At 45.0% G+C, this 288,358-nt stretch overlaps 6 protein-coding genes and 1 long non-coding RNA gene across 8 annotated transcripts; 4 read left to right on the top strand and 3 right to left on the bottom strand.

Annotated features, from left to right (window-relative positions):
- Window positions 1-98,692: 98,692 nt before the first annotated feature.
- On the bottom strand, window positions 98,693-150,333 carry LOC132385800 (E3 ubiquitin-protein ligase TRIM39-like). The gene is made up of 9 exons (XM_059958022.1): window positions 149,819-150,333; window positions 149,031-149,126; window positions 148,400-148,633; window positions 146,558-146,580; window positions 146,352-146,470; window positions 126,759-134,523; window positions 125,068-125,334; window positions 117,403-117,504; window positions 98,693-100,399 (listed from the first exon to the last, which is right to left on the bottom strand). Exons 1-6 carry the CDS (start codon window positions 150,227-150,229, stop codon window positions 133,952-133,954), a joined length of 1,455 nt encoding a protein of 484 aa, XP_059814005.1. The 5' UTR covers window positions 150,230-150,333; the 3' UTR covers window positions 98,693-100,399; window positions 117,403-117,504; window positions 125,068-125,334; window positions 126,759-133,951.
- Window positions 150,334-151,617: 1,284 nt separating this feature from the next.
- LOC132385808 (uncharacterized) lies at window positions 151,618-178,115 on the top strand. The gene is made up of 3 exons (XM_059958029.1): window positions 151,618-151,680; window positions 152,807-153,230; window positions 175,337-178,115. Exons 1-3 carry the CDS (start codon window positions 151,618-151,620, stop codon window positions 175,648-175,650), a joined length of 801 nt encoding a protein of 266 aa, XP_059814012.1. The 3' UTR covers window positions 175,651-178,115.
- A 372-nt stretch (window positions 178,116-178,487) lies between these two features.
- LOC132385811 (zinc-binding protein A33-like) lies at window positions 178,488-196,415 on the bottom strand. Its single transcript, XM_059958031.1, has 6 exons — window positions 195,226-196,415; window positions 194,677-194,772; window positions 194,036-194,269; window positions 192,202-192,224; window positions 192,003-192,115; window positions 178,488-183,353 (listed from the first exon to the last, which is right to left on the bottom strand). Exons 1-6 carry the CDS (start codon window positions 195,634-195,636, stop codon window positions 182,803-182,805), a joined length of 1,428 nt encoding a protein of 475 aa, XP_059814014.1. The 5' UTR covers window positions 195,637-196,415; the 3' UTR covers window positions 178,488-182,802.
- A 316-nt stretch (window positions 196,416-196,731) lies between these two features.
- On the top strand, window positions 196,732-198,091 carry LOC132385801 (uncharacterized). The gene is made up of 2 exons (XR_009509294.1): window positions 196,732-197,195; window positions 197,912-198,091. It is a non-coding gene; the product is annotated as an uncharacterized LOC132385801 (long non-coding RNA).
- Window positions 198,092-221,873: 23,782 nt separating this feature from the next.
- On the top strand, window positions 221,874-241,768 carry LOC132385805 (zinc finger protein 135-like). Of its 2 annotated transcripts, XR_009509296.1 has the most exons (3): window positions 221,874-222,902; window positions 231,812-231,859; window positions 241,050-241,768. XR_009509296.1 is itself a non-coding variant. In XM_059958026.1 (2 exons), exon 2 carries the CDS (start codon window positions 226,403-226,405, stop codon window positions 227,333-227,335), a length of 933 nt encoding a protein of 310 aa, XP_059814009.1. In that variant the 5' UTR covers window positions 221,874-222,902; window positions 226,010-226,402; the 3' UTR covers window positions 227,336-231,473. The 2 variants fall into 2 exon arrangements, 1 of the variants encoding a protein (XP_059814009.1); XM_059958026.1 differs by lacking the exons at window positions 231,812-231,859; window positions 241,050-241,768 and adding an exon at window positions 226,010-231,473.
- A 7,868-nt stretch (window positions 241,769-249,636) lies between these two features.
- Window positions 249,637-252,283, bottom strand: LOC132385806 (zinc finger protein 239-like). The gene is made up of 2 exons (XM_059958027.1): window positions 252,264-252,283; window positions 249,637-251,340 (listed from the first exon to the last, which is right to left on the bottom strand). Exon 2 carries the CDS (start codon window positions 250,689-250,691, stop codon window positions 250,035-250,037), a length of 657 nt encoding a protein of 218 aa, XP_059814010.1. The 5' UTR covers window positions 250,692-251,340; window positions 252,264-252,283; the 3' UTR covers window positions 249,637-250,034.
- Window positions 252,284-267,103: 14,820 nt separating this feature from the next.
- LOC132385807 (zinc finger protein 420-like) lies at window positions 267,104-269,527 on the top strand (the record flags this gene model as incomplete). The annotated part of the gene is made up of 1 exon (XM_059958028.1): window positions 267,104-269,527. A coding segment is annotated over one exon (1,683 nt), but the record flags the coding sequence as incomplete, so codon positions are not given.
- Between the last annotated feature and the right edge of the window lie 18,831 nt (window positions 269,528-288,358).

Raw genomic sequence — 288,358 nt, 5'->3', positions numbered from 1 at the left:
TATTTTCCAGGGAAGAAATGATATTTCGTTTTAGCAGAGTGGGTTTTGGAAGGGTAAAATTACCGGATTACCTTTTACATTTATAAGGTGATATTACTAAAGAACTCTTAAATAAGGGTGATATAATTGCAGTATTTTTTATATTGAAAAATCATAAGGTATTTATGGAAAGAAGGATTTTGGACTGAATTATGAAAAGGATGTTTCCATAAGGATGGTGGAGAGTTTAGTAAAAAAGAGCATAGCCTCAGGAGAGAGATGCGCCTTTTCAAAACAGAGATGCGGGGAATCTTTCAGACAAAGGGTGGTGAATTTGTGGAATTTCTTGCCACATGCAGCTGCAGAGCCCACGGCGTTGGGTGTACTTAAGGCAGACATTGATTGTTTCTTGATGGGACATGGCATCAAAGGTTCAGGGGAGAAGGCCGGTAGCTGGGGTTGAGGAGGTCGGAAAGAAACGATCAGCCATGTGTGAATGGTGGAGCAGACTCGATGGGCCGGACGGCCTGACTCTGCTTCCAAGTCTTATGGCTTTATGGAAATGAGGATTGAGCAGGAGACTGCAAGGCTTTCTCTGAGTTTTACATTTGGACGGTCGGTGCTGGTACGGGTGGGAACCCACAACGCCGTAATTGTAACCCTTTATTATCTAATGTTATGATTAATGACATTCTCTCTGAAACAGACACTGAGGTGTGTAAATCACTATATGCAGATGATGGAGCTCTATGGCTTAGAGGCATAAATTGCAAGCATACTGTATATTGGATCCAATTAGCAGCTAATAATTTTGAACAGTCGGCAAATACATCAGAATTTAAGCTTTCAGTCGCACATGAACAAGTTCTGTGTTTTAAAAATGGGATTAATAAGCATGCAGTTGATTTGAAATGATATGGTCAGACTCTTCAAGACGTGACAGCGGGAAGATTTCCAGGCATGTGGATGGATAATCAGCTGGCATGGAAGCGCCATAAATGAAAATAATAACATTAAATATTCTCAGTTGTTTATATGGGTGTTCTGGGCAGCTTCATGAATATCATTGTGGGCCATGTTCATTTGTTTAATTGGATCTGTTCTTGATTATGGCTGTGTGACTTGTAGATCAGCGTCATCTTCAATATTAAAGTGTTCGGAAGTGTTCTGGCGCAATAAGGTGGTCCCCTGTTTCAGCTTTATTGGTTGAAATGAGCCAAGTGTAATTGCGGAGTTTGCAGTTGATATTAACAAACTGGATTCATTAGACTGGACAAATAGATTAAATTCCTGTTGAATTTGTGTTCGAGGACGGTTGGCAATATCACACGAAGAGCGCTTTCAAGTTTAGGTGGCTGGGATCTTATGGCGCTGGGAAGGTGGGATTGTGGGATTACGCAATGTTCACCAATGTCACGTTCTCTGAAACGCCATCTTGTTCTGCATCTGACTAGCTGATTTTAGGTCACATAGTTTAATAACTCTAAGAATTCTGTAATGTCCGAGAGTCTGTTGGTTCATTAGTGTATTTTGGAAAACTCTTAAGATATATTAACTGTTGCAGAAGAATAAAAAAATAACAACTGAGATGTTCCTCTGGCTGTTTCTCTGCCTTAATTACAGGTAACGACAACGAAACAACTTCCTAACCATTATATCAGTACATAGAGAAGAATTTGTTGCCATCATTTTAGGCTTCCACTGGGTGGAAGAAATTTGTCTGTGTAAAGTTTTAATTTATTCAGATATCTTTTCGGATTTGATGAGTTTTAAAACAGTTTATTCTAGCGGTCGGTCAGATTTCCTGTTCGAAACTCATTGGCCCACTTCTTATGACTTCTATGGGTCTTCTTATGGGTCTCAACCTGCACGGAGAGGTTGAGTCACAAAAGCTGATAGAATTCCAGCGTTGGATAAAGACCTTCCATCCGGAAAATCAGAAGCTATGGGCTTGGTGGGATAGAGAATTATTGAGATTGGAATTGTCCTGACGAAGGGTCTCGGCCTAAAACGTCGACAGTGCTTCTCCCTATAGTTGTTACCTGGTCTGCTGCGTTCCACCAGAATTTTGTGAGTGTTACTTATAGCAAGACTGTTTGGATAATGAGCATAAAGGAAACACCACTGAAGAATGCATAATTGTTAGCATCATGGGGGAACGGAGTAAAACAAAACGGGAAAGAATTGTATTCAACAAAGAAACACAGATGGTTTTATTTTCTAATTCTCTGCACCACACTCCAGTCCAGTTAGTGGTGGAAATCCGACTTTAATTTGATCTGTTAAACGTCTTTTAAACAAACCCCGCCCCATTTCGAATTACATTAACAAATCATTCAAGGGGAAGGCGGAGAGTAGAGTGATTGACAGTGGATTAGACAACCAGCATTCTACAAGTTTGCCGTCGTTTTGTGGTTGTCAGGTTGATAGGCCGCAAAAGGAACGGATGGACAGTTGCACAGACCAATGGCTGGACAGCGTTTCGGTGCAGGTCTTTGACTGACATCTGGCAGGTCCAATGCGGTACTGAGTCTCCAGGACGGAGCTTTGTCCCTCACAAATCATACACGATCCAAACTTTCCAGAGCAGCCGGTCGATGCGATAACCTGCCGGGAATAACACCTGGGTGATCAGGGGGTGAATGTGAGGAGATGGAACCCTCACTACAACCGCCTCCGACTTGTACTCAAGTACAAGCTTTATGAATGAACTGAAGCACCGAGGTGGCCGGATATTTCACCGCGCTGATCATCTGCTCCCTGAATTTCGACTGAGTCACTGCGTAAATAAATGTGTTCGTGCAGCAGTTGCAGTTCATCAGTAAAACCGCGACGTAGTGAAAGATCAGTTCAGAATCATTGAATACGAATCCTTTCCCTGAGACCTGATAATATATGAAATTTACAACCGCCGTCATCCACAGGAGGATGAAGCTACCGGATATGGTGAAGAGTAAAACCATAGACCTCCTCCTGCTCTCCATCTCCGGGTCACTGCGGTTCTCCCCCTTGCTGTGACCCTTCAGCCCCTTACGGACCCGACTGGCCACTAAAATGTGTTTGACTGTCAGAGCGTTGAGCAGCAGGATCCCAGCGAAAGGGAGGAACGGAGTTAAAACCGTATCGAACCAGTCATATACCACCCACCCAGGGTCAGTGAGATAATTGTCCCTGAGTTCACAGTACCACGGTACATTGTCGATGATCATCCAGGGTTCCCGTGTGAAGTATCGGGGAACGTTTTTAAGACAGACAGTACACCGGTTGTTGTCAGAACCACAGTCGCAGTTTTCCCGGTGCAATATTTTGTTTTCAGCTTCCGGCAGCAAATGGCGACAAACCGGTCAAAGGTGAAAGTGACGGTGAACCAGACAGAACAGTGTGTGGCTGTGTAGCTCAGTACATCGATAACACTGCACACAGGGGTGATGCTCAGAAAACTCCACCGGAAGTAATTCCAACTTATTCGAGTCAATATGACCCCGGTGACAATGGTCAGTAGATCGGCCGCTGCCATGGCCACCAGGTAGCGAGTGGTGCAGATCGAGAGGCCGCACTTTCCCCGGGATAGGATCACAATCGCCACTACATTCACTGGAGAGAGAAAGGGGGACAAACAGACACTTGACACATTCTCCAAGAATTAACACCGGATCGAGTTGCTGCTAAAGATGTCTGTGAACGGCTGCTAATCCAGCACTGTTTTCTTCAGTGTGGAGATAAAGCAATGTGTGGGGAATCGTCGGCGATATAAACGAGCTGAATGAACAACAGCGATCGCTGCTGATCCCGATTCCAGTCTCTGATGGGGCCGGTTTCACTGACTTAACCGTGACTGACCAGGACTCTGGAAAATCAGCATCTGATGTTCCCAAGATGAGATACAGAGGAGAGAAGCAGCTTGAAAACACTGGAAGCAGTATTAGCAAACGGAGACTGAGTGGCTCAGTTAACGGATTAATTCCACACCGCAGTTCAATTCGTTAACACACGCGAGCAGATCCCTTGACACCGGATGGGTTGAAGACCAAATTATTGAGCAAAAGGCAGCGGGTTACGATTGTGACAGACTCCACAGGGAGACGCGAAGCACAGCACCAGAGGCTCTCTTTGATCAATAACTCAGAAACAGTGAACCTGACAATGAACCCGTCCCCCCCCCCCAGTCACACCTTCTCGGAGAGCTACCTGTCCTCAGCACTGCGACAAATCTGGACAAGATATCATTAAAGGCAAGAACAGTGTTTGAGTCGATCCCGTGGGCTAGAGGAGAGGCAGAGGTTTAGTTCCCTTTGTCATTGAATATGAAAAATCGGAAACTGGAATTGTTAGGATCGATATTTCTGACGGATATTTGTACAATGATCATCAAGTTGGAAGATGGTAAAATGATCAGGAATAAGTTCACACCGGTAACAATCAGAAATTCCAAACATGAATCCCTCTGCTCACTCACCGGGAACTCCAACAACGGCAATGAACACGTACAATATTTTATCCACTCTTATGTAAATATCGAAGAATGCAGACATTTTCTCTGTCCAGTGATCCGGCCCCCGTGTGTTACACGCGATCTCTCGGAATGAAATGCTGAGGCAGCAGATGCCTCGGGTTTTTAATACAATTCAGTGACTCCACGGGGACAGACTTCAACAGATTTAAAAATAAAGATATTAAATTATTTACAAATCGATTACATCAGACAGGTGAAATTCCCGCGGTGACGGATGGTGATTAAACTATTCAAATAATATGAAGACCATTGGGAGCTAATTTGTACCAACGCGGGTGACTGAACCGTCCGAGTTATCTTATCAATTAAATGTGCTTCCAGTGTAAATATGCACTTCAAGGTAACCATTTATCAGACACAAAATATTTAAGTGAATTATGCCATTGTAGCTTGTGAAATTGCATTGAATCGCGAACACTACGCCGGCTGATGTCGTGGGATCAACGCCGGACTTCGGAGTGAAGATTCCCGAGTTCGAATCCATCTGGCGTCAAAAAAAAAAACCTCTGTCTGTCTGTGTGTGGGTAGACCGACTGTCTCTGCCTGACCCTGCCGGACTATGCACGTGACCATCTCCAATTCACTTTATGCCCTTGGTTTAGTCCCTTCTCATCTGTCTCCCCAAACTGCACAGTTCCAACACTTCTCAAAATGGAGCCTGGACAATGAATAAAGACAAGAACAGAGGGCATAAATCAAATTACATTTATTAGGTCTGAACGTACAAATGAAATAACTTCAAGTCTTGTCGCAGCTCCAAATCACGAGGCACCCCCACATGCACATTAGATTGTGCCAGAGCAAGAATCATTTCAAGCAGTTCACAAAAGGTTGCCACCATTTAAACCACTAGGAAGAACAAATTATGGATTATTAAAGTATGGATAAACGGAAAACCCTTGAAATCCGACACACCTCCTGATGCCCCGGCTCATCCAGGTTAGTGTTCACCCCCCAAATCCGCCAACAGGCCCAGCTGTGTGCAAATCAGTCTGCACCCAGAAATCTGTGCTCTCCAGAAAACCCTCATTGAACCTTCAAATCAGTGACCACCCCAAAGCATCGGACACCACGAAATCCGTGTGTACTCACACATTCGCTGACTTACCCCTAAAGCTGTGCACATCCGCAAAGCTGGATGCTCCGCCATACCCGTCCGCAATACTAGATTCATTGACAAACCCCGAAATATGCCGACATCCCCATTTATCTGACCAAACAATGACATGTATCATCTTGTCCTGGTGACGTCTGACCTACCAATCCCCTGCAATATTGTCACAGTATGTCCACAGAAAATCTTTTTCGCAATCTTCACCACTTTCCTCACCCTTGTGGCTTCTGCCCTTTTATACTTAATAAGGTTACAGGGGCACTGATACTTCTTCACTTTCCTAAACGCCTTGTCCCACTCCCGAATCGCCTCTGCACACTCCACAGTCTACAGTGATACAGCCTTTCTCCTATTAATTCTGTTTGTAATGGGAATCACTTCCATTGCAGTTTGCTGAATAACGTGACATAACCTATCAATGTAAAAATACACATCTTCGTCAATATTCTGCAGCAGTTCCAGAACTACTGTGAATATTAAATCTCGTACCCGTTCAGACACACAAGTTGAAAAACTGTTCTTTAATCAAACCATTACCATCATTCCACAAACAAACCCTCAGTGAACTGCGTTATAATCTCAGCAGCAGACAACTCTTCGTGAGCGAGAACAAAATATACTTTCTCACAACTCAAAAGTTTTCCACAAGCGTTGTAAACCATAATCAGTCTTATACAACTACCTGCTGAATCAAATATTTCTACAGCAAATCCCACATACGGTTCATTCAGATTCACAACTCTACACCCTCCCTCCTTCCTTATAAAACTATCAGCACTTGTTTTGGATGAAACCCTCCAGTTTCAGCATTGAGAGTGGCCCTTCCAGGCTGCACTGGTGCCCAACAGAATTGTCCCATCTGCCTGCGTATGAGCCATTTCCTCTGAGCATGAGTTAGCTTGAATAGTCGCATGGGCACAGGCGCTCCCTACTGCTGGAGTCTTTGACTAAACCTTTCCTATTCTGTACTTACTCACAATGCCTTTTAAATTTGTCTAAGTGCAGGACCACAAAGGAGGTAGTGTTTGGTCTCTTATCGGGCTGTAAGGTGGTTTATTTACTCATAGCCTGGGAGGATATACTGCGGATTATTCAGTGAGGCAGGAAATGACATTACTAGTGACTTGACCAATATATTTGTGCTCTCTGGAACACGAGTAAGATCTCAGAAAAGCGCTGATCGATCTTATTCTGTTATTTAAGAAGGCGGTGGATAATCCTGGAAAACGTAGAGTCACGTTAGGGGTAGACAAGCTTCGAGAGGATTCTTAGGGATTGGATGTAGAGTTATCAAACTCCTCACACATCAACATACCCATCGTCTCCTCCAGAGTGTGACAGTCTGTTTCCCGACGGCCCTTTCGGCCGGCACCAGGACCATCCCTCCCGTCCATGTACCTGTCCAAGTGTCTCAATGGAACCTCATTTCTCCACTTCCACTGGTGTCTCATTCCACACTCACACTGTCCACTCAGTAAAGAAGTTCCTTTACTTTTTACTCTTAAACCCTTTTCCTTTTACCCCGAACTGATGACTTCTTTTTCAGGCCTCACCCAACCTGAGGGGGAAAAGTCTCAGCTTAGGTGCGAAAAAAACCCTTTGAATCTTTCTCTCCAACTCAGGTCCTCACCTTCTGGAAACATCATTATAAATGTTCGCTCTGATCGTTCAAGTTTCTTGATACTTCTTATGTGTAGATCGGAACCCTGGATAGACACACAGAGCTTAGAAAAATGGAGGGTTATGGGAAAGCCTAGATAGGTCTATGGCAGGGACAGATTCAGCACAGCTATGTTGGACGAAGGACCTGCATTGTGTTATAGGTTTTCTATGATACGAACTACACACAATCCTCCAGGATTGTGCTCACTTACGTCCTTCATAAATTCAACATAACATTCCAATTCGTGTACTGAGTAGTTTAATTCATGAACGCCAATATGGCAAAGGGTCTCTTCATGACCCTGCCCAGAACTATGGACCTGTATTCCCGGATCCCTCTGCCCTTCGCAGACCACAATCCCCGACCAGTCACTGCCTGAGTCCGACCCTGTTGTTCCCGGCAAATTGCAACACCTCTCATCTGTCTTCATTACATTCCAGCTGCAAAACCGTCAGCCCATTTATCCAGCTGCTAAACTCATCACCAGGTTCCGATAATCTGCCTCACTGCCACTCATGCTTTGTATCCAGGTGTCAGCTGCAAATCCAGTTTACCATATTCCCATTCAAATCCGCAGTTACGTGGAGCTGAGGAGGACGATGGCGCCTAACGGCGACTCCTTGTTTGGGACTTCGGAAAGAGCTCTTGTTCTATTTTAATATCTCTATTTTCCCTCTCATGTTGCTTTTGAAGACCCCGACCTGGAATTACAAACTGACTTTGGTACTTTGCGAGAATGGGACCCGTTCTCGGAGTCTGACGACTGGCCGTTATTCGATATACCAAGGACGAGGGCTAAAACACCAGCGCGCCTTCAGTATCCCGGGATTTCGTGGCTCTGGAGGCGGGTGGAGTCGAGGTCGGTGCCGTTGCAGGAAATCGGTGTGTCGTGGGAGACGGAAGATCGAAAGCAGCGAGCTGGCTGCTGGCCGAGTGCCCGGAGACCCGAGTTCCTCGGGCACAGAGCTCGGAACAAACAACACAACAGACATTTAACATCTTAAATCAGCGAGCTGTTTGTTGTGTCCCCTTCTCGCTGTGAAAGGGGCACACCCATTTTTCCTGTATTAGAGAGGGAGAAAAAGAGAGAGGGGGGTGAGGGGGGAGAGAGGGGGCAGAGAGAGAGGGGAGGAGAGAGAGAGCGAAGAAGAGGGAGAGAGAGGGGAGAGGGAGACAGAGAGAGAAAGAGATGGGGGGAGAGGCTGTGGGATGTTGAATTACCGGGTGAACGTGTACTCTTTGGGGTTCTGCAAGTCTGTGTCCCTATTGACGCTTTGCTGCACGTTTCAGTGCTCGGTGGAGGGCACCGATGCTTTCTTTAACTGGTGGGTGTGGGGAGGGAGATGGTTGCTTTACCGCTGTTACTGCGTGGGTGGGGTCAGCTGGAGAGAATTTGGGGTGCTAGCATTTAACTGTAATTCATTCATTGGGAATCTCCTCTGTTTTCGTGGATGGTTGCGGAAAGAGGGTTTTCAGTTTCTGTTTCCATTTCTCTTACATTAACTACACATTTGAAACATTTGATACCTTTGGAATATTTATATATCCTGTCCCTCAGAATGTCTGACAATAAGTTAACCGCTGGTGTCAGGCTCATCCGTCTCTACTTTCCCGGGGCATCGTCAGAGCCTTTCACCATTCGATAGGTTTCAATCGGGTCACCCCTCATTCTTCTGAATCCCAGTGATTGCAGACCGGAAGCCATCGAACCTGGAATCATGTTCGTGAACCTCGTTGAACGCTCTCCAGTTTCAGCACATTCTTCTGAAGATAAGCGGTTTAAAACTGTTCAGAATATTCCGTTTGAGGCCACACCAGCACTTTATAAAGCCGCTACATTACATCCTTGTTCCTGCATTGTAGCTACCTTAAAATAAATGCTAATGTCGCATTTTCTTTCATCATCACACACTTGAACCGTGAAATAACCTTGAGGGAATGCTGCACAACGAGTCCCAGTTCTCTGTGCTTGTCCGTGTTTTGCATTTTCTCTCCACTTAGAAAGTACTCAACCCTTTCATTTCCTCTACAAGTGTGAATGACCATACACTTCCTGGCATTGCGTTCCACCTGCCACAACTTTGTCCATTTTCCTCATCTGTCAGTCTTTCTGCAGCCTCGCTCCGTCCTTAAAACTATCTGTCGCTCCACCCATCTCCGTAATGTCTGCAAACGTTGCAAGAATGCCGTCAATTAGATCATCCAAATCATTGACATATAACGTGAAAGATTTATCACAACACAGTCGTCTGTCGAACAACACTTCTCACTGGCAGCCAGCCGGAAAAGGCCCCTCTCTTCCCATTCTTCATCGTCTGTTAGTCAGCTACTGCTGGAATTATTTTTGTTGTATTTTATTCCCTCTCTGATGCTGGCTTCGACTTCTCTTGTCAGCCACAGTTGTCAATCTGTGCTATTCTTTGCCAGAGACGTCATTCCGTATATTTAAGGCAGAGGTTGATAAATTCTTGTTTAGACAGGGCAGGAAGTGCGACGGTGAGAGGGCAGGAGATGGGGGTTGAAAGGGAAAATGGAACAGCCACGATGGAAACGCAGATTTCTTTCGTCAGATTTTCCGATTCTGCTCCAGATTCTGATGGTCTTGTGAAGGCTGAACAGCGAGATGCTGTGGTCCATCTAGAGACCAATGTCATGGGTAGGAAGAGAGTCAATATTCCTTAAAGTGAGTTCAGGGAGATGTGTGCAAAGTTAAATGACAGGTATTACAGGACTGTGTCCTTAGCATTGCTACCCATGCCACAGTACCATTGAAATCAGAAGTATGAAGATTATACAGTTTAAAGTGTGACGATGGAGCTGGAGCAGGCGGAGGAGTTTCAGACTTTTGGATCATTGGGCTGTCTTTTAAAGTGCATCACCATACACGTCCCGGTACTGAACTCCATCTGCCAATCCTTTCCTCTTTTTTCCTCAGGTGGCTGAGTCCTTTTCCAACCTCTCTTCTTCCTCAAAGCTACCTGCCCCTTAACCGACCTTCATACCGTCTGCAAACCCTGAGACAAAGCTACCTGCCCCTTCACCGACCTTCATATCGTCCGCAAACCCTGCGACAAATCTACCTGCCCCTTCTCCTATCTTCATATCGTCCGCTAACCCTGCGACATAGCCATCATCCAATTCACTGGCATAGAATGTAGCAGTGATCGGTCCCAACACAGACGTCTGTGGAACAACACCAATCACGGCAGTCAAACAAGAAAAGCCTCCCTTACTTCAAACACTTTGCATTCTGCTAGTCAGACAATGCTAGAATCTTCTCTGTTTGTTAGGCAGCCTCATGTCCGGCAACTTGTCCGCCTAGGGATCTGAACCAAGTAGCTGAGAGATTGCGGAGGCGATAATAATGATCTTTCCAGAATCGGTAGGTTCTGGCGAAGTACCAGATGACTGGAAAATTGCAAATGTTACTCTGCTGTATAAGAAGGGTGGAAGGTGGGATATATGAAACTATAGACCTGTTAGCCTGACATCAGTGTTTAGAAACTTGTTGGGAACGGTCGTTAGGGATAAGATCATGGAGTACCTGGAGGCACATGACTAGATAGGCCAAAGGTAGCGTGGGTTCCTGAAAGGGAAATCCAGCCTAATAAAGAACTACTACAATTTTTGCGGTAAGTACAAGCTCACAGTCAAACGAGATGAGGCAGATATGGTGTAATTGGAAATTCCTAGCAAGATAGGATTCCATGGAAATGCAGGGAAGTTAATAGCGCAGGTGGAGCATTGGCTGATCGGCAGAAAACTGAGAGTGGAAATATGGGGTCCCATTCTGTCTGGCTGTCAGTGGAAACTCACAGGTGGCGCTTTTGGGAATGTTGCTTTTTGCGATGAACTGTACTGTACATGAACACCTGGAAGTATGATATTGTAGCCAGTAGAGAGACTTGGGTGCGGAGGGACACAACTGGCCGGTCCATATTTCGAGTTTCCATTGCTTTAGACGCGACAGATCGCGGCGGATTAAAGCAAGAGGGGTGGTGCTGCTATTCAGGGAAAAATTGTACAGCTGTGCTCAGTCAGGCCAGACTGGAAAAATCGTCCCATGATGCGTTTTCCTTGGAACCGATGAATACAAAAAAAGCTATGATCTCGTTCATGGGGCTGTATTACAGAGAACTCAACACCCCGACGGATTTAGAAGAACAAATTTGCAGAGAGATCGTAGATCGCAAGAAACATATGGTTGGTGTTATAGTGGGACATTAGTTCCCTTGCAGTTCAGGTGCAAATCTTCCCTTCTGTGCAGATCCCAAAATGTTCCCTTACACACATCTGTCAGCTGCTGTCTATCACAGAGACTGGGAACAAAGTAAAACCTTTCTGGTTGACTTCCAATAACTCGTTGTTTTCCAGAAGTGACTGGGCTGGGACCATTTCTTTTTAACCTCTCTCTTAGTGACATGGATGAGTCATTTGATGGGTTTGTGGCCAGAATCGTCAGACTGTGAGGTCACTGTGCGTGAATGGGAATAGATGGACATATCCAGAGACCAATTATTCGGTAGCATTCCGAATAGTTCTTTGACTTACATTTGGCAGGCCATTGAGGAACTGAGTTCGATTCAATTTTGTTATGAACATGGAAATAACTGCAAATGGAGAGAGTGCGATACCTGATCTGCGATTAGAGAATGAGAGAGAGCAGTGGCAAAAGTTTGTGTAGAGAACACATTACATCTCGTGACCACAAGGTCATTTGTTTCACGGTAAATACGCATAAAGTTAGGTCTGGTGTGCGGGGTGAGATTCTAACTTGGAGAAAGGTCAGTTTTAATGGAATCAGAAGTAATCTGTCAAGTGTGGATTAGGACAGGCTGTTTTCTGGCAAATGTGAACTTGGGAAGTGGGAAGCTTCAAAAAGTGTAACGTTGGGAGTAAAATTCTTATATATGTCTGACTGAATAAAAGGTAAATTTGAAAGATGTAGACATCTTCGGTCCTTTTGGATGTTGAGGCCCTGGTGAAGATATAAAAGGAGGTTCACTGCAGGTATAAGCAGGCCGGAACAAATGAGGTGCTCATGGGATATAAAAATGGAAGAGAACATGAGACACTGACGCAACAGCAATTGGCATTTTTACGACAGTTAATTGAAGCTTCCAGACTGCACACGGTGATTTCTATTTAAATAATTATATGAATTCTAAAACAAATTGACTGCGCCAGTGACTATCTGGTTTGCCATATTTAAGGGGTGAATATCCTGCGTACAAATAAGAAACATTAGGAACCATGTTGTCCTTGATCCTGGTGCTGTGTGTTCACACTCCTTTATGTCAGCTGCCCAATGGAGGGTGTGAGAAGACAGAATAATGGGGTGGAAAGGGTTTTTGTTTATGTTAACTGCTTTCCTGGGGCAGCTAGAAATGCAGCTGGAGTCAATGGAGGGGAGTAAAATTTCTATGACAGACAGTGCTGAGATCACAAAGTCCAGCTCTGACATGACTTCACAAATTGCCACACCTCACTCATCTGGAGTGAAAACCTTTTGCCATTCCTCAGCCAACTCAACAAGCTGATCAAGAATCACTTGTATCAGAATCAGAATCGGTTTTTTTTTAAACACCTGTATGTGTTGTGAAATTTGGAAACTGTTACCATCAGGTACGAGGTACAGAAGACTGAAGGCACACACTGATCGATTCGGGAACGGCTTCTTACCCTCTGCAATCCGATTCCTAAAAGGGGATTGAAACCTTGGACACTATAATTGTTATTATTTTATTTTGTTTTTTCCTTCCATACTATGTATCGTAGTGAACTGCTGCTGCTAAGCTAACAAATTCCACGACACATGCCAGTGGTAATAAACCTGATTCGGATTTGTTAATTTACCAGCAGCAGTTTCATACAATACATGAAAACATATAGAAAAAAAAACAAAACAAGTAAAACAATAACAGTAAGCATATATGCATACTTAAATGTCGAAATATGCTGCAAATACAAAAATTATATATATTATAAAAGTGAGGTGGTCATTGATACAATGTCCATTTAGGAATCGGATGGCAGAGAGGAAGAAGCTGTTCCCGAATCGCTGATTATGCGCCTTCAGACTTCTGTATTTCTTTCTTGCCTTTAACAACGAGAAGAGGGCAGGTCCTGGGTGATGGAAGTCCTGCATTGCTGACGTCGATTTTCTGATGCATCACTACCTGACGATGTCTTGGATGCTACCGAGGCTCGGGTCCAAGACGGAGCTGACTAATTTTACAACTTCTGGAAGCTGATTTTGGTCCTGCGCAGTAACTGCCCCCATCCCCACCAAAGAGTGAATCGGCCTGTTAGGATACACTTCACAGTACGTTGAGGGAGGTTTTTGAGCGACTTCCATTACTAGTTCTCAAAGAGAACACTGCTAGACCATTCAGATGGTTCACTGCTGCTCAGCGATAAAATAGAAAAAAAAATCTTGTGTACAATTAAAAACATTAAAGAATAATAGAAATACTGGAGTCATGATGCTCATTATAGGTCTGCTGGATAGAGATGTTTATGCACATTCTGTCAATAATTCACAGAGATTGAAGGATAAGGCTGCAGGGTGACAAGACGTTGCAGGAGCTCTTGGAAAGAAAAACAAATCCCGACCGGGAGAAAACGGCACCTTTTCTTTCTGCACTGTTCTCCAGCAGTTTGAGGACTGAGTCCAGTCGGAACATAACTCACAAGTGCTCCTGAAAGTCAGGTTTTAAACCCTACCTACAAACAACCAAGCATTGCCATCCTGGTCGCTTTCATGAAGGCTTATGTAGAAGCATGTGACTTCCCTCCCAGAGATGATCGGTGTTTGTGCACTCAACTCTTGAAGGCTTGGACCCCATCACCTGACAAGAATAACATTTTCTTAAGAATACTCTTAAGAGGGAAGCAAGTCTAATACCAGGTCAGGAAAATGCCAAGAGTTTCTGTAGCTACGTTAGGAGTAACAGTGTGGCTTGGGAGAGAGTGGCACCATAGAGAACAGTAGGGTCTCCTTTTCGTGAGGCACAGGGAATGGGTGGGATCATGAATCAATCAATGATTTCTACTTTGTACTGACGGGTCCAATATCATGGTTGCTCAATGGATAATGCAAACTCGTGAAGTTGCTTTGGAGGATATTCATATTAGAAGCGAGCAGTCATCAGTAGACTAAACTGCATTAAGGGCCTGCATTAAGGGAATCATCAGGGCCTGACCCACTGCTTTGTGGAAGTGGAGAGAAAATTGTTGAGGTCCACTGAAGATTGCTGCAATGACTGAAGAGTGGTTAATGTTGTTTTACTGTTTAAAGAGCTGTCAAGGACAAGCCTGTGAACTGCAGGTCAGTCAGCCTGACTTCAGTAGTTCGGACGCTACTGGAGAGGATTCTGGGGGACAGGAATCACCTGTATTTGGATGGACTGTGTCTGATTGGCAGGAGTCAGCGTGGATTGTTTGCAGGAAGTTGTGTTTGATGGATCTGCAGAGGTTTTTGAAGAGGTAAGTAAAACTGTTTCTCAGAATGCAGTTTGGGAATTAGTGATCTGCTCCAGCGGGCTGAGCTGTGAGTCTTGTTGTTCACTATTTTAACAATGTATTTGCATACAAATGCAGAAGGCTTCATCAGTAAGTTCGGACATGATGTTGATAGTGAAGAATGTTCGCATAGATTGCAGGGAGATCCTGATCAGTTAGGGAAAAGGGCCAGAGTGACAAATGGCTCAAAACACAGCTACAGACGTGAGGGAAATTCGTGAATCCTGTAGGATTTTCTCTATTTCTGCATAAATATGATCTAAATATGATCAGATCTTCAGCAATATCCTAAATCTAGATAAAGAGTATGCAATTAAATTAATAACACCAAAACTTCTTCATTTATTTATTTAGGTAAATGATCCATGAGTCTGTGGGTCTTTGAAAGTGGTGACAGTGTACACAAGGTGGTGAGGAGATCCTTTCTCATGAATCCTTCATCCGTCAGGGCAGTGAATACAAGATTTAGGATGTACCCTCACTACTATACAATATTTTGTTGAGACTGTAGTTGGATTGTTGCCCAGCAACAGAAAGGATGTGATTCAGCTGGAGAGGGTTCAGGAAAGATTCACAAGGAGCGACTGGGACTGAGTTACAAGGAGAGGCGGGGAAGCCTCGGTCTGTGCTCCCGGAATGTAGAAAGCTGAGTGTTGAGCGTATAGAACTGTATAAACTCTGAGGGACATGGCTGATAAAGTGACTGGCTGCAGTCATCCACAACAAATACCATCTAATACTAGATAGGGCAGATTTGTGGTGAGGCAAGAATGATTTAACTGACGTGGGGAGAAACGCTTTTTTGCACATTCCTCTTCTCATCTTTTACATACCCCCTCGTCTCATGTGAACTATCTACTCCTGGAGTGAGGAACGTCTAGTGCTGTCCATCTTGCACTCAGTTACAGAAACTTACAGGGCAAAAACGCGGCCATATCGACCACGGTGTGTATCCTAGAATTCCATTTAAACTGTGTCTGGTCCAGATCCCTCTCTATCCATTCACCTGCCCGAATGTCTGATAAACATTTTGATTGTGTCTCCTCTGCAGCGTTTTCTTGCAGCTCGTATATATACCCACAACTCTCTGGAAGAGGTTGCCAAATTGTCCCTTTTGATCTTTCCCCTTTCAAAACGTTCTGCCCTTTCCCAGCTTAGTAACTTCCATCCTATAAATGCGTCACCAGAACTGCCCACAATACATTGTGGTCACACCAATGATCTGTACTGTCACAACATGAAGTCCCATCTCCTGTACTCCAACATCTAACTGATGAATGCCTTCTTCACCACCCTACCTACACTTCCAGAGCACTATGTACTTGTAATCCTTGGTCTGTCTGCTCTCCAACACTCTTGAGGATCCGACTAGCTGCCACAGATACCCCTGTCGGTGCCCCCTGTTAAATAGTTTGCTGTTACTGAACAGTGCGGTATAGGAACAGGTCCTTCTTCCCACCATGTCTGTGCTGAACACATGCCACATTAAACGGAATCTCTTCTCTCTCTTCAATGTCACTATCATATCTGCTTCCATCACTCCCCATCTCAGCCCACGCCAGCTCCCACCACTCTGTAAATAAAACCGATCTAATACTTGCCGTGTTCACCATCTTTAAATGATCACCCTGTCACTGTAAAGGCAGCCTTCATGAATTTGACATTTCCACCCTGGGAAAATTACTCTGACTGTTTCCCTTATCTATAACTGCATAGTTTTATAAACTTTGGTCAGGTCCCCCCTCAGCCTCTTTCACTCCAGCGAAAGCAGCCCCAGAGTGTCTGATCATTATCTGTAACACAAGACCCCAGTCTAGGCATCATTTCTGTGAATTTTGTCTTCACCTTTCCAGCTTAATCACTTCTTCCTTATTTTGCTGACCAGAATTACACAGGTTACTGCAGCTGTGATTTAATGAATATTTTGTACAACTGTAATGTGATTTTGCAACTCCTCTGTTGCTAAAGGGAGGCATGTTGTTCACCTATTTCACAACCATGACAATTTGTGTTGTGACTTTTAGGGAACCATGTACCTGTACCCCAAGATCTCTCTGTTCATTAACACTCTGCATGACACTGCCGAAGTCCTGTTCTGCATTACCTTCCCAAAATCCATCAGGGTGCACTTGTCTGACATTGTAACAACACTTCTCCGTCTCTCTGCACCAATCACACTGATATAAATGACCATTAACCATTCAATGCACCTGTGTGCTGTTTGTGTGTAGCTTGGACAAGACAACACCTGGACCCCTACAGGGCACCAGATTGCAGGTGGGGGGGGGGATTGAATTGGAATCCGTTACTCTATATCTCCCGGTCAGACGGTGGTCAGTTTCGCAAATCATGTGCACTGGGGCACAGACCACTGACCCGAGTTCTTTGTGCTGTGCCAGTCTTTCACACTGTCCCCAGGTGCAGCCAATCTTCGTGCGGGATACATCCTTTCTCAGAGATGAAGACTTTTGAGCTTCTGTAGTTCATGGTTTTTGAGTGATTGAATTTCTGGAGTTAGGATGTCCAACTCTACTCCATTTGCATCCTGGCTTCGGACAGTGCTGGAACAATGAATATGTTCGAACACTGAGGTCCATCTCCCGGTCAGTCTGCAACCATCTCCCTGCAATAGCTGTAAGGTCAAAAACGTTTCTCACAATACAACGCATTCATTCACCCTATCTATACCCTTCATAATTTACTATACCGCTGTTAAAGTGCTCTGTGTTAATATCCCGTGAAACATCAAACTAGCCACTTTCCGCCTGTCCCCTACTGCCACTTTTCAGGCTGCGGCAGTACATGCTGAGGGACACACGGAGGCTTGGTGTACCCGACTGTGTCCCCGTAAAATGATGTGAGTAGAGATGTGCACAGTACATCAGCCTCATCAATCTCATCAGAAAGTACATATCTTTATTGTAATCCATTTGCCACTTTGTGGCACTCTTCCCCAAAAGGTCAGAGTCTCCCTGTAATATATAATCTCCTTCATGAACTCGTATTTACTCGCTAATCTCCCGGACACTATTGAATTTCGCTCTGGTGGTAATGCAAAGATCCTCTTTCCTCGTTCTACCTATGTTGTCAGTGCCCAAATGCACCTCCCACTGCAAGTTCCTCTACAGGGCAGATAAGGCGACCCGAACCCGGGTAGAGGCAGGCAACACAGTCAGTCTGTGACTCTGTTACAAGGTCTTCCGCCGTATCCAGTGTACATCAGTAAGCAGGGGCTACAGCATGCTCAGGTGTAACCTGCAGGCTGGTGGTGGGATGGAGCGCCTTAAGTCTATTCTATTAGGTCTACCTACACAAACATAATTCCGGACATTGTTCGTGGAGGAGTGGAAAAAGAACCTAAAATATGAAAAGAGGTGCAGCTTGTGTTCAATGATGCAGATAATGCAGCACGCTGGGGAACATAAAATATCGAGTCTCCATCACTTACAGCTTTACACAGCTGCTTCTTTTTCTGATCTAGCATACTGCCAAGAACAGAATAAATAAATATAATTGTTAAATTATCCCGCCTGGAGGTAAACATACGTATAACGTAGTTAAACACTGAACAATATTCTGAATAGTGCTGCAAATAAACGTTCGTGTTGATGCTGTTCCAAACAGGCTGTGCACAACAAAGAGAATTATTGCGCATCACAAATCAGATTAATTATAGTCAGAAATAGATGTTGTTAACCCGTTGTAGTTCAGCTGATGCAGAAATATGGGATACACCACACGGTGGTATAAAATGAAAATAGGACACATTATTATTGAAGGTTTTATAATAATTTTATCTGTTGCTCTGATAGGGGTAAACATTCCAACAAAGCTTTCTCTGCAGGTGGGGAAGGATGTGAAACACAGACTTGATGAGTCTGCCCAAAATCTCCACTAGTCACAGTCAGACTCTTGTCTCTGACCTCCTGGAGAACCACTGCCTGGATTGGAGCTGCAAGACAGTGGACATGAAAAGACACATTGAGTGCTAAGCTGCAACGGCAGAAAGGTTACGGGCTCTTGTATTCAGTATGCAAAATGGTCTGTACTTTCAGAGCACGTCACTGATCTCTCTGATGTTGTCATTGCTTCTCTGGATCTCAGCTCACTGAACTGAGATGATGATATCACTGCAGGCCAAGCTGCCGAAGTCAATAGACAATAGACAATAGGTGCAGAAGTAGACCATTCGGCCCCTCGAGTCTGCACCGCCATTCTGAGATCATGGCTGATCATTCACTATCAATACCCAGCCCCTGCCTTGTCTCCATATCCCTTGATTCCCCTATCCCATTACTATTCCACGCGCACCGTTGACCATGATGATAATGTTGCCTCTGGAGCCTTATCCCTGACCACAGTGGTAACGTTACTGTGTGGCCTGGTCATTCCCAAGACCGCCATGTTTTAAATTCCCCCTCTTTGCGTAAAATTCAATTTGAGAATTATCCAATGAGAGTTCCCTGCAGTCAGCTGATCGCGAATATCTAGCTCAAAGGCACCTATAAATGCTGTACATCAGCGATTCTCAACGGGGTCCATTTTGCTCCCTTCGGGGCCCTGGCACTTTTGAATGGGGCCACCGACTGAAAACTGTGAGAAGGGGAGCCCCGGGGGTTTATGGGGTCCCTGGTAATTGAACCGATGAAATACCGAAGCAGCAACCTTCAGTGGAGTCAATAGTTTCCCTCCTATTTATAATATCTTTCCAACACACCGTTTGAATTCGGCACAACTGGTCCATTCATTGTTTAAGATTCTCCCGCACAGCCTCACTGTCAGTCGCGATTCAGACTGCACCGGGTCAACATATTCAATCAAGGGTTCTCGCATCCATTATCGCCATCCTTCATTCTCCGAAGATCAGCGTGTCTTGCTCGGCCCTTTTTTTGCCTAGTAACTTTAAAGTATATGTGTTTGTATATATTATACGTTAAGGTAGTTTGTGAAAAGGGTTTATTACTGCACATGACGTCACCGAAAAAAAATCCCTGGCTCCGGGTGACAGCATTTATTGTCAGTGATGTATCTGTATTTTGCGCGCTCATTCCGAAGTCAAAAACGTTTAGGCAGCCTTCCTAACCCACTTCCCAGTCAATGTCGTCCATTTAGCTAGAAAATAAACAAAAATATTTTTGTTTCATTGTGGGTATTATACAATGTAATTTGCTAAATCAGTTGAAATTGTATATTTTCACGGTAATTTGGTTAATTTGGTTGTCTAATTTATTTTTCAGTTTCAAAATTATTTTTGAATCAAGAACGATCTGAATAAATTTACAACACAGTGGGAAAAAGCCCAATATTTTTAATTGCCTTTCCCTCAACATATTTGGGTGAGAGCGGATTCTGCAAGTCTCTGGAAACCAACCAGTAAATGCCCCTTTAATTCGCAGACGCTGCCTCCTGCCTGTCAGACATTCCGCTGTCCACGTCAGTAACTTTCCCGCAACGCCATTGGATGTCATCTTGTTACGTAGTCTGATGTGCGGCACCTTATCAAATGAGTACTGCAAATCCAAGTCAGTGACAACCTTTGCCTCTCCTTTATCCACACAGCTTGTTATTCCCTCAAAGAATTCGAACAGGTTCATCAGGGAAGATTCTTTTGACAGAATCCATGCTCACTTTGACTTATTTTATCATCCGTCTCCAAGTACACCCAAAGGTCATCCTTAATAAGACTCCCCCACCCCTCATGCCAGACAGTGATGCAGCCTCTCGCATGCTCTGCACGGTACATTTATAGAAGTTATTTATTGATGTACAAAATCTCTTTTAAACACCTGATGAAGTATAGCTGCTGTATTGCCTTCTTTATAACTGCATCGATATGTTGGACCAGGTTAGATCCTCAGAGATCTTGACACCCACCTCTAATCCCTCCATGGGGATTGGTATGTGTTCCTTCATATTACCGTTCCGAAGATTGCAATCAGTTTTTCATCGTACTGACGTTGACTGCAAGGTTGTTACTGTGACACCGCTACTCTAGTTAACACATCTCATTCCTGTACGCCCTCTTGCCGTCGCCTGAGATTCCAACAACAATGGTTGTATCATCAGCTAATTTATAGATGTTATTTGAGCTGTTCCAAACCACACAGTCATGGGCTTATAGAGAGTAGAGCAGTGGGCTAAGCACAGACCCTTGAGTTGAGCCAGCGTTGATTGTCAGCGAGGAGGAGATGTTATAACCAATCCGCACAAGTTGTGGTCTTCCGGATATAAAGTCAAGGATCCAATTGCCGACGTAGTGTCACGTACCCAGTGACCGGATTAAAGAACCAGCAGAAATGGAAAACACTCCGCAGTCTGGTATTGCTATAAACTAATAGTTTTTATTGTTAACTAAGCAATACCGTACTACAAATGCAAATAGATCAAACAGGTTAGCAACGATATATATATATGTGTGGAAATAGGAATGAAACTAGGCTCTTTCAAACCTAGGGGTAAATGAGTCCAGTCTTCCGATGTGATGAATAGAGTTCAGTTCAGGTCGGGGTAGTTAGTTGAGTGCCGTTGGAGAGAGAGAGGTGAGAGGTGAGCTGTTGCTGTCGATCTCCCCGTTGTCTTCCGAAGTCCTGTTGTGTTCACCGACCATGATACGTGCGACCGTTCTTCAGTGGGGGAATTATCACCCAGACGAGGGTGAACACAGAAATAATTCCCCGACGGTCGCACCTTTTCCACACAGTGAACCACCGATCGATTTCCGCGAATCGTTCGTTTAAAAAAAAAACACCTTCGAGTAGGTGGAACAAACCTCGTTCAGTGTCACGGGTGTCTCACGGTTTGTCTGACTGTGTGACAGCGGACCTGGCTTTTATCTCTCCATGTTGGACACCAGCTGTCCATCAACCTGCTCTGCCCTCCACTTTCTGCAGGAACTTTAACGAGCAGGCAAGTGACCTCGGGGCAAAGGTAAACAAGCTGGCAGAGAAACTATCACATCAATCTTTCCAGCAGATTCTGTCTCTCTCTCTCTCTGATTGCGCTGGACGCCTTCCTCTCTCTCGCTTAATAGCGGCACAAATCAGAGGGTCTATTCTGGGCCCCGTTTCAAACTAGGTTTTCCCCTGTCAGTAGGAACAGAGCCCGAATTCTGCAACTGCTCAATCAGGATTATGCTGAGCAATAGTCGATGAACAACATCCTGACATGGGTGTTTGTGTTGCTAAAGTCATCAGCCCTGCTCCGTCCCCATCTTCCCTCCACACTCCGCCGCATTCATCTCACCTTCCATGTGTCCCGCATAAAGCTTATCATGAACCACCCCTGTGTCCCCCAACACCCCCCCCCCCACTCACGGCTCATTGATCGGTCAGAGGTTTTCACGGTCCGTCGACTGCTGGACGGTCGTCGCCGCGGGCGTGGCTTCCAGTCCCATGGGGTCTGAGAGGGCTACGGACCTGAGCAGACGTGCTGAGTGCCCGCCCGTTGCATCCTGGAAGCCTCTCTCATCAGGGACTGCACCCAGCTCTACCCTCCGCGAGGCCAGGAGGCGTCCGTAGTGTCCGTAGTGGCGGGGGCGGGGGTACTGTGAGTACCTCCAGTTGAACTCTGTCTTTTTGTGTGTTTCCTCCAGCTGTCAGTCTGTGGTTTTGCATTGCCGTGTGCTCCTGTCCCCGCTCCTGCTCTACTCCGGCCCCTGTGTTACTGAGTACTCCGTCTCTAATCTGTTTCTCATTATTACCTGTATTGCTGCCACCTGTGTCTCATTGTGCTCCACCTGTCACCTGCTACTCTGTTTATTGCTCAGTGTATTTCAGTCCGGTACTTTCACCGGTTTGAGCCCGATTGAGCCAGTGAATCTTCCTGAGCGTTTCCAGCATTCATATCTGTCCCCTATCCGTCTGAATATCGACTCTGCCTGTTTCCCGATTCTGGTGTTTGGATTTCTCTGGATGTTTTGATCTCTAACTGAACTTTGACGCTGACTTTGTTTGTACATCGGGATTTGTGACTCAGTATATATCACTCTATGCCCTGTACTGGGTCCGCGATTGAATCCCTGCTCCAGAGCCTTGACAGAAATAGCGAACATGAATTACTCTGCTCACTCACCAGGAACTCCAATGATCACAATGAACACGTACAATATTTTCCCGACACTCAAGTACCTATCCAATATTGCAGACATTTTCTCCGTCCAGTGGTTTGTCCTCCTGTGCTACAGACGAGCTCTCGCAATGAGATATTCAGATAACACATGCCTGAGGTTTTTAATAAAAACACAAAATGCGGGAGGAACTCAGCAGGACAGACAGTATCTATGGGAGGAGGTAGTGACGACGTTTCGGGCCGAAACCCTTCATCAGGAGTGAAGTAACATGGGGTGGTCGGGGGGGGGGTGGAATAAAAACAGGGGTGAGAGATAAAGTAGAGAGCTGGGAAGTGATAGGCTGAAGGGAAATGGGCTGGGGAAAGTGGAGAATTATGGGAAATAAGACAGAAAGAAAGGTAGGGCTGTGGAGAGATTATAGTGAGGGAGTAAAAGAGGGAGGAAGAGAATCAGACTATAATTATGTAAGGATTGGGTAAGGGGGGAAGGGGTATCAACGTAGTTGAATGATCATGCGGGCAAGTAGGAGGCTACCTAGGCGGGAGATTAGGTATTCCTCCATCAACCTGCGTGTGGTCTCATCTTGACGGTAGAGGAGGCCACGGACAGACATATCGTAGAGGGAGTGGTCTGTGGAATTGAAGTGTGTGGCCACAGGAAGATCCCGCCGCTGCTGGAGGACTGAGTCTAGGTGTTCGGCGAAACGGTCTCCCAGTCTGCGGCGGGTCTGCCTAATGTATAAATGGCCATATCGGGAACACCGGATACAGTATATTACCCCGATTGACTCGCAAGTGAAGTGGTGCCTCACCTGAAAATACTATCTGGGGCCGAGGGTGGTGGTGAGGAAAGAAGTGTGTGGCAGGTGTAGCACTTATTCCGTTTGCAAGGATAAGTGCCTGGAGGGAGGTCGGTGGGGAGGGGTGTGGCGGATGAATAGACAAGGGAGTCGTGTAGGGAGCGATCCCTGCGGAAAGTCTAGAGTGATGGGAGGGGAAGACCTGGCTGGTGGTGGGATCCCGTAGGAGGTGGCGGAAGTTACGGAGGATTATGTGTTGGAGCTGTAGGCTGGTAGGGTGATAGGTGAGGACCAGGGGGAGTCTTATCCCTGGTGGGCTGGCGGGGGGATAGGGTGAGTGCTGTGGTGCGTGAAACACGGGAGATGCGATGGAGGGCAGAGTTAATTGTGGACGAAGGGAAACTCCTTTCTTTAAAAAAGGAAGACATCTCTTTAGCCCTAGAATGAAAGGCCTCATCCAGAGAGCAGATGCGGCGGAGGCGGAGGAATTGAGAGGAAGGGATAGCAATTTTGCTTGAGACAAGGCAAGGCAGAGAAAGTGGTGGTAGAGAGTGAGGTTTTTAATATCACTTAGCGACTCCACGAAGACAGATTTCAACAGATTTTAAAGTAAAGATGTTTAATTTTCTTACACCAAATACGTTAAGCAGGTGCAATCCTCGCTGTGACAGATTCAGCATAAACTGAATAATTTATATTTAGACCATTTGTGGGACCACTTGTTTGTCCCAACAATGGTGACTGAACCTTCCGAGGTGTCTTATCAGCTAAAGGTGCTTCCACTGTACATGTGCAGCATTTGTCAGACACAGAATATGGAAGTAAATTATGGCATAGTAGCTTGTGAAACTGTATTGAATCACCGACTCTTGATGAAGGTTATGTTTGGTGGGTCTCCAAAATAATGTCTGTTTGTGGTGATGAATAAACACTTTCCTATCCATGAAACGCTCCAAGGACTCAGCGAATCGGTCATACTCAGAACATTTGGGGGCTCGTCCAGGACCCACCCCAAACCCTGACATATATCACCATTAAACTCACTAGTCTAGCGTGGGGGAGCATGATTTAACTATAGCACACTATATGGGTCAGAACACGGCTGTAAGGAAAAGAGGCGGTAAGTAAGTTTGTGTGAGTCTGAGCGTGTGCACACGCGCGCGCGCGCGCGTGTGTGTGTGTGTGTGTGTGTGTGTGTGTGTGTGTGTGTGTGTGTGTGTTTGTATCTGTCTATACGTCTTAAAGTATGCCAGTGTGTTTCTGTGCATGTTTCCCATTCCTCAATTACACCCAAATTGCCTCCCTAGACGAACCCTCTCAAATCAGTTTGAAAGCTGTCGAATATTGAATTCACATGGAACGGGGCAGAGTTGAGACGTGGGGTGACAGCAGTGATTTTTAATTGATAAGACACCTGGGACGTATAGGGACACCTTTGTTGTATAATCTAACTCCCACAAATGATCATAATATTATTCATTAATTTAATCACAATCTGTCTGACGTAATTGGTTTGTAAATAACTTAAAAACATTTCTTTTTAAATCTGTGGAAATCTGTCCCTGTGGAATTGCCAATGGCTTTTCATATCCCAGGCATGTGCTGCCTTAATATTTCATTCCGAGAGATCTCCTGACGCACAAAGAGACAAATCACTGGACAGAGAAAATGTCTGCAATGTTCTATAGGCATATCATGCGGAGAAAATATTGTACATGTTCAATGCCGTCATTGGAGTTCCTGGTCAGTGGGCAGAGCATTTCATGTTCGTTATTTCTGTGTGTTAACCGATGTGAACCTGTTTAAGGCAATGTTCCAAGCTTACAACCTGAACATCACTGCACAAATATCCATCAGAGGTATCGATCCTGTCAATTTCACATTCTGAATTTTCATATTTAATAACAAGTGGAACTAAGTCTATGTTCCTCCTCTATCTCACGGGGTTCTTGTCTTGAATGACACCTTGTCCAAAGATGTCCCAGTGCTGGGGCCTGGGATCTCTCCGGGAAGTTGTGACTGGGAGATGTTTGCATTCTGAAGTACACTTTTCCTAAGTGATTCATCAGAGGGAAACACTAGTCTTGTGTTTCACGTCTTTCTGTGGAGTCTGTCACTTTCAGATCCCACTGTCTGTTGGTCCGTTATTGGATATGATCACCTGAACCATTTTTCACGGATCTGCTGCCGTGTGTTATCGAACTAAACTGCGCTAAAGAATTAATCCATTAATGGAGCAACTCAGCCACAGGTCACAAAGTGGTTCCTTCTTTCCCTCTGAAACCCGTCATAAATCGGGGCAGCGCTTCGTCCTGAAGGAGGGTCTCGACCCGAAATGAAAGATGATTCAATTTCATGGATGCTGCCTGAGCTTCTGAGTTCCTCTAGTTACTGTGCGTTGCTCCTCTCTGTATCCCTTCTCGGCCTCATCAGATGCTGATTTTCCCGAGTCCTGGTCAGTCACAGTTAATTCAGTGAAACCGGCCCCATCAGCGACTGGAATGGGGATCAGCACCGATCGTTATTGTTCATGTAGATCGTTTTTATCTCCAACGATTCCCCACACATGTCTTACCTCCACACTGAAGAAGACAGGCCAGAGACAGTGAGACCCATTTCTGGTGTTAGATTAGCAGCCGTTTACAGACTCCAGCACTCCCGAGTTTTAGTTAAAGCCCGATCCCATGATAATTCCCAGAGAATGTTTTCAGTAATGCCCAGTGTCTGTGCTCTCTCTCCAGTGAATGTACTGGCGACTGTGATCCTGTCCTGGGGAAAGTGCAGCCTCTCTACTGTACCGCTCGCTACCTGCTGGCCATGGCAGCAGCCGATCTACTGACCATTGTCACCGGGGTCATTTTGAATCGAATCAGAGTGTATTACTTCCCGTGGAGTTTTCTGAGCATCTCCACTGTGTGCAGTGTTGTCGATGTACTGAGCTTCACAGCCACACACTTACTTACACCTTACTTACACAACGTCACTTACACCTTTAACTTCACTGTCAGACATTCCCACAAGACGGCGCGGGTCGAGTCAGATACTTATTGACTAACCCAGTGTGAATCACACCAGTCTCCGCTATCTCGTTTCATGATTGACAAAATTAAGACACTCCAACTTGAAGGTGCATTCCCGTTATCAACAGGATTGGACTGTGTTGCAGAGTATTGGGAAATTAAATCCTCACTGCTTCTGTCTTTAATGAAAGCTAATTTAGCCCCAACAAATCCTATCGATTACACGTAACGAAAAAAAAAACTGTTAACTATTTAAAGTCACAATCATGACTTAAGAAAGCGGTTAAATGAAATCAATCAAGCCTGCCAAAATTACATTGAAGTCTGTATGATTTCTTTCCTGATATGTTTCACCGTGAAATAGCATCTGTTCAAACGTTTCTTAATGAAAAAACCTGCACGATCTGGAAGCATGTTTTGAAACAGGACAAAAGGAATAATTAAGCATTATAAGTCATGGCGATATAATTCCCTCCCTTCTTGTTTTTCCCATAAATCCAGCACTTTCATGTTCCCATTCCAGTTCATGTCAATATAATTCCGTCCGTTCTTGTTTTACCCCTTTCTCCCCATACACGCAACACGTTTATGTATTCTATAAAGGTGTACCCATTTTCCCATCAGTCTTTCCATAAGCTCCTAACTCCCAACATACATAACTCTGAACTTCTGATTTGTTAAGCGAAGGGTCTTTATCCACAGTTGAACTTTTGTAACTTACAGTCAACCCACTCATTCCCCTCAATGCCTCTGTGTGCAGGGACCTATAAGAAGAAAATATATAAACAAGTACTTGAATATGAATTAATGGCTGCTGAGTTTCCAAAAGTAAATCTGACCGACTGCAAGAATAACGTGTTTAAGAATCATCAAAACATAGCAATTATAACGTTACGTGGGAAGAAATTTCTCCACCAACTTTAAGCCTATAATGATGACACCCAATTATGCTGTATGTACTGATAAATGGTTGCAAAGTAATTTCTCTATCATTGTCTATACTTCCGGCACAATAGTGGTCTTCTCCAAACATCCCAGTTCTATTATCTTTCGTTCCTTTTGGAAAAATGTTAAAAACTTGACATGATTAGTGTAACGCTTCTGGCTATCGGCTTGTATTTGTCCAGGGAAAAATCCGTCCTCCCGCCAAATCGTGTCTCCCGTTTGCGTGGATGCTGTGTAATGCACACTGGTACAAACTCGCACACACAATATCAGACAGCACATAGTGTACGTTCACAGAGTACACTTTATAAATTTTATTGGAACTAGGAAATAGCGATACAATATAAAAAGAAAGAAAAGGGCGCGGAAACGTTTTTAGAGTTCATTGAATTCGTGCACAACCGTTGGAGCTCAGTTATCGAAACCTTCTGCCCACCATTCGATCTTCTCCGACCTCCTCGACCCGCCGTCTGGGACCAACCTGGGACCAAAGGGTCCAGCACGTCCTTCCTCTTCGGTTCTCCTCTCGAAAAACCCGCGCACTGACTCCAGGTTCCCACACATACAGAAGGAACCACATCGCTTCCAGTGGTTAGTTCCTCCGTTATCAATAATTATAACTCAATCATTTCAACTAAACATGGCATTACCAAATCAGTTACCCACAAAGAAGCCTTTTCATTATAACGCTACAGAAAAGCCATTTTATATTTGTAGTTAACAGTTAACATTACAGTTAATAATCTGAGAACCGCGCAATCTCCTCCCACCGATCTCCCGGCAATAGTTGTGAGAATTTCACCTTTTTTGTCAAACCTCCTCTTATTTCCCCGATTCTGTTCCTTGGCCGCCTCCCCAGCCAGCTCATAAGCTCTTTGTAGTTCATTCTTCATATCAGACACACACTTCAAGGAGGCTTTACTTTACCAGCATCCGTCACGAAACAGAGATCAATTAGAAACCTTGCCTCGCACCGAAATATCAAATAGTTGGGCGAGTATCCAGTAGCTTCATTTCGGGTACAGTTGTAACAGTGAACCAGATGTCCAATATGTTGACTCCATCGGCTCTTTTTGCTAATCTGCAGAGTTCCCACCATGTCTAGCAGCGTCCGATTAAACCTCTCTCCCAAAGTTAAAGGCCTCAGCTGTCAGCTTCCCTCTGTTTTCCAATCGTTCCCCCCGCGTGGGACTCACAGGGGCGCTAGACATTACCGTCACCGGGTGCAAATGCGCCAGCGGCATCCCTCTCTTAAAGGTGATTTCCCTCAGAGCTATCTGCCTGGCCTGCACCACCAAGGGCCTCTGCACTTCGGTCCTCACCAGCACCCCACCCGGAAATCGCGTCTCCCCCTCGAGTCCATAAAAGGGCTTCGCCTTCAGGCACTGCGGGAAATCCGGAGAAGATTTCCCATCACTCTTGCTACTTCCCGGGGCCTTATTATCACAGACTTCAACTGGGTGCATCATACAGACCCTCGATTAAATTCAGTCTCCGGCCCAGGTCCCCGAACAGTTCTCACTCGCCCTCTCCTGGCAGGCCCCCATGAGCCTCCGCACCACAGGGGAGTTTGTACCCACCAGGATTGAAGCAACCTGGTCCGGACAAACCAGTGCTACCGTCTCCAAAACTTCAGACACTCCTACATCGACTTCTGAAAATTCTAGTCTCACTAACAAACACCAGTCATAGGGCAATACCCAGCACTGACGCCCTAGATCTTCAGTGCACGGAATGGGGTCAATGGCAAAAGCTTTAAGTATTGATTGTCCAACGAACGGTATAGTAGTGTGACCTGCGACCCCGTATCAGTATGGCTTTAGCATGGATTCCCTGTATTCATAGTGACACACTGCAGCGGGTCCCACTAATCCTTCCAGAATCGGGTCTTCTGCTTTCAGGGGTTTCTTGGTACATTGCTGGGAACGTGTTCCCTTAGAGACACTCTAAGTGTCCCTCTTTCACACAGTTATAGCACACCCCCTGCCCCTCACAGTCTCTCCGGAAGTGGCCCTCCTCCCCGCAATTATAGCACACTCCCTGCCTCTCACAGTCTCTCCGGAAGTGTCCCTCTCTCCCATAGTTATAGAACACGTTATTAGTCGCCACTCTTCTCGCTGACCACCCGCCACTTGCAGCTTCCAGCGCTGTCCGTCCTCTGGGGGGCAAAGCCCGCCCTACCGACACCTCAGTCCTCCGCTCGGCCACCACCTCATTTATCATTTGCCGGGTAGAGCCAGATCCTCTTCCGTCCCCACTAGGGGCTACAACTGAGGATCTCACCCCGCTGACAGAGTCCACCCGCGGCCGGAACGTGCGCTCATCCCCCCTCACATCTCTGATCAGTTGAAGGAACGTCGGTGCAGGGCGCGTTTTATAAGACTGCCGGAGACTCCAAGCAATCTTGTCCTCGGCCTGGGCTCCCCAAAATACCTGATCCATCCTTAGCTAATCCAACTGGTCAGACCGAATGACCCCCCGGCTCCGCAATCCATTACGCTGTCCCTCTAGCCGATAAAAGGTCCGCAGAGAGCTTCTCACCCTCCTCCTGATACATGTTTTGAAACTCCCCGAGGAGCTGCCAGTCAACCCAGAAGCTCTTTCTAAAGCCTCTATATCGTCCTTCAGAGTGGCCAAAGGCTGGATAACCTTCAGACCTCGCACTACCCCAGCCGTCTCTCCCCGCAAAATTTCAACTAATCTCTGTCGCTTTTCCTCATCCGAGCACTGACACTCCCTCAACAACTGTGAAGTTTGCTCAACCCATGTCTCATAATCCTCCTCACCCTCGGGAGCGGGCGTTATCCCCGAGAAAACTCTTATCTCCTGGCGGGGATCCTCTGCCCTTCTCGCTAAGGAGGTAAGTGCAGAGGCAAACTCAGAGCTCTCGCCTTTCACTTTGGAACAGGAACTGACCAACTTTTCCAAATCTGACCACCCTTTCCTTTCATCCTCCAACACCGGAAGAATTCTCTCCCTGAGGTCTGCTCCCCCCTCTGCAGGCAACTCTGCTCGCTGAGCTTTGACCCCTCCCTCCCCTACACTCTACAGGCTCCATGGCCCCGCCTCCCCGGGGACGCCAATCTCCTCTGGCAACTCCGCCCCTGTTTATGTCCTCATTGGCCTGCACTAACACAGTAACACCTACCTCAAAATCAAAATTCCGCGATACAATCTCCACTTTGCCAAAAGTTTTAACCGCACTCAAACCGCGGAGTAACGTTTCATCCGGTACGCTGGTCTCCATCCCCCTCAACACGCACGCATTTCTCTCTGCCCCCTTCGCAGGCGCACACCATCACCGAAAAGAAGCTGCCTCCACCCCAACTGTATTTTATTTAAGCAGATTGGTCACACAAAATCCATGCAATTCTATCCCGGGACGAGCGCCCCATAGATGTAACGCTTAGGGCTATCGGCTTGTGTATGTCTCGGGGAAAATCCATCCACCCGCCAAACCGTGTCTCCCGGGTGTGTGGATGCTGTGTAATGCATGGTGTGGAGACTAGCCTTCCGAATGAAATGTTACTTCGAGGTTTGAGTGCGGTTAAAACTTTTTGGCAAAGTGGAGATTGTATCGCGGAACTTTGTTTTTGAGGCAGGTACAGATACAGTGTTAATGTAGACAAGTGAGGACATAACAGGGGCGGAGTTGCCAGAGGAGATTGGCGTCCCTGAGGAGGCGGGGCCATGGTGTCTGCAGAGTGTCGGGGAGGGAGGGGCCAAAGCTGTACGAGCAGAGTTGCCAGCAGAGGGCGGAGGAGATCTTAGCGAACGGAGTCTTGCAGTGCTATTGGATGAAAGGAAAGAGTGGTCAGATTTTGAAAAGTTGGTCATTTCCCGTTCCACCGTGAAAGGCGAGAGTTCTGAGTTTGCCTCTGCACTTACCTCTTAAACGAGAAGGGCAGAGGGTCCCCGCCAGAAGATAAGAGTTTTCTCGGGGATAACGCCCGCTCCCGAGGGTGAGGAGGATTATGAGACATGGGTTGAGCAAACTTCACAGTTGTTGAGGGAGTGTCAGTGCTCGGAAGAGGAAAAGCGACAGAGATTGGTAGAAAGTTTGAGGGGAGAGGAGGCCGGGGTACTGCGAGGTTGAAATTTAACCAGCCTTTGGCCACTCTGAAGGATTATATGGAGGCCTTGAAAAGTGCTTTTGGGTTGACTGGGAGCTCCACGGGGAGTTGTAAAACATTTATCAGGAGGTGGGTGAGAAGCTCTCTGCGGACCTTTTAACCGCCAGAGAGACAGTTTAATGGATGGCGGCGCCGGGGGGTCATTCGGGCTGAACAGGTGGGTCAGTTCAGAATGGATCAGGTATTTCGGGGTGCCCAGGCCGAATGTGTAGAGTCTCCGGCAGTCTTATAAAATGTGCCCTCCTCCGACGTTCGTTCAACTGATCAGAGAAGTGAGGGGGGATGTGGGCGCGTTGAGGCCGCGGAAGGACTCTGTCAGCAGGGTGAGATCCTCAGTTGTTGGGACAAGAGAGGAGCAGGCTCCATCCGGCAACTGATAAAGGAGGTGGTGGCCGAGCTGAGGGTTGAGGGGTCGGTATGGAGGACTTTGCCCCCTCCTTCAGAGGACGGAATGCGCAGGATGCTGCGAGTGGCGAGAGGTCTGCGAGATGAAGGGGTGGGGTAGAGCGTGAAAGATTGGGAAAGAGGGAAACTTCCAGACAGACGGTGAGAGGCAGGGGTGTGCTATAACTGCGGGGAGGAGGGCCACTTCCAGCGGGGCTTCCAGACGGAAACTTCTGGGAGGACGAGTCACCGGGTATCAGAGAAGGGAGAGCTGTCGGGAAACTTAGACGGGAATCAGTGTGGGAAACGTCTGATGTCACTAAGGGAACACGTTCCCAGCAATGTACCAAGCAACCCCTGAAAGCAATAGACCCTATTCCGGAAGGGTTAGTGAAACCCCTCTCGATCGTGTCGCTACGGATAGAGGGAATCTCTGCTAAAGCCATACTCGACACCGGGTCACACTACTATACCGTTGGTCTTACAATCAGTAATTAAAGCATTTGCCATTGACCCCATTCTGTGCACTGGAGCTTTGGCGCTTCAGAGCTGGGGATTCTCCGTATGACAGGTATTTGTCGGTGAAACTGGAATTTTCAGAAGCCGACGTGGGAGTGTCTGAAGTTTTGGAGACGTTAGTGCTTGTTTGTCCGGACCCAGTGAAGACGGTGGGGGGTGGGGGTAGTGTGGCGGTTCGATCTTGGTGGAGACCATCACTCCTGTGGTGCGGAGGCTCACGGGGGCCTGCCAGGAGAGGGCGAATCAGAACTGCATGGGGCCCGGACCGTGCACTCAGCGTTTCATGCTGCTTTTGAGGAAGGGCGGCATCTGCCTGGTCCGAAAATTGAATTTAAGCGAAAGACTATGTGATGCCCTCAGTCGAACCCTGTGATAATAAGGCCCGGGGAAGTATCGAGAGTGATGGGAACCCCTAGATTTCCCGGAGTTCCAGATGGCGAGGCCCTTTCAGTGGACATCGAGGGGGAGTCACGATTTCCGGCTGGGGAGCTGGTGAGACCCGAAGTGTAGAGGCCATCGGTGGTAGAGGCGAGGCGGACAGCCGTGAGTGATAGGAACACTACGAAAAGAGAAATCACCTTGAAGAGGGGGATGCCGCTGGGGCATTTGTTCCAGGTGACGGTAATGTCTATCGCCCCTGTGAGGCCCATTTAGGGGGGAAGAATTGGAATACAGGAAAGCTGACCGCTGAGGACTTTAACTTTGTGGACTCTTTTGTGCCGCCGGAGTGGAAACGCAGGCTGGTGGAGAAGATGTTGACGCTGGAAGATGTTTTTTTTTTCTTTTGGTGAGTTTGATGTGAGTTGCTACAAGAGCACTCACAATATCATCCAGTGACCGAGGACACCCCGTTCAGGGAGAGGTCACGGCGACTGGCCCCTGCTGATTTGGAAAACGTGCGGCAGTACTTGTGCAAGTTGAAGGAAGCTGGAATCATCACTGAGTCCCGAAGCCCCTATGCGTCCCCAATAGTAGTGGTCCGGAAGAAGAACGGAAAGGTACGCATGTGTGTGGACTATAGGACCCTGAACCGGCGCACTGTCCCTGACCGGTATACGGTCCCCAGGGTCGGAGACGCGTTGGCCTGTCTGAGTGGAGCGAATTGGTTTAGTTTGCTGTACTTGCGGAGTGGATATTACCAGATCCCGATGAGTAAGGCCGACAAAGAGAGGACGGCATTTATATCCCCTCTGGGGTTTTTCCCGTTCGAAAGGATGCCCGAGGGCAAATCGGCGGCCCCTGCCACCTTCCAGAGAAGACGCTGGGGGATATGAATTTGCTTGAAGTGTTGGTGTATTTGGATGATTTGGTAGTGTTTGGATCCACCTCGGAAGAACACGAAGCGAGGCTACTGAATGTGCTAAGTCGGCTGAAGGAGGAAGGGTGAAAAAACTCCAGAAAAAGTGTCAGTTCGGCAAGACGTCTGTTAGCTATGTTGGACACATAATCTCGCGGGATGGAGTAGCTACAGACCCGGATAAGAGAGAAGCGGTGACAACGTGGGTGAGGCCCCGGACTGTGAGCGATGGACGCTCGTTCTCGTGGTTCTGTGGTTATAATCGGAGATTCGTGAAGGGCTACACCACCCCTTGAACCAGCTTCTGCGTGGTTACCCTCCCATGGGAAAGAAAGGAAAAGGGAGCCGGGAGGTTGGAGAAAATCTGAACCCGTCGGAGCCCTTCGGACAGAGGTGGGAGGCAAAATCTGAGGAGGCTTCTAAATCGCTGAAAGAGTTGCCGACCCAGGCACCGGTGCTGGCTTTTGCGGATCCCCGATTACTCTGTGTACTACAGACGAGAGGGATTATGGCCCGTCTTGTATCAGGAGCAGGGCACGGGTTCAGACCTGTCGCGTTTGTCAGCCGGAGTTTGTCGCCCTCAGAGAGAAACTATCCCACCCATAAGTTGGAGTTCCGGGCGTTGTAGTGGGCAGAGGTGGATAAGCTGAGTGACTATCTCTACAGATCCAAGTTTGTGGTGAGAACGGACAACAAGCCACTTACTTATATCCTGACTTCGGCGAAACTGGATGCTAAATGCCATCGGTGGTTGGCAGCTTTGTCGGCATATTATTTCATCCTGAAGTACTAGCCGGGGAGCAGGAACGTCGATGTGGATGCTTTGTGACCACAGGACCATGAATAACAAGAGACGTACGAGGAGTGGGAGAGCGTTCCGGCCCCTGTGGTTAAAGCCATGTGTCAGTTAACTATCACAGTGTAGGCCGAGAAAAAAGAGAGGCAGAAGCGAGCAGTGGACCCATTGGGGGCTTCTGATGACACCCTACCCCAAGTTTACTCTGACCTGACTGCACTGAAGACTAAGCAGTTGCCAGAATTAAGTCCGGGGGAAGTGGCAGCTGCTCAGCGGGATGACCCGGGCATTGGTGCTGTTTGGTGCGCGGTGGAAAAGAGCGATGTGGCGTCGGCTGAAGTTGAGGAATCAGGTTTTATATCGGGTAACGTCACCCCAAGACCATCCCCCTGCCTGAGAAGTATGGGAAGATTGTGTTGAAGTCCCTGCACGAAGTTTCTTGACATTTGGTGGTGGAGTAGATCTATGGATCGCTGAAAGATAGGTTGTACTGGCCCCGAATGAAGTACTAGTCGGACCCGGGCCCAGAGGATACTGACTCGGAGGATTATGACTCGGACGATTGGTACATGCTGACGCTCCTGTGATGGAGCGGGAGGGGGGCCATTGATGGGCAGTCGGGGGTACCACAGGGTGTTGGAATAAAGGATGTAGGGCGCAAGCAAGAGATCGACGCTTCAGCGGAGCAGAGGGGTTTGGTTCACCACTCACGGGAGGGGTCGCCTCGTAGTTTCCATCGGTCTTCCTGTAGTGTCCGAGGTGGAGGAGATAGAGGAGGGAGTGCACAGTCCTCAGAGAAGTAGGCACCCCCCAGACAGGTTTCCCTACGTTGCACCCCAGGAACAGGGTGTGATCTGCAATGTTTTGGGGAGCTATGCCACTGCTTTCTGCACTTGGATTGGGCTGTGCGTTCTGCAGGAGGGGTAGGCGAATTATCTGAACGTCATGAGGGCATGACTTAATTCAGTGGGGGGAGAATGCAGGGCTCTCAGACTATTAACTGTAATGTTAACTGTAACCTGCATTCATAAAATGGCTTCTCTGTAACGTTATAATGAAATGGCTTCTTTGTAGGGAACTGATTTGGTAATGCTTTGTTTAGTTGAAATGTTTGGGTTATAGTTATTGAGAACGGAGGTTTGGGTTATAGTTATTGAGAACGGAGGAACTAACCACTGGAAGTGATGTTGCACCGAACCAATTGAACTCTGATAAGTTTTTGCGCCCTTTTCTTTCTTTTTATATTATATCGCTATTAATTACCCAGTTCCAGTAAGATTGATAAAGTGTACTCTGTAAACGTACACTGTGTGCTGTCTGATATTGTATGTCCGAGCTTGTACCAGTGTGCATTACACAGCATCCACGCAAACGGGAGACACGGTTTGGCGGGTGGACGGATTTCCCCGAGACAAATACAAGCCGATAGTCCTAAGCGTTACACTAATCATGTCAAGTTTTCAACATTTTTACAGATGGAACAAAAGATAGTTTAACAAGGAATGTTGGAGAAACTCATGTTTGTGCCTGGAGTACAGACAAGGACAGAGAAATTACGTTGTAACCAATTATCAGTATATACAGTAGAATTGGTTGCCGTCATTTTAGGCTGAAGGTTGGTTGAGAAATTTCTTCCCACGTAACGTTATATTTGTTCAGATTATTTTTCGACTTTGATGATTCTTAACCAGGTTATTCTAGCAGTGGGTCAGATTTACTGTTGGAAACTCAACAGGCATTAATTCAGATGCAAGTACTTGTTTATATATTTCTTCTTATAGGTCCCTGAACACAGAGGTATTGAGGGGAATGAGTGGGTTGACTGGATGTTACAGAAGTTCAACTGTGGATAATGACCCTTCACTTAAAAAAACAGAAGTTCAGAGTTTGGTATGTTGAGAATTAGGAGCTTAAGGAAAGGCTGATGGGAAAATGGGCACACTTACAGAAAACATAAACGTGTTGGGAGTATGGGGAAAAGGGGTAAAACAGGAACGGACGGAATTATATTGACATGATCTCGACCGGAAACATGAAAGTGCAGTGTTTACGGGAGAAAAAAGAAGCGAAGGAATGATATCGCCATGACTTACTGTGCTGAATTATTCCTTTTGTCATGTTGCAAAACATGCTTCCAGATCGTGTAGGTTTTTTCTTTCTGAAACGGGACGAATGAGGTTCTGACTCTCTTGGAACTATCACATACACTATCTCAACGACCCGGACTGCCGGTCGATGGGACAATCCGCCCGGGAATAACACCTGGAAGATCAGGCGGTGAATCTGAGGAGCTGGAGCCCGGACTGGAAACTCTGCCGCCGCCTCTGGCGACTACTCAGGATGCGGCGCCGTTAATCAACTGAAGCATCGAAGTGACGGGATATTTCACCGCGCTGATCGCCTGCTTCCTGAATTTTGACTGAGTAACCATGTAAATAAATGTGTTCGTGCAGCAGCTGCAATTCATCAGAAAATTCCCGACGTACTGAAAGATCAATTCAGAATCGTTGAATTCGAATCCTTTTCCTGAGCCCTGATAATATATAAAATTTACAACCACCGTCATCCACAGGAGGATGAAGCTGCCGGAGACGGTGAAGAGTAAAACCACAGACCTCCTCCTGCTCTCCATCTCCGGGTCACTGCGGTTCTCCCCCTTGCTCTGACCCTTCAGCCCCTTACGGACCCGACTGGCCACTAAAATGTGCCGGACTGTCAGAGCGTTGAGCAGCAGGATCCCACCGAAAGGGAGGAACGGAGTTAAAACCGTATCAAGCCAGTCATAACCTACCCACCAGGCGTCAGTGAAATAATGGTGCTTGGTAATACAGGCCCACGGTATATTGTCGATTATCATCCGGGGTTCCCATATGAAAAACCGGGGAACGTTTCTCAGACAGGACAGTACGCCGGTTGTTGTAAGAACCACAGCCGCAGTTTTCCCGGTGCAATATTTTGTTTTCAGTTTCTGGCAGCAAATGGCGACAAACCGGTCAAAGGTGAAAGTGACGGTGAACCAGACAGAACAGTGTGTGGCTGTAAAAATCAGTACACCGATAACTGTGCACACAGGGGTGATGTCCAGAAAACTCCGCGGGAAGTAATACACTCTGATTCGATTCAAAATGACGTTGGTGACAACGGTCAGTAGATCGGCCGCTGCCATGGCCACCAGGTAGCGAGTGGTGCAGGTAGAGAGGCCGCACTTTCCCCGGGACAGGATCACAATCGCCACGACATTCACTGGGGAGTGAGAGAACAGACACTGGGCATTACTGAAAACATTCTCCGGGAATTATCATGGGATCGGGTACAGCTAAAACTCGGGAGTGCTAGAGGCTGTAAGCGGCTGATAATCTAACACCAGAAATGGGTCGCACTGTCTCTGACCTGTCTTCTTCAGTGTGGAGATTAGACGATGTGTGAGGAATCGTTGGCGATAAAAGCGATCTGCATGAACAATAAAGATCGGTGCTGATCCACATTTCAGTCGCTGATGGGGCCGGTTTCACTGAATTAACTGTGATTGACCAGGACTCTGGAAAATCAGCATCTGATGAGGCCGAGAAGGGATACAGAGAGGAGAAGCATACACAAAACTGGAGGAACTCAGCAGGTCAGGCGGCATCCATTGAATGGAATAATCTTTCTTTTCGGGTCGAGACCCTCCTTCAGACGAAGCGCTGCCCCGATTTATGACGGGTTTCAGAGGGAAAGAAGGAACAACTTAGTGACCTGTGGCTGAGTTGCTCCGTCAATGGATTAATTCTGCAGCGCAGTTTAATTCGATAACACACGGCAGCAGATCCGTCAACCTAGTTCAGGTGATCAGACATAATAATTGACCGACAGACAGTGGGGTCCGACAGGGACAGGCTCCACAGAAAGACTTGAAGCTCAGGACAAGCTAGGAGAAGTGTCCTTCAGAATGCAGACATCTCCCAGTCACAACTTCCCGGGGAGATCCCTGGCCCCAGCACTGGGACATCTCTGGACAAGCTGTCATTCAAGGCAAGAAGAGCGTTGCTTCGTATTCGATTACGTGAGTTAGAGGAGAAACATAGACTTAGTTCCACTTGTTATTAAATATGAAAATTCAGAATGTGAAATTGACAGGATCCATATCTCTGATGGATATTTGCGCAACGATGATCAGGTTGTAAGCTTATAACATTATCTTAAATAGGTTCACACCGGTTAACACACAGAAATACCGAAAATGAAATGCTCTGCTCACTCACCAGGAACTCCAATGACGGCAAGGAACATGTACAATATTTTCTCCACACTGATATACCTATCGAACATTGCAGATATATTCTCTGGCCAGTGATTTGTCTCTTTGTGCGACAGGGATCTCTCGGAATGAAATGTTGAGGCAGCACATGCCTGGGGTTTTAAAGACATTTATCAATTCCACAGGGACAGATTTGAACACATTGAAAAATAAAGGATTTATATTATTTACAAACCAATTACGTCAGACAGGTGCAACACCTGCGATGACAGATTGTGATTAAGTTGATGAATAATATTTAGACCATTTGTTGCAGTTTGTTTGTTACAACAAATGTGACTGAATCGTCCGGTGTCTTATCAATTAAATGTGCTTTCACTGTAAATATGTACTTCAAAGGAACCATTTGTCTGACACAGAATATTGAAGTAAATATTGAAGTATTGAAGAATATTGAAGTAAATTTCACTGTGCCTGTGAAATTGTACTGAATCACCTACTGTTACCATTCTCCTCAAGAGTATCAACTCCTGATGTAGTTTGTGCGTGTGGGACTCTACTGAGAGGCCTCGAAGAAAATGTCTGTTTGTGCTGATGAATAAACACAATTTCATGCCCTCTAAGTCCTCCAATTGCTTCAGTGACTTTGTCATTTGGGGGCTCCTCCAGGACCAATCCCTAACCCGAACACATGCCATGAAATTGAGTAGTCCAGAGGAGGGGGGAGGGGTATGTTTTAATCATTTCACTCCGTAGGTGTCACTGAACACGGTAAGAAAGTGTGTGTGTGTGTGTGTGTCTGTCTGTCCGTCCTGTCTGTCTATGAGTGTTAGTGTGCGTCAGTGTGTTTCTGTGTCTGTGTCTCTGCTTGTACCTGCCCGACTATATACGTGCCAGTGCACCTCTAATTCAGTTTATCCCCCTTGGTTCAGCCCCTTCCCATCAGTCTCCGCATTGCATATGTTCTCCGACTCTCATCTCAAACGCTTCATAAATGGCTGCTGAATCCTAACAAAGTAAAAACAGAGGCCAAATTTGAAATTGCATTTATTATTAACATAAATGGAAATAAATCAAACTTGAGACCCGTGACAACTCAATTTCAGCAGTCACCCCCGCATGCACATTATATTTTCATCGAGCAAAAATCATTTCACAAAATACTTACCTCCATTTAAAAAAACAAGAACAGAGGACAAAATTCATATTGAATTCAAGGTATCTTGAAGTGGGAGGGTGAGGAGCCAGAGGTCGTGGTACATGTAGGTACCAATGACATAAGTATAAAAAGGGAAGAGGTCCTGAAACGACAGTATAGTGAGTTAGGAAGGCAGTTAAGAAGAAGGACCGCAAAGGTAGTAATTTCGGGATTACTGCCTGTGCCACGCGACAGTGAGAGTAGGAATGGAATCAGGTGGAGGATGAATGCGTGGCTGAGGGATTGGATCAGGGGGCAGGGATTCAAGTTTCTGGATCATTGGGACCACTTCTGGGGCAGGAGTGACCTTTTCAAGAAGGAAGGGTTAAACTTGAATCCTGGGGGGACCAATATCTTAGCGGGGAGGTTTGCTAGGGCTACAGGGCAGACTTTAAACTAGTAAGATGGGGGGGGTGAGGGAATCAATTTGAGGAAACTATGGGAGAGGTAGTTAGTTCACCAGTAGAGCAAGTAAGTAGACTGTGTGTGAGGGAGGAAAGACAGGTGATGGAGAAGGGATGCGCTCAGCCCGAAGATGTAGGGGAGAAGATAGAAAAGGATAATAAGTTTGAATGCATTGCTAGGGATGGAAAGAGAGGAGGAGGTGGAGAGTATCTTAAATGTATCTATTTTAATGCGAGGAGCATTGTAAGAAAGGTTGATGAGCTTAAAGCGTGGATGGCTACCTGGAATCATGATGTTGTAGCTATTAGTGAAACATGATTGCAGGAAGGGTGTGATTGGCAACTAAATATTCCTGGATTTAGTTGCTTCAGGTGTGATAGAGTAGGAGGGGCCAGAGGAGGAGGTGTTGCATTGCTTGTCCGAGAAAACCTTATGGCGGTGCTTTGGAAGGATAGATTAGAGAGCTCCTCTAGGGAGACTATTTGGGTGGAATTGAGGAATAGGAAAGTGTAGTAACACTGATAGGAGTGTTTTATAGGCCACCTAACGGGGGGCGTGAGTTGGAAGAGCAAATGTGTAAGGAGATAGCAGATATTTGTAGTAAACACAAGGTGGTGATTGTGGGAGATATTAATTTTCCACACCTAGATTGGGAAGCTCATTCTGTAAAAGGGCTGGATGTTTAGAGTTTGTGAAATGTGTGCAGGATAGTTTTTTTGCAACAATACAAAGAAGTACCGACGAGAGATGGGGCAGTGTTGGATCTCCTGTTAGGGAATGCGATAGGTCAGCTGACAGATGAGCGTGTTGGGGAGCACTTCGGGTCCAGTGATCACAAAAGCATTAGCTTCAATATAATTATGGAGAAGGACAGGACAGCACCTAGAGCTGAGGTTTTTGATTGGAGAAAGGGTAACTTTGAGGAGATGCGAAGGGATTTAGAGACAGTGGATTGGGTCAAGTTGTTTTCTGGGAAGGATGTAATAGAGAAATGGAGGTTATTTAAGGATGAAAATATGAGGGTACAGAATCTTTATGTTCCTGTTAGGCTGAAAGGAAAGATTAAAGGTTTGAAAGCACCATGGTTTTCAAGGGATATTAGAAACTTGGTTCGGAAAAAGAGGGATGTCTGCAATAGATATAGGCAGCATGGAGTAAAGGAATTGCTCGAGGAGTATAAATAACGTAAAAAGAATCTAAAGAAAGAAATTAGAAAAGCTAAAAGAAGATACGAGGTTGGTTTGGCAAATAAGGTGAAAGTAAATCCGAAAGGTTTCTACAGTTATATTAAAAGCAAGAGGATAGTGAGGAATAAAATTGGTCCCTTAGAGAATCAAGGTGGTCAGCTATGTGTGGAGCCGAGGGAGATGGGAGAGATTTTGAACGATTTCTTCTCTTCGGTATTCACTAAGGAGAAGGATATTGAATTGTGTAAGGTGTGGGAAACAAGTAAGGAAGTTCTGGAACCTATGACATTAAAGAGGTAGAATTACTGGCGCTTTTAAGAAATTTAAAAGTGGATAAATCTCTGGGTCCTGACAGGATATTCCCCAGGACCTTGAGGGAGGTTTGTGTAGAGATAGCAGGAGCTCTGTAGGAGATCTTTCAGATGCCATTAGAACGTGGATTGTGCCGGAGGATTGGCGTATTGCTGATGTGGTTCTATTGTTTAAAAAGGGTTCTAGAAGTAAGCCTAGCAATTATAGACCTGTCAGTTTGACATCACTGGTGGGTAAATTAATGGAAAGTACTCTTAGAGATAGCATTTATAAGTATCTGGATAGACAGGATCTGATTAGGAGTAGATAGCATGGATTTGTGCGTGGAAGGTCATGGTTGATAAACCTTATTGAATTTTATGAAGAAGTTACGAGGAATGTTGACGAGGGTAAGGCAGTGGATGTAGTCTATATGGACTTCAGCAAGGCCTTTGACAAAGTTCCAGATGGAAGGATAGTTAAGAAGGTTCAGTTGTTTGGTATTAATGCTGGAGTAATAAAATGGATTCAACAGTGGCTAGGTAGGAGATGCCAGAGAGTAGTGGTGGATAATTATTTATCGGCATGGAGGCCAGTGACTAGCGGGGTGCCTCAGGGATCTGTTTTGAGCCCAATGTTGTTTGTAATATACATAAATGATCTGGATGATGGGATGGTAAATTGGATTAGTATGTATGCCTAAGATACCAAGGTAGGAGGTGTTGTGGATAATGAGGTGGGTTTTCAAAGCTTGCAGGGAGATTTATGCCGGCAAGAAGAATGGGCTGAACGTTGGCAGATGGAGTTTAATGCTGAGAAGTGTGAGGTTCTACATTTTGGCAGGAATAATCCAAATAGAACATACGGTGTAAATGGTAGGGCATTGAGGGTTGCAGTGGAACAGAGAGATCTAGGAATAACAGTGCATAGTTCCCTGAAGGTGTAGTTTCAGGTAGATAGGCTGGTGAAGAAGGCTTTTGGAACGCTGGCCTTTATAAATCAGAGCATTGAGTACAGAAGTGGGATGTAATGTTAAAATTGTACAAGGCATTGGTAAGGCCAAATTTGGAATATTGTGTACAGTTCTGGTCACCGAATTATAGGAAAAATATCAATAAATTAGAGAGAGTGCAGAGACGATTTACTAGGATGTTACCTGGGTTTCAGCACTTACGTTACAGAGAAAGGTTGAAAAAGTTAGGTCTCTATTCATTGGAGCGTAGAAAGTTGAGGGGGGATTTGATTGAGGTATTTAAAATTTTGAGAGGGATAGATAGAGTGGACGTGAATAGGCTGTTTCCATTGAGAGTAGGGGAGATTCAAACGAGAGGACATGATTTGAGAGTTAGGGGGCAGAAGTTTAAGGGAAACACGAGGGGGTATTTCTTTACTCAGAGAGTGATAGCTGTGTGGAATGAGCTTCCTGTAGAAGTAGTAGGGGCCAGTTCAGTTGTGTCATTTAAGGTAAAATTGGATAGGTATATGGACAGGAAAGGAGTGGAGGGTTATGGGCTAAGTGCGCGTCGGTGGGACTAGGTGAGATTAAGAGTTGGGCACGGACTAGGAGGTCCGAGGTGGCCTTTCTTCCGTTGTGTCATTGTTATATGGTTATAATTTATTAATATTTCATTAAAAACGGTACAACCTTGACATCTGACACACCTCCATATCCACCAGCTCCCCCAAGCCAGTGCTCACCCCCGAATCCGCCAACACCCCCAACAATAGATTCACAAATCTGTACTCACTGGGAAAACTTCATTGAATCCTCAAATCAGTGTGCATCCCAAAAGCAATTGACAGTCGAAAATTCCAGTGCACTCACACATTCACTGACACCCCTAAATCTGCGCATATCCTCAAAGCAACATTTACCACCAAATCTGTATGCAACCCGAGATTCACCGATAAGTCCCGAAATATGCAAATATGCAAATATGTAAATATGCACATCCTCAAATCCATGCGCTCCCCAAGTCTGTGCGCAGACCTACACATTACCCTATCACAGAGCAGGATTCACTTCAACCACCTTACAAAATAGCTGCGTCCGCCTTAAAAGTAGCAAGAACAAGTTTAAATTGCAAACACACGCCCACATGCTCGTATAATCATTGACATCCCCTTAACTCTGCACACCTCACCAAACTTCTTTTTATCATTGTGTTTCCCAAATCCACCGAGTCCCATATTCGCTGAAAAACCCCTATGACTGCTCACATCCACAAATCCCTGTGCACCCCCATATTCACCAAAGCATCCCTAAATCAGAGTAATCCTCAAATCCGTGTGCACCCCCAAATCCGAGCCCACTCCGAATCCACAGACACCACAAATCCACCGACAATTCCAGATCTGTGCGCACCGCAAAGCAGCTGACGCCTCCACATGCAAGTTACATTATCTCATTTCAAGCAGTTCTCAAAATATCTGCCTCCACCCTGAGAAATAGCAAGAACAGAGGTCAAGGTTCAAGTTGCATTTATTATTAAAGTTTATATCAATGAATCAAATTTGACAACTCCGAATCCACTGGGATTCCCAAATCTGCGCTAATCTATAAATCTGTGTGTTCTCCCAAATCTCTGCACACCCGCGAAGCCGCATGAACCACAACTCAGTGTTCGCTCCCAATCTGTGTATCCCCAAATCCATGAGCACCCCCAAACCTGCCGACACTCCCAAATCCATCCTCATACCCAGATCCGTGCACACCCCAAACCTGCCGACACTCCCAAATCCATCCTCATATCCAGATCCGTGCACAGCCCAAACCTGCCGACACTCCCAAATCCACCTAAATAACCAGATCCGTGCGCACCCCAAACCTGCCGACACTCCCAAATCCACCTACATACCCAGATCCGTGCGCACCTCAAACCTGCCGACACTCCCAAATCCATCCTCATACCCAGATAGGTGCACACCCCAAACCTGCCGACACTCCCAAATCCATCCTCATACCCAGATCCGTGCACACCCCAAACCTGCCGACACTCCCAAATCCACCTACATACCCAGATCCGTGTCTGCACCCCAAACCTGCCGACACTCCCAAATCCACCTACATACCCAGATCCGTGCGCACCCCAATCCTGCCGACACTCTCAAATCCACCTACATACCCAGATCCGTTCACACCCCAAAACTGCCGACTCTCCCAAATCCACCTACATACCCAGATCTGTGCACACCCCAAACCTGCCGACACTCCCAAATCCACCTACATACCCAGATCCGTGTCTGCACCCCAAACCTGCCGACACTCCCAAATCCACCTACATACCCAGATCCGTGCGCACCCCAATCCTGCCGACACTCTCAAATCCACCTACATACCCAGATCCGTTCACACCCCAAAACTGCCGACTCTCCCAAATCCACCTACATACCCAGATCTGTGCACACCCCAAACCTGCCGACACTCCCAAATCCACCTACATACCCAGATCCGTGCGCACCCCAAACCTGCCGACACTCTCAAATCCACCTACATACCCAGATCCGTGCACACCCCAAAACTGCCGACTCTCCCAAATCCACCTACATACCCAGATCCGTGCGCACCCCAAACCTGCCGACACTCCCAAATCCACCCACATACCCAGATCCGTGCACACCTGAAACCTGCCGACACTCCCAAATCCACCCACATACCCAGATCCGTGCACACCCCAAACCTGCCGACACTCCCAAATCCACCTACATACCCAGATCCGTGCACACCCCAAACCTGCCGACACTCCCAAATCCACCTACATACCCAGATCCGTGCGCACCCCAAACCTGCCGACACTCCCAAATCCACCTACATACCCAGATCCGTGCGCACCCCAAACCTGCCGACACTCTCAAATCCACCTACATACCCAGATCCGTGCACACCCCAAAACTGCCGACTCTCCCAAATCCACCTACATACCCAGATCCGTGCGCACCCCAAACCTGCCGACACTCCCAAATCCACCCACATACCCAGATCCGTGCACACCTGAAACCTGCCGACACTCCCAAATCCACCCACATACCCAGATCCGTGCGCACCTCAAACCTGCCGACACTCCCAAATCCACCTACATACCCAGATCCGTGCACACCTGAAACCTGCTGACACTCCCAAATCCACCTACATACCCAGATCCGTGCGCACCCCAAACCTACCGACACTCCCAAATCCACCCACATACCCAGATCCGTGCACACCCCAAACCTGCCGACACTCCCAAATCCATCCTCATACCCAGATCCGTGCACACCCCAAAACTGCCGACTCTCCCAAATCCACCTACATACCCAGATCCGTGCGCACCCCAAACCTGCCGACACTCCCAAATCCACCCACATACCCAGATCCGTGCACACCTGAAACCTGCCGACACTCCCAAATCCACCCACATACCCAGATCCGTGCACACCCCAAACCTGCCGACACTCCCAAATCCACCTACATACCCAGATCCGTGCACACCCCAAACCTGCCGACACTCCCAAATCCACCTACATACCCAGATCCGTGCGCACCTCAAACCTGCCGACACTCCCAAATCCACCTACATACCCAGATCCGTGCACACCTGAAACCTGCTGACACTCCCAAATCCATCCTCATACCCAGATCCGTGCACACCCCAAACCTGCCGACTCTCCCAAATCCACCCACACACCTGAAACCTGCTGACAACTCCCAAAGCAAGAATCATTTCAAACAAATCACAAAATAGCTGTCTACACCTTAAATCAAATAGCAAGATCACAGTTCAAAGTTCAAAGTTTATTTGCTATTAAATGTAACATTATTGACATTCATCACATCCCGAAATCCAAGGTCACCTCAAGGTTCATACTCAAATCCTCCGATTTGTGCGATACCTCAGATAGATTTGCACTCACACGCCCAAAGCGTGTGCACCCCAAAATTCACTGACGCTCCGAAGTCAGTGCGCACACCCGTATTCGCCAACATGCCCAGAAATCAGAAAATCAATGTGCAGCCCCATTTGCTACAAACCCGCTGAAATCGCCACAGACACGTTAGAGCTTCCGAGAGCAAAACTCATTTCAAACAGTGCTCGAAATAGCTGCCTCCACGTTAAAAAAGTTCAAAGTTCATAATGTGTTCATTATTAATATATCATTGTGTGTCTGCATCTTTGAATTTTGTATAAGCTCCCGTGTGTGTCTTTGTGTAAGAGTGTAGCTAGCAGACAACGCTGGCGCTTTGGCGTCAAGGCTTGGCGACTGAGAACACTTGGCGAGGACAAAAGAGGGATGTGTATACACTGGTTCGGGGAACGATAGAGCATTGCATTCTTTGTAAGGGATACAGCAATATTAAGTGCTTAACTCTGAAGAGGTTGAGCAGGGAATGAAAGAGTGAACCTTTGAGGAGCATTTGATGGTTCTGGGCGAAAAATGAGGGAGAAATCAGTTTGAAAGCTGTCGAACACGGAACGGGACACAGTGGAGACCCGGGGAGGCAGGAGTGATTCGGCGGCTGACCTTGCTTTACGGATGTACTAAGATTTAGAGGTATGGAAGCGAATGACGAGCCTGAAGGTTGATTCATTTGTACAGAAAATAATAATGAATGAAATTTGAATTTTGCCCTCTGTATTTGATTATTGGGCCAAATGGCCCCGTCAACCTTCTACGCTCCAAAGAAAAAGACTTAACTTGTTCATCCTTTTTCTGTAACTCAGGTGTTTGAAAGCAGGTACATTCTATAAATCTCCTCTGACCCCTCTCCCGAGCGATCGCCTGTTGTAGAGGAGGACAAAGCACTGGACGGAGACACTATTTCAAATGTACGACAGTGTGGAAAAACTTTCTTACCGCCTCTTCAGTTCTCTGCCGTGTTCGTTGACACATACAGGGTGCTATGATTAAACATGCTCCCCCACACTAGACTGGTGTGTTTGATAGCGATATGTCTGGGTATGGGGTGGGTCCTGGACGAGCCCCCCAAATGCTCTGAGTAGTACTGAATCGCTGAAGTCGTTGGAGCGTTTCATGGATCGGAAAGTCTTTATTCATCACCACAAACAGACATTATATTGGAAACCCCCTCGGCAGAGTTCCCTAAACATAACCTTCATCAAGAGTTTATGCTCCTGAGGGGATTGGAAATAGTCGGTGTTTCCATACAGTTTCACAAGCTACTATGACATAATTTACTTCCATACTTTGTGTCTGACAAATGGTGCATATGTACTGTGGAAACACCTTTAGCTGATAAGTCCCCTCGGAAGGTTCAGTCACCATTGTTGGGACAAACTGACTCCACAAATGGTCTTAATATAAATTCATCAGTTTATTCTGAATCTGTAACAGCGAGGATTGCACCTGCTTGACGCAATTGGTTTGTAAGTAAATTAAAAATCTTTACTTTTAAATCTGTTGAAATCTGTCTCTGTTGAGTCGCTAGATGATATTGAAAACCTCAGGCATGTGCAATCTCAACATCTCATTCTGAGAGAACGTCTGTAGTTCAGGAGGACAAACCACTGGACAGAAAAAAATGTCTGCAATATTGGATAGGTACTTGAGTGTGGGGAAAAAATTGTACGTGTTCATTGCGGTCATTAGAGTTCCCGGTGAGTGAGCAGAGCAATTCATGTTTGCTATTTCTGTCAAGGCTCTGGAGCAGGGATCCAATCGTAGACCCAGTGCAGTACACAGAGTGATATATACTGAGTCACAAATCTCGAGGTACAAACAAAGTCACCGTCAAAATTCAGGTAGAGATAAAAACATCCAGAGAAATCCAAACACCAGAATCGGGAAACAGGCAGAGTCGATATTCAGACCGACAGGGTACAGATACGAATGCTGGAAACGCTCAGGAAAATTCACTGACACAATCTGACAACAAACCGGTGAAAGCACCGGACTGAAATACACTGAGCAATAAACAGAGCGGCAGGTGAAAGGTGGAGCACAATGAGACACAGGTGGCAGCAATTCAGGTAATAATGAGGAATAGGTAAGAGACGGAATACTCAGTAACACAGGGGCCGGAGTAGAGCAGGAGCGGGGACAGGAATACATGGCAATGGAAAACACAGACTGACAGCAGGACGAAACACACAAAAAGACAGAGTTCAACTGAAGGTACTGACATTAACCCCGCCCCCGTCACACACACAGTACGGATGCCTCCTGGCGTCGTGTCTGGTAGAGCTGGGTGCTGGCAATGAAAGTCCCTCGTGAGGCAGCCCTCCAGGATATTACAGGTTGGGACCCAGCACCTCTCCTCAGGTCCTCCTAGTCCACAAGGTACTGCAGGCCATGCCCCCGGTGACGAACGTCCAGCAGTCTACCCACCGTGAACACCTCTGACCCATCGATGAGCCTGGAGTGAGGGTGGTTTCGGGACAAGACAGAGTGGTGGCCTATAGTACGATTTATGCGGGAGACATGCAAGGTGAGATGAATACGACGGAGAATGGAGGGGAGTTTGAGACGTGCGGCAGCATGGCTGATGACTTTAGCAATGGCAAAGAGGCCGATGAAGCGCGGTGGTGGGACGAATTTGTGGGAATCCACCTTGCGGGGTAGGTCTGAAGTTGAAAGCCACACACGCTGTCCCTGTCGGTAATGTGGGGCCTTGGAACGATGGCCGTCAGCTTGACGCTTGACCCTGACAGAGGCACGGAGAAGGGCATTGAGGTGAAAAGTCAGGAGATTAATCTGCAACTTTTTAAAACTCTGGGTCGGCCACATCTGGAGTATTTCTTACAGTTCTGGTCATCCCACTGTTGGAGGGATGCTGACATTTTGGAGAGGGTGACTTCGTTCTGCTGCGTATTTGATTTTCTGCCGCAGTTTCGTTTAGAAAGTGGAGTTTTCATTTCTACTGTAAGAAAATTTATACCGGCAGTTCTGAAAATCACTGCTAGTTAAACTCCAGTCGGAGAGTGAAGAATTATCTAAATTTGGGAAGCTGAAGGATGGAGAAATGTTGCTGTTGTCGGTGGTACTACAGGTTCGACATTATTTAATCTTCATTCGGAAGGAATCAGTAACCTGCGATGACAGATTATGAATAAATTAATGAATAATATTTAGATCATTTGTGGGAGTTAGCTTGTTACAACAAAGGTAACTGAACCGTCCGAGGTGTCTTATCAATTAAGTGTGCTTCCACTGTAAATACGGACTTCAAAGGAACCAGTTGTCCGACAGAGAATATTGAAGTACACTAGTTTGTGCTTGTGGGACTCTACTGAGAGGGCGTCGAAGAAAATGTCTGTTTGTGTTGATGAATAAACACAATTTCATACCCACTAAATCCTCCAATTGCTTCAGTGACTTCGTCACACGCAGATCATTTGGGGGCTCATCCAGGACCCATCGCTAACCCGAACATATGCCATGAAATTGAGTAGTCCAGAGGAGGGGGGAGCGGTATGTTTAAAATAATGTCACTCTGTATGTGAGAGGTGGGTAAGAAAATGCAGTTTTGTGTGTGTGTGTGTGTGTGTGTGTGTGTGTGTGTGTGTGTGTGTGTGTGTGTGTGTGTGTGTGTGTGTGTGTGTGTGTTTCTGTGTCTGTGTCTCTGCTTGTCCCTGCCTGACTAGCCAGGTGCCCGTACACCCCCAATCCCAATTCAGTTTATTCCCCTTGGTTCAGCCCCTTCCCATCTGTCTCCGCAATGCATATGTTCTCGAACTCTCATCTCAATCTCTTCGCAAATGGTTGCTGAATAGGAACAAAGTAAGAACAGAGGCGAAATTTCAAATTGTATTTATTACAAATGTATTTGGAAATAAAGCAAACTTGAGACTCGTCACAGCTCAATTCCAGCAGTCACCCCCACATGCACATTATATTTTCCCCGAGCAAAAATAATTTCACAAATACTTATCTCCATTAAAAAAAACAAGAACAGAAGACTAAACTCATATTAAATTATTAATATTTCATTAAAAACGGAACCTCCATATCCACCGGTTCCTCCAAGCCAGTGCTCACCATCGAATCCGCCATCAGCCCCAATTCTGTGCAAATCAGTGTGCACCCACAACCTGTAGTCACTTTCAAAACCTCATTCAAACCTCAAATCAGCGTGCACCCCAAAAGCAACCGGCACCCCAAATGTCCAGTGCACTCACAGATTCACTGACTCACTCCTAAAGCTGTGCATATGGTCAAAGCAACATTTACCACCAAATCGGTATGCACCCCGAGATATACCGACAATTCCCGAAATATGTGCACATCCGCAAATCCATGCGCACCCCAAATCCGTACGCACACCGAGACATTACTCTATCACAGAGCAGGATTCACTTCAACTACTTCACAAAATAGCTGCGTCCAGCTTAAAAGAAGCAAAAACAAAGTTTAAATTGCAAACACAATTCGTATCATCATTGACATCCCCTTAAATCTTTGTACCTCACCAAGCTTATCTTTATCCCTTCATCAGAGGGTTTCCCAAATCCACCGACCCCATTATTCGCTGACAAACCCCAATGACTGCTCACATCCACAAATCCCTGTGCACCCCCATATTCACCCAAGCATCCCTAAGTCAGAGGAATCCTCAAATGCGTGTGCACCCCCAAATCCGAGCGCAATCCGAAATCGAAGACACCCCCAAATCCAACGACATATCTGCGTGCACCCAAGAACTGCTGACGCCCCACATGCAAGTTACATTATCTCAGACCAAGGATCATTTTAAGCAGTTCTCAAAATATCTGCCTGCACCTTGCAAAATAACAAGAACAGAGGTCAAGGTTGAATTTTCATTCATTATTAAAGTTTGTATCAATAAAACAACCTTGAGATTTGGCATCCTCCGAATCCACTGGGATACGCTAATCTGTAAATCTGTGTGTTCTCCCAAATCTGTGCACACCCGCATGAACCACAACTCAGTGACCGCTCACAAATCTGTGTGAATCCCCAAATCCCTGAGCACCCCCAAACCTGCCGAAATCCTAAATCCACCTACATCTCCAGATACGTGCGCACCCCAAACCTGCCGACACTCCCAAATCCACCTACATACCCAGATCCGTGCGCACCCCAAACCTGCCGACACTCCCAAATCCACCTGCATACCCAGATCCGTGCACACCTCAAACCTGCCGACACTCCCAAATCCATCCTCATACCCAGATCCGTGCACACCCCAAACCTGCCGACACTCCCAGAGCAAGAATCATTTCAAACAAATCACAGGCAGAGGCAGGCACACACAGACACAGACACACACACAGACACACACACACACACACACACACACACACACACACACACACACACAGACACACACACACACACACACACACACACACAGACACAGACACACACACACACACACACACACACACACACACACTCACTTACTCACACACACACACACACACACACACACACACACACACACACTCACTTACTCACACAGATTTTCTTACCGCCTTTGCGGCTCTGAGTCGTGTTCTTTGACAAATATAGGGTGCTATGATTAAAACATGCTCCCTCACACGAGACTGGTGAGTTTGTTGGCGATATGTCAGCGTTAGGGGGGGGGTCGTAGATGAGCCCCCTAATGTTCTGAGTATGACTGAGTCGCTGAAGTCTTTGAGAGGTTCATGGATAGGAAATTATAGACATTATATTGGAAACCCCCTCGCAGAGTCCCTAAACGTAACCTTCATCAAGAGTTTATGCTCTTGAGGAGATTGGTAAGAGTCGGTGTTTCAATAGTTTTACAAGCTACTATGACATAATTTACTTCCATATTCTGTGTCTGACAAATGTTGCATACGTACAGTGGAAGCACCTTTAGCTGATAAGACACCTCGGAAGGTTCAGTCTAAATATAAATTCATCAGTATATTCAGAATTTGTCACAGCGAGGATTGCACCTGTTGACGTAATTTGCTTGTAAGTAAATTAAAAATATTTACTTTTAAATCTGTTGAAATCTGTCTCTGTGGAGTTGCTAAATGATAATGAAAACCTCAGGCATGTGTTATCTCAACATCTCATTCCGATCGATCGTCTGTAGCTCAGGAGGACAAACCACTGGACAGAGAAAATGTCTACAATGTTGGATAAGTACTTGCGTGTGGGGAAAATATTGTCCGTGTTCATTGCGGTCATTGGCGTTCCTGGTGAGTGAGCAGAGCAATTCATGTTTTCTATTTCTGTCAAGGCTCTGGGGCAGGGATCCAATTGCAGACCCAGTGCAGTGTACACAGTGATATATACTGAATCACAAATCCCGAGGTACAAACAAAGTCAGCGTCAAAATTCAGGTAGAGATCAAAACATTCAGTAGCGGGGACAGGAATGCATGACAATGGAAACACACAAAAAGACAGAGTTCAACTGAAGGTACTGGCAGAAACAATGTTGGGTTTACAATGAGTTTCAGGTGAATCATCCATTCTGCTCCTAGTGAGATCAGACTTATTATTATTGACTACAACAATCATAGTAGCAGGCTCTTTCTCATAATATCATATTTATACGGCAAATTTGTGTTGGCCTTCTACGATCTGGAGTTTTTATCACGTAATCCATATCATTGACTTTAGACACAGTTTAATAAGGACCATGAAAGTTAGCTTGTAAGGGATTCGTTTGCACCGGGAAAAGAACCAGCACCTTATCTCCAGGCTTAAACGTCCTCATCCTAGCTTCTTTATCGCATAAGCTTTTCATTTTCTCCTGAGCCGATTCTAGATATTCCCGAGCTAAGCTACAAGCTTTGTATATTCTGTCTTCATATTTTAGAACATAGACCAGCAAATTAGTGTGTACCTCTTTATTCATCCATTGTTCTTTTAGTAAGGGCCTCTAACTCTATGCCCAAATACAAGATCAAATGGACTGAAACCTAATGAATCCTGTACCGCCTCCCTTACTGCAAATAGAAGTAACTATATACCCTCATCCCAATCATTTTCATTTTCCACAAAATAAGTCCTAATCATAGTCTTGAGGGTAGACTGAAACTGTCCCAAGGCACCTTGTGATTCTGGATGGGTTGCAGATGATGTAATCCGCTTAGCTCCCAATTTATAAGCTATCTGTTGAAACTATTCGGACATAAAATTACAGCCTTCGTCATATTGTATTTCCTCAGGCAACCCAAAATAAGTAAAGAATTTAATAAGTGCCTTTGTTACAGTTTTAGTTGTTATATTCCCAAGTGGTACTGCCTCTGGAAATCTAGACGCAGTGCACATGATAGTCAGCAAATACTGATGCCCAGTTTTTTTTTGGTAATGGTCCTACACAAACTATAACAGTTTTGATAAACGGTTCAGCAAATGCGGGAATAGGCTGCAGTGTGGCTGCTGGAGTAAATTAATTAGGTTAACCAACCATTTGACAAGTATGACACGTTCTGCAAAATATCGTCGCGTCTTTTCTCAAACCAGGCTGGTAAGAATGTTTTAAAACCTTGTCCACAGTTTTCCTTACCCCTTTAGGCCCACACAAGTGATGAAGTTAAAATCTCATTTCGATAAACATTAGCACCAACTACCTGGTGAACAATATTCCATTCATCACTTGCAGGAACTGCAGGCGGTCTGCACTTATTCATCAGTACTCCTTTCTCAAAATAATCTCTTACTGGCACCCTATCAATTTCACTATCCGGAAGAGTTTGTTATTTTAACTTGATAATCTCACGGTCTCTACTCTGCTCTGCTAACATCTGCTTCCGAGACAGAGACAAATCTTCATTCTCAGACTTACTCCAAGAATCGAACAATGTTCGAACAATGAAGGTAAGAAAGTTTCTGACACATCCTCAAAACTCGAATCCCGAGTTGTACAGTCATGGATAACAACCCCATTCTGCACATAATCTTTTCAGCCATATCTCGAGTTACAACACAGGAGGTTCAATGAGGTTATCAAGACCCAGCTGAGGAAGCTCCACAACAATCTGGATGGATGGGAGAGATTATCGCAGGGTTGGAGACGCTGGAGAAGGACTGTCTATGCGGAGACTGCACAAGAACACCTCCACTGTGCCGCTGAAAATGAGCGGCTTCAACATAAGGAGAGACGGGGAAAGGCCCCAACCAGACACATCCACAAGCACCTCAATGGCCGACACCTGGCGACACCTCAACAGGACTTGTGGAGCACGGATCGGCCGCTTCAGTCATCTCAAGACACACAAGTAACCAGATCAACCAGCAGGAGAAGAAACACACCCAACTAAGAGTGATCGCTGATGATGATGATGATAATCACAAGAATCTACGAAACAACGATGAAATGGGACACCCGCCGCTAATGTTTGACAGCTTCAGTTTCCGTCATCTGTGAAAGTGCAATTGGAGTCGCATGTTATCTGCAGAGCGGCCGACGGAATGCAAACAACTAGAAAGGGGAGGAAGGAAGAGAAGAGAGCGATTGTTTTAGGGGATTCTATAGTCAGCGGGGCAGATAGGAGATTTTGTGGGGCAGATCGGGAGTCTAGGATAGTATGTTGCCTCCCTGGTGCCAGGGTCCGGGACATCTCAGATCGGGTGCAGGCTATTCTTGAGAACGAGGGCATGAACCCAGATGTAATGGTCCATGTAGGGACCAACGATGTAGGTAAGGTGAGTGAGGGGGTCCTGCTTAAAGAGTTCAGGGAGTTAGGAGTGAAGCTGAAAGGCAGGACCTCCAGGGTGACAATCTCGGGATTGCTACCTGTGCCAAGTGCGAGTGAGGCGAAGAATAGAATGATTATGCACATCAATACGAGGCTGAGAGCATGGTGCAGTAAGGAAGGGTTCAGGTTTTTGGATAATTGGTCTTTGTTCCAGGGACATTGGGATCTGTTTCGAAGGGACGGTCTACATCTGAACCGGAGGGGTATCAAGATTCTTACAGGAGTGTTTGCCAGTGCTGCTCGTGGGGGGAGGGGGTTAAACTAGATGTGCAGAGGGCAGGGATCCAGGGGGTTGGTCAGAAGGAGCATGGGGTTAAATGTGTAGAAGGTTTAGGTGATCTTGAGAAGGTCATCAAAATTCGGGGTGCAATTAGCCCGATGGAAGTTCAAGAAGCTGGGTTAGGTACAGCAGACAGTGTTTTAAACAAAGAGAGGAGGAATGGGCTCAGAATTCTATACTTGAATGCGCGTAGTGTCAGAAACAAGACAGATGAGCTTGAAGCTCAGATGAAAATGGGGAACTACGATATTGTTGGGATAACGGAGACATGGCTGCAAGGGGATCAGGGCTTGGAATTGAGTGTACCAGGGTATACGTGCTATCGTAGAGACAGAAATATGGGAAGAGGGGGTGGGGTGGCCCTGTTGCTGAGGAATGAGATTCAGTCCTTAGCAAGAGGTGACTTGGGAACAGGGGAAGAAGAGTCTGTGTGGATTGAGCTGAGGAACAGTAAGGGTAAAAAGACCCTAATGGGTGTTGTGTACAGGACTCCAAACATTAGCGTGGATATTGGGTACAAGTTGCTTAGGGAGTTAACATTGGCATGTGCTAAAGGTAATGCAGTCGTTATGGGAGATTTCAACATGCAGGTGCACTGGGACAATCAGGTAGGTGCTGGACCCCAGGATAGGGAGTTTGTGGAGTGTCTAAGGGATGTATTTTTGGAACAGCTTGTGCTTGAGCCAACCAGGAACGAGGACTTGGTGATGTGTAATGAACAGGAATTGATAAGTGATCATGAAGTAAAGGAGGCATTAGGGAGTAGTGATCATAACATGATAAGTTTTTATCTACAATTTGAGAGGGATAAGGGCAGATCAGAGGTGTCAGAGTTGCAATTAAATAAAGGAGACTACGGAGCAATGAGGGAAGAGCTGGCCAAAGTTAAATGGGCGAATGCCCTGGCAGGAAAGACAGTGGATCAGCAGTGGCTGATATTCTTGGGGATAATACAAAAGATGCAAAAGCAGTTCATTCCAATGAGAAGGAAGGATTCAAAGAGGGGGAAGGGGCAACAGTGGTTGACAAAGGAAGTCAGAGATTGTATAGCATTTAAAAAAAAGAAGTATGACAGGGCTAAGATGAGTGGGAGTACAGATGATTGGGAAAGTTTTAAAGAACAGCAGATCTTAACTAAAAAAGCAATACGGAGAGAAAAAATCAGGTATCAGCTCAGTCTAGCTAGGAATATAAGAGGGGATAGCAAAAGCTTTTTTAGCTATGTGAAGGGAAAGAACATAGTTAAGAACAATGTTGACCCCTTGAAGAATGAATTGGGAGACATTGTTATGGGAAACAGGGAAATGGCGACAGAATTTAATGCGTACTTTAGATCTGTCTTCACCAGGGAGGACATAAGCAATCTCCCAGATGTATGGATGGGCCAGGGTCATAAGATATCAGAGGAATTGAGACAGATTGACATTAGGAAAGAAACTGTGATGAGTAGACTGGTAGGACTGAAGGCTAATAAATCCCCGGGTCCAGTTGGTCTGCATCCGAGGGTTCTAAAAGAGGTGGCTCAGGAAATTGCGGATGCATTGGTAATCATTTTCAAATGTTCCTTAGATTCAGGATCAGTTCCTGAAGATTGGAGAGTGGCTAATGTTATCCCACTTTTCAAGAAGGGAGGGAAGGAGAAAACGGAGAACTATCGTCCTGTTAGCCTAACGTCAGTCGTGGGGAAGATGTTTGAGTCCATTATTAAGGACGACATAGTGGCACATCTTGATGGCAGAAATAGGATTAGGCCGAGCCAGCATGGATTTACCAAGGGCAAATCAGGCTTAACTAATCTGTTGGAGTTTTTTGAGGGTGTAACCAGGATGTTAGACGAGGGTAAGCCAGTGGATGTTGTGTACCTAGATTTTCAGAAGGCATTCGATAAGGTGCCACATAGGAGATTGGAGAGTAAAATCAGAGCTCATGGCATTGGGGGCAGGGTTTCAACATGGATAGAAAACTGGTTGGCAGATAGAAAGGAAAGGGTAGCAGTGAATGGGTGTTTCTCGGACTGGCTGGAGATGATTAGTGGGGTACCACAGGGCTCTGTATTGGGACTACAGCTCTTTACGATTTATGTCAACGATTTAGATGAGGGCATTGAAAACTATATCAGCAAGTCTGCTGACGATACTAAACTGGGTGGCAGTGTGACATGCGAAGAGGACGTTAGGAGAATACAGGGAGACTTGGATAGGCTGGGTGAGTGGGCAGATACTTGGCAGATGTCATTCAATGTGAATAAATGTGAAGTTATCCACTTTGGAAGCAGGAACAAGAGGGCAGAGTATTGTCTGAACGGTGTAGAGTTAGGTAAGGGAGAGATGCAAAGAGACCTAGGAGTCCTAGTTCACCAGTCAATGAAGGTGAATGAGCAAGTGCAACAGGCAGTGAAGCGGGCAAATGGAATGTTGGCCTTTGTTACAAGGGGAATTGAGTACAAGAGCAAGGATGTCCTTTTTCATTTGTACAGGGCCCTGGTGAGACCACACCTGGAATATTGTGTACGGTTTTGGTCTCCAGGTTTAAGGAAGGACATTCTGGCAATTGAGGAAGTGCAGCGTAGATTCACTAGGTTGATTCCTGGGTTGGCAGGGCTGTCTTACGCAGAGAGATTGGAGAGATTGGGCTTGTACACATTGGAATTGAAGAGATTGAGAGGGGATCTGATTGAAATGTTTAAGATAATTAAAGGATTTGATAGGATTGAGACAGGAAATATTTTCCAGATGTTGGGAGAGTCCAGTACCAGAGGGCATGGATTGAGAATAAGAGGTCAGTTATTTAAAACAGAGTTGAGGAAAAACTTCTTCTCCCAGAGAGTTGTGGGGGTGTGGAATGCACTGCCTCGGAAGACGGTGGAGGCCAATTCTCTGGATGCTTTCAAGAAGGAGCTAGATAGATATCTGATGGATAGGGGAATCAAGGGATATGGGGACAAGGCAGGGACTGGGTATTGATAGTGAATGATCAGCCATGATCTCAGAATGGCGGTGCAGACTCGAGGGGCCGAATGGTCTACTTCTGCACCTATTGTCTATACACACCATTCCATTCTCCAGCTCTCTCTAAAGTTTGTCTATATCGGTCCGTATTGTGACTCCACATATTCGTCATTTGCAATATAAACGCGAAGAGTTCTCGGGTATATGCCAGATGATAGATGGCACTAACTAGGACAGATTAAATTGTCTGATAGCTCGAACAATGAAATCACTATAACAACTGTGGCTGTTCTGTTCGTGCAGTGTCGTTCCCGCAGCCGTTCCCAACAAACTGTGATCGAGCTATCGAAAGAGAAACCCAGTGTCAGCAAAACCCAACAGTCTCCAATTACAAACGTTGGTACGAGTGTCTGACGCAAATCTGAGAATATTAACGTCATCGTTGTCGTAATTAGCCTGTCACACAACAGCAACAAATAGAACTAACATGACATCTAATTTTGCCGTTCCACATTTAAGGGTGAAGAATTTCAAGTCCACGTGTTCCGCGAGGCATGAACAAAATCGTCGTTAAATTAACCACAAGAAACCTATTTTTGCCAAAACTGAACGGCTTTATTTCAGAATTGCAATTCACTGTATGGAATAGTTTCAATTCCTCTGTTTCCGCAAATGGCCGGTTTTAGAAAATTAGCGTCGGCAATATTGATAATGGCAGCATAGGGGTACAGTTTCTTTCATCAGAAATTTGTTTGGAAAATAGGCAGATTCACAGTTTTAAACTTGGAACTTCGGAAAGAACGCCAGAGGGGAAAGCTTCATTCACGCTGTTGTTGTGATGAAGCTGAGTTTACTTACATACTTGAGCCCTGAGCTCCTAACGGCAGCATTGGGCGTTGATGTCCTCCCGTCTTCACCGTCCTCTGAGATCGATGGTATGATTGGAGTTCGTCAAAGCTCCCATAATCCATTGTCTGCCCTGTACAGTGGATTGGCCTGGACAGCTTCACCAGAGCCCTTTTGGCCGGAATTACCCGTTTCTACCTCTCCCGACGGGATCGCAGCCTTGGCGTTTCAGAGCCAAAAGACACTTAGACAGAAATAAAACACGAGGTCTCATTTGTTGATATGTGACGGAAAGATCAGCTTGTCTAAAGTCAACTGGAAAGTTCACCGGAAGAGCTGCCATGCTATTGTGAAGTCTCAGGGTTTTGTTATCGTTCAGATTCCGACATAAAGCACTAAATCCCGGTTGTCCTTCTTTCATTGGACACCAAGTATACAATGTATCATGTACGGTGTGTAGGCAAGGGATGTTCCAAATATAATGTTTATAAAGGACAGATTCTGGAATAAAATAACGTGGGGCTGGAGAGAACACAAACTGGTCCGACATGATTTATTGAAGATATAATGAAGGTATGGGACTTTAAACTCACGCACTGACACACAGCGACAGCGCGAGTACAAGTTATTGTCACTTCAGGCCGCTTTGCTTCAGCGATCCTCAGTGTGTTTGCTTTAAATACGAAGTGTCTTAAACCCAGTCGGGAAAACACGGCAACTGGCCTTACCTATGGATACACATCCGCTTTAAATACGAAGTGTCTTAAACCCAGTCGGGAAAACACGGCAACTGGCCTTACCTATGGACACACATCCGCTTTAAATACGAAGTGTCTTAAATCAAGCAGGGAAAACACGGCAACTGGCCTTACCTCTGGATACACATCTGCTTTAAATACGAAGTGTCTTAAACCCAGTCGGGAAAACACGGCAACTGGCCTTACCTATGGACACACATCCGCTTTAAATACGGAGTGTCTTAAATCCAGTCGGGAAAACACGGCAACTGGCCTTACCTATGGGTACACATCCGCTTTAAATACGAAGTGTCTTAAACCCAGTCGAGAAAACACGGCAACTGGCCTTACCTATGTACACACATCCGCTTTAAATACGGAGTGTCTTAAATCCAGTAGGGAAAACACGGCAACTGGCCTTACCTATGGATACACATCCGCTTTAAATACGAAGTGTCTTAAATCAAGTAGGGAAAACACGGCAACTGGCCTTACCTATGGGTACACATCCGCTTTAAATACGAAGTGTCTTAAACCCAGTCGGGAAAACACGGCAACTGGCCTTACCTATGGACACACATCCGCTTTAAATACGAGGTGTCTTAAATCCAGTAGGGAAAACACGGCAACTGGCCTTACCTATGGATACACATCCGCTTTAAATACGAAGTGCCTTAAATCCAGTCGGGAAAACATGGCATCTGGCCTTACCTATGGACACACATCCGCTTTAAATACGAAGTGTCTTAAATCAAGTAGGGAAAACACGGCAACTGGCCTAACCTATGGACACACATCCGCTTTAAATACGAAGTGACTTAAATCCAGTAGGGAAAACACGGCAACTGGCCTGACCTATGGACACACATCCGCTTTAAATACGAGGTGTCTTAAATCAAGTAGGGAAAACATGGCAACTGGCCTTACCTGTGGACACACATCTGCTTTAAATACGAAGTGTCTTAAATCCAGGAGGGAAAACACGGCAACTGGCCTGACCTATGGATACACATCCGCTTTAAATACGAGGTGTCTTAAATCAAGTAGGGAAAACACGGCAACTGGCCTTACCTGTGGACACACATCTGCTTTAAATACGAAGTGTCTTAAATCCAGGAGGGAAAACACGGCAACTGGCCTGACCTATGGATACACATCCGCTTTAAATACGAGGTGTCTTAAATCAAGTAGGGAAAACACGGCAACTGGCCTTACCTGTGGACACACATCTGCTTTAAATACGAAGTGTCTTAAATCCAGGAGGGAAAGCACGGCAACTGGCCTGACCTATGGATACACATCCGCTTTAAATACTAAGTGTCTTAAGTCCAGTAGGGAAAACACGGCAACTGGCCTTACCTATGGGTACACATCTGCTTTTAGCCGTCACTTGCCATCAGGCAATAACAATTGTAATGGTTTCAGGTTTGTAACAACAACAAAAACAGAAGATAGACAGACAACAACGGGTGAAGGAATGGCGCAAAGGGTGCTGGGAGATTCAGGTATTCCTCTGTCCGTCTGTTTCAATAGTGACATGATCACAGACCACCCCTATATCACTGTAGATGCGATGCAACATAGCTGCTGTCGTCGTTTCCTAAGCCATTTCTCATCCACACTGACCGGTGTTGCGGCACCAGACCAATCTAAAAACAATGAGGTGTGAACATTCCCCTTCCAGGAAAAAGACTATCGATTTTAACAGCTAAAACAATTGCCTTTCCATAACTTAGAGATCTTAATATACTGCGCCTACTGAACGGCACTTGTGGGTGATGGCGCGCGTTGTAAGCATATTGAGACAAAGAATTGTTTTATTTGAAAGTTGTAACCACTGTGTCCGTAAGAGTGTACATCATGTGGGGAAATATTCGCCGTGCAGGTCGATGGGATTCGGCAGTTTATATGGTTTCGGCATGGACTAAATTGGCCGAACGTCCTGCTTCTTGGCTGTACTTTTATATGAGTCTGTGACTCTGTTCCCGTTTCAGAGTGTAAGTGATGGAAATTAAAGGTGTAAATATGTGATCTGAGGAGTGATTTGCATTGTACGATGATACAACTGGTATCAATTATTTACCTTGAAGAGTCTGCTCAGCGGGCTGTCTCTAATGTGACTAACTAGGTACCTTCGTCTTTGATGGAAATTTAAATGATTACAGCTTGTACCAAGTGGAAGAAGTTATTCAGGTAGTTATCTGAAATTGATTTAACGACAGGATTGGAGCGGATTTTCCAGTTACATCTTTTCTCTGGTGCCGGCTAATCAGTAGAAAACACTACGTCGATGGAAAAAGCAGTGTTTCTCCCGCTCCAGGAAGGGAAATATTAATAAGCGTTTCCATCGGATTTCAAAATGGACATTGAATCAGTATTTCCTGCTTTTTACTGCAGCTTCAATTTAATTCATTCCTTTATATATCTATATTTCTTACAATTTATGGTTTTAGTATTACTCATTGGAAGTATTGCCGCCGGGAAACGATATATTTCACGATATATGCCAGTGATAGTAAACCTGATTCAGTTTTTGATACCGAATCTGAGGTTCTAACAATCGCCCATCAGGGTTCATGAAGATGTGACGGATACAGAAAATTATTTGATCTACCGGGAAAACTTACAATGGGGTTTGAGTTTTACTCACTGAGCCAACCATATAATGTCACTGGATGTTTGACGCCATTCCTCAGCACCAGCGCGGATTTCCTGTGTCGCCGTGTAGATTGATTGGAGTATGGGGACATCTAGCGGACGTAACAGAAAATGCACCATTGGTCGCAGAGCTCCCTCAAGACGCAGTCTGACTGCTTCTTGACGCTGACATTATCATGATCTCTCTCCTTAACTGTTGTATAGTTCAACACCAGTCCCGGGTGAAGCAATGTTCGAGTCCTGTTCCAAGAGCACCGCAATTTGCGAATTTTTAAATTTAAAATATTAGTAGACATAATATATTCGATTCAACGCTTCTGTACAGTTCACGTTTTAATGACGGGGAAAGGTAGTACGAAAGAAATACTACAGCTGCATTTTTGAAACAAACTCCTCTCAGTAGTCTTTGACAATATTACCTGCGAAGGGTTGGGAAGAATTGTTTTGCACGCCACAGCTGTCTTTCTGATACCATCCCCTCTCAATCTGAGGGGATGCTACACATCTCCATTGATGGGACAGACTGGGGTGCCGTGCAGTTTTAACTACCCATTTAGGAAGGCACCGTGTGCCTTTTGAATGAAAAGGCAGTAGTCACATATTTTGCACAGTTACAATGGAAATTGTAGGTAACCGAGCTCACTTTATCGGACAACAGTTTTCCAGGTTTTAGCAATATTTCTCAAGTTGTCACACAAATCCCTGGAATGATCTATAGTCCAGTGAATTAGAATAGAATTCTACCAGTGTAAGGAAAATCGTTGGCCCATATTCTGGCATTGATGCAAATTCTGCATACAATTTCTGTCAGTGCAGCGATCACATCTCTGATTTTTGTTGGTTCTTGCACCGCACAATTCAATTATTTTTTCTGACGTCAATGAACGTCGCTCACCTGGCTGCCGGAAATTTTACCAGACATATAAGTGACATGGAAATGCTTTTGAACTTCCTTCAAAAGCATGATTTTGTTTCATCTACAGAGCCGAACACATACCGCAACCAGATTTTTAACTCCACATTTCAGCTCCTGCCTAAATTTCCTCTGTGACAGAGTGTAGATACACGTGTTAGTGCAGGTGGAGAGAAACTGCAACATGAACCCAAACTGTTGCAGGATAAACTTCGGGCTGTTCAAATATCTGTCAGTGTAAAAGTAATTCTCAACTTGCCAGTTCATAATATATGCAATGTGGGGGATCCATAACAATATGAAATTGGCTGACAGAGCAAACAACAAAATTATTGACTTTCTCCGGTTTTCCACTTCTGAATCATTCTTTTTCTCTCTGCTGTTCCTGAGCCCCCGGCGAACTCTGTTTGCCGCAATAATATGAGTGACTGTTAAAGCATTAAAAAGTAAAATCAAACCGATCGGCAATAAAGGTGTATTGATAATGTTAAACAACTCGAATGCTTTCCATGCTGGTAAAGTTAGGTAATCCATTGTCAAAATGCATCGCCAGGGTATGTTGTCAATGATAAGGTAAGGTTCTACCACAAAGTAGAATGGAACACTTTTCGCACAACATCCTAAACACAAAATGGCTATCACAATAGTCGCTATCCTCTCGGTGCAGTATCGTTCCCGTAGCTTTTGACTGCAGATTGCAATACAACGATCGAACGTGAAAGCCACCGTGAACCAAACAGAGCAGCCCACGCTTGCGAGCCTCAAGACCAGCGTCATGGCGCAAACTGGTGTGATGTGCAAAGGAAGGGCATACACATAAATATTATTGAGCTGATCGATTATAACAGAAATAATAACACCCATTAAGTCAGCTGCTGCCATTCCCACCAGGTACCGGGAGATGCATTTAGAGAGTCCGCAGTTTCTCAGAGACAGGATCACAATCGCCATTAAATTAACTGCAAGGAAGCAAAGAAAAGGTTAGGCTTATCGATCCACTCATCCAGACAGACCCATCATTGTAGCAGAGAATGCTGAAGATTTTAAATATTGCGGGAATAAAATGGATTCAGGAAGACTGTTTTTTCGGCGGTAACATTTTGGAGTGGAGGATCTGCAGAGATAAATGAATGTTTCGATGGACAGGTGGCAAATCAGCTTGAATCTTGTACATTGCGACGGAAACGCAACATAAAGGCTTTTACCCTCTCATGTCGTGTGATGGATGTAAGAGTTAAGATAAATCTCATCTTATCTGATCTTATCTCAATTAAAACTGTCCAAGGAAGAAGAACGCGCTAAAACGGAAAAGTTCCGCGCGGGACTGTGGCAAATTCAAAGACATTTCGACAAATAAGTACAGAAAAAAAGTCTCTTTAGTTGCATGAAGACGGAGCGGAAAGAACAGCGTGTTGCCGATAAACCGGGGAGATCGCAGAGAGAGCAGCAGCGACACTAAAGATTTTGTTTTCATTTTAGTAAACATTTGAGTTCCACAGTGATGCAGAATCAGATTTGGAACAATATGTGATGGACGGCCGAGAAAGCAAAAATGCCAGAACAGCATCGATCTTAACACTCAATCAATTGATTATATTGACAAAATTAGCCTGACATTAGAACGGATTAACAATTCCAGAAAAACATTGAAGAATAAAATAAACTATATCTTTAAACCTGAACAGTTTTAAAACACTCATCAGATGAGGCACCATCTATAACAAATGCTACAAGAACAGAACACACACATACAGTAGTAGCCAATTCCAGTTACTTACCAGTGATACCAATCACTGCCAGTACTGGATAGTAAATACACGAGATGTAGAAAATTGCTGGATATCCCATTTTCTGTGTGAATCGGTGATCAGTTCAAAATAGTCTAACTGCTGATATGTACTGCTGATTGCTTTGCAAGCTCTTATAGAGGAGAGGAATGTACCCCCTGACAATCATACGCCGTGTTTAGCCACATTAGTGACAGCCCGCTAAACAAACAGTTCAGGATTGTTTTCATTTATATTAATTGCTTCATCCTGCAATTAAAATCTCTCCCTCGAAGGAATCACAAAAGTAACAATTATTTTACTCTCAAATAATCATCAATTATAACAATTGGCGAAGCGCATTAAGATTCTGATTAAGGAAGGGGATTTAGTTTGATTGATCAATTCAATCATCTATTCCCGGAAGGGAAATTTTCACACCTACTTCTTGCTTTCAGATTGGTTTGTTGCATCAATAGTTGTCAATCTGGATGAGAACAAAATTAGTAAATGATTAGATTAGTTACATGTCTCTAAGAATATCTTAACATCTAACCTGATATGGGAGTAGGGGGGGTCATCTATCATTTATGTAGGAGGTCTGTTTCATGGAACTATCTTTAAACATGGAGAGATTGAATATCATTTTTTTTGCACAGAACTGCATTGTTTAACACGAAGTAGTTGTAACGTACATCCATTTCTCCATTCATATATTGTTCCAATTCTTGTAGGTGTGATATTTTCATACATTGTTCACTGCATTCTGTTTTTTTTTTATCTTGCAAATTGTACACAGCTCGAGGTGTCTTCTGTGGGCAGACAAATAACATCTCAGACTGTGCTTTATGCATAGGTGACGCGGGCTCCATATTTCCCTGACTGGATTCAGACACGTTGCATTTAAGTCTAATGATTTATTATTCGCCACAACAAAGCCACTAAAATGACAATGACTTATACTCGCGCTGTGCCTGTGTGTATGGAAGTCCAATTCTTTCATTATATATTCAATAAATCATGTCGGGGCGGTTTTGTTATCTCCATTACCACTCCTTGATTATATCTAAATGAAACACTGTACGGCGAGTCATGCTCTGTAATGAAAGAACGATTACCGTAGATAGTGTCTATGTAGCAGCCTGCATCTTTCGAACAATTTTGGGCTGTATAACATCAACGAGAACTCTACAAGTTTTTATATTCTCGGTGAACTCTGATTTTGACTTCGGACAGGCATGTCCTTCCGTCGCAAATGAGAACTCGTGTCCAAACCTCACTTCAAATTCGTTGTTGATAATGAAATTTTCTCCTCTCGGGTTCTTTCACAAGTTTCAATATTCAGACATAAAGACATGGGATTTCCGGACATGATTTGGCCATTTGTCCCATCGCGTCTTCTCCGCCATTTTAGCAAGGCTGATCCAGGTGGAAATGACTTCGTTGCGATTATTCAGGCATATTAGAACTGTTATGATTGTTTATATTTTCGCTCAGGCCATTGCACCAAGAATTGTAAGTTGGGACAGTGCCGTTTGAGTGACAGTGGGCTTCACTTTCAATTGCTCTATTGCAGCTTGTTGACAAACGCTGCGGGAACGAAACTGCGCCGGGAGAACAACCACTGTGGTTATAATGATGATCTCGTTCATTCTGTCCGCCAATTTCAACAAACCCAGTTAGTATCTTCCATCGCCTGGCAGTTACCAAACAACAGCTCGCATGTATGTTGCAAATGATGAGTATGGGTCCAACACGTGTATCTCTGGGCTAATGCAGGCAAAGTTCAGGGAAGATCTGAAGAATGGAATGAAGTACATGTTGACATTCAGTCGGCTGTTGTCCAGATAACGCGCGACTCCTGTCGCACGGTGGCAGAGTGTGGGGTCAAAAGCTGTGAAACATTAGTGCGTTTGGCAGGTCTGCCGCTTATTAATTGAATCAGAGATTCATGGGATTATAGAGACAGAAATAAACACTTCCGCCCACTTGGTCTTTATGGTCAAGACGCCATTCTTCGTTAATCCCATGCTTGCTTGGATGCCATAGGCAACAAAAGTATCTAAATGTTTGTTAATCATTTAAATTTTACATATCTTCACCCGCTCGTTCAATACATTCAACATCTTTTGTGTGAAAATAATTTTCTTTTCAACATGTTAACTCGTAGTGTTGACATATTTCAGAGCATCGCGATAAGCGGAAAGCACCATATTTCCTGTCTCAAGGCAAAATAAATAAATTAATTCATGAAGTTATCCGCTTGGCCTTTGGGAAACACTTGGATCCGACGGAGGTTTCATCATTACTTCAGTTAGGATGGCATCTCGCAGGTCTGGCATTTATTCATGAATCAGAGATTTGTGGGTTTATAAAGACTGAAATAGGCACTTCCGCCCAACTGCTCTTGACGGCCAAAACATTTGTTTACACTAATCTCAAGGCTGCTTGTCTGCCTTATCGAGATAAACCTATTCTACCCATATAATTATCCAAATGTCTGTTAATGATTACAGTTTTACTTATCTCTACCGGTTCTGTCAGTTCGTTTGATCAATTCACCAATGTTTCTTTGAAAATACTTACCTTCTTAGCATGATAAATCGTAGTGTTGACATATTTCCGGGCATCGCTATAAGCTGAACGTAACATATTTCCTGTCCATTTCCAACGTAAATATATTAATTCATGAAGACATCTCTTGTCCATTGCCGACCTCTTACATCCGCCGAAGGTTGCATCTTTAGTTTAATTACTGGAAACTGGAACAAACAGCGATGTATTGCCGATATTATTACTGCGTTTACAGAAGTGTATTACAGGAAGGACTTGTCAACTTTAGAGAGGGTGCAGAAGGGATTCTCCAGGATGCTGTTTCGACTTTGAAGCTCAGTTAACCGAGTTAAAATTTTTCTTTTCGAGCAAAGGAGGATGAGGGATGAATTGTTACAGATATACTGGATAATGTCAGCCATTGATAGAATATATACCCAGATATTGCGGAAATAGACAATATAAGAGGGCATTGTTTTAAGGTAATGCGAAGGAAGTATAATGGTGGGTGTCAGAGAAAAGCAGTTTGTGCAGAGTCGTGTCTGCGTGGAACATTCTCCTAGGGACGGTGATAGGTCTAGATACTTTCGGGACATTTATCAAAGTGTCCACACGTAAATAGATGATAGAAAAATGGAGTCTATGTGGGAGTGATCCCTCACTGTGCTGTAATGTCTATTCTCTTCATGGTATCCATTCCTCTGCGGCTTTCTGCCTCCTCCAACTTGCCTGGCCCTCCTTCTATCTTTCTAAAGGCTACCCACTTGACCACAAAGCCATCAGTGACTTCAGCCACATTACTGACATATACTGTAAAAAGAAACGATCGTAACACGAACCCGTGTCGGATACCAACAGTCACTGGCATCAGCCAGAAATGCTCCCTGTGTTCCTGCTCTTTGGTTCTTGCAAATCAGCCACTGCTTACCCATGCTATTGTACTTCATGTAACAACATGCGCTCAAAACTTGTTCGGTTTCAAAAGCGTTTTTTTATTTTCATTCAATCGAGAGTATAATACTTGATTGGAGATATTTGCTCTGCATATCTGTTACTTTCATGGAGATATTGATGGTTGCACCTCTGTCCTGACAGAAGCGTTAAATGTTTTCTCTTTTCCGGGGACGCTGCCTGGCCTGCTGAGTTCCTCCAGCATTGTGTGTGCGTGTTGGTTGGATTTCCAGCAGCTGCAGATGTTCTCGTGCCCTGTGTGTGGGTGGAATGCTCTGTCTGTGGATGATACAAAGATTGGTGACATTATGGATTGTTTAGAAGGGATACAGCAGGATATATTTCCCTTGCCGATGTGGAGACAGAATCACCAGATGGGTTTATTGAAAACAAGTCTGTGTCATTGAATCTTTGAAAACCAAATGATAAGAGACAAAACACCGCTAATGATACGACTTTAAACAATTTGACGGATAGAGAAAACTTCGGGTCCAACTCTGTATCCCACTGAAATTGACTCCCATGTTGATGGAGTGACTGAGAAAGCACATGCCATGACGGGTTCTGGATCAGGGAAAGCTGAGGAAAGCCCTTGATACCAGATTATGAGGCCCTGAGAGTCATAGATTGGGGAGCGGATAGCTGTCATTCTCGGGGAGCTAAAGGGTATCATATCACAGGCCATGAGCTTGAGGTCAGACGGGTAACTTCAAAGGACATGAGTTGGGCACTAATGCAGTCCCAGGGAAAATTAAAGTCGCCACTGCTGCTACTCTGTTGCTTTTATGTCTTTCCATGCACTGTCTACATGCAAGTGTAATGCAGTTGCTCCACGGACCCTCGTTGGCATTTGGGAGACCCCTGGTACAACCCGATCATTGTAATGACTTTCTGCCCGTTGCCCCCTTGGCTTTTAGAACAGCAATGATCGCCCCACTTCTCTGTCTGTCCTTGGTAACACACAGGTATAGATATATTCTGCATTGATGTTTTAACCACTCGTGCTTGCTAACTCTGAGCTGAACTCCGTACCTGGAGTAGGGGTTGACCACTCTTGGTCTGGCCTCTACCGTTTGACGTGTTTGGCAAGGGTGATTATACCCAAAGTCCAGGCAGAAGTTCCTGACTCCAGCCAGCACAGCTCTCAGCCAGACTGAAGCACGTAACTCTCCAAGCCCCCTGTGGTCCTCTTGAAGGTTCACAGATATTTTAGCTTCCGTATCGCTGAACACAGCAAATTCAGTGGTTGGAACCTGCACCAGGGCTAGACCATCCTGATCGGGTTTTCGGCCGAAACACTCACCATTTATTTCACTCCATAGTTACTGCCTGAACCTGTGGAATTCCTCCAGTGATGCGTGTGTGTGACGTTCCGTATTACAGTGCTCCACCGTACAGTGTCATATTGAATGAACCCTCCAGCCTGTCCTCGGTGCCACGTAGAAGATCATGAGTAATCCCTGTTGCGCTCCACGAGTTACATCTCTCTCGCTGGAAAATTTAGAACTCTGTGTGTTTTGTTGCGACTGGAACAGCCCTCAATCCATGGCAAAACACGTCTAATATTTACATATATGTTTGTTTTTGTTTATAACCCTATATCTCAAGAGGAGAATTGAAATCCACCCTTTGTGAATTGGAGTTAAAGTCAAGAGGTTCCATATAAGAGTTCTGTTATGTATACGCTGCAAGATACCCAGGGGGCAGGAGATCGGTCCTATCTCCTGTCAGTGTTTTACTGATTTCTGTCCTTGAAGTGCTGGTGTTGTACTTGGTTCTAACAGTGGACCAGAGAGCCGAGTGCGAGCTAGTTAGAGTGTTCACTGCCCAGCGCGTTGCGTTATTTACAGTCTGTGTGTGTCTTCATTTGTAGAGTTCATGGCCCTTACAGAAAACTTCTGACTATTTCTGTACTCTTCAGTTTCTGTGTATGCGGGTTGGACGGACTGGGGGAGGGGGGGGGGGTGTGTTCGGGTGAGGGAGTTGGGGAGGGGTGGATTTTGGGTTGGATGGACTGGTGGAGTGGTGGGTGTTGGGTTTGTCGGTCTGAGGGGAGGGGCGGTGGTTGGTTCGGGCGGTCTGTGGGGAGGAGTGGGAGTTGGGTGGGGGACTGGGGGGAGGGGTGGATGTTGGTTCGGGCGGACTGGGGGGAGGGGTGGATGTCGGGGTGGGGGGAGTGGAGAGAGGGGTGGGTGTTTGGTTGGGCGGGCAGGGAGGGCTGGATGTTGGGTCGGGTGGACTGAGGGAGGGTTGGGTATTGGGCTGGAGGAAGTGGGGTCTATCTCGTGTTGAAATATTCCGGTGTAAAGCTTCCGGTCCACACTGGGCCGAGTGTGGTCTGTGTTGGGTTGGGTGGACTGGGGGGAGCGGTGGGTGTTGGGTTGGGCGGACTGGGAGGAGGGGTGGGAGTTGGTTTGGGCGGACTGGGGGGAGGGTGGGTGTTGGGTTGTGCGGACTGGGGGAGGGATTGGTGCTGGGTTGGGCGGACTGGGGGGATGGGTGGGTGTTGGGTTGGGCGGACTGTGGGGAGGGGAGTGTGTTAGGTTGTGTGGACTAGGGGGAGGGTCGGGTGTTGCGTTGGGCGGACTGTGGGGAGGCGTGGGTGTTGGGCTGGGGGGGGGGAGTGGGGTCTTTCTCGTGTTGAAATATTCCGGTGTAAAGCTCCCTGTCCACACTGGGCAGAGTGAGGTCTGTGTTGGGTTGGGAGTCCACAATGCAGATTTCGTTTTCCAAGTCTTATCTGCACAGCCGAGTGGTCGGTGCTGCGAACGCGCTCTGTGGTGTATCGCTACAGAAATAAACAAACAATTCAGTACCTCCGTCCACCGTTATTCTGGCCCCGCTGCAATTCCGTTCAGCGTGACTCGATCGCCCCTTCACCGGCCACTAAATGGTATCTGCTGAGCTGCAGCATCGGTGTGAGACCTGGCCACACAACTGTAAAATACCAAGTATTGACAGCGAGCCCACTGGTTAGGGCTGCTGCGCCCCTTCATCTGAGATGATGCCCCTCGTTATTGTAACGGACCCACCTGCCTTGGAAGAGAGCCCAATGGTCCCCAAAACAGAAAGTATCTCACTGAACCGACTACTCAGCCACACATTTAACTGCACTGCTTTCCCAGTTCTCAGCCCGCGTTCACGCAGAACAGGGGGTAATCCTGGGAACAACACAATAAAGGACATTCTCACTGTGTCTGCTCGGACTCAATCTTAGCACTGACATCAGTGAAGTAACGCTTCATTCTCAAGGATTACTCATGACCGCAGTTAAAGCTGTGTGTGCCTTTGACTGACTCAGCAACAACACAAAACATCAATGCACATGAAGAGCCCCTCAGCTCACGATGTCTGTCCTGTGCCTAATGAAACTAAATCCCCTCTGCTTGTGTGTCAATATCTCCCAGGTTCCTACAAATTCATGTGCCCATCTGAAAGCTCTTAATCACAGTATCGGACATATTTCCACCAGCGCGTATCAGGCACCGTCTAATTTCAACGTAAAGAAATAATCTCGCACGCACATCTTTGAAATTACCCTCTCTCTCAGCTTAATGCTGTGACTTCTGGTAACGGACATTTTCCTAATGCTGAATGTCTACTCCACTGAGGTCTCCAATATTTTATTAAATTCCGTCAAGTCTCTCCTCAGCCCGCTAACCACCGAGGAGAACAGTCCCCGCAGGTCTAACTGAAACCCTCTCGTCCAGACAACATCCAAGCAAAATATTTGCACCATGTTCAGTTACGTTACATCCTTCCTACGGTGTGGCGAACGGAATGGCACACGGTGGTCCAAGTGCGACGGAATTAATAATTTCGAAAAATAGAACCCGATATTCCAGCACCGCTGACGCCTCTGTGATGACGACAAGCATGCTGCGCACTTCCTTCTCCGTCCAGCCTGCATGGACCAGAACAGAGGCACGTCCATTCACAGGAGAGATGACGATGGAATTTCTTTAGGCTGAGGGTTGTGAATCTGTGGTATTCATTGCCATCGGCTTCTGCAGGTTCTTATATTTGTTCGGCGTTTTGAAATCATGAGATATACGGGCGTGGAATCAGTATTTGTTTGGGATTTTGCTAGTTAATGCTGTCGCCAGGGGCATCAGCAGCAACGGACGGACAAGGCAGAGACTAAACTGCCCCCTCCAAGGAAGGCACATCGCTCATTTTATCCACATTGAACTCAGTTCGTCTTATTGGTGCACCTGATATTGGCAATGTTATATTGATCAGCAAACTGAAGGAGATAGTGTTTATTAAAAAGAAATGATGATATATGATAATAAAATGTATGTTTAACGATTCAAGCATTGCAAAACAGAGCTGCACTAACCCTCTCCACGGAATATGTTTCGAAACAGCATTAAATGAATGTCATTCTAATTCTCTTTGAAGAGCTAAATATAAAAGACAATGACACAATAAGTAGTTACACTGTGTGTTTGTTCATTGGGTTGTGTCTAATCAGACGAATGGGAGCACTAAGGGATTTAAGCGCGGTTCCGACTGGTGTATAAGAAGTCTTTGAAACAGAGCAGGCAGGCATTTGGGATATTTTGCGCTTTTTGCTGCTTCACGTAGAAAATGGGATACTCCGCAATTTACAACGTCATCAGAATTTACTACCCGGTGCTTGCTGCACTCGGAATTCCGGGTAATGTTATGTGTTTCTGTTACTCTCGGGGTATCGTAGACTAAATGAATCTTGATTCATTGTTGCATTTCCGGTCCAGTGCATTGGACGGTGAAAAGAAACCTTCACTCTAATTTATACTCTAATTGTAATCCTCGTTTATTAATATGTTTAATCTTACACTGATATATTATTTAGGTGTTTGATACAGTTTTATACTATCGTGGACACAACTGTATTCCAGAAATGTTTAAGTGTGCTTACAAAGCGCGCAGACCGAGACTACCGCACCCACAATACCGGCGAAACCCTGTCCAACAAGCAGCATTTATGTAGAGGAAGAAATGTTCGAGGAGACTTCATCAGATCAGTTTGCAAAGATATTACTTCGCGTAACATCCTGATAGCGACAGTACTGACTGACCAGATCCGGTCAACGCAGAGCCCGCCCTGTGCCGTAACATCTTCCTCTGACGTCCGGCTTTCCCGGCACGATTCCTCTCATAAAATCCTCAAATTTCACTGTAGGGACGAGGAGACTCGATGCACCTCAGTTATTAAATCTCAAATTATTATCAGCTGTTCCCGCATCTCCCAGTGTTAAATTACTTCTTCCTCCCCTGTCATCATAAGCTGAGAGAATTGAAAAAAACGTATTTTTATGTTCCACGTGGCTTAGTTTTAAAATTCAAATTAATACATAACCACTGTAGTTTTATTCAGTGAAGTAATTAAATGGTAGAACGGTCCCGCGCCCTTTACTATTTGTTCTGAAAATACATTAAATGTGGCCAACCCTCCGAGGTCCCTCGATCCTGAATGTTTCAGTGGAGTTACCTTGGTATCTGCCATTGATGTTCAATCAGCGAACGTGACTCTTTCTCATGGGTCCTCCCCGATAGCGGAGAAAACGCAGCCATGCAGATGAAGTATGATCTTTCAGAGTAGCCTGTGGGACAATTATTTGTCTGATTCTCCAAAGAAGAATATGATTCTCGTCAGACCAGCGGCTGTGGCCATTACTCCATTACCTTGCCTTTCCAGCGCGACTGTCTGCTGAAGTAAGGAGTATCATGTGTGTCTTGTTGTATTAACCTCCCGTTCAGTGGCTTCCCCCTTTCTCATTTTCTTTTTAACGATCCCAACAATTATTATTCAATTTGCGGAATTTAACGTTCGGGCATTGCTTTCAAATTCGTTTTGATTTTTATGAGCATGCACATTTCCCACGATTAATTCACTGATCACAACTGTTTCAGCAAAGCTCTGTTCTGATCACCTGTGGTGCCCATTCGCAAGTTTGGCATCTCTCTTTTCGTGGGCATCTAGTATTCAGGACACATCGCTGGTCCGTCCCTTGTTCTGACAGAGAGCGTAGAGTGTGAATCTGGATTTAACATGCATTCTTGATCTTTATTCGATGTATTTATGAATTAATTTCATTTTAAACGGAAGCCAATTAAATGACCGCTTTTAAAGAATTTTAATTACGTCATATTGTCTGAAACTAAAATCACTCTGTCCCCCATCCGTGCCGCTCTCCGCAAGACGCTTTCCTATTAGGGACAGCTCTTGATAAGTTTGCCTTCCCTGACTGGGATACGGCCCGTTACTAACTGCATAACAGAGCTGCCTAAGGGTTAACTGCTGGATGTGACACTGGCGAGATGTAAATCGTGTATTAAGTGGAATGATACACTGACACCAAACTATGGCCTGTTCGACTATTACTCACAGTTGGCAAATAAAGTCACACGAATTATTCTACGGTTACCAATGGTATGTTTTAATAATTTATTTCAGTTAATTTAACGGCGATTGTGATCCTGTCCCGCGGGAAGTGCGGTCTGTCCAAATGCATCACCCTCTACCTTGTGGCCATGGCGGTGGCCGACCTGATGGTGGTTATCGTTGTTATTATACTGCAAAGGATAAATTATATCTATCTGTATGCTAATTTCTTGCTCGTAACTCCGACGTGTTCTCTGCTACTGATCATGGGTCTCGCAAGCTTGGACTGTTCTGTCTGGTTGACGGTAGCTTTCACTTTTGATCGGTGCGTCGCCATTTGCTGTGAGAAGCTGCGGAACCGATATTGCACCGAGAGAACAGCGACTGTGGTGGTAGCAACAGTGAGTGCGGCGTGTTGTGCCCCAGCCATTCCATATTACTTTGCAATGGATCGATGGCGTTGTGTTACTACAGCTGATTACTCCACATTAGCCTTCTGGAGAGCCTACGAGGTATTTGACATCATCATAACACCGTTACTACCAATATGTTTAATTGTGCTCTTTAATGTTTCAACTGTCAAACGTATCATAGCGACAAATAGAGTTCGCCAGGGACTTCGAAAAAGCGGTGAGAATTGTAATGACCCGGAGATAGCAAACCGGAGAAAGTCAATGATACTGTTGTTCGCACTTTCAGCCAATTTCATATTATTTTGGATGCCCTATGCTGTGCATTCTGTGAACTGGCAATCCGAAAACTATTTCTACACAGACAGATATTTGAGTACATCGCCATACATCCTGCAGGTATGTGGGTTGATGCTGTCTTCTCTCAGTTGCTGCACCAACACGTGTATCTATGGCCTGACACAGAGAAAATTCAGGGAGGAGCTGAAGAATGGCGTATTGTATGTGCTTGTAGCAACGGGAAAGACATGCAAATGAAGTGCAAACACAATTATTACTTCTTGCAACTTCAAAACCATTAATTTGAATAGTATTTCATTTGAGCTTCAGGCGAACCTGTTTTGGTATCTCACTGTTCAAAACGATTTGCGTGAGTTAAGCAGGGTTTAAATTATCATTATCATCAAGGAATGTAATTCACTCCGATATCATGTAATTTCAATCCATTATATTTGATTGCACCGTATCTTAGCCTACGAACAGGAATAAATCTCACCCATTTGGAAGAGCATTTGATTTGAGTTTCAAGCGATTGCTATTTCAGAATCTCCCTCTCCAGTCATCAGCGGGTGTTAAGGAACAGGGCTTAACTTATTAATACCTTCATGGAAAGACTTCTGACTGGGATATAATAAAACTTCAATAAACTATGGCTGATTACAAGGTACCTGAGCATTTGAACAGGAATTAATCTAATTCGGGCAGTGGGAAAACTGTTGACAAAATCTCTGCATGGTATTAAAACACATAATATATGAAAATATATTATTGTTTAATCCGAAATTCATCATTATTGCCTCGTCTTTTACGGCATTTATGTTTCATATTATTGTCTCTGAATATCAGCATCAGATGGTAAATGCAATGTAATTGTTGTAGAATGATTTAGATGTTCTCCCCATCTCAGCAACATTTCCGTGCCAGAATAGTCCGGAATCGAGACGTAACAAGGATTCCTTTATTCTTACCAGTCACAAATGTGACGTGATCAGCAGGGGCTTGGTCTTTGTACTTAAGTAATGCTGACGCTTTGAAATACATTAATGCGAGCTGCTTCACAATTGTCAGTCTTTGGTCATTGCGGAGGCATTAACAGTTGATATGTTTTGGTCGTTTGGAGATTGAGGAGGGATTACTGATGATTTTTCAAGAATCGCTGGATTCTGGCATTGTATCTGATTTCTGGAAAATTACAAACGTTACTCCGCCAGTTAAGAAGGGTGGGAGGCAGCAGAAAGACATCTATGGACTTGTTAGCCTGACATCAGTGTTCGGGAAAATTATGCAATGGGTTAAGCATGAGGTTATGGAATACCGGGAAGCACACAAGATAGGCCAAAGCCAGCATGATTTTCTGAAAGGAAAATCCTTTCTGACTAACCTACTGCAATTGCTTTGAGGAAATTACAGACAGACAGGGTGGACAAAAGAGATGCAGTAGATGCCGTGTACTTGAATTTTCAGAAAGCCTTTGACAAAGCGCAGCACATGAGGCTGCTTATCAAGATTGGAGCCCATGGTATTACTAGGGAGTAACTAGCATGGGTGGAGCATTGGCTGATCGGCAGAAAGCAGAACGTGGGAATAAAGGGATCCTATTCTGGCTGGCTGCCGCTTACCAGTGGAGTTTCACAGAGATCAGTTTTGGGACCGCTGCTTTTTACGATGTATGTCAATGATTTGGACTATGCGATTAATGGACGTGGCCATATTTGCAGATGATACCGAGATAGGTGGAGGAGAGGGTTGTGTTGAGGAACTAGAACGTCTGCAGAGAGACATAGATATTTTAGGGAACTGGCAAAGAGGTGGCAAATCTTCGAAAATGTATGGATTTACACTTCGTTGGAAGAAATAAACAGCCGGACTATTATTCCGATGGTGAGAGACGTCACAATTCAGAGATGTGAAGGGAATTGGAGTCCTTGTGCAGCATACCCTAAAGGCTAGCCTCCAGGTTGAGTCGGTTGTGAAGAAGGCGAATGGGATGTTAGCATTTATTCTCAGAGGTATAGGATATAAGAGCAGGGATGTCATGCTGAGGCTCTATAAGGTACTCGTGTGACCACACTTGGAGCATTGAGTGCAGTTTTGGGCTCCGTATTTTGGAGAGGATATACTGACATTGGAGAGGATTCAGAGAAGATTCACAAGAATGATTCCAGGAATGAAAGGTTTATCTTCCGGGTAAGGTACGACCAGCCCTGTGGTGTATTCCCTGGAATTCAGGAGAATGTAGGGTAATCTCAAAGAAACTTTACCAATGTTTAACGGCTTGAAAAGATTAGATATGGCACCGTTATTTCTCATGGTAGGGCAGTCTAGGACAAGAGGGCACGGCTTCAGGATTGAGGACGTACATTTAGAACAGAATTGTGGAGAGACTACTTCAGTCAGAGGGTGGTAAATCGGTCGAATTTGTTGTAGAGGGTATGTCATAGGGTACATTTAAGGCAGCTAGGTTCCTAATTAGCCAGGGCATCAAAGGGTATGGTCTGGGGGCAGTGAAGTGGGGATGACTGCAATAATTGGATCAGCCCATGATTGAATGGCAGAGCAGACACGATGGTCCGAATAGCCTCCTTCTCGTCGTATATCATGTGGTCTTATGGTCATATCGTTTGGACCATAAGACTTTAAGATATAGGGGAAGAAGTAGGTTCTTTTGCCCATCGAGTCTGCTCCGCCATTTTATCATGGCTAGTGCCATGATATCTTGTGACCAAAATTCTACTGCCTTCTCACCAGATCATTCAAGCCCCTTACCAATTAAGAATATATCATTCTGCCTTAAATATAGATGAAGACTAGCCCTCACAGCTGCCCGTGACAAATAATTCCACAGATTCCCCACTCTCTGGCTGCAGACATTCCTCCCTATCTCCATTCGAAAAGGAAACCCTTCCTTTCTGGTACTGTGTCTTCTGATCATAGACTCGAACACCGTAGGAAACATCCTCTTCACATCCACTCTATTGAGCCCTTTCACCATCCAATAGGTTTCCATTAGGGCAGCATTCATTCTTCTGAATTCCACTGACTAGAGATCATTTTCGGGAACCTCCTTTGAACCCTCTCCAGTTCAGCACATTTTTTCTACGACAGTGTACCGGGAACTACTCACTTACAGGAAGTGAAACCTCACGAGTGTTTCTAAAGTCTCAGCATTACATCCTTTCCTTTATACTAGTGTTCCTGAAACGAATCCCGTTTGCCTACAGGCACCAACTGCATATTAACCCTGACGAAATCAAGGGTTAGGGTTAATAACGAAACTCTAACGCTCTGCAGACAGAAACTTCTTCCTCAGTCAACAGAAATGTTCCGAGATTCCTTTTCGCTTCGTCTACTCCTTGCGTCAAGCACTGGCTGGAGGAGACTCACTCATTGTGCTCTCAGTTTCTGGTAGTGAGAACAGTATTTACCAACATGATTTATTAACTGAGTAATTGATGCAGAGAACGATTTGTCAGTCATGGACCCGCGTGGAGTTTTATTGATTGCAATTCCTTCCGGACCCTTCTTCAATGAATCGGGCGACCCTTCCGCTACTATTGTTGTTGCCCTTACACTCATCTTCTTCCTGTCACCGCCACCCGTCCCGAACAAATCTTCGCTGCTCCCTAACAGGGATACAGTTTACCTTGTACTTCTCTGCCAGTCCATGAGCATCCGCATCCAGCAGGTCATTCTCCATCACTTCCGCATATTCAACGGGATTCTACCAACAGTCGTATCTGTACTTCTGACCACCCCCTCTCTGAGGCAGAACGTTCCGTCCTTAGCAAAGGCCTCTCTTTTGTCCCCCTCCGTCCACACCTCTGTGAGTTCCGGACCCACCATGACGATGTCTTCTTCCTTCGGCTACGTTAACAAGAATTCCCCTCCCCCATTGATGAACCCCCCCCCCCCTGTCCAGACCACTTCATTGTCACTCTGTATGTCCAATCTTTATACACTTCCATTCCCCATCAAGAAGGCCTCAAAGCCCTTCGCTGCTTTCTTGACAATACACCCCACCAGTTCCCCAACACCAGCAAACTCCTCCGGTTGGCGGAACTGGAACTCAAACTTAATAACTTCTCTTTTGATTCTTCAACCTTCCTCCTCCTCCTGGATAACCCCACCCCCGGGACTTCTACCTGCACTCGATCTTTGTATCTTCAACTATCCGCGAGACATGAAACGCCTCAACATCACCACTCCTCTCTCCTGTTCCAGCCTCACTCCCTCGAAACGCATTGCCCTGCACTCTCTCTGCACTAATCCTAACGTCACCATCAACCCTGCAGACAAAGGTTGTGCCGTAGTAATCTGCCTCACTGAGGCCAAACAGCAGCTCTCTGACACCTCCTCTTACTTACCCCTGGAACAGGACCCCACCAAAAAACATCGAAACATTGTCTCCCTTAACTTCACAGCCCTTATCAACTCCGGAGACCTTCCATCCTCACCCAAATGACTCACACCCCGCACTGCTCGGTTTTACCTCCTGCCCAAGATCCACAAGCCTGACAGTCCCGTTAGACCCATGGTTTCTGCCTGCTCCTGCCCCACCGGAGTTGTATCTGCCTACTTGGACTCCATTTTGTCACCCATGGTTCACTCCCTCCTCACCCACATCCGGGAAACATCCCCTGCCCTTCATTTCTTCAATAATTTTTCAGTTCCTCGGTCCAGAACATTTCATTTTCACTGTGGATGTCCAATCCGTATACACTTCCATTACCCATCAAGAAGGCCTCAAAGCCCTCCGCTGCTTCCTTGACAATACACCTCACCAGTTCCCCACCACCACCAAACTCCTCCGGCTGGCGGAACTGGAACTCACACTTAATAACTTCTCTTTTGATTCTTCCCAATTTCTTCAGACCAACAGTGCAGCTCTAGGCACTCGCATGGGCCCCACCTATGCCTGACTTTTCGTGGGTTATGTGGAACAGTCTAAGCTCCAAATCTATCCTGGTACTGCTCCCTAACTTTTCCTTCGCTACATTGACGACTACATTGGTGCTGCTTCCTGCACCCATGCTGAGATCGTCAATATCATCGACTTTCCCTCTAACTTTCACCCAGCCCTCGAATTCACTTGGTCCATCTCGGACACTTCTCTCCCCTTCTCGATCTCTCGGTCTCCATCTCTGGAGACAGACTGCCCACTGACATCTTCTAAAGCCCACTGATTCTCGTAACTACCTCGACTTCCCATTACCTCTTCCCACGCTGCCAAATGCAAAAATGTTGTTCCCTATTCCCAGTTCCTCCCTCCCCGCCGCTTCTGCTCCAAGGATGAGGCATTCCGTTCCAAGACAAATGTCCTCTGTGTTTAGGGATCGTGGTTTCACTTCTGCGGTCATCAATGATGCCCTCACCCGCATCTGCCCCATTTCCATACTTCGGCCCTCGCCCCATCCCGTCACCACAACAGGGACCGAGTTACCCTTGTCCTGACCTACCACCCCGCCAGCTTCCGGATCCAGCACATTATCCGCCGCAACTTCCGCCACCTGCAACAGGGCCCCACCACTAATCACATCTGTCCCTCTCTACACTTCTCTGCTTCCCGCAGGGATCGTTCCCTCCTGGTCCACACTTCCCTCCCCACAGATCTCCCACCTGGCACTTATCCCTTCAAGCTTTCTCCTTCGCTCCCTCCCACCACCTTCTTTATGGGGCCCCTACCCCTTCCCTCATCAGTCCTGACCGAGGGTCTCGGCCCGGAACGTTGACTGCTCGTTTCCACGGATGCTGCCCGACCCAGCGTGTTGTTCGCGTGCAATTGCCTTCCTCAGCGACGACGCAACCTGCAAGTTAACCTTCAGGATGTTGTGTACAAGGACTTTCCAGACCCATTGCATCTCAGATTTTTGTATTTTCTTTCCATGTGGAAAACTGTCTGCTCAATTATTTGTTCCACCAGAGTGCATAACCATGTATTTACCAGCGTTATATTTCATTTACCGCTTACCTGCAAAGTACACCATAACATCTCCCCCAACGATTGGGTTCAGGCTGACTGGCCTGTAATTTTCTTTCTGCTGCCCAAGTCCTTTCCTAAAGAGTGGAAGGACATTTGCAATTTTACAGACCACCGGAAACACGCTGGAGTCCAATGTTTCCTGAAAGACCTGTACTAATTCCTCCACAATCTCCAGGGTGCAGATCATCTGATCCGGGTGACAAATGAACTTTTAGGTCTTTCAGCATTGAGCACCTTCTCCTTTGTAACAGAAACTGCATTCACTTCTATTTCCTATCACCCTTCAACATGTCTTCCGCGGTGGGGACTGATGTAAAATATTCATTTAGTTCATCTACCATCTCGTTGTTCCCCTTTATTCTCTCTCGGACCTCATTATCTGGCAGCCTTATACCTATTCTCATTTCTCTTTTATTTTCAATGTGTGCTTGCCAGCTTGCTTTTGAAAATTTTTGCCATTTGATTTTTTTTTCGAATTCATCTGTCCTGTATCTTCCTCATTTTCACGGAACCCCCTGCAATTTCAGCTCTGCTGTCATCCCTGCCTGCTCCGACTTCCAATTTACTTTTGACAACTCATCTCTCATAGGACTGTAATTTCCTTTACACCACTGAAGTACCGCGACGTCAGACTTGTGCGATCACCTTCTATTCAGAAGTCAGCCCGAGTCCACAGCACTTTCGTTAACCTTTGAAAATACCTGATTCTACGAAGTTCTTTAAGTTCACAATGAGGCGGAGAAACACTCTTTATTCCCCCTGTGGCAGGGAAGGGTAGAGTCAAGCAGTGCATTAGTGATAGGGGACCTGATAGTTTGCGGTACAAAACTATCAAAAGCCACAAAAGAGACCCAGGATGCTGCCTCGCCTCCCAAGTGCAAGGGTCCAGGTGTAATCGAGCGGCTGCAAGATGTTCCGAAGGGGAAGAGTGAACAGCCAGAGGTCGTGGTGCATATTGGCACCAATATCGTTTAAAAAAAGTGGAAGAGCTTCTACAGACGGAGTATATAGAGGTTGGAAATAGGGTGAAGAGAAAGACATACAAGGTCATAATTTCTGGATTACTTCCAGTGTCATCGGCTAGTGTGGCTAGGAATGGGATGATAGTACAACTGAATGAGAAACTGAGGAGATGGTAAAAGGGGCAGTGGTTTAAGCTTCGATCAACAAAACATATTTTTGAACACGCGGTGACCTGCAGAAGAGGCACGGTTTTCATCTGAAATGGAGGAGAACTAATATTGTGGACGGGAAGTTGGCTAATGCTACTTGGGAGCATTAAGCTGGTATTGTAAGGGGCTGGGAATCGGAACACCATGTCACTGAGTGAAGGACTGGACACAAAGGTAGTTATCAGTGAAAGCACGGACAGGCAAAATCAAGTAAATATGTATGATGAGACATAGTTTGAGTGGCGTGTATTTCAATGCAGGGAATGTTATAGGTAACGTTGATGAACTTAGAACATAGATAAGTGCATGGAGCTACAATGCTGTGGCCTTGACAGAGACTTGGTTGAGAGATGGGCAGGGAAGCGTAATTAATCTACCAGGCTTCAAAAGCTGGAGCAGGAAGTAAAAGAGGTGTGAGTTGCACTACGAATCAGGATGAATATCACAGCCGCACTAAGGGGAGACATGGTGCAGGATTGAGACACTGAGTCTATTAGAGCAGAACTCAGGAACGGAAAGGGTGCTATCAAGCTAATGGGATTGTACTACTACCTGCTGTTGGATAATGAGTCTATTCAGAAGTCCTCTCAGTGGGTGAGCAGTAGGGTGACAGAAACCACAACTCCTTCACTTCCAAGATAGCTACAAATAAGAATGGGATATTTGTAAACTGGAAAAGGGCAACTTACAAGAGCATTAGGCAGGAATTAAGATGATCTAATTGGAAATAACTTCTCTTCTGGCAAATCCAGGTCGGACATGTGCTTAATCCAGTGCTTAATCCATGTGCTTAATCCAGTGCTTAAAGCCTATTTGCACAGAGCACAGGAAAGTTGTGTTCCCGTTAGAGGGATGGACGGGGATGGAAAGAGAAGAGAAACTCGAATGCCCACAAAAGTGAAGAATTTAGTCAAGAAGAAGAAAGAAAAATATGTCAAGTTTAGGAAGTTAGGATCAAATGGATTAGATGAAGGCTATACAGAATACAGAAAAGAGCTTAAAAAAAGGAATTTACGAAAGCCAAGAAGGGCCATAAAACATCCTTGGCAAGTAGTATTAACGTGAATCCCAAGGCGTTTTATACATTTATCAAGACAAATTGATAAAGGGGGCGAGGGTAGGACGCCTCAAGCGTAAAGAGGGAAATATTAGCGAGGATGTGGAGAATATGAGTAAACTACAAAATAAGCACTTTGCTTGATATAACCATATAACAATTACAGCAGGGAAACAGGCTATCACGGCCCTTCTAGTCCGTGCAGAATGCTTCCTCTCACATAATCCCAGCGACCTGCACTCAGTCCATGACCCTCCATTTCTTTTCTGTCCATATACCTATCCAATCTTACTTGAAATGCCAATATCGTACCAGTCTCTACCAACTCTACTGGAAGCTCGTGCCACACAGCTACCACTCTCTGACTAAAGAAGTTCCCACTCGTTTTACCCCTAAACGTTTGCCCCTTAACGCTCAACTCATGTCCTCCTGTTTGAATCTCTCCTACGCTCAATAGAAAAGGCCTATCCACGTCAACTCTATCTATACCCCTCATAATTTTAAATACCTCTATCAACACCCCCTCAATCTTCTGCGCTCTAAGGAATAAAGACCTAGCTTGTTCAAACTTTCTCTGTAACTTAGGTGCTGAAACTCAGTTAACATTCTAGTAAATCTTCTCTGTACTCTCTTTCTATTTTCTTTGACGTTTATTCTATAATTCGATGACCAGAACTGTACACAACACTCCAAATTGGGCCTTAGCAATGCCTTGTAAAATTTTTACTTTCCATCCCAACTCCTAAACCCAATGCTCTCATTTATAAAGGCCAGGATACCAATAGCTTTCTTCACCACCCTATCCACATGAGATTCCACCTTCAGGGAACTATGCACTATTATTCCAAGAGCACTCTGTTCTACTGCACTCTTCAATGCCCTACAATTTACCATGTCTGTCCTATTTTGATTAGTCCTACCAAAATGTAGCACCTCACACTTATCAGCATTGAACTCCATCTGCCATCTTGCAGCCCACTCTTCTAACTGGCTTGACTCTCTCTGCAAGCTTTGAAAACCTACTTCATTATCCACCACGCCACTTATCCTAGTATCAGCTGCATACTTACTAATCCAATTTATCCCCCCATCATCCAGATCATTAATGTATAAGACAAATAACATTGGACCCAGTACATATCCCTGAGGCGCACCACTACTCACCGGCCTCCAGCCTGACAAACAGTTATCCACCACTACTCTCAAACATGACATTCCACGCACAAATCCATGTTGACTCTTCCTAATCAGACCCTGTCTATCCAGATAAATAAATAAATATACCATCTCTAAAAATAATTTCCATTAATTTACCCACCAGTGACGTGAAACGCACAGGCCTGCAATTGCTAGGTTCATTCTTAGTACCCTTTTTAAACAATGGAACAACATGAGCAATACACTAATCCTCCGGCACCATCCCCGTTTCTAATGACATTTGAAATATTTCTGTCTGAGACCCGGCTATTTCTACACTAACTTCCGTCAAGGTCCTAGGAAATATCCCGTCAGGATCCGGAGACATCCACTTTTATGTTCCTTAAAAGTGCCAGGACGTCCTCTTCTTTGATCATCATAGTTTCCATAACTTCCCTACTTGTTTCCCTTACGTTACACAATTCAATATCCTTCTCCTTCGTGAATACCGAAGAAACGACATTGTTCAAAATCTCCCCCATCTCCTTTGGCTGCACACAAAGCCGTCCACTCTGATTCTCTAAAGGACCAGTCTTATCCTTCACTATCCTTTTGCTATAAATATAACCGTAGAAACCCTTTGTATTTATTTTCACCTTACTTGCCAAAGCATGGCTGCAGGGTGACCAGGACTGGGAATTAAACATACAAGGATTTTCGATCATTAGGAAAGACAGGCAAGAAGGAAAAGGAGGTGGGGTGGCTATGTTAATAAAACAAGAAATCACTGCAATAAAGCGAAATGATATTGGCTCAAAGGATCAGGATAACGAAACAATTTGGGTAGAAATAAGAAATAGTAAAGGGAAAAAAAGCAGTGGTGGGAGTAGTCTATAGCCTCCAAACAGCTGTAACTCAGTTGGTCGGAGCATAAATCAGGAAATAGTTGGGGCTTGCAATAAGGGAACAGCTATAATTATGGGGGATTTTAACTTTCATATTGACTGGACGAATCAAGTCGGACACGGCAGCCTTGAAGAAGAGTTTATTGAGTGTATTCGGGATGGGTTCCTTGAACAATACGTTACTGAGCCGACAAGGGGGCAAGTAGCCTTAGATCTGGTCCTGTGTAATGAGACAGGACTAATGAACAATGTCCTAGTAAACGATCCCCTTGGACTGATTGACCATAATATGGTCGAATTCCATATTCAATTAGAGGATGAGAGGGTTGGATCTCAAACAAGCGTTCTGAGCCTAGATAAAGGAGACTATGATGGAATGAGAGCAGAATTGCTTAAGATTGATTGGGAAAATAGATTAAAGGGTAGATCGGTACATGATCAGTGGTGTGTATTTAAGTTATTTTACAACTATCAAAAAGAATATATTCCACTGAAGAAAAAAGGGTGCAAAAGAAAAAAATAGTTATCCGTGGCTAAGTAAAGAAATAAAGCAAAGTATACGACTAAAAAGAAAGTTATATAAGGTAGCTAAATCTAGTGTGAAGATTGAAGATCGAGAAGCTTTTAAAGATCAGCAGCAAATAACAAAAAGATTGATTAAGAAGGGGAAGATAGATTATGAAAGTAAATTGGCGAAAAACATAAAAGCAGATAATAAGAGTTTTTATAGTTACATATAAAGAAAAAGGGTGGCTAAAGTAAATGTTGGTACCCTAGAAGATGAGACCGGGAAATTAATGGTAGGAGGCGTGGAGATGGCGGAAACGCTGAAAAAGTATTTTGTTTCAGTTTTTTACAGTAGATGACACTCAAAATATCCTCACACTGGATAAACAGAGGGCTCCAGGGGGAGGGAAGCTAACTACGATTCAAATCACCAAGGAAATGGTACTTGATAAATTAATGGGACTGAAGGTGGATAAATCCCCTGGACCGGATGGCTTTCATCTTAGGGTCTTAAGGGAAGTGGCGGTCGGGATTGTGCATGCATTAGTGATAATTTTTCAAAACTCGCTGGACTCGGCAATGGTCCCGGCAGATTGGAAAAATGCTAATGTAACACCTTTGTTTAAAAAGGGCAATAGACAGAAGGCTGGGAATTATAGGCCAGTTAGCCTAACATCTGTGGTTGGCAAAATGTTGGAATCGATAATTAAGGAAACAGCAACAGGGCATTTGGATAAACATGTCTTAATCGGACAAAGTCAGCATGGCTTTCCAAAAGGAAAGTCATGTTTGTCAAATTTGTTGGAGTTCTTTGAGGACATAATATATAGGGTAGATAAAGGGGAACCAGTGGATGTGGTGTATTTGGACTTCCAAACGGCATTTGACAAGGTGCCACAGCAAAGATTATTGCTTAAAGTAAAACAATCATGGGATTGGGGATAATATTCTGGCATGGGTGGAGGATTGGCTTTCTAACAGAAAACAGAGAGTTGGGATAAATAGTTTATTCTCAGACTGGCAGTTGGTGACTAGTGGTGTTCCGCGGGGGTCGGTGTTGGGACCCCAACTCTTTACAATCTACATTAATGATTTGGAGAAAGGGACTAAGTGCAACGTCTCGAAGTTTGCTGATGACACAAAGATGGGAGGGAGTGTAATGAGGGCGGAGGACATTGAAACCCTGCAGGGGGACATAGATAGGCTGAGTGATTGGGCAGACATTTGGCAGATGAAATATAATACTGACAAGTGTGAGGTCTTGCACATTGGCAGGAAAAATAATAGAGCAAGTTATTATCTAAACGGAGAGAAACTGGAAAGTGCTTCTGTGCAAAGGGATCTGGGGGTCCTGGTGCAGGAAACACAAAAAGTTAGTATGCAAGTGCAACAGGTGGGCAAGAAGGCCAATGGAATGCTGGCTTTTCTTGCTAGGGGGATGGAGTATAAGAACAGGGAGGTCTTACTGCAGTTGTACCGGGTATTGGCGAGACCACACCTGGAGTACTGCGTTCATATTTAAGATGGCTCTCGAGGCAGTGCAGAGAAGGTTCACTAGGTTAATTCCGGGGATGGGTGGGTTGATGTATGATGAGAGGTTGAGTAGATTGGGACTCAACTCATTGGAGTTCCGAAGAATGGGAGGCGATCTTATTGAAACATATAAGATTGTGAAGGGACTTGATCGTGTGGATGCGGCGAGAATGTTCCCATTGATGGGTGAAACTAGGACTAGGGGGCATAACCTTAAAAAAAGGGAATGCCGTTCCAGGACTGCGATGCAGAGAAATTTCCTCACTCAGAGGGTAGTGGGTCTGTGGAATTTACTGCCCCAGAGAGCTGTGGAAGCTACTACACTCAATAAATTCAAAACGGAGATAGACATTTTCCTGGATAAAAATGGCATTAGGCGATACGGTGAGCGAGCAGGTAAGTGGACATGAGGCTAGGTTTAGATCAGCCATGTGATCTCCTGGGCTAGTTTTCGATAGCCTGGATGGGTCGGAGAGGAATTTTCCAGATTTTTTCTCCTCAATTGGAAAATCGCTTTTTTTTCCCCGGATGATCACATGGGTTTGAGCGGGATGAATAATAAAATAAAATGGGCGGCATGGTGCCCTGTTGGTTGGCACTGTTGCCTTGTGGGATTCGGTGATAACTAGAGTTAAGATTGGATCAGCCATGATCTTGTTGAATGGCGGAGCAGGCTTGAGGGGCCGATTGGCTGATCCCTTACGAACAATGCAATACTATATAGTTCCCCGAACCAGTGGACACACATCCCTCTGTTGTGCTCGCCAAGTGTTCTCAGTAGCCAAGCCGTCACGACAAAGCGCCAGCGCTGTCTGCTAGCTACTGTCTGACACAAAGCCTCACACGCGAACTCATGTAAACACTCAGAGATGCAGACACACAAAGATTCATTAATAATGAACACATCATGAACTTCTAACATTTTAAGGTGTGGGCAGCAATTTGGCAATGCAAATCTATTTCAGGCACTGCAAAGTATTGGGTCTGTCGGTGGATATGAGGATGCACACAGATTGGAGTGCCCTTTGATTTAGGGGTGTGATGAATCTCAAGATTATTTCATTTACAGATAATTTAATAACAAATACACTTTGAATTGTGTTCTTGCTATTTTATTTAAGGTGCAGGCAGCTTTTTGTGATTTGTTTGAAGTGATTCTTGCTCTGTAATTGTCTAATGCGCAAGTGGGGTTGCTGGGTATGTAGATGGATTTGGGAGTGTCGGCAGGTTTGGGGTGCGCACGGATCTGGGTATGTAGGTGGATTTGGGAGTGTCGGCAGGTTTGGGGTGCGCACGGATCTGGGTATGTAGGTGGATTTGGGAGTGTCGGCAGGTTTGGGGTGCGCACGGATTTGGGTATGTAAGTGGATTTGGGAGTGTCGGCAGGTTTGGGGTGCGCACGGATCTGGGTATGTAGGTGGATTTGGGAGTGTCGGCAGGTTTGGGGTGCGCACGGATCTGGGTATGTAGGTGGATTTGGGAGTGTCGGCAGGTTTGGGGTGCGCACGGATTTGGGTATGTAAGTGGATTTGGGAGTGTCGGCAGGTTTGGGGTGCGCACGGATTTGGGTATGTAGGTGGATTTGGGAGTGTCGGCAGGTTTCGGTGCGCACGGATTTGGGTATGTGTGTGGATTTGGGAGTGTCGGCAGGTTTGGGGTGTGCACGGATCTGGGTGTGTAGGTGGATTTGGGAGTGTCGGCAGGTTTGGGGTGTGCACGGATCTGGGTGTGTAGGTGGATTTGGGAGTGTCGGCAGGTTTGGGGTGCGCACGGATTTGGGTTTGTAGGTAGATCTGGGAGTGTCGGCAGGTTTGGGGTGTGCACGGATCTGGGTATGTAGGTGGATTTGGGAGTGTCGGCAGGTTTGGGGTGCGCACGGATTTGGGTATGTAGGTGGATTTGGGAGTGTCGGCAGGTTTGGGGTGCGCACGGATTTGGGTATGTAGGTGGATTTGGGAGTGTCAGCAGGTTTGGGTGCGCACGGATTTGGGTATGTGTGTGGATTTGGGAGTGTCGGCAGGTTTGGGGTGTGCACGGATCTGGGTGTGTAGGTGGATTTGGGCGTGTCGGCAGGTTTGGGGTGTGCACGGATCTGGGTGTGTAGGTGGATTTGGGAGTGTCGGCAGGTTTGGGGTGCGCACGGATTTGGGTTTGTAGGTAGATCTGGGAGTGTCGGCAGGTTTGGGGTGTGCACGGATCTGGGTATGTAGGTGGATTTGGGAGTTTCGGCAGGTTTGGGTGCGCACGGATTTGGGTATGTAGGTGGATTTGGGAGTGTCGTCAGGTTTGGGGTGCGCACGGATCTGGGTATGTGTGTGGATTTGGGAGTGTCGGCAGGTTTGGGGTGAGAACGGATCTGGGTGTGTAGGTGGATTTGGGAGTGTCGGCAGGTTTGGGGTGCCCACGGATCTGGGTATGTAGGTGGATTTGGGAGAGTCGGCAGGTTTGGGGTGCGCACGGATCTGGGTATGTAGGCAGGTTTGGGGGTGTGCACACTGATTTGGGAGCGAACATTGAGTTGTGGTTTGCAGTCTTGGGAGAACACACGGATTTGCAGATTAGCGCAGATTTGGGAATCCCGGTGGATTCGGAGGTTGTCGAATCTCCAGGTTGTTTCATTGATACAAACTTTAATAATAAATTCCACCTGAACCTTGACCTCTGCTCTTGCTGTTTTTTAGGGGAGAGGCAGATGCTTGAAATGATTCTTGCTCTGAGATAATCTAACTTGCATGTGGGGGTGTCAGCAGGTTTGGGGTGCGCAGAGATCTGGGTATGTCGGTGGATTTGTAGGGGGACGGCGGGTTCGGCGTGGGCAGGAATTTGGGAGTGCACACAGATTTGAGGATTCTGCTGACTTTGGGATGTTTTGGTGAATATAGGGGTGCACAGGGATTTGTGGATGTGAGCATACATAGCGGTTTGTCAGCGAATATGAGGATCCGTGGATGTGGGACACCCACTGATGAGGGGATAAAGATGGGTTTGTTGAGGTGCGAAGATTTAAGGGGATGTCAATGATTACGCGAGAAATATGTATGTGGGCGTGTGTTCGCCATGTTCTTGCTATTTTTAAGGCGGACGCAGCTATTTTGTAAAGTAGTTGAAGTGAATCCTGCTCGGTGAGAGTGTAATGTGCAGGTGTGCGCACGGATTTGGGGTCCGCATGGATTTGCGGATGCGCGCTTATTCGGGAACTGTCGATGAATCTGGGGGTGCATACGGATTTGGCGGCGAATGTTGCTTTGCGGATGCGCACGGATTTAGGGGTAAGTCAGAGAACGTGTGAGTGTAGTGAATCTCCGGGTTTCGGTTGCTTTTGGGGTGTACACTGATTTGAGGATTGAATTATGTTTTGCCAGTGAGCACAGATTTGGCGGATTCGGGGGTGAGCACTTGTTTGCGGACCCGGTGGATTTAGAGGTGAGTCAGAACTCAGGATTAATTCCATATGAACTTTTACCTCTGTTCTTGTTTTTACATGATTTTCATGTTTCATTGTTTTTGTTAACTGCTTGAAATGATTCTTGTTCCGGGATAATCTAATGTGCATGTGGGGGTGTCTGCCGAAATGGAGCTGTGTCGAGTCGCAAGGTTCTTTTATTTCTCCATACATTAATAATAAATGCAATTTGAAATTTGGCCTCTGTTCTCACTTTGTTGCGGTTCAGCGGCCATTTTTTGAAGCGTTTGAAATGAGAGTTCGAGAATATCTGCATTGCGGAGACAGATGGGAAGTAGCTGAACCAAGGGGGATGAACTGAATTGGAGGTGTACGGGCACGTGTACAGTCAGGCAGGGACAAGTAGTGACACAGACACAGAAACAAACGGACGCACACTAACAGTCATAGACAGGCAGACACACACATTCTCAAAACCGCACGTCGTTATCTGCAAATCCAGCTCTCAGCCGTGTTCTTTGACACATACGGAGTGACATGATTAAAACATAGTCCCCCCCCCCCACTAGACTGCTCAATTTCATGGCATGTGCTCGGGTTAGGGATTGGTCCTGATGAGCCCCCAAATGATCTGTGTGTGACTAAGTCACTGAAGCAATTGGAGGATTTAGCGGATATGAAATTGTGTTTATTCATCAAAACAAACAGACGTTTTCTTCGAGGCCTCTCAGCAGAGTCCCACAAACACAAACTACATCAAGAGTTTATACTCTTGAGGAGAATGGTAAGAGTATGTGATTCAGGACAATTTCAAAGGCAGAGTGACATAATTTACTTCAATATTCTGTGTCCAACAACTGGTTTGTTTGAAATACATATTTACAGTGGAAGCACATTTAATTGATAAGACACCTCGGACGGTTCAGTCACCTTTGTTGTAACAAACTAACTCCCACAAATGGTCTAAGTATTATTCCTTTAAACACAACCTGTCATCGCAGGGATTGCACCTGTCTGACGTAATTGGTTTGTAAATAATTTAAAAACCTTTATTTTTCAATCTGTTGAAATCTGTCCCAATGGAATTTCTAAATGGCTTTAAAAACCCCAGGCACGTGCTGCCTTAGCATTTCATTCCCAGAGATCGCCTGTCGCACAAAGAGACAAATCACAGGCCAGGGAAAATGCCTGCAATGTTCGATAGGTATATCAGTGTGGAGAAAATATTGTACGTGTTCATTGGCATCATTGGAGTTCCTGGTGAGTGAGCAGAGCAATTCATGTTCGGTATTTCTGTGTGTTAACCGGTGTGAACCTGTTTAAAATAATGTTACAAGCTTACAACCTGACCATCATTGCACAAATATCCATCAGAGAAATCGATCCTGTCAATTTCACATTCTGAATTTTCATATTTAATAACAAGTGTAACTAAGTCTATGTTTCTCCTCCAACTCACGGGATCGAATAGAAAGCTGTTCCTGCCTTGAATGACACCTTGTCCAAAGATGTCCCAGTGCTGGGGCCAGGGATCTCTCCGGGAAGTTGTGACTGGGAGATGTTTGCATTCTGAAGTACACTTTTCCTAAGTTATTGTTCAGTGGAAAACCTTAGTCCTGTGATTCACGTCTCCCTGTGGAGTCTGTCACAGTCTGATCCAAATGTCTGTTGGTCAATTATTGCTGCTGATCACCTGAACCAGTGTTCACGGATCTGCTAACGTGTGATATCGAACTGAACTGCGCTGTAGAATTAATCCATTAACTCAGCCTCAGGTTACTAGCTTGTTTCTGCTTTCCCTCTGAGACCCGTCGGGAATCGGGGCCCCGCTTCGTCCAGACGAGGGATCTCGGACCGAAACTAGAGTTTGCTCAATTCCATGGAAGCTGCCTGACCTGCAGAGTTCCTCCAGTATTTTATGTGCGTTGCTCCGTTTTATGTCGCTTCTCGGCCCCGTCAGATGCTGAGTTTCCAGAGACCTGGTCAGTCCTGGTTAAATCAGTGAAACCGGCTCCATCAGCGACTGGAATCGGGATCAGCACCGATTGTGTTGTCCGTGCAGCTCGTTTTCATCGCCGACGTTTGCCCGCACAGCGTCCTAACTCCACATTGAAGAGACTGTGTGACCCCTGTCTGATGTTGGATTGTCAACGGTTCACAGACTCTCGCACTCCTGATCTTCAGATGAGAACCGATCCGTTGTAAATTTCCGCAGAATCTGTTCAGTAATGTCCAGTGTCTGTTCTCTCTCTCTCTCTCTCTCTGTCTCTCTCTCTCTCTCTCTCTGTCTCTCTCTCTCTCTCTCTCTCTCTCTCTCTCTCTCTCCCTCTCTCTCTCTCTCTCTCTCTCTCTCCCTCTCTCTCTCTCTCTCTCTCTCTCCCTCTCTCTCTCTAGTGAATTTATTGGCGATTGTGATCCTGTCCCGGGGAAAGTGCGGCCTCTCTACCTGCACCACTCGCTACCTGGTGGCCATGACAGCGGCCGATCTACTGTCCATTATCACCGAGGTTATTTTGTATCGAATCAGTTGGTATTACTTCCGGTGGAGTTTTCTGAGCATCACCCCTGTGTGCAGTGTTATCATTGTATTGAAGTTCACAGCCACACAATGTTCAGTCTGGTTCACCGTCACTTTCACCGTTGATCGGTTTATCGCCATTTGCTGCCAAAAGCTGAAAACAAAATATTGCACCGGGAAAACTGCGGCTGTGGTTCTAACAACAACCGGCGTACTGACCTGTCTGAGAAACGTTCCCCGATACTTCACACTGGAACCCGCAGTGATCATCGACAATGTACCGTGGTTCTGTATGATCATGGACAAATATTTCACTGACCCCGGGTGGGTTGGATATGACTGGCTCGATACGGTTTCAACTCCATTCCTCCCTTTCGGTGGGATACTGCTGCTCAACGCTCTGACAGTCAGACACATTTTAGTGGCCAGTCGGGTCCGTAAGGGGCTGAAGGGTCAGAGCAAGGGGGAGAACCGAAGTGACCCGGAGATGGAGAGCAGGAGGAGGTCTGTGGTTTTACTCTTCACCATCTCCGGCAGCTTCATCCTCCTGTGGATGACATACGTTGTAAATTTCATTTATTATCAAGTCTCAGGAAAAGGATTCGATTTCAATGATTCTGAATGGATCTTTATGTACGTCGGGGTTTTGCTGAAGAATTTCAGCTGCTGCACGAACACATTTATTTACGCGGTGACTCAGTCGAAATTCAGGGAGCAGGTGATCAGCGCGGTGAAATATCCCGTCACCTCGGTGCTTCATTTCATTCATAAAGCCGCGTCCTGAGCACAAGCCGCAGGCGGCCGCAGTGTTTCCAGTCCGTGTCCGGCCCCTCACGTTCACCACCTGATTTCCCAGGTGTTATTCCCAGGCCGATTAACCCATCGTCCGGCAGCTGTGGGATATTAGCATAGCTTGTGTGTGGGATGGGGCAAAGCACCGTCCCGGAGGATCAGTATCTCATTGGACCGGGAAGATATCAGTCGGAGAACTGCTCCAGAAGGCGCAAACCCATTGGTCAGTAGATATTTGCATCTATTCCCATTCCCTTCTACCATCCTCACTGTCCGACGTTGCACCTTGTCGGCGGCGTATAATACGATGCTAGTTGGCTATTCCAATATTATCACAGCAGTCTCCGCTGTCCCTTGAATGATTGGCCAACGTGAAGGAAAAGGGCGGGATTTGCCTAAACGATGGTCGACATTCCCACTTCAAGGCGTTGATCCCGCCACCAATTGGACTGGATTGTGGTGCGGAGAATTGGGAAATAAAACCCTGGCCGCTTCCATTGTTTTTCCATTTTAAAGGTAAATTACCCCAAAGTCCCAGAGATCGTACGGAATGAAACAGAACATTGTGAATTAAATTAAAGTCACTCCCATTACTTCAGAAAGTTTTTAAATAAAATCTAACAACCCCCGAGGATTGTAATGAAGCCTCCATTTGATTTTTCTTTCTGATACTCTTTTCACTGAATTAAAATGTGTTCAACTGTTTCATTATGACAAAACGTTCACGGCCCAGAGTGATGTTTACCAACACGACATGAGGAATAGTATTGTCAATTGGAAGACGATTCCCATCTCCCATAAATCCAAACTTCTATGTATTCTGTAATGGCATCTCCCCTTGTGACCATTATCCCACCAGTCTTGCCATAAGCCCACAATTATTAACACTAAAAAACCCTTACCTGCTGATTTCCTAGGTGGAAGCTCTTTAACAACAGTTAAACTTTTAACAGCTTTGGTAAGTAAACAGTCAACCCGCTCATTCCCCTAAACGCCTCTAATACCTCTCTAAACTGAAAGGCTAACTTCACATTCAATTAGTCCTGACGAAGGGTCCCGGCCTGAAATGTCGGCAGTGCTTCTCCCTATAGATGCTGCCTGGCCTGCTGTGTTCCACCAGCATTTTGAGTGTGTTACTTGAATTTCCAGCATCTGCAGATTTCCCCGTGTTTGCACTTTGAATAGGAAATAATGATTGATGAGTTTCCAACAGTAATTCTGATCTATTACTGAAGTCACATGTTTTAAGACACATCAAAACCGAAAAGGAATCTGAACAAATTACAAATTTATCTGGGCAAATTTCTTTCACCCACTCTAAGCCGAAAACAGATGGAAACCAATTTGCCGTATGTTTTTATAAATGGTAGGTAAGTCATTTCCCTATCCTTTACTGCAATTACTCCACCAACATTCCCAGTTAAATCATCTTTCGATCCTTCTGCAAAAAAGGTTAAAATGATTAACATGGTTAATGATGAATGGTCCACATATCATAATAACTTTCCTTAATATCCTGATGAGCTAACAAATTCTCAAACATGACAACATCCTTAAACATTATTAAACTGTCCAATCCAAAATGTATGTGCTGGTGGCGAAGGCTGTTGGGGTGGTGAAACCTATCCCGGTTAGGGTGGCGGGGGATGGGGTAAGAGCGGACGTGCACGATATGGAAGAGATGCGGTTGAGGGCAGCGTTGATGGTGGAGGAAGGGGAGACTCTTTCTTGAAAAAGGAGGCCATCTCCTTCGCTCCAGAATGAAAAGTCTCATCCTGACATCAGATGTGCTGGAGACTGTGGAACTGAGAGAAATGCATCGCGATTTTACAGATAACAGGATTCGAATAGTTATAATCCTGGCAGCTTTGAGAGTCCGTGGGTTTGCAGTAGACATCAGTGGATAAGCTGTCTCCTGAGACAGAGTCAGTAAAAACAAGGAAAGTACTGAAAGGTTGCGCCTCAATTTTGAGACTGCGCCCTCTAGTGCTGGATACGCTCACCAGAGGAAACATCCCCTCCACATCAACCCGATCTGTTCATTCAACACTCGGTAGGTTTCAATGAGATCGCCCCGCGTTCTTCTGAATTCCAGTCAGTACAGGCGCAATGCTGTCAAATGCTTCTCGTATGTTAACCCGTTAATTCCCGGAATCATCCTGGTGAAATTCCTCTGAACTCTCTCCGAGGACAACACTTCCTTTCTGAGATACGGGGCACAAAAATGTTGACGATACTCCAAGTACAGCATGAATAGTGATTGATAAAGGCTCAACGCTATCCCTTTGCTTCTGTATTCATGGGCTAATCTACAGAGGGAATACGAGTTCATATCTCCCAGATAGTGGTTCCAGTGTCAGGCAGTTATGTTGCATTTTAATACTGGAATAATGCAGAAGATTTGGATGGTAATTAGAACACGATAACAAGATGCTGCCTGGATAAAATAAGACTAGACAATCCAGGGGAATTTGCTCTGTTCGGGAGAGGCTGTGGGAAGCCCTACAGAAGTTTATAGGTACCTGAGAAGCACAGACACACTGGCCGCCCGGTATTGTGTTTCGAAGTAGGAAATGTCTACTCGCAGACGAAACGCACTTCAGCAGAAACGGGGAACAGTACTTCACGGGTCCTTTTTGCGATGTTTGTGTATTTTGTAATTTAGTGCATTTTTCTCTCTTTTCATGACACTGCTGCTGTAATACAAACACCTTATATTAGACTGTAATGTTAAACGTGCCTCTGAATGTTTAAAGTCGATGTGTGTTGCAACTGTGTTTTCGGACTCATAGTGATGGTGTCTGGAAGGAATTCCGGGGGTGGTGGTGGAGGCAGATGTGATAGAGGCTTTTAGATACCACGTGAATGGTTGGAGAATGGAGGGAAGTGGACCCTGTGTAGGCAGAGGGGACTGGTTTACTGAGACATAAAGTGACCAGTTCAATTGGTCCAGAACAACACAGTGAGCAGAAGGGCCTGTTCCCCTGCTGTCATTGTTCTATGTTGGTGAGACCACGGCTGGAGAACTGTGCAACTCTGGCCGGCCGCCTCGGAAAGGACGGGATTAACCTGGAATTCGCAGTGAAGATTCACGACTTTTGTTGCCGGCCGTGGAGAACGGGTGTCAAAAGGAGACTCGATTGTGACTGTGCACTGACCCCAAAACTGAGCGTGATGCACCACCGATTCTCCCCTCCGTCACCACAGGCCCCATTGTCACGATGTAATTGTCGGGTTACGTAAAGAGTGACAAATGACACAAATTGTTCAATGAAGAATAGTCACAAACGCTCTCTTTTCATAGGAACTACAGCTTCAGTCAGCTTCAGCTGCCGAACATACGGGGCCGCGGAGCCTACTGGGTGTTGTAGTCCTAATGTCTCAGCTTCTCACTCGCTCCCTGCGTCAACACTATTCCTCAGCCATCACAAACATCTGTTGGAACAGATTCACCGTGATGTCGGAGGAGAACCACGCCTGTCGTTCTGGACGCAGAGGCCGGCAACTACCGACAGCAGGAATTAGGGCAATTAATGCCTCACATTCACCACCCCACTCTGAATAAATTCCTCCTCATCTCTGTTCTGAGGGAAATTTGGAACAAGTGCTGTACCGCAGGGTCGGATGCTGGGACATTGGTTATTTGTATATTTCTCAGTGTGAGTTTGTGAGGCCTCCGTCGGAGAGGGTCGACCATGGATGTTGCGTCCGAACTGTCCAGATATGCACCACAGAAGCCTCAGATAAATACTCCGGACATGGTTTGACCAGAGTGTTATAAATTACAATATAACCTCCTGGATTTTGAACTCAGCGCTTCACGAATAAAAGCCGGTATTCTATAAGCCTCCTTCACCACCTAATCGACCTGTTTCGCCACATCCAACGAGCTGTGAACTTGCATCCCAAGAACTGTCTCTCTGCAACACTGTTCGGTATCTCGCCGTTGGCAGTGAACAAAATTTCTACACCACATTACAGGCCTTTCGGCCCTCAATGATGTGCTGACCATGTCACATACTCTAGAAACTGTCAAGAACTTCCCTACCGCATAGCCCTCTATTTTTCTAAGCTCCATGTACCTAACTAAGAGTCTCTTAAAAGGCCCTGTTCTATCCACCTCTGCCACCTTCGCCATGCATTCCATGCACCACCACTTTCTGTGTGAAACACTTACCTCTGAAACCCCCTCTGTACCTACTTCCAAGCACCTTAAAACTGTGCCCCCACGTGTTAGCCATTTCATCCCTGGGAAATAGCCTCTGGCAATCCACACGATCAGTGCCTCTTATCATTTTATACACGTGTATCAGGTCATCCCTCACCCTCCGGCACTCCAAGGAGTAAAGGCCAAGTTCACTCTGCCTGTTTTCATAAGGCATGCTCTTTAATCCAGGCAACACCCTTGTAAATCTCCTCTGCACTCGCTGTATAGTATCCACATCCTTCCCGTAGTGAGGTAACCAGAATTGGACACAGTACTCCAGGTGTGGTCTAACTAAGGCGTTGTTCCTCTGTAACATTACCTCACAGCTCTTGAAATCAATCCCACAGTTGATGAAGCCCAGTACGCCATACGGCTTCTTAACAACACTCTCAACCGACGCAGCAGCTTCGAGTGTCCTGTGGACACAGACGCCACTATCTGGCTGATCTGGGTCATCGGACAGGGGTTATCGGACTTGAATTATGATTTGTTCAGTGTTGCCACCTCCCCTGAACCCCGACTCGCTGCCTGTCCCAACCCCGGGAGGGTGGGAATTTATCTCAGTTACGAGTCCGGGACAGATTCATTTTACAACGCGGAGACCAACTCCCATCTCCACACCTTCACTCAGAATAAATTCACGAAAAAACGTTAAACTGTCTTCTGGATTTGCGATGAAAACAAGTGTCAAAGAATCTGCTCCAGTTCCGCTCCGGTTCTGTAAACAGGCTGGGTCTTGGGACCAATGTCAGGAGTAATGTCCCTGTAAATATAAATGTGCGGAGAGTGAAATAAACACGAGATGAGAATTATCGATCTATTAATGTTAACTCGCTCACCACGTCCATCAACAGAACAGAAACACGGCGGATTCGGTCCTGAGCTGCCCCGGGTCCTAAAGTCCACCCGCACTGAGTCAGTTTAACGGGGACAAGCCGGGGCGGTGCTGACTGGAAAAGGGAGGTCAAGTTGAATCTTGGAAAGACCGTAAGACATAAGAGCAGAATGTGGCTGTTCCGCCCATCGATTCTGCTCCGCCATTCTATCATTGCAGATCCCGGATCCCACTCAACCCCATACACCTGCCTTCTCGCCATGTCCTTTGATGGCCTGATCGATCAGGAAATGACCATCTTCCGCCATAAATATACCCACAGACAGCTTCCACCGCAGCCCGTGGCAGTGTATTCGACCGGTTCACTACTCTCTGGCTAAAAATATTCCTGCTTACCTCTGTTCAAAAACATCTCCCCTCAATGTTGAGGCTGTGCCGTCTACTCTGGATGCCCCATCATATGAAACACATGCACCCTGTCTCGTCCCTTCAACACTCGGTAGGTTTCGATGAGATCCTGCTTCCTTTCTGAGATATGGGACCAAAAACATTGACAAAACTCCAAGTACGGCCTAACCTGTGTATTATAAAGGATCAGGATTATATACTTAATTAAATATTCCATTCCTCTTCAAAAAAGCCAACAATGTATTTTCTTTCTTTAAGACTTAACCTGTGAAATACCTTTCTGGGTCTCTTGCACGAGTCCCCCCGCAGCTCTGATATTTGAATTTTCTCCCCATTTAAACACTAGTCTGCACTATTATTCCTTTGACCAAAATGTATTATCATACATTTCCCAACACCGTATTCAATCTGCCACTTTTTTAACCAATCCTTCTGTTGTCTAAGTCCTGTTGCAATCACATTGTTTCCTCAGCACTACTTTCCCCTCCACCTATCATTGTATCATCCGCAAACTTTGCCACAAAGTCATCAATTCCATTATCTGAATCGTTGATACACAATGTGAAGAGTAGCGGTCCCAATACTGACCCCTGAGGAACACTAGTCACTGGCAGCCAGCCTGAAAAGGCCCATTTTATTCCCACCTGATGCCTCCTGCCTGTCAGACATTCCTCTGTCCATGCCAGTATCTTTCCTGTAACAACATGGGATTTTATCTTTCTCGGCAATCTCATGTGTGGTACCTTATCAAAGGCCTTCTGAAAATCGAAGTAAATGATATCAACTGCCTCTCATTTGTCCATCCTCCTTTTCACTTCCTCACTGACCTCTAACAGGTTTGTCAGGCACGATTTCCTTTTACAGAAACCATGCTGACATTGACTTGTTTTATCATCAGTCTCCAAGTACCTCGGAAACTCATCCTCCTTAAATGATTACAATACTTTCCCAACCACGGAACTCAGGCTGACTGGCCTAGAAATTCCTTTCTTTTGCCTTCTTCCCTTCGTAAAGAGTGCAATTTTCTACTTTCCGATCCGACGGGACCATGCCAGAATCAAGTGATCCTTGAAAGACCGTGACCAATGCATCTGTATCTCTTCAATAGCTTTTCTCAGGACTCTGGGTTGTTGTCCATCTGTTCCAGGGGACTTGTCCACCTTCAGACCTTTGAGTTAGTCACGCGCTTTTTCCTTTGTAATAGCAAAGGCACTCGCTCCTTCTGTGTCTGCCACAGTGAAGAATGATGCAAAGTATTCACTAAGTTTCTCTGCCATTTTTTGTTTCCCATTACTACCTCACCAGCATCATTTTCCAGTGCTCCAATATCAGCTCTCATCTCCCTTTCGCTCCTTATGTAGCTAAAATATAATAGCCTGTTTTATATTATTGGCGAGTTTGCTCTCGTGTTTCTCCTTTACCATTCTTATGGCTTCTTAGTTGCCTTTTGTTGAACTTTAAAAAGCATCCCGATGATCCAACATCCCACTCAATTTTGCTACTTACATGCCATTTCCTCAGCTTTTACACAGGCCTTTTGATTAATTTTTGGAAGTTCGACTGTAAAGTTTTATGAGATTTTTTTATTTAGATTTCTTGTGCAAGTTATACGCAAGTTTCTGAGATACAAGAAAGCACAAGGCAGTATTTATCAATTCTTATTATAATTAAGAATATTTTCTTTGAGATAGGTGCAGGGGTGGGTAAATTACTATTTACAGATGATGGAGGTTTATGAATTTGAGATAGAAATGTCAATTTAACTGTATATAGGATGCCATTAGCAATTAATCAGTTGGCAAATAGATGGGACTTAAGCTTTCAGCGGCAAAAAACACAAGTCAAATGTTTTATAAACAGGATTAATAGACCTGTGCTTGATTTGAAATCATCTGATCAAACTCTTGAAGACGTGTAAGTGGTGAGATTTCCAGACAGGTGGATGCACAATGAGCTGACAGGGAAGCACCGTATCAGTAAAATAATTGATAAATATAAAGGAGCAATAAATATTCTCGGTGTCTCTGTGGATATTCTTCAGGTGCAACATGAAAATCTCTGCTGACCATTTACATTTGTTTCATTAGATCTTGTCTTGATTCTGTGGCTGATGGATCAGCTTCATCTCCAACTTTCAAATGTTTGGCTGTGAGACAAGATTCTGTTATGGTGCAGTAAAGTCGTCTGCTGTTTCAGGTTTACTGATTGATTTTTCGGAGGTTGAATTTAATGTTAACGTACTGGTTTAATTTGAAGTAGCAAAGAAATGATCATCCTGTTAGAGGTGTGTCGGAGGACTGTTGGGAACATCACAAGAAGAGTGTTATAGTTTAGGGTGCTTGGGTTCTTATTACGCTGGGAATGTGGGTTCGTTGAATTATGCAATATGTCCCACTGTGGCATTCCCGGCAACCCCAACTTGTTTTTGTAAATGCCTTTATTGATTTTGGGATACACGGTTTAATAAAGTCTCGGGACTTGTTACGCCTTGAAATCTGTTAGTTCATTGGTACATTAAGGAAATTTATTGTGATATGTTAATACAGAAGGATCAAAATATAATTTAACTGGGGTTGTTAGTGTGGCTGTTATTGTGCCCACATTATAGGTAACGATAAAGAAACGACATTGACCGATTTCTGGAGAACAACATTCTCGATACACTTTCAGATGAAGCACGTGACCCCATCGTGAACTTGGTCACATCCTCATCATGGAAGACAATCCAATTGATGTCATCCAAGCGGTCCTGCAGCATGAAGTCCGATTGGTCGGACCAACAGTGGACGGATCATCTATGGCCGCTTCTTGTTTGAGTTTTTGCCTGTACATCGGCAGAAGCCGGATCAGAGAGTGATCTGATTGTTGAAGTGTGGTCGGAGGAGCACTTTGTAAGCGTTATGGAGAGGTTGAGTGTGCCAGCTCCTCGAGAGCTCACCTGGATGTGCTGACAACACTTCGGAGGGATTCAGTCAGCGATGCTGGACTAAAGTCACGGCGACAATGAAGGCAGCCTCTGGGTGGGCAGTCTTCAGCGTGTTGAGGGTTTCGTACAGTTCCTTGAGAGCCAGGTCAGTATCAGCCTGGGGCAGAATGTACACTGCTGTGATGAAAACACCGTGAACTCCCTGGGCAGCAAGCAGGGTCTAAACAGCTGCTCCACATCTGGGCAACAAAGGATTGGAGCACATGCATATTCTGGGGGTTGCACCAAGCATTGTTGACCATGAAGCATACCCCACCTCCTTTACTCTTCCCAGTGAGTGGTTTCCAGCTGTCCACAGGGAACAGGGAGAACCCAAAGGGTTCGATGGCGTGGTCCGGTGTCTCCTCCGTCAACCAGGTCTCCGCAAAGCACAAAACATTACGTTCTTTTGTTTCCCGCTGGTGAGAGATTTCACTTATCAGTTCACACAGCTTGTTGTCCACGGACTGGGTTCTCATCATGCTGTGAATATGGGTTCGCTGGATTATGCAATATGTCCCACTGAAGCGTTCTTGGTAACCCCACATTGTTTTTCTCAATCCCTTTAGTTGATTTTAGCATACACAATTTAATGTCTCAGGATTCTGTTATGCTTGACAATCTTGATTTGTCAGTATATTGTGGAAAATTATAATGATGTGTTAAACATTGCTGCAGAAGAATCAAAAGATAACTTAACCGGGATGACAGTGTGGCTGTTTTTTGTTCATGAATTACAAGTAACAATAAAGAAACGATTTACCAACCATTTATCAGTATATACAGTAGAATTTGTTTCCATCATTTTAGGCTTACGGTGGGTGGTGGAAATTTGTTCAAGTAAAGTTGTCATTTGTTCAGATGCCTGTTCGGTTTTGATGAGTCTTAAAACAGGTAGTTCTTGCAGTAGGACAGATTTACTGTTGGAAACTCATCAAACATTATTTCATAAGCAGAGTATTGGTTTATATTTCCACTTCTTATGGGTCCCTGCACACAGCGGATCAGTTACAAAAGCTGTTAAAATTTCAACTAGCACATCCAAAGCGAAGGGGTTGTTGGATTGATAATTAAATCAAGATTGATGAGATAAAGGGCATCAATGGAGACAACTTTACAGAATGTTGTATTTCCATGTGAACCCGCAAACCCGCTGATATCCCCACAAGCACATTAGATTATCCCAGAGAAAGAATCATTTCAAACAGTTCACAGAATAGTTGCCTCCATCTTAAAACATTGAAAAAGCAAACTGCATTCATTTTTAAAGAATTTCTGTCTGTTTGCATCTCTATGTGTTCCTTTGCGTCCTTGTATGTGTCTGTCCGTCTCTTTGTGTGTCTGTGTGTGTTTGTGTCAGAGACCAGGTCACAGACAGCGCTCGGTCTTTGTCGTGACGGCGTAGCTGCTGAGAACACATGGCTATCCCGTCTACTCCACACTCCGTGCCCCCACCTATTCTGTAGCGCACAGAAAGGGAACAGACCGGCCTCTCCCGGAAACCACAAGCCTTCATCTCTGAGAGAACATTGCTGCTTTCCAAACTATGAAGAATTACACAACATCTATAATTCACTGTGCGTGTCAACCGTCATCAAAGTGCGGGATGTGGGGACGGGTGGGTGGCGGGGGAAAAGGCGACAGAAAAGGGGGAAGATTAGGGAGGAATGTGTGGAGGAAAGAGTTGGGCAGTGTGGATGAGAAAGGATGAAGAGAGGAGGACAGGGGTAAGAAATAGAGGCTGTAGGTATTTAGTCTCTCTCTCTCTCTCTCTCTCTCTCTCTCTCTCTCTCTCTCTCTCTCTCCTCTCTCCTCTCTCCTCTCTCCTCTCTCCTCCACACTCCCTAACCCGGCCTATTCTGTAGCACATAAAAAGGGAACAAACTGGCCTCTCCTGGAAACCACAAGCCTTCATCTTCCGAGAAAACATTGTCACTGTCCAAACAACGAAGAATTGTACAACATCAGACAATTTACTGTGCGAGTCAACCGTCATCACAGTACGGGTGGGGGATGTAGGGACGGGAGGGTGGCCCAGAAAACGAGCTGCAGTAAAGGAGGAATTGTGGTGAGGGTGAGAGGCAGGGGAAGCATTGAGTAGAAAGGGAGAAAGAGACAATAAGGGAGAGAAGAAGGGGATTGAGTGAGTGGGTAGAGTAGGGAGGAATGTGCGGAGAACAAGGGTGTGTCAGTGGGGAAGTGAACGGATGAAAGGAGAGAGAGTGTGTGAAAAAGAGGGAAATAGGTGAGGCGAGAGGAGGAAGAGAAAGGATGAGGGATTGGGAGACATGAGATGGAGAGAAAGTGACGGTGAGGGAACGGGGAAGCAGAGGTGGCAAGAGAGGGAAGGGGTGAAAATGGGGGCAGGAGAGTTTGAGGTAAAGAGGAGAAACGGGCAATTTTTTGGAAGCGGGGTGAATGGCAATGGGGGGAGGGAGGGAGGGAGGGAGAGAGAGGGAGGGAGAGAGAGGGGGGAGAGGGGGGGAGAGAGAGGGGGGGAGAGAGAGGGGGGGGAGAGAGAGAGGGGGAGAGAGAGGGGGAGAGGGGGAGAGAGGGAGAGAGGGAGAGAGGGAGAGAGGGAGAGAGGGAGAGAGGGAGAGAGGGAGAGAGGGAGAGAGGGAGAGAGGGAGAGAGGGAGAGAGGGAGAGAGGGAGAGAGGGAGAGAGGGAGAGAGGGAGAGAGGGAGAGAGGGAGAGAGAGAGAGAGAGAGAGAGAGAGAGAGAGAGAGAGAGAGAGAGAGAGAGAGAGAGAGAGAGAGAGAGAGAGAGAGAGAGAGAGAGAGAGAGAGAGAGAGAGAGAGCGCGCGCCACACCTTGACCATGGATATCTAGTATCAATTCACATCTGTCCCCAGCAGGAAATCCTGAAAGCTTCCCGACAACAGCCCCAACCAATTCCCCTTCATCGACACTTTATTTGGAGTCAGAGAGCACTATAACAAACAAACCCTTTTTTCCCATTTAGTCCATACCGAATTGTTATTCTGCGGAGTCCCATAACCGCAGCTGGACCATGGTCCTCAATACCCCTCCCGTCCCTGTACTGATCCAAACTTTTCTACAATGAAATCCATAACTTCCACTGGCAGCTCTTCCCCGACGCTCACCACCTTCAGAGTGAAGGAAATCCCACTCAGATTCCTTATAATTATTTTACATTTCACCCTTAAACTGCGACCTCCAGTTCCCATCTCACCCAACCTCAGATGAAAAATCCTGCCTGCATTTTCCAACACTAAAGGGAATAAAGTCCTTAACTTTTTCTAAAGCTCGAGTCCTCAAGTCCCAGCAAACGTAAATTTCTCTGCACTCTCTCTATTTTGTTGATAATTTTCCTTTAGGCAGGTAACAAAAACTACACACAATACTCCAGATTAGGCTTGACCAACGACTTATACAACTTCAACATAACATCCCATCTGCTGTACTCAATACTTTGATTTATGAAGTCCAATGTGCCAAAAGCACTCATTTTGATGCTGTCTACCTGTGACGCCACTTTCAAGTCATTATGAACCTGTGTTCACAGATCCCTCTGATCTACCAACTCCTCAGGACCCGTGTCTTCATGCACCCCAAATCAGTGCACACCCCGAATTCAAACCTTTGAATATGAAACAATGTTGGATGAGTTTCCAGCAGTAAATCTGACCTGCTGCAAGAATGACCTTTTTAAGACTCTTGAAAACCGAAAGGGAATCTGAAAGAATTACAACTTTGCAGCAAAAAAATTCCTTACCCACTGTAAGCGTGAAATGATGACAAGCGATTCTGTTGCACCTGATAAATAGCTGGTAGGTCATTTTTTGTTGTTACCAATAATTCACGCAGAACGCAGCAACATCAACAATCCCAGTTAAATTATATTTTGATCCTCTGGAAAATGGTTCAACTTTCTCAATAATTTCCTTAATATACACTGAACCAACAAATTCTCAGGCAGAACAGAATTGTTAGACTTCATTAAATTGAGTATCTTATAATCAAATAAAGGCATTGACAGAAACAAGGTGGGGTTACCGAGAACACAACTGTGGGACGATTTGCATAACCCAACAAACACATATTTCCAATGTGATCAGAACCCAGGCAACGAAAACTAAAAACACTCTTCTTGTGAAGTTCCCAAAAGTCCTCCAGCACACCTTTAACAGCATACTCATGTTTCCCCCTTAAATTAATCCAATATGTTAAGATTAAATTCAAACTCCATAATTTCAATCAGTAAAGCCGAAACAGGGGACGACCTGACTGCACCACCACACAGTCTCAAAGCCTGTGCTTGTATCACACACAAACATAATAAAGTTGAAAATGATCTATAAACCACAACTATAATCAAGAATAGATCCAAATAAACAAATGAGATTGGTCATCAAATATTTTCATGTCACACCCAAGAATACTCACAGGGATAACGAAGAGTATTTAATGTTTCTTTATATTTATCAATTATTTTTGTCCGGTGCTTCCATGTCAGCTTATTATCCATCCACATGCCTGGAAATCTCACCACTGACACCTTTTAAGGAGTTTGACCATATCATTTCCAATCAAGTGCAGGTCCATTAATCCTGTCTGAAAAACACATAACTTGTCCCACCCATACCTGACACAAAATGTTCAATTAAAACAACTCAAAGTTAGATAATAGCCCCTCCATCCTCATTTCCACAATTTCATAAAAATTCTTTCCTTCCATAAATACCATTTCCCTTTTGAATAGTAAAAATACTACTGTTACAACATCTATATTTAACTGGCTTTACTAATACCATCTTCCAAATATAAAAATGAATTTAATGTCATACTTGCCCACCCATACCTTTACAAGACGTACAAATAGAAACAATCAGAAAAATTGTACAATAGCCCTCTCAATTGCATTTCCAAAAATTAATCAAAAGTCCGTCCTTCAATAAATATTATTTGCCTCTTCAATATCAAAAATATTGCTATTACAACATGTTTATTTAACTGTACTTTTCTAATATGATCTTCCAAACCCAAACTGATTCCAATGTTATTTAAGGCAGAGATTGCTAGGTATCTGAGTAGCCAGGGTATCAACGGTTATGGTGAGAAGGCGGGGGAGTGGGACTAAATGGGAGAATGGATCAGCTCATGATGAATTGGCAGAACAGAGTCGATGGGCTGAATGACCGACTTCTGCTCCTTTGTCTTATGGTCTTATTCTACCGTTCCAAATTCCCCTCTGATAAAACGTGAATTTACCTCTTTTATCGAAAATGTAATTCAAACACTCGATTACCATACATTCCACAAGTTTACATAAATGAGACTTTAATGATATTGGCCTACAAGAAGGAGGATCAGACGGGGAGATCCAGGTTTTAGAATGGGAACTACTACAACCATTTTCCATGAGAAAAGTAGATGGCCAAACCTCCAAATGTAATTCAGAAAGTTAAAATCAAGATTTTCTACAAGTTCATGATGCAGTCTATTCCCATTCACAACACTATACTCTGCCCCTTTTCCTTATAAAACTGACATCACCCCTCTACCAACTAACCTGTCAAGCCAAACGACAATATAATCCTGCACAGGAATAAAACTTAAAATGTGCAGGTTTCCTGAACAGATATAACATCGGAAGAATCTGACAAATCAGAAATAAACTGCTGAAAGTGTTGGCCATGTAAAATCAGGCTTCTTGCATTTCGCTTCAATATTTCAATCCCATTACATATCTTCACAAGTAGACTGGGATGCAGAAACCCCCACAAATCAGAGCTTCATTTACAGCTTCCCACATAACACCAGTTACACCAAGATACCTTTCTGCAGCTTTCACAATAATTTTAATTTCCTCAGTAGGATGAGATGCCTGATCAGTACAAATCACCCGATTGGTTATAAACATCACAAACTTCATTTTATCCAGCAGTGAAGTATCTTTGGTGAGGGAACTGTGATGCCGGCATATATCCACTGACGTCACAGTCTGTTCTCTGAGTGGAATCACTTTATCCAGTTTACCTGCTCTGCTTGCTGCACTTGTCCTTGAACAGGCCCTTCTGCTCACTGTGTTGTTCTGAACCAATTGTCACTTCATGCCTTACTAAACCAATCCTTTCTGCCTCCACATGGAACACATCCCTCCATCCTCCTCACATCCACGTGGTATCTAATAGCCTCTATCACATCTGCCTCCACCACCACCCGATATTCACTCCAGACACCCACCACGATGGGAATGAAAAACAAAACTTGAAACGTAAGTCTCCTTTAAACATTCTGAGTCAGGTTTTTAACATCATTGTCTTTTCTAATTGTTTTTTTCAACAGCAGCTATGCAGAGAAAAGATACAAAATGCACTAAATTACAAAATACTTCAATTGTGCAAAAAGGTCCAATGAGGATGTGTTCCCCTTTTCTCCTGAAGTGCATGCCCTCTGGCATTGGACATTTCCTCCTTAGAGAAAAAATCCCGGCTGTCCACTCTGTCTGTGTCTCTCACATTCCTGTAAACGTCTGTCAGACCTCCCTCAGCCTCTGCCACTCCGGAGAAAATTCCCCGAGATTGTTCAGTCACACTTTATCCAGGCAGCATCCTGTTAAGCGTCTTCCACTCGCCAGCCAAAACCTCCACAGTATTTCTGTCTTTGAATGCTATTCTCCAGATGTGGTTAAACTAGAGATTTATACAACTGCAACATAACTGCCTGACAATGGAACCACTATCTGGGAGTTATGAACTCGAATTGCAAGATCCCCCTGTAGATCAACAAAGTCCAATCTCATTGAAACCTACCGAATGTTGAAAGGACTGGATAAGGTGGATGTGGAGAAGGTATTTCCTGTGGTGGGGCACAGCCACAAAGTTGAGGGGCCACCTTTTCAAACAGAGGTAAGCAGGATAATTGTTTTTTATTAGCGAAGGTGTATTGGATCTGTGGAATGCTCTGCCACAGACTGCAGTGGAGCCCGAGTGTGTGGATATACTCAAGCCGGAAGTTGATCGTTTCCTGATCGGTCAGATCATCAAAGGATATGGCAGGAGGTCAGATATCTGGAATTGAGTGCGATCTGGGATCAGCTGTGATGGAAAGGTGGCTGAACTATTGGGCTGAATGGCCTAATTCTGTTCCTATGCCTTATGGACTTATGAACAGAAGCCCCCTCAATCATGGTGAATCTCCTCTGCACTCTTCCAGCACAAAACATCCTCTGTGCAGAATGCTAAGCGGAACTGAATGTAACTTTTCAAGAACGTTGTCAAGCCAGGCAGCATCTGTTGAGGGGAATAGAGTCGATGGCTGGGACAGAACCCCTCCCTTACGGCACTAACACAGGCCATTCGGCCCAACCTTTCAATGCTGTCCTCCTGTCCATTTAAACTAATCCCTCTGCCTGTCTTTGACACAGAACACAGAAATCTACAGCACATTACAGGCTCTTCAGCCCACAATGTTGTAACCTACTCTAGAGACTGCCTCGGATTTCCTGATTGTATAACCCTCTATGTTTCTAAGCTCCATGGACCTATCTAAGAGTCTCTGGGAAAATGCCTCTGGTTATCCACATGGTCAAAGCCTCTCATCATCTCATACACCTCTATCAGGTCACCTCTCATCCTCCGTCACTACAAGAAAGAAAGGCCAAGTTCACTCAATCTATTCTCATAACGCTGCTCTCCAATCCAAGAGCAACATCCTTGTAAATCTACTCTACACTCTCTATAGTATCCACATCCTTCCTGTAGTGAGGCCACCAGAACTGAACACAGGACTCCCAAGTGGGGTCCAACTAAACCCACAGCCCTGTCCTGTTGGGGTACAATTACTTATGTACAGGTTAGGAGGAATATAGCCTCAACATCAGCTCACAGCTCTTGAACTCAATCCCACGTTGATGAAGACCATCACACCAGACGTCTTCCTAACAAAACTGCCAACCTCCACAGCAGCTTTGAGTGTCGTATGGACATGGACCCCAAGATCTCTCTGACCCTCCACACTGCCAAGAGTCTTACCATTGATATTATATTCTGTGTTCAAATTTGACCTGCAGAAATGAATCTCTTCATCTGTGTTGAACTCCCTCTGCCACTTTCCGGTTCTGCATCCGAAGCGAGGAAATAGATTGCTGAGCCTCTGGCGAGGATCATTATGTCCTCAGTGTCCACGGGAATGGTACCGGAGTATTGGAGGGAGGCGAATGTTGTCCCCTTGTACAAAAAGGGTAGTAGGGATAGTCTGGATAATTATAGACCATTGAGCCTTACATCTGTGTGGGAAAGCTGTTGGAAAAGATTCACAAAGATCGGATCTATTGGCATTTAAAGAATCATGGTCTGATCAGTGACAGTCAGCATGGCTTTCTGAAGGGCAGATTGTGTCTAACAAGCCTGATGGAGTTCTTTTAGGAGGTGACCAGCCATATAGAAGAGGGTCGTGCAGTGGATGTAATCTACATGGATTTTAGTAATGCATTTGATAAGGTTCCACACGGCAGGCTTATACAGAAGTCAGAAGGCATGGGATCCAGGGATGTTTGACCAGGTGGATTCAGGATTGGCTTGCCTGCAGAAAGCAGAGAGTTGTGCTGGATGGTGTACATTCGGATTGTGACTAGTGGTGTCCCACCAGGATCAATTCTGGGATCCCTATTTTTTGTGATTTTTATTAACGACCTGGATGTGCGGGTAGAAGGATGGGTTGGCAAGTTTGCAGAAGACACAAAGGTTGGTGGTGTTGTGGATAGTGCTAAGGAATGTCAAAGATTGCAGAGAGACATTGATAGGATGCAGGAGAGGGCTGAGAAGTGGCAGATAGAGTTCAACCTGGAGAAGTGTGAGGTGGTACACTTTGGAAGGTCAAATTTCAAGGCAGAGTACAAAGTAAATGGTAGGATACTTGGAAGTGTGGAGGAGCAGAGGGATCTGGGGCTACATATCCAGATGCCTCACAGGTAGACAGAGTAGTTAAGAAAGCTTATGGGGTGTTAGCTTTCCTAAGTCGAGGGATAGAGTTTAAGAGTCGCGATGTAATGATGCAGCTCTATAAAACTTTGGTTAGGCCATACTCGGAGTACTCTGTCCAGTTCTGGTCACCTCACTATAAGAAGGATGTGGAAGCATTGGAAAGGGTACAGAGGAGATTTACCAGAATTCTGTCTGGTTTTGACAGTATGCATTATGATCAGATATGAAGGGAGCTTGGGCTTTACTCTCGGGAAAGAAGGAGGATGAAAGGACACATGATAGAGGTATACAATATATTAAGGGGAATAGATAGAGTGGACATCCAGCCCTCTTCCCCAGGGCACCACTGCTCAATACAAAAGGACATGGCTTTAAGGTAAGGGGAGGGAAGTTCGAGGGGGATATTAGAGGAAGATTTTATACTCAGAGAGTGGTTGGTGCGTGGAATGAACTGCCCGAGTCAGTGGTGGAGGCAGATACACGAGTGAAGTTTAAGAGTCTACTAGACAGGTATATGGAGGAATTTAAGCTTAGGGAGGCAGAGTTTAAGGGTCGGCACAACATTGAGGGCCAAAGGGCCTGTACTGTGCTGTATTGTTCTATGTTCTATTTCTCGCTGGAATCTCTCTTTCCATTTAATTTTTTATTGAAGGCACGTTACAATACAGAAAACGTAATGCATTACATTTTCCTCCATTTTGCTTTGATACCTTACCCCTGAACAACACCACAATGTCATCAGTGGGGCCTTCTGGGAGTTGCAGTCATTGTTCCTCGCTCGCTCCCTGTCAAAGCATGTTTCGTCAGCCACCACCGACGTCACCGAAACAGACCCACCGAGGCGCGAAGGGGAATCACCCCCGTCCTTGTGGGCGCCGAGGCCGGTGACACTGACAGAAGCGACTCGCTGATCTCCGCCATGGCGATGAAGCGGAAGAGGAGGGGCTGATCATAGGCCGATTTCCTCCAGCCTATCGTAGCTCAGATTTAACACTGACCCCTGCTGTCATTGGCTGCAGTGCCTGTCGCCTGAGGGTGATTAGTTTATGTGAACGTCAGTCAGCCTTCCTGTATTTATGAGTTTGCATTTGGATTTATAACGGGACAGGAAGCAAATTGGGAGAAATGAGAGTTTTTACGTGATGGTGCATCAGATTCCGAGTTACATTATTAACAATAAAAGGGCAAAGGCCGTGTTGAGGAAAGAGGTGATTTACTGGAGGTTATATGGAGATAATATTGGAAGGGATATCAAACTTGGAGATGTTTGGGATATGATTTTGAAAATGGGGGGGGGGGGATTTGTGGGGATCATAATATTCCAGTGTTGTTTAATGAGGGCAAAATGATTGTTACTGAAACAGGATTGTCACTGGCTGGGTCATTTGCTGAGATTCATAATCAGGATAATTTAAGTGAAGAAGTTAAACAATGTAGGGATATGTTTTTCAGTGTGTGCTCGAAGTCAGCTGTAGCAATGACAGTATCACTGATGGAGAGATTTATTTGTATAAATTGAAGAAGTCTATTAATAATGCAGGTCAGGTGTCCCCGGGAAAGAGATGTTTGAAATTGTAATTGTATATAATTCTCTTTAGTGAAAGTATTAAATGTTTGAATTGTGCATCTACTTTCCTCATGGAAAATGGCAGCAGTCGTACCTATTCTAAAACCTGGTAGATCCCCATTTGATCCTTCTTGTTATGGACCAAAATCGTGAATCTCTCATTTATGTAAACTGATGGAATGTTTGGTAATTAAGCACTTGCGTTATATTTTGGAAAGAGTGTTGATATAGTGTTTTATTAGAGTGGATTTCGAAGGGTAAAATGACATTAGATTCAGTTTTAGGTTTGGAAGATGATATTCGGAAAGCACAATTCAATAAAGATGTCGTAATAGCAGTATGTCTTGATACTGAAAAGGGAAATGATATGGAAGAAAGGACTTCTGATTAAATTAGGAGTGAGGGGGACATTGTATAATTTTTCTGAGTTTTTTTTTTGGATGGACTGTCCAAGTACCGGTCAGCATGTTATGTTTGTGTTTCTATGACATGGAGAATGGGATCCATCTTCAAATTAACAATGTTTGTATGTGATACAATTACAGGCTTTAAGATTGTGTTCAGGTGCAGTAATGTTGTCTCCTGTTTTGGCTTTACTGATTACAATGGAACAATTGCCCTCAAAGTAACAGAGGTTCAAGTTCAAACTCCAGGAAATCTGCAGATGCTGGAAATTCAAGCAACACACACAAAATGCTGCTGGAACGCAGCAGGCCAGGCAACATCTATACCTGTCCTGACGGAGGGACTCGGCCTGAAACGTTGACAGTGCTTCTCCCTACAGATGCTGCCTGGCCTGCTGTGTTCCACCAGCATTTTGTGTGTGTTGCTGGAGGTTCAAGTTGACGTTAACATTCTGGATTAATTTCAGAGGGCAATGAAATGATCATCCTGTTAAAGGTGTGCTGGAGGATGGTTGGGGACATCACAAAAAGAGTGTTTTTTGTTTTGTGTGGCTGGGTTCTTACCACACTGGGAATACGGGTGTATTTGATGATACAACATGTCCCACTGTAGCTTTCTCTGTAACCCCACCTTGTTTTTTCCAATGACTTCAGTTGATTTTAGGTTACACGATCGGACTCGGTTCTGCCTGAGAGTCTGTTGGTTCATCAGTATATTAATGACAGTTATTATGATACAGTAACCATTTTTACAGATGAATCAAAAGATAAGTTAACTGGGGATGTTGGTGTGGCTGTTTTTGTGTGCCTGAATTGCAGGTAATGATAAAGAAATGACTTGTAGTCATTTATCAGCATAGGAAGCAGAATTCTTTCCCAACAGTTTAGGCTTACAGTGGGGGGAGGAAATTGGTCCTTATAATTTGCTCAGAATATATTTCGGTTTTGATGACTCTTAAACAGGTCATTCTGGCAGTAGGTATTTCATATCTAAAGTTTGATTTATATGTCTGCACATTATGGGCCGCAGATCACAATGTTGAGGGAAATGATGTTGACTGTTTAGCACCAAAAGCTGTTAAATGTTAAGCTGCGGATATAGACCTTCCACTTAGCAAATTAGAAGCTAAAGGGTTGGTACTGTTAAGAATTAGGGGCTTATGGCAAGACGTAGGATAATGGACATAAGGACAGACACCTTTACAGAATACATAAACTTGCAGTGTTTATAGAAGAAGGTCTGAAAACAAGGGAAGGAATGATATTGACTCGACTTAGAAATGCCCACACCATGCTTAATTATGCCGTGTAACTAATTGGAAAATTTCATTCTGTGTCGTGTACATTTTGTCATTATGAAACTGTCGAAATACATACTATTTCAATATGAAGCATATAAGGCTGAAGAGAAATCAACTGCAGTCTTCAGTACAATCTTTGCGAGGGAAGATAGTTTTCAGGTAAAAACTTTATTAAATTATGGGATTGACTTTAAATCAATTTACAGTTTGAGCTGGAAAAGGCATGTATTAATTGTGTTAAACCTAAGGAAATGGCATAGAAGGTAGCAAAGGTGAGTGGGATGTTGGATTATTGGGATGCTCTTAAAATCCAACAAAAGGCAACGAAAAAAGCCATAAGAATGGTCAAGACGAAATATGAGGGCAAACTGGCCAATAATATAAATCAGGATACTAAAAGTTTAGAAGAGCCTCTGTGACCTCTTGTTTAAATCCATTCACTCACCCCCTTCCCATCTTAATCCACCCCTTTCCCGCACTCGTTTCTGCTGTCTCTCTCCCCTATTCATCTTTGTTCTTCAGAGAAGATGTCGATCTGAAACGTTGATTGTCCATCTCTCTCCACACATGCTACCTGACCTGCTCGGTTCCTACAGCATTTTGTGTCTGTTTGATCGGTAAATCTCTGCTCTCCGTCCAGCGGAAAGATATTGGAGAGATATTAGTTGCCCACCTGCTTCCCTGGGAAAGGTTGCCTGTCGGCAACCCGACTGCGCCGAAGGCCCACGGGCTTTCCACTGGTCCTGGGGACGCTTTGCCCGAGTGTTCCCCCAATCTCTGGGGCAGTGCTGCCTGAGTCTCCCACAATGCCCGGGGACTCTCTAATTCTCTGCTTCCCCTCCCAGTCTCTGTCACCCTGGATGTGGAAACGGCGAATCCATGGATCGAGGTGTCTGAGGAACAGAAGAGTGTGAGATGTACCCGGACCCGGAGAGATCTCCCTGACACCGGGAAGAGATTCACAAATCGGGCTTGTATGCTGGGATCGGAGGGATTCACATAGGGGAGACATTACTGGGAGGTGGAGGTGACGGAGAATCGGGGCTGGGGTCTGGGAGTCGCCGCAGAGTCTGTGAAGAGGAAGAGACGGGTCAGTCTGAGTCCGGACACCGGATTCCGGGTCATCGGGCGGAATTATGATGTGTTACATCGGGATTGTGACATGTCCCATGATCTCCCCTCCCCCGAGTCCTGTCTCGCTGCCGGTCCCATCCCCGGGAGGGTGGGAGTTTATCTCAGTTACGAGTCCGGGACAGTTTCATTTTACAACGCGGAAACCAAGCCCCATCTCCACACCTTCACTGGGAATAAATTCACGGGGAAACTTTATCCTTACTTTGCGACTGGGGATGAAAACCAGTGGCTGAGGATCTGCTCCCGTTATGCTCCGGGTCTGTAAATGGGTTGGGTCCTGGGACCGGCGTCAGGAGTAAGATCACTGTAAGTGTAAATATGCAGAGAGTGAAATAATCATGAGATGAGAATTATCGATCCATTAATTTTAACTCGTTCACCGCATCCAACAACAGAATAGAATAGGGTCCTGAGCTCCCCCAGGTGCTACAGTCCACACGAACTGAAACAGGTTAAATGGGACAAGTGGGGGTGGTGCTGATCGGAAAAGACAGTGCAGATTGTTCATTAAGTTCATCTGCCATTTCTTTGTCCCCCATTACTACTTCACCAGCATCATTTTCCAGTGGTCTAGTATCAACTCTCATCTCCCTTTCACTCTTCATGTAACTGAAAACTAAACTTTTAGTATCCTGATTTATATTATTGGCTAGTTTGCCCTCATATTTCGTCTTGACCATTGTTATGGCTTTTTTCGTTGCCTTTTGTTGGATTTTAAGAGCATCCCAATAATCCAACATCCGACTCACCTTTGCTACCTTATATGCCATTTCCTTAGAGTTAACACAGTCGTTAACTTGACTTGTCAGCGACGGATTCCTACCCCCGCCATTGGAGAACTTCTTCGGTGGGACACATCTCTCCTGCTGTTCCCACATCCATCAGCCACATCTGTTAAGTCGTCATCCCCAGAGTAACGTCCCGATACAATTGGGACGATTCCATTATTATATGCCTCTGCATGTTCAATACTGTGAATTAATTTAACGTCAGTCCTATAACTTAATAAAGTTTTTAATCTGAAAACTATCAACCCCTCAAAGATTGTACTGAAGACTGCATTTGATTTTTTTCGCCCATATCTGCTTCACACTGAAATAGTATGTGTTTAAAAGTTTCATAATGACAAAATGTACACAACAGTCATATGAAGCAAGGTTAGCAGAGCTGGGACTTTTCTCTTTGAAACGTAAAGGAATGAGAGGGGACTTGATAGAGGTCTAGAAGATTATGAGAGGCATAGATAGGGTGGATAGTCAGTACCTGTTCCCCAGGGCACCAATAACAAACACCAGAGGACATAGGTACAAAATTAAGGGATGGAAGTTTAGGGGAGACATTAGGGGTAAGTTTTACTTTACACAGAGGGTTGTGAGTGCCTGGAATGACTTGCCAGGGTTGGTGGTGGAGGCTAAAACATTTGGGGTATTTAAGAACCTCTTGGACAGGCACACGGATGAAAGAAAATTAGAGGGTTATGGGGTAGTGTGGGTTTAGTACTTTTTTTAAGGATTATATGGGTTGGCACAACATGAAGGGCTGAAGGGCCTGTTCTGTTCTGTAGTGTTCTATGGTTCTATGGTCCTGTGACACAGAATGAAGTTTTCTAATTAAATACAAGGCATAATTAAGCACAGTGCTGACAATTCTAAGTCGTGTCAATATCATTCCTTCCCTTCCTGTTTTAAGCCCTTCTTCCAAAAACCCAACTTGTTTATGTATTCTGTAAAGGCATCAGTCCTTATGGCAATTTTCCTTCAGACCTTGCCATAAGTCCTGAATTCTTAACCCTACCATCCTCTTAGCTTCTGATTTGCGAAGTGGAATGTCTATATCCACAGTTGAACTTCTAACAGGTTTTGTTGCTAAACAGTCAACTCCATCATTTCCTTCAACAGTGCGATGTGCAGGGCCCATAAGGTGCAGACATATGAACCGAACTTTGTATGTGAAATAATGCTTGATGAGTTTCCAACAGTCAATCTGACCTACTGCTAGAATGTCCTGTTTTAAGGCTCATCAAAACCGAAAGAGAATCTGAACAAATTACAAGTTTGCAAGGACCAATTTCCTCCACACACTGTAACCCTAAAATCAAAGCAAAGAATTCTGCTTCATAGACCCACAAATGGCTGGTAAGTGATTTCTTTATCATTGCCTGCAACTCAGGCACACACAAAAAAATGAGAACAGACGCACCAACATTCCCAGTTAAATTACGTTTTAATCCATCTGTAAAAATGCTGACCGTATGATAATAACTTTCATTAATACACTCGTGAACCAACAGACTCTCAGGCAGAACGGAATCCAATTGTGTAACCTAAAATTAACTACAGTCATTGGAAAAAACAACAAAGTGGGGTTACCGAGAAAGCTACAGTGGGACACATTGTATCACCCAATACACCCATATTCCCAGCGTGATAAGAACCCAGCCACCCAGAACTAAAAGCATTCTTCTTGTGATGTTCCCCACCACCCTTTAGCACATGATGTTAAATCCAATTTGTTAACGTCAACTTCAACCTCTGTCCCTGTAAGGGCAATTGTCCCATTTCAACCAGTAAAGCCGAAACAGGGGACGACCTGACTTAACTACAACACAATCTTAAAGCACAAAATGTATCACACCAAACATCATAAAGTTGAAGAGGAAGGTGATCTATAAACCACAAACATAATCAAGAACAGATCCAATTAAACAAACGAGATTGGTCATCAAATATTTTCATGTCACACCCAAGAATACTCACAGGGATTACGAAGAGTATTTCATGTTTCTTTACATTTATCAATTCTTTTCTGATCAGGTGCTTCAATGTCAGCTTATTATCCGTCCACATGCCTGGAAATCTCACCATTGACACCTTTTAAGGAGTTTGACCATATCATTTCCAATCAAGTGCAGGTCCATTAATCCTGTTTGTAAAGCACATAACTTGTGTTTTTGCTACTGAAAGCTTAAATCCCATCTAGTCGCCGACTGTTCGACCTTACTAATTGCTAAAGCATCCTATATACAGTAAAAGTGAAATTTCTACCTCTAATCCATAAACCTCCATCATCTGCACATAGAGATTTACACAATGAAAAACCTGTCTCAGAGAAAAATATTATTAATTATAATATTGTTATGATCCCAGCCCCCTCCTTTGTGAGAATCGCAAGAGCACCCTTTGAGGAGGGGGGGGGTCAGTAGACCCAGGAAGTAAGAGAGAGAGGAACGTGAAAAATTGCACGTCCCACCAGGGATACAGAATAAGATGCCAGCAACTATTGTCTCATGGAGACCACGTGAAAAGCCCTTGGGCAAGGTGGGCTGGTTGAGAGAGAGATTGCATCATCCCAACCTGATTGACACCTGCGACCCCGTGAGGAAGTATAAAGGAGAGTCTCAGGGGGACAGTCCCTTAGACGCACCCAGAAGACACGAGAGAGCGATCCCGCAGTAGCGGGATGCCATTCTGAAGGAAGCCACGTGCGTTAGATTCCGGGATTGGAATTTGTGGCTGGAATCACAGGAAACCGCTTTTAACTAACATCGGGGAGAGGGAACCAACGCTTCCCCGATTTCACCGAAGATTCATCAAGACTCGGCAAGTTCTTTCTCTTCTCCCCCACCCAATCTCTCTCTCTCGGTCGCCCCACGCAAAACCCAGCGATTTTCAAAGGGCTGCGGCCTGCAGACTTTCAGACTGACTTTTATATTTCCAACGGACAATCTATTAACCCCTAGACACCAGCAGAGCTCACTTCTTAATGATGATGATTACTATACCCGCGCTTTAGATTGAATGTTGACAATGTGCACTATCTAAATGTATGTATTAACCCTACTTTTGTGTCCCTTTACGAGTAAAACGTTTGAAAATAGTGACATCAGACTGCAACGGACCTCTCTATCTCTGCTGGTAAGTTCTCCAGTTACGGGATTCATAACAATATAAAATAATAAATACTGCCTGTGGGATCCCAGTCTCTATCTCATAACAACCTGAATATAACTTTCCCACCCATACCTGACACAAAACGTTCAATTAAAACAACTCAAAGTTAGATAATAGCCCCTCCATCCTCATTTCCACAATTTCATAAAAATTCTTTCCTTACAGAAATACCATCTGCCTTTTGAATAGTAAAAATACTGCTGTTACAACATCTATATTTAACTGGCTTTACTAATACCATCTTCCAAATATAAACATGAATTCAATGTCATACTTGCCCATCCAGACCTTTACAAGACGTACAAATAGAAACAATCAGAAAAAATTGTACAATAGCCCTCTCATTTGCATTTCCAAAAATTAATCAAAAGTCCATCCTTCAATAAATATCATTTGCCTTTTCAATATCAAAAATATTGCTATTACAACATCTTTATTTAACTGTACTTTCCTATTATGATCTTCCAAACCCAAACTGATTCCAATGTTATTTAAGGCAGAGATTGCTAGGTATCTGAGTAGCCAGGGTATCAACGGTTATGGTGAGAAGGTGGGGGAGTGGGACTAAATGGGAGAATGGATCAGCTCATGATGAATTGGCAGAACAGAGTCGATGGGCTGAATGACCGACTTCTGCTCCTTTGTCTTATGGTCTTATTCTACCGTTCCAAATTCTCCTCTGATAAAACGTGAATTTACCTCTTTTATCGAAAATATAATTCAAACATTCGATTACCATACATTCTACAAGTTTACATAAATGAGACTTTAATGATATTGGCCTACAAGGAGGATCAGACGGGGAGATCCAGGTTTTAGAATGGGAACTACTACAACCATTTTCCATGAGAAAAGTGGATAGCCAAACCTCCAAATACGATTCAGAAAGCTAATATTTTTCAAAAGAAAATTACACACATACCTGTTGAATCAAGATTTTCGACAAGTTCATGATGCATTTTATTCCCATTCACAACACTATACTCTGCCCCTTTCCTTATAAAACTGACAACACCACCCCTCTACCAACTGACCTGTCAAGCCAAATGACAATATAATCCTGCACAGGAATAAAACTTAAAATGTGCAGGTTTCCTGAACAGATATAACATCGGAAGAATCTGACCAATCAGAAATAAACTGCTGAAAGTGTTGACCATGTAAAATCAGGCTTCTTGCATTTCACTTCAATATTTCAATCCCATTACATATCTTCACAAGTAGACTGGGATGCAGAAACCCCCACAACTCAGAGCTTCATTTACAGCTTCCCACAAAACACCAGTTACACCAAGATACCTTTCTGCAGCTTTCACAATAATTTTAATTTCCTCAGTAGGATGGGATGCCTGATCAGTACAATTCACCCGATTGGTTATAAACTTCACAAACTTCATTTTATCCAGCAGTGAAGTATCTTTGGTGAGAGAACTGTGATGCCGGCATATATCCACTGACGTCACAGTCTGTTCTCTGAGTGGGATCACTTTATCCAGTTTACCTGCTCTGCTTGCTGTACTTGTCCTTGAACAGGCCCTTCTGCTCACTGTGTTGTTCTGAACCAATTGAACTGGTCACTTCATGCCTTACTAAACCAATCCCTTCTGCCTACACAAGGAGCACATCCCTCCATTCTCCTCTCATCCACGTGGTATCCAACAGCCTCTATCACATCTGCCTCCACCACCACCCGATATTCACTCCAGACACCCACCACTCTGGGAATGAAAAACAAAACTTGAACCGCAAATCTTCTTTAAACATCCTGATTTTTAACATCCAGGTTTTTAACATTATTGTCTTTTCTAATTGTTTTTTTTTCCAACAGCAGCTATGCAGAGAAAAGGTACAAAATGCACTAAATTACAAAATACTTCAATAGTGCAAAAAGGTCCAATGAGGATGTGTTCCCCCTTTCCCCTGAAGTTCATGCCCACTGGCATTGGACATTTCCTCCTTAGAGAGAAAATCCCGGCTCTCCACTCTGTCTGTGTCTCTCACATTCCTGTAAACGTCTGTCAGACCTCCCTCAGCCTCTGCCACTCCGGAAAAAATTCCCCGAGATTGTCCGGTCTCACTTTATCCAGGCAGCATCCTGTTAAGCCTCTTCCACTCACCATCCAAAACCTCCGCATTATTCCTGTCTTCAAATTCAATTCTCCAGATGTGGTTAAACTAGAGATTTATACAACTGCAACATAACTGCCTGACAATGGAACCACTATCTGGGAGTTATGAACTCGGATTCCAAGATCCCCCTGTAGATCAACACAGTCCAATCTCACCCCATGAATATAACAGCAACGAGATAATGCTGAGGCTTTATAAGACTCTAGTCAGGCCACACTTGGAGTATTGTCAACAGTGTTGGGCCCCACATCTCAGACATGATGTGTTGTCATTGGAGAGAGTCCAGAGGAGGTTCAGAAAGATGATTTCGGGAATGAAGGGGTTAAAATATGAGGAGCACTTGGCAGCTCTGACCCTGTGCTCACTGCAACTCAGAAAAATGCGGGGCATCTCATTGAAACCTACCGAATGTTGAAAGGACTGGATAAGGTGGATGTGGAGGAGGTATTTCCTGTGGTGGGGCCCAGCCACAAAGTTGAGGGGCCACCTTTTCAAACAGAGGTAAGCAGCTTATTTTTTTATTAGCCAGAGAGTATTGGATCTGTGGAATGCTCTGCGACAGACTGCGGTGGAGGCCGAGTGTGTGGGTATATTCAAGGTGGAAGTTGATCGTTTCCTGATCGGTCAGGGCATCAAAGGATATGGCGGGAGGTCAGATATCTGGAATTGAGTGCGATCTGGGATCAGCCATGATGGAAAGGTAGCTGACTCAATGGGCTGAATGGCCTAATTCTGTTCCTATGCCTTATGGACTTATGAACAGAAGCCCCCTCAATCATGATGAATCTCCTCTGCACTCTTCCAGCACAAAACATCCTTTGTACAGAATGCTAAGCGGAACTGAATGCAACTTTTCAAGAACGTTATCATGTCAGGCAGCATCTGTTGAGGGGAATAGAGTCGATGGCTGGGACAGAACCCGTCACTTACGGCGCTAACACAGGCCTTTCGGCCCAACCTTCTCATGCTGTCTTCCTGTCCATTTAAACTAATCCCTCTGCCTGTCTTTGACACAGAACACAGAAATCTACAGCACATTACAGGCTCTTCAGCCCACAATGTTGTACCGACCATGTAACCTACTCTAGAGACTGCCTCGGATTTCCCGATCATATAGCCCTCTGTGTTTCTAACCTCCGTGACGCTATCTAAGAGTCTATTAAAATATCCTGTTGTATCCACCTCCACCATCACTGCCGGCAGTGCATTCCACGCACCCACCACTCTGTGTGTAAGAAACTTACCCCTGACATTCCCTCAGTACCGACTTCTAAGCAGCTAAAACTACGTCCCCACATGTTAGGCACTTCAAGCCTTGGAAAATGCCTCTGGCTATCCACATGGTCAAAGCCTCTCACCATCTTATACACCTCTATCACGTCACCTCTCATCCTCCGTCGCTCCAAGAAGGCTAAGTTCACTCAATCTGTTCTCATAAGGCATGCTCTACAATCCAAGAGCAACATCCTTGTAAATCTACTCTACACTCTCTACAGTATCCACATCCTTCCTGTCGTGAGGCCACTGGAACTGAACACAGGACTCCCAAGTGGGGTCCAACTAAGTGCACAGCCCTGCCGTGTTGGGGTACAATTACTTATGTACAGGTTAGGAGAAATATCGCTTCAACATCACCTCACAGCTCTTGAACTCAATCCCACGGTTGATAAAGGCCATCACACCAGACCCCTTCCTAACCACACTGCCAACCTCCACAGCAGCTTTGAGTGTCGTATGGACATGGACCCCAAGATCTCTCTGACCGTCCACAATGCCAAGAGTCTTACCATTAATATTATATTCTGTGTTCAAATTTGACCTGCAGAAATGAACCTCTTCATCTGTGTTGAACTCCATCTGCGCTTCCCAGTTCTGCATCCGAGGCAAGGAAATAGATTGCTGAGCCTCTGGCGAAGATCATTATGTCCCCATTGTCCACGGGAATTGTACCGGAGTATTGGAGGGAGGCGAATGTTGTCCCCTTGTTCAAAAAGGATAGTAAGGATAGTCCCGATAATTATAGACCATTGAGCCTTACATCTGTGGTGGGAAAGCTGTTGGGAAAGATTCAGAAAGATAGGATTTATTGGCATTTAGAGAATCTTGGTCTGATCAGTGACAGTCAGCATGGCTTTCTGAAGGACAGATCGTGTCTAAAAAGCCTGATGGAGTTCTTTTAAGAGGTGACCAGGCATATAGATGAGGGTAGTGCAGTGGATGTGATCTACATGGATTTTAGTAATGCATTTGATAAAGTTACACGTGGTAGGCTTATTCATAAAGTCAGAAGGCATGGGAACCAGTGATGTTTGACCAGGTGGATTCAGAATTGGCTTGCCTGCAGAAAGCAGAGAGTTCTGGTGGAGGGAGTACATTTGGATTGGAGGGTTGTGACTAGTGGTATCCCACAAGGGTCAGTTCTGGGACCCCTACTTTTTGTGATTTTTATTAACGACCTGGATGTGGGGGTAGAAGAATGGGTTGGCAAGTTTGCAGAAGACACAAAGATTGGTGGTGTTGTGGATAATGAAGAGGATTGTCAAAGATTGCAGAGAGACATTGATAGGATGCAGGAGTGGGCTGAGAATAGGCAGATGGAGTTCAACCCAGAGAAGTGTGAGGTGGTACACTTTGGAAGGACAAACTCCAAGGCAGAGTACAAAGTAAATGGCAGGACACTTCGCAGTGCAGAGGAGCAGAGGGATCTGGGGCTACATGTACACAGATCCCTGAAAGTTGCCTCACAGGTAGACAGAGTAGTTAAGAAAGCTTATGCGGTGTTAGCTTTCATAACTCGAGGGATAGAGTTTAAGAGTCGCGATGTAATGATGCAGCTCTATAAAACTCTGGTTGGGCCACAGGGAGTACTCTGTCCAGTTCTGGTCACCTCACTATAGGAAGAATGTGGAAGCACTGGAAAGGGTACAGAGGAGATTTACCAGAATGCTGCCTGGTTTAGAGAGTATGGATTATGATCAGAGATTCAGGGAGCTAAGGCTTTACTCTCTGGAGAGAAGGAGTGTGAGAGGAGAAATGATAGAGGTATAGTTGATATTAAGGGGAATAGATAGAGTGGACAGCCAGCGCCACTTCCCCAGGGCACCACTGCTCAATACAAGAGGACATGGCTTTAAGGTAAGGCGAGGGAAGTTCAAGGGGGATATTAGAGGAAGATTTTATACTCAGAGAGTGGTTGGTGCGTGGAATGCACTGCTCGAGTCAGTGGTGGAGGCAGATACACGAGTGAAGTTTAAGAGTCTACTAGACAGGTATATGGAGGAATTTAAGTTTAGGGAGGCAGGGTTTGAGGGTCGGCACAACATTGTGGGCCGAAGGGCCTGTACTGTGCTGTATTGTTCTGTGTTCTCTCTATTTCTCGCTGGAATCTCTCTTTTAGTTTAATTGTTTATTGAAGGCACGACGCAGTACAGAAAACGTAATGCATTACATTTTCCTCCATTTTGCTTTGATACCTTACCCCGAAACAACACCACAACGTCATCAGTGGGGCCTTCTGGGAGTTGTAGTCATTATCCTCGCTCGCTCCCTGTCAAAGCATGTTTCGTCAGCCACCACAGACGTCACCGAAACAGACCCACCGGGGCGCGAAGGGGAATCACACCCGTCCTTGTGGGCGCCGAGGCCGGCGACACCGACAGAAGCGACTCGCTGATCTCCGCCATGGCGATGGAGCGGAAGAGGAGGGGCTAGTCATGGGCCGATTTCCTCCAGCCTATCGTAGCTCAGAACTAACACTGACCCCTGCTGTCATTGGCTGTAGTGCCTGTCACCCAAGTGGGAACTCGGAGGGTGATTAGTTAATGTGAACGTCAGTCAGCCTTCCTGTCTTTATGAGTTTGGATTTGGATTTATAACGGGACAGGAAGCAAATTGGGAGAAATGTGAGTTTTTATGTGATGGTGCATCAGTCTCCGAGTTACATTATTAACAATAAAAGGGCCAAGGCCGTGGTGAGGAAGGAGGTGATTTACTGGAGGTTATATGGAGATAATATTGGAAGGGATATCAAACTTGGAATTGTTTGGGATATGATTTAGAAAATGGGGGGATTTGTGGGGATCATAATATTCCTGTGTTGATTATTGAGGGCAAAATGATTGGTACTGAAACAGGGAAGGTTGTGTTACTGGCTGGGTCATTTGATGAGATTCATAATCAGGATAATTTAAGTGAAGAAGTTAAACAATGTAGGGATATGTTTTTTCAGTGAATACCCTGATGTGTTGGAAGTCTGCTGCAGCAATGATAGTATCACTGATGGAGAGATTTCTTTGTATGAATTTAAGAAGTCTATTAATAATGCAGGTCAGGTGTCTCCAGGAAAGAGTGATATTTGAAATTGTAATTGTATATAATTTGCATTTGTAAAATATTAAATATTTGAATTGTGTATCCACTTTCCTCATGGAAAATGGAAATAGTAGTGCCTGAAAACCTGGTAGATCCCCATTTGATCCTTCTAGTTAAGGGCCTATATCGTGAAAGTCTCATTTATGTAAACTTATGGAATGTATGGTAATCAAGCGCTTGAGTTATATTTTGGAAAGAGTGGTGATAAAGTGTTTTATTAGAGTGGATTTTGGAAGTGTGAAATGACATTAGATTCAGTTTTAGGTTTGGAAGATGATATTCGGAAAGCACAATTAAATAAAGATGTTGTAATAGCAGTATTGAGACTGAAAAGGGAAATGATATGGAAGAAAGGACTTTTGATTAAATTAGGAGTAAGGGGGTCATTGTATTTTTTTCTGAGTTTTTTTTTGTATGGACTGTCCAAGTAACGGTCGGCATGTTTGTGACTATGAGATAGAGAATGGAATCCCACAAGGCAGTATTTGTAGCCCTTCATTATTTAATATTATGATTAATGATATTTTCTGTGAGATGGGAAAATGGGATTCCCTGGGTAAATCACAATATACAGATGACTTAGCTTTATGGATTTGAGGTATTAACTGCAATTTACAATTAATAGATCAAACAGTGGGCAGATTGATGAGGATTGTAAGCTTTCAGTCGTTAAAACACATTACGTGGTTTACAAACAGCATTAATAGACTTGCACTTGATTTTAACTTATGGGATTAATGTCTCGAGGAAGTGTCAGTGGTAAGATTTCTCAGTATGTGGATGAATAATAAGCTGATGGGGAAGCACCTGTCAGTAAAATAATTGATAAATATAAAGGAGCTTTAAATCTCCTCAGACATCTATGTGGGTATTCTTGGGTGCAACATGAAAATCTTTGTTGACCAATTATATTTGTTTAATTTGATCTGTTCATGATTATGTCTGTGTGGCTTGTGGATCACCTTCATCTTCAAATTAAAAGTGTTTGTATGTGATACAATTACAGACTTTTAATTGTGTTCTGGTGCGGTAATGTTGTCTCCTGCTTTGGCTTTACTGATTGCAATGGGACAATTGCCCTCAAAGTAACAGAGGTTCAAGTTGATGTCAACATACTGGATTAATTTGCGGGTCAAGGAAATGATCATCCTGTTAAAGTTGTGCTAGAGGACGGTTGGGAACATCACTAGAAGAGTGTTTTTTGTTTTGGGTGGCTGGGTTCTTACCATGCTGCGAATATGGGTGTATTTGATGACACAGTATGTCCCACTGTAGCGTTCTCTGTAACCCCACATTGTTTTTTCCATTGACTTCAGGTGATTTTACTTTTTACACGATCGGATTCGGTTCTGCCTGAGAGTCTGTTGGTCATCAGTATATTAATGAAAGTTATTATCATACAGTAACCATTTTTACAGATGAATCAAAAGATAATTTAATTGGGGATGTTGGTGTGGCTGTTTTTGTGTGCCTGAATAGCAGGTAATGATAAAGAAATGACTTATAGCCATTTATCAGCATAGAAAGCAGAATTCTTTGCCAACAGTTTAGGCTTACAGTGGATGGAGGAAATTGGTCCTTATAATTTACTCAGAATACATTTCAGTTTTGATGAGTCTTAAACAGGTCATTCTGGCAGTAGGTCAGATTGACTGTTGGAAACTTGACAAACGGTATTTCATATATAAAGTTTGATTTATATGTCTGCACATTATGGGGCCTGCATATCACACTGTTGAGGGAAATGATGATGTTGACTGTTTAGCACCAAAAGCTGTTAAATGTTAAGCTGTGGATATAGACCTTCCACTTAGCAAATTAGAAGCTAAAGGGTTGGTAGTGTTAAGAATTAGGGGCTTATGGCAAGACGTAGGATAATGGACGTAAAGACAGACACCTTTCCAGAATACATAAACCTGTTGGGTTTATAGAAGAAGGGCTTAAAACAAGGGAAGGAATGATATTTACATGACAGAAATATCCACACTATGCTTAATTATGCCTTGTAACTAATTGGAAAACTTCATTCTGTGTCGTGTACATTTTGTCATTATGAAACCGTCGAAACACATACTATTTCAATGTGAAGCGTACAAGGCTGAAGAAAAATCAAATGCAGTCTTCAGTACAATCTTTGCGAGGGTAGATAGTTTTCAAATAAAAGCTATTAAATTATGGGACTGACTTTAAATCAATTCACAGTTTGAGCTGGAAAAGGCACGTAATAATTGTGTTAAACGTAAGGAAATAACATAAAGGGTAGCAAAGGTGAGTGGGCTGTTGGATTACTGAGATGCTCTTTTTATTTATTTATTAAATTTTTAGAAAATTACAAAGAATAAATGTAATGAAAAATTAGTAAGAAAAAGAAAAATAATATTAGTCCTCCTCCCCATCCCCACCTTAACCCTTATCTAAAGAAAGAAATAAAGAAGAAAAAGATTGCCTCGATATTGGAGGATACCCACATGCTCCATGGAGTTCAAAATAATTTTAATATTTATTCTTACTTTCCCCAATTACATTATAATTTTTATCTTCAAAGGACCTATATATTTAATCCTATCTTTTGTAGGTATGGGAGCCAAATTTTGAAAAATATATCATATTCATTTCTTAGATTATATGTAATTTTTTCAAGTGGAATACAACTATATATTTCATTATTCCAATAATCCATAGTTAAATATAACTCAGATTTCCAAGTAATTGCGATAACTTTTTTAGCTACTGCCAATCAATATTTATAATTTTTTTCTGATACATATTCAATTTAATTTTCGGTATTGTCCCTTCAATATCTCCTAATAAAAATAATATTGGACTATTTGGGAGTTGAACTCCAGTACTTTGTTCCAATAAAAGTCAGATATATCGAAAATGGTTGAATTTTAAAACAAGACCAAGTAGAATGTAAAAAAGTACCAATTTCTTGATTACATCGAAAGCATTGGTCAGACATATTTGAATTTAATCTATTTATTTTCTGTGGTGTTATATATAATTGATGTAAAAATTATATTGTATTAATCTAATTTGAACATTTATTGTATTTATCATACTATCAGAACATAATCTTGACCAACTTTTTCCAACAATTTTAACATTCAAATCAGTTTCCCATTTTTGTCTTGATTTATGAATTCCAGATTCAGTCTGTTTTTGAATCAAATTGTACATACAAGATGTAATTTTTTAAATTTTTCCTTTTTGAATTAATATTTCTATTTCACTAAGTTTTGGCATCAACATTGTTTGACCCAGCTTTTCTCGTAATTGTCCTTTAATTGAAAATAAGAGAAAAGAGTGTTGTTTGATATTTTATATTTATTTTTTCATTGCTCAAACGACATCAATACAATTACATATATATTTAATCCCCTTTTGGAACCAATTATGTAAAAGTTTATTATCCATTGTAAAAGGAATAAGCCTATTTTGAATTAAAGTTTATTTTTGCTAATAAAGATTTCTTTATCTTATCGTCCATATTTACCTTATTCCATAAATCATTCAAGTGTCTTAATATAGGAGATTCTTTTTTTTTCCCGTATCAATTTGGATTCCCATTTATATGTAAAATCTTCTGGTATGTTTTCTCCTATCTTATCTAATTTTATTCTAATCCATGCCGGGTTTTTTTTTCATCAAAAAAAGATGCAATAAATCTAAGTTGAATTGCTTTATCATAATTGTTAAAATTTGGAAGTTGTAACCCTCCTAAATCAAATTTACATCTCAATTTTTCCAATGATATTCTTGACATCTTTCCTTTCCAAAGAAATTTCCTTACATATTTATTTAGTTCTTGAAAAAACTTCTGCGGTAATTGTATTGGTAAAGTTTGGAATATATATTGCAATCTATGGAATATATTCATTTTTACAGCATTAATTCTACCTATTAATGTTATTGGTAACATCATCCATTTATCAAGATCCTCTTTTATTTTTTTTTAATCATGGCAAATAATTTTGTTTATATAAATTTTTTACATCATTGTCAACTCTGATACCTAAATATTTTATCCCATTTATTGACCATCGAAATTGAGTTACTAATCGACATTGATTATAATTTCCTTTTGTAAGGGGTAAAATTTCACTTTTATTCCAATTTAATTTATACCCTGATACTTTCCCGTATTCTTCCAATTTAAAAGATAATCTTTGCAAAGATTGTAATAGGTTTGTAAAATAAATCAAAACATCATCAGCAAATAAATTAATTTTATATTCTTCTTGATTAACTCTAAAACCGCCAATATCTGAATCTGTTCTAATTAATTCAGCTAATGGTTCTTTTGCCAATACAAATAAAGCAGGTGATAACGGGCAGCCTTGTCCAGTTGACCTCGTTAAGCAAAATGGTGTTGAAATCTGAGCATTTGTAACTACTTCAGCTTGAGGATTAGTATTTAAGGTTTTAATCCATTGTATAAAAGATTTTCCTCGCTCATATTTTTCCAATACCTTAAACAAAAAAATCCCATTCCAATCTATCAAATGCTTTTTCTGCATCCAAAGCAAATGCCACACTCATTTCCTCTCTTTTTTGTGCCAGATGAATTATACTAAGTAACCAGGTTAGATTATCCATTGATTGTAATAAAATCTGTTTGATCCATATGCATTAATTTTGGTAAATATTTAGATATTCTATTAGATAAAATTTTTGCTATTATCTTATAATCTGTATTCAACAAAGAAATAGGCCTATATGATGTTGGTTTTAGAGGATCTCTTTTTTTGGCAATACAGTTATGATCGCTGTTAAAAAAGATTGTGGGAGTTTATGCATTCTTTCCACTTGGTATATTAATTCCATAGAGGGAGGAATTAATATATCTTTAATTTTTTTTATAAAATTCAGGAGGAAAACCATCTTCTTCTGGGGATTTGTTACTCTCAAGTGATCCTACAGCTTCTTCAACCTCTTTTAATGTAAAGGGCATATCTAATCCTTTCTGTTCTTCCAAATTAAATTTCGGAAGGGTTATTTGTGATAAAAATTTATCCATCTCAGTAATCTTATTTTGTGATTCTGATTGATATAGTTCAGTATATAAAAAAAAAATAAAGTTTCATGAATTTCCAAAGGTTTATCAGCAACCTTATTTACACTTGTTCTAATTGCATTTATTGTTTTAAAAGCCTGTTCTGTTTTCAACTGCCAAGCAAGAATTTTATGTGATCTTTCACCTAATTCGTAATATTTCTGTTTAGTTCTCATAATTACTTTTTCTGTACGATATGTACGATATTATATTGTAGTTTTTTATTAACAAGTTGTCTTTGTTTTTGTTCTGTCATATATCTTTGAGATTCTTTTTCTAACTTTATATCTTTTCCCAATTTTCCTTCTTAATTTTAGATGTATAACTTATAATCTGACCCCTTAAATATGCTTTCATCGCTTCCTATAATACAATTTTACCCTCAACTGAATGTAAATTTGTATCCAAAAAAAATTGAATCTGTTTTTTCATAAAATCACAAAAATCTTGACGTTTTAATAAAATTGTATTAAATCTCCATCTAAGCTTTATGTCTATTTGAATAAAATGAATAATCTCTTTCTCTTGGATTAATTTTCCTCCATATATCAATCAGGTTTAAATCTTTCATTAATGATAAAGTTAGTTTTATTTCTTTTAATTTTGTAACAACTGTAGTTGACCTTTCCAAAACTGGATCTAAACAAAAATTAAAATCTCTGCCTATTAATATTTTATCATTTGCGTCAGCCAAGTTCAAAAAATCTTCTTGTATGAATTTTGCATCATTTTCATTTGGTGCATAAATGTTCATAAAATTCCATAATTCTGAAAAAATTTGACAATGTATAATCTCGTATCTCCCCACAGAATCAATTATTACATTTTGTATTTTAATTGGTAAAGATTTATTAACCGAAATTGCAACTCCTCTCGATTTTGAATTAAATGAAGTTGCTATAACATTTCCAACCCAATCTCTATTTAATTTCTTATGCCTGTGAACTTACTGAACACATCCTTGCCAGAAAAAAAAAACTTATCCCAATCCACTCTTCCTAGATCCTTTTTCATTTCCACAAAATTGGCCGTTCTCCAATTTTACCAGAACATTAAGCTGCCAGTTCTGCCCCTCACTATCTCATAGAACAGGCCCCACCTTCCCGGGAACAAAGCCCAATTGACCAGAAACATGAAACCCTCCCTCCTGCACCATCTCCTTAGCCACGTATTTAGCTGCACTCTCCGCACATTTATATTTACAGGGACTTTACTCCTGACGCCGGTCCCGGGACCCGACCCGTTTACAGACCCGGAGCGGAACCGGAGCAGATTCTCAGCCACTGGTTTCCATCCCCGGTCCGGAAGAGAGGATAAAGTTTCCCCGTGAATTTATTCCCAGTGAAGGTGTGGAGATGGGACTTGGTCTCCGCGTTGTAAAATGAAACTGTCCCGGACTCGTAACTGAGATAAACTCCCACCCTCCCGGGGATGGGACCGGCAGCGAGACGGGACTCGGGGGAGGGGGGACCGGACACGTCATAATCCCGATGTAACACGTCACAATCCCGATGTAACACGTCACCAAACCGCCCGATATACCAGAATCCGGTCTCCGGACTCAGACTGACCCGTCCCTTCCTCTTCACAGACTCTGCGGCGACTCCCAGACCCCAGTACTGAATCCCCGTCACCTCCACCTCCCAGTAATGTCTCCCCGATGTGAATCCCTCCGATCCCAGCACACAATCCCAGAATGTGAATCTCTTCCCGGTGTCAGGGAGATTCCTCCGGGTCCCGGTCCATCTCACACTCTTCCGATCCTCAGACACCTCGAGCTCCGGATGCGCCGTTTCCACATCCAGGGTGACAGAGACTGGGGGGAGAAGCAGAGAATTAGAGAGTCCCCGGGGATCGGGGGGAGACTCGGACAGCGCGGTCCCGGGGATCGGGGGGAGACTCGGACAGCGCGGCCCCGGGGATCGGGGGAGACTCGGACAGTGCGGCCCCGGGGATCGGGGGGAGACTCGGACAGCGCGGTCCCGGGGATCGGGGGGAGACTCGGACAGCGCGGCCCCGGGGATCGGGGGAGACTCGGACAGTGCGGCCCCGGGGATCGGGGGGAGACTCGGACAGCGGGGCCCCGGGGATCGGGGGGAGACTCGGACAGCGCGGCCCCGGGGATCGGGGGAGACTCGGACAGTGCGGCCCCGGGGATCGGGGGGAGACTCGGACAGCGGGGCCCCGGGGATCGGGGGGAGACTCGGACATCGCGACCCCGGGGATCGGGGGGAGACTCGGACAGCGCGGCCCCGGGGATCGGGGGGAGACTCGGACAGCGCGGCCCCGGGGATCGGGGGGAGACTCGGACAGCGGGGCCCTGGGGATCGGGGGGAGACTCGGACAGCGGGGCCCCGGGGATCGGGGGGAGACTCGGACAGCGCGGTCCTGGGGATCGGGGGGAGACTCGGACAGCGGGACCCCGGGGATCGGGGGGAGACTCGGACAGCGCGGTCCCGGGGATCGGGGGGAGACTCGGACAGCGCGGCCCCGGGGATCGGGGGGGAGACTCGGACAGCGGAGCCCCGGGGATCGGGGGGAGACTCGGACAGCGCGGCCCCGGGGATCGGGGGAGACTCGGACAGCGCGGCCCCGGGGATCGGGGGGAGACTCGGACAGCGGGACCCCGGGGATCGGGGGGAGACTCGGACAGCGCGGTCCCCGGGGATCGGGGGGAGACTCGGACAGCGGGGCCCCGGGGATCGGGGGGAGAGACTCGGACAGCGCGGCCCCGGGGATCGGGGGGAGAGACTCGGACAGCGGGGCCCCGGGGATCGGGGGGAGACTCGGACAGCGCGGTCCCGGGGATCGGGGGAGACTCGGACAGCGGGACCCCGGGGATCGGGGGGAGACTCGGACAGCGGGACCCCGGGGATCGGGGGGAGACTCGGACAGCGCGGTCCCCGGGGATCGGGGGGAGACTCGGACAGCGGGGCCCCGGGGATCGGGGGGAGAGACTCGGACAGCGCGGCCCCGGGGATCGGGGGGAGAGACTCGGACAGCGGGGCCCCGGGGATCGGGGGGAGACTCGGACAGCGCGGCCCCGGGGATCGGGGGGAGACTCGGACAGCGCGGCCCCGGGGATCGGGGGGAGACTCGGACAGCGCGGCCCCGGGGATCGGGGGGAGACTCGGACAGCGCGGCCCCGTGATGGGGGGGAGACTCGGACAGCGCGGCCCTGGGGATCGGGGGGAGACTCGGACAGCGCGGCCCCGGGGATCGGGGGGAGACTCGGACAGCGCGGCCCCGGGAATCGGGGGGAGACTCGGACAGCGCGGCCCCGGGGATCGGGGGGAGACTCGGACAGCGCGGCCCCGGGGATCGGGGGGAGACTCGGGCAGCGCGGCCCCGGGGATCGGGGGGAGACTCGGACAGCGCGGCCCCGGGGATCGGGGGAGACTCGGACAGCGCGGCCCCGGGGATCGGGGGGAGACTCGGGCAGCGCGGCCCCGGGGATCGGGGGGAGACTCGGGCAGCGCGGACCCGGGGATCGGGGGGAGACTCGGACAGCGCGGCCCCGGGGATCGGGGGGAGACTCGGACAGCGCGGCCCCGGGGATCGGGGGAGACTCTGTCCTAAATGGACATCCCTATAGTCGGAGGCTGTGCTCACCGTTCTCGACCCACCCACATCCTCCCAACATCAACTCTCTCCAGACAGGTGTCAGAGAGATCTGGCGAGACCCTTCATCAGGACCTGTGCAGCTTGGATTACCAGCATCTGTAGATTTTCTTGTGTTTGATTTTTAAAGCAGGAGTTATTTTATCATGAGCTGATCCATTTTCCCATTCTCCCATTTAGTCCCACTCTCCCACCCTCTCACCATGACCTTTGATGCCCAGTCTACTCACATACCTATCAATCTCTGTCTTAAATACACACAATGACTTGGCTTCCACTGCCGCAAGAAATACACAGATTCACCACCCTCTGGCTAAAAAAATTTCTTTGCATCTCCATTCTGAATGGGCGCCCTTCAATCCTTAAGTCATGCTCTCGTACTAGACTCCCCCACCATGGGAAACAACTTTGCCATATCCACTCTGTCCATGCCTTTTAACATCCGAAATGCTTCTGTGAGGTTCCCCCTCATTCTAAACTCCACGGAGTACAGTCCAAGAGCGGTCAAACATTCCTCACATGTTAACACTCTTATTCCAGGAATCATTCTCGTGAATCTTCTCTGAACCCTCTCCAATGTCAGAACATCCTTTCGTAAATAAGGAGCCCAAAACTGCACACAGTATTCCAAGTGAGGTCTTACCAGTTCCTTATAGTGCCTCAACATCACATCCCTGCTCTTATTTTCTATTCCTCTAGAAATGAATGCCAATATTGCATTCACCTTCTTCACCACCGACTCAACCTGGAGGTTAACCTTAAGGGTATCCTGCACGAGCACTTCCAAGTACAATTGCATCTCAGAATTTTGAATTCTCTCTCCATTTCAATAATAGTCAGCCCGTTTATTTCTTCTACCAACGTGCATGACCATACACTTTTAAACATTGTATTTCATTTGCCACTTCTTTGACCATTCTCCCAATCTATCCAAGTCTCTCTGCAGACTCTCTGTTTCCTCAGCACTACCGTCCCCTCCACCTATCTTTGTATCATCAGCAAACTTAGCCACAAAGCCATCTATTTCATAATCCAAATTGATGATATACAATGTAAAAAGAAGTGGCCCCAACTTGGAGCCATGTGGAACACCACTGGTAACTGGCAGACAACCAGAATGGGATCCTTTATTCCCACTCTCTGTTTCCTGCCAATCAGCCAACGCTCTATTCACATAAGTAAATTTCCCATAATTCCATGGGCTCTTATCTTGTTTAGCAACTTCATGTGTGGCACCTTGTCAAAAGCCTTCTGAAAATCCAAATACACAACATCCACTGCATCTCCCTTGTCTAGCCTACTTGTAATCTCCTCAAAAGATTTCAATGGGTTTGTCAGGCAGGATTTTCCTTTAAGGCAACCATGCTGAGTTTGGCCTATCTTGTCATATGCGTCCAGGTACTCCGTAACCTCATTCTTGACAATTGACTCCAGAAACTTTACAACCATTTCTCAATCTAACAGGTCTATAATTTACTTTTTGCTTCCTTGCCCCTTTCTTAAATACCAGAGTGGCATTTACAATCTTCCACTCCTCCGGAACCATGCCAGAATCTATTGACTTTTGAAAGATCATTGCTAATGCCTCCGCGATCTCCACAGCTACTTCCTTCAAAACACAAGTGTGCATTCCGTCTGGTCCTGGAGATTTATCTACCCTGAGACTATTCAGCTTCCTGAGTACTTTCTCTGTCGTAATTGTGACTGCGCACACTTCTCTTCCCTGACACCCTTGAGTGTCCGGTATACTGCTGATATCTTCCTCAGTGAGGACTGATGCAAATACTCGTTCAGTTCCTCAGCCATCTCCTTATCTCCCATTACAATTTCTCCAGCATCATTTTCTATCTGTCTAATATCCACTCTCAACCGTTTTTTATTCTTTATATACTTGACAAAGCTTTTAGTATCTTCTTTGATATAATTTGCAAGCTTCCTTTCATAGTTCATCTTTTCCCTCTTAATGGCCTTCTTAGTTTCCTTTTGTAAGCTTTTAAAATCTTCCCAATCCTCTGTCTTCCCACTAATTTTTGCTTCTTTGAATGCCCTCTCCTTTGCTTTTACTTTGGCTTTGACTTCTCTTGTCAGCCACTTTGGCTTTGACTTCTCTTTTTCCATTTGAAAAATTCTTCTTTTTTGGAATATATCTGTCTTGCACATTCCTCACTCCTCACATAAACTCCAGCCACTGCTGCTAGGCCGTCCTTCCCTCTAATGTCCCTTTCAAGTCAAATTTGGCCAGTTCCTCTCTCGTGCCACTGTAATTTCCTTTACTCTACTGCAATACCGACACATCGGATTTCGGCTTCTCTTTCTCAAATTTCACAGTGAACTCAATCATGTTACGATCACTGCCTCCTAACGGTTCCTTCACCTCAATCTCTCTAATCACCTCTGGGTCATTACACAATATCCAATCCAGTATCTCTGATCCCCTAGTGGGCTCAACAACAAGCTGTTCTGAAAAGCCATCTCGTAGACATTCTACAAATTCTCTCTCTTGAGATCCAGTGTCGACCTGATTTTCCCAATTCACTCGCATGTTAAAATCCCCACAATTATCATAACACTGCCCTTCTGGCAAGCCTTTTCTATTTTCTGTTGTAATTTGTAATCCACATCACTGCAGCTGTTAGGAGGCCTGTAGATAACTGCCATCAGGGTCCTTTTACCCCGGCGATTTCTTAGCTCAACCCAGAAAGATTCTGCACTTCCGATCCTATGTCACCTCTTTCTAATGATTTAATATCATTTCATACCAATAAAGCCACGCCACCCCCTCTGCCTACCTGCCTATCCTTCCGATACACCGTGTATCCTTGGACGTTTAGCTCTCACAGCCATGCATCCTTTAGCCACGTCTCAGTGATGGCCACAAAATTATACCTGCCAATCTGTAGCTGTACGACAAGATCATCCACCTTATGCCTTATGCTGTGTGTATTTAAGTATAACACCTTAAGTCCAGTATTTGGTCAGTTTTGCTTTGATTGCACTGCAACTCATCCCAGTGGCTGCAAATTTGCCCCATCACCTGCCTGTCCTTCCTGACATCTTTACTGCTCACTATCTTAGATTTATAGATTCCCTCTCCTCCGCTCTATCATTCCGGTTTACCATCCCCCTGCCAAATTAGTTTAAACCCTCCCTAACAGCTCTATTAAACATTCCCGCGATGATATTGATCCCCTTCGGGTTCAGGGGTAACCCGTCCTTTTTGAATAAGTAGTACTTCCCCCAGAAGAGATCCCAATGATCCAAGAATCTGAAGCCCTGCCCCCTGCACCAGTCTCTCAGCCACGCATTCATCAGCCTGATCCTACTATTCTTGCCCTCGCTAGCACGTGGCACAGGTAGCAATCCTGAGGTTACTACCCTGGAGGTCCTGCTTCTCAGCTTCATTCCTAACTCCCGGAAATCTCTCTTCAGGACCTCCTCCCTTTTCCTCTCTATGTCATTGGTACCAACACGTACCAAGACAGCTGGCTGCTCACCCTCTCCCTTCAGAATATTCTGGACCCGATCCGAGACATCCCGTACCCTGGCACCTGGGAGGCAGCACACCATGTGGGTATCTCTGCCAGGCGCACAGAATCTCCTGTCTGTTCCACTGACTATGGAATCCCCTATGACTACCGCATTCCTCTTCTCCCTCCTTCCCTCCTGCACAACAGCACCAGGCTCAGTGCCAGAGACCCGGTCACCGTAGCCGTCCCCTGTCAGGTCATCCCCCTCAACAGCGTCCAAAACGATATACTTGTTGCTGAGGGGGGCAGCCACAGGGGTGCTCTCCACTATCTGGGCATTTCCCTTCCCTCTCCTGACAGTCACCCAGTTTTCTGACCCCTGTAGCCTAGGGATAACTACCGCCCTGTAGCTCCTGTCTATCACCTCTTCATTTTCTCTAATAAGCAGTAGGTCATCAAGCTGCAGCTCCAGATCCCTAACACGGTCTCCGAGGAGCTGAATCTCGGTTCACCTGGTGCAGATGTGGCTATCAGGGAGGCTGGAGGTCTCCCAGGATTCCCACATCTGACACCCTGAACAAAGCACAGACCCTGCAGACATGCTACCTAATTCTACAGGAATGACACAAAGAAAGATGGGTCTACTCACCCACTTACTTCACCAAGCACACGGACTTTTTAAACGGTTAACTAATGTGCCCTGCTGTTCCCCCGTCCGTCCAGGCCGATTTGCCAAGGGGAGAAAAAGAGTCGGTTCCTCGCTCTCAGCTCTTCCCGTTACCGCCTAAGCCCGTTGAGCCAAAGCCCTACACTCTGCTGCCACCCACTCCGCTGCCCGCTGTATAGGGTGGTCATCTTTTTAAACTCTCCGCGCTGTCCTGTGCAGTCTCGCCGTTCTTGTACACAAAGTTTTTTTTTTACACTGTCTTCCTTCAGAATTTAGCTCCCACGCCGCCCTTCTTGTCCCAATCTAAAAAAACACCTTCAGTCCTGTATTCATCAGCCTATTCCACACTGTCCACATGAACTTAAGCAAGGCCTTTGATGTCGATGACAGACCACACTTGGAGTATTGTCTGCTTTTCCGGTTCCCGAATATGGGGAGGATGTCATTACACTGGACAGGAGGCTTCAGGAGGATGTTACCAGGACTGGGGGCTTGGGTTAAAATCAGAGAGTGGGTAAGCTTGGGCTATTCAGCTGTAGTGTAGGATGTTCAGGTATGACCCCTTATGGAGGGAAATAATTCTAAGGAGCTTAAATAACGTTCTTTTTCCAAGAAATGGGAGTACAGAACCAGAGGCCTCAGATTGAAAGTGAGATGGGAAATCGGGTAACATTCTAAGAGAGGGAGGTTGGTGAACGGAATTTTCCCTCAGACGCTGTAGAAACAGGTAAAAAATAACATATTTTAAAATAAATACACAGATGGGAAATGGTTAGAGGGATGGGGGGTGTGGCAAATACACACAAATGGGCCATGCTCAAGAAGACATCTTAGTCTTGCAAATTGATGAAGTGGGCCGTGAGTTCAACATCCATCAAACCCTCCGAGATCATCCTCCTGAGGAATCTCACCCCTAAGTCTGTCTGTGAAGTGTTGATGTGACGTCACGTCAGAGGGCAGCTCAGTGACACAGAACAGACAGACTGGGTAAGGACGGCAGATTTCAATCCTAAATGGGAATTTGTGCCTATTTCTGTGGCCGTGTGTCACACTCTGTTAGTGTGTGTGTGTGTGTGTGTGTGTGTGTTGATTGTGGTAAATATCCGTGTGGAGTGTATACACATTGAAGGAGAGTGTGCACATTGAAGAATTTGTATGTTTCAGTGTGTCATCACATGTCTGGTGTGTGTTGACAATGAGTCACACGTGATTGAGTTGTTTAAATGAATAAATGACTGTCTCTGAAGAGACTGGTTTCCAGGTTACTGAGGGAAATAACAACGTACATTGCTGAGGCTCTGACTACAATCTGCCAGTCCTTCCTGTGTATGTGTGTGAGGGAGCTTTGCCAGGCCGGTTATGCTGTGTGTGCTTCTCCCGAGATGAAATCTTGACTCATGTCAATGCTTGTTGGTGTGTCCGAGCTGATTCTCACAATGCTTCAATGAAGTGGTCTGATCACCATAAAACATAGGAGCAGAATTAGGCCATTTTCCTATCGAGTCTGCTCCGCCATTCAATAATTGATGATCCTTTTTTTCCCTCCTCAGCCCCACTACCTGGTCTTCTCCCCGTAACCTTTGATGCTGTGTCCAATCTAGAACCTATCAAGCTCTGCCTTAAATACACCCAACAGGTTCCACAAATTCACTAGCTGCTGGCACAAATTTCTCCGCATGTTTTAAATAGATTCCCCCTCTGTCTTGAGGCTGTGCCCTCTTGTCCTAAACTCCACCACCATGGGAAACATCCCTTCCACATCTACTCTGTCTGAGACTTTCAACATTCGAAAGGTTTCTAGGAATTTCAACATTTGAAAGGTTTCAATGAGATTCCCCCTCATCTTTCTAAATTCCAGCGAGTACAGACACAGAGCTATCAAACGTTCCTCGTATGATAACCCTTTCATTCCTGGAATCATCCTTATGAAATGAACCTTCTGCAATGCCAGCACATCTTTTCTTAGACGAGGAGCCCAAAATTGTTCACAATACTCAAGGTGAGTCTTCACCAGTGCCTTATAAATCCTCAGCATCACATCCCTGCTCTTGAAATGAATGCTATTTAAACCGATTGAATTCAATGCTAACATTGGATTTGCCTTCCTCACCAGTGACTCTACCTTCAAGTTAACCTTTAGGGAGTTCTGCAGAATGACTGCTGAATCCAATTTCGGCTCAGATTTTTTGATTTTCTCCCCATTTGAAAAAAAAATCTGCACATTATTTCTACGACCAAAGTGCAGGACCATGTATTTTCCAACATTGTATATAATTTGCCAATTTCTTTCCCATTCTCCTCATCCAAGTCCTTGTCCAGCCTAACTGTTTCCTCAACACTACCGGCCCCTCCGCCAATCTTCGTATCATCTGCAAAGCCTGGAAACAAAGCCATTTACTCTAGGACAAGAGGGTATGACTTCATGATTGAAGGACGTCCTTTTAAAACTGAGATGCGGAGAAATTACTTTAGTCAGTGTGTGTGGAGAATCTGTGGAATTTGTTGCGACATGTGGCTGTGGAGGCCAAGGCATATTTAAGGCAGAGATGTACCGGTTCTCATTTAGCCAGGGCATCAAATGGTATGGGGTGAAAGCAGGGGAGTGGGGATGTCCGGAAGAATTGGGTCTTCCCATGACTGAATATTGGAGCAAACTCAATGGGCCGAATGGCCTATTTCTGCTCCTATATCTTATTGTCTATTCCATCAGCTAAATCTTGATATACAGCATAAAATGAAGGTGTCCTAACACCTGTGTCCCTGAGGAACACGAGTCACTGGCAGCCAACCAGGAAAGGTTCCGTTTACTCCCATTCGCTGTTTCCTACCAATCAGCCAATGTTCTAACCATGCCTGTAACTTTTCTGTAATACCATGGCCTCTTAACCTGGTTACCACCTTCATGCGTGGCACTTTGTCAAAGGCCTTCCGAGATTCCAAGTATACAACATCCACTGCATCCCCTTTATCGATCCTGCTTGTAATCTCCTCAAAGAATCCCAACAGGTTTGTCAGGCAGAATATTCCCTAACGAAGCCATGCTGACTTGTCCTATCTTGTCCAGTGTCACCAAGTATTCCATAGCCTCATACTTAACAACTGACTCCAATTTCTTCCCAACCACAGAGGTGAGGCAAACTGGTCAATAATTTCCTTTCTGCTGCCTTCCTCCTTACTTAAAGAGTCAAGTGACATTTGCCATTTTCCAGACCTCTGGCACCATGCCAGGGTCCAGTGATTTTGAAAGATCATTTGGAATGCCTCCATAATTTCTACTGCGACCTCTTTCAGAACACTGGGGTGCAGTTCATCTGGTCTGGGTGACTTATGTATCTTTGGGGCTTTCAGCTTTTTGAGCAGCTTGTCCCTTGTAACAGTAACTGCACTCACTTCTCTTCCCTCGCACTCTTCAACACCGGGCACAGTGCTGGTGTCTTCCACGGTGAATACTGGTGCAAAATATTTGGCTTATCTGCCATCTCTTTATCCTCTGTTATTATGCATCCAGCCTCATTTTCTAGCTGTCCTATATCCACTCTCATCTCTGTTTTATTTTTTTACAATACTTGAAAAATAATTTGATATTGTTTGCTATCTTGTTTTCCAAAGATAGGTGTGTAAAAAGGGCCTGAAGGATCATTGGATACCAGAGTCACCCCAACCACAAACTGTACCAGTTGCTACCATCCGGGATACGGTACCGCAGCATAAAAGCCGGGAGCAACAGGCTCCGGGACAGCTTCTTCAACCAGGCCAGTTCAATTCAAATCAATTTCTTGTTTATTTTTTCCCACCTTTTAGTTCCTCTCTGTAGATATTTAAAAGCTTCCCAATCCTCTCTCTTCCGAATAATTTTTGTTTAGTTGTATGCCCTCTCCTTTGCCTTTACATTAACTTGTCAGCCATGGTTGTACTATTTCGCCATTTGAGTATTTATTTATTTTTGGAGTACATCTATCCTCATTTTCCCAGAAACTGACACCATTTCTGCTCTGCTCTCATCCCTGGCAGCATCTCCTTCCAATTTGCTTTGGCCAACTCCTCTCTCAGACCACTGTAATTTCTTTTACTCCTCTGAAATACTACAAAGTCAGACTTTACTGTCTCCTTATCAGATTTCAAGTTGAACTCAGTCATGTTGTGAGCTCTGCCTCCTAAGGTTTCTTTTAACTACTCACCTCTGGTTCAATACATAACACCCAATCCAGTAGAGCTGTTCCCCGAGTAGGCTCAACGACAAACTGCTCTAGAAAGCCATCACATTGCATTCAACAAACTCACTCTCTTGAAATCCTTTACCAACCTGATTTCCCCAATTGACCTGCATGTTGAAATCTCCCATGATTATCATAACATTGTCCTTTTCATCAGCCTTTTCTATTTCCAGTTGTAATCTGTGGGCCTCAACCCACTGACTGTTGGGAGGCCTGTATATGACTGGTGTCAGTGTCATTTTTACTTTTGCAGTTCCTTACCTCAACCCACAAGGATTCAACATCTTCCAATCCTATGTCACATCTAGCTGCTGATTTGCCAGCAGAGCCACACCACCCCCTCACCCGACCTTCCTACACCACCAATACATTGTGTAACCTTGGACATTCAGATCCCAACTACAACCATGATTCTGTAATGGCCACAATATCACACCTGACAATCGGTAATAGTGCAACAAGATCATCCACCTTATTTCTCATACTCCATGCATTGAGATATAACATTTTGTGTACTGTTTCTGCTACCCTTTTAAAATCTGCATCTCTAATGCACTGATACTCACCCTGCTGGCTGACATTTTGTCCTCGCATCTGTCCGCCATATCTGACAGTCTGACTGCACGCTATCTTTGCATTTTACCATCAGTCCTATCCCTTCACTCCAGTTCCCGACCGCCCCCCCCCCAACAAATTAGTTCAGACCCTCCCCAACAGCTCTATGAAACCTCTCTGTGAGAATATTGTTCTCCCTCGGGTCGAGGTGCGACCTATCCCTTTTGAGCAGTTTGTTCCTCCACCAGAACAGATCCTGATGATCCAAGAACCTGAATCCCTGTCCCCAGCACCATCTTCTCAGCCATGTTTATCTGTCAAATTATCCTGTTTCTACCCTCACCAGCATGTGGCACAGGCAGCAATCTAGAATTTACAACAGTGGGGGTGCTGCTTCTGAGCTTTCTACCAAGCTCTCCAAATTCTATTTTCAGGACCTCTTTGCTTTTACTTCCAATGTCATTGTCATAAATTTACCAAGATATCTGGCTCTTTTCCCTCCCTCTCTAAAATGCTGCGGACACGATTCAAGGAATTAATGACCCTGGCACCCAGGAGGCAACATACCATTCAGGTGTCCCGTTCACATCAATAGATTCTCCTGTCTGTTCCCCTGACGATTCAGTCCCCGATCATGACCACTCCCCTCTTCTGCCTCTAACAACAGTGAGAGTTGCTGATCCGGAAGGGGGAAGACCTGTGTCAGTCAGAGTCTGCACTCACAGGGCACATGAAGGACTTGTGTATTTTCCTGACAATCCCTGTCACCACACTGATACTCATTTTTATTCCCTACAATATTATTGTCAGTATTAAATTCCCAGTTCCTCTGGTTAGATCCAAACTTATGTACTGGTGTGTTAGTGCATTCGCCTGGGATTGGAACACAGTGGTTCATCTGCCAGTCCCGTGTATTGGTTGTATTGTGACCCTGTGCTGGTGTGTCCAGGGGTCTGATATCTCCAGCTGACCATGTGACAGTGATGCCTCCCAGTCAGTGGGGTTGATGTGGAATAAACTTCAGTTCCCCTGCAGCCCAGTATTACAGACAATCTTTGCCTCGTATTGGAACTACATCGATCTTCATAAACAAGGAGAAATGAATCTTTGTAAGTTTTACCTCGATTAATAGCATCAAGCGTTTCTCTCAGCACTGTGTCCAACAAATAGAGGTGATCGAATTTTTCAACCGGTAGGGTCTCATCTGTCACTGACAATTCCTGGACATCGTCATTAATCCTGTAAATATTAAACTGCTGGTTATAAATTGCTATTCTGAACTATTTTACAAATCCATTCATGGTTTCATTAAAGAGCATGTCCTACCTTCTGTTCCGACGAGCTTCCTCCTGAAATAAATAAAACACAAATCTGATTAGACTTGGACTTACTGTCCACATCCTGAATTTCATCCAAATCATTACAAGGTGTTGAAAATTCCCACTTCCACAGTCACTCAGACACACGGACAATACAGAACCACGGGGTAAATGACAGGGAAAGTTTATGAATGTCATACCATTACTGAGAGGAAGAAACTTACAGGGAGGACAGGACAGGCTGTGCATTATCATCTGGATATGACGTCAGTGTGATAGGATGGAGGAATTTAAGATCAGTGATGTATGTGATTGTGTGCAGGTGGAGAAAGTGCCTCTATTTATGGGGAGATTCGTGGGGAGATGTAATTCCAGATGGATTTTAACAAATTCCACAAGAAATTTAGTGAGGAGGATGTGAAACTCGCTGTCACAGGAGTGGATGAAATGGAACAGCAGAGACTGACTGTAATGGGGAGGCTGGATAAACACGTGAGGGACCAGGGAGTTCGGGGCACTGTTGCTGGCTGCGGTGAGTAGGTGGCAGGGGGCTTGTGAAGCAGGGAAACTGATAGAAGATGGACCGAATGGCCTGTTTATGATAGAGAATGGGATATCATCCCATGCAAAATATATCAAAAAATAAAGAGACAGTGAAAGTTTCCATAATCTGATGGAAACCGGATATGGAGGATAAGTCTAATGTGTGGGTCAAATTCTTTGTTCTCACTGATTGACAGAGAGACCCTCACACCAACTGCAACAGACACACTCACAGCCTGTGACTGGAACCGGGTGTTAATGGGAGTTTCAGAGGATATTTAATGCGGTAATTAAGGAAACAGTCAGCAGCTCTGTGTTATGATCGGAGTAAATAATTTCAGAGAGATTTGCATTCTGTCCTGGGATGTACAGAAGTTGTGGAAGCCAAGTTTTAGAACAATAGACAATAGGTGCAGGAGTAGGCCATTCGGCCCTTCTAGCCAGCACAGCCATTCACTGTGATCATGGCTGATCATACACAATCAGTGCCCCATTCCTGCCCTCTCCGCATATCCCTTGACCCGCCTATCTATAAGAGCTCTATCTAACTCTCTCTTGAATGCATCCAGAGACTTGGCCTCCACTGCCTTCTGGGGCAGAGCATTTCACATATCCACCACTCTCTGGGTGAAAAAGTTTTTCCGCATCACTGTTCTAAATGGGCTACCCCTTATTATTAAACTGTGGTCTTTAGTTCTGGACTCACCCATCAGCGGGAACATGCTTCCTGCCTCCAGCGTGTCCAATCCCTTAATAATCTTATTATTATGGGACAACAACAACCCTGAATAGTTGCATCAATTGTCTGGTGAGAATCAGTTTACTGCCATTTGTAAATGCTGTGTGTAGGAGCAACACGTCTGTTTTCTGTCTGCATTGTATTCTGTGTTACGTGTTTATTATGGTAACTCGTCACGTGAGTGGGGATGTGGTAAAAGCGAAGGGAAAAAGTTGCGTATCTGTACTTTGTTCTGGGCAGTTTTGAGCTGGGGACGGGCGGATGTCATTCTGTACTTGACCGCTGTGTTGCAGCTTACTTTACAATGAATTACCCTGAAGCTTCATTGCTTCAAGATTGTATTTTGCTACTGAAGGACTGAAAGCGTATCTTGGACATTTTGAAATGTCATTATTGGAGTGATGGGAGGGCGCGTAATGCAGGTATAACAACTTGTGTGAGGTCACCAGCAGCGGCAATTGATTTGTTAGAATTGGCCGCTGTGCTGTGTTTATATCAAATATACCACTGTTCATTTAGTGCCCTTTGACAGAAACAAATTGAAACAAATTGAAACAAATTCCTCACCTTGAGAAATATCACACTGTCTTTCTGATCCATCTGTTCCTTTAACTTAGTGATTTCCTCCTGAATACTCCTTATATTCTCCTGAATCTCCCGAAGATTTTTCTCCATTTGGTTGAGAATCCTCTTCTCTTCTTCCCTGAGATCCCTAAGTAAGCTCTGCTCTTTCTCAGTGATAATCTGGCGCAGTTCAGCAAACTGGGTTGTGATGTGGGACTGAAGGCTGTGTGACTGTTCCTGTCGAATGAAAGGTGAAGATTAATATACTGCATTGCTGTGCTCTGTTTCCTTTTGTCGTTCAGTTCGGTCTACTAGAGTCCATGCTACTTCTGAGAGCATTCCCGTCAACACCATTCCCTCACGTTTTCCTGAAACCTATTCTCACTTATTGACCCATAAACTCCCATCTGATTCACACACACGCTCCCCTCCTTTGCAGAGTTAACGGTAATTAGCCATTCATCCGGCATGTCGGAGACTCTCGTGGTCACAGGGGGAGCATGAAAACTCCACACAGACAGCAGCAGAGGTCAGGATCGAACCCAGGTCACTGGAGCTGCGATACTCGGCTATTCTGCATTAAAGGGAGCAAAACTCGACAGTAAAATCAGAAATTCCGCTCAGGAAGCCTCACCCGAACTCCGGATATCTTCTCTTTCTGTTGCTGCTCCTTTTCCTGGAAGTCTGATTCCTTTTTTGTGAGAGAGTCTAAGGAAGATTTTAGCTGATCCTGGTAGTCAGCGAGTGAAGGAAATAAAGACAAAGATGCATCAAAAGAAACAGGTGATCAAACCCGATTATCACACAAAATGCCGGAGGAACTCACTGAGTCAGGCAGCATCTATTCAGGGGAAATAAATAGTCGTTGTTCTGGGATGAGACCCTTCTTTGGGACTGGGAAGGAATGGGACAGAAGCCAGAATAAAAAGATTGGGGATGAGAACCAGCTGACAGGTGACGGGTGAGACAACGTGAGGGGGAACGTGGGGGAGGCTGATGAAGTGAGAAGCTGAGAGGGGACAGGTGGAAGAGGTAAAGGGCTGGAGAAGAAGGAATCTAATTCGAGAGGACAATCGAGAATGGAAGAAACGGGAGGAACTGGGCTGTTTGCGGCCCTGAATGGTGACGAGGGAGGAGGTTAGGAGTCAGGTGTAGCACTTGTCCCGCTTGCAGGTGTCGGTGCCAGGAGGGAGATCAGTGGGGAGGAGCGAGTGGATCAGGGCGATACAGTACGTGGACCGCGATCCGTATGGAGAGCGGAGAGTTCCGGGGTGAGGAGGTGAGCTGTGGGACGGAGAGATGCTAGAATCCCGTTGGAGATGGCGGAAGTTGCAGAGAATCATGTGTTAGTTATAGAGGCTCGTGTGATGATATGTAGGACAAAGGAAATATTTTAAGTGTTGAACTAACGTTAGTTTTTACCATATAGTTTTTAACAGCTTCTTTAATCGGCCTGAAGTGGTGCTCTCTGTGTTCCTCCGCCACTGCACAGACCAGACAGATCAGTATCTTGTCCGTTTCACAAAACAGCTTCAATTCTTCCTCATGTTCCTCGCAGTGACGTTTACTTTCCTTCCCTTTCGGATTCAGGTTTAGATTTCGAAATTTTTCAGCCAGATTTGCTAAGGCCCGACTGGCCCTGAGGGTGCGGTCAGCAAACTCCTCTCTACATTCCGGGCAGGAGTTTCTCTCCTCCCTTTCCCAACACCGTGTGATACAAGAGCGACAGAAGTTGTGTCCGCACTCCAGTGACACCGGATCGATGAAGAAATCCAGGCAGACGGGGCAAATTGCCTCCTCGCTCAAACTCTCGGTCTCTCCTTTCGAAGCCATGTTAACTCCCGGCACTTCCTGATTCAGAATGCTTTCACTTTCGGGGAGCTGCTGATCCCCTGCAGTACCGGGATTGTCCACTACGCGCGCTGCAGACTCGGGGAATCACACAACACACACACAATGCTGGTGGAACACAGCAGGCCAGGCAGCATCTGTAGGGAGAAGCACTGTCGACGTTTCGGGCCGAGACTCTTCGTCAGGACAGCTGGTGTGTTATACTGTGTCCGGTCTTCCCGGTGTGGCCTTTTATATATTGGTGAGACCCGACGCAGGCTGGGACACCGTTTCGCTGAACACCTGCGCTTGTCCGCCAGAGAAAGCAGGATCTCCCAGTGGCCACACATTTTAATTCCACTTCCCAGTCCCATTCTGATATGTCTATCCATGGACTCCTCTACTGTCAAGATGGAGCCACATTCAGGTTGGAGGAACAACACATGGGCAGCCTCCAACCTGATGGCATGAACATTGACTTCTCTCACTTCCGTTAATGCCCCTCCTCCCCTACTTACCCCATCACTGACATATTTTGTTGTTTGTCTTTTTTTCTTTCTCTCTCCCCATCACTGCCTGTTCTCCATCTCCCTCTGGTGCTCCCCCTCCCCCTTTCTTTCTCCCGAGGCCTCCCGTCCCATGATCCTTTCCCTTCTCCAGCTCTGCATCCCTTTTGCCAATCACCTCTCCAGCTCTCTGTTTCACCCCACCCCCTCCGGTCTTCTCCTGTCATTTCGCATTTCCCCTCCCCCCACTACTTTCAAATCTCTTACTATCTCTGCTTTCAGTCAGTCCTGACATCGACAGTGCTTCTCCCTATAGATGCTGCCTGACCTGCTGTGTCCCACCAGCATTTTGTGTGTGTTGTGTGAATTTCCAGCATCAGCAGATTTCTTCGTGTTTGCTCCGGGAATCAACATGGTTTTGCTGGATGTGTTCAGTGGAAATTCTGACCATTTCTATGTTTAGTGTGTGAGCAACCCCATCTTGTAAAAACCTAGAGCGACAAAAACGTCAGCTGAATCTCCAAAGGCCTCATCCCTGCGGTCGGAAGGACCTTCCCCTGGAAGACGATTGAAGTCCTGCGCTGAAAGGAGAAGCCATGTGCATCCCTGGGGTGGTTCACTACTACAATAACATTGAGGCTTCCTCAGCCAACCCGGCCTCTCCCTGTCCAGTGTAGAGGATCCCTGTAGTTCCAATGGTGTCCCTGTAGTCTGGAATGTGTCATTCGGCAGTATTCCTGTACGACAGCGGTTCTCAAACGTTTTTTAATGCCAAAGACCAATACCAGTAACAGGAACCGTGGACCCCAGGTTGGGAACCCCTGCTTTCCGGACATCTCGATGTGATGGCAGGCCAACAAGTTTCGGGCATCTTTCCCCGAATAGATGATCTTCCAGCAGCACCCTCTGTACGTTTTCCTGCGCGTCCTGGGACCAGCCCGAGGATCGGTGAGCCTTCTGTCACGCAGCTGCTGTGGCACAGGCCCTTGCATCTTTCTCCACAGATCTTCGCCAGCCCACAGTCCGCAAAGAGGCGAGTGACCGTCTCGTCTCCAGTGCAGTAGTCTCGGGGCAGCGCGCTGTGGGAGTGATCTCCGGGCATGCAGCAAGGATCAGACTGGGAGGGGCCCGAATCGCCGCCAGACAGCTGAGGTCTTGCTGCCTGTTGGTGAGATCTGGTGATGAGGCATTCTGCCAGATGGTCTGGACTGTCTGCTCAGGGAACCACTCCACTGTGTCCATCCAGTCCTTCTCCTGCAGTAACTGCGGGATATTCCGTGCTGACCACTGTCTGGTGTTCTTGTGGTCAAAGCTGCTGGTCTGAAAGAACTGTCACCAATTTCATCAACACAAGGTTCACATGGAGAAGCTTCCTGATTGAGACAGACACAGTCTCACAGGGTATTTACAGGGTAGGGGCAGGAATGATGTTTCTCCTGGCTGGGTAGTGGAACCAGTGATCACAGACTCAAAATCCGAGGTCACCTCAGCAGGACTGAGATGAGGAGAAATTTCTCCAACACAATACAGTGAATATTTGGAGTTTTCTCCACAAGTCTCCTAAATTAAACGGACATATTTAGGAGCTTGGCGATGTTGGGAACGTTTCAGGAAAGTGGCGCTGAAGTCAAAGTTCAACAGGTTCTGATTGAGGGGCAGAACAGTGCAACGGGCTGAATGGCAACGCCTGCTCCTGTTTCTTATTTTCTAAATCACGAATTTACCTTTGCGCCTGTTCTCCCTTGGCCTTCCGCCTGTCGGATTGCACAGGGGAGCGGTGAGAGCTCCGGAGATCCATCAGCAGCCGCTGCGGTTATTTCATGCTCTCGTTATTTTATCGGTGTTTCTCTGTTTTTGCACAGTTTGTTACCTTCAGCACTCTGGCTGATCTTTCACTGCCTGCTTCTGTTATCGTTACTATTCTACACTTTTTCTAAGTATGTCCGCAGGAAAATGCTTCTCGGGGTTGTATGTGGTGACTTATCTGGACTCTGATAATAAAATTTATTTTTGAAATTTGAGTTTCGGGGATTTTCCTTTAATTCTGGGAACAAACTGTGACTGACATCTCCAGCTCCCAGTAGCAGCCCGTTCTCACACACATACAGCCAATCAGCGATCACCGCTGGGAGAGGGATGCTGCCATTGGCTGAGGGGTGTCAGTGGGCGGGCCGCTGTTTGGACCGGGACCGAGTGGGCCGGAGACCGGGAGCTGCGCCTCGGGTTTCGGCTGCACCACCGGCGGGTCGTGAATCCTTTCGAAGGCAGAGCTGGAGAGACCGGCGGAGATTCCGTGAGATGTTTCAGCTGCACGGAGGGCGCCCGGCCTTTCCCCGCCGAGGATCGGGGCCTGTTGTCTGGAGTTGTCTCCCAGACCCGTCCCTTCCTGCTGGGAGACGGGAGCTGCCCCGCAGCGGCTGCCGGTGGATCTCCGGAGCTCTCACCGCTCCCCTGTGCAATCCGAACGGCTGAAAACCAAGGGAGAACAAGGTGCAAAGGTAAACTCGTGCTTTAGAAAATAAGTAACAGGAGCATGTCTGGCCATTCGGCCCGTTGCGCCTATTCCATCCTTTCCTCAGAATAGCCCTTTTTAAATCTTTTTATAGATTTTAAACAAACACAAATGAAACATGAATACAAAGAGCTTGAGAGTACATAATTAATAGGTTAAGGTATAAATACAAATAGATGAAAATAACCTCCCAAACTCATAGTGGTTACAAAAAATGGAGAAAATAAGAAACCCTCCCCCCCCAAAAAAATGGAAAAAATCCTAACCGACATGGGCCATTGCATGTCAATGTCACAGTAGCGTCAATAACTCCGCACCTCCATCCAAATAATTAAGGATAATAAAAGTAAGGTTTAGGAAAAGTCAGTTTAGTTTATATGAAAATGTTGAATACATGGTCTTCAAGTTTCTTCATATTTAACTGAAGGGTCAAAGACAACACTTGTAATTTTTTCTAAACTTGAACAAGAAATAGTTTGAGAAAACCACTGAAATATCGTTGGAGGATTAATTTCTTTCCAATTCAATAGGATAGATCCTCCAGCCATTAATGTAACAAATGCAATTATCCGCCAAGCTGCGGGGGGGGGGGGGGGGGGGATAAACGACTATTATCTACCATTGGTAAACTGAAAATTGCAGTAAAATTTGATATTCAGAACTGTTGAAATAATACCAAAAATATATTTCCAATAATTTTGCAAACGGGGCAAGACCAGAACATGTGGGTCAATGAAGCGACTTCAGAATGACATTTGTCACAGTCTGGATTAACATAAGAATAAAATCTAGCGAGTTTATCCTTGGACATGTGAGCCCTATGAACAACCTTAAATTGTATTAGGCATGTTTAGCACAAATAGAAGAAGAATTGATTAATTGTAAAATGTTCTCCCACTGCCCTGTGTGTATAAGACAGTGAAGTTCTTTTTCCCATTCCTTCTTAATTATTTCTGATACTCCTGGCTGTATTTTCATGATCATATTATAAATAATAGCTACTTAACACTTCTGGCAAGGATTCAGAGCCAGATTTTTTTCTGTAATGTCCATTGGACATAATTTCAGAAAAGACTAACATTCAAGAAATTTTTAACTTGCAAGTATCTTTAAAAAATGAGTTTTAGGCTGGATAGCTGTTCAAAGGACATAAAACTGTTATCTAAAAATCGATCACAAAAACATGTTATACCTTTTGCTTTCCATAATACAAAGGCTTAGTCCATAAAAGAGGGCTGGACAAAAAGTTAGATATATTAAGGGTTGATAAGATAAACTTATTCAAGCTGCAGAATTTACGAAATTGAAACCATATTCTTAATGTATGTTTAACTATAGGATTAGTTAATTGTTTATTTGGTTTAGATAAAGCAAAAGGAGGCAAAGATCCTAAAATAGAAAATAATGAGAAGTCTTGTACAGATTTACACTCCAAATTTACCCATTGTGGGCAAGGTACTACGACCAATTCTCGTGTCCAAGATATTAACTATCGGATGTTAACTGCCCAGTAGTAAAATCTTGGGTTTGGCAAAGCCAAACCACCTTCCTACTTAGGCTTCTGTAAATATTTCTTACTTAATCTAGGATTTATATTCTGCCACATGTATGAAGATATTTTGCAATCAATAATATCAAAAAAAGATTTAAGAATAAAAATTGGTAATGCTTCGATTAAATATAAAAATATGGGTAATACTATCATCTTGATAGTATTAATTTGACCAACCAATGATAGAGATAATGGGGACCACCTGGTAACAAGTTGCTTGATTTGTTCAATTAAAGGTAAAAAATTAACTTTAAATAAACCCTTATGTTTCTTGGTAATTTTAATACCCAAATAAGTAAAATAATCTGTGACAACTTTAAACGGTAAGTGTTTATAAATTGGAACTTACATATTTAATGGAAATAATTCACTCTTATTAAAATTCAGCTTGTAGCCAGAAAAGCTACTAAGCTGAGCAAGCAAGGATGAAATAGCAGGAATAGATCTCTCAGGGTCAGATATGTATAGTAGCAAATCATCAGCATATAATGATATCTTATAAGTCCCTTACCCACGGGTAATACCAAAAATATTAGGTGATTCACGAATGGCAACGGCTAAATTTCAAGCTAAAATTAAAATTCTGCAATGTATTAAATAAATATAGCCATTCAACTCTATCAAATGCTTTTTCAGCACCTAAAGAAATGACATTCTAGTATTTTAGATGAAGAAGTATAAATTATATTAATTTATTTTCTAATGTTTAAAGATGTATAACAGATTTTAATAAATCCGGTCTGATCTTCAGAGATAATTTGAGGTAATACATTTTCTCATGGAGAGGCCAAAATTTTGGTAAAAATCTTAGAATCCGTATTCAGCAAGGATATTGGCCGATAGGATGCAAATTCAGTGGGGTCTTTATCATTTTTAAGAATTGGATTAATGGAGGCATCATAAAAAGATTGTGGTTATTTTTAAAAAGTTTACAAAGCTTAGGAGCGAGTATAGAAGAAAAGGACTTTAAACATTCAGCAGTTTAACCATCCGGACCAGGGGCTTTACCTGAATTCATTGAAAAAGGGAGTGGGTTCCCCTTTCCAGACCCTGCTCGGGGACTTGTGCCTCTCCTCAGGGTTATATATTGAACTTCTCGGTCAGGGACAGGGAGTGTGTTCCCCTTTCCAGACCCTGCCCGGGGACTTGTGCCACTCCTCAGGGTTATATATGTAACCTCTCGGACAGGGACAGGGACTGGGTTTCCCTTTCCAGACCCTGCCCGGGGACGTGCCACTCCTCAGGGTTATATATGGAATCTCTCGGGCAGGGACAGGGAGTGGGTTCCCCTTTCCCAGGCAGACGCCTGAAGGTGACCGGGAGCCACCAGAGGGGCTGATGTAATACAAGCCCTGGCACGGTGGGTCACTGAGGTAAGGGAACCCATTTGAATGACAGCCCGACTGCACACGGATTTTGGTGAATTTATCTGATAACTGCAGAGAAAAGGAGAATCCCTTGCGTACTTTATAGCTCGTTTTAAGGATACGTGAGAGTCCAATGCCGGCAAATCCCTGGACAGATCCGTGTGTCCAGCTGGCGGTGCAGACTTTTCTAAACTGTCTCAGACCCAAGCCTGCCCACTCCATTAAGTAAACTAATCCCAATTCGCTGTGTCAGACCTGGCCCCGGGTGACATAAATTCTGATGAATAGGGAGCGCAATTGACTCTTTAAAGGGACTGTGGAAAAGCGAGAGTGTGCACAGAGATCCGGTAGTGAGGAGATGGAGTTCGGGTCCCGACGAAGAACCCAGAACGGGTGGCAGGATCGTGCGGATGGTGCAGATGAAGAGGACACTTGGCTAAGGACAGAAAAGGAGTTTGTAGAAAGAGGGGACATTAGGCCGGAGACTGTCGCACTGGAATCACAGACAAGAATAATAAGGGGCAGGAAGTGATTCTGGGTGACAGTGATACTCGATAGTGTACCACATTTACTATCCACAATTCCTTCGATCCCGGATAGGGCAGGCCAGAGGGGACAGATCACAGTGATACTCGACAGAGTACCACATTTACTGTCCACAATCCCTTTGGTCCCGGATAGTGCAGGCCAGAGGGGACGGATCACAGTGATACTCGACAGAGTACCACATTTACTCTCCACAATCCCTTTGGTCCCGGATAGGGCAGGCCAGAGGGGACGGATCACAGTGATACTCGACAGAGTACCACATTTACTCTCCACAATCCCTTTGGTCCCGGATAGGGCAGGCCAGAGGGGACGGATCACAGTGATACTCGACAGAGTTCCACATTTACTCTCCACAATCCCTTTGGTCCCGGATAGGGCAGGCCAGAGGGGACGGTGATACTGGCGGCTGTGATCAGGCTCACAACACAGGCAGGCTCTTTTCTCACTGCTGTAATCAGGTAGAAGGTACGAGAGCCTCAGGACTCTCCCCACCAGGGTCAGGAACAGTTACTACCCCTCAAACAACAGGCTGTGGAACAACACAGGATAACTGTACCCACATGCAGCCCATAGAGATGCTCCCACAACAAATCATCGTACTGGGACTGTCTCAAAATGAGTGAAATAAGAGGTGGTTTGACTGAGACAGATCGATTTCCTGTCTCAGAATTTGAGAAATACAATCTCACAGGATATTTACAGCGCAAGGGCTGGTATGATGTTTCCCATAAGGTGTGGAACCAGCGCTCACAGACTCAAAATCCGAGGACAACTCAGCAGGACTGAGATGAGAAATTTCCTCACCCAGAGTGCAGTGAATTATTGCAGTTATCTCCACAAGGTTTCTAAATTGAATAGACATATCCTGGGGCTCGCAGGTGATGGAAAGTTGCAGGAAAGTGGTGCTGAGGTCAAAAGTCAAGCATGTTCTGAGTGAAGGGTAGAAGAGGTGCAAGGGGCCGAATGGCCACGCCTTCTCTGTTTCTTATCTTCTCAACCAAGAGTTTACCTTTGCGCCTCACCGTTTATTGTCCTGTCAGATTGAACAGGGAGAGCTGAGAGCACCGGACATCTATCGGCAGCTGCTGCGGTTATTTCATCTTCTCATTGTTTATTTGCATTGGCGAAGTTTGTTGTCTTCTGCACTCTGGTTGATCTTTCAGTGATCCAGATATAGTTACCATTCTGTAGCTTTTCTCTGTATGTTTGTAGGAGTTGTATGTGGCGACTTATACGTACTCTGTTAGTTTTTGGAATAGTTGCTTGGGGAATCTGAGGTGGAGGAGTACTTGGGGCTTATTTAAAATTATACATAGATATTATCCAACCAATGTTTATTTGGCAAGGGTTAATTCTGATATTGAAACTAACTGTTCTTTTCTGTGGTTTATAACCAGAGGATTTATTTCATCTGTTTTGGGATTGTGAATATGTTAAAACATTTTAGGTTGATGTTTGTCAATTTAAAGATCAATATATTAATGTGGATTTTACTTTTAGTTTTGAAAATGTCTTATCTGGGTTTACTAATAACACCAAATCTCATGGGGATCATTTCTCTGTCACAAATATTTAGAGCGGCTTTCCTTGTTTATTTGTATATTTAAAGTTAATGGTTATATATTCGTTGCTGCTTTTGTGTGCTTCCCTGGCTTTGTTAGCATATGTTTAGTGTTTCTGTTTTTGTTTGTTTTCAATAAATTGTTAAAATATTAAAAAAATAATAATAAAATTTACTTTGAACTTTGAGCCTCGGGGAACTTGCTATGAGTCTGAGAACAAACGGTGACTGACATCTCCAGCAACCGGCAGCAGCCCGCCCTCAGACACACTCACAGCCAATCAGCGAACACCACTGGGAGACTCTGGCCTCCATTGGCTGAGGAGTGTCAGTGGGCGGGACGCTGGGCGGACCGAAGTTTGGAACCGGGAACGAGTGGACCCGGTGAGAGACCCGAGATTGGGAGCAGCTCCCCGGGTAAAGGCTGCAACAGCGGCCGGAGTTTTGAACCCTTCCGATGGCGGAGGTGAAGATTCGGGCGGAGATTCCGTGAGATGTTTCAGCCACACAGGGGGAGCCCGGTCTTTCCCCGCCGTGGATCGGGGCCTGTTGTCCGGAGTTTCCTCCCGGTCCTGTCTCCTGCTGCTGGGATCCGGGAGCTGGCCCGCAGCGGCTGCCGATGGAGCTCCGGAGTGTGAGCGCTCGCCTGTGCAAAAGGACAGGCTGAAGGCCCAGGGAGAACCAGGCGCAAAGGTAAACTCGGACTTCAGAAAATACGTAACAGGAGCAGGCCATTCGGCCGCTTGCGTCCGTTCTGCCTTTCACTCGGAACATGTCTGATCTTTGACCTCAGCGCCACTTTCGCGCAACGTTCCCAGCATCGCAGAGCCCTAAAACTTGTCCTTCGATTTTAGAAACCTTGTGGAGAAAATTCCAAAGATTCCCTGCCCTCTGGGTGAGGAAATTTCTCCTCATCTCAGTCCTGCTGAGGTGAACTCGGATTCTGTGACCCCCATTCCTCACCACAGCCAAAGGAAACATCATTCCTGCGTCTACCCTGTGAGACTGTGTCTGTCTCAGTCAGACGGCCTTTTATTTCTCTAATTCTGAGACAGGCCCGGTCAGTATAATCTCTCCAAGGACACTACCTCACCTCCTAAATCAATCTGGGAAATCTCTTCATGCCCTTCATCCCACAGGCTGACTCCGGGAGGGAGACCAGACCTGTGCACAGTGTTCCATGTACGCTCTCACCAGGACCCCATATACCTTCAGAGGAGATCTTTATTCTTCTATTCAAACGTTCCTTCCCATTCAATCCTCTTCATTTAATATCAAACTCAAACAGTGAACAGATACAGCGCACCATCAGACATGAATTCAAAGGGCAGGTGTTGCAACAGTTTGAGCTTCATACCGGGGGCCGTGGAGCAAGCAGGGTGTCACAAAGGGAGGAATGTGGGAGTGTTGTATGTCTGAGCCCAGCTGTGTGTGTTTGCGTATCAGAATCAGGTTTAATATCACCGGCGTTTGTGGTGAAATTTGTCAGCAGTAGATTGCAATATTTAGTAATAAAAACTACAGATTACAATTAGTATGTGAAATTATATTTAAAATGAAGTGCAAAAAGGGAGGGAAAATTCTGAGAAAGTGTTTATCGGTACATTGTCCATTTAGAAATCTGATTGTGGGGAAGAAGCTGTTCCTGAACCGGTGAGTGTGTCTCCAGGGTCCTGTACATCCTCCTTGATGGTAGCAATGAGAAGAGGTCATGCCCTGAGTGATGGGGGTCCTTAATGATGGATGTCAGCTTTTTGTGGCATCATCTTTTGAATGTGTCCTGGATGCTGTGGAGTCCAGTGCCCATGAAGGAGCTGGCTGAGTTTACAACTTTCTGCAGCAATTTCTGATCCTGTGCAGTGGCCTCTCCACACCAGGCAGTGATGCAACCAGTTAGAATGCTCTCCACAGTACATCTGTAGAAATTTGCAAGTGTCTTTAGTGACAGACCGAATCCCCTCAGTCTCCGAATGAAATATAGCCGATGTTGTGCCTTCATTGTAACTGCATCAATATGTTGGGCCCAGGATAGTTCCTCAGAGATGCTGACAGGCAGGAAATGGAAACTGCTCACCCTTTTCACTTTTGATCCCACAATGAGGACTGGTGTGTGTTCCCTCGACTTCCCCTTCCTGAATCCACAATCAATTCCTTTGTCTTCATGATGCTGAGTGCAAGGTTTTTGCTGCGACACCACTCAACTTGCTGATCTATCTCACTCCTGTACTCCTCCTCGTCACCGTCTGAAATTCCACTAACAATAGTTGGTTTGTCAGCAAGTTTATAGATGAGCCCAGACACACAGACATGGTGTAGAGAGAGTAGAGCAGTGGGCTGAGCACGCATCGTTGAGGTGTGCCGGTGTTGATTGTCAGCAAGGAGGAGATGTTATTTCTGATCCACACAGACGGGGGTCTCCTGGTGAGGATCCAGTTGCAGAAGGAGGTACAGAGGCCCAGGTTTTGGAGCTTGTTGATACAATTGAGGGTCTGATTGTGTTGAATGCTGAGCTGTAATCAGCAGCCTGACTTGCTTTTATCCAGACCGAGTGTGAGCCAGTGAGGATTGTTGACAGATTGTAGAGATTGGGAAATTGCAGTGGGTCCCTACACACAGACAGAATTTGATTGACCATGACCATCCCGTCAAAGCACTTCATCACAGTAGTGAGCGTCACTGGGCGATAGTCGTTGAGGCAGGTCACCCTGGTATTTTTGGGCACTGGTATGATTGTCGGCGTTTTGAAACGTGTGTGTGTGTGTGTGTCTACGTGTGTTTGCAAGCTTGAGCAGAGAGACAGAGTATTTGAGGCTTTCCAGTTCGATGCAGTAATATTTCCAGTAATTGATGTGCCTCGAAAGACGGGACACAGTGTTGGGCCGACCATTCAGATCAGAACAAAATCATTTACCCAGCTGACTGAGCTCTTGTGTTTCAGTTATTTACAAATTGAAATGTAGAACTTAAAATGTGCAAAGTAAATTTATTATCAAAGTATAGGCACATCACCATGTATAATCCTGGGATTTGAATATGTTGTAAATTCAGTAAACTCAAGAACCATTATAAAATGAATGAAAGATTGCCTCCCAACAGGACAAACAAAACCATGTGCAAAAGAAAACAAAATTCAAATACATAATAAATAAAACTAAAAAAATAACCCAGAAATAAACATCAAGAACATGAGATGAAGAGCTGTTGATTGTGTCCATTGGTTATGGGAATAGCAAAGTTTAGGGATCTGGTCTCAATTTAGAAAATTGATAATTTTAGAAAATTTGTCAAAATAGAAAATGTTTTGGTTTAGCGAATTTTTCATTATCGTCTCCCATTCTCCTTAATTATTTTTTATCCCTTTAAGGATTGGGATGAACTAGGTATTAAGTGTTTTTGGGACTTGTTTATCTCAGGATCTCTTGCGTCATTTGACCAATTGTCAAATAAATTAGCACTCCCAAAATCATATTTTTACAGATACCTTCAAGTTAGAGATTTTCTACATTTCCAATTAGCTACTTTTCCTATAGGTCCTGATAAAAATTTACTGGACGATCTTTTAAATTTAAAACCTTTTCTTAAAGGTTCTATTACCGGTATCTATAACTTGTTGATTGATTCTAGGCAAGACTTTTAAAATAAACTTAAAAAAGCTTGGGAGAATGACCTATAATGTCAGATTACTGATGATAGATGGAATAAAATTCTTAAATGGGTAAATAAATCATCTTTCTGTGCTCGTCATTCTCTTCTACAATTTAAAGTGGTTCATAGAGCTTACATTTCTGAACAGAAGCTCTCCGGTTTTTTCCCGAATGTTTCTCCACTTTGTAATAAATGCAACTCTGCTGATGCCTCTTTAATTCATATGTTTTGGTTTTGCCCTAGAATTGAAAAGTTTTGGCGGGTAGTATTTCATACCTTCTCTCAACTTTTTAGGGTCCAATTTGACCCAAATCCGCTTACTACCTTGTGTGGTATTATTGCAAATGGAGATATAACTTTAAATACTCCTAACCTACAGGTTTTAGTTTTTACCTCCCTTTTAGCAAGAAGAGCATTCTTGCTTAAATGTAAGGAGTCTACCCCTCCTACACATCTTCAATAGCTACATGATATTATGTAGTATTTAAATTTAGAAAAGATCTGCTGCTCAGTCTGAAATTTGAAACAATCTTTTAATGATATTTGGGGACCTTTCCTAAATTACTTTTTCCAATTTATAAATATACTTTTACGTATATTTTTCTCTTCTTAAGTGAATATGTTTTTTTTCTAATTATCCATTGTCATCCATCAGCTTTTTTCTTTGGTAGTTGGTAGGGGGTTGATTTTTTTTATATATATAAAAAATTTCTTTTATGATGTATGACCTATTTTTAAGTTTTTGATTACAGAGTGGTATACCTTTATGTATTATGCTATAACAATTTTATTACAAGATATAAATGTATACAAGTTATGTTGAAATGTATCCATGTGTTGCACTCTGTAAATTTTTTTTCCTCTGAATAAAAACATTGTAAAAAGAAAGAAGGACCTGTTGGTTGAGTGTAATAACTGTTCCTGAACCTGGGGTTGAGGCTCCTGAGGCTCATGCACCTTCTTCCTGATGGCAGCATTGAGAAGAGAGCATGGCCTGGGTGGTGGGGGTCCTTGATGACGGATGCTGATTTCCTGCGACAGCACTCCGCAGAGATGTGCTCGGTTGTGAGGGGAGTTTTACCCGTGATGTGCTGGGCCATATCCACTATGATGTGCTGGGCCATACTACTGAGGACAGAGAGTTCCTGCTTTCTTGTAATTGCACTTGTGTCCCGGGCTCGGGACAGATCCTCTGAAATGTTCACACTGTGGAATTTAAAGTTGCTGAACGTCTCCACCTTTGAGCCCCGATGAGGATTGCCTCATGGGTTCCTGTTTCCTCCTCCAAAGTCCAGAAGCAGTTCATTGCTCTTGCTCTCATTGAATGAGAGGCTGCTCTTGGACCATAAGACCATGAGGGACAGAAGCAGAATTAGGCCATTTGGCCCATCAAAACTGCTCTGCCACTTCATCATGGTAAATCCATTTTTCCTCCCGGCCCCATTTTCCTGCCTTCACTGCGTATCCTTTCATGCCCTGACCGATCGAAAGTCCATCAACGTCTGCCTTAGCAAAAGGAAAAGCAGCATCCGTCATCAGGGCAAGATGAGGTGAGGCACCACCCATCCATTTCTGTCCCTCCCCCTCTCCCCACTCTCTAGCCTACAAACCTCACTTTCACTGCTTACCATTCTCTTCTCTCTCTCCCTCCCTCCCCTTCAACTCTCTCCCTATCTCTCACACTCTCCTCCCCTCTTCCACACTCTCTCCCCACACTTCCCACTCTCCCAACTCTCTGCTTCACTCTTTCCTCCCCAGTATACCCCATTCTCCTACTCTTGAACCCTCTCTTGCCACATTCTCTTTCTTTCACTCTCTTCCCTCCCTCTCCCCCTTCCCTTTTCCCCTTTCTCCACCCCTCTCCAGTCTCCCCCACTCTCCCTCTCACCCCCTATCTCCCCCTCTACACCCCCTCTCACAGGTCAATGATTCTGTGCTCTGTTTACACTTGTTTAGTAGATTGTTCGTATTGATTGTATCGGCATTGGCTTCGTTCAGTGACCCCAGCTTTCCCCCAGACTGCATATCCTTCATCCATGCCTTTATAGTACACTGAGAGAGAAAGAGAGAGAGGAGGGAGAGAGACAAAGAGAGGGAGAGAAAGAGAGAGAGTGAGAGGGAGAGAGAAACAGAAAGAGAGGGAGGGAGAGTGAGAGACAGAGAGACAGGCAGAAAGAAGGAGAGGGAGAGATGGAGAAAGGGAAACAGACAGGCAGAGAGAGAGGGAGAGGGAGAGATGGAGAGAGACAGGCAGAGAGAGGAACAGAGGGAGAGACAGAGAGAGAGGCAGACTGAGGGAGAGAGACAGAGACAGAAAGACAGAGAGAGAGGCAGACTGAGGGAGAGAGACAGAGACAGAAAGAGAGAGTGCAAGAGAGACAGACAGAGAGTGGGAAAGAGACAGACACGCAGAGGGAGAGAATGAGACAGAGACAGAGAGGGTGGGGAGAGAGTGAGGGAGGGAGAGAGAGAGAGAGAGGAACAGAGAGTGAGAGGGACAGACAGAGACAGAGAGAGAGGGGAAGATGGAGAGAGACAGGCAGAGAGAAGAACAGAGAGAGAGAGACAGACAGAGGGTGGGGAGAGAGTGAGAGGGAGAGACAGAGAGAGAGGGAGAAAGACAGAGAGAGAGGCAGAGGGTGGGGAGAGAGTGAGAGGGAGAGACAGAGAGAGGGAGAAAGACAGAGAGAGAGGCAGACAGAGGGAGAGAGACAGAGAGGGAGAGAGACAGAGAGAGAAAGGGTGGGGAGAGTGAGCGAGAGGAGGGAAAGAGAGACAGGGAGAGACAGACAGAGAGAAAGAGAGGGAGAGAGAGGGAGTGAGAGATTGAGATAGAGGAAGAGGGAGACAGACAGAGAAGGGAAGAGAGAGAGGTTGTGGAGAGTGAGAGACAGACAGACAGAGAGAAAGAGAGAGAGAGTGAGAGAGAGCATGAGAGGGAGACAGAGAGGGGGAGAGAGAGAGAGTGAGAGGGAGAGAGAAAGAGAGAGGAGTGGGACGGATAGGGAGAGGGAGATGGAGAGGGTGAGAGTGAAATTCCTCTCCTGTCTGGTTCCATTTAGTCTTGTTTTTCCATCTTCCCGGTATCTCCTGCTTCTCAACTTCCACCGAGCTCATTATCTGTTCTATCTCTCCTTCTACACACTTACTTCTCCCCACATCTTATTATCCCTTAGTCTCCCTCCTCCCCACCCCCTCCATTTCACCAACACAATAGAGCTGGTTACTGACAACAGGAAGTCAGCCGGGGCGATGCAGACATTCCTGTTTACATCAACGGCAGAGGATAAGGGGGTTGAGAGCTCCAATCTCCTGAGAGTGAACACCACTGACAGCCTGTCCTTGTCCAGCCACAAGGACACTATCGCCAAGAAAGCTCAGCGGCCTCTCTGCTTCTCTGAGAGGTTGAAGAAAATCGGCGCCTCCTGGACGACAATAATCTATTTTTAAAGAACACATCCTGTGTGGAAACTAGTCGTGTTGTCACGGCAACAGCACTGACCACCACCGGAAACACTGCAGAGAGCTGTGAACAAGTTCAGTACATCATGGAAACTGTGAACACTGTTTACACATCTCTCTACCTCAATAAAACAGTCCACGTTATCAAAGACCCCACACACGTCGAACATTCTGACTTCCTGAGAGATGGGCCACTAACTTCACAATCTCCCTAATGCAGTGTTGTGATTAAATGGTCTGTATGATTCGTTAAGTTAATTAATTGTCCCCTCACATTTCGCGACCCCGAACACCCAGTCTCGAGAAGATGAATTGATCTCTATGGACGGGCTGCGAATCAAAAGTTAGCTCTGTACCTTGATTAATTGAAAGCAAATGTCCCAATTTACGCTCACCTCTGCTCCCCTCTTCTCTCTCCCCCCCCCCTGCCTGTCACTGTCTCTTTCTCTCTTCTCTCTCTTCCCCCTCTCTTTCACGTCCCTTTACCCCTCTCCTTCCCCCTCTCTTACCTCCTCACTTACCCTCTCTCTCCCCCCTTCTCCGCACTCCTCCGCCGACTGTTCTGTAGCACACTAAACGGAAACAAACAGGCCTCTCCTGGAAACCAGAAGCCTTTATCTTCTGAGAGAACGTTGAATCTTTCCAACCGACGAGAAATTATACAACATCTGTAATCCACTGAGTTTGTAAAACCGTCATCACAGTGCGGGGTGAGGGAGGGGTGCTGGTCTGGACGGGTGGGTGGTGGAGACAGCAAGCTACAGGAAAGGGGGAATTGGGGAGAAAACGAGAGGCAAGCGAAAGGTTAGGCATAAACGGAGTAAGAGACAATAAGGGAAAGATGCAGGTTAGTGACTGTGTCGGGAAGAATGTTTGAAGGAAAGACTGGGAGGGTGCAAAAGAATAAAGAAGAGGAAAAGAGGAGATAGAGAAGTTGAGGAATTGTACATGTATAGAGAGAGTGAGAGAGACGGAGAGAGAGGGAGAAAGAGGAACAGAGAGTGAGAGAGAGAGAGACAGAGGGAGATCAAGAGACAGATACAAAGGCAGAGGGAGCGGAAGAGAGAGGGGGAGGGAGGGAGACAGAGGGAGAAAGACAGAGAGAGGGAGCAAGAGACAGAGACAGGCAGAGGGAGCAAGGGAGAGAGGGAGATAGAGAGAGAGACAAAGAGAGAGGGAGCAAGAGACAGACAGGCAGAGGGAGAGGGCTAGAGAGAGGGAGAGAGAGAGAGAGGGAGGGCAAGAGAGACAGAGGGAGAGGAAAAGAGAGAGGGACAGAGAGATAGACAGAGAGAGAGGGTGGCGAGAGAGTGAGAGAAAGAGGGAGACAGAGAGAGGGAGGGAGAGAGAGAGACAAGAGACAGAGAGGGAGGGTGTGGGGAGAGAGTGAGACAGAGAAAGGGGCGGAGAGGGAGAGAGAGACAGAGAGAGAGGGCGTGCAGAGAGTGAGAGAGAGAGGGAGAGAGAGAGAGAGAGAGAGAGAGAGGAAGATAGACAGAAAGAAAGAGTGATACCGAGTGAGAGAGACAGAGAGAGAGGGGGAGAGAGAGAGAGAGAGAGACAGAGGGAGAGATGGAGAGGGGGGGAGACAAAGAGAGAGGGAGTGTGGGAAGGGAGTGAGAGAGTGAGAGGGAGAGAGAGTGGGTGGGGAGATTGTGTGAGAGAGAGAGAGAGGGAGATAGACTGAGGGGGAGAGAGACAGAGAGAGAGTGAGAGTGAGAGAGACACAGAGGGAGAGAAGGAGAGGCAGGCGGAGAGAGAGAGAGTGTGGGGAGAGAGTGAGAGACAGAGAGGGAGATAGACCGAGAGTGAGAGAGAGATAGAAAGAGAGAGGCAGAGAGTATCAGAGTGAGAGAGAAAGAGAGAGGGAGGGAGAGGGGGGAGAGAGAGAGGGAGAGCAAGAGAGAGAGGGAGAGAGATAGTGGAACAGAGAGAGAGAGAGAGAAACAGACAGAGAGAGAGGGTGGGAGAGAGTGAGGGAGAAAGACAGCGGGAGAGAGAGAAAGAGAGGGAGAGATGGAGAGGGAGAGAGAGGGAGGGTGGGAAGTGAGAGAGTGAGAGGGAGAGAGAGGGTGGGGAGAGTGTGAGAGAGACAGAGAGAGGGAGCTAGACAGAAGGGGGAGAGAGGCAGAGAGAAACAGAGAGTGAGAGAGAGAGGCAGAGAGGGAGGGAGGCAGAGGGAGAGAGAGAGGGTGGGAGAGGGAGTGGAAGAGAGAGAGGAATTGAGAGTGAGAGAGGAACAGTGAGAGAGACAGAGAGGGAGAGCAAGAGAGAGAGTGCGGGAGAGAGGCAGACAGAGAGAAACAGAGAGTGAGAGAGAAACAGAGTGAGAGAGACTGAGGGACAGCAAGAGCGGGGGAGAGAGAACAGAGTGAGAGAGAGGGAGAGCAAGAGAGGGGGAGATGGAAAGAGAAAGAGAGGGAGAGCGAGAGACAGACAGACAGAGGGAGAGGAAAAGAGAGAGAGAGGGAGAGCGACAGACAGAGAGAGAGGGTGGGCAGAGACTGAGAGAAATGGAGGGAGAGAGAGTGACAGAAAGAGAGAGGGAGAGAGAGGAACAGAGTGAGAGAGACAGTGACTGAGAAAAAAAGTGGGAAACAGAGAGAGTGAGAGGCAGAGAGAGAGGGTGTGGTGAGAGAGTGAGACCGAGAGAGGGGGGCGGAGAGACAGAGGGTGAGGAGTGAGAGAGAGAGAGGGAGTGAGAGAGAGAGCAGGAGAGAGACAGAGAGAGAGTAAGAGAGTGAGAAAGAGAGAGGTGCAGAGAGTGAGAGGGTGAGACAGAGAGAGAGGGACAGAGGGAGAGAGACAGAAAGAGAGAGAGGGAGAGAGGAACAGAGAGTGAGACATAGAGGGAGAGATGGAGAGAGAGGGAGAGTGAGAGACAGAGAGAGAGAGGAGAGTCAGAGAGACAGGCAGAGAGAGAGGGTGGGGAGAGAGTGAGAGAGACAGAGAGAGAGGAAGACAGAGAGATGGTGGGGAGAGAGGGAGAGACAGAGAGAGAGAGAGAGACAGAAAGAGAGAGGGAGAGAACAGAAAGTGAGAGGGGGAGAGATGGAGAGACAGAGTGGGAGAGAGACAGAAAGGTAGAGAGAATGAGATGGGGAGAGTGAGTGAGTGAGAGACAGAGACAGAGAGGGGAGAGAGAGGGTGTGGAGAGAGTGAGAGAGAGCGACAGCGAGTAGAGAGAGTGTGAGAGAGAGGGAGGGCGACAGAAAGAGAGAGAGAGAAAGAGTGAGAGAGAGAGAGATGGAGACGTATAGGGAGATGGAAAGGGTGAGAGTGAAATTCCTCTCCTGTCTGGTTCCATTCAGTCCTGTTTCTCCAACTTCCCAGTAACTGCTGCCTCTCAACTTCTCCCGAGCTCTTTACCTGTTCTATCTTTGACAGTAAATCAGCTGAGGGTTTGACAGTGAATCAGAGTCACCGGAAGTTGAGTAAATCCGTGTCCTGCGGAAGCGACAGCAGATAAAGCCTTTCGGCTGGATGGGGAGGGCGCGGGAGGAATATGTTTCATATGAGTGATGTAGGATTCAGGAAGGTAGGGAGTAAGCAGAGGGTGAGGGGTCAGTGTGAGAGTGGTGTAAGGCGGAGGGAGTGGGGAGTAATGGAGGAGAATAAGGGGAGGGATAGTAGAGTTTGGGATGAGAGAGGAGAGAGAGAGGAAGGTGAGAGTGAGAAAAGTAAGAGAGAAAGACGAGATTCGGGGAAAGCGCAGAAATAGATCCTTCAGTCCGTCTGGACAGTTCCACCCGTGTTCACAGAGCCAGTGCTGTTTGCACACGGTTGGAATTTACTCCTGTAAACCTTCTCCACCCGCGTGTCGGGTCGGAGCTGGAGAGCTTTGAGAGCTGGTATCAACACTCCCCACCCCCACCATTTCACCAACACAATAGAGCTGGTTACTGACAACAGGAAGTCAGCCGGGGCGATGCAGACATTCCTGTTTACATCAACGGCAGAGGATAAGGGGGTTGAGAGCTCCAATCTCCTGAGAGTGAACACCACTGACAGCCTGTCCTTGTCCAGCCACAAGGACACTATCGCCAAGAAAGCTCAGCGGCCTCTCTGCTTCTTCCAGAGGCTGAAGAAAATCGGCGCCTCCTGGACGACCATCATCTGTTTTTACAGAACACATCCTGTGCGGAAACTAGTCGTGTTGTCATGGCAACAGCACTGGCCACCACCGGAAACACTGCAGAGAGCTGTGAACAAGTTCAGTACCTCATGGATGTATGATTCGTTAAGTTAATTAATTGGCCCTCACATTTCGCGACCCCGCACTCCCAGTCACGAGGTGAAGAATTAATCTTTATGGGCGGCTTGCGAATCAAAGGTTATCACTGTACTTTGATTCATTGAAAGCAACTGTCCTCTCCTCACCTCTCCTCTTCTCTCTCCCCCCTCTCTCATTCTTTGTGCCTATCCTCTCTCTCTTTCTCTCGCTCTCTCTCCCTCTCTCTCTTCCCTTTCTCTCTACCCCTCTCCTTTCCCCTCTTTTTCCCCCTCTCTTACGTCCTCACTTACCCTCTCTCTCCCCCCTTCTCCACACTCCTCCACCGCCTGTTCTGTAGCACACTAAACGGAAACATACAGGCCTCTCCTGGAAACCACAAGCCTTTATCTTCTGAGAGAACATTGAATCTTTCCAACCGATGAGAAATTATACAACATCTGTAATCCACTGAGTGTGTAAAACCATCATCACAGTGCGGGGTGAGGGAGGGGTGCTGGTCTGGACGGGTGGGTGGCGGAGACAGCAAGCTGCAGCAAAGGGGGAATTGGGGAGAAAGATCGGCAAGCGAAAGGTTAGGCAAAAACGGAGTAAGAGACTACAAGGGAAAGATGCAGGTTAGTGACTGTGTAGGGAAGAATGTTTGGAGGAAAGAGTGGGAGGGTGTAAAAGAGTACGGATGAGGATAAGAGGAGACAGAGAAATTGAGGAATTGTATATATATATATATATATATATATATACATAGAGAGAGAGAGAGAGAGAGAGAGAGAGAGAGAGAGAGAGAGAGAGAGAGAGAGAGAGAGAGAGAGAGAGAGAGAGAGAGAGGGAGGGAGGGAGGGAGGGAGGGAGGGAGGGAGAAAGGGAGAGAAAGAGGACAGGACTGTGGAGCAGAGTAGAGTACCGGGACACTGGTAAACATCATCTTTGAACTGTCCCACGCTCACCTTGAAATCACATCCTCTGGTAATTGAGATATTCACCTGGTGAACAAACAATGTTGGTTCTCTTCTCTCAGATCTCTACTCAGCGTCAATCTGCCTCTGGTCTCCCCTCAGCCCCCATCGCTACAGAGCAAACAACTGAAGCCTCTCCAACCTTTCATTCCCTCTGATCCATGAGACAACCCCTCCATTTCCAGAACATTAACTCTCACCCGATCCTCCCTCCGCTGGAACATGGTTAGAGTTCCTCCTGTTGTCAACCAACGGCCAGCGGTTCTGTGCTGGCGATAGAGTCACCCGGATGGTGAGATGTGTCCAGGTGCCAGGGACAGGGATGACTCCGATCAGGCCCCTGGCATTCTAAAGGGGGAGGGCGAGCAACCAGACTTGTTGGTAAATATTGGCACCAATGACAGTTAAAAATGTCAGCAGGCCCTAAAAAAGATATTTTGTGAGTTAGGTAAGGGGTTTGGGAACCGATGTGCTACCGCCGAGGATGAGGTAGTTGGTTTGTAGACAGAGACAGTATGTTGTGAGACTGCTGGCAATGAGAGGCTGCTGATCGGGCAACCTGGCATTCGACAGGATGAGTTGCGATGGAAAAGACACACAGAATCTAAAAGGCTGAACACAGGACTGACGGTATTACATTTGAATGCGCGCATTGTACAGACTGACGTGGAGGAAGAGCTGCGGACTGGCATACATGAGGTTGTGGGCATCACTGACAGCGTGGCCCTGTTGGTAAACATAACAAAATCAAACCATCAGAAAGAGCTGGCATAGGGTCGGAAGGTGCTGAGTCGCTGTGGGGAGAGCTGAGGAACTGCAAGTGCAAAGAAATCCTGGTGGAAGGTATGTGCAGAACCCCAAATAGTAGTAAGGACGTAGTCTACAAACTACAACGGGAGATAGAAAATGCAAGTCAGCGGGTCAACGTTACAATAGTCATGTGGGATTTCAGTACACAAATAGATTGGGAAAGCCCGGTTGCTGCTGGATGCCCCGGGGGAGAATTTCTAGAATGCCTGCGAGGTGGCTTCAGAGAGCAGCTCGTGGTTAAACCCACTATCGCCAAATCATTTCGGTTCCTCGCGGCCCAGTAGAACATGCATTGCGGCCTGGTGGCTGGGGACCACTGCACTAAGGGATCTGCTATTCTGGTTAGGGTGTGATGCAATGAACCGGGATTGAATTTGCAATTTGAGAAGGGGAAGCACAACGGAGATGCAGTGTTGCAGTGGAATGAAGGAAACTGCAGAGGCCTGAGAGAGGAGCTGGCCAAAAGTGATTGGAAAAGACCTTTGGCACCGATAACGTCAAAGCAAGAATGGGTGGAATTTCGGGAAGCAATTCAGAAAGCGCAGGATATACACATCCCAAAGAGACAGAAGTGTTCAAAAGGCAGAAAGTCCATAAGACCATGAGGTGCTGGAGCAGGTTAGGACATTCGGCCCATCCACTCTGTTTCAATATATCAGCATATCATCCTGGTTGATCCAATTTCGCAACAGACCCAATCTCCTGTCTTCTCCCCGTATCCTTTAACACCCTGAACAATCAGTAATATATGACCATCTGTAGTAAATGTACAGAGAGACTCGGCCTCCACCACTGCCTGTGGCAAAGAATCCCATAGATTCTCCACTCTGGCTAAAGAAACTCCTCCTCATTTCCGTTCTAACAGGATGCCCTCATGTCTCATCCGGTCTTAGACCCAACAATCACAGGAAAAACCCTGCCCACATCCACTCTATCAAGGCTCCTCCTTCAACGAGTTCACCCCTTATTTTTCTGAATTCTGGCCCAGAGACATCAATGGTGATATGACAACCTGTTCAATACTGGAACCATTTTCGTGCCCCACCTCTGAACCCCCTCGAGATTCAGCACATGCTTTCTAAGACAAGCAGCTCAAACCTGCTCAAAATACTACAAGTGAGGCCTCACCAGAGCTTTTTAATGTTTCAACATTTCGTCCCTACTTTTACCTTTTAGTCCTCATGAAATGAATGCTCTGTATACCATCTGCCGTTTCCAATCCTAATCTGTCTAGCTCCTTCTGTGGCCTCTCTACGTCCTCAGAACTACCTTTCCCTCCATCTCTGTTCATGTCCTCTGCAGATTTTGCAGCAAAACCATCAAATACATCATCCAAGTCATTGCCATATAGCAGAGAAGAATGGGTCCCATCACAGACCCCTGTGGAATGCCATTGGACATCTGCAGCCAGACAGAAAACGCTCCATTTATTCACACATTCTGCCTCCTGTCAATCAGCCACTGCTTTATCTGTGCTGGGCTCTTTCTGTAATACCATGGGCTCGTAGCGTGTTAAACAGCCTCATGTCTGCCACCTTTTTAAAGGCCTGAAATTCAAAACACACAACATCAACCGATTGTCTTTTGTCGATCCCGCTTGTTATTTCTTCAATGAATTTCAACAGATTTGTCAGGAAACTATGCTGACTACGGCCCTTTTTATCATTTGCCCAAAGAGCACTGAGACATCATCCTTAACAATCGAATCCAACATTTCCCAAACACTGAGGTCAGACCAACTGGCCTTCAGTTTCCTTCCCTCTGCCTCTCTCGCTTCCTGAAGAGTGGAGTGACACTGTTGTACTCCCCTTTCTCCGGAATCCCTCTTCCCTCTGCCTCTCTCGCTTCCTGAAGAGTGGAGTGACACTGTTGTACTCCCCTTTCTCCGGAATCCCTCTTCCCTCTGCCTCTCTCGCTTCCTGAAGAGTGGAGTGACACTGTTGTACTCCCCTTTCTCCGGAATCCCTCTTCCACAACACACTTGCCCTTACTCGTCACTTATTCCCTATTCTTCCTCATCTCTCTTCATCTCCCCACTCGGACTTCTACCTCTTTCAATCCACACTCTCCCTTCTCTCTCTCTCTCTCTTTCCCCCTACAATCCCTTTTCTCTTTTACTACCCCGTCTCTTCATATCCACTCCCCGTCTCTCTCCCGGTCCCCACACTCCCTTCTATTGCCCTCTCTCCCTCTCTCTCACAGGCCCCACTCCCCCTTCTTTCCTCTCCCCACTCCCCCGTCTTTCTCCCCAATCTCACTTCGTTCTCTGCATTACAGGGGCAAATCTAGCTGCAACAAGACCACCCAGACCGCCCCACCCAGCCAGATTATGCCCACACCAACCCACCCTCTGCACCTTCCTTACCTGAAACTGCCTGAGGGCAGAACTCAGAGATTTCCTGAGACAGGAAATGCCCCACCTCAGCCACCAAGGCGCCTCACCACAGGGGTGACAGACCTTCTCCCCCCCCCCCCATAGGATGAAGGCCAGGGCCCCCGGAGCATTTGCTCTCTTGCCCCCTCCCGCCCGGGGGACCTGAGGCTACATATACCTGTCATAGTACACTGGGGAATGGGAAACACGCAGAGGTGGATGGCATTTAGAGAACCATGGTCTGATCAGTGACAGTCAGCATGGCTTTCTGAAGGGCAGATCGTGTCTAACAAGCCTGATGGAGATTTTTTAAGAGGTGACCAGGCATATAGATGAGGGTAGTGCAGTGGATGTGATCTACATGGATTTTAGTAATGCATTTGACAAGGTTCCACACGGTAGGCTTATTCATAAAATCAGAAGGTCTGGGACCCAGGAATGTTTGACCAGGTGGATTCAGTATTGGCTTGCCGGCAGAAAGAGAGTTGTGGTGGAGGGAGTACATTCGGATTGGAGGGTTGTGACTAGTGGTGTCCCACAAGTTTCAATTCTGGGATCCCTAATTTTTGTGATTTTTATTAACGACCGGGATGTGGGGGTAGAAGGATGGGTTGGCAAGTTTGCAGAAGACACAAAGGTTGGTGATGTTGCAGATAGAGAAGAGGATTGTCAAAGATTGCAGAAAAACATTGATAGGATGCAGAAGTGGGCTGAGAAGAGGCAGATAGAGTTCAACCTGGAGAAGTGTGAGGTGGTACACTTTGGAAGTACAAACTCCAAGGCAGAGTACAAAGTAAATGGCAGGATACTTGGAAGTGTGGAGGAGCAGAGGGATCTGGGGCTACATGTAGACAAAGTAGTTGAGAAAGCTTATGGGGTGTTAACGTTTATAAGTCGAGGGATAGAGTTTAAGAGTCGCGATGTAATGATGCAGCTCTGTAAAACTCTGGTTGGGCCACACTTGGAGTACTCTGTCCAGTTCTGGTCACCTCACTATAAGAATGTTGTGGAAGGGTACAGAGGAGATTTACCAGAATGCTGTGTGGTTTAGAGAGTATGGATTATGATCAGAGATTAAGGGAGCTAAGGCTTTACTCTCTGGAGAGAAGGCTGATGAGAGGAGAAATGATAGAGGTATAGTTCATATTAAGGGGAATAGATAGAGTGGACAGCCAGCGCCTCTTCCCCAGGGCACCACTCTCAATACAAGAGGACATGGCTTTAAGGTAAGGGGAGGGAAGTTCAAGGGGGAAGATTTTATACTCAGAGAGTGGTTGGTGCGTGGAATGCACTGCCCGAGACACTGGTGGAGGCAGATACACTGGTGAAGTTTAAGTGCCAACTAGACAGGTATATGGAGGAAGTTAAGATTGGGAGGCAGAGTTTAAGGGTCGGCACAACATTGTGGGCCGAAGGGCCTGTACTGTGCGGTATTGTTCTATGTTCTATCTATTTCTCGCTGGAATCTCTCTTTTAGTTTAATTGTTTATTGAAGGCACGACACAGTACAGAAAACGTAATGCATTACATTTTCCTCCATTTTGCTTTTATACCTTACCCCTAAACAACACCACAACGTCATCAGTGGGGCCTTCTGGGAGTTGTAGTCATTGGACCTCGCTCGCTCCCTGTCGAAGCATGTTTTGTCAGCCACCACAGACGCCACCGAAACAGACCCACCGAGGCGCGAAGGGGAATCACACCCGTCCTTGTGGGCGCCGAGGCCGGCGACAACGACAGAAGCGACTCGCTGATCTCCGCCATGGCGATGGAGCGGAAGAGGAGGGGCTGGTCATGGGCCGATTTCCTCCAGCCTATCGCAGCTCAGACCTAACACTGACGCCTGCTGTCATTGGCTGCAGTGCCTGTCGCTCAAATGGGAACTCGGAGGGTGATTAGTTTATGTGAACGTCAGTCAGCCTTCCTGTCTTTATGAGTTTGGATTTGGATTTATAACGGGACAGGAAGCAAATTGGGAGAAATGTGAGTTTTTATGTGATGGTGCATCAGTCTCCGAGTTACATTATTAACAATAAAAGGGCAAAGGCCGTGGTGAGGAAGGAGGTGATTTACTGGAGGTTATATGGAGATAATATTGGAAGGGATATCAAACTTGGAATTGTTTGGGATATGATTTAGAAAATGGGGGGATTTGTGGGGATCATAATATTCCAGTGTTGATTAATGAGGGCAAAATGATTGTTACTGAAACAGGGAAGGTTGTGTTACTGGCTGGGTCATTTGATGAGATTCATAATCAGGATAATTTAAGTGAAGAAGTTAAACAATGTAGGGATATGTTTTTTCAGTGAATACCCTGATGTGTTGGAAGTCTGCTGCAGCAATGATAGTATCACAGATGGAGAGATTTCTTTGTATGAATTTAAGAAGTCTATTAATAATGCAGGTCAGGTGTCTCCAGGAAAGAGTGATATTTGAAATTGTAATTGTATATAATTTGCATTTGTAAAATATTAAATATTTGAATTGTGCATCCACTTTCCTCATGGAAAATGGAAATAGTAGTGCCTGAAAACCTGGTAGATCCCCATTTGATCCTTCTAGTTAAGGGCCTATATCGTGAAAGTCTCATTTATGTAAACTTATGGAATGTATGGTAATCAAGCGCTTGAGTTATATTTTGGAAAGAGTGGTGATAAAGTGTTTTATTAGAGTGGATTTTGGAAGTGTGAAATGACATTAGATTCAGTTTTAGGTTTGGAAGATGATATTCGGAAAGCACAATTAAATAAAGATGTTGTAATAGCAGTATTGAGACTGAAAAGGGAAATGATATGGTAGAAAGGACTTTTGATTAAATTAGGAGTAAGGGGGTCATTGTATTTTTTTCTGAGTTTTTTTTTGTATGGACTGTCCAAGTAACGGTCGGCATGTTTGTGTCTATGAGATAGAGAATGGAATCCCACAAGGCAGTATTTGTAGCCCTTCATTATTTAATATTATGATTAATGATATTTTCTGTGAGATGGGAAAATGGGATTCCCTGGGTAAATCACAATATACAGATGACTTAGCTTTATGGATTTGAGGTATTAACTGCAATTTACAATTAATAGATCAAACAGTGGGCAGATTGATGAGGATTGTAAGCTTTCAGTCGTTAAAACACATTACGTGGTTTACAAACAGCATTAATAGACTTGCACTTGATTTTAACTTATGGGATTAATGTCTCGAGGAAGTGTCAGTGGTAAGATTTCTCAGTATGTGGATGAATAATAAGCTGATGGGGAAGCACCTGTCAGTAAAATAATTGATAAATATAAAGGAGCTTTAAATCTCCTCAGACATCTATGTGGGTATTCTTGGGTGCAACATGAAAATCTTTGTTGACCAATTATATTTGTTTAATTTGATCTGTTCATGATTATGTCTGTGTGGCTTGTGGATCACCTTCATCTTCAAATTAAAAGTGTTTGTATGTGATACAATTACAGACTTTTAATTGTGTTCTGGTGCGGTAATGTTGTCTCCTGCTTTGGCTTTACTGATTGCAATGGGACAATTGCCCTCAAAGTAACAGAGGTTCAAGTTGATGTCAACATACTGGATTAATTTGCGGGTCAAGGAAATGATCATCCTGTTAAAGTTGTGCTAGAGGACGGTTGGGAACATCACTAGAAGAGTGTTTTTTGTTTTGGGTGGCTGGGTTCTTACCATGCTGCGAATATGGGTGTATTTGATGACACAGTATGTCCCACTGTAGCGTTCTCTGTAACCCCACATTGTTTTTTCCATTGACTTCAGGTGATTTTACTTTTTACACGATCGGATTCGGTTCTGCCTGAGAGTCTGTTGGTCATCAGTATATTAATGAAAGTTATTATCATACAGTAACCATTTTTACAGATGAATCAAAAGATAATTTAATTGGGGATGTTGGTGTGGCTGTTTTTGTGTGCCTGAATAGCAGGTAATGATAAAGAAATGACTTATAGCCATTTATCAGCATAGAAAGCAGAATTCTTTGCCAACAGTTTAGGCTTACAGTGGATGGAGGAAATTGGTCCTTATAATTTGCTCAGAATACATTTCAGTTTTGATGAGTCTTAAACAGGTCATTCTGGCAGTAGGTCAGATTGACTGTTGGAAACTTGACAAACGGTATTTCATATATAAAGTTTGATTTATATGTCTGCACATTATGGGGCCTGCATATCACACTGTTGAGGGAAATGATGATGTTGACTGTTTAGCACCAAAAGCTGTTAAATGTTAAGCTGTGGATATAGACCTTCCACTTAGCAAATTAGAAGCTAAAGGGTTGGTAGTGTTAAGAATTAGGGGCTTATGGCAAGACGTAGGATAATGGACGTAAAGACAGACACCTTTCCAGAATACATAAACCTGTTGGGTTTATAGAAGAAGGCTTAAAACAAGGGAAGGAATGATATTCACATGACAGAAATATCCACACTATGCTTAATTATGCCTTGTAACTAATTGGAAAACTTCATTCTGTGTCGTGTACATTTTGTCATTATGAAACCGTCGAAACACATACTATTTCAATGTGAAGCGTACAAGGCTGAAGAAAAATCAAATGCAGTCTTCAGTACAATCTTTGCGAGGGTAGATAGTTTTCAAATAAAAGCTATTAAATTATGGGACTGACTTTAAATCAATTCACAGTTTGAGCTGGAAAAGGCACGTAATAATTGTGTTAAACGTAAGGAAATAACATAAAGGGTAGCAAAGGTGAGTGGGCTGTTGGATTACTGAGATGCTCTTTTTATTTATTTATTAAATTTTTAGAAAATTACAAAGAATAAATGTAATGAAAAATTAGTAAGAAAAAGAAAAATAATATTAGTCCTCCTCCCCATCCCCACCTTAACCCTTATCTAAAGAAAGAAATAAAGAAGAAAAAGATTGCCTCGATATTGGAGGATACCCACATGCTCCATGGAGTTCAAAATAATTTTAATATTTATTCTTACTTTCCCCAATTACATTATAATTTTATCTTCAAAGGACCTATATATTTAATCCTATCTTTTGTAGGTATGGGAGCCAAATTTTGAAAAATATATCATATTCATTTCTTAGATTATATGTAATTTTTTCAAGTGGAATACAACTATATATTTCATTATTCCAATAATCCATAGTTAAATATAACTCAGATTTCCAAGTAATTGCGATAACTTTTTTAGCTACTGCCAATCAATATTTATAATTTTTTTCTGATACATATTCAATTTAATTTTCGGTATTGTCCCTTCAATATCTCCTAATAAAAATAATATTGGACTATTTGGGAGTTGAACTCCAGTACTTTGTTCCAATAAAAGTCAGATATATCGAAAATGGTTGAATTTTAAAACAAGACCAAGTAGAATGTAAAAAAGTACCAATTTCTTGATTACATCGAAAGCATTGGTCAGACATATTTGAATTTAATCTATTTATTTTCTGTGGTGTTATATATAATTGATGTAAAAATTATATTGTATTAATCTAATTTGAACATTTATTGTATTTATCATACTATCAGAACATAATCTTGACCAACTTTTTCCAACAATTTTAACATTCAAATCAGTTTCCCATTTTTGTCTTGATTTATGAATTCCAGATTCAGTCTGTTTTTGAATCAAATTGTACATACAAGATGTAATTTTTTAAATTTTTCCTTTTTGAATTAATATTTCTATTTCACTAAGTTTTGGCATCAACATTGTTTGACCCAGCTTTTCTCGTAATTGTCCTTTAATTGAAAATAAGAGAAAAGAGTGTTGTTTGATATTTTATATTTATTTTTTCATTGCTCAAACGACATCAATACAATTACATATATATTTAATCCCCTTTTGGAACCAATTATGTAAAAGTTTATTATCCATTGTAAAAGGAATAAGCCTATTTTGAATTAAAGTTTATTTTTGCTAATAAAGATTTCTTTATCTTATCGTCCATATTTACCTTATTCCATAAATCATTCAAGTGTCTTAATATAGGAGATTCTTTTTTTTTCCCGTATCAATTTGGATTCCCATTTATATGTAAAATCTTCTGGTATGTTTTCTCCTATCTTATCTAATTTTATTCTAATCCATGCCGGGTTTTTTTTTCATCAAAAAAAGATGCAATAAATCTAAGTTGAATTGCTTTATCATAATTGTTAAAATTTGGAAGTTGTAACCCTCCTAAATCAAATTTACATCTCAATTTTTACAATGATATTCTTGACATCTTTCCTTTCCAAAGAAATTTCCTTACATATTTATTTAGTTCTTGAAAAAACTTCTGCGGTAATTGTATTGGTAAAGTTTGGAATATATATTGCAATCTATGGAATATATTCATTTTTACAGCATTAACTCTACCTATTAATGTTATTGGTAACATCATCCATTTATCAAGATCCTCTTTTATTTTTTTTTAATCATGGCAAATAATTTTGTTTATATAAATTTTTTACATCATTGTCAACTCTGATACCTAAATATTTTATCCCATTTATTGACCATCGAAATTGAGTTACTAATCGACATTGATTATAATTTCCTTTTGTAAGGGGTAAAATTTCACTTTTATTCCAATTTAATTTATACCCTGATACTTTCCCGTATTCTTCCAATTTAAAAGATAATCTTTGCAAAGATTGTAATAGGTTTGTAAAATAAATCAAAACATCATCAGCAAATAAATTAATTTTATATTCTTCTTGATTAACTCTAAAACCGCCAATATCTGAATCTGTTCTAATTAATTCAGCTAATGGTTCTTTTGCCAATACAAATAAAGCAGGTGATAACGGGCAGCCTTGTCCAGTTGACCTCGTTAAGCAAAATGGTGTTGAAATCTGAGCATTTGTAACTACTTCAGCTTGAGGATTAGTATTTAAGGTTTTAATCCATTGTATAAAAGATTTTCCTCGCTCATATTTTTCCAATACCTTAAACAAAAAAATCCCATTCCAATCTATCAAATGCTTTTTCTGCATCCAAAGCAAATGCCACACTCATTTCCTCTCTTTTTTGTGCCAGATGAATTATACTAAGTAACCAGGTTAGATTATCCATTGATTGTAATAAAATCTGTTTGATCCATATGCATTAATTTTGGTAAATATTTAGATATTCTATTAGATAAAATTTTTGCTATTATCTTATAATCTGTATTCAACAAAGAAATAGGCCTATATGATGTTGGTTTTAGAGGATCTCTTTTTTTGGCAATACAGTTATGATCGCTGTTAAAAAAGATTGTGGGAGTTTATGCATTCTTTCCACTTGGTATATTAATTCCATAGAGGGAGGAATTAATATATCTTTATTTTTTTTTATTAAATTCAGGAGGAAAACCATCTTCTTCTGGGGATTTGTTACTCTCAAGTGATCCTACAGCTTCTTCAACCTCTTTTAATGTAAAGGGCATATCTAATCCTTTCTGTTCTTCCAAATTAAATTTCGGAAGGGTTATTTGTGATAAAAATTTATCCATCTCAGTAATCTTATTTTGTGATTCTGATTGATATAGTTCAGTATATAAAAAAAAATAAAGTTTCATGAATTTCCAAAGGTTTATCAGCAACCTTATTTACACTTGTTCTAATTGCATTTATTGTTTTAAAAACCTGTTCTGTTTTCAACTGCCAAGCAAGAATTTTATGTGATCTTTCACCTAATTCGTAATATTTCTGTTTAGTTCTCATAATTACTTTTTCTGTACGATATGTACGATATTATATTGTAGTTTTTTATTAACAAGTTGTCTTTGTTTTTGTTCTGTCATATATCTTTGAGATTCTTTTTCTAACTTTATATCTTTTCCCAATTTTCCTTCTTAATTTTAGATGTATAACTTATAATCTGACCCCTTAAATATGCTTTCATCGCTTCCTATAATACAATTTTACCCTCAACTGAATGTAAATTTGTATCCAAAAAAAATTGAATCTGTTTTTTCATAAAATCACAAAAATCTTGACGTTTTAATAAAATTGTATTAAATCTCCATCTAAGCTTTATGTCTATTTGAATAAAATGAATAATCTCTTTCTCTTGGATTAATTTTCCTCCATATATCAATCAGGTTTAAATCTTTCATTAATGATAAAGTTAGTTTTATTTCTTTTAATTTTGTAACAACTGTAGTTGACCTTTCCAAAACTGGATCTAAACAAAAATTAAAATCTCTGCCTATTAATATTTTATCATTTGCGTCAGCCAAGTTCAAAAAATCTTCTTGTATGAATTTTGCATCATTTTCATTTGGTGCATAAATGTTCATAAAATTCCATAATTCTGAAAAAATTTGACAATGTATAATCTCGTATCTCCCCACAGAATCAATTATTACATTTTGTATTTTAATTGGTAAAGATTTATTAACCGAAATTGCAACTCCTCTCGATTTTGAATTAAATGAAGTTGCTATAACATTTCCAACCCAATCTCTATTTAATTTCTTATGCCTGTGAACTTACTGAACACATCCTTGCCAGAAAAAAAACTTATCCCAATCCACTCTTCCTAGATCCTTTTTCATTTCCACAAAATTGTCCGTTCTCCAATTTTACCAGAACATTAAGCTGCCAGTTCTGCCCCTCACTGATAGCAGTCATGTCGTTATCCCACGTGTCAACCCAAGCCCTAAACTCATCTGTTTTACCGACAATACTCCGTGCATTGAAATAGATGTACCTGAGAATATGTATATCATCTGCTTTTTTTTCATTTCCGTTTATACATGCAGTCCTCTCATGTTCCTTATCCTCCTGCACCTCACTATCTGCTCTAACACTCTGGTTCCCCTCCCTCTGCAAATCTAGATTAAATTCCCCGGAGCAGCACTGGCAAATCTACCCGCAAGAATGTTATTCCCCCCTCCCCCCCGCCCAGTTAAGGGGCAAACCGTCCCGTCGGAACAGGCCCCACCTTCCCGGGAACAAAGCCCAATTGTCCAGAAACACGAAGCCCTCCCTCCTGCACCATCCCCTTAGCCACGTATTTAGCTGCACTCTCCGCACATTTATATTTACAGGGACATTACTCATGACGCCGGTCCCGGGACCCGACCCGTTTACAGACCCGGAGCGGAACCGGAGCAGATTCTCAGCCACTGGTTTCGATTCCGAGTCCGGAAGAAAGGATAAAGTTTCCCCGTGAATTGATTCCCAGTGAAGGTGTGGAGATGGGACTTGGTCTCCGCGTTGTAAAATGAAACTGTCCCGGACTCGTAACTGAGATAAACTCCCACCCTCCCGGGGATGGGACCGGCAGCGAGACGGGACTCGGGGGAGGGGCGACCGGACACGTCACAATCCCGATGTAACACGTCACCAACCCGCCTGATGACCCAGAATCCGGTCTCCGGACTCAGACTGACCCGTCTCTTCCTCTCCACAGACTCTGCGGCGACTCCCAGCCACCAGAACCGAATCCCCGTCACCTCCACCTCCCAGTGATGTCTCCCCGATGTGAATCCCTCCGATCCCAGCACACAAGACCGGTTTGTGAATCTCTTCCCGGTGTCAGGGAGATTCCTCCGGGTCCCGGTCCATCTCACACTCTTCCGATCCTCAGACACCTCGAGATACGGACTCGCCGTTTCCACATCCAGGGTGACAGAGACTGGGGGGAGAAGCAGAGAATTTCATCTGTGAGTGTGAAGGGGGCAGTGTGATGGTTTGAGACAGTAAAGGAGGTGATAATGGGAACCAGTATGGGTGAGATGAATGGCAGATTGGACCAGGAGGGGGAGGGTTTTTAAGCCTGTGGGTGAACTGTGTGTGTAGACGTAATGAGAAGCTGGAGGGGGCAAAGATGGCAGATGAGGATGACTTTGTCCCCTTTCCCACAACCCTATCCCCCGCAGACCCTCATTAGGACAGGGGATGAATTTGCAGGAACCCTTAAGCAACACAGGTCTTGATGAAGTGTTTCAGTCTGAACCGTCGACTGTTTACTCTTTTCCATAGAAACTTCCCGGCCTGCTGTTCCCCCAACAATTTGTGTGTGTTACTCTGCTTTAAATATACTCCATTATTTGGCCTCCACAGCTGCCTGTGGCAGATTCACTATCCTGTGGATAAAGGAATTCCTCCTCATCTCTGTCCTAAATGGACATCCCTATAGTCGGAGGCTGTGCTTACCGTTCTCGACCCACCCACATCCTCCCAACATCAACTCTCTCCAGACAGGTGTCAGAGAGATCTGGCGAGACCCTTCATCAGGACCTGTGTAGCTTGGATTACCAGCATCTGTAGATTTTCTCCTGTTTGATTTTTAAAGCAGAAGTTAATAACTAAACAGATTGATTAGTCAGAGTCTCAAAAGTTATGGGGAGGAGGCCGGAGAATAGGATTGAGAGGGATAATAATTCACCCATTCTTCTAAACTCCAGTGAGTACAGGCCCAGAACCATCAAACACTCCTCATATGTTAACTCTTTCATTCCCGGAATCATTCTTGTGTATCTTCTGTACCCCCTCCAATGCCAGTACATGTTTTCCAATAGAAGGGACCCAAAACTGCTCACAGTACTCCAAGTGTGGTCTGACCAATGCCTTATAAAACCTCAGAATTACATCCTTGCTCTTGTACTCTAATCCTCTCGAAATGAAAGCAAACATTGAGTTTGCCAATCTTACCACTGACACAAACTGCAAGTTAACCTTCAGGGAATCCTGCACAAGGACACCCATGTCCCTTTGCACCTCTGATTTTTGAACTTCCGCCCTGTTTACTGAATCGTCTATGTGTTTATCCCTTCGACCAATTCGTACGTGTCTAAGTTTGTACCTGTCAAACTCTACCTGTCCTACAAGATCCTTATTACGTATACTGGTTTATTCAAATAAGACCATAAGACAAAGCAGCAGAAGCCGGCCATTCGGCCCTTCGAATCCGCTCCGCCATTTTATCATGAGTTGATCCATTCTTCCATTTAGTGCCACTCCCCCACCTTCTCACCGTGACCTTTGATGCCCTGGCTACTCACATACCTATCAATCTCTGCCTTAAATACATCCAATGACCTGGCCTCCACTGCCGCAAGAAATACAGAGATTCACCACCCTCTGGCTAAAAAATATTCTTCGCATCTCCGTTCTGAATGGTCACCCTTCAATCCTTAAGTCATGCTCTCTCGTACTATTCATGGAGTTCAGTCCAAGAGCGGTTAAACGTTCCTCATATGTTAACCCTCTCATTCCTGGAATCATTCTAACGAATCTTCTCTGAACCCTCTCCACTGTCAGAACATCCTTTCTTAAATAAGGAGCCCAAAAATGCACACAGTATTCCAAGTGAGGTCTTATCATTGCCTTATAGAGCCTCAACATCACACCCCTGCTCCTATACTCTATTCTTCTAGAAATGAATGCCAACATTGCATTCACCTTCTTCACCATCGACTCAACCTGGAGGTTAACCTTAAGGGTATCCTGCACGAGCACTCCCAAGTCCCATTGCATCTCAGAACTTTGAATTCTCTCTTCATTTAAATAATAGTCTGCCCATTTATTTCTTCTACAAAAGTGCATGACCATACAATTTTCAACATTGTATTTCATTTGCCACTTCTTTGACCATTCTCCCAATCTATCCAAGTCTCTCTGCAGACTCTCTGTCTCCTCAGCACTACCAGCCCCTCCACCTATCTTTGTATCATCAGCAAACTTAGCCACAAAGCCATCTATTCCATAATCCAAATCGTTGATATGCAACGTAATGCAACACGGACCCCTGTGGAACACCACTGGTAACTGGCAGACTACCAGAATGGGATCCTTTATTCCCACTCTCTGTTTCCTGCCAATCATCCAATGCTCTATCGACTGACGTAATTTTCCCATAATTCCATGGGCCCTTATCTTGTTTAGCAGCCTCGTGTGGCACCTTATCAAAGGCCTTCTGAAAATCCAAATACACAACATCCACTGCATCTCCCTTGCCTCGCCTACTTGTAATCTCCTCAAAAGATTTCAATGGGTTTGTCAGGCAGAATTTTCCTTTAAGGAAACCATGCTGAGTTTGGCCTATCTTGTCATATGCCTCCAGGTACTCCGTAACCTCATCCTTGTCAATTCACTCCAGAAACTTCCCAACCATTTCTCAAGCTAACAGGTATATAATTCACTTTTTGCATCCTTGCCCCTTTCCTAAATACCAGAGTGGCATTTGCAATCTCCCACTGCTCCGGAACCTCCACTCCTCATGCTCCGATCATTGCTATTGCCTCCGCGATCTCCACAGCTACTTCCTTCAAAACACGAGGGTGCATTCCATCTGGTCCTGGAGATTTATCTACCCTTAGACTATTCAACTTCCTGAGTACTTTCGCTGTCGTAATTGTGACTGCGCACACTTCTCTTCCCTGACACCCTTGAGTGTCCGGTATACTGCTGATATCTTCCTCAGTGAGGACTGATGCAAATACTCGTTCAGTTCCTCAGCCATCTCCTTATCTCCCGTCACAATTTCCCCAGCATCATTTTCTATCGGTCCTATATCCACTCTCATCTGTTTTTTTTTTACTCTTTATGTACTTGAAAAAGCTTTTAGTATCTTCGTTGATATTATTTGCGAGCTTCCTTTTATAGTTCATCTTTTCCCTCTTAATCGCCTTCTTAGTTTCCTTTTGTTAGCTTTTTAAAACTTTCCAATCCTCTGTCTTCCCACTAATTTTTGCTTCCTTGAATGCCCTCTCCTCTGCTTTTACTTTGGCTTTAACTTCTCTTGTCAGCCACGGTCGCAACCTTTATCCTTTCGAAAATCTCTTCTTTTTTGGAATATATCTGTCTTGCATATTCATCACTTCTCGCATAAACTCCAGCCACTGCTGCTCTGCCGTCCTCCCCCTAGTGTTCCTTTCCGGTCAAATTTAGCCACTTCCTCTCTCGTGCCACTGTAATTTCCTTTACTCTACTGCAATACCGACACTTCGGATTTCGGCTTCTCTTTCTCAAATTTCACAGTGAACTCAATCATGTTACGATCACTGCCGCCTAACGGTTCCTTCACCTCAATCTCTCTAATCTCCTCTGGGTCATTACACAATATCCAATCCAGTATCTCTGATCCCCTAGTGGGCTCAACAACAAGCTGTTCTGAAAAGCCATCTCGTAGACATTCTACAAATTCTCTCTCTTGAGATCCAGTGTCGACCTGATTTTCCCAATCCACTCGTATGTTAAAATCCCCACAATTATCACAACACTGCCCTTCTGGCAAGCCTTTTCTATTTCCTGTTGTAATTTGTAGTCCACATCACTGCAGCTGTTAGGAGGCCTGTAGATAACTGCCATCAGGGTCCTTTTACCCCTGCGATTTCTTGGCTCAACCCATAAAGATTCTTCTGATCCTATCTCACCTCTTTCTGATGATTTAACATCATTTCTTACCAATAAAGCCACGCCACCCCCTCTGCCTCCCTGCCTATCCTTCCGATACACCGTGTATCCTTGGACGTTCAGCTCTCAGAGACATGCATCCTTTAGCCACGTCTCAGTCATGGCCACAAAATTATACCTGCCAATCTGTAGCTGTACGACAAGAACATCCACCTTATTCATTATGCTATGTGTATGTCCATTAAACCTTGTCCAGTATTTGGTCAGTTTTGGTTTGATTGTACTGCAACTCATCCCAGTGGCTGCAAATTTGCCCCATCACCTGCCTGTCCTTCCTGACATCTTTACTGCTCACTATCTTAGATTTATAGATTCCCTCTCCTCCACTCTAACATTCCGGTTTACCACCCCCCTGCCAAATTAGTTTAAACCCTCCCTAATAGCTCTATTAAACATTCCCGCTATGGTTCAGGTGTAACCCGTCCTTTTTGAACAGTTAATACTTCCCCCAGAAGAGATCCCAATGATCCAAGAATCTGAAGCCCTGCCCCCTGCACCAGTCTCTCAGCCACGCATTCATCAGCCTGATCCTACTATTCTTGCCCTCGCTAGCACGTGGCACAGGTAGCAATCCTGAGATTACTGACCTGGAGGTCCTGCATCTCAGCTTCATTCCTAACTCCCGGAAATCTCCCTTCAGGACCTCCTCCCTTTTCCTCTCAGGACCTCCTTCCCTTTCCTCTCTATGTCATTGGTACCAACACGTACCAAGACAGCTGGCTGCTCGCCCTCTCCCTTCAATATCTTCTGGTCCCGGTTCGAGACATCGTGTACCCTGGCACCTGGGAGGCAGCACACCATGCGGGTATCTCTATCAGGCTCACAGAATCTCCTGTCTGTTTCCCTGACTATGGAATCCCCTATGACTACCGCATTCCTCTTCTCCCTCCTTCCCTCCTGCACAACAGCGCCAGGCTCAGTGCCAGAGACCCGGTCACCGTGGCCGTCCCCTGTCAGGTCATCCCCCTCAACTGCATCCAAAACGATATACTTGTTGCTTGGGGGGGCAGCCACAGGGGTGCTCTCCACTACCCGGGCATTTCTACTACCACTCCTGACAGTCACCCAGTTTTCTGACCCTTGTAGCCTTGGGATGACTACCTCCTTGTAGCTCCTGTCTATCCCCTCTTCGTTTTCTCTAATAAGCAGTAGGTCATCAAGCTGCAGCTCCAGATCCCTAACACGGTCTCCGAGGAGCTGAATCAGCTGGTGCAGATGTGGCTATCAGGGAGGCTGCAGGTCACCCAGGATTCCCACATCTGACACCCTGAACAAAGCACTAACCCTGCAGACATGCTAGCTAATTCTACAGGAATGAAACAAAGAAAGATAGGTCTACTCACCCACTTACTTCGCTAAGCACACGAACTTTTTAAACCGTTCGCTAATGTGCCCTGCTGTTCCCCCATCCGACGGACCGATTTGCCAAGGGGAGAAAAAGAGTCGGTGCTTCGCTCTCGCCTCTTCCCGATACCGCCTAAGCCCGTTGAGCCAAAGCCCTACACTCTGCTGCCACCCACTCCGCTGTCCGCTGTATAGGGTGGTCATCTTTTTAAACTCTCCGCGCTGTCCTGCGCAGTCTTGCCGTTCTTGTACGCAAAGTTTTTTTTTACACTGTCTTCCTTCAGAATTTAGCTCCCACGCCGCCCTTCTTGTCCCAATCTAAAAAAACACCTTCAGTCCTGTATTCATCAGCCTATTCCACACTGTCCACATGAAATTCAGCAAGGCCTTTGATGTCGATGATGGACCACACTTGGAGCATTGTCTGCATTTCCGGTTCCCGAATATGGGGAGGATGTCATTACACTGGACAGGAGGTTTCAGGAGGATGTCACCAGGACTGGGGGCTTGAGTTAAAAGCAAAGAGTGAGCAAGCTTGGGCTATTCAGCTGTAGTGTAGGATGTTCAGGTATGACCCCTTATCAAGGTAAATAATTCTAAGGAGCTTAAATAACGTTCTTTTTCCAAGAAATGGGAGCACAGAACCAGAGGCCTCAGATTGAAAGTGAGATGGGAAATCGGGTAACATTCTCAGAGAGAGGGAGGTTGGTGAACGGAATTTGCCCTCAGACGCTGTAGAAACAGGTAAAAAATAACATATTTTAAAATAAATACACAGATGGGAAATGGTTAGAGGGATGGGGGGGGGGGGCGTTCAAATACACACAAATGGGCGATGCTCAAGAAGACATCTTAGTCTTGCAGATTGATGAAGTGGGCCGTGAGTTCAACATCCGTCAAACCCTCCCAGATCATCCTCCTGAGGAATCTCACCCCTGAGTCTGTCGTGAAGTGTTGATGTGACGTCACGTCAGAGGGCAGCTCAGTGACACAGAACAGACAGACTGGGTAAGGACGGCAGATTTCAATCCTAAATGGGAATTTGTGCCTATTTCTGTGGTTGTGTGTCACACTCTGATAGTATATCTGTGTGTGTGTGTGTGTGTGTGTGTGTGTGTGTGTGTGTGTGTGTGTGTGTTGATTGTGGTATATATCCGTGTGGAGTGTATTGAAGGAGAGTGTGCACATTGAAGAATTTTTATGTTACAGTGTGTCATCACATGTCTGGTGTGTGTTGACAATGTGTCACACGTGATTGAGTTGTTTAAATGAATAAATGACTGTCTCTGAAGAGACTGGTTTCCAGGTTACTGAGGGAAATAACAACGTACATTGCTGAGGCTCCGACTACAATCTGCCAGTCCTTCCTGTGTATGTGTGTGAGGGAGCTTTGCCAGGCCGGTTATGCTGTGTGTGCTTCTCCCGAGATGAAATCTTGACCCATGTCAATGCTTGTTGGTGTGTCCGAGCTGATTCTCACAATGCTTCAATGTAGTGGTCTGATCACCATGAGACATAGGAGCAGAATTAGGCCATTTTCCTATCGAGTCTGCTCCGCCATTCAATAATTGCTGATCCTTTTTTCCCTCCTCAGCCACACTACCTGGTCTTCTCCCCGTAACCTTTGATGCTGTGTCCAATCTAGAACCTATCATGCTCTGCCTTAAATACACCCAACAGGTTCCACAAATTCAACAGCTGCTGGCACAAATTTCTCCACATGTTTTAAATAGATTCCCCCTCTGTCTTGAGGCTGTGCCCTCTTGTCCTAAACTCCACCACCATGGGAAACATCCTTTCCACATCTACTCTGTCTAGGACTTTCAACATTCGAAAGGTTTCTAGGACTTTCAACATTTGAAAGGTTTCAATGAGATTCCCCCTCATCTTTCTAAATTCCAGCGAGTACAGACACAGAGCTATCAAACGTTCCTTGTATGATAACCCTTTCATTCCTGGAATCATCCTTATGAAATGAACCTTCTGCAATGCCAGCACATCTTTTCTTAGACGAGGAGCCCAAAATTGTTCACAATACACAAGGTGAGTCTTCACCAGTGCCTTATAAATCCTCAGCATCACATCCCTGCTCTTGAAATGAATGCTATTTAAACCGATTGAATTCAATGCTAACATTGGATTTGCCTTCCTCACCACTGACTCTACCTGCAAGTTACCATTTAGGAAGTTCTGCAAAATGACTGCTAAGTCCAATTTCGTCTCAGATTTTTTTGATTTTCTCCCCATTTGAAAATCTGCACATTATTTCTATGACCAAAGTGCAGGACCATGTATTTTCCAACATTGTATATAATTTGCCAATTTCTTTCCCTTTCTCCTCATCCAAGTCCTTGTCAGGACTAACTGTTTCCTCAACACTACCGGCCCCACCGCCAATCTTCGTATCATCTGCAAAACCTGGAAACAAAGCCATCTACTCTAGGACAAGAGGGTATGACTTCAGGATTGAAGGACGTCCTTTTAGAACTCAGATGCAGAGAAATTACTTTAGTCAGTGTGTGTGGAGAATCTGTGGAATTTGTTGCGACATGTGGCTGTGGAGGCCAAGGCATATTTAAGGCAGAGATGTACCGGTTCTCATTTAGCCAGGGCATCAAATGGTATGGGGTGAAAGCAGGGGAGTGGGGATAACCGGAAGAATTGGGTCTTCCCATGACTGAATATTGGAGCAAACTCAATGGGCCGAATGGCCTATTTCTGCTCCTATATCTTATTGTCTATTCCATCAGCTAATTCTTGATATACAGCATAAAATGAAGGTGTCCTAACACCTGTGTCCCTGTGGAACACGATTCACTGGCAGCCAACCAGGAAAGGTTCCGTTTACTCCCATTCGCTGTTTCCTACCAATCAGCCAATGTTCTAACCAAGCCTGTAACTTTTCCGTAATAACCTGGTTACCACCTTCATGCGTGGCACTTTGTCAAAGGCCTTCCGAGATTCCAAATATACAACATCCACTGCATCCCCTTTATCGATCCTGCTTGTAATCTCCTCAAAGAATCCCAGCAGGTTTGTCAGGCAGGATATTCCCTAACGAAGCCATGCTGACTTGTCCTATCTTGTCCAGTGTCACCAAGTATTCCATAACCTCATACTTAACAACTGACTCCAATTTCTTCCCAACCACAGAGGTGAGGCAAACTGGTCAATAATTTCCTTTCTGCTGCCTTCCTCCTTACTTAAAGAGTCAAGTGACATTTGCCATTTTCCAGTCCTCTGGCACCATGCCAGGGTCCAATGATTTTGAAAGATCATTTGGAATGCCTCCATAATTTCTGCTGCGACCTCTTTCAGAACACTGGGGTGCAGTTCATCTGGTCTGGGTGACTTATGTATCTTTAGGGCTTTCAGCTTTTTGAGCAGCTTCTCCCTTGTAACAGTAACTGCACTCACTTCTCTTCAGTTCACCTGCACCCCAGTATTACAGACAATCTTTGCCTCAAATTGGAACTAAATTGATCTTCATAAACAAGGAGAAATGAATCTTTGTAAGTTTTACCTCGATTAATAGCATCAAGCGTTTCTCTCAGCACTGATAAATAGAGGTGATCGAATTTTTCAACCGGTAGGGTCTCATCTGTCACTGACAATTCCTGGACATCGTCATTAATCCTGTAAATATTAAACTGCTGGTTATAAATTGCTATTCTGAACTATTTTCAAATCCATTCAGGGTTTCAGTAAAGAGCCTGTCCTACCTTCTGTTCCGACGAGCTTCCTCCTGAAATAAATAAAACACAAATCTGATTAGACTTGGACTTACTGTCCACATCCTGAATTTCATCCAAATCATTACAAGGTGTTGAAAATTCCCACTCCCACAGTCACTCAGACACACGGACAATACAGAACCATGGGGTAAATGACAGGGAAAGTTTCTGAATGTCAGACCATTACTGAGAGGAAGAAACTTACAGGGAAGACAGGACAGGCTGTGCATTATCATCTGGATATGAAGTCAGTCTGATAGGATGGAGGAATTTAAGATCAGTGATGTATGTGATTGTGTGCAGGTGGAGGAAGTTCCTCTATTTATGGGGAGACTCGTGGGGAGATGTAATTCCAGATGGATTTTAACAAATTCCACAAGAAATTTAGTGAGGAGGATGTGAAACTCGCTGCCACAGGAGTGGATGAAATGGAACAGCAGAGACTGACTGTAATGGGGAGGCTGGATAAACACGTGAAGGACCAGGGAGTTCAGGGCACTGTTGCTGGGTGTGGTGAGTAGGTGGCAGGGGGCTTGTGAAGCAGGGATACTGATAGAAGATGGACCTAATGGCCTGTTTATGATAGAGAATGGGATATAATCCCATGTGAAATGTATCCAAAAAATAAAGAGACAGTGAAAGTTTCCATAATCTGACGGAAACCGGATACAGGAGATAAGTCTGATGTGTGGGTCAAATTCTTTGTTCTCACTGATTGACAGAGAGACCCTCACACCAACTGCATCAGACACACTCACAGCCTGTGACTGGAACCGGGTGTTAATGGGAGTTTCAGAGGATATTTAATGCGGTAATTAAGGAAACAGTCAGCAGCTCTGTGTTATGATCGGAGTAAATAATTTCAGAGAGATTTGCATTCTGTCCTGGGATGTACAGAAGTTGTGGAAGCTGAGTTTTGGGACAATAGACAATAAGTGCAGGAGTAGGCCTTTCGGCCCTTCTAGCCAGCACAGCCATTCACTGTGATCATGGCTGATCATACACAATCAGTACCCTGTTCCTGCCCTCTCCCCAAATCCCTTGACCCCACGATCTATATGAGCTCTATCTAACTCTCTCTTGAATGCATCCAGAGACTTGGCCTCCACTGCCTTCTGGGGCAGAGCATTCCACATATCCACCACTCCCTGGGTGAAAAAGTTTTTCCGCATCACTGTTCTAAATGGCCTACCCCTTATTCTTAATCTGTGGCCTCTAGTTCTGGACTCACCCATCAGCGGGAACATGCTTCCTGCCTCCAGCGTGTCCAATCCCTTAATAATCTTATTATTATGGGACAACAACAACTCTGAATCGTTGCATCAGTTGTCTGGTGAGAAACAGTTTGCTGCCATTTGTAAATGCTGTGTGTAGGAGCAACACGTCTGTTTTCTGTCTGCATTGTATTCTGTGTTACGTGTTTATTATGGTAACTCGTCACGTGAGTGGGGACGTGGTAAAGGCGAAGGGAAAAGGTTACGTATCTGTACTTTGTCCTGGGCAGTTTTGAGCTGGGGACGGGCGGATGTCATTCTGTACTTGACCGCTGTGTTGCAGCTTACTTTACAATGAATTACCCTGAAGTTTCATCGCTTCAAGATTGTATTTTGCTAATGAAGGACTGAAAGCGTATCTTGGACATTTTGAAATGTCATTATTGGAGTGATTGGTGGGTGCGTCATGCAGGTATAACAACTTGTGTGAGGTTGCCAGCAGCGGCAATTGATTTGTTAGAATTGGCCTCTGTGCTGTGTTTATATCAAATATACCACTGTTTATTTCGTGCCCTTTGACAGAAACAAGTTGAAATATAATCCCTCACCTTGAGAAACATCACACTGTCTTTTTGATCCATCTGTTCCTTTAACTTAGTGATTTCCTCCTGAATAATCCTTATATTCTCTTGAAGAGCCAGAAGATTTTTCTCCATTGGGTTGAGAATCCTCTTCTCCTCTTCCCTGAGATCCCTGAGTAAGCTCTGCTCTTTCTCAGTGATAATCTGGTGCAGTTCAGCAAACTGGGATGTGATGTGGGACTGAAGGCTGTGTGACTGTTCCTGTTGAATGAAAGGTGAAGATTAATATACTGTATTGCTGTGCTCTGTTTCCTTTTACGTTAAGTTCAGGCTATTAGAGTCCATGCTTCTTCTGAGTGCATTCCCGTCAACACCATTCCCTCACGTTTTCCTGAAACCTATTCTCACTTATTGACCCATAAACTCCCATCTGATTCACACACACCCTCCCCACCTTCGGGGTTAACGGTAATTAGCCATTCATCCAGCATGTCCTTGGGATGTGTCGGAATCTTTCCTGGTCTCAGGGGGAGCATGCAAACTCCACACAGACAGCAGCAGAGGTCAGGATCGAACCCAGGTCACTGGAGCAGCGATACTCGGCTATTCTGCATTAAAGGGAGCAAAACCCGACAGTAAAATCAGAAATTCCGCTCAGGAAGCCTCACCCGAACTCCGGAAATCTTCTCTTTCTGTTGCTGCTCCTTTTCCTGGAAGTCTGATTCCTTTTTTGTGAGAGAGTCTAAGGAAGATTTTAGCTGATCCTGGAAGTCAGAGAGTGAAGGAAATAGAAACAAAGATGCTTCAAAAGTAACAGGAGATCAAACCCGATTATCACACAAAATGCCGGAGGAACTCAGTGAGTCAGGCATCATCTATTCAGGGGAAATAAACAGTCGGTGTTCCGGGATGAGACCCTTCATTAGGACGGGGAAGGAATGGGACAGAAGCCAGAATAAAAAGGTTGGAATGAGAACCAGCTGACAGGTGACGGGTGAGACAACGTGAGGGGGAACGTGGGGGAGGGTGATGAAGTGAGAAGCTGAGAGGGGACAGGTGGAAGAGGTAAAGGGCTGGAGAAGTAGGAATCTAATACGAGAGGACAATCGACCATGGAACTGGGCTGTTTGCGGCCCTGAATGGTGACGAGGGAGGAGGTTAGGAGTCAGGTGTAGCAAAGGACAAAGGAAATATGTTAAGTTAACGTTAGTTTTTACCTTGTAGATTTTAACAGCTTCTTTAATCGGCATGAAGCGGTGCTCTCTGTGCTCCTGCGCGTCTCTACAGATCACACAGATCAGTGTCTTGTCCGTTTCACAAAACAGCTTCAATTCTTCCTCATGTTCCTCGCAGTGACGTTTACTTTCCTTCCCTTTCGGATTCAGGCTTAGATTCCGAACTTTTTGTGTCACATTTGCTAAGGCCCGATTCACCCTGAGGGTGCGGTCAGCAAACTCCTCTCTACATTCCGGGCAGGAGTTTCTCTCCTCCCTTTCCCAACACCGTGTGATACAAGACCGACAGAAGTTGTGTCCACACTCCAGTGTAACCGGATCGGTGAAGAAATCCAGGCAGACGGGACAAATCACCTCCTCGCTCAAACTCTCGGTCTCTCCTTTCGAAGCCATGTTAACTCCAGCACTTCCTGATTCAGAATGCTTTCACTTTCGGGGAGCTGCTGATCCCCTGCAGTACCGGGATTGTCCACTACGCGCGCTGCAGACTCGGGGAATCACACAACACACACACAATGCTGGTGGAACACAGCAGGCCAGGCAGCATCTATAGGGAGAAGCACTGTCGACGTTTAGGGCCGAGACCCTTCATCAGGACAGCAGTAATCGTGCTGCCCGTTGGAGAGATCTGGTGATGAGGCATTCTGCCAGATGGTCTGGACTGTCTGCTCAGGGAACCACTCCACTGTGTCCATCCAGTCCTTCTCCTGCAGTAACTGCAGGACATTCCGTGCTGACCACTGTCTGGTGTTCTTGTGGTCAAAGCTGCTGGTCTGAAAGAACTGTCACCAATTTCATTAACACAAGGTTCACATGGAGAAGCTTCCTGACTGAGACAGACACAGTCTCATGGGGTATTTACAGGGTAGGGGCAGGAATTATGTTTTTCCTGGCTGGGCAGTGGAACCAGGGATCGCAGACTCAAAATCCGAGGCCACCTCAGCAGGACTGAGATGAGGAGAAATTTCCCCAACACAGTGCAGTGAATATTTGGAGTTTTCTCCACAAGTTTCCAAAAGTAAACGGACATATTTAGGAGCTCGGCGATGTTGGGAACGTTTCAGGAAAGTGGCGCTGAGGTCAAAGTTCAACATGTTCTGAGTGAGGGGCAGAACAGTGCCACGGGCCGAGTGGCAACGCCTGCTCCTGTTTCTTATTTTCTAAATCACGAATTTACCTTTGCGCCTTGTTCTCCCTTGGCCTTCCGCCTGTCGGATTGCACAGGGGAGCGGTGAGAGCTCCGGAGATCCATCAGCAGCCGCTGCGGTTATTTCATGCTCTCGTTATTTTATCGCTGTTTCTCTGTTTTTGCACAGTTTGTTACCTTCAGCACTCTGGCTGATCTTTCACTGCCTGCTTCTGTTATGGTTACTATTCTATACTTTTTCTAAGTATGTCCGCAGGAAAATGCTTCTCGGGGTTGAATGTGGTGACTTATCTGGACTCTGATAATAAAATTTATTTTTGAAATTTGAGTTTCGGGGATTTTCCTTTAATTCTGGGAACAAACTGTGACTGACATCTCCAGCTCCCAGTAGCAGCCCGTTCTCACACACATACAGCCAATCAGCGATCACCGCTGGGAGAGGGATACCCTCATTGGCTGAGGGGTGTCAGTGGGCGGGACGCTGTTTGGACCGGGACCGAGTGGGCCGGAGACCGGGAGCTGCGCCTCGGGTTTCGGCTGCACCACCGGCGGGTCGTGAATCCTTTCGAAGGCAGAGCTGAAGCGACCGGCGGAGATTCCGTGAGATGTTTCAGCTGCACGGAGGGCGCCCGGCCTTTCCCCGCCGAGGATCGGGGCCTGTTGTCTGGAGTTGTCTCCCAGACCCGTCCCTTCCTGCTGGGAGACGGGAGCTGCCCCGCAGCGGCTGCCGGTGGATCTCCGGAGCTCTCACCGCTCCCCTGTGCAATCCGAACGGCTGAAAACCAAGGGAGAACAAGGCGCAAAGGTAAACTCGTACTTTAGAAAATAACCAACAGGAGCATGTCTGGCCATTCGGCCCGTTGCGCCTATTCCACCCTTTCCTCAGAATAGTCCTTTATTTTTAAATCTTTTTTTTGAGTTTAAACAAACATAAATGAAACACGAATACAAAGAGCTTGAGAGTACGTAATTAATAGGTTAAGGTATAAATAGAAATAGATGATGATAACCTCCCAAACTCATAGTGGTTACAAAAAAAGAGGAAAAAAATGAAAAAGAATCCTAACCGACATGGGCCATTGCATTATATCGATTATACACAGTAGCGTCAATAACTCCGCACCTCCACCCAAATAATTAAGGACAATAAAAGTCAGGTTCAGGAAAAGTCAGTTTAGTTTATATGAAAATGTTGAATAAATGGTCTCCAAGTTTCTTCATATTTAACTGAAGGGTCAAAGACAACACTTGTAATTTTTTTCTAAACTTGAACAAGAAATAGTTTGAGAAAACCACTGAAATATAGTTGGAGGATTAATTTCTTTCCAATTCAATAGGATAGAACTTCTAGCCATTAATGTAACAAATGCAATCATCTGCCGGGCTGGGGGGGAGGTGATAAACGACTATTATCCACCATTGGTAAACCGAAAATTGCAGTAATAGGATGTGGTTGCAAATTTGATATTCAGAACTGTTGAAATAATACCAAAAATATCTTTCCAATAATTTTGCAAACAGGGGCAAGACCAGAACATGTGGGTCAATAAAGCGACTTCAGAATGACATCTGTGACAGGCTGGATTAACATAAGAATAAAATCGAGCGAGTTTATCCTTGGACATGTGAGCCCTATGAACAACCTGAAATTGTATTAGGCATGTTTAGCACAAATAAAAGAAGAATTGATTAATTGTAAAATGTTCTCCCACTGCCCTGTGGGTATAAGACTATGAAGTTCTTTTTCCCATTCCTTCTTAATTGTTTCTGATACTCCTGGCTGTATTTTCATGATCATATTATAAATAATAGCTACTAAACCCTTCTGACAAGGATTCAGAGCCAGAATTTTTTTCTGTAATGTCCATTGGACATAATTTCAGAAAAGACTAACATTCAAGAAATTGCTAACTTGCAAGTATCTAAAAAAAAATGAGTTTTAGGCTGGATAGCTGTTCAAAGGACATAAAACTGTTATCTAAAAATAGATCACGAAAACATGTTATACGTTTTGTTTTCCATAACACAAAGGCTTAGTCCATAAAAGAGGGCTGGACAAAAAGTTAGATATAATAGGGGTTGATAAGATAAACTTATTCAAGCTGAAGAATTTACGAAATTGAAACCATATTCTTAGTGTATGTTTAACAACAGGATTAGTTATTTGTTTATTTGGTTTAGATAAAGCAAAAGGAGGCAAAGATCCTAAAATAGAAAACAATGAGAAGTCTTGTACAGATTTACACTCCAAATTTACCCATTGTGGGCAAGGTACTACAACCAATTCTCGTGTCCAAAATATTAAATATTGAATATTAACTGTCCAATAGTAAAATCTCAGGTTTGGCAAAGCAAAACCACCTTCCTTCTTAGGCTTCTGTAAATATATTTTACTTAATCTAGGATTTTTATTCTGCCAGACATACGAGGGTATTTTGGAGTCAATAATATCAAAAGAAGATTTAGGAATAAAAATTGTTAATGCTTGGAATAAATATAAAAATTTGGGTAATACTATTATCTTGATAGTATTAATTCAACCAACCAATTACGGAGATAATGGGGACCACCTGGTAACGAGTTGCTTGATTTGTTCAATTAAAGGTAAAAAATTAACTTTAAATAAACCCTTATGTTTCTTGGTAATTTTAATACCCAAATAAGTAAAATGATCTGTGACAACTTAAAACAGTAAGTGTTTATAAATTGGAACTTGCATATTTAATGGAAATAATTCACACTTATTAAAATTCAGTTTGTAGCCAGAAAAGCTACTAAACTGAGCAAGCAAGGATGAAACAGCAGGAATAGATCTCTCAGGGTCAGTCATGTATAGTAGCAAATGATTAGCATATAATAATATCTTATAAGTCCCTTACCCACGGGTAATACCAAAAATATTAGGTGATTCACGAATGGCAATGGCTAAAGGTTCCAAAGCAATGTCAAATAATAGAGCACTTAAAGGGCAGCCTTGCCTCGTACCACGGGACAACTGAAAAAAAGGAGATCTTTGATTATTGGTAAGAAGTGAAGCCAAAGGTTTATAATACATTAATTTAATCCATGATATAAATTTCAAGCTAAAATTAAAATTCTGCAATGTATTAACTAAATATAGCCATTCAAATCTATCAAACGCTTTTTCAGCACCTAAAGAAATGACATTCTAGTATTTTAGATGAAGAAGTATAAATTATTTTAATTTATTTTCTAATGTTAAAAGATGTATAACAGATTTTAATAAATCTGGTCTGATCTTCAGAGATAATTTGAGATAATACATTTTCTCATGTAGTGGCCAAAATTTTGGTAAAAATCTTAGAATCCGTATTCAGCAAGGATATTGGCCAATAGGATGCAAATTCAGAGGGGTCTTTATCTTTTTTAACAATTGGATTAATGGAGGCATCATAAAAAGATTGTGGTTATTTACCTACAGTTAACGCATCTTTAAAAATTTTACAAAGCCAAGGAGCGAGTATAGAAGAAAAGGATTTAAAAATATTCAGCAGTATAACCGTCTGGACGAGGGGCTTTACCTGAATTCATTGAAAACGGGAGTGGGTTCCCCTTTCCAGACCCTGCCCGGGGACTTGTGCCACTCCTCAGGGTTATATATGGAACCTCTCGGACACGGACAGGGAGTGGGTTCCCCTTTCACAGGCAGACGCTCGATGGTGACCGGGAGCCACCAGAGGGGCTGATGTAATACAGGCCCTGGCACGGTGGGTCACTGAGGTAAGGGAACCCATTTGAATGACAGCCCGACTGCATGCGGATTTTGAGAATTTAACTGATAACTGCAGAGAAAAGGAGAATCCCTTGCGTACTTTATAGCTCGTTTTAAGGATACGTGAGAGTCCAATGCCGGCAAATCCCTGGACAGATCAGTGTGTCCAGCTGGCAGTGCAGACTTTTTTAAACTGTCTCAGGCCCAAGCCTGCCCACTCCATTAAGTAAACTAATCTCAATTCGCTGTGTCAGACCTGGCCCCGGGTGACATAAATTCTGATGAATAGGGAGCGCAATTGACTCTTTAAAGGGACTGTGGAAAAGCGAGAGTGTGCACAGAGAACCGGTAGTGAGGAGATGGAGTTCGGGTCCCGACGAAGAACCCAGAACGGGTGGCAGGATCGTGCGGATGGTGCAGATGAAGAGGACACTTGGCTAAGGACAGAAAAGGAGTTTGTAGAAAGAGGGGACATTAGGCCGGAGACTGTCGCACTGGAATCACAGACAAGAATAATAAGGGGCAGGAAGTGATTCTGGGTGACAGTGATACTCGATAGTGTACCACATTTACTATCCACAATTCCTTCGATCCCGGATAGGGCAGGCCAGAGGGGACAGATCACAGTGATACTCGACAGAGTACCACATTTACTGTCCACAATCCCTTTGGTCCCGGATAGTGCAGGCCAGAGGGGACGGATCACAGTGATACTCGACAGAGTACCACATTTACTCTCCACAATCCCTTTGGTCCCGGATAGGGCAGGCCAGAGGGGACGGTGATACAGGCGGCTGTGATCAGGCTCACCATACAGGCAGGCTCTTTTCTCACTGCTGTGATCAGGTATAAGGTACAAGAGCCTCAGGACTCGCCCCACCAGGGTCAGGAACAGTTACTACCCCTCAACCATCAGGCTGTGGAACAACACAGGATAACTGCACTCACTTGATGTCCATAGAGTTGCTCCCACAACAAATGATCGTACTGGGACTGTCTCAAAATGAGTGAAACAAGAGGTGGTTTAACTGAGACAGATTGTATTCCTGTCTCAGAATTAGAGAAATATAATCTCACAAGATATTTAAAGTGGATGTGCTGGAATGATGTTTCCCAGAAGGTGTGGAACCAGCACTCACAAACTCAGAATACGAGGAGAACTGAGCAGGACTGAGGTTAGGAGAAATGTCCTCACCCAGAGTGCAGTGAATCATTGCAATTATCTCCACAAGGTTTCGAAATTGAATAGACATATCCTGGGGCTCAGTGGTGATGGAAAGTTGCAGGAAAGTGGTGCTGAGGTCAAAAGTCAAGCATGTTCTGAGTTGAAGGACAGTGGTAGCGCAAGGGGCCGAATGGCCACGCCTTCTCGATTTCTTGTTTTCTGAAACACGAGTTTACCTTTGTGCCTCACTGTTTCTTGTCCTGTCAGATTGAACAGGGAGAGCTGAGAGCACCGGACATCTATCGGCAGCCGCTGCGGTTATTTCATGTTCTCATTGTTTATTTGCATTGGCGAAGTTTGTTGTCTTCTGCACTCTGGTTGATCTTTCAGTGATCCAGATATAGTTACCATTCTGTAGCTTTGCTCTGCATGTTTGCAGGAGTTGTTTGTGGCGACTTATATGTACTCTGTTAGTTTTTGGAATAGTCACTTGGGGAATCTGAGGTGGAGGAGTATTTGGGGCTTATTTTAAATTATACATAGATATTATCCAAATAATGTTTATTTGACAAGGGTTAATTCTGATATTGAGACTAACTGTTCTTTTTGTGGTTGATATCCAGAGGATTTATTTCATCTGTTTTGGGATTGTGAATATGTTAAAACATTTTGGTTTGATGTTTGTCAATTTATAGATTAATATATTAATGTGGATTTTATTTTTTGTTTTGAAAATGTCTTATTGGGTTTACTAGTAATACCAAATCTCACAGGGATCATTTCTCTATCATAAATCTTTTGTTAATTTACAGCAAATTTTGTATCCATAAATGCAAACACAGCAATAAGAAACCTTCATTTAGATTTTTACCTCAGACTTCAAACTATACGTTTATACTCTGAACACTTCCCGTAACCAGAAACCTGTAAAGACTGTACAAATCTGTCAATATTTTGTGTTATCTCTGTAAACGTTCTTGTTTTGTGACAGTCCCTTCTGTCCAACAGTATTTAGAGCGGATTTCCTTGTTTATTTGTATATTTAAAGTTAATGGTTATATATTCGTTGCTGCTTTTGTGTGATTCCCTGGCTTTGTTAGCATATGTTTAGTGTTTCTGTCTTTGTTTGTGTTCAATAAAAATTTTAAATATTAAAAAGTAATTATAAAATTTACTTTGAACTTTGAGCCTCGGGGAACTTGCTATGAGTCTGAGAACAAACGGTGACTGACATCTCCAGCTCCCGGCAGCAGCCCGCCCTCGGACACACTCACAGCCAATCAGAGAAGACCACTGGGAGACTCTGGCCTCCATTGGCTGAGGAGTGTCAGTGGGCGGGACGCTGGGCGGACCGAAGTTTGGAACCGGGAACGAGTGGACCCGGTCAGAGACCCGAGACTGGGAGCAGCTCCCCGGGTAAAGGCTGCAACAGCGGCCGGAGTTTTGAACCCTTCCGATGGCGGAGGTGAAGATTCGGGCGGAGATTCCGTGAGATGTTTCAGCCACACAGGGGGAGCCCGGTCTTTCCCCGCCGTGGATCGGGGCCTGTTGTCCGGAGATTCCTCCCGGTCCTGTCTCCTGCTGCTGGGATCCGGGAGCTGGCCCGCAGCGGCTGCCGATGGGACTCCGGAGTGTGAGCGCTCCCCTGTGCAAAAGGTCAGGCTGAAGGTCAAGGGAGAACCAGGCGCAAAGGTAAACTCGGACTTCAGAAAATAGGAAACAGGAGCAGGCCAGGCCACTCGGCCCGTTGCGCCTATTCCACCTTTTCCTCAGAGTAGTCCTTTCTTTCTAAATCTTTTTATTGATTTTAAACAAACATAAATGAAACATGAATACAAAGTGATTGAGAGTACATAATTAATAGGTTGAGGTATAAATACCTTATTAATGTTAAGCTCCCAAACTCATAGTGGTTAAAAAAAATGGAGAAAATAAGAAACCCTCCCCTCCCAAAAAAATGGAAAAAATCCTAACCGACATGGGCCATTGCATTATATCAATTATACGCAGTAGCGTCAATAACTCCGCACCTCCATCCAAATAATTAAGGACAATAAAAGTAAGGTTTAGGAAAAGTCAGTTTAGTTTTTATGGAAATGTTGAATAAACGGTCTCCAAGTTTCTTCATATTTAACTGAAGGGTCAAAGACAACACTTGTAATTTTTTCTAAACTCGAACAAGAAATAGTTTGAGAAAACCACTGAAATATAGTTGGAGGACTAATTTCTTTCCAGTTCAATAGGATAGATCTTCTAGTCATTAATGTAACAAATGCAATCATCTACAGGGCTGAGGGGGGATAAACGACCATTATCCACCATTGTTAAACCAAAAAATGCAGTCATAGGATTGCAATTTGATATTCAGAACTGTTGAAATAATACCAGAAATACCTTTCCAGTAATTTTGCAAATAGGGGCAAGACCAGAACATGTGGGTCAATGAAGTGACTTCAGAATGACATCTGTGACAGGCTGGATTAACATAAGAATAAAATCGAGCGAGTTTATCCTTGGACATGTGAGCCCTATGAACAACCTTAAATTGTATTAGGCATGTTTAGCACAAATAGAAGAAGAATTGATTATTTGTAAAATGTTCTCCCACTGCCCTGTGGGTATAAGACAGTAAAGTTCTTTTACCCATTCCTTCTTAATTATTTCTGATACTCCTAGCTGTATTTTTATGATTGTATTATAAATGATGGCTACTAAACCCTTCTGCAAGGATTCAGAGCCTGAATTTTTTCTGTAATGTCCATTGGACATAATTTCAGAAAAGACTAACATTCAAGAAATTTCTAACTTGCAAGTATCTAAAAAAAAAAGTTTTAGGCTGGATAGCTGTTCAAAGGACAGAAAACTGATCTAAAAATAGATCACAAAAACATGTTATACCTTTTGTTTTCAATAACACAACGGCCATAAACACAATAACACAAAGTCCATAAAAGAGGGATGGAAAAAAAGTTAGATATAAGAGGGCTTGATAAGATAAACTTATTCAAGCCAAAGAATTTACGAAATTGAAACCATGCTCTTAATGTATGTTTAACTATAGGATTAGTTATTTGTTTATTTGGTTTAGATAAAGCAAAAGGAGACAAAGATCTTAAAATAGAAAACAATGAGAAGTCTTGAACAGATTTACACTTCAAATTTACCCATTGTGGGTAAATTTACCCATTACACCAATTCTCATGTCCAAAATATTAACTATCGGATGTTAACTGCCCAGTAGTAAAATCTTAGGTTTAGCAAAGCCAAACCACCTTCCTACTTAGACTTCTGTAAATATTTCTTAGTTAATCTAGGATTTTTATTCTGCCACATGTATGAAGATATTTTGCAATCAATATCAGAAAATGATTTAGAAATAAAAATTAGTAAAGCTTGGTTTAAATATAAAAATTTGGGTAGTATTAATTTGACCAACCAATGACAGAGATAACGGGGACCACCTGGTAACAAGTTGCTTGATTTGATCAATTAAAGGTAAAAAATTAACTTTAAATAAACCCTTATGTCTCTTGGTAATTTTAATACCCAAATAAGTAAAATGATCTGTGACAACTTTAAATGGTAAGTGTTTATAAACTGCAACTTGCATATTTAATGGAAATAATTCACTCTTACTAAAATTCAGTTTGTAGCCAGAAAAGCTACTAAACTGAGCAAGCAAGGATGAAACAGCAGGAATAGATCTCTCGGGGTCAGATATGTATAGAAACAAATCATCAGCATATAATGATAAATTATAAGTCCCTTACCCATGGGTAATATCAAAAATATTAGGTGAATCACGAATGGCAACGGCTAAAGGTTCCACAGCAATGTCAAATAATAGAGGACTTAAAGAGCAGCCTTGCCTCGTACCACGGGGCAACTGAAAAAAAGGAGATCTTTGATTATTGGTAAGAACCGAAGCCATTAATTTAATCCATTATAAACTTCAAGCTAAAATTAAAATTCTGCAGATTATTACATAAATATAACTATTCAACTCTATCAAACGCTTTTTCAGCATCTCAGGCAATGACATTCTGGTATTTTCGATGAAGAAGTATAATTATATTAATTTATTTTCTAATGTTAAAAGATGAATAACAGGTTTTAATAAATCTGGTCTGATCTTCAGAGGTAACTTGAGGTAATACATTTTCTCATGTAGTGGCCAAAATTTTGGTAAAAATCTCAGAATCCGTATTCAGCAAGGATATTGGCCGATAGGATGCACATTCAGTGGGTTCTTTATCTTTTTTAACAATTGGAGAAATAGAGGCATCATAAAAAGATTGCAGTTATTTATCTATAGTTAACGCATCTTTAAAAATTTTACAAAGCAAAGGAGTGAGTATAGAAGAAAAGAATTTTAAAAATTCAGCAGTATAACCGTCCGGACCAGGGGCTTTACCTGAATTCATTGAAAAAGGGAGTGGGTTCTCCTTTCCAGACCCTGCCTGGGGCTTGTGCCACTCCTCAGGGTTATATATGGAACCTCTCGGGCAGCGACAGGGAGAGGGTTCCCCTTTCCAGACCCTGCCCGGGGACTTGTGCCACTCCTCAGGGTTATATATGGAACCTCTCGGACGTGGACAGGGATTGGGTTCCCCTTTCCAGACCCTGCCCGGGGACCTGTGCCAGTCCTCAGGGTAACCTATGGACCCTCTCGGACATGGACAGGGAGTGGGTTCCCCTTTCCAGACCCTGCCTGGGGACTTGTGCCACTCCTCAGGGATATATCTGGAAACTCCCGGGCAGGGACAGGGAGTGGGTTCCCCTTTCCCAGGCAGATGCCCGAAGGTGACCGGAAGCCACCAGAGGGGCTGATGTAATACAATCCATGGCACGGTGGGTGGCTGAGGTAAGGGAACCCATTTGAATGACAGCCCGACTGCATGCAGATTTTGGTGAATTTACCCAGTAGCTACAGAAAAAAGGAGAATCCCTTGCGTACTTTATAGCTCGTTTTAAGGATATGTAAGAGTCCAATGCCGGCAAACCCCTGGACAGATCAGTGTGTCCAGCTGGCAGTGCAGACTTTTCAAAACTGTCTCAGACCCAAGCCTGCCCACTCCTTTAAGTTAACTAATCTCAATTCGCTGTGTCAGACCTGGCCCCGGGTGACATAAATTCTGATGAATAGGGAGCGCAATTGACTCTTTAAAGGGACTGGGGAAAAGCGAGAGTGAGCACAGAGATCCGGTAGTGAGGAGATGGAGTTCGGGTCCCGACGAAGAACCCAGAATGGGTGGCAGGATCGTGCGGACGGTGCAGATGAAGAGGACACTTGGCTAAGGACAAAAAAGGGGTTTGTAGAAAGAGGGGACATTGGGCTAGAGATTGTCGCACTGCAATCACAGACAAGAATAATAAGAGGCAGGAAGAGAGCCTGGATCACAGTGATACTCGACAGAGTACCACATTTACTCTCCACAATCCCTTTGGTCCCGGATAGGGCAGGCCAGAGGGGACGGATCACACTGATACTCGACAGAGTAGCACATTTACTCTCCACAATCCCTTTGGTCCCGGATAGGACAGGCCAGAGGGGACGGATCACAGTGATACTCGACAGAGTACCACATTTACTCTCCACAATCCCTTTGGTCCCGGATAGGACAGGCCAGAGGGGACGGTGATACAGGCGGCTGTGATCAGGCTCACCACACAGGCAGGCTCTTTTCTCACTGCTGTGATCAGGTAGAAGGCACAAGACCCTCAGGACTCGCCCCATCAGGGTCAGGAACAGTTACTACCCCTCAACTCTCAGGCTGTGGAACAACACAGGATAACTGCACTCACCTGCTGTCCATAGAGATGCTCCCACAACAAATTATCATATTGGGACTGTCTCAAAATGAGTGAAATAAGAGGTGGTTTGACTGAGACAGATCACATTCCTGTCTCAGAATTAGAGAAATACAATGTCACAGAATATTTACAGCGGAAGGGCTGGAATGATGTTTCCCATAAGGTGTGGAACCAGCGGTCACAGACTCAAAATCCAAGGACAACTCAGCAGGACTGAGATGAGGAGAAATGTCCTCACCCAGAGTGCAGTGAATCATTGCAATTATCTCCACAAGGTTTCTAAATTGAATAGACATATCCTGGGGCTCAGCGGTGATGGGAAGTTGCAGGAAAGTGGTGCTGAGGTCAAAAGACAAGCATGTTCTGAGTTGAAGGGCAGTAGAGGCGCAAGGGGCCGAATGGCAACGCCTTCTCGATTTCTTGTTTTCTGAAACACTCGGTTACCTTTGCGCCTCACTGTTTCTTGTCCTGTCAGATTGAACAGGGAGAGCTGAGAGCACCGGACATCTATCGGCAGCCGCTGCGGTTATTTCCTGTTCTCATTATTTATTTGCATTGGAGAATTTTGCTGTCTTCTGCACTCTGGCTGATGTTTCAGTGATCCAGATATAGTTACCGTTCTGTTGCTTTGCTCTGCATGTTTGTAGGAGTTGTATGTGGCGACTTATATGTACTCTGTTAGTTTTTGGAATAGTCGCTTGGGGAATCTGAGGTGGAGGGGTATTTGGGGCTTATTTAAAACTATACATAGATATTATCCAAATAGTGTTTATTTGACGGGTTAATTCTGATATCGAAACTAACTGTTATTTTTGTGGTTTATAACCAGAGGATTTATTTCATCTGTTTTGGGATTGTGAATATGTTAAAACATTTTAGGTTGATGTTTGTCAATTTATAGATCAATATATTAATGTGGATTTTACTTTTTGTTTTGAAAATGTCTTATCTGGGTTTACTAATAACACCAAATCTCATGGGGATCATTTCTCTGTCATAAATATTTACAGCGGCTTTCCTTGTTTATTGTATATTTAAAGTTAATGGTTATATATTCGTTGCTGCTTTTATGTGCTTCCCTGGCTTTGTTAGCATATGTTTAGTGTTTCTGTTTGTGTTTGTGTTCAATAAAAAGTTAAAATATTGAAAAATAATAATAAAATTTACTTTGAACTTTGAGCCTCGGGGAACTTGCTTTGATTCTGAGAACAAACTGTGACTGACAGCTCCAGCTCCCGGTAACAGCCCGCCCTCGGACACACTCACAGCCAATCAGAGAACACCAGAGCTCCGGTGTGTGAGCGCTCCCCTGTGCAAAAGGTCAGGCTGAAGGTCAAGGGAGAGCCAGGCGCAAAGGTAAACTCGGACTTCAGAAAAAGGAAACAGGAGCAGGCCACTCGGCCCGTTGCGCCTATTCCACCCTTTCCTCTGAGTAGTCCTTTTTAAATCTTTTTGTTGATTTTAAACAAACATAAATGAAACATGAATACAAAGAGCTTGAGAGTACATAATTAATAGGTTAAGGTATAAATACAAATACATGATATTAACCTCCCAAACTCATAGTGGTTATAAAAAATGGATAAAATAAGGAACCCTCCCCCCCCCCAAAAAAAAGGAAAAAATCCTAACCGACATGGGCCATTGCATTATATCAATTATACACAGTAGCGTCAATAACTCCGCACCTCCATCCAAATAATTAAGGATATTAAAAGTAAGGTTTAGGAAAAGTCAGTTTAGCTTATATGAAAATGTTGAATAAATGGTCTCCAAGTTTCTTCATATTTAACTGAAGGGTCAAAGACAACACTTGTAATTTTTTCTAAACTCAAACAAGAAATAGTTTGAGAAAACCACTGAAATATCGTTGGTGGATTAATTTATTTCCAATTCAGTAGGATGGATCTTCTCGCCATTAATGTAACAAATGCAATCATCCGCCGGGCTGAGGGGGGGGGGGGGGGATAAACGACTATTATCCACCATTGGTAAACCTAAAATTGCAGTAATAGGATGCGGTTGCATTTTGATATTCAGAACTGTTGAAATAATAGCAAAAATATCTTTCCAGTAATTTTGAAAATAGTGGCAAGACCAGAACATGTGGGTCAATGAAGTGACTTCAGACTGACATCTGTCACTGGTTGGATTAACATAAGAATAAAATCGAGCAAGTTTATCCTTGGACATGTGAGCCCTATGAACAACCTGAAATTATATTAGGCATGTTTAGCACAAATAGAAGAAGAGTTGACTAATTGTAAAATTTTCTCCCACTGCTCTGTGGGTATAAGACAGTGAAGTTCTTTTTCCCAATCCTTCTTAATTATTTCTGATACTCCTGGCTGTATTTTCATGATCATATGATAAATGATGGCTGCTTAACCCTTCTGGCAAGGATTCAGAGCCAGAATTTTTTCTATAATATCCATTGGACATAATTGCAGAAAATACTCACATTCAAGAAATTTCTAACTTGCAAGTATCTGAAAAAAAAAAGAGTTTTAGTCTGGATAGCTGTTCAAAGGACATAAAACTGTTATCTAAAAATAGATCACGAAAACATGTTGTAGCTTTTGTTTTCCATAACACAAAGGCTTAGTCCATAAAAGAGGGCTGGAAAAAGAATTTAGATATAATAGGGCTTGATTATTCAAGCCAAAGAATTTATGAAACTGAAACCATATTCTTAATGTATGTTTAGCTATAGGATTAGCTATTTGTTTATTTGGTTTAGATAAAGCAAAAGGAAGCGAAGATCCTAAAATAGAAAACAATGAGAAGTCTTGTACAGATTTACACTCCAAATTTACCCATTGTGGGCAAGGTACTACGACCAATTCTTGTGTCCAAAATATTAAATATTGAATATTAACTGCCCAATTGTAAAATCTCAGGTTTGGCAAAGCAAAACCACCTTCCTTCATAGGCTTCTGTAAATATTTTTTACTTAATCTAGGATTTATATTCTGCCACACATACGAGGATATTTTGGAGTCAATAATATCAAAAAAAGATTTAGGAATAAAAATTGGTAATGCTTGGAATAAATATAAAAATTTGGGTAATACTATTATCTTGATAGTATTAATTCGACCAACCAATGACAGAGATAATGGGGACCACCTGGTAACAAGTTGCTTGATTTGTTCAATTAAAGGTAAAAAAATTAACTTTAAATAAACCCTTATGTTTCTTGGTAATTTTAATACCCAAATAAGTAAAATGATCTGTGACAACTTAAAACAGTAAGTGTTTATAAATTGGAACTTGCATATTTAATGGAAATAATTCACACTTATTAAAATTCAGTTTGTAGCCAGAAAAGCTACTAAACTGAGCAAGCAAGGATGAAATAGCAGGAATAGATCTCTCAGGGTCAGATATGTATAGTAACAAATCATCAGCATATAATGATAACTTATAAGTCCCTTACCCACGGGTAATACCAAAAATATTAGGTGATTCACGAATGGCAACGGCTAAAGGTTCCAAAGCAATGTCAAATAATAGAGGACTTAAAGGGCAACCTTGCCTGGTCCCACGGGACAACTGAAAAAAAGGAGATCTTTAATTATCGGTAAGAAACAAAGCCAAAGGTTTATAATACATTAATTTAATCCATGATATAAATTTCAAGCTAAAATTATAATTCTGCAAAGTATAAAATGAATATAGCCATTCAACTCTATCAAATGCTTTTTCAGCATCTAAGAAAAGGACATTCTGGTATTTTAGATGAAGAAGTATAAATTATATTAATAAATTTTCTAATGTTAAAAGATGAATAACAGTTTTTAATAAATCTGGTCTGATCTTCCGAGATAATTTGAGGTAATACATTTTCTAATCTGGTGGCAAGAATTTTAGGAAAAATCTTAGAATCCGTATTCAGCAAGGATATTGGCCGATAGGATTCACATTCAGTGGGGTCTTTATCTTTTTTAAGAATTGGAGAAATGGAGGCATCATAAAAAGATTGTGGTTATTTACCTACAGTTAACGCATCTTTAAAATTTTTACAAAGCCAAGGACCAAGTATAGAAGAAAAGGATTTTAAAAATTTGGCAGTATAACCGTCCGGACCAGGGGCATTACCTGAATTCATTGAAAAAGGGAGTGGGTTCCCCTTTCCAGACCCTGACCGAGGACTTGCCTGCACTCCTCAGGGTTACATATAGAACCACTCGGGCAGGGACAGGGAGTGGGTTCTCCTTTCCAGACCCTGCCTGGGGACTAGTGCCACTCCTCAGGGTTATATATGGAATATCTCGGACAGGGACCGGGAGTGGGTTCCCCTTTCCAGACCCTGCCCGGGGACTTGTGCCACTCCTCAGGGTTATATATGGAACCTCTCGGACAGGGACAGGGAGTGGGTTCCCCTTTCCAGACCCTGACCGGGGACTTGTACCACTCCTCAGGGTTATATATGGAACCTCTCAGACAGGGACAGGGAGTGGGTTCCCCTTTCCAGACCCTGCCCGGGGACTTGTGCCACTCCTCAGGGATACATATGGAACCTCTCGGGCAGGGACAGGGAGTGGGTTCCCCTTTCCAGACCCTGCCGGGAGACTTGTGCCACTCCTCAGGGTAATATATGGAACCTCTCGGGCAGGGACAGGGAGTGGGTTCCCCTTTCCAGACCCTGCCCGGTGACTAGTGCCACTCCTCAGGGTTATATATGGAACCTCTCGGGCAGGGACAGGGAGTGGGTTCCCCTTTCCAGACCCTGCCCGGAGACTTGTGCCACTCCTCAGGGTTATATATGGAACCTCTCGGGCAGGGACAGGGAGTGGGTTCCCCTTTCCAGACCCTGCCCGGGGAATTGTGCCACTCCTCAGAGTTATATATGGAACCTCTCGGACAGGGACAGGGTGTGGGTTCCCCTTTCCAGACCCTGCCCGGGGACTTGTGCCACTCCTCAGGGTTATATATGGAACCTCTCGGACAGGGACAGGGAGTGGGTTCTCCTTTCCAGACCCTGCCGGGAGACTTGTGCCACTCCTCAGGGTTATATATGGAACCTCTCGGGCAGGGACAGGGAGTGGGTTCCCCTTTCCAGACCCTGCCCGGTGAGTTGTGCCACTCCTCAGGGTTATATATGGAACCTCTCGGGCAGGGACAGGGAGTGGGTTCCCCTTTCCAGACCTTGCCCGGGGACTTGCGCCACTCCTCAGGGATATATCTGGAAACTCTCGGGCAGGGACAGGGAGTGGGTTCCCATTTCCAGACCCTGCCCGGGGACTTGTGCCACTCTTCAGGGATATATATGGAACCTCTCGGGAAGGGACAGGGAGTGGGTACCCCTTTCCCAGGCAGATGCCCAAAGGTGACCGGGAGCCACCAGAGGGGCTGATGTAATACAAGCCATGGTACGGTGGGTCACTGAGGTATGGGAACCCATTTGAATGACAGCACGACTGCAAGCGGATTTTGGTGAATTTACCCGATAACTACAGAAAAAAGGAGAATCCCTTGCGTACTTTATAGCTCGTTTTAAGGATACGTGAGAGTCCAATGCCGGCAAACCCCTGGACTTATCAGTAAGTCCAGCTGGCAATGCAGACTTTTCTAAACTGTCTCAGGTCCAAGCCTGCCCACTCCTTTAAGTTAACTAATCTCAATTCGCCGTGTCAGACCTGGCCCCGGGTGACATAAATTCTGATGAATATGGAGCGCAATTGACTCTTTAACGGGACTGGGGAAAAGCGAGAGTGAGCACAGAGAAACGGTAGTGAGGAGATGGAGTTCGGGTCCTGACGAAGAACCCAGAACGGGCAACAGGATCGTGCGGACGGTGCAGATGAAGAGGACACTTGTCACACTGATACTCGACAGAGTTCCACATTTACTCTCCACAATCCCTTTGGTCCCGGATAGGGCAGGCCAGAGGGGATGGTGATACAGGCAGCTGTGATCAGGCTCACCACACAGGCAGGCTCTTTTCTCACTGCTGTGATCAGGTATAAGGTACATGAGCCTCAGGACTCGCCCCTCCGGGGTCAGGAACAGTTACTACCCCTCAACCATCAGGGTGCGGAACAACACAGGATAACTGCACTCACCTGCTGTCCATAGAGTTGCTCCCACAACAAATCATCGTACTGGGACTGTCTCAAAATGAGTGAAATAAGAGGTGGTTTGACAGAGACAGATCGCATTCCTGTCTCAGAATTAGAGAAATACAATCTCACAGGATATTTACAGCAGAAGGGCTGGAATGATGTTTCCCATAAGGTGTGGAACCAGCGGGCACAGACTCAAAATCCGAGAACAATTCAGCAGGACTGAGATGAGGAGTAATTTCCTCACCCAGAGTGCAGTGAATCACTGCAATTATCTCCACAAGGTTTCGGAATTGAATAGACATATCCTGGGGCTCAGCGGTGATGGGAAGTTGCAGGAAAGTGGTGCTGAGGTCAAAAGTCAAGCATGTTCTGAGTGAAGGGCAGAAGAGGCACAAGGGGCCGAATGGCCACACCTTTTCTATTTCTTATTTTCTGAAACACGAGTTTACCTTTGCGCCTCACTATTTCTTGTCCTGTCAGATTGAACAGGGAGCGCTGAGAGCACCGGACATCTATCGGCAGCCGCTGCCATTATTTCATGTTCTCGTTGTTTATTTGCATTGGCGAAGTTTGTTGTCTTCTGCACTCTGGCTGATCTTTCAGTGATCCAGATATAGCTACCGTTCTGTAGCTTTGCTCTGTATGTTTGTAGGAGTTGTATGTGGTGACTTATATGTACACTGTTAGTTTTTGGAATAGTCGCTTGGGTAATCTGAGGTGGAGGAGTATTTGGGGCTTATTTAAAACTATGCATAGATATTATCCAAATAGTATTTATCTGACGGGTTAATTCTGATATTGAGACTAACTGTTCTTTTTGTGGTTGATATCCAGAGGATTTATTTAATCTGTTTTGGGATTGTGAATATGTTAAAACATTTTGGGTTGATGTTTGTCAATTTATAGATCAATATATTAATGTGGATTTTACTTTCTGTTTTGAAAATGTCTTATCTGGGTTTACTAATTTTACTTTGAACTTTGAGCCTTTGGGAACTTGTTTTGTTTCTGATATCAAACCTTGACTGACATATCCAGCAACCGGCAGCAGCCCGTCCTCGGATACACTCACAGCCAATCAGAGACCACCCCTGGGAGACTCTTGCCTCCATTGGCTGAGGAGTGTCAGTGGGCGTCCCGCTGGGCGGACCGAAGTTTGGAACCGGGAACGAGTGGACCCGGTGAGAGACCCGAGATTGGGAGCAGCTCCCCGGGTAAAGGCTGCAACAGCGGCCGGAGTTTTGAATCCTTCCGACGGCGGAGGTGAAGATTCGGGCGGAGACACCGTGAGATGTTTCAACCACACAGGGGTGCCCGGTCTTTCCCCGCCGTGGTTCGGGGCCTGTTGTCCGGAGTTTCCTCCCGGTCCTGTCTCCTGCTGCTGGGATCCGGGAGCTGGCCCGCAGCGGCTGCCGATGGAACTCCGGTGTGTGAGCGCTCCCCTGTGCAAAAGGACAGGCTGAAGGTCAAAGGAGAACCAGGCGCAAAGGTAAACTCGGACTTTAGGAACAAATAAACAGACTTTCCGTCTTTTCCGCCTTTCACATAGAACATGCCTGATCTTTGACCACAGCGCCACTTTCGCGCAACATTCCCAGCATCGCAGAGCCCCAAAATTTGTCCTTCAAATTTAGAAACCTTGTGGAGAAAATTCCAAAGTTTCACTGCCGTCTGGATGAGGAAATTCCTCCTCATTTCAGTCGTGCTGAGGTGTACTCGGATTCTGTGACCCCCATTCCTCACCACAGCCAAAGGAAACATCATTTCTCCCTCAACACTGTCAATACCCTGTGAGACTGTGTCTGTCTCAGTCAGACAGCCTTTTATTTCTCTAATTTCTCTAATCTCTCCAAGGACACTACCTCACCTCCTAAATCAATCTGGGAAATCTCTTCATTCCCTTCATCCCACAAGCTGACTCCGGGAGGGAGACCAGACCTGTGCAGTGTTCCATGTACGCTCTCACCAGGACCCCATATACCTTCAGAGGAGATCTTTATTCTTCTATTCAAACCTTACTTCCCATTCAATGCTCTTCATTTAATATCGAACTCAAACAGTGAACAGACAGAACACAGCCTCAGCCATGAATTTAAAGGGCAGGTGTTGCAACAGTTTGAGCTTCATACCGGGGGCCACGGAGCAAACAGGGTGTCACAAAGGGAGGAATGTGGGAGTGTTGTATTCTGAGCCCAGCTGTGTGTGTTTGTGTATCAGAATCAGGTTTAATATCATCCGCATATGTGGTGAAATTTGTTCCTTTGTGTCTGCAGTACATTGCAATACATAGTAATAAAAACTATAAATTAGAACAAGTATTTATAAAATTAAATCTGAAATGTAGTGGCAAACGTGAGGGAAAATACTGAGGAAGTATTCTAGAGTTCATTGTCCATTTAGAAATCTGACGGTGGAGGGAAGAAGCTGTTCCTGAAACATTGAGTGTCTCTTCAGGGTCCTGTAGCAATGAGCCGAAGGCATGTCCTGGGTGATGGGGGTCCGTAATGATGGATGCCACCTTTTTGTGGCCTCATCTTTTGAATGTGTCCTGGATGCTGTGGTGCCCATGAAGGAGCTGGCTGAGTTTACAACTTTCTGCAGCATTTTCCGATTCTGTGCACTGGCCTCTCCACACCAGGCAGTGATGCAACCAGTTAGAATGCTCTCCACAGTACATCTGTAGAAATGTGCAAGTGTCTTTAGTGACAGACCGATTCCCCTCAATCTCCGAATGAAATATGCATCAATATGCATCAATATGTTGGGCCCAGGATAGTTCCTGAGAGATGTTGACAGGCAGGAAATGGAAACTGCTCACCCTTTTCACTTCTGATGAGATGAGGACTGGTGTGTGTTCCCTCGACTTCCCCTTCCTGAATCCACAATCAATTCCTTTGTCTTCATGATGCTGAGTGCACGGTTGCTGCTGTGACACCACTCAACTTGCTGATCTATCTCACTCCTGTACTCCTCCTCGTCACCGTCTGAAATTCCACCAACAATAGTTGGGTTGTCAGCAAGTTTGTAGATGAGTCTAGACACACAGACGTGGTGCAGAGAGAGTAGAGCAGTGGGCTGAGCACGCATCGTTGAGGTGTGCCAGTGTTGATTGTCAGCAAGGAGGAGATGTTATTTCTGATCCACACAAACTGGGGTCTCCTGGTGAGGATCCAGTTGAAGAAGGAGGTACAGAGGCCCAGGTTTTGGAGCTTGTTGATTACAATTGTGGGTCTGATTGTGTTGAACGCTGAGCTGTAATCAGCAGCCTGACTTGTGCATTGCTTTTGTCCGGGTGATCTAAGGCTGAGAAGAGAGCCTGTGAGATTGCATTTGCTGTAGACAGATTGTGGTGATCGGCAAATTGCAGTGGATCCAGGTCCATGCACAGACAGGAGTTGATTCCAGTCAGGACCAACCCCCTCAAAGCTCTTCATCACAGCTGTGTGTCTGTGTGTGTGCGTACACGCTTGAAACAGTGATCCCAGTTTGATTCAGGAATCTTTCCTGTAGCTGGGGTACCTCAGAAGAGGGGTCATTGTGATGGGACGATCATTCTGATCAGAGCCAAATCATTTAGCCAGTCGATGCTGAACCTTTAGAAATTACAAAGCACATGTGTGTTTGAGAGAGTAATTTAAATGTAGAATTCAAAATTTACAAAGTAAGTTTATTATCGAAGTTTACGCATGTCACCATGTTCAATCCTGAGATTTTTTTTTCGGACAAACTCAGTAAATCAAAGAATCATGATTGAATCAATGAAAGCCCGAACCCAACATTGTAGACAAAATCCAATGTGCAAAAGACAACAAACTGTGCAAATACAAAAGAAAAAAAAAGTAATAAATAATTACCATGAACAGGTGATGAAGAATCCGTGAATGTGTCCATGGGATATAGGAACAGTTCAGTGATGGAGCAATTGAATTTGAGTAAGATTATCTCCTCTGTTTGAAGAACTTGATGTTTGAAGGGTGATAACAGTTCCTGAACCTGGTGGAGTGGGTCCTGAGACTCCTGCACGTTCTTCCTGATGGCATCAGTGAGAAGAGATCATGTTTCACATGGTGGGTTCCTTGATGATAGTTGTAGCTTTCCTAAGACAGCGCACCAGAGAAATGTGCACAGTGGTGGGGAGGGTTTTACCCGTGATGTACTGGGCCATATCCACTACTTTCTGCAGGATTTTCCTTTGGTGTTTCCATACCAGGCCATGATGTAACCACTGAACATATTCTCCACACACACCTGCAGAAGTTAGTCAAGGTTGTAGATGTCATGCTGAATCTTTGCAAGCTTCTAAGGAAATGGAGATGTTGCTGTGCTTTCTTCGTAATTACACTTCCATGCTGGGCTCAAGACACATCCTGGAAACTGATGCCACTGAGGAATTTAAGGTTGCTGACCCTCTCCGCCTTTGATCTCTGATGAGGACAGGCTCACAGATCTCCTGGTTCCTCCTCCTGAAGTCAATAATTAGCTCCTGGCTCTTGCTGATGTTAAATGAGAGATTGCCATAAGACCATCAGATATAGGAGCAGAACTAGGCCATTTGGCCCATCGAGTCTTCTCCACCATTTCATTTTAGCGGATCCAATTTCCCTCTTGGCCCCAATCCCCTGCCTTCTTCTGGTAGCCCATCATGCCCTGACCAGTCAAGAAACTATCAACCTCTGCCTTAAATATACATGAAGATTTGGCCTCCACAGCTGCCTATGATTCACTATCCATAGAATCCGTAGATTCATTACTCTCTGGCTAAAGAAATTCCCCCTCATCTCCATTCTAAAGACACCCCTCTATTCTGAGGCTGTGTCCTTTGGTCTTAGACTGTCCCAAAATAGGAAACATCCTCTCCGTATTCACTTTAAAATCCTTTCACTTTTTGATATATTTCAATTAGGTCTGCTCTCATTCTTTTGAATTCCTCTCAACACAGGCCCAGAGTCATCAAATACTCCTCATATGACAACATATTTAATTTGGGAATCATTTACGTGAACCTCTTTTGGATACTCTCCAGTTTCAGCACATCTTTTTCTCAGATAAGGAGTCCAAAACTGCTCACAGTACTCCCAGTGAGGCCTCACCAGTGCTTACAAAAATTTCAACATTACATCCCTGCGTTTATATTCAATTCCTCTTGAAATGAATTCTGACATTACATTTGCCTTCTTCACCAGAGACTCAATCTGCAAATTGACCTTTAGGAAGTATTTGGAAAATAGTCAGCCCTTTCATTTCTTCTACCAAAGTGCATGCTGATACCCTTTGCTGACACTGCATTCCATCTCCCACTTCTTCGCCCATTCTCCTCATCTGTTGAAGACCTTCCATAGTCTCTCTATTTCCTCAAAACGACCTGACCCTCAACCATCTTCATAGCACCTGTAAACTTTGCAGCAAGGTCATCAATTTCATCATGCACATCAGTGACATTTAACAGAAAGAGTATCAGTCCCAACACTGTGGAACCCACTCATCAAGAGGCTCCGTTTATACCCACTCTTTGCTTCCTCTCAGTCAGCCACGGCTTCGTCCATGCTGGAATCTTTCCGGTAATACCATGGGCTCGTGGGTTGTTAAAGCAGTTTCGTGTGTGGCATCATGTCAGAAGCCGTCTGAAAATCCAGGTGGACAACATCAATCGATTCTCCTTTGTCTGTCCTGCTTGTTATTTCTTAAAATAATTTCTACAGGTTGGTCAGGCAAGATTTTCCCTTCAGGAAACCATGCTGACTGTTGCCTATTTTATCTTGTGACACGGTACTCTCAGACCTCATCATTAATAATCGACTCCAACATCTTCCCAATCACTGCGTACAGACTAACTGGCCTATAGTTTCCTTTCTTCTGCCTCTCTCCCTTCTTGAAGAGTGGTGTGACATTGGCAATATTACATTCTTGAGGAACCATTCCGGAACATTGTGATTCCTGAATGTTCATTACTAATGGGGCCACAATCTTTTTAGCCACCTCTTTCAGAAAGCCGGGGTGTACACCATCTGGGTCACGTGACTTATCTAACTTGGCCTTCCAGTTCCTCAAGAACCTTCACTCTGGTTCTGGTAACTTTGCACACTTCTGACTCCTGACACCTGGAAGTCCCACCATTATGCTGGTGTCTTCCTCTGTGAAGACAGACACAACATACTTATTCAGTCTGTCTACCATTTCTTTGTCTCCCGTCACTGCCTCTGCAGCATCGTTGTCCAGCCGCCCTAGACGTTTTATTCGATAAAAAGTGGGGTGCAAGTGCTTTAATTGGGCAAGAATGTTGCACCAACACACCAGACAAAACTGAAAATGTAACTCACCTGATGGATTATATTTGAGAGGCAGCAGATAGAATGAGAGAAGTGGGAGAGCAGTTCCACAATGATAACCCCTCAGTAAGCCGGTGGCCATTTGGGACTCTGGGAGGATGGTGGGATTCTGGTTTACATTGTACATTTCCACAATGATAACCCCTCAGGAAGCCGGTGGCCATTTGGGACTCTGGGACGATGGTGGGATACTGGTTTACATTGTACAGTTCCACAATGATAACCCCTCAGGAAGCCGGTGGCCATTTGGGACTCTGGGACGATGGTGGGATACTGGATTACATTGTACAGTTCCACAATTAAACCCCTCAGGAAGCCGGAGGCCATTTGGGACTCTGGGAGGATGTTGGGATACTTGTTCACGTTGTAGAGTTTATCAATCATAACCCCTTAGGAAGCTGGTGGCCATTTGGGATTCTGGGAGGATGGTGGGATACTGGTTTGCATGATGGAATAACCATTGGAGCAATAATAATACAAACAATCTGATTATGATTCTCGTGCTCAGTCGGGAGTCTGAAAAGGAGGAGATATCAGGGTTCTGGCTCCTCATGGGGAATGGACGGGGAAAAGAAAGCCCTGAGATCTGAAGTATTTTCACTTTAAAGACATCATTCACTTCGTAAGTTCTGATGATATTGGATGTCTGTTGTCATGGGACAACAAAGAGGAGGGAATGGGGAAATATGTACTGAACTTTAGATTTTATTGTAAGTATCTGATGAGACAAAATGGAGCTGTACAAACCCCGGAGTGCTGAGCTAGTATATGCGATATATGTAGGTGGGAACAGTAACCTCGACTCGTTCTTATGTACAGAAGGAATATTTTGTAAACGCTGTGTTTGAGGTCCCCTCCCATCCCTGGTGAGAATGGAGGTGAACTTACCCCCTGCAGGTAATAAAGAATAAAGCTGCTTGATGAAGAAACACTCAGTGTTGGGATTGTGTTCTGTGAGTCTCAGCAGAGAGATACTTGACAGGGGGTTAAGGGTGAAAGGTGGGGAGTTTATGGGGCACATGAGGGGATACCTCTTCACTCAGAGGGTCACACACCCACAAAACGTCTCCCCCCGAATGAGGCGGAGCCCAAATGTCGGGTCCCTCAAATGAGCTGCTGCCAACCGGAGACCGGGGTCTTCGGGCTGGTTTGTTGTCGCCAGAGAACATGATGTGTGCCCCTGGTGATGGACACACTGACGGTAGGTGTCGGCGATTGAAAGCCCGTGTTTCCCTGCACCCCACCCCCCCCCCCCCCCCCGGATCCAGCCAGTCTCGTTCCCCCTGGGAGATGAAAGAGAAAGTAAATTCATCCGCTTACAACTGGACAATGATGTGTGTTAATTATTTGGACAATGCAGTTCAAACAATTAGTGAGGTTGTGGATGTCACCAAAACCGGTGTGTGGAGAAAGTGAGGGTTGTCTAAGGTTCCAGTGGGATCGAGACCAGTTGGGAAAGTGGGCCGAGGAATTGCAGGTGGATCTTAGCTGTCACTCAGAAACAGTTCTTCAGGGGGTCATAGACGACTGAGACACGAAAGAGAGCTTTTCTTGGGCTCTGGATTCAAACAGACAAGACTGGTGCACTCGTTCATCTCGTTTGAAGGTACCACGGCAGAATAAAAGTTGTTGCTCCGCCACCCTGAGGGTGCAGTCATCAATTAGGAGCAACTTCGCACCATCCTCCACAAGTCTGACTTACCAGTCAGCACGCATTTTAATTCTTCATTCCCAGTCCTGTTCCGCCGTGTCGATCCATGGACTCCTCTTGTGCCAAGATGAGCTCCCATCCCCCCACCCCAGGGTGGTGGAGCAACACATTATATTCCGTCTGGGTACCCTCCAACCTGACGGCATGAACATCGATTTCCCCTCCTGTGAATAAATTACCGTCACCCTCCTCTATGCCCCACTCTGACCTTGTACTTCTCACCTTCCTACATTCCTCCCGGGACCCTCCTCCTGCCCTCTCTCTGGTCCACTCTCCCCTCCTATCAGATTCTTTATTCTCCAGCCCACCCTTTCTTGACCTTCCCCACCCACCCGGCATCAAATTCCAGCTCGCCTCTTCCCCTCCCCCACCATATTTCTATTCTGGCACCTTCCCCTGTGCTTCTCTGCCCTGCAGAAGGCTTTCTGCCAAAAAACGCCGTCTGTTCATAATTTTCTATAGATGCTGCCTGAGGTGCTGAGTTCCTGCAGCGTTTTGTGTGAGTCGCCTTGAATTTCCAGCATTTGCAGACTTTCTCCTGTTAGTTCCAGAAATCGCCGTCAGCGACCAGGCGATCACATGCGCATGCGTAAGGGTCGCGGGCGTTCCGCGCATGCGCACGGTGGACAAAAAGCTCGGAGACTCGCTGCAGGTAGGAGCGGGGATCCGGGCGGATTATCATCGGTACCGGCGTCCGAACCGCGACCGGCCACACCTTTCTTCCCCACCCCGGGTTAGTCCAAGTCCTTACCCCTCTCTCTACGGGGGCTCCGGGGAATTTGCTGCTGAGGAGCGGAGACGCTGGAGCCGTGGCGGATAGATGGGTCTCTTCTTCGTGTAGGTTTCTGGGTAATGAGGCAGCCATTGATGACAGGGCCAGCGTTTTCCCCGTTAGTCCGTAGGCCGTATTTGGAATCGCAGGGGGAGGGAAGGGGAGTAGATGGATCACTCGGGCACCACCGAGCACTGAGGAGCTGACCTTCCAGTCAATGAAAATGTCAATTTTTACTGTATGAAAAGAAGGAAACAAAATCCTTACATCAGCTTTAGTCCTTGTGGAAATCACCTTTGTTCCATCTTGATCTGGACCTTTCTACCTGTGAGAACTTGTTTAGTACCATTCGCTTTGGGTACATAATAATACCAATTACCTTTGGCCTGGTTAACAAGTGACCTGTAGCGTTCTCATCACAAATATGCCACACTCCAATGAGAACAAGGACTGCCCTCCCCATCATGTTCATTGGCATTGCCGCTGACGGGCTCTCCACCGTCAATCACCTGTGCGGAGGGGCAGAGTAATTTGAAACTCTCCAGGGTTTGCTATGTAACATCACATGCTCTTTGTAGTGCTGCCGTACACGATCAGAACTTGAAATAATACCTATGTTTTCTCTAATTTATTTTTCTCAGAACGTATGGACCGACCATTTGTCTGAAAGTTAAATGTTTAAACAGCCTGAAAACAGCACGGCATCAACAAAACACCAGCTGTGCAGCAGCAAAGGCTGTCTGTGTGGGAACATTTCAGTTACTGCGCAGCTCGGAATAATATGGGACAGAGAATAATACTAATGGAAGGAATCAGACTGAGCTAAGTCACAGATTGAAATTCCCATTCTCACACAGACAGGAAATCTGTTGGGGAATTAGATGGACAGACCAGTTGCCGGCATCATGAGCAGTTAGAAGGTGAGTTTTTCCCCCAACTTGGGTTGATCCTCGCTGTAACAGTGTGATGTCAGAGTTCAGAAAGGAGATTAAAATTATCTCACAATATATCGGCTGTGAAAATTAATCAGATACAGGAGCCGAATGAGGTTGTTTGGCCCATCGAGTCTGCTCATATAACCATATAACCATATAACAATATAACCATATAACAATCACAGCATGGAAACAGGCCATCTTGGCCCTCCTAGTCCGTGCCGAACCCTTAATCTCACCTAGTCCCACCTACCCGCACTCAGCCCATAACCCTCCACTCCTTTCCTATCCATATGCCTATCCAATTTTACCTTAAATGACACAACTGAACTGGCCTCTACTACTTCTACAGGAAGCTCATTCCACACAGCTATCACTCTTTGAGTAAAGAAATACCCCCTCGTATTTTCCTTAAACTTCTGCCCCCTAACTCTCAAATCATGTCCTCTAGTTTGAATCTCCCCTACTCTCAATGGAAACAGCCTGTTCACGTCAACTCTATCTATCCCTCTCAAAATTTTAAATACCTCGATCAAATCCCCCCTCAACCTTCTACGCTCCAATGAATAGACCTAACTTGTTCAACCTATCTCTGTAACTTAATTGTTGAAACCCTGGTAACATCCTAGTAAATCGTCTCTGCACTCTCTCTAATTTATTGATATCTTTCCTATAATTCGGTGACCAGAACTGCACACAATATTCCAAATTTGGCCTTACCAATGCCTTGTACAACTTTAGCATTACATCCCAACTTCTGTACTCAATGCTTTGATTTATAAAGGCCAGCGTTCCAAAAGCCCTCTTCACCACCCTATCTACATGAGACTCCACTTTCAGGGAACTATGCACAGATATTCCTAGATCTCTCTGTTCCTCTGCATTCCTCAATGCCCTACCATTTACTCTGTATGTTCTATTTGGATTATTCCTGCCAAAATGTAGAACCTCACACTTCTCAGCATTAAACTCCATCTGCCAACGTTCAGCCCATTCTTCTAACTGGCATAAATCTCCCTGCAAGCTTTGAAAATCCACCTCATTATCCAAAACACCTCCTACCTTAGTATCATCAGCATACTTACTAATCCAATTTACCACCCCATCATCCAGATCATTTATGTATATTACAAACAACATTGGGCCCAAAACAGATCCCTGAGGTACCCCGCTTGTCACCGGCCTCCATCCCGATAAACAATTATCCACCACTACTCTCTGGCATCTCCCATCTAGCCACTGTTGAATCCATTTTATTACTCCAGCATTAATACCTAACGACTGAACCTTCTTAACTAATCTTCCATGTGGAACTTTGTCAAAGGCTTTGCTGAAGTCCATGTAGACTACAGCCACGTAGACTACATCCACTGCTTTACCCTTGTCAACATTCCTCGTTACTTCTTCAAAAAATTCAATAAGGTTTGTCAAACATGACCTTCCACGCACAAATCCATGCTGGCTACTTCTAATCAAATCCCGTCTATCCAGATAATTATAAATACTATCTCTAAGAATACTTTCCATTAATTTACCCACCACTGATGTCAAACTGACAGGTCTATAATTGCTAAGCTTCCTTCTAGAACCCTTTTTAAACAATGGAACCACATGAGCAATACGCCAATCCTCTGGCACAATCCCCGTTTCCAATGACATATTAAAGATCTCCGTCAGAGCTCCTGCTATTTCTACACAAACTTCCCTCAAGGTCCTGGGGAATATCCTGTCAGGTCCCGGAGATTTATCCACTTTTAAATTTCTTAAAAGCGCCAGTACCTCCCCCTCTTTAATTGTCATCGGTTCCACAACTTCCTTACTTGTTTCCCACACCTTAGACAATTCAATATCCTTCTCCTTAGTGAATACCGAAGAGAAGAAATCATTCAAAATCTCTCCCATCTCCTTCGGTTCCACACATAGCTGACCACTCTGATTCTCTAAGGGACCAATTTTATCCCTCACTATCCTCTTGCTTTTAATATAACTGTAGAAACCTTTCGGATTTACTTTCACCCTATTTGCCAAACCAACCTCGTATCTTCTTTTAGCTTTTCTAATCTCTTTCTTAAGATTCCTTTACACTCTTTATATTCATCGAGCAATTCCTTTACTCCATGCTGCCTATATCTATTGTAGACATCCCTCTTTTTCTGAACCAAATTTCTAATATCCCTTGAAAACCATGGTGCTCTCAAACCTTTAACCTTTCCTTTCACCCTAACAGGAACATAAAGATTCTGTACCCTCATAATTTCACCCTTAAATGACCTCCATTTCTCTATTACATCCTTCCCATAAAACAACTTGACCCAATCCACTCTCTCTAAATCCCTTCGCATCCCCTCAAAGTTAGCCTTTCTCCAATCAAAAATCTCAACTCTAGGTCCAGTCCTGTCTTTCTCCATAATTATATTGAAGCTAATCCATTTCCATCTCAGCCGCACTCTCCTGCCTTCTCCCCATATCCCTTCCTGCCCTGACTAATCAAGAATCCATCACCCTCTTCCCGAAAATAGACCCAATTACTTGGACTCCAGAGCAACTCATAGCAGCAAATCCCCCAGAGTCACCACGCTCCGGTTAAAGAAATTCCTCCTCACCTCCATTCTGAAAGAACAAAGCTCGATTTTGATGCTGCGTCCTCTGGGTTTCGACTCCCCCACTCTTGTCAACATACTCTCCATATCCACTCTATCGAGATTTTTCAATGTTAGATCGATTTCAATGAGGGCCCCTTCATTATTCTGAACTCCAGTAAGTAGAGGCCCCGAGCCATCAAATGTTCTTCATCTGACAAACCTTATAAGTCCTGAAATATTTTTGTAAATTTCCTTTGAACGCTCTGCAATGTAAGTACATCTGTTCTACTTAAGGGGCCTGAATCTGCTCTCAACAGTCCAAGTGAGGCCACACTTTATAAATACTCAACAATACATCCTTGCTTTTATATTCTCCTACTCTTCAACATTATTTCCTCTCTATTGAGAAAACAGTCTGCACTCTCATTGCCTCTAACAAAGTGGATGACCATACACTTCTCTGAATGATGACTTTCATTCATTGATGTCTTTTGTAAATCTTTTTTACAGGTTAGAAATGACAAAAATTGTGTGCGGGAATTTTAAACAGAACAACATGTCAGTTTGCTGTCTCTGCCCAGATATTTAAGGAGTTACTAGATATTTAACAATGTATCACTGTTGATCCTTGGAGATGAAGAATTTTGTCATCACAGCTGGAAAAGTGCTTTGTGTCTGAAATGAAGTTTTCTGTTGTAACTCACTGAAATCCACTGGAACCGGGGAACTGAGAACACACCAGCATTTGTTCACTGGAGATCAGTTCTTCAACTACATTGATTGTGCAAGGGGTTTACTACATCTGATATTTGACTTATGAATTGACAAAGAACTGTGGGAAGGGATTCACTCTTCACTCACTCATCTCACCTGCATGCACAACAGCGAGTTCACACTGATAAGATGTCGTTCACCTGCGCTGATTGTGGGAAGGGATTCACTCGGTCATCCTGCCTACTGACACACCAGCGAGTTCACACTGGTGAGAAGCCGTTCACCTGCTCAGACTGTGGGAAGGGATTCACTCAGTCATCGCAACTGCTGAGACACCAGTCACTTCACACTGGGGAGAAGCCATTCGCCTGCTCAGACTGTGGGAAGGGATTCACTTGGTCATCTGAACTGAAGATACATCAGCGAACTCACACTGGGGAGAGGCCATTCACCTGTTCAGACTGTGGGAAAGGGTTTATTCGGTCATCTCAACTGAAGGAACATCAGCGAATTCACACCACAGAGAGGCCATTCACCTGCTCAGACTGTGGGAAAGGATTCACTCATTCATCTGTACTGAAGGTGCATCAGAGAATTCACACTGGGGAGAGGCCGTTCACCTGCTCAGACTGTGGGAAGAAATTCACTGACTCATCCAGGCTACAGGCTCACCAGCGAGTTCATACTGGAGAGAGGCCGTTCACCTGTTCAGACTGTGGGAAAGCATTTACTCGGTCAGTTGAACTGAAGACACATCAGCAAATTCACACTGGGGAGAGGCTGTTCATCTGCTCAGACTGTGGGAAAGGGTTTATTCGGTCATATCAACTGAAGGTGCATCAACGAGTCCACACTGGGGAGAGACCGTTCACCTGCTCAGACTGTGGAAGGGGATTTATTCAGTCATCTCAACTGATGATACATCAGCGTATTCACACTGGGGAGAGACCGTACGCCTGTTCTGATTGTGGAAAGAGATTCAGTCAGTCATCCGACTTACAGACACACCGACGAGTCCACACTGGAGAGAGGCCATTTTCCTGCTCCCAATGTGGGAAGAGATTCTCTCAGTCATCCCACCTTGTGACGCACTACCGAGTTCATACTGGGGAAACTGTTTAAACAGGCGACAGGCTACAGGCTGGATATTTCACCATCACAGTTGCTGAATCAAGTTCAAAAGTGACTGTTGGTGCCGAACTCGGCAATTACTGCTGCTGTTTATCAAACCCAGTTCTGCACTCTGGTCACTGGGCGTGGGAGATATTCCTCGGCTAATGTTCCCGTTTAGTGGGACTGGAGTTTAATGGTTTGGATCTGTGACGCAGAAATCAGTTCTAATTTAAATCCTGTCCACACCTACAGAATCTCCTTTCTCTCCCCAGAATATCATCTCTTATAACTGCCACAAGGCCAAAATTTACACTTCCCTATTAAGCTTCAGAGTGGACAGTGCTGCCGGCCTTTCTGTTGCTTCCATGCCCCAATGGATCAACTCCCCACCCACCGAGCAGTATCCAACAAGGTGTTCTGCTGAGGAGAATGCCCACAGGACAGCCCTGCACTGTCTTCCTAATGACCCTTACCTCTGCTGGTGGTCACGCTTCTCCTGTCCGAAGCTTGTATTCTGGGTGTGGCCATCTCTTCAGATGTTTCATTGATAGTATCTTCAGGCTCCCGAATGATCCTGAGTACATCCAACTCCCTGAACCAGTCAGTCCGGCGCTGTGATTGGGTGCACTTACTGCAAATAGTCATCGGAAAACTGTCCGATGTCCAGAGTTCCCACATCTGACTGGAGGAGCATCCCATCCTGACTGCTCTGCACCAAAATACACCACTGTCTGAATGAATTAACATATGCAAGAAAACATCGAACGTGAATGGGTCAATGACAGTGGAAGTAGAGTGATCAATTGTCTGTGTTTTTGCCATGAGGTCGAAGGAATAGAGGCTGCCATTTTGTGAAGCTGCTCTTTAACCCCCATTTTGTGAACTGATTGCTATGGGATAACCTGATAAGATCAACTTTACACAAGAAGTTACTGGTATTCCCATTGTAAGCCTGAAATCACTCTCACATAATCTGTGCATTATGTACACTGTCAGGTTTGCAGAAGTAATCTCGTTATCTCTGAACCTGAAGTCACTCTGAGATAAGGTGTGTATTACGTACAGTGGCAGTTCTGCAGAAGGAATTTCGATATTTCTGCTGAGAGTCTGAGCGACGCAGTGTGTCTGTTTGGATCCATAGTGGAGGAGAACAAAAGAAATTACCTTTGGCATGATGTTGAGTAGCCCTTGGACTACATCCAATGGAAATCTGTTAGTCATCAGCCTGATGTTCTTCAGCCAACAAGAATGAGATGCGTCCTCTGAACTGATAAGAGTTGTTTCAAATGTTTCAAATCATGCTTGTTTCAAAACAAGTAAAGAGTTTCAAATGCAAAGGTGTGATAACTCCTGAGACGAACTATCACAAGGAAGATCCCCCAAGGAAGGGGCTGGAGAAGAAATGATGGATCATTTGGATACAGTGGGATCCCCTATTTCAGTGTTGTGAATTTGAGAAGTGGTCAGGGTGTGTATTAGTACAGAAGGAGCAGTGGAATTCATGTTTTAAGTTGTTAGCCTGGGGTCAACGTAGTTACTTTGTTGTTTGTGTAGGAAAAATAAAATGCGAGCTGTGATTAATTACGATTTGCCTGGTGAGTTTCCGAACTGATCTCAGTTGATGAATGGTAAACATATTTTCGTGCCCTGGGTGCACTGGAAAAGAAAGAAAAGTGGTCTGGGACCCTGGTGACGAGTTGAACCACACAGTAGGTTAGGATATTAAACTGTGAAATGGAAAGGACAGGCAGAACCCAGGGATTCAGAGGATTTCAGAGATTATTTTCATGGTTAATTATTAAGGAAATGGTCAAATTATGAGGCCTGGTTAGAAACGTTTGACAGCCAAGGTTCCGGGACTGTGGAAGAAGAATTGTGAAAAATAGTTAGTGAAAATAAATTTAAAAAATTACAAGGGATTAAAAATGTTGTAATGTGATGTTTGTTGGATGATCTAATTGAATTGAAGAGAGAAAAAACTGAAACTGACGGAGGAATTGTGTAAGTGTAGGGAAGAGTTAGAAATTCTGACGGTGCAGGATCCGGTGAATTTGATCCACATGAGTCAGTTTCAGGCTCAGTGTGAAGCGTTAACAAGAGAAAATGAGAAAACTGAAGAGAAGTATAAACAGGCGGATAGAGCTCAACAGCGCCGCCTAATGACGGGGTAGTCAAAGACGCGGTTGGAATATCAACGTTCCCCCTGTTATGAACACTGGATCCCCAAAGAACTGATGCAATTCCGGTCACGAAGTTTATTTTGCCATTGATTGCACACCCATGTGGGTTGGGACATGTCAAGATGGAACAATGGCCCATTGCCCCGGAAGGTCATCTGTGTTACCTACAATGTAATTACCATGGTGCTGATGAAAAGCCACGACTTGTATCCGGAGTTACCTTTGGGGGAGTCCAAATTGAATGTGTGTTCACCACATGGTTGGATGGTGCAGCAGGACCCCTTGTTAAAACTAAAGTAGAAAGCCGCCCGATAAAATTTGTTTAGAATACCGGAGACTCTCGAACCACTCGAAACACGGCCACATTCTGCACAACACTTTGGAAAATAGAAGATCCGGTTATTGTAAATGAATATAATCGTGGAAGTTGAGTTGGAATATAAGTGTGGAAGTTGAGTACCGTTGAAATATATTCGAAACGTTCAGATTTTTAAGGTATTTAATCTTGTTATGTGATATATGGACCCTGCATAATCCCAGAGTGCGTTGCTATATGCTAAGTGAGCGTGTGGCAGGAGGCGTGTGATACTCTGATCATTGTTCATTGTGTAACTGGAAAGGTCTCCACATTGCGTGTCCTTGAATAAAAGTATTCCAGTCACTAAGTAGGGGAGCTGACACCCAGAATAGCCTGAACACTTTTATGAAAGCGAACTTTTTAAGCTGTAAAAGATCCATCTATTCTGAGGAGTTGAGAAGTCTTTCTCCATCTCAGTAATAAGCGCGCTGTTGAACGTTGCTTTTTTTTTCTGGTACTTATGTCTAAGACCTAGTGAAAGGTACCCAACAAAATGTGGAGGTTCCAATGAAATTGTTTGTCTGTGCGACTTAGCGCTGCGGGGCTGATCATGGTGACCACTTTTACAGTGAAATTCCCTGGGAGTAGTGATCGCCGAATTGTCACTTTCTGTTCGCTTTAGTGATTATTTTTTGTTCCGGGTCAGACCTCGGGATACTCTTAATCCCGAGTCCTCAAGGATCGAGTCAGTACTTTATACTTTACTATACTTTATTGTTACCAAACAATTGATACGAGAGCGTACAATAATCACAGTGATATTTGTTTCTGCGCTTTGCGCTCCCTGAAGTACTAACTGAAGTAAATATAATAAAAAATAAAATTATAAAACATAATTAGAAAATAGAAAATGTATAATTATACATATAATTATATAATAACATATAGTATAACGTCAGTATAATTGAAAGGATAGAGTCGGTGACACATGGACGTTTAGGTCATTGTCTGGATCGCACTAAATGATTGTTCATCAGAGAGAGGCGGTAGTTAGTGATTGCCTGTAAAACAAGGAAAGAAAATAAAAGTTTCAGTACCAGCCGAGTGACATTACAGAAGGTTTGAACCACTCAGGACGCTGTGGTGCAGAAGCAGAGGAGTCACCGATCAGGGACTCAGTAAGATGTGAAGTAAAATGTCAGTGGGAGATGCGACAGGATGCATCTTTCACTGATCGAGAAAGAGAACCTACACACACAAAATGCTGGAGGAACTCGGCAGGCCAGGCAGTATCGATGGAACAGTGTACAGCCGGTGTTTCGGGCCCAGTCCGTTCAGCAGCACCGAGGGGCTGACTGGTTTATAGGCATTGAGTAGTATGGATGTACCAGTTTCATTTCCACTGTGAAAAGCTGGTTAAAGGAAAGATTAAACAGGAGGAAGCACCCCAGTAGCTAAGCCCGAGGGGGAACGACTGGAGAAAGAGTGCAGTTAATATAAAATTACGCTGAATGTAAATCAGAAATCGGCACATAAAAATGAACACAACACTGGAGAGCAGACAAAGTGCTCAAAGCAAATTTAAACGCTTAAGTCAGAATTTAGGTGTGAAATGTGGCCAGATGAGAGTGTCCGTAAGAGAGAGGGTGCATGTGTGTGTGCGTGTGTGTGTTTGAATGTGTTTTTCGTTGTGTTTCCTTATTTGTTTTCCATTTAATTGATGTTAAGAACACCCGGATTCCACACTGGCAATGTGAAATCCTGGTTTAGCAGATGGAAGTCCGTGCATCTGTATTCAGATATGAGACACCTACATTTCAGGAGAAAATTATTCATTGGTGTACCGTTTCGTTTGGGAATTTGAAATTAATTTTGTTCAGATTGCAATAATTTGAGAGTAATCATAAAAGTTGCTTAACCAACAAGATGCTTTACTTTGATAGACCAGAAAAGATGTTCACGACTTTTGACATATTTGTTCTGAGTTTGTGTTTTCTTGGAAAATAGGTTTGATGGAATCAGTGTTTCGTCATGTCAATTGCAAACGAAAAAAAGGTAAGGAATGTTCTGGTTGGCACTAATCTAATACAGTACGTAGGTGACGCGCTGTTGACCGCCCCAAGTAAGGAAACTTGCGATCAGGGCTCCCTCTATCTTCTACATATGCTAGTTATGAAAGTTCAAGAAGTATTAAAGCAGAAATTAGTTTCTACAACCAGAAGTTACTTATCCAGGACAGACAGGAGGTAATTGATTAAGACAAAGTCCGAAGCGAAAGACTCACAGAAAACTGGAACACTTTCTAAGAATGATATCTGATATTGTAGACAATGGATTTTAGATTGTGCAGGTATTGTTAGGCGCACCCTTGTGGTGTCAGAGGCAACCGACCCACGCGGTTGGTCCTGATGACATCTCTCACTTTGTGTATAAGAATGTATTAGACATAATATATGTGTTCTCACGATGGGCTGAAGCATTTGTTTGTAGAAAAAAAAATGATGCAGCTACAGTGACGAAATGTTTGTTAAGGGAAGTAACCCGGGATGGCGATCCCCTGGAAACTACCCAGTGACAACGGTACTCATTTCACTGGTAAAGTCAGTGAAGATGGATGTACAGCCTAACAAGTCGGTCAGAATTTCCATTGTAGCTCCCATCCACAGTCAGCGGGCCGAGTCGAAAATATGAACGGAATCATTACGAATATACTTAGGAAGATTTGTGAGGAAATGAGACTAAAGTGGAAATAGGAGCTGCATTTGGTTCTGATGACCACAGAAGCCACTGCCAAAGGAACCATTGGGCTGTCCCCACATAAAATCACAACGGATCTGCCGTCTGATGCGCCATCAGGAATTAAACAAGTGCATGTACACGACTTGGCTGAGAGCATGTTCAATTATCGTATCGTCTTAAAAATCACTAAATATCAGCGACAGGTAAAGAGGCCCAGCAAACTGTAGAGACCGTCAAATGCTACTACAGTGAACCGGTGACGACGTGGTGGTGCGGACATCTAAAAGGGAGAACTCTTTGGAGCCTCGGTTTGAAGTACCATTTCCGGTGTTGCTGGTCACTAATCATGGTGAGAGAAAGGCCGTCGTGGATCACGCCTCTCACTGCAAGAAGCTGCTTGACGACGGGAAAAAGATAAAACCACTGAGAGACCGAATGGTGTCGGTTGGTGTCTTTCCCGGACAGATGTGGTCGCCACAAACATTCAAGCTGCTGAGTTTGTATGGGTGTCCTGGCACATGTAGAAATGGATGTGTCCCGTTTAACTGTGATCTTCAATGAAATAGAGATAAACTGGATATGTTAGAGATAAACACAGATAAATACAGATAAACAGGACAGGATATGTTTGGTATCTAGCACAGGGCTGATGGGACTTTGAAACATCGACCCCTGTCATTCCCTTATCAGTATATCAGAATGTCACGTTGTCTGGATGAAGATATAAATTTGAAAACGAGTGTTGTAGAGAATGATTTGCCCCAGGACAACAATGTTAACCAAGGTTAAAAAGACTTAGTGTTGCCCTCATAGAAACCTAGAAAGATAGAAAACCTGCGCCAATATAGGCCCTTCGGCCCATAATGCAATGCGGAACATGTAACCTCTTTAGAAATTAAGTCCAGTTACCCACAGCCCTCTATTTTTATAGCTCCGTAGATATAACCATGACTCTCTTGTATCCGTCTCCACCTCCATCGCCGGCAGCTAATTCCACGCACTCACCACAAACAAACAACTTAACCCTGAGATCTTGTATGTACCTTCTTCCAAGCACCTTAAAACTATGGTCTCTCCTGTTAGCCATTTCAGCCCTGGGAAAAAGCCTCTGACTGTCCACACGATCAATGTCTCTCATCACATTATGCACATCTATCAGGTTACCTCTCATCCTCCGTCACTCTAAGGAGAAAAGGCCAAGTTCACTCAACCTATTCTCTAAGCCATTCTCCTCAACCAAGACAACATCCTTGTGGATCTCCTCTGCACCCTTTCTATAGTTTCCACATCATTCCTGTGGTGAGGTGAGCAAAGCGCTCCAAGTGGAGTCTGCCCAGGGTCCTGTATAGCTGTACCGTTACCTGTCGAACAAACCCTACAAGCAATATCTAAATTGTTGGCGAAATCGGTGACGGTTCGTAAAGTGGCTTTGCAAATACGAATGGCTTGGACTTTGTTTTCATGGGGACAGGGGCCAGGTGTGTTCTGATTGGCCGAGACAGTTGCACGTACGCACATGATGAATCAGGAGAATATATTTCACGGAACAGATCACATCCGTGAGGGCACCGAGAAGCTGAAGGAAGAAGGAGACCATTTCCATCATTACAACTCCCAGGAAGCTGTCGGCCGTCTGGGATGGTGGACTGCTGCCCTGCATTATGGAAAGACCACTGGTATTATAATATTGGCAGACACCATCTTGTAATTTTGTGTAGGACTAAGGAGAGGGTATTGAAAATAGGAGCCCTTTGATGCGGACTCGGAAAAGAAGATTGTGCTGACTCAAAGGCGGGAATGCGGAAATATATTCGACCTTTGTTATGTAATAGAATGGAACCTGTAAGATCCCACAGTTCTTTGCTATATGCTGAGTGTGTACTTGACAGGCACCATGTAATTGATCACTGTTCACTGTGTTACCAAGAGGAGGTCGATATGCACTGGAGCAGCCATCGGCAGAACAGATGACAGCCAAAGCACAGACTGACAATTTGTATTGAACAGCAAACTTCGTAAGCTGCAAAGCAGAAGCGATCTCTCGCCACGGAGAGTGGAGATGCTTCTCATTACTGCTTGCAGTAAGCATGACTCTGAACAGATCCACTCTGTGTTTTTGGTTCTTTGTTGACTGACCTGGAGAAATGGACACGACATACAGAAGGCAATGATCCAGATCCGGATCTCAGTGGCTTTGGGGTTGCACACTGATTTGAGAGTTGAATGAGGGTCTGTCGGTCAGCAGAGATTTATGGATGAATACAGATTTGCTGATATATGCAGAGTTGGGTGTGTTGGCGGATTCGGGGGTGAACACTGACTTTGGAGATGTGTCGAATCACAAGGTTGTTTTTCTTTTAAGATAAACGCGATATGAACTTTGAGCTCTGTACTTGTTTTTTTTTTTATGTAAGCAGTCCTTTTGTGAACTATTTGAAATGATTCTTGCGCCGGGATAATCTAATGTGCATGTGCGAAAATCAGCGGGTTCGGGTGCGCAGCGGATTCGGGGGTGCAGACGGATTTTAGAATATGTACTGATTTAGGAGTGCTTTGGAGAATGTGGTGGATGAACAGGGATTTGGGAATGTGGACAGGAATGGGTGTTTGCCAGCTAATATTGGAATGCATGCGGATTGAGGGCACACATTAACTCAGTTGCACAAGGATTTGGGGCGCACACGTATTTGTGTGTCGGTGCGAATTTGAGTGTGTGCAGAGATTTGGGAATGTCGGTGGATTCCAGGGTGCATACGGAATTTGGGGGTTCGGTGGTATTTGGAGCACACATTTGGGGTGTGTATGCATTTCAGGGATCTGAAGATTTGCAGGTGTGACGACTATCAGACTTGTTATATTTAGAGATAATTTAACAATAAATGCATTTTGAACTTTGAAGTTTGCTCTTGCTATTTTCTAAGGCGGAGGCAGCCGTTTTGTGAACTATTTGAAATGATTTTGCTCTGACATGATCCAATGTGCAAGTGTGTCTGCTGATTTGTAGCTCTGACGAATCTCAATGTTGTTGCATTTGCACATAGATTAATCATGAATGCAATTTAAATTTTGACCTGTGATCTTGATTTTTATTGTTCAGGCAGCCATTTTGAGAAGTGTTTGTAATGAGAGTTTGAGAGCATGTGCAGTTTGCGGGTACAGTTGGGAAGGGACTGAACCGAGGGGATAAATTGAACTCGAGGTCTATGGATACGTGTATAGTCAGGCAGGAACAATGGGTCGATCCACACAGAGACACAGAACTGCGCTTTCTTATCCGTCTCTCCAGTGCTCCGCCATGTTCTTTAACACATACGTGGTGATATGATTGAAACATACCCGACCCCCTACTAGACTTTATGGCCATGTATTAGGGTGAAGGGTGGGTCCCGGACGAGCACCGAAATGTTCTGACTGTGACTTAGGCACTGAAGATTTGGAGGGTTCTGTGGATATGAAAGTTTCTATTCACCACCGCAAGCAATCTTTCCTTGGCAACCCCCTCGTTAGAGTCCCCCAAACACAAACTATCATATTCTCAAGGAGAATGGTAACAGTAGGTGATTCAATGCAATTTTACAAGCTGAAATGACATAATTTACTTCAATAATCTGTGTCTCTCAAATGGCTCCATTGAAGTACATATTTACAGTGGGAGCACATTGAATTGATAAGAAACCACTGAAGGTTCAGTCACCTTTGTTGAGACAAACTAATTCACACAAACAGTCCAAACATTTTGCTAGTTAATTATTTAATCGCAATCTGTCACCACGGGGATTGCATCTGCGTGACGTAATTGGTTTGTAAATAATTTTAAAACAGTTATTTTTAAATCTGTTAAAATGTGTCCCTGTGGAGTCGCTAAATGTTATTAAAAATCTTAGGCATGTGCTGCCTTAACATTTCAATCCGAGAGATCGCCTGTAGCACAGTGAGGACAGGTCATTGGACAGAGAAAATGCCTGCAATGTTGGATAGGTACGAGAGTGTCGAGAAAATATTGTACGTGTTCATTGCAGTCATTGGAGTTCCCGGTGAGTGAGCAGAACCATTTATGTTCGTTATTTCTGTGTGTTAACCTTGTGAATCTATTCATGATCATTTGACAAGCTTCTAACTTGATGATCATTGTCGAAATATCCGTCAGAGATATTGATCCTGTCAGTTCAACACTCTGATTTTTTCATATTTAACGACAAGCGGAGCTAAACTCCTGTCTTTCATCTAACTCACGGGATCGACTCGAACGTTGTTCTTGCCTTCAATGACACCTTGTCCGGAGTTGTCCCAGTGTGGGGACAGGCAGCTCTCCCGCAAGCTGTGACTGGGATGTGTTTACATTGTAAAGTTCACTGTTTCTGAGTTATCGATCAGAGAGAACCCCTGGTCCTGTGTTTCACGTCTCCCTGTGGAGTCTGTCACAGTCGGATCTCACTGCCTGTCGGTCAATAATTGGGTCTGATCACCTGAACCAGTGTCCACGGATCTGCTGACGAGAGTTATCGAATTGAACTGCGCTGTAGAATTAATCCATTAACGGAGCCGCTCAGCCTCAGGTTACAAAGTTGTTCCCGCTTTCCCTCTGAGACGCGTCGAAAATTTTCTCCAGGACACCGCTTCATCCTGGAGAAAAGTCTCGGCCCAATACCAAATGTTGTTTAATTCCATGTACAGAATGCTGCCTGACTTGCTGAGTCCCTCCGGTGTTTTCTGTGTGTTCCTCTCCTCTGTACGCCTTATCGGCCCCATCATTTTCGAGTTTCCAGGGGACAGGTAAGTCACGGTTAAATCAATGAAACCCGCCACGTCAGGGACTGGAATCGGGATCAGCACCGACCTATGTCGTTCATGCAGATCGCTTTTATCGCCGACGATTGTCCACACATTGTCTTATCTCCACACTGAAGAAGACAGTTCAGAGACAGTGTGACCACTAATCTGATGTTAGATTAGCAGCCATGCACTGACTCCACATCTCCTGGTCTTTAGCTGAAACCCGATCCCTTGAGGAATGCGTTCAGTAATGCCCTCTGTCTGTTATCACTCTCTCTGCCCCTTCGCTCTTCCACCTCCCTTCCCTCTCCCTCCTCTTCTCCCCCTTTCGCACACGCAGTGAATTTAGTGGCGATCTTTTCCTGTCTCGGGGGAAGTGCGGCCTCTCTACCTGCACCACTCGCTACCTGGTGGCCATGGCAGCGGCCGATCTACTGACCGTTGTCACCGAGGTCATTTTGATTCGAATCAGAGTGTATTACTTCCGGTGGAGTTTTCTGGGCATCACCCCTGTGTGCAGGGTTATCAATGTACTGAGGTTCGCAGCCACACACTGTTCTGTCTGGTTCACCGTCACTTTCACCTTTGACCGGTTTGTCGCCATTTGCTGCCCGAAACTGAAAACAAAATATTGCACCGGGAAAACTGCGACTGTGGTTCTGACAACAACCGGCGTACTGACCTGTCTGAGAAACGTTCCCCGATACTTCACATGGGAACCCAAAGTGATCATCGACAATGTACCGTGGTTCTGTATTCACAGGGACAATTATTTCACTGACGCCAGGTGGGTAGGATATGACTGGCTCGATACGGTTTTAACTCCGTTCCTCCCTTTCGCTGGGATCCTGCTGCTCAACGCTCTGACAGTCAGGCACATTTTAGTGGCCAGTCTGGTCCGTAAGGGGCTGAAGGGTTAGAGCAAGGGGGAGAACCGCAGTGACCCGGAGATGGAGAGCAGGAGGAGGTCTGTGATTTTACTCTTCACCCTCTCCGGCAGCTTCATCCTCCTGTGGATGACACTGGTTGTAAATTTCATATATTATCAGGTCTCAGGAGAAGGATTCAGTTTCAATGATTCCAAATGGATCTTTATCTCCGTCGCAGTTTTGCTGAGTAATTTCAGCTGCTGCACGAACACATTTATTTACGCGGTGACTCAGTCAAAATTCAGGGAACAGATAATGAGGGCGGTGAAATATTCTCTCCCCTCGATGCCTCATTTCATTAATAAAGCCGCTTCCTGAGCACAAGCCGGAGGCGGCCTCAATATTTCCAGTTCGGAGGCCAGCTTCTCAGATTCGCCGCCTGTTCTACCAGTAGTTATTCCGGGGCCGACTGTCCCATCAACCGGCAGGTCAGGGACATTAGGGTAGTGTGTTTCTGGGGCGGGGCAAACCACTGTCCTGGACTGGCCAGATGTCAGTCAACGAACTACTCTGAAATGCCAGCCACCAATTAGTCTATGAATATGTCCATCTATCCCTATTCCCGCACACCAACCACACAGACCGACTTTCCCACAAGACAGCGGGAATTCTAGACTGATTCTGGTTGGCTAATCCAAAGTAAAACACACCAGTTTCCGCCTTCCCCTTGAATGATTTGCTAAAGTGAATATAAATAGGGGGGGGGGGCGGCATTGAATACATGGTTGGTGTCACTCCAAATTTATGCACATTCCCGTCACTAACGGGACTGGAATATGGTGTAGAGAATTGGGAAATAAAACCCTCTCTGGTCCTTTTTTCTAATGAAAGCTAAATTACACCCAAAATTCCTATACATCACACCAAGTGAAACCCGATACAGAGAGTTAAATTAAACTCAGTCCCACAACTGAAATGAAAGATATCCGCCCCCAGCGATTGTAATGAAATCTGCTTTTCATTTCTATATACCTGATCACCTTCACCCTGAAATATTCTGTAAACGTGTCTCCCCTTGTGCCCTGTGTCCCACTAGATTTACCATAAGCTCCTAATTCTTAACCCTGCGATCCCTAAAACAGGTTCTGATTTGCAAATTGGAAGGTCTTTAACTGGAGTTGAATCTTTAACAGCTTCTGTAATTAAATAGTCAACCCGGTCATTCACACCCAATTCTGAATGGAATGAATAGGCCCGTATGTGGCCTACATACCTCTAACCCTGTGCACATCTGCAAATTACTGTGCATCCCATTTTGGCCGACGCATTCTCAAAAGCATGTTCACCCCAAATCTGGGCGCCTCTCCAAATCCGCAAGCAACCCGCAAATCAGTGTGTACACCCAAATCTACAGATATCCCCACCCGTCATGCTCCCCCAAATTCTCACGCAATTTCAAATCCTTCTGTCCCAAACAGCCTGACACTTCGACGTGCACTTTAGATTATACCTGAGCAAGATATTCAGTGCATTGATAACGGAAGTATCTGTAAATGGAATGACCCTGAGATAGGTCACAAATCCAAATAAGCAGACACCACAACTCTGAGAGACCCCGAAATCCGAAAAAAATTCCTATGTTGACCTGTCACTACTAATTTAACGAGCAGCACCAAATCAGTGGGCATCCCCCTATTTGCCGAGATTGCCCTATATCTACACAATGCACAAATCAGTGGGCATCCCCACATGCATAATGGGTTACCGAACAGTCGAAATAAGATCAAATAGCTCAGAAAATGGCTGTCTTTACGCAACCGAAACCTAATTTGCATCTCCATACCGGCTGACGTACCCGAAACTGGCTGTAATACTAAATCTGTGAGCACCCCCATATCTGCGCGCATCCCTGAAAAGGAGCGCACTCCATAATCATTTTGCAGACCAACCCGCTGAAAACTCCAGATGCTCATTTGCTAATCCCAAAGAATCATTTTCAAACAGTGCACAAAACGGCTGACTCGATACTAAACACTCGCAGGCAACCCAGGATCCTTGTGTAAATCTAAACCGGCTGGCATACACTGGTTCGAGTGCAATCCCATATTCGACAACACACATCCCCGAATAAGAGCGCACCGCAAAATCTATGTGCACCCGTTGAGAGGGCAAAGCACAGAGGTTATAAAGGTATTGGAAATTAAAACACGTCACAACTCCAAATCCGCAGTCTCCAAAAAATCTGTGATTTCAGCTGCTGCACAAACACATTTATTCACCGGGTGACTCAGTCAAAATTCAGGGTACAGATAATTAGGGTGGTGAAGTATTCTGTCCTGAGCACAAGCCGGACGCGGCCTCAATTTCTCCAGTCCGGAGGCCAACTCTTCACATTCACCGTTTTTATTCCGGGGCCGACTGTCACAGTGACCAGCAGGTCTGGGACATTCGGATAGTGTGTTTCTGGGGAGGGGCAAACCACTGTCCTTGACTCTCCAGATGTCAGTCAACGAACTACTCTGAAATGCCGGTCATCCATTGGTCTGTGAATATGTCCATCTATCCATGTGTCCATCTATGCCCACCAACCTCACAGACCGACTTTCCCACAAGACAGCGAGAGTTCTAGTCTGGTGCTGGTTGGATAATCCAAAGTCAAACACACCATTTTCCGCCTTACCCTGGAATGATTGGCTAACGTGAATATGAATGGGATGGGCTTTGAATACATGGTGGTTGACACTCCAAATTAAAGGAGGTTCCCGCCACTAACTGGGCTGGAATTTGGTATACAGAATTGAGAACTAAATCCCTCGTTGCTTGTTTGTTCTAATGAAAACTAGCTTACCTCCAAAACCCTAAAGATCGTACCAATTGGAGATGGCGGCGCGACGGCAGCGCGCGCGGCCACACCAGAATGAATATCTGTTATCTGTTAAGTACGAGGCAGTGCACAATCCTGATTTGATGGGGACGGACGTGAGAAGCACCGAGGAACATCTGGTGCATTTTCTGACATGCCTTCTTCGCTGCCGCTGCTACCGTGCGATCGAAAAATCTCCGGAGAGAAAGGCCCCGAATCCTGGGCTTTGCCTGTTGCTTGGCGGCCGGGGCCGGGGTCGAAGCGCTCGGCAGAGACGGTGCTCGGTGTCGGAGGCTCGAAGCTTTCGGACGGAATCAGCGTTGGCTGTGGTCGGATGTTTCCAAAGGCTGCATCCGGACATTTTGCAGCGCTGGAGGTTCATGGCGGGAAGAGTTTTTCTTCCTTTTACGGTCTGCGTGAGATGATGGGCTATCGAGGAGTTTGAGACTTGTTTTACCGTATCCATCATCTGCTCTTATCAAATTACGGTATTGCTTTGCACTGTTGTAACTGTTGTTATAATTATGTGTTTTTTGTCTGTTAGTCTTGGTCTGTCTTGTGATTCTGTGATATCATACTGGAGGAACATTGTATCCTTTCTTAATGCATGCATGACTAAATGACAATAAACGGGGACTGAGTGTCCTCATAATCTAAAGTGAAATCCAATAGGAGAGAATCGAATTAAACTCATTCCCGCAACTGAAATGAAGGATATCCGCCCCCAATTATTGTAATTTCATTTCTATCTACCTGATCACCTTCACCCTGAAACATTCTGTAAATGTGTCTCCCTTTGTGCCCAGTGTCCTATTTGATTTACCATAAGCACCTAATTCTTAACCCTGTAAACTCTGAACCAGGTTCTGATTTTCAAAGGGGAATGTCTTTATCTAGAGCTGAACCTTTAACAGCTTTTCTAACTAAACTGTCAACCCGCTCATTCACACCCAATTCTGAATGCACGCCCAATCCAAGTGAACCACAATATTCGACAACACACCCCTGCATCTGATCTGCTCACGTCCGGAAATCGGTGTGTACCCCGTATGTGGCCTACATACCACTAACCCTATGTACATCTGTGCATCCCATACTGGCCAACGCATTCCGAAATCCGTGTTCACCCCAAATCCATGTTCCACCCCAAATCTGTGCGCCCCTCCAAATCCGCAAGCAACCCGCAAATTAGTGTGCACACCCAAATCCACAGATATCCCTTGTGCAATTCTCATGCAACGCCAAATCAGTCCGCCCCAAACACCCTGATACCTCGACATGCACATTAGACTATTCCTGAGTAAGAATCTTTTCTGTGCATTGATAAGGAAAGAATCTATAAATGAAACTACCTTGAGATACGTCACAACTCCAAATCCGCAGACACCACAACCCTGAATTCGGAAAAATTCGCTATGTTGACCGACTCACTTCTAATTCAATGAGCACCCCCAAATCAGACGGCATCCCCCTATGTGCCTAAATCTAAACAATCCACAAATCAGTGCGCACCCCCGCATGCATCATCAGTTACCGAACTGTCAAAATCAGTTCAAATAGTTCAGAAAATGGCTGCCTTTAGGCAACTGAAACCTAATTTGCATCTCCAGACCGGCCGACGTACCCGAATCTGGCTGTAACACTAAATCCGTGTGCACCCACAGATCTGCGCACATCCCTGAACAGGAGCGCACTCCATAATCATTTTGCAGACCAACCCGCTGAAAACTCCATACGCTCATTTGCTAATCCCAAAGAATCATTTTCAAACAGTGCACAAAACGGGTGACTCGATACTAAACACTCGCACGCAACCCAGAATCCTTGTGCAAATCTAAATCGGCTGGCATATGCTGATTCGAGGGCAATCCCATATTGGACAACACACATCCCCGAATAAGAATGCACCGCAAAATCTATGTGCGCCAATTGAAAGGGCGAATTACAGAGGTTATAAAAGTATCGGAAATTAAAACACGTCACAACGCCGATTCCGCAGTCTCCAAAAAATCTGTGAGAACACCGAAAGCAGTAAAATCCCCAAAATGCCCCCCAAATCTGGATGCAACCTTAAATCCGTGTGCACTCCGACCTCTGATGGTACAACCCAAATCCAAATCCCCCCCACCAAAAGCCGTGTTACCGATAAAGCGCTATATCTGGTCTCCAGATAAGTGCGCCCCCACATGTTCGGGAATACACCCATGAATTCGTGCACATCTCTAAACGCATGCGCATCACCAAGGACCACGATCACACGCATATTCGTCGTTCCAAATCAGTCCGCAGAGCAGACCTGCTGTTAACCCAATATGTGCATGTGATTATCTCAGCAGAAAAATCGAGTCACACATTGAAAATCTGCCTTGAAGTTGAAATTCCGAACCCAGTCCAAAATTCGTGTTGAAATCGTGACGTGCTGACACAGACATTTGACAGCAGACATTACCAAATCGGCGTGTTCGACACCATGTTCGACAACGCAATTTGCGAACATTTGGCTGCGCACCACCAAATATGTGCACATTACCAAATAAGAGCACACCCCAAAAATCTGTGTGTACCCCAAACCCCCTAACAATCTGACACGCAAATGAGAATGATTTCGAGCAGTTCTCAAAATAGCTTCCACCACCTTCAAAAAGCTATAATACGTTTATTATCAACGTACTTATAAATGAAATCATAATAATGAATATATATATGAATAATATATATATAATAATATGAATATACTCAACCAAATCTACCGACCCCCCCTAAATTCGTGTACACACATACTTGCCATTCACGCTCTGAATTGGGGCTCTGCCAGCGAGGGCTATCGAGACGTTTCCTGAGACGGAAATGGGTTTCATTGTCAGCGGTTCACGCACAAATTGGAGTTTCTGACATTGAAATTGTCTGCGTTCAGTGAGGTTGGACCCAGTCCATTGACTTATATCCTGACCTCGGCAAAGTTGGATGCCAAAGTTCATCGTTGGTTCGCCGCGTTGTCTGTCAAAAGGAAGCTCCACTTTTGCAAACGGTTTCGAGCGGCAAAGCTACGAGAGAAAAAGGCTGAAGTAAGAAGGTGGGGGCAGTAAGAGGTGTGTCATGGTCCATGATGACTGTTCATACTGCAAACCCACCTGTCTGTGCAAAGACCAAGACTGCAAGGATGAGCGTACTCCCGAGCATCATTACTATCTGTGCCCCAATGCTGACATAAAGAAAAGCAGCGCAGGTCAGAAAAAGAGCAGATTCGGTCCAGAGGAAGATAAAGGCAGGAAGAAATATAGAGAGGATCAAGAGGAGTTCTTCAGCAAACTTGCACCGGAATTGGCCAAACACTGATAAGTAGTCAGGCGAAGGTCTCTTCTGATTTTGTGGTCCAGACTGTCCGGTAGTTGAATCTCTATCACCGCTCTTGAACAGGTCGGCTCTCCCTGCCTCTGGAGTGCTTCCCAGTCCTTTCTCCATCTGTGAAAATCACGTTCTCTGCCAGTAAACGTCGTCGGTTTCAGTCTGATGGCTGGCGTGGGAACATTGGAGGAAAAGCCCAACGCTGTTGGTGTTAGTCTTTCAGCATCCTCCTTTCTTGGAACCCAACTTGGGGATGTGGAGTTCGAGCCAATTTAGGTGACGCAGAAGGTGCTTCCGATCACCTGGCGGGATCCATCATTTCCACCGACCATGCAACTCCTTCGCTGTCTTTACCAGTCGTTGCAGGTGGTTATGCATGAAGTCATACGCCTCCTGGTGGCCATCGGGTTGTACAGCAGCGACGTTTTCACATTCATCCTCTGCTGCTTGTAGTGCTGTGAACATTTCAACATTTCCAAAGTTGTTCCAAAGAGTCTCCTGGATTAGGTTTCTGTCCTCTTTCAGTTTCAACTCACACTCATTTGCCGTCTTTGCCAGGTCGGCTTTTTGCTGTTCAGTTAACACGGCTACTTTCTCTGCGTTCAGCGCCGCCTCCCGTTCCGCAATGAATCCGGCCTCCGCATCATCATTGGCTTCCATGACTTTCTCGGCTTCTGTTGTGAGTTTATTGAAACTGACTCTGAGATCCTCTTCAGACATGTTTTGATGGGCCCTGGTAATACTGTTGGCCAGACGAGAAAATAATCATTTTGTTGTTGTTCGCTTTACCCCGAGTTGCTCAACTGATTTCCCAATAGCCTGATCAGCCATGTTTGAATCCGCCTGCAGGCTGCTCACAGGTGAAAGGGCAAGTACAACTTTTTAATGGCGCTTTGATGTTGTTTTATCTTAACTTAATTTTCTTCCTTTTTAAAGATTCCAAGTTATTGCTGCTATTGCTCCAGCTCAAGGCTCCCAGATTTCTGTTTCCTGGTCCTCCAGTTTCCCGGTCAAAAAGTTTTTTCCCCCACTGTCAAGAAGCATTTTCACTGTAAAGCAGTGTTTTCATTGTCAACTCAAACAAAACGCTGGTGGAACGCAGCAGGCCAGGCTGCATCTATAAGGAGAAGCGTTGTGTGTGTTGCTTGAAGTTCCAGCACCTGCAGATTTCCTCGTGTTTGCCTTTTCACTGTCAACCAGTTTCTCACTGTCAAGTCGGAGTTCTTGTTCTGTTTTTTGAACGTGTGCAGCCTCCCCACTTGAAAGGGATTGAATGCGCCTACCTGAAGGTTTTTAACCGGATTCCACTCAATGACCAAACAACGTTTCCTTATATTTTTCCCAAGTGCGGTAGTTTTATAGTTCCGTTAGTTCTTAGTCATAAGTCATAAAAAATGTCATAAGTAATCAGTCATAAGTTGTCATTAGGTTAAGGTTAAGGTTGAGGTGAAAAACTGGCTGCCTCTCGGATTTTGTAGACGAATCCGGACCTGCACCTCCGTTTCTCTACTGAACCGTTATGGCCTCCGACCGGGCGAACTCTCTCGAAGGTTCGCGAGCTCTTAAGCCCCACGTCATCTCCAAGAAGCGCCTGCGCGCGATGGGCCCCGTGTCGGAGTTAACTCAAACGCAGTGACAGCGGTGCTCTTTTCCATGAAACGGTCTCCAGTTATTTAAAGTTCGGCATCTTACCGCAGATTCCAACGCTGCTCCCGGACTGCCGGCGTGATGATGCAGGGTCCGCCAAACTGTTTCAGGCAGTTGGTTCTGTCTGGACTATCAGTAAATTCTTGTTCTTGCTTTTAACCATATAAATATTATTTTCTTTTGCCTCTAGTTCCCAATGCTTTCTAGAAACTCAAGTTTGACTTGACACTCACCTTACTCCCCACCGCTTCGCCATCTCACCACAATACCACAAGTCATGGGAACTGAAATACTCATTCTGTCCATTGAGTCTTCTCCACCATTCGATCACGACTGTTGGATTATCCCTCTAAACCCCTTTGCCCCGTCACCTTTGACACTCTTATTAATCAACAACGCAGCATTTATTTACTTAAAGCCTATTACTCCGCTGGGTTTAGGAAAGCAATGAAGAGGTTCACCAGGATGTTGTCTGGATTAGAGACATGAGCTGCTGTGTAAGGAGAGTTCGGACAAACTTGGGCTGTTTTTTCTGGTGTGGAGGCGGCTCAGGGTGAGCTGAGAGAGCTTGATCAGATTACCAGAGGTATAGACAGAGTAGAAAGCTGCCACTTTTAACCCTCTGCGTCAAAATGTCCAATAGCAGAGATCAAGCATTTAGAGAGATTGCAGAAGAGGATCACCAGGATGTTGTCTGGATTAGAGACATGAGCTGCTGTGTAAGGAGAGTTCGGACAAACTTGGGCTGCTTCTCTGACGTGGAGGAGGCTCAGGGTGCCCCGACACGGCTTGATAAGATTAAAAGAGATATAGATAGAGTAGATAGCTGCCATTTTAAATCTTCGGGTCAAAATACCTAATACCAGACAGCATGCATTTAGGTAGATGAGGGGCCTGTGGAATTTATTGCCACTGACGGCACAGATGCCAAGTGATTATTTAAAGCAGAGGTTGATCAGTGCTTGATCAGTAAAGGCATCAAAGGTCATGGGGAGAGGGCAGGGAATGGGGTTGAGAAGGGAAATAAAAGACACACGGGCAGACTCATTCAGGGGCTCTTGTCTGGCACGGAGCAGTGGGGCTGAACACCGGTTCGTTTTCCACTCTCGGACCTTCACTGAGACCATTTCACATCAGTACATGTTTTACCAACAGTGTATTTCAATGTTCAAGTTCAATGTAAATTTATTATCAAAACGTGTTAAGCAGATGTTATCCAACAATTCCTTTTCTTGTTGGCAAGGTGACTCAATGCTCACCCCCAATCTTGGGGAGGGAATGGGACCAATTCCAGAGGGGAGGGTTGGGTGAGTGTGGGACTTTGTGAAGGAGTCCGAACTCCATCCTCCTCATTCCCCTTCCCCTTCTCACTCCCCTCCCTCCCACTCCACTGATGTGTTTGTGAGAGAGACAGAGAGAGACCTGTGTGCCCAGTCACATTCCGTTAGTGATGTGCTGTCCCTACCTACACACTCACACTCCTCTGTACACAGCAATCCTCACAAGCTCAAATGATCCAAAAATCTTATCCCCTCCCTCCTGCACCAACTCTTTAGCCACGTGTTAAACTGTATAATCTTCTGATCCCTGCCACATCACACGGACAGCAGTCCTGAGATCACAGGCCTGGAGGAGCTGTCCTTTCAATTAGCACCTCACTCCCTGAACTCCCTTAACTTAACCTTGTTACTCTACCAGCCCATATCATTGTTACCCACATGGACCACGACCTTCACTGTTCACCCTCCTGAGGAATGCTGAGCACTCAACCTGAGATGACCCAGATGCCAGCATGCAGGAGGGAATTTCATTCTCATTTCATTCATCCTGGAATTTCATTCTCACCTACAGAACATCCTGTCAGTTCCCTGAGCCACGTATCAACGCAGCTCACCTCTTCTCCTCCCTGCCCTTCTCAGTCTCAGAGCCATGCTCAGTGCCAGAGACCCTATTGCTGTGACTTTTCTTTGCCATGTCATCCCACCATCCCCAACTGTACCTAAAGTGATACCTGTGTTGTTCAGAGGGATGGGCACAGGGGGAAACAGAGAGTCCAGTTTCTTCCTCACTGTCACCCAGTTCCCTGTGCCGTGCACCTTGGGTGCAAATACCTCTCAAATGTCCTACCTATCACCCCTTCAGCCTCCTGAATGATCTGGAGTTCATCCAGTTCCAGCTGCAACTCCGTAATGTGGATTGTTCGGAGCTGAAGCTGGATGCCTTTCTCACAGGTGTAGTTATCAGGGACACAGCAGGGTCCTCTGCCTTCCCACATCCCAGAAAGCAGCTTTCCACCACCCCGCCTGTCATCTCCACTATTTCAACTGAGAAAATGTAAAGAAGGGGCAAAAAAAATTCTACATCCATCATGATTTTGCCTTCTCTGACTGACTGCTCTCCCCACTGAAACCTCAAAGAATTAAAGCCTCAAAAAGTCTCCGCTCCAACTCTGTCCACTCCAACAGTGACAGCTCCATTTGCTCCAGCTAATGAAGGTTTTCTTGATAATCCATCCTGACTGTGGAGTGGCCACCGCTGAAAGCTCATGATCATAAGCTCTGAAGCTTATGATCTCTCAGATTCACGTTGGGTCAAAGCTTGATACGGTGACACAAGGATGAATGACTGATTGAAACCCATCGCAGTCAGAGCAGGTGACCACCCTCATCACAGTGTGAACCCACCACTGTCTCTGCAGTGTGGATCAGTGTGTGAATGCCTTCCCACAGTCTGAGCAGGTGACCACCCTCCCCACAGTGTGAACCCACCACTGTCTCTGCAGTGTGGATCAGTGTGTGAATGCCTTCCCACACTCTGAGCAGGTGACCACCCTCCCCACAGTGTGAACCCACCACTGTCTCTGCAGTGTGGATCAGTGTGTGAATGCCTTCCCACACTCTGAGCAGGTGACCACCCTCCCCACAGTGTGAACCCACCACTGTCTCTGCAGTGTAGATCAGTGTGTGAATGCCTTCCCACACTCTGAGCAGGTGACCACCCTCCCCACAGTGTGAACCCACCACTGTCTCTGCAGTGTGGATCAGTGTGTGAATGCCTTCCCACAGTCTGAGCAGGTGATCACACTCACCCCAGTGTGAACCCACCACTGTCTCTGCAGTGTGGATCAGTGTGTGAATGCCTTCCCACAGTCTGAGCAGGTGACCACCCTCCCCACAGTGTGAACCCACCACTGTCTCTGCAGTGTGGATCAGTGTGTGAATGCCTTCCCACAGTCTGAGCAGGTGATCACACTCACCCCAGTGTGAACCCACCACTGTCTCTGCAGTGCGGATCAGTGTGTGAATGCCTTCCCACACTCTGAGCAGGTGACCACCCTCCCCACAGTGTGAACCCACCACTGTCTCTGCAGTGTAGATCAGTGTGTGAATGCCTTCCCACAGTCTGAGCAGGTGACCACCCTCCCCACAGTGTGAACCCACCTCTGTCTCTGCAGTGTGGATCAGTGTGTGAATGCCTTCCCACAGTCTGAGCAGGTGACCACCCTCCCCACAGTGTGAACCCACCTCTGTCTCTGCAGTGTGGATCAGTGTGTGAATGCCTTCCCACAGTCTGAGCAGGTGACCACCCTCCCCACAGTGTGAACCCACCACTGTCTCTGCAGTGTGGATCAGTGTGTGAATGCCTTCCCACAGTCTGAGCAGGTGACCACCCTCCCCACAGTGTGAACCCACCACTGTCTCTGCAGTGTGGATCAGTGTGTGAATGCCTTCCCACAGTCTGAGCAGTTGATGTTCAGTCAGTTGAGATATCTGAGCGAATTCATTCCCACAATCAGAACAGGTGACTGGCATCGCCCAGTGTGAACTCGCTGATGGACTTTCAAGCCTGATGACCGAGCGAATCCCTTTCCACAATCTAAGCAGGTGAACGGCTTCTCCCCAGTGTGAATTCGGCAGTGCTTCACAAGGTGGGATGAGTCAATGAATCCCTTCCCACATTCAGAGCATGTGAATGGCTTCTCCCCAGTGTGAATTCAGCAGTGCTTCACAAGGGAGTATGAATCAGCGAATCCCTTCCTACATTCAGAGCAGCTGAACGGTTTCTCCCCAGTGTGATTTCGCTGATGTACATTCAGATGAGACGACTGAGTGAATCCCTTCCCACATTCAGAGCATGTGAATGGCTTCTCCCCAGTGTGAATTCGGCAGTGCTTCACAAGGTGGGATGAGTCAGTGAATCCCTTCCTACTTTCAGAGCAGCTGAACGGTTTCTCCCCAGTGTGAATTCGGCAGTGCTTCACAAGGGAGAATGAATCAGTGAATCCCTTCCTACATTCGGAGCAGCTGAACGGTTTCTCCCCAGTGTGAATTCGCTGATGTACTTTCAGATGAGATGACTGGGTGAACCCCTTGCCACATTGAAAGCAGCTGAACGGTTTCTCACCAGTGTGAACTCGCTGATGTTCAGTCAGTTGAGATGACCGAGCAAATCCTTTCCCACATTCAGAGCAAATGAACGGCCTCTCCCCAGTGTGAACTCGGTAGTGCCTCACAAGTTTGGATGAGTCACTGAATCCCTTCCCACATTCAGAGCAAGTGAATGGCCTCTCCCCGGTGTGAACTCGCTGGTGTCTCTGTAGTGTGGATGAACGAGTGAATCCCTTCCCACAGTCTAAGCAGGTGAACGACATCTTTTCAGTGTGAACTCACTGGTGTTCATTCAGTTGAGATGATTCAGTGAATCCTTTCGCACACAGAGCAGGTGATTGGCCTCTCCCCGTTATGAACTTGCTGGTGTCACTGTGGCATGGTTGAGTGTGTGAATACCTTCCCACCATGTAAACAGGTTACTGTCTTCTCACTGGGGAATTTTCAGATGTATATTTAGCACCGACGACAGAATGAATTGCTTCCTGCTGTCAGAACAGGTGGAGCATCTCACTGTGGTGTGAACTTCCTGATGTATCTTCAGGCTGCATGACTGGGTAGTTCCCCTCCCTCACACAGAGCAGGTGAATGGCCTCTCCCCACTGTGAACTCACTGGTGTGTCTGTGGGTAGGCTGTGAGTGAATCCCCTCCCACACACAGAGCAGGTGAATGGCCTCTCCCCACTGTGAACTCACTGGCGTGTCTGTGGGTAGGCTGTGAGTGAATCCCCTCCCACACTGAGAGAAGGAGAATGATATCTCACTGCGATCAATCATCTGGCAATTCAGACAGTCAGATGTTTGAATCCCTTCTACAATCAATGCAGTTGAAGAACTGATCTCCAGTGAGCAAATGCTGGTGTGTTCTCAGAGTAGGTTATATGGTCGGCATGAGGTTGTCATCCGAAGGGCCTGTAATGAATTGCAGACTTATGTTTCTGTGTTTATATGTGAACTCCCCAACTTCTAACAAGGCATGGATCAAGTATCCTGACTGACCAACAAAATCTCTGACTGTATTCCTGTCTGTATGAGAAAGGGCTCTACTTCTGCCTTCAATCAACCTATGACTTGGCTCAGTCTGTCTCTGTCCTTTGGTATTATTTCAAGTTCATGTTCCACAACACGACGAAGTGAACTTGTTACTACATGTCTGATTCTGGAGATTTTCTAATTACTGGGATCCCCTCCCCCCAGCTGAGTGACAGTGATGAACCCATCGATGGCAATGCCAATGACTATGAAGGGGTGGGCAGTAGTTACTCTCATTGGAGTGTGGCACTTTTGTGATGTGAAAGCTACAAGTCACCTGTCATCGAGGACAAAGGTGTTTCATATCATTATTTACCCAGAGAGAACTAAAGCTGACCGGTGGATTTTTTTACGCTATACAGTACTAATTGACATTTTCACTGACTGGGAGGTAGACTCTTCATCCGAGAGTAACCGGACGCTATATTTTTGTTCCGAGGTACTGATCCTCGGATTTACATGGCTGGAAGACGCTGCGTTAGGGACAATCTCTGTGGGGACAACGCTGGCCTGTCAACCATGGCTGGCTCCTTACCCAGAAGACACCACGGCGGAGAAACCTGTCCATCAGCCATCGAAGGACCCAGTGATGCGCATGCGCCGGAGAAATGGCGGCGCCGCCATTTCTCAACCGCCGTAAACTCCCCGTGGCTCGGGTAAATCGTGGGGCTGAGAGAGACGGAAAGGACTGGGACTGTCCTGAGGTGCGGGACCAGTGTGGACGGAGCTTATAGTAATTTTTCTTCAATCGCGGTTCAGACGCCGGTGATTAAGTTCCCACCCGCGGCCCCGCTCCTTCCTACCTGCGTCCGATCCCCGAGAGTCTCTCGTCTGCTGAGCGCATGCGCAATGTTCACGACTGGTTGTGCCGCCCACGCATGCGCATTGGTTTAAACAGGATAAAAAATCTGCAGACGCGGAAATCCAAAGCAACACCTGGAGGAACTCAGGGGGGCAGAAAGCAACTATGGAGAGGAGAGAACAGTCGGCGTTTCAGACCCACACCCTTCTTCAGGGCTGGAAAGGAAGGGAGGGAGTCAGAATGTCGGGGGAGATGAAGTGATAGGGTAAACCGGGAGACGGGAAGAGTAAAGAGCTGAGAAGTTAATGAGTGAGAGAGATAAAGGGCTGGAGAATAATAATATTTTATTGATCCCGAGTGGGAAATTCATTCCGTTACAGCAGCAACATTTTGAAACACACTTAACAGTGTGCAGACTTTACTAATAAGAAAGTAGAGAATAATAATATATACAGTAATACTGTACCAATGTGCAATAATATTGCATAAAATAATAATGCAGGGATTATTGAACTAAGATGTGTGTTCACCTATCGCAGAAAGATGAACTCCTGCATTTGGTAAGAAACAATTTCTGTAACTATGCTTGAAAGGGCGGGGATGAGTGAGTCTGTTAGAAAGAGGGATGGGGACTCTGCTGCCTGTCGGGTAGAACATGGAGAGGATATGACAGATTGTCCATAATCGGTAAGTTTATCAAAGAATGGATCCATGTCTCCTGATGAGTTTATTTTGTCTTTTTGCACCGATGCTGCTCCCCCAACAGAAAGCAGCAAAGAAGACTGCACTCGCTACAACAGACTGGTAAAAGATCTGCACCAACCTGCCCCACACATTCAAGCATCTCGGCTTCATAGAAGATAAAGTCTACTCATCCCCTTCTTGAAAACAACCTTTCTGTTGGTTTTTCAGTCATGTCTTTACCCGAGGTGAACAGCCAACTAATTGTCCTCCACCACAGTGACCTCTTCTCCCAGAATGTGTACAGGACTCGTCACTGTCCTCTTCCCCCTAAAATCAATCACCATTTCCCTGGTTTCGGCCACATTCAGGAGCAGGTGATTCCTCCCTCACTATCCACAATCCTGTCCACCAGTCCTCTGTACCCCGACTCCTGCCCATCTCTGATGCACCCAACTACCGCAGAGTCATCAAAGAACTTCTGCAACTGGCCAGACTCAGAGTTGGACTGAAAATCTGAGGAGTACAGTGTGTACAGAAAAGGAGAGGACAGTCCCTTGTGGGGCTCCAGTGACACTCACCTCCACCTCAGGCACAGAACCACCCGGCGGTACAAGCTGGGCTCTATCAGTCAGGAAGGCGGTGATCCAGGAGAGAGTGGATCCATTCACCTCCACCTCAGGCACAGAACCACCCGGCGGTACAAGCTGGGCTCTATCAGTCAGGAAGGCGGTGATCCAGGAGAGAGTGGATCCATTCACCTCCACCTCAGGCACAGAACTACCCAGCGGTACAAACTGGGGTCTGTCTGCCAGGAAGGCAGTGATCCAGGAGAGAGTGGATTTTTCTACACCCATTCTTTACAATTTCTTGCTCAGAAGACGCGGATGGATTACCCTGAAGGCACTAGAGCGATTTAAAATTATGATTCTCACAATGCATCATTCCGGTGGGAGTTAGCTCACGGCAACAGGTGGATGATAGAACACAGAAGCAAAGAGAATCTGCAGCACAACACAGGCCCTCCGGCCCACAAAGCTGAGCCCAACATGTCCTTATCGTAGAACTGCCTAGGCTTGCCCATAGCTCCATGTACCGGTCCAGGAGTCTCTGAAAAGACCCTACCGTTTCCACCTCCACCACGGTCGCCGGTAGCCCATTCCACCCACTCACCACTCTCTGCGTAAAAAAACACAGGCCCCTGACATCTCCTCTGTAACTACTTCCAAGCACCTTCAGAATACCTCCATTCGTGCTCGCCAGTTCAGCCCTGGGAAAAAGCCTCTGACTATCCACATGATCAATGCCTCTCGTTATCTTGTACACCTCCATCAGGTCACCTCTCATCCTCCGTCGCTCCAAGGAGAAAAGCCAGGTTCACTCAACCGATTCTCATAAGGCATGCTCCCCAATCCAGGCAACATCCTTGTAAATCTCCTCTGCACCCTTTCTATGGTTTTCACATCCTTCCTGTAGTGAGGCGATCAGAAATGAGCAGAGTAATCAGAGTGAGGTCTGACCAGGGTCATATATAGGTGCAACATTACCTCTCAGCTCTTAAACTCATGCACCGCGTGCCTTCTTTACCACAAATACAACTTGTGTAGCAGCTTTGAGTGTCCCGTGGACCCGGATCCCAAGATCCCTCTGATCCTCCACACTGCCTAGAGTCTTACCATTGATTCTACGTTCTGCCATCATATTTGACCTACCAGATGAACTACCTCACACTTCTCTGGGTTGAACTCCATCTGCCTCTTCTCAGCCCAGTTTTGCATCCGATCAATGTCCCATTGTAAGCTGTGACATTCCTGGGCGATCTCTACTCTCTTTCTTGGAAAAGGGAACAGCATCTGCATCCCTCCAATCGTCTGAAACCTCTCCAGTCCTCATTGATGATGCAAAGATCATCGCCGGAGGCTCAGCAATCTCCTCCCTCACTTCCCACAGTGTCCTGGGGTACATCCCATTGGGTGCCGGTGACTTATCCAACAGATGCTTTCCAAAAGCTCCAGCACATGGGATTGTCCACTCCTGACACACAGTAATCCAGAATGACACACAGAACACAGAAAAAAACGGCGAAACGTAGGAGCTGCAGCAACAAGCTGTCACAAGCGCAGCACCATCTTAGAGTGTGAGTAGCCTGGAGTGTCCCGTCTGACAGCGACCGCAGGTCAGGGTAGGAGACAGCCGGAGAGACTACATCTGCTGACCCGTCTGACAGTGACTGGTCAGGGTAGGAGACAGCCGGAGAGACTACATCTGCTGACCTGTCTGACACTGACTGGTCAGGGTAGGAGACAGCCGGAGAGACTACATCTGCTGACCCGTCTGACAGTGACCGGTCAGGGTAGGGGACAGCCGGAGAGACTACATCTGCTGACCCGTCTGACAGTGACCGGTCAGGGTAGGAGACAGCCGGAGAGACCACATCTGCTGACCCGTCTGACAGTGACTGGTCAGGGTAGGAGACAGCCGGAGAGACCACATCTGCTGACCCGTCTGACAGTGACTGGTCAGGGTAGGGGACAACCGGAGAGACCACATCTGCTGACCCGTCTGACAGTGACTGGTCAGGGTAGGAGACAGCCGGAGAGACCACATCTGCTGACCCGTCTGACAGTGACTGGTCAGGGTAGGAGACAGCCGGAGAGACCACATCTGCTGACCCGTCTGACAGTGACTGGTCAGGGTAGGAGACAGCCGGAGAGACTACATCTGCTGACCCGTCTGACAGTGACTGGTCAGGGTAGGAGACCGCCGGAGAGACTACATCTGCTGACCCGTCTGACAGTGACTGGTCAGGGTAGGAGACAGCCGGAGAGACTACATCTGCTGACCCGTCTGACAGTGACTGGTCAGGGTAGGAGACAGCCGGAGAGACTACATCTGCTGACCCGTCTGACAGTGACTTCAAGTCAGGGTAGGAGACAGCTGGAGAGACTACATCTGCTGACCCGTCTGACAGTGACTGCAAGTCAGGGTAGGAGACAGCCGGAGAGACTACATCTGCTGACCCGTCTGACAGTGACTGGTCAGGGTGGGAGACAGCCGGAGAGACTACATCTGCTGACCCGTCTGACAGTGACTGGTCAAGGTAGGAGACAGCCGGAAAGACCACATCTGCTGACCCGTCTGACAGTGACCGCAGGTCAGGGTAGGAGACAGCCGGAGAGACTACATCTGCTGACCCGTCTGACAGTGACTGGTCAGGGTAGGGGACAGCCGGAGATACTACATCTGCTGTCCCGTCTTACAGTGACTGGTCAGGGTAGGAGACAGCCGGAGAGACCACATCTGCTGACCCGTCTGACAGTGACTGGTCAGGGTAGGAGACAGCCGGAGAGACTACATCTGCTGACCCGTCTGACAGTGACTGGTCAGGGTAGGAGACCGCCGGAGAGACTACATCTGCTGACCCGTCTGACAGTGACCGCAGGTCAGGGTAGGAGACATCCGGAGAGACTACATCTGCTGTCCCGTCTGACAGTGACTGGTCAGGGTAGGAGACAGCCGGAGAGTCTACATCTGCTGTCCCGTCTGACAGTGACTGCAGGTCAGGGTAGGAGACAGCCGGAGAGACTACATCTGCTGACCCGTCTGACAGTGACTGGTCAGGGTAGGAGACAGCCGGAGAGACTTCATCTGCTGACCCGTCTGACAGTGACTGGTCAGTGTGGGAGACAGCCGGAGAGACTACATCTGCTGACCCGTCTGACAGTGACTGGTCAGGGTAGGAGACAGCCGGAGAGACTACATCTGCTGACCCGTCTGACAGTGACTGCAAGTCAGGGTAGGAGACAGCCGGAGAGACTACATCTGCTGACCCGTCTGACAGTGACTGGTCAGGGTAGGAGACAGCCGGAGAGACTACATCTGCTGACCCGTCTGACAGTGACTTCAAGTCAGGGTAGGAGACAGCCGGAGAGACTACATCTGCTGACCCGTCTGACAGTGACTGCAAGTCAGGGTAGGAGACAGCCGGAGAGACTACATCTGCTGACCCGTCTGACAGTGACTGGTCAGGGTGGGAGACAGCCGGAGAGACTACATCTGCTGACCCGTCTGACAGTGACTGGTCAAGGTAGGAGACAGCCGGAAAGACTACATCTGCTGACCCGTCTGACAGTGACCGCAGGTCAGGGTAGGAGACAGCCGGAGAGACTACATCTGCTGACCCGTCTGACAGTGACTGGTCAGGGTAGGGGACAGCCGGAGATACTACATCTGCTGTCCCGTCTTACAGTGACTGGTCAGGGTAGGAGACAGCCGGAGAGACTTCATCTGCTGACCCGTCTGACAGTGACCGCAGGTCAGGGTAGGAGATGTCGTGGTTTCTCCTGCCCCAGAAATGACCAAGAGACGCAGAAGATTCTTCAAGAAGGGTTAAACTTTAATTTGCAAATCAAAGCTGAGACAGTCATTGAGCTAGTCGCTGATTGCCCACCGATCCTTGTACATAACATTTTTATAGCAATCTCTTGGTTTAGTTGCATTAGCATATCCGATCGGTCTACAGTTGCGTATCACAAGTACGTCCACCACTATTGTTTCTACCCATTGATTTAATCATGTTCTAAGCTACATCTCTTCGCTCGACTCTCATTAACACACCATTGTCTTCTACATTCTTAAGATTTCATTCTCCTACTAAATTGGGTACATGTACTCAGCTCCGATGTCACTATTGGAGTATAAAAGTATAAATTTTGCTGTGTAACCAAAACTATGAAGTCAGTTTTGAAACTTGCTATTTGCTATTCTCCTGGTAGAATGAAATCTTAAGAATGTAGAAGACAATGGTGTGTTAATGAGAAGTAGCTAAAGAGATGTAGATTCGAACATAATTAAGTCACATAATCCTAGGACGACTAATTGCTATGTATGTATCCTAAAAATGCAGAAGACAATGGTGTGTTAATGAGAGGTAGCTAAAGAGATGTAGATTAGAACATTGGTCCGTTCTGAGTTTGCTATTTGCTATACATGTACCCAATTTAGTAGGAGAATGAAATCTTAAGAATGTAGAAGACAATGGTGTGTTAACGAGAGGCAGCTAAGAGATGTAGATTAGAACACGATTGGGTCAATGGGACGTACGTTTAGTACGTGTGAAACTGGACCAGGGGATTGATATAAAAATGCTGTGTCCGGGGATCGGTGGGCAATCAGCGACTAGCTCAATGACTGTCTCAGCTTTGATTTGCAAATTAAAGTTTAACCCTTCTTGAAGAATCTTCTGCGTCTCCTGGTCACTTGTGAGGCACGAAAAACCACGACATCACAAGGATTGTTACAGAAACTCTTTCCCACCAAATGTAATCAGAATACAACCGTTCATTTACTGCAACAGGAGAACACACATCGTAGTTCAATAGTCTCTGCGTTATTATTTAATATATAATTATTGTGTATATTGTAAATCTTTATTTTTAGTAAAGTCTGCACAGTGCTAAGTATGTTTTTAAATGTTGCTGCTGTAACGAAAGAATTCCCCACTCTGGATTAATAGTATTTAATAATAATAATTCTCCACCCCTTTATCACTCTCACCAATCAACTTCTCAGCTCTTCACTCCTCCCCGTCTCCCTGTTTACCCTATCACCTCACCTTCCCCCAGATTCTTACTCCCTCCCTTCCTTTCCAGTCCTGAAGAAGGGTCTCGGTCTGAAGCGCCGACTGTTCTTTCCTCTCCATAGTTGCTGCCGGCCCCTTTGAATTTCCTCCAGTATTTCCCCTCTTTTGCTTTGGATTTCCGCATCTGCAGATTTTCTCGTTTGCTCAAATGCGCATGCGCAGAGGTCTGAGGCGGTACGACCTATCGCGCATGCGCTCAGTCGGCGTGAGGCTCACAAGGACCGGCTGCAGGTAGGAGGGTCTCCGGGAAGGAATTAATCTCCGGTGTCTGAAACGCGATTGAAGGGCTATTACTGTGAGCTCTTGCCGCACTGGTCCTGCACCCCAGGACAGCCCCGGTCCGGTCCCTCTTCCTCAGCCCCACGATCCGTACCCGGGCCTCGGGGAGCTGACGAGCGCCGGAGCCGACGCCATCTCTGCGGCGCATGCGCATCGCGAGAACGTTCGGTGGCTGACAGACAGGTTTCTCGTTCGTGCGGCCTTCTGGGTAAAGCGGCAGCCATGCGTGACTCTGCCAGCGTTGTCCCAGTACAGTCGGAGGAAATGAGAGCGAATGTCTCTCTCAAACTCTGCCGAGGTCCAGCTGTATACATGCAAGGATTAGTAATTCGGAACAAAAATATGTTTTCTAGTTAATCTTGGATGAAAAGCCTGCCTTCCAATCAATTAAATTGTCAATTAGTGCTGCATGGCAAAAAAAAAATCCTTCCGTCAGATTTATTTCCCGCTGGGTAAGTAACCCCTTTGTCCTCGTGGACAAGTGACTTGTGGCTTTCACATCACAAAAGTGCCACACTCCAATGAGAATAACTGCTGCCCTCCCATTCAGGATTGCTGGCATTGACATTAATGGATTCATCACTGTCAATCAGCTGGGGTGGGGATCCGAGTAATTAGGTAATCTCTGGGATTCTATATGTTGTGACAAGTGATCTTGGTAGTGTTGTGGAGCATGGCCAGAACTTGAAATAATCCCAAAGGACAGAGACAAATTGAGCCAAGTCATAGGTTGATTGAACGCAGAAACATCCTCGTACAGACAGGAATACAGAGAATTTAATGGTCAGCCAGGATAACTGATCCGTGCCTTGTTAGAAGATGAGGAGTTCATATAGAGACAGAAATCCACAGTGTAATTACAATTTTCCTACCACATAGCCCATGTACCTATCTAAAAGTCTCTGAAAAGTTCCTATTCTACCCACCCTTTGTGTGAAAAACATACCTCTGACATCACCCTTGTACCTACTTCCAAGCACCATAAAACTATCCCCCCACCCATGTCAGCCATTTCACTCTTGGGAAAAAGCTTCTTGCTATCCACACGATCAATGCCCCTCATCATCTTATTCACCTCTATCAGGTCACCTCTCATCTTCCTTCGCTCCGAAGTTCACTCAACCTATTCACATGAGGCATATTCTCCAATCCATGCAACATCCTTGTAAATCTCCGCTGCACTCTGTCTATAGTATCCACGTCCTTCCTGTATTGAGGGGACCAGAACTGAACACAGTACCAAAGGTGAGGTCTAACTCAGTCCTTATATCTGTAAATCTCCTCTGCCCTCTGTCTATAGTATCCACGTCCTTCCTGTATTGAGGGGACCAGAACTGAACACAGCACCAAAAGTGAGATCTAACTAAGTCCTTAAATCTGTAAATCTCCTCTGCCCTCTTTCTATAGTATCCACGTCCTTCCTGTATTGAGGGGACCAGAACTGAACACAGTACCAAAAGTGAGGTCTAACTCAGACCTTATATCTGTAAATGTCCTCTGCCCTCTGTCTATAGTATCCATGTCCTTCCTGTATTGAGGGGACCAGAACTGAACGTGGTACCAAAAGTGAGATCTAACAAAGGCCTTATATCTGTAAAATTACCTCTGGCATTTGAACTCGGTCCCATTGTTGATGAAGGCCTTCTTAACAACACTGTCAACCTACCCAGCAGCTTTGTGTGCACGATTGACACAGACCCCAAGATCTCACTGATCCTCCACCCTGTCAAGAGTCCTAACATTGTTGTATTCTGTCTTCAAATGTCACCTACTGAAAGGAACCACTGGGTTGAACTCCATCTGTCATTTCTCAGCCCAGTTCTGCATCCTATTGATGTCTGGCTGTAACCTCCAGACTATCCACAACAACCTCAACATTTGTGTAATCGACAAACTTACAAACCCACCCTTCTAGAAACGTAGGAAACCTACAGCATGATACAGGTCCTTCGGCCCACTTAGCCCTCTATTTTACTAAGCTCCATTTACCTATCTAAAAGTCTCTTAAGAGACACTATCATATCTGCCTCCACCACTGTTGCCAGCAGCCCATTCCACTCACTCACCACTCTCTGAGTAAAAGACCTACGACTGACATCTCCTCTGTACCTACTCCCCAGCACCTTAGACCTGTGTCCCCTTGTGGCAACCATTTCCGACCTGGGAAAAAGCCTCTGACTATCCACACTATCATGCCTCTCATCATCTTGTATACTACTTCCTCATCAAGGTCATTTGTAAAAGTTACAAAGAGGAGGGGTCCCGGAAAAGATCCCTGCTGAACTGCACTGGTCACCGTCCTTCATACAGCATCTACATCCACCCTTTGCCTTCTGTGGGCAAGCCAATTCTGGATCCACAAAGCAAGGTCACCTTGGATCCTTGCCTCATTAATTTCTCAATGAGCTTTGCTTGAGGAACCCTATCAAAAGTCTTACTGAAAGCCACGTCCACTACATCCAATGCTCTACCTTCATCACTGTGCTTTGTTGCATCTTCAAAGAATTCAATCCGGTTCGTAAGGCATGACCTGCCCTTAACAAAGCCATGCTGACTATCCGTGATCGGATTATGTCTCTCCAAATGTTTGAAGTCCTGCCTCCCAGGATCTTCTCCAACCACTTGCCCACCACTGAAGCAAGACTTCATAAGACCATAAGATACATGAGCAGAAGTAGGCCATTTGGCCCATCGAGACTGCACCGCCATTCAATCGTGGGTTGATCCAATTCTTCCAGTCATCCGCATTCCCTTGCTTTCACTCAATACCCTTCGATGCCCTGGCTAATCAAGAACCAATCTATCTCTGCCTTAAATACACCCAATGGCTAGGCCTCCACAGTCACTTGTGGCAACAAATTCCAAAGATTTACAACCCTCAGACTAAAGTAATTTCTCCGCATCTCAGTTCCGAAAGGTCGTCCTTCAATCCTGAAGTCGTGCCCTCTTGTCCTAGACTCCCCTACCATGGGAAATAACTTTTCCATATCTCATCTGTCCAGGCCTTTTAATGTTCGGAGTGTTTCTATGAGAACTCCGTCATTCTCCTGAACTCCAGGGAATACAGCTCAAGAGCTGCCGGACGTTCCTCATGCGGTAACTGTTACGAACACAAAAGTCTCAGCAGCAGTGGAATGCCTGGAGTCTGGTTTTGCTGTTAACAAAACGCTATTTTATTAGGAACTACGTCATTTAGTAACTTAAACCAGGTAAATCAAGAGGTAATGCTGTTATGCATATATAGGTGTAAATGTATAAATCCCCGATCTTCTTCAAGCTCGGGTGGTAAATGATACAGTCTTACGATGGTGTGGTAAAGAAATTCAATTTGGTCCACGGGATTGAAGTGAGAGAGAGAGAGATGTGTAATCCAAGTAAACAGATGTCAATCCTCCTCGATGTCCTCCAAATCTTCCGAGTTAGCCAAACGTGACCAGCTTAAGAGCGCCATCTTCAAGTGATAATCTACCAACCCAGGCAAGGGTTAGACACACCGGTAGATTCCACAGGGTTGCCCTCAAACGCACTAATAGTCATGGGTCGATTCTTCTAATTGATCCTCAGCCCCACCCTTGTGGGCACTTAAAAATTCAGCGGCAATTACGCCACCAGCCTTCGTGCATCTGCGTGTCCCACGAAAGAGACAGTGATGCTTGTTTAAATGCTGGTGTACTGAACAACAGCTGTGTATCATGTAGCGTTCTCGTTCTTTCCCTCTCTCTCTCTCTCTCTCTCTCTCTCTCTCCCCTCCCCCTCTCCCCCACTCCCTCTCTCTCCCATTTCCCCCTCTCTCCCCCCTCCCTCTCTCTGCCTGCTCCCCCTTTATTCCCACTCTCTGTTTTCTGCCGACCAGCCAATGCTCCACCCACTTTAATAACTTCCCTGTCATACCATGGGCTTTTATCTTGCTAAGCAGCCTCATGTGCAGCACATTGTCAAAGGCCTTCTGAACATCCAAGTACACCACGTCTACTGCATCTCCTTTGTCTACCCTGCTTGTAATTTCCTCAAAGAATTGCAGTAGTTTTGTCAGGCAGGATTTTCCTTTCAGGAAAACATGCTGGCTTTGGCCGATCTTGTCAAGTGCTTCCAGGTACTCTGTAATGTCATCCCTAACAATCGATTCTATCAACCGCCAACCATTGATGTCATGCTAACAGGTCTATAGTTCCCTTTCTGTTGCCTCTGACACTTCTTAAATAGCGGAGTAACATTTGCTATTTTCCAGTCATCTGGTACAATGCCAGAATTTATTGATTCTTGAAAGATCATTGTTAATGCCTCCACAATCTTTCCAGCTATTTTCTTCAGAACCGGAGGGTGCATTGCATCAGGTACTGGAGACTTATCCACCCTCAGACCATTAAACTTCCAGAGCACCTTCTGAGTCGTAATTGTCAGTGCACAAACTTCACTTCCCTGATACCCTTGAATGTCTGGTACGCATTCAGTTCCTCTTACTTCTCAGCAACTCTCATTACAATAAGTCCAGCGATATATTATATTGGTCCTAAATCTACCCTCGACTCTTTTTACCCTTTATATATATATATATTTAAAAAAGCTTTCAGTATCTTCTTTGATATTAGTCACCAGCTTCCTCTCATAATTCATCTTTTCCTTCCGAATGACCTTCTGAGTTTTCTTTTGCAAGTTTTAAAAAGCTGGTGAAGCTGTCTTCCCACTAGCTCGAACTTCCTTGTTTGCCCTCTCTTTTGCTTTTACTTTGGCTCTGACTTCACTTGTCAGCCACAGTAGTGTCCTTCTTCCCTTTGAAAATTTCTTCTTATTTGGAATATATCTGTCTTGTATTTCCCTCATTATTTGCAGAAAATCCACCCATTCTGCTCTGCTGTCCTTCCTGCAAATGTCCCTTTTCAGTCGACTTCAGCCAGTTCCCCTCTCATCCATTGCAATTTCCTTTATTCCACTGAAATACTGACACATTGGTTTTATTTTTTCCCTCTCAAATTTCAATGTGAATTTGATCATATTGGGATCACCCAGTCCAGCATAGCCGATCCCCTCGTGGGCTCAACAACCAGCTGTTCTAAAAAGCAATCCCTTAGATATTCTACAAATTCTTTCTCTCGAGGTCCTCCCAATTCACTTTCATGTTAAAATTGCCAATGATTATCAATGTTATCATTGCCTTTCTGACAGGCCTTTTCTATCTCCTGCTGTAATTTGTAATCCACATCCCGACTGCTGTATGGAGATCTGTATACAACTGCCACTCCCCTCCCCATTTCGTAACTCAACCCGTAGAGACTCATGACCCCATCATGTGGATAGGGTGGTGAAGAAAGCTTTTGTTATGCTGGCCTTTATAAATCAGAGCATTGAGTATAGGAGTTGGGATGTAATGGTAAAACTGTACATGGCATTCGTAAGGCTGAATTTGGAGTATTGTGTACAGTTCCGGTCACTGATTTATAGGAACGATATCAACAAAATAGAGAGCGTACAGAGAAGATTTACTAGAATGTTACCTGGGTTTCAGCACCTAAGTCATAGGGAAAGGCTGAACAAGTTAGGTCTTTATTCTTTGGAGCATTGAAGGTTGAGGGGGGACTTGATAGAGGTATTTAAAATAATGAGGGGGATATATTGAGTTGACGTGGATAGGCTTTTTCCATTGTGAATAGGGGAGATTCAAACAAGTGGACATGATTTGAGAGTTGGGGGCAAAAGCTTAAGGAGGGAAATTCTTTACTCAGAGAGTGGTAGCTGTGTGGAATGAGCTTCCAGTAGAAGTGGTAGAGGTAGGTTCGGTATTGTCATTTAAAGTAAAATTGGATAGGTATATGGACAGGAAAGGAATGGAGGGTTATGGGCTGAGTGCGGGCCAGTGGGACTAGGTGAGTGTAAGCGTTCACATGGACTAGAAGGGCCGAGATGGCCTGTTTCCATGCTGTAATTGTTATATGGTTAGACGGTCACACCTTACAATCCTATGTCATCTCTTTCCAATGATTTAATATTTTTTTATCCAGAGAGCCACACCACCCTCTCTGCCCAGTCACCTATCATTCTGATACACCGTGTATTCTTGGACATTCAACTCCCATCGGCAGCCACCTTTTATCCAAGTTTCAGAGATTGACCAATTTGCCAATTTGCAGCTGAATTTCAGGATCGTCCATTTTAATTCTCATGCTCTGTACATTCAAATAACTCTCTCAGCCCAGGATTTGTTGCTTTCTATTTTCACTGCCCCACATCTCTGTTGCCCTGTTGCACACTATCTTCGATTTATTTCTGTTTCCCGTTTCCTCAGCCCCATCACTCTGATTCCCATCCCCACGCCAAATCAGTTTAAACCCTCCCTAACAGCTCTATTAAATGTGCTGGCTAGGATATTGGACCCCTTTGGGTTCAGGTGTAACCCGTCCTTTTTGTACAGGTCATACCTCCCCCAGAGGAGATCCCAATGATCCAGGAATCTAAAGCCCTGCCCCCTACACCAGTCCCTCAGCCACACATTAATATACCTAATCATGCTAGTATTGCTCTCACCAGCACGTGGCACAGGCAGCAATCCTGAGGTTACTACCCTAGATGTCCTGCCTTTCAGCTTCCTACCGAACTCCCTGAATTCTCTCCTCACGCCCTCCTCTCTTTGTCTACCTGTGTCATATATACCAACGTGTACCAAGACTTCTGGCTGGTCACCCGCTCCCTTCAGAATACCTTGCACCCGATCTGAGAGATCCCGTACCCTGGCACCTGGGAGGCAACACACCACACACGTATCTCTATCAGGCGTGCAGAACCTCCTGTCCATTCCCCTCACTATTGAATCCTATGACTACTGCATTCCTCAACTTCCTCTTTCCCTTCTGCACCACGGAACCAGGGTCAGTGCCAGAGACCCGATCGTCGTGGTCGTCCTCTGTCAGGTCATCCCCCCTCAACCACATCCAAAGTGAGGTAACGATTACTGAGGGAGATGGCCACTGGGGCACTCTCCACTCACTGGTCTATAATTCCTGGGTTCCCTCAACTCCATTCCCTAACAAGGGGACAATGTCTTCCAATTCTCTGGTACATCTCCTGTCCTGAGTGGTAATACAAAGGTCATCGCCAGAGGCTCAGCAATCTCCTCCCTCGCTTCCCACTGTATATCTCAGGTTGTGTTGCTCCAGCTTGAGTTGAATTGGGTAAAATTGTGATTCCAGCGCTCACATTGAGAGGAGATCTTACAGAAACATGTAAAGTTATGAAAGGGGTAGATAAGCCAGAGGCGGGAAAGTTGCTTCCACTGGTAGGTGAGGCTTAGTACGAGAGGACATTGCCTCAAGATTGGGGGATGTGGGACGGAGATGAGGAGGAACTGCTTTTCCCTGAGGGTGGTGAATCTGTGGATTTCTCTGCCTAATGAAGCAGTGAAGGCGACCTCAGTAAATCTGTTTGAGATAAGGTCGGATGGATATTGTCCTTCTCCCATGTATTTTGCATTGTTGTTGATCCAGTTGGAGTTGTATCTGTGTCTGAAGGGAAATTTTCTTTTGTAACTCCGTGTTATCCACAGGAACCGGGGTGCTGAGAACACACCAGCATTTGTTCACTGGAGATCAGTTCTTCAACTCATTGATTGTACAAGGGATTCAAACATCTGACTGTCTGAATTGCCAGATGATTGATCGCAGTGAGATATCATTCTCCTTCTCTCAGTGTGGGAAGGGATTCACTCACAGCCTACCCACAGACACACCAGTGAGTTCACAGTGGGGAGAGGCCATTCACCTGCTCTGTGTGAGGGAGGGGAACTACTCAGTCAACCAGCCTGAAGATACATCAGCAAGTTCACACCACAGTGAGATGCTCCACCTGTTCTGACAGCGGGAAGCAATTCATTCTGTCATTGATGCTGAAGATATATCCAAAAATTCACCAGTGAGGAGACGTTTCTCAGAGTGCAGGAAGGCACTGACACAATCAACCACACTACAGAGACACCAGCAAATTCACATGGTGCCATGGCCTTTCCCCACCTCTGAATGTCGAAACAGATTCATTTAGTCATCTCAAATGAACGAACGTCACCAGTTCACACTGAGAAGATGCCGCTCACCTGCTCAGACTGTGGGAAGGAGTTCACTTCATCATCTCAATTGAAGGTACATCGGCGAGTTCACACTGGGGAGAGGCCGTTCACCTGCTCAGACTGTGGGAAGGAGTTCACTTCATCATCTCAACTGAAGGTACATCGGCGAGTTCACACTGGGGAGAGGCCGTTCACCTGCTCAGAATGTGGAAAGGAGTTCACTTCATCATCTCAACTGAGGGTACATCGGCGAGTTCACACTGGGGAGAGGCCGTTCACCTGCTCTGAATGTGGAGAGGCATTCACTCGGTCATCTCACCTACTGAGACACCAGCTGGTTCACACTGGGGAGAGGCCGCTCACCTGCTCAGACTGTGGGAAGGAGTTCACTTCATCATCTCAACTGAAGGTACATCGGCGAGTTCACACTGGGGAGAGGCTGTTCACCTGCTCAGACTGTGGGAAGGAGTTCACTTCGTCATCTCAACTGAGGGTACATCGGCGAGTTCACACTGGGGAGAGGCCGTTCACCTGCTCAGAATGTGGAGAGGCATTCACTCGGTCATCTCACCTACTGAGACACCAGCTGGTTCACACTGGGGAGAAACCGTTCAGCTGCTCAGAATGTGGGAAGCGATTCACTCGGTCATCTCACCTACTGAGACACCAGCTGGTTCACACTGGGGAGAAACCGTTCACCTGCTCAGAATGTGGGAAGGCATTCACTCGGTCATCTCAACTACAGGAACATCAGCAAACTCACACTGGGGAGAAACCGTTCAGCTGCTCAGAATGTGGGAAGGGATTCACTCGGTCAACTGACCTGAAGGTACATCAGCAAGTTCATTCTGGGGTGAGTCCGTTCACCTGCTCTGAATGTGGGAAAGGTTTCATGCACTCATCCAAACTACGGAGACACTTGCTGGTTCACACTGAGGAGAGGCCATTCACCTGCTCTGAGTGTGGGAAGGGATTCACTCAGTCATCCAAACTACAGACACACTGGCTGGTTCACACTGGGGAGAAACCGTTTGCCTGCTCGGTATGTGAGAAGGGATTCACACGGTCATCTCAACTGAAGGAACATCAGCGAGTTCACACTGGGGAGAAACCGTTCACCTGCTCAGACTGTGGGAAGGAGTTCGCTCGTGCAGCTCAGCTGAGCGTCCATCAACGATTTCACACCGGGGAGAAACCGTTCAGCTGCTCTGAATGTGGGAAGAGATTCACTCTGTCATCTGACTTGAAAGTACATCAGCGAGTTCACACTGGGGAGAGGCCATTCACCTGCTCGCACTGTGGGAAGCGATTCATTCGGTCATCTCAACTGAACACACATCAGTGCTTTCACACTGGGGAGAAACCGTTCATTTGCTCAGACTGTGGGAAAAGATTCACTCTGTCATTTCGCCTACTGAGGCACCAGTTAGTTCACACTGGGGAGAAACCGTTCATCTGCTCAGACTGTGGAAAGGAGTTCGCTCGATCATCTGGCTTGAAAATACATCAGCGAGTTCACACTGGGGAGAGGCCGTTCACCTGCTCAGACTGTGGAAAGGAGTTTGCTGGGTCATCGGATTTGAAAATACATCTGCGAGTTCACATTGGGGAGAGGCCGTTCACCTGCTCTGTGTGTGGGAAGGGATTCACTCACTCATCCACCCTACAGAGACACCAGCTGGTTCACACTGGGGAGAGGCCATTCACTTGTTCTGAATGTGGGAAGGGATTCACTCAGTCATCCAACCTTTTGTCACACCAGCGAATCCACACTGGGGAGAGGCCGTTCATCTGCTCAGATTGTGGGAAGGCATTCGCTCACTCATCCACCCTTTTGTCACACCAGCGAATCCACACTGGGGAGAGGCCCTGAATGTGGGAAGGGATTCACTCGGTCATCCAAGCTACAGAGACACCAGTTAGTTCATACTGGGGAGAAACCATTCACTTTCTCAGATTGTGGGAAGGGATTCACTTAGTCATCTGACTTGAAGCTACATCAGCGAGTTCACACTGGGGACAGACCGTCAGACTATAAGACTTAAGACCAGAATAAGGCTGTTTACCCCATCGAGTCTGTTCTGTCATTTTATCATGGCTGATCCAAATTTGCTCTCCACTCCAATCTCCTGTCTTGTCCCTGTATCACTTCATGCCCGGATCAATCAAGATTCTATCCACCTCTGCCCTAAATGTACATAAAGAATTGGCCTCTACAGCTGTCTGTGGCACGGAATTCCCCAGATTCACCACTCTCAGTCTGTTCTCTGTCATCTCCGTTCTAAAAGGACACCCCTCTATTCTGAAGCTCTGTTCCCTGGTCGCAGACTCTTCCACCACAGGAAGCATCCTTTCCACATCCACTCTATCAAGCCCTTCCACAGTTTGATAAGTTTCCATGAGGTCAGCCCTAATTCCTCTGCTGATCCAGGCTCAGGCCCATTGAACGCTCTTCATATGACAATCCATTCAATCCTGGAATCTGTTTTTGTGAACATACTCTGAACCTTCTCCAGTTTCGGCACATCGTTTCCAAGATCAGGGGCCCAGACCTGTCCTCCGAGTGTGGCCTCACCAGTGATGACCAAATTCCCAAATTACATCCTCGCTGATATATTGTAGATCTCTCGAAATGAATGCTGACGTTGCATTTGCCTTCCACACCACAGACTCGACCTGCAAATTAACCTTCAGGGAATCCTGAACATGGACTCCCCATGACCCTTTGCACCTCAGTTGTTCGGTATTTTCTGTCCATTTCGAAGAAGTTAACACTTTCATTTCTTCTACCAAAATGCATGAACATACACTTCCCGGCACTGTATCCCATCTGCTGTTTTTTTTTCCCATTCTCTAAATCTATCTCAGTCCTTCTGCACCCTCTCTACCGAAAACTACCTGCCCCTCCTCATGTCTTCATATCATCTGCAAACCTTGTAACAAAGCCAGCAATTCTGTCTTCCAAACTATTGGAATATTACAAAAATCACCAGTCCGAACACAGAGCCCTGAGGAACACCACTAGTGACTGGCAGCCAACCAGAGATGGCTCCCTTTATTCCCAGTCTTTGCCTCCTACCATTCAGCTTGTCATGGTCCAGTCCATGACGTCTGCGTTCTGGTTCACGGTCCGGTCCGTGGACTCTGGACTCCGGGTCTTCTGGCTGTCCATTGTTTCATTGTTTAATCACAGGCACTGATTCTCAAATTGGGGCTGGAATATCAGTGGCCCTGGGTTCGACTGTAGGTTCGGGTTGGTCTTGTCAGTATCCTGTCCTCGCCACTGTGGGGTAGGTCAGGCCGTCTTTCCCATTGCCCTGCGGTTGATTCTGTCCCTCCCTGTCCTCGCCTCCGTTGGGTAAGACAGGCCGGCTTTGCCGTTACCCTTCCCTGGACTGTTCCCTTCCCTTCCCTTACATCCCTTCCCCTTCTTTCAGCAACCCACTCCTGAAGCCTTGCCTGCAACCTCGCCTGTGTCATCGCCTGAATCACCATCAAGTTTAACCGCTAGAGTGAGACTGGAGCCTTGTCATGCCAACAGAAGGAACTGTTTATCGATGAGCTTGGAACTGTCTCTTTGTGTCCCCGTGTTTAGTGTCCGTGTATGAGTCCCGACCCTACGTCCTGTCCCCAAGGAGGGGTCCTGACTCTATGTAAAGCCCCGGACCTACGTCCTGTCCCTAAGGAGGGGTCCTGACTCTATGTAAAGCCCCGGCCCTACGTCCTGTCCCCAAGGAGGGGTCCTGACTCTATGTAAAGCCCCGGCCCTACGTCCTTTCCCCAAGGAGGGTTCCTGACTCTATGTAAAGCCCCGGCCCTACGTCCAGTCCCCAAGGAGGGGTCCTGACTCTATGTAAAGCCCCGGCCCTACGTCCTGTCCCCAAGGAGGGGTCCTGACTCTATGTAAAGCCCCGGCCCTACGTGCTGTCTCCAAGGAGGGGTCCTGACTTTATGTAAAGCCCCGGCCCTACGTCCTGTCCCCAAGGAGGGGTCCTGACTCTATGTAAAGCCCCGGCCCTACGTCCTTTCCCCAAGGAGGGTTCCTGACTCTATGTAAAGCCCCGGCCCTACGTCCTTTCCCCAAGGAGGGTTCCTGACTCTATGTAAAGCCCCGGCCCTACGTCCAGTCCCCAAGGAGGGGTCCTGACTCTATGTAAAGCCCCGGCCCTACGTCCTGTCCCCAAGGAGGGGTCCTGACTCTATGTAAAGCCCCGGCCCTACGTGCTGTCTCCAAGGAGGGGTCCTGACTTTATGTAAAGCCCCGGCCCTACGTCCTGTCCCCAAGGAGGGGTCCTGACTATGTAAAGCCCCGGCCCTACGTCCTGTCCCCATGGAGGGGTCCTGACTCTGTGTAAAGCCCCGGCCCTACGTCCTATCCCCAAGGAGGGGTCCTGACTCTGTGTTCTGTGTTCCTCTGCTTGAGTCCAAGGCTCAGTAGGAAGACTGTTTGCTGCTACTCGAGTGGACTGTTGTTGTTTGTCGTTCCGTGTCCCAAGTCCAGTCCAAGTCTCAGGCTTCGAGTCAAGTCCAGTCCGGGTCAAAGTCTCCAAGGAGGTTTCCACTCCATGTTCGAGGCTCCGAGGAGGTTCCCAGTCCTGTTACCTTGCCACGTCCAGTCCTCGTCTGGATCCGGAGTCCGAGCCCGAGTCAAGACCCAGGATCCGGGTCCCTGTCCAATCTCTGGCTCGGAATCCTTGTCCAGGTTCCTCGTTCCCAGTTCTTAGTTCCTCGTCCAGGCCTCACCTTCCTACCCTTGTCCTAGCCAATGCCTAGTCTTGTCCAGTGTCGTTTCTTCCCCACTTCTTGCTTGATACACCTAGTCCTCCCCCTAGCACTTCAGTGTCTGTGTCTTGCATTTGGGTCTGTTCCCAACGCCCACCTTATGGCACAGCCACTGTTTAACCCATGCTGGAGTCTCCACTGTAATACCGTGGGTTTATTCAACAGCCTAGTGTGGTGCACCTTGTCAAAGGCCTTCTGAAAATCCAAGTATACAACATCTATTTCTTCATTCGTGTTGCTTTTCCAGCACGAGTTTCACTTGAGGAAACAAATTCTCCTTTGTCGATCCTGCTTGTGGTTCTTCCAAGAATGCCAACAGATTTGTCAGGCAAGATATTCCCTTCAGGAAACTTTGCTGATTTTGAGACATAGGAGGCTCGAAGAAAAATAGAGGGCGATGGGTAACCCTAGGTAATTTCTGAGGTAAGGGCATGTTTGTCACTGCTTTGTGGGCTGAACGGCCTGTATTGTGCTGTAGGTTTTCTATGATTCAATGGCATATGGTCTTCAGTCAAGGATTAAAGGCAGAGCCTCGCAGCAGTTTTTTTTTTCCGTTGGACCTTTGAGCCGCGGCTAGTCAGCATTTGGGTTTGCTCAGCAAGAACTGAAAGTTGGGCAGGAGCGAGTGGAGCGGTCAGTGTCAGAGTGAATAGAGTCGGAGTGGAGATTTTGAGGCTTCAGCTGTCAGTGATAGGAGCCTTCAGTCAGAGAAGGTATAATTAAGCTGAAGGTAGAGATTTTTTTGCCCCCTTCTTTTCAGTTGCTTAGTGAGAACAGCAGAGATTACAGACGGGGTAGCAGATAGCTCCTCTGGTGGGGTGTGGGAAGCAGGGACACTTCCATCTTCTAACAAGGCACGGAACAGGCACTCTGACTGACCATCAAATTCTCGGACTGTATTCCTGTCTGTGTGAGATTGGGCTGTTTCTGACTTCAATCAATCTATGACTTGGCTCAATTTGTCCTTTGACATTATTTCAAGTTCTGGTCATGATGCACAAGACGACAAAGATAACATTTTACTACATGTACGATCCTGGAGATTTACTAATTACTTGGATTGCCCCCCCACCCCCCCCCCCATCTGCTGATTGACAGTGATGAACCCATCGATGGCAATGCCAATGAATATATAGTGGAGGGCAGTGGTTATTCTCATTGGAGTGCGGCACCTTTGTGATCTGAAAGCCAGAAGTCACTTGTCGTCGAGGCAAAGGTGTTTCATATCGTTATCAACCCAGAGTGAACTGAATCTGACGGAAGGTTTTATTTCCATACAGCACGAATTGACATTTTCACTAGTTCAACGGACTCGGAGTCCGCAGCGGTTGGAGCATTTTCATTGTGTGCTGCATCTGCGAGGCTGAGTCGGGCGGCGCTGTGGAAGTATAGCGGAGGTATTCCCTTCTGCCGCCTGCGTGGGATGGCAAGGCTGTCGGGACCCTGAGGACTTGTGGAAACTGTGTGCTGGTTTCTTTTCGAATTTATAGTCTTTTAACATCTTTGGACTATTTTAACTGTGCCCATGGTCTGTTTTTTTTAATCAATTATGCTATTGTTTGCTCTGTTGTAAATATATGTTGTAATTATGTGGTTTTGTGCAGGTCTTGTATCTTTAGGTTTTTGGTCTTGTTTTGTCTGGTGATTTGGAGCTACTTTCCGGGGAACGTGCTAAGATCTGAGCGCGATATTAATAAGCAGCATCCTCTCCGGACTCTGGATTGGGGATTGCCAAACGTTACGTGGATTTTCTGGTGTAGTTTGTTCTGTAATGTGCTTTTGTGATATCTCACAAAACGTTGTCTCATTTTTAACTGCATTGCATTTGTGGTTTCTAAATGACAATAAACTGAATCTGAATCTAAATGGAAGGTAAACTCTTTAACTGAGATAAACTGGTAACTATATTTTTGTTCAGAGTTCATAATCCTCGAATTTATATAGCTGGAGCTCGGTAGTGTTTGGGAGATACATTCGCTCACACTTCCTTCGACTGTACGAGGCAACACTGGTACCAACGGCCATGGCTGCCTCTTTACCCAGAAGCCCTCACGTAGAGAAACCTCCCTGTCCGCCATCGAAAGATCCAGGAATGCGCATGCGCCGCAAAACTGGCGGCGGCGTCGCCCACGAGTCGAAAGCTCTCTGGGGCCGGGTACGGATCATGGGGCTCAGAGAGAGGGAGAGGACCAGGACTGTCGTGGGGTGCAGCACTAGTGTGGCTGGAAATCACAGTAATTGTACTTTGGTCGCGTTTCAGACGCCGGTGAATAAGTTCACCCGGAGTTTGCTCTTACCTGCGTCCGTTAGTTCAGCGCCTCTCGTCTACTTAGCGCATGCGCGATATTCGGGAATCGGCCGCACCGACCACGCATGCGCATTGGTTTATGGTGTGACTCTGCAGATACGGAAACCCAAAGCAACACAGACAACATGCTGGAGGAACCCGGGGTCAGGCAGCGACTATGGAGAGGAGTGAACAGTCGGCGTTTCAGACAGAGAGCCTTCTTCAGGACTGGACAGGAAGAGAGGGATTCAGAATGTGGGGGGAGACGAGGTGATAGGTGAAAACGGGAGAGGGGGAGGAGTAAAGTCAAGAGTTGTGAAGCTGATTGGTGAAAGATATAGGGCTGGGGAATAATAATAATAATAATAATAATAACAATAGTAACCATTGATCCTGTGGGAAATTTTTCGTTACAGTAGCATTATTTTAAATCACACTTAGCAGTGTGCAGACTCTGCTAAAAATAAAGCAGAGAATAATATTATACACAATGATACTGTATCAATGAGCAATAATAATGTATAAAGCAATATTGCAGAATCTATTGAACTATGATCTGTCGCAGAAAGGTGCATTGAAATGACTTTATTCCTCACATCATTCACAAAATGTTTACGTTATGCCTCCGTCGAAATGTGCCATGTGCAATCATAGTAATTTATAATAAACAGAGCAGTCAGCGTAACGTAGAATTACACTCAAATCAGTGTGAGTTAAGCAGTCTGATGGCATAGTGGAAGAAGCTGTCCTGGAGCCTGTTGGTCCTGGCTTTTATACTGCGGTAGCGTTGCCCGGATGGTAGCAGCTGGAATAGATCTTGATTGTAGTGACTCGGGTGCCCCATGATCCTGCGGACCCTTTTTATCCGCCTGTCTTTGTAAATTTCCTGAATCATGAGAAGTTCACACCTACAGATGCGCTGGGCTGTCCACACCACTCTCTGCAGAATCCTTCGATTAAGGGAGGTAAAGTTAAACATAAAAAATTAAAGGGACTTCTGAATCCTCGTGTAGGATTCCCTGAAGGATAATTTGCAGGTTGAGTCGATGTTGAGGAAGTTCTCTGTGATGTTGACATTCACTTCGAGAGGAAAAGCAAGGACGCATTGGTGAGGCTTTACAAAGAGGCCTCACGTGGAGCATTGTGAGCAGTTTCCGGCCCCATGTCTAAGAAAAGATGTGCTGACATCGGAAGGGGCATAAAGAAGCCACAGGAATTTGAACAGGACCCCACTAAGTCTTTTGACGGGATATTAACCGTCTGGACTTCAACGTCCTCTCTCCAATTCCAGCCTCACTCCGTCTGAACGTTGGACTCTCCACCCCCACTTCACTGATCCTAAACTCACCATCAAACCTGCAGATAGCGGAGGTGCTGTAGTAGTCTGTCGGACTGACCCCTTCCTTGCAGAGGCCCATCGCCAACTCTCAGACACCTCCTCCTACTTACCCCTCGAACTGGACCCCAGTAAGGAACACCAGGACATCGTCTCCCACACCATCACCAACCATCTTGACTCTGGGGATCTCCCAGCACCACCACCAACCTCATACAGTAGCTGAGCCTGCTGTTCACTCTGCTGCCCCACGACTGTGCTGCAACACACAGATCGAACCACGTCATCAAGTTCACCGATGACACAACCGTGGTGGGTCTCATCAGCAAGAACAACGAGTCAGCTTACAGAGAGGAGGTGCAGCGGCTAACGGACTGGTGCAGAGCCAACAACCTGCCTCTGAATGTGAGCAAAGCGAAAGAGATGGATGTTGTCTTCAGGAGGGCACGGAGCGACCACTCCCCGCTGAGCATCGACGGCTCCTCAGAGGAGATCGTTAAGAGCACCAAATTTCTTGACGGAGAATCTCACCTGGACCCTCAACAGCAGTTCCAAAGCAAAGAAAGCCCAGCAGCGTCTCTGCTTTCTCCGGATGCTGAGGAAAGTCCATCACCACCCCCCCCCCCAATCCTCATCATATTCTACAGAAGTTGTATTGATAGCATCACGAGCAGCTGCATCACTGCCTGGTTCGGCAATTGCACCATCTTGGATCGCAAGACCCGGCAGCGGATAGTGAGGTCAGCTGAGAAGATCATCGGGGTCTCTCTTCCCGTCATTACAGACATTTATACTACACACTGCATCCGCAAAGCAAACAGCATTATGAAGGACCCCATGCACCCCTCATACAAACTCTTCTCCTTCCTGCCGTCTGGGAAAAGGCTCCGAAGCATTTGGGCTCTCACGACCAGACTATGTAACAGTTTCTTCCCTCAAGCTATCAGACTCCTCAATAGCCAGAGCCTGGACTGACCCCTTGCCCTACTGTCCTGTTTATTATTTATTGTAATGCCTGCACTGTAAACTGTCCTGGGTAGGTAATGGTAAGGAGTGAAAGTGAGCTTTGTAGGCAAGAGAGTGGGGAGGGCGGAGGGACAGAAATGGATGGGTATGTAGTGGGAGGTGCCTCATCTCATCTTGCCTTGATGACGGATGCTGCTTTTCCTTTTGCTAAGGCAGACGTTGATGGACTTTCGATCGGTCAGGGCATGAAAGGATAAGCGGCGAAGGCAGGAAAATGGGGCTGGGAGGAATAATGGATTTACCATGACGAAGCGGCAGAGCAGTTTTGATGGGCCAAATGGCGTAATTCTGCTTCTTATGGTCCAAGAGCAGCCTCTCATTCAATGAGAGCAAGAGCAATGAGCTGGTTCTGGACTTTGGAGGAGGAAACAGGAACCCATGAGGCAATCCTCATCGGGGCTCAAAGGTGGAGACGTTCAGCAACTTTAAATTCCACAGTGTGAACATTTCAGAGGATCTGTCCCGAGCCCGGGACACAAGTGCAATTACAAGAAAGCAGGAACTCTCTGTCCTCAGTAGTACGGCCCAGCACATCATAGTGGATGTGGCCCAGCACATCACAGGTAAAACTCTGCTCACGACTGAGCACATCTCTGTGGAGTGCTGTCGCAGGAAATCAGCATCCATCATCAAGGACCCCCACCACCCAGGCCATGCTCTCTTCTCAATGCTGCCATCAGGAAGAAGGTGCATGAGTCTCAGGAGCATCAACCCCAGGTTCAGGAACAGTTATTACACTCAACCAACGGGTCCTGCTTTCTTTTTACAATATTTTTATTCAGAAGAAAAAAAAAGATTTACAGAGTGCAACACATAGATACATCTCATCATAACTTGTGTACATTCATATATTGTAATAATATTGATCAAGATGTTATAGCATAACACATAAAGGTATAGCACTCGGTAATCAAAAATTTAAAGACAGATCAAATCATAAAATAAATATATATATATATAAAAAGTCAACCCCCTACCAACTACCAAAGAGAAAAGCTGATGGATGACAATGGATTAGAAAAAAAAACATATTCACTTAAGAAGAGAAGATAAAAATATACATCAAAGTCTGTGCACTGTTAAACTTTATAAATTGGAAACGTTATTTAGGAAAGGTCCCAAAATATCATAAAAAGATTGTTTCGAATTTAAGACTGAGCAGCGGATCTTTTCTAAATTTAAATACGACATAATATTACGTAGCCTTTGAAGATGTGTAGGACGGGTAGACTCCTTCCATTTAAGCAAGATTGCTCTTCTTGCTAAAAGAGAGGTAAAAACTAAAACCTGTAGGTTAGGAGTATTTAAAGTTATGTCTTCATTTGCAATAATACCAAACAAGGAAGTAAGGGGATTTGGGTCAAATTGGATCCTAAAAAGTTGGGAGAAGGTATGAAATACTTCCCGCCAAATCTTTTCAATTGTAAGGCAAAACCAAAACATATGAATTAAAGAGGCATCAGCAGAGTTGCATTTATTAGAAAGTGGGGAAACATTCGGGTAAAAATTGGACAGCTTCTGTTTAGAAATGTAAGCTCTATGAACCACTTTAAATTGTAGAAGAGAATGACGAGCACAGAAAGATGATTTATTAACCTGTTTAAAAATTATATTCCATCTATCATCAGAAATCTGACAATTTAGGTCATCCTCCCAAGCGTTTTTTTTATTTTATCTAAAAAGTCTTGTCTAGAATCAATCAACAAGTTATAGATACTGGTAATAGAACCATTAACAAAAGGTGTTAAATTTAAAGATCTTCCAGTAAATTTTTATCAGGACCTATAGGATAAGTAGCTAATTGGAAACGTAGAAAATCTCTAATTTGAAGGTATCTGGAAAAATGTGATTTTGGGAGAGCAAATTGATTTGACAATTGGTCAAATGATGCAAGAGATCCTGAGATAAACAAGTCCCAAAAACACTTAATACCTAGTTCATCCAATCCTTAAAGACTTTGTCAGTCATGGAAGGGATTAAAAAAAATAATTAAGGAGATTGGGAGATGATAATGAAAAATTCGCTAAACCAAAAAAAATTCTAAATTGAGACCAGATCCCTAAACTTTGCTATTCCCACAACGAATGGACACAATCAACAGCTCTTCATCTCATGTCTTTGATGTTTATTTCTGGGTTATTTTTTGGTTTTATTTCTTTTGTATTTGAATTTTGTTGTCTTCTGCACATGGTTATTTTGTTTGTCCTGTTGGGGGCGATCTTTCATTCATTTTATAATGGTTCCTGAGTTCACTGAATTTACAACATAATCAAATCCCAGGATTATACATGGTGATGTGCCTATACTTTGATAATAAATTTACTTTGCACATTTTAAATTTTACATTTCAATTTGTAAATAACTCTGAAACACAAGAGCGGGCTGAGAGCTCAGTCTGCTGGGTAAATGATTTTGTTCTGATCTGAATAGTCGGCCCAACACTGTGACCCGTCTTTCAAGGCACACCAATTACTGGAAATATTCCTGCATCGAACTGGAAAGCCTCAAGTACTCTGTCTCTCTGCTCAAGCATGCAAACACACGTAGACATACACACACACACACACACGGGCGCGTTTCAGAACGTCAACAATTATACCAGTGCCCCAAAATACCTGGGTGACCTGCCTCAACAACCATCGCCCAGTGACGCTCACTACTGTGATGAAGTGCTTTGAGGGGTTGGTCATGGTCAATCAATTCCTGTCTGTGTGCAGGGATCCACTGCAATTTGCCAATCGCTACAATCGGTCAACAATTCTCACTGGCTCACAATCAGCATCAGATCACCCGGACAATAGCAATACACAAGATAGGCTGATGATTACAGCTCAGCATTCAACACAGTCAGACCCTCAATTGTAATCAACAAGCTCCAAAACTTGGGCCTCTGTACCTCCTTCTGCCACTGGATCCTCACCAGGAGGACTTTGTGGAGTTTGTGGAGTGTCTGAGGGATGTATTTTTGGAACAGCCTGTGCTTGAGCCAACCAGGAACGAGGCTATTTTGGACTTGGTGATGTGTAATGAACAGGAATTGATAAGTGATCTTGAAGTAAAGGAGACATTAGGAAGTAGTGATCATAACATGATAAGTTTTTATCTACAATTTGAGAGGGATAAGGGCAGATCAGAGGTGTCAGTGTTGCAAGTAAATAAAGGAGACTACGGAGCCATGAGGGAAGAGCTGGCCAAAGTTAAATGGGCGGATGCCCTGGCAGGAAAGACAGTGGATCAGCAGTGGCAGATATTCTTGGGGATAATACAAAAGATGCAAAAGCAGTTCATTCCAAAGAGAAGGAAGGATTCAAAGAGGTGCAAGGGGCCACAGTGGTTGAGAAAGGAAGTCAGAGATTGTATAGCATTAAAGAAAAAGAAGTATGACAGGGCTAAATGAGTGGGAATACAGATGATTGGGAAAGTTTTAAGGAACAGCAGATCTTAACTAAAAAAGCAATACGGAGAGAAAACATCAGGTATGAGCTCAGTCTAGCCAGGAATATAAAAGGGGATAGCAAAAGCTTTTTTAGCTATGTAAAGAGAAAGAAGATAGTTAAGAACAATGTTGGCCCCTTGAAGAATGAATTGGGAGAAATTGTTATGGGAAACAGGGAAATGGCAACAGAATTTAATGCGTACTTTAGATCTGTCTTCATCAGGGAGGACACAAGCAATCTCCCAGTTGTATGGATGGGCCAGGGTCATAAGTTATCAGAGGAATTGAGATAGATTGACATTAGGAAAGAAACTGTGATGAGTAGACTGGTAGGACTGAAGGCTAATAAATCCCCTGGTCCAGATGGTCTGCATCCGAGGGCTCTAAAAGAGGTGGCTCAGGAAATTGCAGATGCATTGGTAATCATTTTCCAATGTTCCTTAGATTCAGGATCAGTTCCTGAAGATTGGAGAGTGTTAATGTTATCCCACTTTTCAAGAAGGGAGGGAAGGAGAAAACGGAGAACTATCGCCCTGTTAGCCTAACGTCAGTCGTGGGGAAGATGCTTGAGTCCATTATTAAGGACAAAATAGTGGCACATCTTGATGGCAGTAATAGGATTAGGCCGAGCCAGCATGGATTTACCAAGGGCAAATCATGCTTGACTAATCTGTTGGAGTTTTTTGAGGGTGTAACAGGGATGTTAGATGAGGGTAAACCAGTGGATATTGTGTACCTAGATTTTCAGAAGGCATTCGATAAGGTGCCACATAGGAGATTGGTGAGTAAAATCAGAGCTCATGGCATTGGGGGCAGGGTTTCAACATGGATAGAAAACTGGTTGGCAGATAGAAAGCAAAGGGTAGCAGTGAATGGGTGTTTCTCGGACTGGCTGGAGGTGACTAGTCGGGTACCACAGGGCTCTGTATTGGGACCACAGCTCTTTACCATTTATGTCAACGATTTAGATGAGAGCATTGAAAACTATATCAGCAAGTTTGCAGACGATACTAAACTGCGTGGCAGTGTGACATGAGAAGAGGACGTGAGGAGAATACAGGGAGACTTGGATAGGCTGGGTGAGTGGGCAGATACTTGGCAGATGTCATTCAATGTGAGTAAATGTGAAGTTATCCACTTTGGAAGCAGGAACAAGAGGGCAGAGTATTGTCTGAACGGTGTCGAGTTAGGTAAGGGAGAAATGCAAAGAGACCAGGAGTCCTAGTTCATCAGTCAATGAAGGTGAATGAGCAAGTGCAACAGGCAGTGAAGAGGGCAAATGGAATGTTGGCCTTTATTACAAGAGCAAGGATGTCCGTTTGCATTTGTACAGGGCCCTGGTGAGACCACACCTGGAATATTGTGTACAGTTTTGTCTCCAGGTTTAAGGAAGGACATTCTGGCAATTGAGGAAGTGCAGCGTTGATTCACTAGGTTGATTCCTGGGATGGCAGGGCTGTCTTACGCAGAGAGATTGGAGAGATCGGGCTTGTACACGCTGGAATTGAGGAGATTGAGAGGGGATCTGATTGAAACATTTAAGATAATTAAAGGATTTGATAGGATTGAGGCAGGAAATATGTTCCAGATGTTGGGAGAATCCAGTACCAGAGGGCATGGATTGAGAATAAGAGGTCAGTTATTTAAAACAGAGTTGAGGAAGGGCTTCTTCTCCCAGAGAGTTGTGGAGGTGTGGAATGCACTGCCTCGGAAGACGGTGGAGGCCAATTCTCTGGAAGCTTTCAAGAAGGAGCTAGATAGATATCTGATGGATAGGGGAATCAAGGGATATGGGGACAAGGCAGGGACTGGGTATTGATAGTGAATGATCAGCCATGATCTCAGAATGGCGGTGCAGACTCGAGGGGCCGAATGGTCTACTTCTGCACCTATTGTCTATTGTCTATTGAGACCCCAGACTGTGTGAATCAGAAATAACATCTCCTCCTTGCTGACAATCAACACTGGCACACCTCAACGATGCGCGCTCAGCCCACTGCTCTACTCTCTCTGCACTCACGTCTGTGTGTCTAGGCTCATCTATAAACTTGCTGACAACCCAACTATTGTTGGTGGAATTTCAGACGGTGACGAGGAGGAGTACAGGAGTGAGATAGATCAGCAAGTTGAGTGGTGTCACAGCAACAACCTTGCACTCAGCATCATGAAGACAAAGGAATTGATTGTGGATTCAGGAAGGGGAAGTCGAGGGAACACACACCAGTCCTCATCGAGGGATCAGAAGTGAAAAGGGTGAGCAGTTTCCATTTCCTGCCTGTCAACATCTCTGAGGAACTATCCTGGGCCCAACATATTGATGTAGTTACAATGAAGGCACAACATCGGCTATATTTCATTCGGAGACTGAGGGGAATCGGTCTGTCACTAAAGACACTTGCACATTTCTACAGATGTACTGTGGAGAGCATTCTAACTGGTTGCATCACTGCCTGGTGTGGAGAGGCCACTGCACAGGATCGGAAAATGCTGCAGAAAGTTGTAAACTTAGCCAGCTCCTTCATGGGCACTGGATTCCACAGCATCCAGGACACATTCAAAAGATGATGCCACAAAAAGGTGACATCCATCATTAAGGACCCCAATCACCCAGGACATGACCTCTTCTCATTTCTACTATCAAGGAGTATGTACAGGACCCTGAAGACACACTCCCCGGTTGAGGAACAGCTTCTTCCCCACTGTCAGATTTCTGAATGGACAATGAGCCGATAAACACTTCCTCAGGATTTTCCCTCGCTTTTTGCACTACACTTTAAATATAATTTTATACATGCTTATTGTAATCCGTAGGTTTTACTATTAAATAATGCAATCTGCTGCTGACAAATTTCACCACATACGCCGCTGATATTAAAACTGATTCTGATACACAAACACACACGGCTGGGCTCAGACATACAACACTCCCACATTCCTCCATTTGTGACACCCTGTTTGCTCCGTGGCCCCCGGTATGAAGCTCAAACTGTTGCAACACCTGCCCTTTAAATTCATGGCTGAGGCTGTGTTCTGTCTGCTCACTGTTTGAGTTTGATATTAAATGAAGAACATTGAAACGGAAGGAAGGTTGAATACAAGAATAAAGATCTCCTCTGAAGGTATTCGGGGTCCTGGTGAGAGCGTACATAGAACACTGTGCTCAGGTCTGGTCTCCCTCCCGGAGTCAGCCTGTGGGATGAAGGGAATGAAGAGATTTCCCAGATTGATTTAGGAGGTGAGGTAGTGTCCTCGGAGAGATTATACTGACCGGGTCTCTCTCAATATTGGAGAAATAAAAGGCCGTCTGACTGAGACAGACACAGTCTCGCAGTGTATTGACAGGGTAGAGGCAGGAATGATGTTTCCTTTGGCTGTGCTGAGGAACCGGTGTCACAGAATCCGAGCGCTGGTTCCACACCTTATGGGAAACTTCATTCCAGCTCTTCCGCTGTAAATATCCTGTGAGATTCTATTTCTCTAATTCTGAGACAGGAATGTGATCTGTCTCAGTCAAACCACCTCCAATTTCACTCATTTTGATACAGTCCCAGTACGATGATTTGTTGTGGGAGCCTCTCTATGGACCAGTGAGTGCAGTTATCCTGTGTTGTTCCACAGCCCGATGGTTGAGGTGTAGTAACTGTTCCTGACCCTGGTGGGGCGAGTCCTGAGTGTCTTGTACCTTCTACCTGATTGCAGCAGTAAGAAAAGAGCCTGTCTGTGTGGTGAGCCAGATCACAGCTGCCTGTATCACCGTCCCCTCTGGCCTGCCCTATCCGGGACCTAAGGGATTGTGGAGAGTAAATGTGGTACTCTGTCGAGTATCACTGTAATCTGTCCCCTCTGGCCTGTCCTATCCAGGACCAAAGCGATTGTGGAGAGTAAATGTGGTACTCTGTCGAGTATCACTGTCATCCAGGCTCTGTTCCTGCCGCTTATTATTCTTGTCTGTGAATGCAGTGCGACAATCTCTGGCCCAATGTCCCCTCTTTCTACAAACCCCGTTTCTGTCCTTAGCCAAGTGTCCTCTTCATCTGCACCGTCCGCACGATCCTGACACCCGTTCTGGGTTCTTCGCCAGTACCCGAACTCCATCTCCTCACTACCAGTTCCCTGTGCACACTCTCGCTTTTCCACAGTCCCTTTAAAGAGTCAACTGCGCTCCCTATTCATCAGAATTTATGTCACCCGGGGCCAGGTCTGACACAGCTTCGGCCTGAGACAGTTTAGAAAAGTCTGCACTGCCAGCTGGACATACTGATCTGTCCAGGGGTTTGCCGGCATTGGACTCTCACATATCCTTAAAACGAGCTATAAAGTACGCAAGGGATTCTCCTTTTTTCTGTAGTTACCGGGTAAATTCTCAAAATCCGCGTGCAGTCGGGCTGTCATTCAAATGGGTTCCCTTACCTCAGCGACCCACCATGACATGGCTTGTATTACATCAGACCCTCTGGTGGCTCCCGGTCACCTTCAGGCATCTGCCTGGGAAAGGGGAACCCACTCCCTGTCTGTGTCAGAAAGGTTCCATATATACCCCTGAGGAGTGGCGGAAGTTCCTGGGCAGGGTCTGGAAAGGGGAACCCACTCCCTGTCTTTGCCCAAGAGCTTCCATATATAACCCTGAGGAGTGGCACGAGTCCCTGGGTAGGGTCTAGAAAGGGGAACCCACTCCCTGTCCCTGCCTGAGAGGTTCCACATATAACCCTGAGGAGTGGCACAAGTCCCCGGGCAGGGTCTAGAAAGGGGAACCCAGTCCCTGTCCCTGTCCGAGAGGTTCAAAATATAACCCTGAGGAGAGGCACGTCCCCGGGCAGGGTCTGGAAAAGGGAACCCACTCCCTTTTTCAATGAATTCAGTTAAAGCCACTGGTCCAGACTGTTATACTGCTGAATTTTTAAAATCCTTTTCTTCTACATTCACTCCTTGGCTTTGTAAAATTTTTAAAGATGCGTTAACTGTAAGTAAATAACCACAATCTTTTTATGATGCCTCCATTTCACCAATTCTTAAAAAAAGTTGAAGACCCCACTGAATGTGCATCCTTTTTCTTTCTTTTTCAATCTTTTTATTGATTTTCACATATACACAAAAAAGCATAACATAATAATGAGTAAATTATGAATACAATAAACTTGAAATCACGTTGATAATAAGATAACAATATCCTATTAAACATCAACAGAAGAAAATACCTTAATCAATCAAGTCCATATGATTATATATGGAAAAAAAACCAAAAATAACGATTAAAAAAGAGAAAAAAAATTTGAAAATATGTGAAAAAAAAGTATATATTAAGAAAAATAAAACTCTAAACTAAACTAACATGGGCAATAATAACAGTTTATAAGTATATGATAGTGTCAACAAACTCCGGAACTCCATACCAGAACGTGAATAAGCAGAAAGTAGGTCTGGAAAGGGCCAAATTAATTCATATGAAAATGTCGAATAAACGGTCTCCAAGTTTCTTCAAATTTAATTGATGAGTCAAAAATAGTGCTTCTAATTTTTTCCAGGCTCAGATAAGAAATAGTTTGAGAAAGCCATTGAAACGTGGTAGGAGGATTTACTTCTTTCCAATTTTGTAATATAGACCTTCTGGCCATTAATGTTACAAAAGCAATCATTTGTCTGATTGAAGGGGAAAACTGATTACCCTCTTCATTTGGTATGCCAAAAATTGCAGTAATAAAATGAGGTTGTAAATCTATATTCCAAATTGAGGAAATAGTAGTAAATATGTCCTTCCAGTAATTATGTAAAGTGGGAGAATGTGCATCCTATCGGCCAATATCCTTGCTGAATGCGGATTCTACGATTTTTTCCAAAATTGTGGCCACTACATGAGAAAATGTATTACCTCAAATTATCTCTGAAGATCAGACCGGATTTATTAAAACCTGTTATTCATCTTTTAACATTAGAAAATAAATTAATATAATTTGTACTTCTTCATCTAAAATACCAGAATGTCATTTCCGTAGATGCTGAAAAAGCGTTCGATAGAGTTGAATGATTATATTTATTTAATACGTTGCAGAATTTTAATTTCAGCTTGAAATTTATATCATTGATTATATTAATGTATTATAAACCTTTGGCTTCGGTTCTTACCAATAATCAAAGATCTTTTTATCAGTTGTCCCCTGGTACGAGGCAAGGCTGCCCTTTAAGTCCTCTATTATTTGGCATTGCTTTGGAAACTTTAGCCGTTGCCATTTATGAATCACCTAATATTTTTGGTATTACCCGTGGGTAAGATACATAAGTTATTATTATATGCTGATGATTTGCTACTATACATATCTGACCCTGAGAGATCTATTCCTGCTATTTCATCCTTGCTTGCTCAGTTTAGTAGCTTTTCTGGCTACAAACTGAATTTTAATAAGAGTGAATTATTTTCATTAAATATGCTAGTTCCAATTTATAAACACTTACCATTTAAAGTTGTCACGGATCATTTTACTTATTTGGGTATTAAAATTACCAAGAAACATAAGGGTTTATTTAAAGTTATTTTTTTACCTTTAATTGACCAAATCAAGCAACTTGTTACCAGGTGGTCCCCATTATCTCTGTCATTGGTTGGTCGAATTAATACTAACAAGATGATAGTATTACCCAATTTTTTATATTTAATCCATGCATTACCAATTTTTGTTCCTAAAACTTTTTTTGATATTATTGATTGCAAAATATCTTAATACATGTGGCAGAATAAAAATCCTACATTAAGTAAGAAATATTTACAGAAGACTAAGTAGGAAGGTGGTTTGGCTTTGCCAAACCTAAGATTTTACTACTGGGCAGTTAACATCCGATAGTTAATATTTTGGACACGAGAATTGGTCGTAGTACCTTGCCCACAATGGGTAAATTTGGAGTGTAAATCTGTACAAGGCTTCTCATTGTTTTCTATTTTAGGATTTTTGCCTCCTTTTGCTTTATCTAAACAAAATAAACAAATAACTAATCTACATACATTAAGAATATGGTTTCAATTTCGTAAATTCTTCGGCTTGAATAAGTTTATCTTATCAAGCCCTCTGATATCTAACTTTTTTTTCCAGCCCTCTTTTATGGACCCAGCCTTTGTGTTATGGAAAACAAAAGGTATAACATGTTTTCGTGATCTATTTTTGGATAACAGTTTTATGTCCTTTGAACAGCTATCCAGCCTAAAACTCTTTTTTTTTAGATACTTGCAAGTTAGAAATTTCTTGAATGTTAGTCTTTTCTGAAATTATGTCCAATGGACATTACAGAAAAAAATCTGGCTCTGAATCCTTGCCAGAAGGGTTTAGTAGCCATCATTTATAATACGATCATGAAAATACAGCCAGGACTATGAGAAAAAATTAAGAAGGAATGGGAAAAAGAACTTCATTTTCTTATACCCACAGGGCAGTGGGAGAACATTTTACAATTAATCAATTTTTCTTCTATTTGTGCTAAACATGCCTGATACCATTTAAGGATGTTCATAGGGCTCACATGTCCAAGGATAAACTCGCTTGATTTTATTCTTATGTTAATCCAACCAGTGACAGATGTCATTCTGAAGTTGCTTCATTGACCCACATGTTCTAGTCTTGCCCGTTTGGAAAATTATTGGAAAGATGTTTTTGGTATTATTTCAACAGTTCTGAATATCAAATTGCAACCGCATCCTATTTCTGCAACTTTCAGTTTACCAATGGTGGATAATAGTCATTTATTCCCCCCTCAGCCCGGCGGATGATTGCATTTGTTACATTAATGGCTAGATGATCTATCCTATTTAACTGGAAAGAAATTAATCCTCCAACTATATTTCAGTGGTTTTCTCAAACTATTTCTTGTTTGAGTTTAGAAAAAAATTCGAAGTGTTGTCTTTGACCCTTCAGTTAATTTTCAAGAAATTTGGAGACCATTTATTCAACATTTTCATATGAGCTAAATTTACTTTTCCAAAACTTTACTTTTAATATCCTTAATTATTTGGTTGGAGGTGCGGAGTTATTGACGTTACTGTGTATAATTGATATAATGCAATGGCCCATGTCGGTTAGGATTTGTTTCATTTATTTTCTCCATTTTTTGTAACACCTATGAGTTTGGGAGGTTATTATCATCTATTTGTATTTATACCTTAACCTATTAATTATGTACTCTCAAGCTCTTTGTATTCGTGTTTCATTTATGTTTGTTTAAACTCAATAAAAAGATTTAAAAAGGACTACTCTGAGGAAAGGGTGGAATAGGCGCAACGGGCCGAATGGCCAGACATGCTCCTGTTCGTAATTTTCTAAAGCACGTGTTTACCTTTGCGCCTTGTTCTCCCTTGGTTTTCAGCCGTTCGGATTGCACAGGGGAGCGGTGAGAGCTCCGGAGATCCACCGGCAGCCGCTGCGGGGCAGCTCCCGTCTCCCAGCAGGAAGGGACGGGGCTGGGAGACAACTCCAGACAACGTGCCCCGATCCTCGACGGGGAAAGGCCGGGCGCCCTCCGTGCAGCTGAAACATCTCACGGAATCTCCGCCGGTCGCTTCAGCTCTGCCTTCGAAAGGATTCACGACCCGCTGGTGGTG

This window comes from Hypanus sabinus, assembly GCF_030144855.1.
Source record: "Hypanus sabinus isolate sHypSab1 chromosome X2 unlocalized genomic scaffold, sHypSab1.hap1 SUPER_X2_unloc_23, whole genome shotgun sequence".
In the NCBI taxonomy this organism is placed as follows: domain Eukaryota; kingdom Metazoa; phylum Chordata; class Chondrichthyes; order Myliobatiformes; family Dasyatidae; genus Hypanus; species Hypanus sabinus.
This window is presented reverse-complemented; position numbering and strand designations above follow the sequence as displayed.

Bases quoted from the DNA above. Each gene is read 5' to 3' on its own strand.
- LOC132385800 (XM_059958022.1), bottom strand. From the start codon at position 150,229: ATGGCTTCGAAAGGAGAGACCGAGAGTTTGAGCGAGGAGGCAATTTGC. The intron at 146,471-146,557 runs GTAGGACATGCT...TAATATTTACAG, and splicing joins GAAGCTCGTCGGAACAGAAG to GATTAATGACGATGTCCAGG. The intron at 134,524-146,351 runs GTAAAACTTACA...TTCTCCCCCCAG, and splicing joins GCTTGATGCTATTAATCGAG to TCTCTGTCACCCTGGATGTG.
- LOC132385808 (XM_059958029.1), top strand. From the start codon at position 151,618: ATGATCTTCCAGCAGCACCCTCTGTACGTTTTCCTGCGCGTCCTGGGA. The intron at 151,681-152,806 runs GTGAGCCTTCTG...TGACATCTCCAG, and splicing joins TGGGACCAGCCCGAGGATCG to CTCCCAGTAGCAGCCCGTTC. The intron at 153,231-175,336 runs GTAAACTCGTGC...CAACGTCATCAG, and splicing joins AGGGAGAACAAGGTGCAAAG to TGGGGCCTTCTGGGAGTTGT.
- LOC132385811 (XM_059958031.1), bottom strand. From the start codon at position 195,636: ATGGCTTCGAAAGGAGAGACCGAGAGTTTGAGCGAGGAGGTGATTTGT. The intron at 194,270-194,676 runs GTGAGGCTTCCT...TTCATTCAACAG, and splicing joins AGAAGATTTCCGGAGTTCGG to GAACAGTCACACAGCCTTCA. The intron at 183,354-192,002 runs GTAAAACTTACA...TTCTCCCCCCAG, and splicing joins GCTTGATGCTATTAATCGAG to TCTCTGTCACCCTGGATGTG.
- LOC132385805 (XM_059958026.1), top strand. From the start codon at position 226,403: ATGTCGTTCACCTGCGCTGATTGTGGGAAGGGATTCACTCGGTCATCC.
- LOC132385806 (XM_059958027.1), bottom strand. From the start codon at position 250,691: ATGTCGTTCACCTGCTTAGACTGTGGGAAGGGATTCACTCGTTCATCC.